This window comes from Cupressus sempervirens, chromosome 3 (assembly GCF_028749045.1).
Source record: "Cupressus sempervirens isolate cs-2001-9-10 chromosome 3, ASM2874904v1, whole genome shotgun sequence".
NCBI lineage: Eukaryota > Viridiplantae > Streptophyta > Pinopsida > Cupressales > Cupressaceae > Cupressus > Cupressus sempervirens.
Window position 1 is genome coordinate 91,507,429 of NC_143120.1, and position 288,358 is coordinate 91,795,786.

General features: G+C 36.1%; 2 protein-coding genes across 3 annotated transcripts; both read right to left on the reverse strand.

Annotated features, from left to right (window-relative positions):
• Positions 1-9,431: 9,431 nt before the first annotated feature.
• Positions 9,432-223,947, reverse strand: ERV1 (Erv1/Alr family protein). Of its 2 annotated transcripts, XM_089818469.1 has the most exons (6): positions 223,450-223,947; positions 120,898-120,975; positions 91,213-91,260; positions 56,813-56,877; positions 9,988-10,065; positions 9,432-9,893 (listed from the first exon to the last, which is right to left on the reverse strand). In XM_089818469.1, the coding sequence occupies exons 1-6, from the start codon at positions 223,756-223,758 to the stop codon at positions 9,785-9,787; spliced, it is 687 nt and encodes a 228-aa protein (XP_089674595.1). In that variant the 5' UTR covers positions 223,759-223,947; the 3' UTR covers positions 9,432-9,784. The 2 variants fall into 2 exon arrangements, with proteins under 2 accessions (XP_089674595.1, XP_089674596.1); XM_089818470.1 differs by lacking the exon at positions 91,213-91,260 and having other exon boundaries at positions 223,450-223,946.
• LOC149564928 (uncharacterized) lies at positions 184,841-187,792 on the reverse strand. Its single transcript, XM_089818468.1, has 6 exons — positions 187,318-187,792; positions 186,874-187,172; positions 186,334-186,731; positions 186,013-186,236; positions 185,715-185,902; positions 184,841-185,618 (listed from the first exon to the last, which is right to left on the reverse strand). The coding sequence occupies exons 1-6, from the start codon at positions 187,734-187,736 to the stop codon at positions 185,005-185,007; spliced, it is 2,142 nt and encodes a 713-aa protein (XP_089674594.1). The 5' UTR covers positions 187,737-187,792; the 3' UTR covers positions 184,841-185,004.
• Positions 223,948-288,358: the final 64,411 nt, after the last annotated feature.

A 288,358-nucleotide genomic window follows, 5' to 3' on the forward strand; every position in this document is an offset into this window, starting at 1 on the left:
TGACATCTTAAGGGATTGTAGAGATTATTTCAAATTAAACATATATATGATAGCATTTAAAATTAAACATTGCATCAAAATTTGATAATAAAGGTTGTTAAAATGTTATTCACAAATTATTACATTTGAATCGAATATAACAAACACAATCAAAATGAATGATATTCTATAAACATGAACAATACACATGATCCATAATAAATTGAACAATACTATACTAAATTAATATGTATGTCATTGTGCACATAAATGACAAAAATATATATCAAAATACATGTATCCATAGAAAAATTACACAAATATATGTCAAAGTTCATGTATCCATAGACAAATTACACAAATATATATCAAAATACATAGAGCCATATACAAAATGTGGCTGATCATACCATCGGAATGTGTATAATACCAATGTTTCTATAAACAATGTGGCATATGCCATCTCAAAATGTCTCATGACGCATTCTATGTCAACTATACTATCCTAGGCTTCTGGTGGATGATCAAAATGTAGCCTCTTCATTGCACTGGGTGGATCAGATGCCTCCTACATAAACAAAAAAGGAAAACCCAAAGTTAGACTACTAAATTTATATGATTCTATGTATCTAACATTGAATTACTTGAATGCATAATGATCTTTTTTTTAATGAAGATTTATAGTATTAAACTTTCATCATAAATACCTCTCTTATTAACCTCATGTGTCAATCAAGAGTCCTATCATATGTCCTCGGCAATGCTTGAACCTTGTTAATTGTGGCCTATGTATGTTCAAGTATGTTTGTCAGATGAATCTACAACTTAAACTATAACATTATAATTCATAGCATGCTAAATTTATAACATATAATCAAGAATTCAAACTACAACTTACTTGTGTCGACTCCTCCTCTGGATATAATGGCTGCATCAACAAAGATAAAAAACTCTAGCATCCAACCTCATGTGCAGTAGGTATTTCCTATGAGATACAAAATACTAGTTGTTAATGTCACAGATATCAGTTTTGAGTTTATTTATGAAAACAAGAAAAATAAAAATAAATGATACTTATACATACAATGGGGCTCTCAATGTGAATAATAACACCAAAGCATCTACGATGTTGAATCTGCCTGGACTCGTCACCAGTAGCCATGCCCTATACAATAAAGAATGTAATTAAATTTCATTACCACAAACATTTTACAAGAATGCATTGATCTTTAATCAAATAGAAAGCACCTAATTACCTTTCCCTAATTACTCTGCCCCCCACTAACAAGTGATACCTGCAAGATAAAAGAAAGATTAGAAACCATATATGGTACAATACTCAAATAGAAAAAACAATGAGAACACAACATAATGTACCATAGATGTCTCAAGGCCAAATGAAATAGTTGAGAGCATGACATTGTCAACCTATCTGAGCTCCTCCTCATTCGTCAACTAAACATGAATGAAGACCACATATATGTATAAGTCGGTATGGGTTAAAAATTAAAATTACTCTTTTATAAAGATTAACTTTAAATCACATATGTCATAACAAAAAAATGTATACACATACCGACACAAAAGAAGTCCATGGCTCTGCATGCCCCTCCTCTCTCATGTCAGGGTCTGTAGCTTTAGTACATGCATCTAGTGTATCCCCCTCCTCTCTCATGTCAGGGTCTGTAGCTTCAGTACATGCATCTAGTGTATCCCCCTCAAATATAAATTGATACTCAAAAAGATCACCTATGGGACCCAAACAAATATTCTTGCACATTATGCAAGTATGGGGCACACAAACATGTGATGAGCTCGTCGATGATGAACTCGCACCAGCATCATCAACATAGGGAGGCAACACTAACCTAGCCTGAGATATCAATAGGCTACTCAATCTATGGATGGCTCTAATAGTCTAAGAGCTAGCCTCTACAATGATATCAGGATGATGCACTCGAGGAGGGGGGAAGACATCAGTAGGGGGGACAAAAGTGCTAACTTTCTTCTGCTAGGCAAAGAGTCTATCTTGAGGAGCTCTTCCTCCTACACCCATGCTAGGCTTCATGCTCCAATAGCTCACCTTAAGGCCTAACACAAATTTTGCATACAATTTTCTAAGGAAATAAAATGGTACCTCTAAATTGTTGTGTGGAGGGATGTCAAAAACCATCCACCAACGATCCCAAAAGTTCGCATGCATAGGCTCATTTGTACACCATTTAATTGATAGTTTGGACTTTGTGTGTTCAACTTGTTTAGTGGTTTTTGGGTCCACAAAAAGGCTAACCAAATCATTTTTACTTATATTTAGGGCCACAACCTCATCATAGTTCAACCCATCATCAAGCTCATCATGCATTTGGTCATGCCAATGAAGAACAACATTTTGTTAATTAGTAAGTGTTTCAATATTATCCACTATGGTGTTTAACATGGATAACATGGGAGCCAATGCGGGTATAGTATTATATATGGTTCACAAAGCCCTCAATTCAGCGAGATTTTCAAATATCAAATCTTCAATTCAAGGGGGGTATTGAGGGCGTAGGAGATCGTTTGGTGGATGATTTTGAGGGGGAACTAGATCGTTTGGTGGAGGGTTACGAGGAACATTATTTCTTGCCTCAATACCATCATTTTGATCAACCATACCTATTAATTTGCAAAACATAATTTCTATTAAAAACAACCTAAATTTCAATAATTTCTATTAGAAAAATCTAATTTTTAACAAATTTAATTAAAAATAACTAATTTATAATAAGATTCATTCAAAACATTAAAAAAAACAAAAAAATTACCAATATTGTATACCTATTCTAAGATCTAATACCAGAATAGAGGGAACTCTCAAACACAAAGACAACACAATGTGAAAAGAGCCCTCAAGTTTTTTTTTTAATCAATGCAACAGGTTTTGAGTATCTGATTTCATATTGAATACCTGATAAGGCTTGGTCCTACCTTTTAGCTTTGGTATCAAGATGGGTGTAAAAAATTCAGAGTGAATTTTGAAATGCTTTTAGATGTTTTCAAACTCTATTTTTTTCACATCACCACTTTTTGGCACACCATGATCCTGCACATACCCATATGCCAAACTTAAGAAAAAAGAGTGGTCTCTTGATAAGTGCTAAATACTAAGAATTCTTTGGAATCTTTTTTTTTTTTACAATAGAGAATAAGCCTTTGAAAGCATTGGGAGGGGAGAAATCCTAAAAAATCAAAGTCTAAGGATGATAGCTGGAAGGGAATGACACCATTAACTAGTACTTCTAGGGGAACTATTTTTCACACTGACATTAGTGGTGCACATACCTCCATGACCCAGGGAGTCAAAACACAGGATATAAGTTGTAAATCAACAAGGGTTGAATAAAAAAATTGTTGATAAGAGGGTTTATTCTAGTCTCAAATGTCATTGCCAGTACATTGAATGTGGAAATGGAAGAGGAAATAGATCATAATGTTTCAATTTTTCCCATGTATTATGTGATATGTTGGTTCAAGATTTTTGAACTAGCCTCTTGGAGTTGCATGCTTGGATCTCACAACATTGGGAGCCTCTCCTTTCTGATACAATTTGCATTTACCATAAGGAAATGGGTTTTTTTATTGAAAAGTTTGAGAATGTTAGGACAAAAATAAAATCTTGTGTGATCTTTTTTTGTTGTTGGAAGGATTAGCTTATGAAAAAATCATAGCACTATGATTTCAATCCTTCTTCTAGATTTTGATTTGGGTTAGGCTTCCTTATCTCCCCCCTTTTATCTATGGGTTGGCTCTTTTAGAGGAAGTGGGAGATGCACTTGGGAATTTTTTAACGATGAATGATAAATCATATGATATTCTTCATTCTACTTTTAATTGTATTTTGGTCCATATGGATGTTTCTAAAAGGTTTTCTATTGAGATATTAATCTAGTCTTAGAAGGGTACTTTGGTTCAAACTATGAAGGGATTTCCTTTAGGTGTAGAAGATGTTTTCAAATGGGTGATATGGCTCCTCAATGTAGATTAGAGAAAATGAAAATGACAACTTCATGGTGGAAACATTCTTCAAAATACCATTATACAAATAAGAAGAAATGTGAAACTAAAATGGATTTTCTTTGAGGTGTTTGTGAAGAAATCCCACTGTATTGCGACTTGTTCTTTTTATAATCTAATTACAATTGGTAGAAGTACTAAGGCTAGTGTGCAAAGGCATGATCCTCTTACCAACTCCCTTATAGCAAGAGGGCTTGTGATCCTAGCTACTATTTCCTCTCATAGTGTTATGGCCACTAATTCTAGCAGTACCTATGATATTATTCTTCCTGTTGGAAGGATATTTGATGATGCCCTTAAGATGGTGGATATTATTTATGTAGGCAATCTCTCTTAGGATGATGGTGGTCCAATGATAGGTAAATTGGCTTGGTATGATGAGGCAATGAAAGTGGAAGAGGGGATGATAACTATTATACTATACGAAATGGTGAGGAATTCTATAAAGGAAGGTCACTCACCAAATTTATTCTGATGCATAAAAGTAGGTGCTAGAGGAAAATGAAAAGAAGGAATTCACCTTGAAGCTAGGAGGGAACACATGAACTTCAAAACTGGATTTGTCTCTTGTAGAGCTGTCAAAATGATAAATGGTTATGGATTTGACACTGTAACACCTATGAGTTTTGACTATGAAATTTCCATATTCGTAGGACAATGTTTACTAAAGTCAATCTAGTCCCAAAAAATTGCTAGTCTTAGAGACCCAAAAAATCTGAAAGTCTAAATCTTAAACTTTAAAAGCCTCTTCCTACACATAAGAAGAAGGGGAAAATATTGTTGGAATAGGCTATCCTTGGCCAAGCCTCTAGATAGGACCCAACCTTGAAATGAAATAGAAATTGCATAAGGAAAGTAATGCCAACAAGATAAATATCATATTTACCTTGCATGGAAAACCCTTACTGATGGATATAGAAATCAATCAACTCCATGAAGATGATTGTATGCTTGGAAGGTATTGTAGAATAAAGGATTCCTCCACAAATTCATATATCTACACTTGCCTATCCAAGATCTAGAATGAATGAATGAGTGAAATCTTGAATGGAGAATGTATGGATCTTCTTTCTTTCTTGAGAATTCCTTTAGTTGGCCATCATGGGAGAGAAATTTGCATCAATGAGAGAAGATTTCCTTTTTCTTAAGTGGAGAGAGACTTGGAGAGCTTGAATTGGATGGTTACCTTCAAATATTGAAATCAAATCCTCAAATTATCTTGATTACACTTGCTCTTGAAATTTCTAGTTAATTACTTGTAAAATAATGGAATTTAGATGAATGGATGTCAAACTGAGAGGAGTGGATCCTCTTTTATACACATTTCAAGATTCAAATTTGTGAAGGTTGGTCGCAACTAAAGGTCAAGAAGAAACACCTCTACTTTAGACTCAAAGCCGACTTAAAATTATAGCCTAAGGACAAAGTTGACTTGGATCAACCTACTCCTCGTATTGTTAATTTCAAAGTGGATTTGGGTCTTGGAAAGTGTGAAATTTTTTAGGAGAGAGAATTAAAGATGTATGAAATCAAACATAAAGACATTTGAACTAAAGATCCTAAAGCCACTAATAATGGGTGCTAACTTTTGAGGAGGATGCAATTATTAAGGGGAAGAAGGTTAAGATGTTTAAACTCTCTTTTGATATGACTCTTCATTCTCACAAGGGTAGTCCAAAAGGTAAATCTTGATGGTTCTAGGTTGGGTGTGCTCGTGCTTGAGTTTTGTCTAGTCTTTTAATTATTTTTGGACTTCTTATTGGTATTTTCTTGTAGCTTTAGTTTTAGGTTTTGGGAGGTTGTTAGTAACACCCATGTTTTTGGTATTGGGAACCTTTCTTCCATGGCTTTTTGGTGATCTCATTGCATATCTTTTAACATTTTTTTGGCCGTGGAGTCCAAATCCATTCAAAATTTGATTGTAAATGGTTTTTAGTCCCTTTAAAACCTATTTTATCCTTAATCAAACACATAATCACCTTGGTCTTCTCAATTTAGTTTTTTATCATCATTAACTTACCTCTCAACTAATTAGGCACAAAAGATTACAATAAATTATTGGACTAACTGGAAATGTTCCCTTTTGAGATTCATGACATGACTTGACCGCCTCCCGTGTTCTATAAGTCTAGTGGTTGTATCAAGCATTGACAAGTTGATCTTTTGGTGCAACAAAAACCTAGTTTGTAATAAGTGACGTTAGAGGTTGGTGATAGGTTCAATTCTCCTCGAGTAAAGTTGAAGGGGGGTTGTTGGACTAACTACCATCGTTTCCTTTCAAAATTCATGGCATGGCTTAGTTTCCTTTGTGATCCAAAAGTCTAATGGTTGTATCAAGCATTGGTCAGTCGATCTTTTGGTGCAATTTGAACCATATCTTGTAACACAAACCCATATAGTTTTAGCAGAAATATCACAATCACTCACTACTCTCCTAAAATATTGTCTATTTACACCTACAAAAAAATTGTAAAAGATTTTTTTGTGATTAAATGGGTCTTTTGCATACATTTTCAAGAGTTCAAAATGCAATCATATGGATAATTGAATCTATTGTCCATACAAAATTCACTTCTAGAATAACCTCCATCATAACTTCTATAATAAAATCTCTTTAGTGTGTGAAACTTTGACAAAACAAAATATTTTGCAAAAGAATTTATAAACTGAACAATGTATGCTAACATAACTCAAATAATGTAGATTTAGTGTTGTCTTCCCCTCTCTTTTCTCCATTCCCTTTTAGTTATTTGATCATAATTATGTTCTTTATTTTCCCCCCTTTTATTAGTTCTTTGATTTTATGTAAAAGAAACATATGTGGATTATTGTGGGTTTACACATCCCTTATTTATTTTACGAGTCTTGAGTTTTGTATTCAAATGAAAATATATGAGTGATGAGTTATAAGAAATGACTAATCCAACATTTATTTTTCCAAGTCTTCAAAATGTTTCCTAAATTCTGAAAAAATTAGGTTGTAGGTTATGAGGGATGGTAGGAGGGAAAAGGACATTTACCACCATTACCCCATCATTAGAACATCCCTTCTAAGAAACAAGTCTAATCTTGTAGGGATGCAACTTGGAGTACATAGGAGAAAAATAAAAATAAAAAACACTTGTAAATACAAACATAAAATAAACAAACTCTCTAACCTATGTGAAACTTTGACGAAACAAAATGATTTTCAAAAGAAATCATAAAATGAACAATAGATGCTAACATACCTCAAATGATGCAGATTTAGTGCTATCTTCCCCTTTTTTTTCTCTATTCCCTTTTAGTTATTTTCTCATTATTAGGTTCTTTAACTTTTTGCCCTTCTATTAAGTCTTTAAATTTATATAAAAGAGATGTGTGGGTTGTTGTGGGTTTACACATCCCTTCTTTATTACTAGTCTTGAGTTTAGTATTCAAATGAAGATATATGAGTGTTAAGTTATAAGAAATGGCTAAACCTACATTAATTTTTTAAAGTCTTTAGATTACTTCTTAAATTCTAAAAAAACTAGGTTGCAAGTTGTGGGGGATGGTAGGAGGGAAGGGATGTTTACCACTATTACCACATCATTATAACATCCTTTATAAGAAACAAATCTAATTTTGTAAGGATGCAACTTGGAGTACATAGGAGAAAAATCAATTAACCTTTATATGGGAAATGAATAATGAAAAAACTAAGCTTAACTAGTAGTTGCATGCTTTTGTGCATGCAACAATGAGCTGATGGAGCTGATATAATTTGTCTTATATAAATAAAATGTTCACTAGAAAATTTGGCTAATTTATATAATATAGGAGAAAAATCTATAAAGAAAGGAACTTAAACACTATATAAATATCATTTCGAGGCAATCTCAATACACATTTCATTTAAAGTTAAATTTGATGCAAAATTTTAATTATAAATCATTTAATTCAATTTATATTTTTTAATTTTTTAATTTTTATTTTAAAATAAGCTTTATTTTTTGTATCTTAATTATAATTAATTTGTAGTAAACCTATTAATTAATTGTGAAATAATTTTTTATTATAAATCTTGAAATTTTTTTCCATTATTATAGTTTAATTATTAGTTTACATAATATTAAATTTTAATTCTTTATATTTAATTATTGACTTTGTGGAAATATTTTATTTTTAAGTAATTGGTAAAAAATTACAATTTTATTTTTTAGTTGTTAAAACTATCAATTCCAAGACTTTTTTAAAAAGCCTAATAGTTTTTTCTATAATATAAAAATTATTATTTATTTTTAAATATTTATGTTTTACTAAAGAAATAAAATAAGAATTACATCATGTTGAATTGAGAAATTAATGATTAGAAGGTAAAAAATCACTCCTATCCTCATTTTGCTTTCATTACAATCATAAAAAATCTAATTGTACACATTTCGACCATGACTAGTAATTGTCATTGTAAATTATAGTGATGGAGAGATTTGTTAACCTTCTCAAATTATTATAAGGACATAATATTGTAACAACAATACTAGCTTTATTATTTAAATTCTAGTAATTAATTACTATAACAACAAATACACGTACGACATTTTTCATACAATCATAAAAAAATCATTTTGTTGATAGAAGTTATTTTTTTAGTATGGTGCAATGTATTACTTATCTTTTAAAATTAAGCATGGTAGATTATGTATCATATTTTATTCTTCTTGTTAATTTATTTTTTAATATAATTAATCAATTAGTATTATATAAATCTATTCAAACATTATTAAAAATAATCTTAAATGTATTAAGAAAAATGATATTTTAAATTTTCTTTTTTATTAGGAATTCTATATAAGTTATAAAATGTATATTACAAAAGTGTATCTTGATTGTAAGAAAATAAACTAATTATGAAGATAATTCACATTATTTTTCAATTTATTTTGGACATGTTATTTCTTATATATATTTTTATGTGATTTTATTTTTAGTATAAATAGTAAAGATTAAAAAAATTGAACTTTCTAAATGTGATATATGTGTTGTTAAAATTGTGTAAAGTAAAGTTTCTATGTACAAAACTATTATTAAAGTAAACTTGAGAAAAGAGGAAGTTTATATTTAAACGGAAAAACAAAAACACAATGACTAAATTGCTCCATTGACTAAATTTCAAAAAAACGAAAACACAATGAATTTTTTTGAAATTTTTAACATTTGATTTTCATGATTTGTATATTTTGTGATCAATAACAACAAATTTTTTGAAAAAATTTCATTGCGTTTTTGTGAATCTGTAAAAAAAAAAATGTATAACTTTTTTTTAAATTTTATCTTTGATGCATTTTATCTGAAGATTAACCAGCGCCTTTAAAAAGCAACCCTATAATAAATAATCATTTAAACCAATAATAAAATTAGAGAAAGAAAAAATTAACTTGGCAAAAATAGATAGCTAGTTTTTATTGAATCGGGCATAAACCTATTGGCTTAATAAACCTTATCAAATGTAACAAACATTGTCTTGCAGTTTGATATAATAAGACCATGCAAAGCAAATATCCAATTGAAAAATAAAAGACAACTGCAACAATACATTGAATATTATTCAATGTTTGGGCTATAATATGTTCAATATGTCTTTTTGTTCGAATACTAATGCTAACATGGAGCTTGCCAGCTCACATTACAGGGAAGCTCGGGGTATTCTGAAGTACATCATGCACCAACTGTTTGAGAACGTGACTTGGATGTGTGCGGAAAACAAATTTCCAAAACAGTCAAAGCCATATCAAACAGGCGACTTTCTTTTCCCCTGCAAGTCACAAGCACCCTCATCGCATTCCAATGCACCCCATCTTGCATCAACTCTTTGACAAGGGAAAGCGGGTTTGTCCAAGCTGTTATTAAGGAAGAAACACAGTAAGCAACCAGATAAGAAATGACTCAAATTCCACATTGGAAGTAAAACTGTGTTTGAAAAAGAGAGCAAACCTTCTGTTTACAACATTATGCACACGACATATCCATTGTGCTAATTCAGCCCCCGAGTTTGCTTCAACAGGGTTCGCTCTGTAAATCATACAATACACTCTTAATGAATCATCTTACATATTTAAATTTAGCTTTAACACTCAGCCAGTTTTCCATCTAGAGTTTTATAAATTTAAATATTTGTTATACATTAACAGACTAAGTTTGACAGAGAGTACTTAGTTCTTCGTTTTATTCCTCATCAGCATACTGGTCAATGCAAGTAAGCAATCTTTTCTATTAACCAAAGCACAAAAAAGTATATAACCTGGCACTCTACTGCGGGTCCAGTATGAATTTTTTGATAAGCATTATGTGTTGATATATAATAGCTTCGGCCAGATACAAGGATAACTGATCGTATTGATTATATACATATTTGCATGTATGTATATCAGTTCACATACATGCATACATACACACTTGCATAGTTTTTCTGCTCAATTAGAATTATCATTCATATACTTAGGAGACAAGCAATTAGCTTTGCATTCAATTGAAACTATACATAACAAAATAAGTATACAGAAATCAGTATTTTACAGATTATAATATTATTCTTATCTCTTGGTGACCGAGTGATGATCTCATGCATAATACCGATCAAATAATGATCGGATGTATTCACATTAAATCATAATTGGATCGAGCAAATGATCCATTCATGTTTATACAGATTGACGATCATTCCTGATAATATTTGTTTATTGCAAATGATACCCAGTTAGCATCGGGACTCTTGGAGGAGTTATTAGGAGTCTTTGTGTCTCTTCATGAAATGACATGTCCTGAGCGGACATGTCCTCAAATGACATGTCCCATAAGACACTTATAAGTACCAACTGATATCCAAGAGACAATTATTGAAAATCACTTATAAAATGTATAAGGATGTTATTGATATTATAACACTGCCTCAAAACTCCTGATTAGACTGCAATTACTGCAAACCTGAGGTATTGGATTAGCCTACGGACAGACCATATCCAGGTTTGGTTTGAATTGGATCTAATATCTGGTCTGGTCTGCAAAAATATATAAGGATGTTATTGACATTATGTGTAATGTCCCCATTTTAGTAGTTGACCAAATGTGTGTGCGTTAGCCTTGTTCTACATGGTTTCGAGGGCTAACGAAAGGTTTAATAAGATCCTGGAGTGTTTTGGCCTAGTCATTTCCAGTTTGGGCCAAAACGAAGTTGATTTACTCAGTTTCAGGCATATTTCCTATTTTTAGTAAGTCGGCAGGACATAGTGCAAGTCAATTTTGGTGATTGGATTTGATACTCCTTGGTGAGAGTTTTCCGATCAGCTATCACTCGCATTATTCGGAGTCCGATTACTAATACATTTTAATGCCTGAAGTTTTATTAAAGTAACGTCTAATTTAATTGTAAAATATTAAAGTGTTACCTTAATATTTATTTTATGGAGATGTGTACCCAAGGCAGACATAAGGGGTATTTTAATAGATGTTTTATATACTACACGTCTTTTATCCCACATTGCCCATATGAGTTGAGCGGACCCTTGGAAATAGAATAAAAGGAAGCATTTGTGGCTTCATTAACCAGGTTGAATATGAGAAGAAATTGGTGTATGAGTTGCAGCTCCATTCTTGGCATTTGAGGACGTCTATCCTCTCTTGTAAAATTTTAGACGTCATTCCCTTGGGGTTTGGCCTTTGGAATTCTTTGTTATTGGCTTCATTATCAGAAAATTTAGTTGCATTTCCAGCTACAGGCAGATTTGGTATTTTGCTCATATCTTCTTCACTACTTTTCCGACACTTATGCCGCTTTGAGGGAATGATATTACGAAGGTAGTGGACTGATTGAAGGACAAAGCACTGTAGCAGCAAATTCGAAAGCATGGGCTGGAGTATTATGTCAATACTGCTGAAGTAATTAGTGAGTTGATAAATCTGCCATGTATTTGGTTTTATGAATTCTGAAAATAACATTTTATTAGTAGCAGTTCATTTCCACTTTGCATATTATTGTAGTTTCTTTCTTGTTTATGCTATATGATACCAATTCCATGCACAAAACACAACAAACAAATAAACGTTTGATTTTCGGAGTTATAAGGGGTTTAAAACATTAAACGGAGAAATAAGAGGTTGAATGCAAACTATTTGACAAAATTTCTTTCAGCAAATTGGTTTAGTTTTTTGGGACATCCAGGGGTGCCCATTACAGTGGTATCGGAGCTATAAGTCCTGCCATCCTGTGGAGGTCTTATAGGGAATTTGGAACAGCCAGATAGAGGGAAAAGTGTTTGACGAAATGTCAAAACACTAAAATCAGAAATAAAATAAAAACACAGGCTAAGCATTTATGTTTGAGCATGCGACAGGGGCTTTATAATTTTCGCGATACCAGAGCAAGAAAAAATAGGATTTCAGACTTGCAAAGCAAACAGTCTAGTACATCCGTGCAGGGGGACATTGAGTCCATCCATACAGACACAGAAGAGATATTCTTTGATCAGGACAACAATATGGGTGATCGAAATGACAAGAATACAGGATTAGGCGGAGGCGGGAATGCCGGTCCAGATCAGGATGACGTAATGTTTAGACAATTATTGGATACATTAGAGCAGGGGCAGCGTATGCAGCAGGAGCAGAATAGGCGAATGGACATGATGTTGCAGCTCATGGCTAGACAGATGGGTGTCAATATTAATCCAAGTGATGCCAACAACAGAAACAATAACAATGAGGGAAACACTAACAATGGGGGAAACAGTAACCATGGAGGCCAAGGCAACAACAATGGTCCTGAGAATAACATTAATGGTAATAACGGACACGGCAACAATGGGAATGAGGCTGATAACTTTAGACATGTTGCACGCCCAGCGCGGACTGCGAGCTCAAGACCTCTTCTACCCACCTTCCCACCTAGAGATCCAGTTCAACCAGTAAACGAACCGCAGATTATCGAGTTACAAGATCAGTTCAGGAGGGATTGGGAGGCTAGTGGACCGGAGTTTCAAGCGGATATTTCCGTCAAAGATTATATGGACTTGAGAATGAGACACATGCCTAGAGCAGGAGGGAGGAATCAAAACTTTGAGCTAAGAAAGAAAGTTGGCAAACTTTCCTTATCTTATTATGATGCTTCAGGGAAGATGACTGCACGAGCTTGGGTGCAGAAGGTAGATACATACTTGCAGCTAAATCCTATGCCTGAGAAGGAGGCTATCAAGTATGTGGCTATGCACTTGGATGGCGTTGCACATGAATGGTGGCATCATGGCATGGTGACTTTGGGGCATAATCAGATTACATCCTATGAAGAATTCACCGAAACATTGATTAAGAGATTTGACACTAGGGATCTCGAATTACATTTCAAGGAACTAGCACAGTTAAAACAGTCAGGTTTTGTGGATGCTTACATTGCCAAGTTTCAGCGCTTGTTTGTACTTGTTACTGATATCTCTCCTAGGAGATTGGTGGTGTTATTTTGTGATTGTCTTGCTGATCCATTACGAGGTTGGGTGAAGGGACATGATCCACTCACCTTAGCTGAAGCAACTAAAAAGGCACGAGATTTAGCCCCTTCGATATACAAAGGAAAAAACCATTCAACAGATTCTTCCTACCGCAAGGACAAAGACAAAAAACCATTTCAGAAAGAGTAGAGCAAACCCAAAGAAGGATCAAAAGGACTAGTCAATGAAACCTTGAATGAACTTCGAAAGAAGAAGCTGTGCTTCCATTGTAGAGAGCTTTGAGACTTATCTCATAAATGTTCTCTCAAGGCTAAGGCAAATCAAATGGAGTATTTTTCAGCAGAAGATTCAGAGTCAGAAGGGGAGGATCAACACTCTGATTCAGATGAGGGTAACACTATAGAGGAGAGCAGCATTCCTAAGGATGATAGATCGTTGGCACGCTTGACAGGGGCCCAAAAGGCAATCACATTTAAGGTCAGGGGTACTATCCAGGAGCAGAAAGTGATATCTCTTATTGACACTGGGGCTACACATAACTTCATAGATGCACAGTTGGTAGCCAGGAGAGGGTTACGGATAGAGGAGCATGATGGGTTTAGAGTCATGGTGGCTAACGATGATAAATTATTATGCACTTGGAAGATATCTAATCTTCACATCAGGTTTGGAGATGGCTACGAGTTGAAGGATGAGTTCTATGTTGTGGACATGGGAGATTATGATGTCATCCTCGGCATGACATGGATAGCTTCACTAGTGGAGTTCACACTCAACCTAGCGAAATTGGAGATGAGATTCCAGCATGAGGGTAGAACTGTGGTACTTAGAGGTCTTTCAGATGGAGGTTGCAGAGTAGTGTCCTTGAGGAGAATGCAAAGACTTTTTCGTCGTGATGACATAGAGTGGGCGGCAGAGTGCTACATTATGCCAACTTCACCAGAGCCACAAGAAAAGAGTCATCCACCAGATATCCCGAAGATACTTGATAGACACGCTAAAGTATTTAGCAATATTCCTCATGAGATTCCTCCTGACAGAGGGATGGAACATGTTATTGAGCTCGAGGAGGGAGCCAAACCAGTTATGATTACTCCCTATCGTCATCCTAAGAAACACAAGGATGAGATAGAGAAGGCGATTAAAGATTTGTTGGAGATGGGGCATATCAGGCCCAGTAAGAGCCCCTTTGCTTCAGCAGTAGTATTGGTAAAGAAGAAGGATGGGACGATGCGCATGTGCATCGATTACAGGGCATTGAATAAGAAAACAATTAAAAACAGGTATCCCATTCTTAGGATTGATGAGCTGATTGATGAGTTGCATGGGGCATGCTTCTTCACCAAAATTGATTTGCGATCCGGATACCATCAGATCAAGTTGAGAGCAAAAGACATTGAGAAAACAGCCTTCCGATGTCACTATGGCCACTTTGAGTTCATGGTTATGCCATTTGGTCTAACCAATGCACCCGCTACATTTCAAAGTTTTATGTACCAGGTATTCAGGAAGCAGCTGAGGAGATTTGTCTTGATCTTCTTTAAGACCTAGGAGGAGCACTTACATCATCTGGAGGAGGTGTTATCTATTCTGGAGAGAGAGTCAGTGTATGCCAAGGAATCTAAATGTGAGTTTGGCATGACTGAGCTCATTTACCTTGGGCATATCATTAGTGCAGATGGCATTCGGGTTGATCCCGAAAAGATTAGAGCTATTGTAGAGTGGCCTACTCCCACAAACCTTACACAGCTTAAGGGATTCTTTGGTTTATGTGGTTTTTATAGGAGGTTTGTTAAGGGATTCTCACAGATTGCTACACCCTTGACAAATCTTACCAGGAAAGGAGCCTTCGTGTGGACAGGGGCAGCACAGAGGTGTTTTGAGCATTTCAAGCAGGTAATGTCTTCATGTCCAGTTCTAGCTCTACCGAATTTCACGAAGCCTTTTGAGCTTCATTGTGATGCATCAGGTGATGGGATTGGAGCAGTATTGATGCAGGAGAAGCATCCCATTGCATTCGAGAGTAGGAAGCTCCGGGGAGTTGAGAAGAGTTATTCTGTCTATGACCGGGAGATGTTGGCCATAATGCATGCATTGGCCAAATTTCAATCATATTTGGTAGGTGGATGTTTTGTGATCAAGACTGATCACAATAGTATTAAATACTTCATGAGCCAGCGTGATCTTAATGACCGGCAACAAAAATGGGTGACTAAATTGCAAGCTTATGACTTTGACATAGAGTTTGTCAAGGGTAAGAAAAATGTGGTGGCCGATGCCTTATCTCGGAGACCTCACTTATGTGCTCTGGCAGAGATTTCAGGAGATTGGAGAGATCGAATTATAGCAGAGTATGTTGGAGATGCTTGGGCTTCTAGATTGATTTCAGGTACCATATAGGATGATCACTATGAGGTGATAGATGGATTGATCAGAGTTCAGGACAGGGTTTATTTGATTCCGTCATCACATTTGAGAGAGGCGATACTGAAGGCATTTCATGATGCACCCACAGCTGGACATCTGGGGGTCTTCAAGACCTACAGGCAGATCCGAGAGCGGTTTTCATGGAAAGGGCTCAAGGATGATGTTCAGAGGTATGTCAAGGAGTGTGTGGTTTGTCAACAGAATAAGGGAGAGCACACATTTCCTGCAAGTTTATTACAGCCCTTGCCCATTCCTGATAGAAAATGGGAAAGTATTTCGATGGACTTCATCACTGGTTTACCACAAGTGCAGGGAAGAGATTGCATCTATGTGGTGGTGGACCGCTTGACGAAGTTTGCTCACTTCTTTGCTATTCCATCCACTTACACAGCAGCACAGGTGGCAGATCTTTTCTTTAGAGAGATATTCAGGTTACATGGGCTGCCCAGATTCATTGTCAGCCACCGGGATAGTAAGTTTATGAGTGTTTTTTGGCAAGAGTTGTTTAGGTTGTGTGGTACAGATCTTACACCTAGCACTAGTTATCATCCACAAACAGATGGGCAAACAGAGATTGTGAATAGATGGGTGGAGGGATATTTGAGGAACTATGTAACTGCACAACAAAAAGCTTGGATCAGATGGTTGCATATGGGAGAGTATTGTTATAACACCACTTATCATATGTCCATCAAGATGACTCCTTTCATGGCACTCTATGGTTATGAAGCACCTAGCTTCATGGATTTACTTTTGGGGGGCAGTAGAGTGCCCAAAGCCAAAAACTTATTGCAGGATAGTCAAGACATCCTGAAAGTGCTCAAAGAGAATATACAGCAGGCCCAAAATCAACAGAAATTGTATGTTGATCAGCACCAAATATAGCGTAGCTTCGAGGTAGGGGATATGGTTTACTTGAGGCTACAACCATATAGACAGTCATCGCTCAAGAAGAGCGGAGCTAAAAAGTTGAAACCTAGATTTTATGGTCCCTACAGGGTGATTCACCAAGTGGGCAAAGTCGCCTATGAGCTTGAGCTTCCAAAGGGCAATCGAATGAACAATGTGTTTCATGTGTCTAGGCTTAAGAAAGCCATTGGTCAGAATGTAGTGCCTTCTGCAGATTTACCCCCTTTAGATGAGGAGGGGAAGCTTGTGCTAGTACCCGAGGCTATTCTGGACACCAAAGAGAGGAAGCTTAGAAACAGGATAGTGAAGGAGTATTTGGTCAGATGGAGAGACTTGCCAGAGGAAGATTCTACATGGGAGAGTGAGCAGGTTATTCAGCAGGCTGGACTGAGATTGCTTGAGGACAAGCAATTTCAAGGAGGGCAGACTGTAATGTCCCCATTTTAGCAGTTGACCAAGTGTGTGTGCGTTAGCCTTGTTCTACATGGTCCTGAGGGCTAACGAAAGGTTTAATGGGATCCTGGAGTGTTTTGGCCTAGTCATTTCCAGTTTGGGCCAAAATGAAGTTGATTTACTCATTTTTAGGCATACTTACTATTTTTAGTAAATCGGCAGGACACAGTGCAGGTCAATTTTGGTGATTGGATTTGATACTCCTCGGTGAGAGCTTTCCGATGAGCTATCACTCGCATTATTCGGAGTCCGATTGCTAATACATTTTAATGCCTGAAGTTTTATTAAAGTAACATCTAATTTAATTGTAAAATATTAAAGTGTTACTTTAATATTTATTTTATGGGGATGTGTACCCAAAGGGAGACATAAGGGGTATTTTAATATATGTTTTATATACTACACATCTTTTATCCCACATTGCCCATATGAGTTGAGCGGACCCTTGGAAATAGAATAAAAGTAAGCATTTGTGACTTCATTAGCCAGGTTGAATATGAGAAGAAATTGGTGTGTGAGTTGTAGCTCCGTTCTTGGCATTTGAGGACGTTTATCCTTTCTTGTAACATTCTAGATGTCATTCCCTTGGGATTTGGCTTTTGGAATTCTTTGTTATTGGCTTCATTATTAGGCAATTTAATTGCATTTCCAACTACAGACAGATTTGGTATTTTGCTCATATCTTCTTCACTACTTTTTCGACGCTTATGCTGCTTTGAGGGAATGATATTACGAAGGTAGTGGACTGATTGAAGGACAAAGCACTGTAGTAGCAAGTTCGAAAGCATGGGCTGGAGTATTATGTCAATACTGTTGAAGTAATTAGTGAGTTGATAAATCTGCCATGTATTTGGTTTTATGAATTCTGAAAATAACATTTTATTAGCAGCAATTCATTTCCACTTTGCATATTATTGTAGTTTCTTTCTTGTTTATGTTGTATGATACCAATTCCATGCACAAAACACAACAAACAAATAAACGTTTGATTTCCGGAGTTATAAGGGGTTTAAAACATTAAACGGAAAAATAAGAGGTTGAATGCAAACTGTTTGACAAAATTCCTTTCAGCAAATTGGTTTAGTTTTTTGAGACATCCAGGGGTGCCCATTACATTATGACACTATTGCCTCAAAACTCCTGATTAGACTGCAATTACAGCAAGCCTAAGGCATTGCATTAGCCTATGGACAGACCATATCAAGGTTTGGTTTGAATCGGATCTAACACCTGGTCTGGTCTGCCTGTGGGTCTTTGCAAGACATGTTGAAAGGGAGTCCATTTTGTTTGGGGCAGACCCAAGTGTACCGATGCTGAACCCATCAAACCCGTAATAGCTTATCTAAGGATTATTGCTCACCTTTGCTTACCATTGAATATCAAATCATTGTCATTTAGTCTAAACACCCAATTCTAAAAAAAAAGATTAAAAACAAGTTTTAAAGAACAATTAAATCACTAAAATGTACAATTTTATACTAATTCACTTACCTTCAATAGCTCCAATTTTGCAAGTCATCTAAAAATGACTTGCAACAAGTGGTGGTTGGTGATGAGCGTTTGGATGTCCTCAAATCAAGCCTTATTGTTACTATCTAATAATTGTAACAGTGTAAGGTAAATCCTTTGGATTAAGGTTGACCTAATAGTCATTTGTAAATCCTTTAACTGGGTGACATTCCAAGTGAATGGTTTAAAGTCCTCTAACAAGTCTCATTCTTAACAAATTGATTAAAATCTTTTAACAGGGTCACATTTAACAATGTGTATTGTAACCTTTAACAGGGTTGGCCTTTTACAGGGCATCACTTCAAAAGAGTGAAAAAGAGTAGCAAGTTATTGGTGGTTTTTCCCAAATTGAGTTTCCACGTAAATCATTGTGTCAAATATCTTATTGAATCTGTTATGTTTCATGTTTACATTTCTGCAAATTGATTTGACAGTAACCTACAAATTTTTAAGTGATTGCAGAAATCTTATAGAGGCATGCATGATGATAAATGATTTATGGGTTCACTAAGCTGTGAAAAGTTTTATTTATACATTTGAACCTTGGATAATTGATTCACCCCCCCTCTCAGTTATTCTAAAGAATTCCAATAATTGGTATCAGAGCCATCTACTTAAGAGGACTAGTTTGAAGGTAATAGAACCACAAAGATCAAGATGTCAAAAAGAGATGTACCCAAGCTTAATAACTTTTTTAAATGACAATGTTTGATGAAGCTACACATTGGAGGACTTGGAGATCATACATAATCTACCATTACTACTAAGCATGTTGACCCTACTGAAGCCCTAACTGCTGAGGATTTGAAAAAAAAAAGGAACACAACCAGGCAATGTTGGAGATTGCCTCTATCCTAAGTTATGCTGAATTTGATCATATCAAAAGTCTTGATAGTGCAAAGAAAATGTGGGATGCTTTAAACACCATCTATGGAGGAGACACGAATGTTCTACAAGCCAAAACTGAAAGTCTCAGAGTTAAGAAGTTTGATGGTATGAGAATGCAAGAAGGTGAAAATATTGCTCAATATTGCTCAAGGATAAAAGATGTTGATGCGATAAGAGAAGCTATTGGTACAATAGATGATGATACTGTACCAAGAAAAGTTCTAAGAACACTGCTGCCTATATATGCTATTAGAGTTTCTGCAATACAAGAACTGAGATGTATACCAGAGAACACTCTATCTCTTGAAGGTCTGGTAGGTAGATTCATTGCTTTTGAGCTATCTAACTTTGATAATTACAAACCTAAAAATATTGAATCTGCTTTCAAAGTTAAGCTATCATTGAAGGAACCTAATGAGAAAAAGAAGAAAAAAAAGAAAAAATATGTGTCCAGTGATAGTGACATAGATGAGGAGGATGTAGATCAACTTGAAGCACTGCTAGAAAGGAGATTTCACAGAGGTAAAGGCAAGTTTAAAGGTAAATCACCTATCATTTGTTTCAATTGCAATGAATTTAGTCATATTGTTGCTAGATGTCCAGAGAAGAACTACAGAGGTGGTGACAAGTACAAAAGTAGAAAAGATGAAGATAGCAACGAGTACAAAGACAAAGGCAAGAAGTCTTGCTACGTTGTTGAAGAGGAAAAAAAAGATGAATCTAATGAATATGATGATAAAGTGGTGTATGTTGCAATGAAGGAAAAATTTGATAAAGATGAGGCAACTACACTAATGTCTTGTGTGAACAAGAATGATAGATGGATTATTGATAGTGGGTGTTCACATCACATGACTGGAGATAAAAGTAAGTTCATTACCTTAAAGTGTTATGATAGAAATAGTGTAAAATTTGGTAATGATGCAGCATGCTTGATAAAAGGAAAAGGTTCTATCAAACTCACAGAAAAGATTTTATGTGACAAAGGTTACTATGTTGAAGGACCAACTATAATCTGTTGAGTGTGTTACAATTGAATAATTGATAATGCAAGATTAAGTTTGAAAACAAGATTGCTAAAATATATGATGCTGATGGAAAAATGATTGGAAAGGGTGACCAAATTAGGAGTAATCTATTCTATCTTGATATAGAGGATGCTATTTGTCTAATTGTAAAATTTGATGATGTGTGGCTATGGTACAAGAGATTATGTCATGTTAATTTTGATATCTTGGTTAGTATTAGTAATATGAGAAAAGTTAGAGGTTTGCCTAAGTTGAAGAAGGCTAATGATATAATGTGCAAACAATGTCAGTTAGGCAAAATGAAAAAGTCAAGTTTTAAGAGTAAAACTCATACCTCTAAAGGAATACTAGATATTGCTCATATTGACTTACGTGGACCAATTGAAAAGCAAAGCTACAAAAGTGATAAGTACATTATACTACTTGATGATTATTGTAGAATGATGACAGTTATGTTTTTGAAATAGAAATCTGATGCTTTCCAAATGTTTAAGTGGTACTTAGCAAGAGTTAAGAAGGAAACAGGTAAAAAGTCCGAAATGTTTGAGATCTGACAGAGGAGAAGAACTTACATTAAATGAGTTTGAAATGTTCTGTAATGATAGAGGAATCAAAAGACATACATCTACTCCTAGAACCCCTCCAAAAAATGGAATTGAAAAAAGGAGAAACAGGTTTGTAATGGACTGTGCAAGGACACTCATGATGGAGAAAAATGTTGTTTTGAAATACTAGAGAGAAGCTGTAAGTTGTAATGTCCCCATTATAAAATAAATAATGATTTAATCTTTGTAACAAGCAAATTGATTTATTTTACCTTGGACCCTTTTTATTTTGTTTTCATAATTTGTGTTGCCATCGGCTAATTTTGTACACCCTCGGAAAGTTTTTCCTAATGGGTATTTAAGCATAGCTCGTAGGTAGTTTGTAGGTATGCTTTGGAATATATTTTCTTGTACTGCAAATTCCTGTTGGAGTTTGAGATTGCTCACCATTTCGGAAGCGAAAGATCTGCCCTATTTGGCTCATACGGTTTCAGTGGGATTCAACCCTCACCCTATTCCATCGGTGTTCAATTGATCTGTATTTGGCAAATTGGAGTGCTCTCATTTGCAGATACTTATTAACTGGTGAATATTCTTCATACTTGTATGGGCACTATTTGGTGTTTGAAATCTACAGTGATTGCCATTGATTTAATCATATTCTGCATTTTGAGTTTGAGCAACATTGTGTTTCCGTGCTGCGCCCTTCTATCAATCCATACTAATTTTCCTCACCCTTCCATTTCCATACTACTCTGAATTCCCATTTTGAGTTACCATACTATCTCCTAATCGTACAGCTTATCTAAGCCACTATACTACTGTGCTTCTTAAACACCCCGTACGGACTGTTTGTCGTATGTGTAGCTCATACCTTGCACCATACGGATTGTCTTATACACCGTACAACAAGTTTGCTAATATCACCGTACGGATTCCTCTCGTACGACATCCTACACAAGGTGTACAATCATCCTGTCTTACGGCTTCCTGCTCTTACCGTATGTCAGCCCTCTATGCCTGATAACCCACCATACGGACACTCACATCAGACTGTATGGCCTTCTTCCAGCATCCATACCACATTATCAGGTCTCCGATTGAATTTGGCCTTGCTCCCACAGGTAGTACGGCCTCATTTTAAGAATTGATACATTGATAGAAAAGCCCCTTGTTGGTACGGAATATTACCATGGTATCAGAGCTCTTCGATCTTGCCAGCCTGTGGACAGTGAATGAAAGTTTATAGCCAGAAGAGGACACATTCCGTTGATCAAATGGTTGATGAACGGGAACCGACAAGCACCGAACTTGTGGCACTTCTGAGGGAACTTGCCCAGAATCAAACACAAATCACTGATATGCAATGACTTATGGGAGAAACTCTCAAGAAGTTGGCGGAGAACAAAATATCTGAGGAACAGAATGGTCACAATGCGGACTCAGTATCGGGTAAAGCACACCCTCAACTAGCACGCTCTCAACCTTCCCATCACGAACGGAAGCACATCATGGAGAGAGATTACTAACTTTCGAAGAGATAAGAGAAGATTGGAGGAATGCAAATCTTGAAGAAAACATTTCCTACAAAGATTATGCAGATCTGAGAATGAGATACTCGAGAGGTGGAAACAGAGGAGGATACTTTAACGATGATCTCAAGAGAAAATTGAGTAAGGTGAATCTGTCTCCATTTGATGGATCGGGTTCCATTTCAACACAGGCGTGGGTGATGAAAGCCGATACCTACTTCCAGTTGAACCCTATGCTAGAAGAAGCTATCAAATTTGCCGAGTTGCACTTGAAGGGAGTTGCACACAAATGGTGGCCCTAGGGCACCATCACATTACGGCATGATCAAATAAAAACCTATGCAGAATTTATAGAGAGATTAATAGAACGATTTGATGGGAAAGACCTTGAGCTCAATTTCAAAGATCTGGCGCAACTGAGGCAAACTGGATCAATAGATCAGTTCATTGCGAAATTTCAGAGACTTTCTATGTTGATCACGGACATCTCCAAGAGAAGGCAGGTTGTGCTCTTTATGGACAGACTGGCAGAACCCCTGAGGGGTTGGGTGAAGGGATTCAATCCGTCTACCTTGTCGGAAGCAATCAGTAAGGCACGAAGTATGGCATCGTTGTCGAAATTGACCTCATCCTCTCAAAGTCACTCCAATTCGAAAGCACCAACGTTTCCGAGGGACAAACCTCCACCCAAGAAGTCGTCATTGGATGAAGCTACCCGACAGGGACTTTGAAGGAAGAAATTGCGTTTCAATTGCAAGGGCCCTTGGGAGCCTAGCCACCGATGCCTCAAGAAGGGAAAGATCCATTACATCGAGATGATGTCCAATGATGAGAATGAACACGAACAAGAAGAAATGTCGATTGAAGCTGACCAACCAAATACTGACACCAATATGGTTAGTTTAAACCGTACGGAGAGGATTGCCGCTTGGTATAGCACAAAGGATCCATTACATTGGCTGGCAGTCTAAGGTGCATAGTTTTCTGTGTGCGGGGTACCCTTCAAGGACAAAGCGTTACAGTGATGTTGGATAGCAGAGCTACTTTGAATTTCATAAACTCACCCTTGAAAAAGCAAAGAAATCTTCCTATAGAAGCACACAGGCTTTTAGGTCAAGGTTGCCGAAGGGACCTTCCTATCCTGCACGCACCTTGTTCCGTAGCTGAACATCACAATGGTGAATCACACGGTGACGGAGGATTTTTTCATAGTGGACCTCGCTGACATGGAAGTCATTCTGAGCATACAGTGGATGGAGACCCTTGATGAGTACACTCAGAGTTTCAAACGGATGGACTTCACTTTTGTGGTGGGCAAAAAGGTCATCCTCTGAGGGATGGCAAATGATGGTCCGAAGGAAGTTTTCGCGCATCGAATGGAGGCAATCCTGCGGCACGATGACGTTGTGTGTCTTGCGCATTGTTTTATCTCGATGGAACCTATAAAAGGGCACCAAACACCTCCACAGGATAAAGAACTTCAAGATATTTTAAGTAGGCATGAAAAAGTTTTCATGGATATTCCTCCTAGCATACCACCTCACCGAAGGTTTGAACACACAATCGAGTTGGAATCAAGGGAAAAACCAATCATAAACACACTGTACCATCACCTCAACAAATTCAAGGATGAGATCGAACGGACGATTCAAGAATTGCTTGAGAAAGGATGGATCTGACCTAGTTCTAGCCCGTTCACGTCATCCGTGGTGTTGGTCAAAAAGGATGGAACAATGCGCATGTGTGTGGACTATTGCATGCTGAACAAAAGAACAATAAAGAACAAGTACCCCATCCCACAGATACATGAGCTGCTGGATGAACTAAATGGCGCAATGTATTTTTCAAAAATAGATCTCTATTCCGAATACCATCAGATCCAAATGAGGGAAGAAGATGTGGAGAAAACGGCTTTCCGCTGCCACTATGGACATTGTGAGTTCCTGATCATACCATTCGGAATGACCAATGCACCTGCCACATTTCAATCATGCATGAATCGCATCTTCAACAAACAGTTGCATAAGTATCTATTGGTATTCTTTGATGATCTTATTTATAGCAGGACATGGGAGGAGCACTTGAAGCATCTGAATGAAGTTTTGAGTGTCATGGAGGAACAGTCTCTGTTCGCCAAGAAGTCCAAATGTGAGTTTGGTATGACAGAGATATTGTACTTGGGGCATGTCATCAGTAAATACGAGGTTCAAGTGCATCAAGAGAAGATTCAGGCTATCCTCAACTGGCCTCCCCCAAAATCACTCACGGATCTACGAGGGTTCTTTGGATTGTGTAGTTACTACAGGAGATTTGTAAAGGGATTTTCTCATCTCAGCGCACCTTTAACGGATCTGACGAAGAAAGGAGCTTTCCAATGGAACGAAGAAGCACAACTCACCTTTGATAAGCTAAAGAAGGCCATAAGCACTTGCCCAATTTTTGCACTGCCTGATTCACTCGATTGTTCATTTTGGAATGCGACGCATCCGAGGAGGGCATTGGAGTGGTTTTGATGCAAGACAGACACCCCATTGCCTATGAGAGTAGGAAGCTTACACCAGCAGAACGCATATATTCCATTTATGACAAAGAAATGTTGGCCATCATACACGTACTAACCAAGTTCTAGCAGTATATGGTTGGTGTCAAGTTTGTCATCTGTACGGACCACAATAGTCTAAGATATTTCCTAGAGCAACGGTTGAACGAATGGCAACAAAAATGGGTAAGCAAAGTTTAGTCTTTGATTTCGACATTGAATATATAAAAGGGAAGAACAATGTTGTTGCAGATGCCTTGTCCAAAAAATCCACCATCTGCTCGCTAGACCAGATCTCTGTTGACTGGAAGGCACAATTGTTGGTAGAATATTCCAAGAATACATTTGCCTATGAGATAATGGATGGTCACATCCACAATGATCGATACAAAGTGGTGTATGATATCATTATTATAAAGATCGGATATACCTAGTGCCAGAATCCAAACAAGAGCAAAAGATCCTAAAGGAAGTGCACGACTCCCCTCTAGCTGGACATCCCGGCTTCCTTAAAACTTACAGAAGTATTCGGGAGAGATTTTCATGGAAGGGACTAAAAGGGGACATGTAGCATGTGAGAGAATGTACGGTTTACCAACAGAACAAGTCCGAACACACTCTTTCTGCCAGGCTATTACAGCCTTTGCCAATTCTCGAACATAAGTGGGAAAGTATATCAATGGACTTCATAACAGGTCTTCCCAAAGTGAACGGAAAGGACTATATCTTTGTGGTGGTTGATAAATTGACAAAGTATGCACACTTCTTCACGATCCGCTCGGATCTTCAAGTTGCACAAGTCGCCGATCTGTTTTTCAAAGAAGTCTTTTGCCTGCACGAGTTACCTTGAAACATCGTCAGTGATCGGGATGGATGATTTGTCAGTATTTTTTGGATAGAATTGTTTCGGATGGCAGGGACAGAGTTATCACTGAGCATGAGTTACCAGAACTACGTCTCGACACAACATGTGTGGGTCAAATGGATCCATCTCGGGGAGTATTGCTACAATACGACGTATCACATGTGTATTGAGATGGCGCCATTCAAAGCTCTATATGGGCATGAACCCCTCTCCTTCATTGACACAGTTCTGGGTGATAGCCGCGCTTCAAGGGCAAAGGATTGGCTTTAGGAGGGGTAGGACATACTGAGGAGCTTGAAAGAGAATCTACAGCAGGCACAAAATCGACAGAAGGTGTACGTCGACAGACACCGGATAGAGAGGGGTTTTAAAGTAGGGGATTTGGTCTATCTCCAGCTTCAGCCATACCGACAGTCTTCACTAAAAGGAATAGGTAAGGAGAAATTTAAGTCACACTTTTATGGTCCCTATCACATGATCTGTTGCATTGGTGAGGTAGCGTATGAACTAGAACTTCTGGAGGGTAACCGCATTCACAATGTCTTCCATGTCTTCTATCTAAAGAAGGTTTTAGGGCAAAATGTCACCGTTACTACCGACCTTCCACCACTCAACGAGGAAGGGAAGCTCATTCTGGAACCTGCTGAGATTCTTGAAGTGTGTGAAAAGGTCCTATAGAACTGCACTGTGAAGGAATACTTGGTACACTGGCGACACCTACTGTTGGAAGACACAACGTGGGAAGGCGAGCACATCCTCCAACACTCGACATTGCACTTGCTTGAGGACAAACAAATTTTGGGATGGGAGGACTGTAATGTCCCCGTTATAAAATAAATAATGATTTAATTTTTGTAACGGGCCAATTAATTTATTTTATCTCGGACCCATTTTTATTTTGTTTTCGTAGTTTGTGTTGCCGTCGGCTAATTTTGTACACCCTCGAAAAGTTTTCCCCGACGGGTATTTAAGCATAGCTCATAGGTAGTCTGTAGGTATGCTTTGGATTTTATTTTCTTGTACTACGGATTTCTGCTAGAGTTTGAGATTGTTCACCATTTCGGAAGTGAAAGATCTTCCCTATTTGGCTCATATGGTTTTGGTGGGATTCAACCCTCACCCTATTCCATCAATGTTCAACTGCTCTGTATCTGGCAAATTGGAGTGCTCTCATTTGCAAATACTTATCAATTGGTGAATATTCTTCATACTTGTACGGGCATGATTTGGTGTTCGAAATCTACAATGATTGCCATTGATTTAATCATATTCTACATTTTGAGTTCGAGCAACATTGTGTTTTCGTGTTGCGCTCTTCTATCAATTCGTATTGATTTTCCTCACCCATCGATCCATTTCTGCACTGCTCTGAATTCCCATTTTGAGTCAGCGTACTATCTACTACTCTAACCATACGGCTTATCTAAGCCACTGTACTGCTTCTTTGCTTCTCAAACACCCCGTACGGACTGTTTGCCATACGTCTAGCTCATACCTTGCACCGTACGGACTGTCTTAGACACTGTACGGCAAGTTTACTAATATCACCATACGGATTCCTCCCGTACGGCATCCTATACAAGGTGTATAGTCATCTTGTCATACGGCTTCCTGATCTTACCGTATGCCAGCCCTCTGTGCCTCCATAACCCACCGTACAGACACTCATATCAGATTGTACGGCCTTCTTCCAGCATTCGTACCACATTATCAAGTGTCCGATTGATTTTGGCCTTGCTCCTACAGGTAGTACGGCCTCATTTCAAGAACTGATACATTGATAGAAAAACCCATTGTTGGTACGAAACATTACATAAGTACAGTTGTCTATACCTTGAACCGTGTACAAGTTAAGAAATGTACTCATTCAACATGTTTTAAATTATGGTATGGATACTCACCTAATGTAAAATATTTTAAGGTATTTGGAAGCAAATGTTTTATTCTCAAAGATTTCAGGAATGGTAAACTAGATGCAAAAAGTGAAAAAGGTATATTCCTAAGTTATTCCACAAGAAGTAAAGCTTACAAGTGTTTAAATACTAACACTAACAAAGTTGTGGAAAGTGCAAATGTGAAATTTGATGAATATATAAAAGTATATGAGGTTGAACTTATAAATGAACCAAAAGAATACAAATTATTTGTATACCTTTATAAAGGTATACTTGCTGAAGAAAATGCTGCAAATCAAGCTATAAACCAACAACAAGTTTCAGTGACTACCGAGTCACATACTATGAATGTTGAGTTACATTCAAGAACTGAGCTACATTTAGATGTCAAGTTATAGAATGAAGTTGAGCCACATTTTGATTCTGAGATAAGTGTACATGAGAGAGTTATTGAAATACCTGACAAAGATGTATATAGTGACTTTGAAGTGTTGTGAGGTTTTCACACCATCGCCCCAAAAAGTTTTGGGGACCCCCTTTTTTCAGGTGAGCCTTGGCAATTTTTGCAAATTTTTAGAATTTTTTTTATTACCTTAGCAAATTTTTCGGAGTTGTCCAAAAGTTTTCGATATGAAAATTTTACACTTCGAACACCTTCGTTCTAGGAGGGATGTGATTTATTTTTTTCACCCAGTGTTAACTTGATTTTTTGGAAAATGTAATTTTATCCTTAGGCCAGACAAATTTCATAAACAACATTTTTTTCGATGGTTAAAACGATATTCGGCAGGATAAAATTGCAAAATTTTGGACTTGGACGAATTTTGGAAATTGGAAATAATTGTATGGACTTCAGCATTTTCAAAATGATTTTTTTTTAGATTTAATTGTTTTGGAAAATCTTGATTTTTTTGGTGAAGAGAAATTTTTTGCTAGTGAAATTGAAATTGGAAAATCGATTTTGATGTAGTGTTCCAACGTCCTTCTAACTCCTAGTAATAGATTTGTATGGGTGGTGTCTGGAGACCATTTGAGTACCATAGGCGACAAGAAGTATTGAACAGGCCGTATGGTAACTATATTCTAAAGAGGTCGTACGGTAGATAGTAGGCAAGAATAGACTAGCCATACGGTTAAAGACAAGGACAAAATAGTCCGTCTGGTACCCAAAAGTTGGTCGTACTTCAATTTTACAAGCCGTGAGTAGGATGTACGTAGTGGAAGGGATGGAATAATGGTCGTACGACTGCTTATAGGCCGTACGGGATGCTAAGAAGATGGTCATATGGTTATTTGAAGGCCGTATGGTATGTTATGGAGATAGTCGATGTGGTGCATGGTGTTGTAGTACGGCAAGGGAAATACAGAGTAGTTTGATGACACAATATGTAATGCAAATGCAATATGTTTAACACAAATAACTTGCGGGTAACAAGATACCAAATAGATACACACTTGTGCCAAACTGTAATAATATTCCACATACAAAAGATGTTCTAATTTTTTCAGATTCGAGCCAAGTACACAGACGGAGTAGGGTGAGGGTTGAATCCCACCGAAACTGCACGAGCCAAATAGGGAAGATCTTTCACTTCCGAAATAGCGAACAATTCCAGAACTTTAATAAGAATTCACAGTACAAAAAAATATAACCCAAAAGCATACATAAGACTTACTACAAGCCGTGCTTAAATACTCGTCGGGAAACCATTCCGAGGGTGTACAAAGATAGCTGACAGTGACACAAACTTCGAACACAAAAATAAAAATGGGACCAAGATAAATTAAATCAATTGGCCTATTACAAAGTTTAATTAAATACATTTATTTTATGACAGGAACATTACACTCTTCCCATCCCAAAATTTGCTTGTCCCCAAGCAAATGCAATGCCGAGTGTTGGAGGATGTGTTCGCCTTCCCACGTTGCATCGTCCAACGGTAGGTGTCGCCAGTGTACCAAGTACTCCTTCACAGTGCGATTCTGTAGGGTCTTTTAACATACTTTGAGGATATTGGCAGGGTCCAAAATGAGCTTCCCTTCTTCATTGAGTGGTGGAAGGTCGGTAGCAACTATGACGTTTTGCCCTATGGCTTTCTTCAAACAAGAAACATGGAAGACATTATGAATATGGCTCCCCTCCGGAAGTTCCAATTCATATGCTACCTCACTAATGCGATGGACCACACGATAGGGACCATAAAATCGTGGCTTCAACTTCTGCTTTCCAGTTCCCTTTAATGAAGACTGTCGGTATGGCTAGAGCCGAAGATAGACTAGATCCCCCATTTCAAAACTCTTCTCTATCCTACATTTGTCGACGTATATCTTCTATTGATTTTGTGTCTGCTATAGGTTTTCTTTCAAGCTCCTCAGTATGCCCTGTCCCTCTTGAAGCCAATCCTTCACCCTTGGAGCGCGATTGTCACCTAGAGCTATGTCGATGAAAGAGAGGGGTTCATACCTGTACAGAGCTTTGAATGGTGCCATCCTAATAGATATGTGATAAGTGGTATTGTAGCAATATTCCGCCAAGTGGATCCATTTTACCCACGCTCGTTGTTGTGCCGAGACGTAGTTCCGAAGGTAGCCTTTGAACCATTTGTGCACAATCTCAGTTTGACCATCTGTCTATGGGTGGTAACTCGTGTTTGGTGATAATTCTGTTCTTTCCATCCGAAACAATTATATCCAGAAGATACTGACGAATCATCCATCTCGATCACAGACGATGTTTCAGGGTAACCCGTGCAGATGAAAGACTTCTCTAAAAAACAGATCAGCAACTTGTGCAGCCTAAAGGTCTGAGGGGATGGCGAAGAAATGTGCATACTTTGTCAATCTATCAACCACCACGAAGATACAATCCTTTCCATTCACCTTCAGAAGACCTGCTATGAAGTCCATTGATATACTTTCCCATTCATGTTCGGGAGTTGGCAAAGGTTGTAGCAACCCGGTAGGAAGAGTTTGTTCAGACTTGTTCTGTTGGCAAACTGTACATTCTCTTACATGTTGCAACACGTCCCCTTTTAGCCCTTTCCATGAAAACCTCTCCCGGAGACTTCTGTAAGTTTTGAGGAAACCAAGGTGTCCAGCTAGAGGTGAGTAGTGCACTTCCTTCAAGATCTTTTACTTCAATTTGGATTCTAGCACCAAGTATATCCGGTCTTTATAGTAGATGATATCATCCACCAATCAGTACCGATCATTGTGGGTGTGGCCATCCATATGTATTCTTGGAATATTCCACTAGTAGATGCACCTTCCAGTCAGCTAAAATCCAGTCTAGTGAGCAGATGGTGGTTTTTTTGCACAAGGCATCTGCAACAACACTGTTCTTCCCTTTCACATACTCAATGTCAAAATCAAAAGTTTGAACTTTTCTTAACCATTTTTGTTGCCATTCGTTCAAGTTTCGCTGCTCCAGAAAATATTTGACTGTTGTGATCCATACGGATGACAAATTTGGCACCTACCAGATACTCCTGAAACTTGGTTAATGCTTGCATGATGACCAACATTTCTCTGTCGTATATGGAATATAGGCATTTTGCTGGTGTAAGCTTTCTGCTCTCATAAGCGATGGGGTGTCTATCTTGCATCAGTACTGCTCCAATGCCTTCCCCAGATGCGTTGTACTCCAAAATGAACAGTCGAGTGAAGTCAAGTAGTGCAATTACGAGACAAGTGCTCATGGCCTCTTTCAGCTTATGAAAGGTGAGTTGTGTCTTTTCATTCCACTGGAATGACCCCTTCTTCGTCAGATCTGTTAAAGGTGCATTGAGTTAAGAGAATCCTTTAACAAACCTCCTGTAGTAAGTGCACAATCCGAAGAATCCTCATAAATCTGTGAGTGATTTTAGGGGAGACTAGTTGAGGATAGCCTGAATCTTCTCCTAATGCACTTGAACCCTGTATTTACTGACAACATGCCCCAAGTATAATATCTCTGTCATACCAAACTCACATTTGGACTACTTGGCGAACAAGGACCGTTCCTCCATGATACTTAGAACTTCATTCAGATGCTTCAGGTGTCCTCCCATGACCTGCTATAAATAAGAAGATCATCAAAGAATACCAATAGATACTTACGCAATTGTTTGTTGAAGATGCGGTTCATGCATGATTGAAATGTAGTAGGTGCATTGGTCAATCCGAATAGCATGACCAAGAACTCATAATGTCTGTAGTGGTAGTAGAAAGCCATTTTCTCCACATCTTCCCTCATTCAAATCTGATGGTATCCGGAACGGAGATCTATTTTTGAAAAATAGACCATGCCATGCAGTTCATCCAACAACTCATCTATCCTTGGAATGGGATACCTATTCTTTATTGTTTTCTTGTTCAACGCACGGTAGTCCACACACATGCGCATTGTTTCATCCTTCTTTTTGACCAACACTACAGATGATGCGAATGGGCTGGAACTGGGACGGATCTATCCTTTCTCTAGCAATTCCTAAATCGTCCTTTCGATCTCATCTTTGAATTTCTTGGGGTGGTAGTACAGTGTGGTTATGACTGGCTTTGCTCCTGATTCCAACTCGATTGTGTGGTCAAACCCCCGATGAGGTGGTATGCCCAGAGGAATGTCCATGAAAACTTTATCATGTCTACTTAAAATATCTTGAAGTTCATCATTCTGTGGAGGTGTTCAATGCCCCCTTATAGGTTCCGCCGAGATAAAATAATGTGCAGCCCATGCAACATCATCATGCCGCAAGATTGCCTCCATCCGATGCGCGGAGACTTCCTTCGGATCTTCATTTGCCATTCCTTGGAGGACAACCTTCTTTCCATCAACCACAAAAGTGGAATTCATCCGCTTGAAACTTTGAGTGTGTTCATCAAGGGTCTCTGTCCACTGTATACCAAGAATAACTTCCATGTCAGCCAGGTCCACTATGAAGAAGTCCTCAGTCATTGTGTGATTCGCCTTTGTGATGCTCAGTTGAGGAACAAGGTGCATGTAGGGCAGGAAAGTCCCTCCGGCAACCTTGACCTAAAAGCCTCCGTGCGCCTCCATAGGGAGACTTCTTTGTCTTACCAAGGATGAATTGATGAAATTTAGAGTAGTGATGCTATCCAACATCACCGTAACCCTTTGTCCTTGAAGGGTACCCCGTACACAAAAAACTATGCACCTCAAGCTGCTAGCCAATGCAATGGCTCCTCCGCGCTGTACCAAAGCGGCAACCCTCTCCGTACGGTTCAAATTGATGTTGGTGTCATGGTGGGGTTGGTTATCTTCAGCTGGCATTTTTTTGTGTTCGTCCTCATCATCAGACACGACCTCAATGTAATGGATCTTCTGCTTTCCAAGGCATCGGTGACTCAAATCCCAAGGTCCTTTGCAGTTGAAACACAGTTTCTTCCTTCGGAGTTCCTGTTTGGTAGCTTCATCCAATGACGACTTCTTGGGCGGAGGTTTGTCCCTCGAAAACGTCGGGGGTTTAGGATGTAACATCGAGAGGATGAGGATGATGCCAACAACGATGCTATACTTTGTGCTTTACTAATTGCTTCCGACAGAGTAGCTAGATTGAATCCCTTCACCCAACCTTTCAGAAGTTACATCAGTCCGTCCATGAAGAGCACTACCCGCCTTCTTTTGGAAATGTCTGTGACCAAAACAGAGTTTTTGAAATTTTGCAATGAACTAATCTGCCGATCCAGTTTTCGTCAGTTGTGCTAAATCTTTGAAATTGAGCTCCGGATCTTTACCATCAAATCATTCTATCAATCTCTTCGTGAATTCCACATAAGTCTTTATTTGATCATGCCCTAATGTGATGGTGTCGTGGTGCCACCATTCGTGTACAACTTCCCCCAAGTGTAACACGGCAACTTTGATTGCTTCTTCTTCTTACATAGGATTTAGCTGGAAGTAGATATCAGCTTTCATAACCCACGCTTGTGCTGATATGGAACCCGATCCGTCAAATGGTGACAGATTTACCTTACTCAACTTTCTCCTGAGATCATCATTAAAGTATCCTCTATTTCTGCCTCCCAAATATCTCATTCTCAGATTTGTGTAATCGTTGTAGGATATATCTTCTTCAAGGTTTGCATTCGTCCAATCTTCTCTCATCTCTTCGAAAGTTGGTTGTCTCTCTCCGTGTTGTGCCTCCGTCCGAGGTGGAAAAGTCAGCATGGAAGGTCGAGAGCGTGCTAGCTGAGGGATTGATTTCTCTAACACCAAGTCTGCGTAATGACCATTTTGTTCTCTAGATATTTTGTTCTTCGCCAACTTCTTGAGAATTTCTTCCATAAGTCGCTATGTATCAGTGATCTATGCTTGATTCCTAGCAAGTTCCCTCAAAAGAGCCACAAGTTCAACAGTGGATGGTTCCCGTTTGTCAGCCATTCGATCAACAAAATGTGTCATTCTTCTCTTTCGACCATAAACTCTCATTCACTATCCACAGGCTGGCAAGATCGAAGCGCTCTGATACCACTATAGTGTTCCAACGCCCTTCTAACTCCTAGTAACAGATCTGCACGGGTGGTATTTGGAAACTGTCCGAGTACCACAGGCGATAAGAAGTACTAAACAGGCCGTAGAGTAACTATATTCTAAAGAGGCCGTATGGTAGACAACAGGAAAGAATAGACTAGTCATACGGTTAAAGACAAGGACAAAACAATCTGTACGGTACCCAAAAGTTGGTCATACTTCAGTTTTACAAGCCGTGAGTAGGATGTATGTAGTGGAAGGGAGGGAATAATGGCCATACGACTGCTTTAAGGCCATATGAGATGCTAAGAAGATGGTCGTACGGTTATTTGAAGGTCGTATGGTATGTTATGGAGATGGTTGATGTGGTGCATGGTGATGTTGTACAGCAAGGGAAATGCAAAGTAGTTCGATGGCACAATATGTAATGCAAATGCAATATGTTTAACACAAATAAATTGCCGGTAACAGGATACCAAATAGATACACACTTGTGCCAAATAGTAATAATATTCCACATACAAAAGATGTTTTAGTTTTTCCAAATCCGAGCCAAGTACATAGACGGAGTAGGGTGAGGGTTGAATCCCACCGAAACTGCACGAGCCAAATAGGGAAGATCTTTCACTTCCGAAATGGCGAACAATTCCAGAACTCCAACAGGAATTCGTAGTACAAAAAAATATAATCCAAAAGCATACCTAAGACTTCCTACAAGCCTTGCTTAAATACCCGTCAGGAAACCATTTTGAGGGTGTACAAAGATCGCCAACAGAAACACAAACTTCGAACATAAAAATAAAAATGGGACTGAGATAAATTAAATCAATTGGCCCGTTACAAAGTTTAATTAAATACATTTATTTTATGACAGGAACATTACATTTGAATGCTAGAAAAATGATTTATTTTGGTCAATAATTAAAATTGCATTGCAAAATTGAAAGTGGATTAAATTGCAAAATCTCCTTAAATTAGTTGAAATATTGCCTAGAAGATTTTTAAATATTAAAAGAAATTGGTAAATTGGAATTGAAAATTGATTTTGGCTTGCTAAATTCAATTTTAATGATATTTTAATTGCCAAAACGTTGTTAAATGAAAATTTTGGCATCTCCTAGGCTTTCCTTATTTTATTTTACAATTTTTTATCACAACAGACAATTAAATGGGCTAATTTCACTTTGAGCTAAGTAATTTTAACATGACATTTAAATTTGGGCCATTAATAAAGACACTAATTTAATTTTGTTAGCCTTCAGAGCAAGTCGGCCAGCTTAGGGTCATGGAAATTTTGGTATAAGAGGGGCTCCCCCCTCTCTCATCTCCTCATTCCATCTTCCTCCTCATGTGTTGAGCGATTTTTCTCTAAAAGCGCAGCTTGCAGATCTAAGCGATTTTCTTGGGCAAATTTTTCCTTGCTTGGTGGCATTTTTCTTCTTACATCTTAGGCAAATTTCTCCCTAAATGATTTTGGAGTAGATCTGAATTTTCTTTAACTTGGGCAACTTTTGAAGACTGATTTTCTTTCTAAAGGGTGCGAATTTCTGCCCTAGATTTAGGCAATTTTGCTTGGTGAAGAGGCTATGTGATCCAAGGGTTTGATTTTGGCAAATGTGGGCAATTTCAATAAAGTTAAAATTCTGATTTTTGCTAAGGCATCATTATTTGCAAGAAGGTTGAAATTTCTGAGATATGATCCGAACTTGAAGAGGGTTCGATTATTGGTAAAGGCAGGTTTAAGATAAATTCTATTCATTTTTAGAGGTGAAGATTGGTTTAAAGGTGGATTCTATTCTTTGTTCTTGCTTGGTTCGTTTCCCTTATATTCTTCTTGCATTCATCATTCCATTGATAGGTTGAAGTTTGGAGAGATAAGTGTAGATTTCATGATAGGACACTTGGCGAGGCAGAAATAAGCTAAACCACCCTAGGTTGAAGTTGGGAGATATAAGTGTAGTCCATCCTAAGACAACAAAGAGGCAGAAATAAGTGGTAGTCCCACCCCTAGGTTGAAGGTTGGAGATTGATAAGTATAGAGATAGGACTTGGCGAGGCAGAAATAAGCTAGATTCCATCAATAGAAAGAAGGTTGGAGATTGATAAGTGTAGTCCATATCATTTAGAATGAAGAGGCGGAGATAAGTGTTTAGATTGGTAGATGTTAGTGCAAGCAAGAACCCAAAGGGAATGAATACCAAAAAATACAAGACATGATGCCTAAGACTAGCTTCTTCTCAAAAGTGAGACGAATAAGTGATACCAGTATCGATATAATGAACATGATACAGTTAAAGGATAGATTGAAGGAAGGACAATCCCTCATGGCAAAGATCTACAAAAGCGGAATTGTGCATGCAGCGGCTTTCCCTCCTACCTTGCCTTGTCTGGAATTGGTAATGGAGGGTGCATCTTGATTTGATATTGTTACCAAGTCCATCATTTTTTTATGAAGGTAAGAGAGTGTTGGCCAACATCGACAGACAAGTGGTCGAAGAAGCATTTAATATTCCCAAGTATAAGGACACAACAATGGTAATGATGGATCAGGTGGCTAAGTTATTTCAGGATAATCAGGAGGCTTACTTCATTCATCTAAAGTAGAATTGGTTACGCGAAGGAAAGAAAGGAGTGACCAAGTCATCAAAGCTCACCAAGTCAGACTTCAAATAAGAGTATGGCAATCTCATCGTACTTCTCAACCGAATCATGGGCTTAGCTCAAAGTATGCAATTCAAGAACTAGATGTATTATTTTATTGATGGAATTGAAAATGGAAAAAGAAGATTTGATTGGGCTAGGATTATAAGCGAAAATTTAGAAATGCAACTTAGAACTATGCAAAATCAAAAGCAATTCTATATGGGGTCCTATCTTTTCTATCTAATTACGAGATTGTATGAAAATCTTGCACTTAAGGCCTTAGGAGTAATTGGCAACGGGCTGGAGCAATGTTTGGTGCACGAGTGCTATCCACAGCTTCATTTGCACAACACAAAGATTATAAAATGTTTTATGGCACCTTTTCCATGAAGATGGTAAGGATATTGCAAGGGACACCTACTAAGAGGCTCTCATCAGAAGCAGAAGCAAAAGTTAAAAAGCATGGGAGTTGGTTCATCCAATTTCTGCAATTCACTTATATTAGACTTCCAAGGTACCCACCGACAAGGTAGTTTTGATGGAGTTGGCTAGAGAACTTGAGCATTATGACAAAATGATGAAACATAAAGGTGAGACAGAGACTACTTTCTCATTTGGAATTGGCAATGATAGTTGCCCCAATCCTATCACCTTTACAGTTGCGGAAAAAGAGTTAGAATGGTATCATCTAGGATGGTATAGAGCAAGGCAAAGATTCGATCCTAATGGTCTTATTAAGGCATCTCATGGAAACACCTTTAAACATGTTCCTACTATAGAAGATTTTTGGGTCAATGCCTAGGATTACTTTCATGTGAGAAAGCTAGCTTTCTCAAGATTGTTAGTAAACATGATGAGGGCAATCAAATGGAGAGGCCTTGATATTCCCGATCAACTAGAAGATGATGAAAATGTGCTAAGAGAAGATTATGATACAGTAGATAGAACGAAGTTGAATCCGATGGATTAAGATGATCACTAGGATCCTTCCTTGGAGGCAGTTACAATTACAGTTGATCTGCAACTGAATCGTGGTACAATGAGAAGTTAAGAAAATTACAAAGTTAGAGGGCACACCTTACTTATGAGAAGATGAAACCAAAGGAAGGTCTAGCATAATCAGTCAAACAGAAAGGTGAGGACAGTAGCCAACAGAAAAGAACAATTAAAAGAAAGAAGAGAAGTTTGGAGGTTGAGAAAAGTAAAGGACATCAGGAACCTCCAGCAAAGATATGAAATGCAGCACTGTCAAGGAAGAGCATAATTGAGGCTAGAGACCAAAGGGATAATTCAAGTGGACAAGAGGAAGACATCAACGAGATAGAGTTTGGATCAAGATTGGATGAGTTGGAGACGGTTGTCATCAAGAAGAAACATTTAAGCACCCTTGCCTCCCTCAATGCCTTTATCGGATATGCAAAAGAATATGAGAAGGATCATGAGAAAACACTGCAAGCAACAAGTAGCATGATAAATTCAGCTGAGCTAAAAATGAAACATACACCTTGCCCTCCCATGAAGGAAGTTAGCGACAAGCTAGACAAGTTCATTGCTTTGGCTAAAAAGATGAAAGAAAGGGGTAGAACTGTATTAGAAGATCATTCGATGTAAGCCCAAGTGGCAAATCCTCCTTCTTCTTGGGTAGGATATGTGTCTGATTCTAATTGGCTACCATTTTGGTGCCTTCACACTGGTAGCCACTTTTCCTTTTTTTCATTGGTCCATTGATGAGATGGCATCTTCTCATTGGCCAATGAGGTGGCAACCCTAATAAGGGTTTCTAGGATCTAATCTGAATTATTGGTTTTGCCTCTTAATCTCTACCATTGGTTGTAATTTTAGCCACTATATAAAGCCCTTTGCTCTCATTTGTAAAGGGCCGAAGAAAATTGTTGCTAAGATAATACCAAAATTGTCTCTCTTTATCAGTGTTGTGACTTGCATAGTTTCTACTTCCAATAGTTAGAGTTAGATTTCCTTTGAAGCTGTTAAAGTAGATTTTATTTTGAGAAAGTTGTTAAGTAAGAGTAAGAGTAGATGGATAATTGCATAGTGATATCAGTGGATGTTTGACAGGGATCTATAAACTAGGCCACTAGCATCCTAACTAGCCGTTAGGAAGCCTTGTGTGGTAATCTAGTCATTTTCCCTTGAATCATTGAATCTATAGAGGTAGAGCCGTTGGTTAGCTTTCATTAGATTCAATCCTCATCCATTTGCTAATCTTTCCATTCATAGGAGTAAGAGTAAAATAGCAAGTAGTTGAGTAATCAAATTTCATTCTAAGAAAGGTAGGAAGGTAACAGTCACTAGAACATTATTGCTTCCATCATCACCACCATCAACATCATCTGGCACTCATACAAAATCATCACCATCATCCAAAAACCCAAGTCATCCTTGAATGAACAACGTAAGGCTGCCTACATGATTATCAACAAATCACATTGATAACTAAGTTAGTATCCACAGGTGTAAGGAACATTGGAGTTTTTCTCATGTCTTTATGAGTATTAACTTTTCAAGAGAGGAATTGAGTATTTGATATTCCATATTGAATATTCAATTTCTATATATTATGTAGTAATACAAAACTAACATCAACATGAAGTAGATAGACCAAATGAAGAAACCAGAGCTGAACCAAGATTGTCCAAATATGTCAAAAGACATCATCCTATTGTACAAATCATTGAAGATAAAAATGCTAAACCAATGACAAGAAACAAGTTGAGAAATGATACATGGTTGCTGAGCATAAAAGAGCCTAAAACAATAAAAGATGCCATGGAAGAAGAGATTGAACAAATTGAGAAAAATAAGACGTGGACTCTAGTTCCTAAACCAGACGACAAAAATGTGATTGGCACCAAGTGGGTATACAAAATAAGTTAGATGAAAATGGTGAAGTCACAAGGAACAAGGCAAGGTTAGTCTACAAAAGATATGCACAAGAACAAGGAATTCACTATGGAGAAGCATTTGCTCCTGTTGCTAGATTGGAAAGAGTAAGAACTCTACTTGCTTATTCTAAATACAAAGGTTTCAAAGTTTATCAAATGGATGTTAAATCTGCATTTCTAAATGGTATATTAGAGAAAAAAGTTTACATAGAACAATCAAAAAGATTTGTTGATGTTAACAATAAGAACATGATATGTAGATTACATAAAGTTTTATATAGTTTAAAATAAGCACCAAGGGCATGGTATGAGAGACTTCATAATTATCTTGTGAAGATTGGATTTGAAAGGACTAATAATAACAACAATCTGTACATGAAGATAGAGAAAGACAAAGGTATTTTGTTATCTAAAATTTTTGTTGATGATATCATATTTGGAGGTCAAGATGTTTTATGTAAGGCTTTTGCAAATGAAATGAAGCAAGAATTTGGGATGTCTATGTTAGAGATCAAATTCTTTGTGGGATTGCAAGTACATTAAAAGAAATATGGTATATACATCACTTAGTCAAAATATGTCAAGGAGATACTGAAAACTTTGGATTGGAGGATTCCAAACTAGTAAGTACACCTATAGTGATAGGACATAAATTGTCAAAGAATAATGATTCAACTGAAGTGAATCAAACATTATACAGGTCCATGATTGGCAAATTAAAATATGTAGTACATAGTAGACCTGATATTGCATTATCTGTAAGGATAGTTGCAAGATTCTCTGCTAATCTCAAGTAGAATCATCTGATGGTTGTAAAGAAAATAATGAGATATATGAAAGGAACAGAGGAATATGATCTAGACTCTGTACTATAAAATTTTTAAAAAATTGAATTAAGAACCTATACTGATGATGATTGGGTTAGAAACATTGATGACAAAAAAAGTACAAGTGGAGGAGCATTTTTCTTAGGCAAAGGGTTGGTTACATGGACTAGCAAAAAACAACATTGCACTTCATAATCTAATGTTGAAGCTGAATATGTTGTTGCTGCTATAAATTGTACAAACATTGTATGGATCAAATAGCTACTCAAAGGTATGAAGGAAGAGATTATTGAACCAGTGACACTTTATTGTGATAATACAAGTGTTATAAATATATCAAAGAATCCTATGATGCACATAAAAACTAAACACATTGCAATCAAGTATCATTACTTGAGAGAATTAGTTCAAGACAAAGAGGTGAAGATAGAATATGTTAACACAAAAGAGGAAATTGTTGATATCTTCACAAAAGCATTACCTAAGGACGCTTATGAGTATCTAAGAGGTAAACTAAGGGTGATACCCCTACCAAAGGCTATCTAAGTAACAACAAAGGTGCCTTGCATTAGACAAGTTGATTGCCATATGTTACAGATTGATGCAGTGGATCTTACTTTGGGAGCTGCCTAAAATAATCAAACAACTGAGACTTCAAATTAGTCACAAGCAAGGTGACACAGGAGAAATTGAAAAAGTTCACATCTACATATTAAGATAACAAGTCATTGGCATTGTTGTGAAAGAGTGAGATATAAAAGAGATTAATTTAATGCTGAAGGGACAAGAGATTGAACAAAGAGGGAGAAATCCTAATGTACAGTATGAGGGAGAAATGTTGAGTGCTGAGAAAGAAAGTGTATCTGCTGAGAACATCTACCTAGTAAGAGGGAGATACTGTAGAAGGAAGATATCAAAACACAATAGATTTTGTAACCTATTTAGATGATGAAAGTTGTTGATAGAGGGAAAGATTTCAATAAAAGGAATTTTTTTTCTTTGGGTATTTTGTTGGTCTTACTATTTTAAACCAAGTTAGTTTGGTTGATCAATTTGGTCTGCCATCAATGCTAAAGAGGGAGCTTGTTAAGGAGATTGTTGAAGACAGATTGATACAAGTATGATAAATGTGTTTCAATCATTGTTTTGTCACTAATGTCAAACCTGCTATTTTGTTGGTAAGACAACTACTTATATGATTTAAGTACTATCACTTGTTTGATTGATGAAGAGGATTTGATCAAAAAGATGTAACAAAAGCACCTAAAGGAAAGGTTGAGTTATAATATAAAATGGAGTACAAGAATCAACTAAGATAGTGATATCATAGTGCATTGATAATCTACTTAAGGTTACAAAGGTTGGTTACACTAAGCAAGTTCAGAAGAATAAGTTAAACAAAGTTTGTCTCCCAAGCTTGACCGAATGGATAGTAGGTGCCGACCAAAATCAGTGCAAGCCAAGTAGACAATCAATTGGAGCCAAGTAAAAGTCTATTTTAGCATATGCCAAGCAAAACTATGGATGTCAAGTAACGTTTAGTTGATGCCAAGCACTAGTAAACTTTAGTTCATGCCGAGTGATTTTATAGAGGATACTAAGCAATGCAGTATGTGTCAAGCATCAGAAGCAAGTTAATGTCGAGTGATGATGGAGAATGAACGGCAAAAGATCTTAATTCTCTATTTATAGAGACGGTGGATCAGAAGCAAGGGTTGTCATGTGTGAGAACCTAAGGAAGACAAGGAATCAAAGGTATTGCTTCATTTTAGTGATCTAATTGAGAGTCTACATTGGCATGTTAAGAAAAAGGCTTAAAGGGTATGGATGCTTGAAGGGTGAACACGCTATTAGAGCTGAAATGTGTGAAAGCCAAGCAGAATGGAGGACTGAAATAGAGATCTGTAATTTGCAAATGGAGTTGTAAGTTGTTATCAGATTAAGCCTTACTGTTACTCTCTAATAATTGTATCAGTCTAGGGTAAATCCTTTGGATTAAGGTTGACCTAACAGTCATTTGTAAATCTTTTAACCCGGTGACATTCTAAGTGAATGGTCTAAAGTCCTCTAACAAGGCTCACTCCTAACAAAGTGATTGAAATCCTTTAACAAAGTCACATTCAACAGTGTGTATTGTAACCTTTAATAGGGTTGGCCTTTCACAGGGTATCACTTTTGAAGAGTGAAAAAGAGTAGCATGTTACTAGTGGTTTTTCCCAAATTGGATTTTTTTGTAAATCATTGTGTCAAATATATTGTTGAATCTATTATGTTTCATGCTTACATTTCTGCAGATTGATTTGACAGTAACCTACAAGTTTTTAAGTGATTACATAAATCTTATGGATGCATGCATGATGATAAATGTTTTATGGGTTCACTACACTGTGAAAAGTTTTATTTATACATCTAGACCTTGGATAATTGATTCACCCCCCTCTCAATTATTCTGAAGAATTCCAATATTAAGGATTGTAATGTGATAGGACTATTGATTATATAAGAGAGGTGATCATATCCTCTAGGCAACACTGGAACTATGATTAGCATTAAAGAGTATAATGTAGCAATGAAAATAATGGAATAATCTCTTTAGAGGATGAATGCCTTTGGAAGGAATGAAGAGTGTTGATTGAAGAGTCTCAAGGATCAAAGGAAGCTACAAGGTCATCTAAATGAAGCAAGATCACAAGGGTCTTTTAACATTCCTACTTGCACGAGGACATCATACAAGCTCTAGGAACTTTTGAATTTCTGGAAATGCAAGAGAGACTTGAGAACATCAGTAGAAACATGACATAATTCCAAATGTGCTTTATTTAAAAGGAATAGAAAATTCTCACAAGTCAAATCATATGTAATATGTAAAAGTCAAATTATATTTCCTGTAACTACTCTTTAGTCATATTCTCTCGTGACACTTTGGAAGCATGTCAATTTTGTCCTGAAGTGGGATTAGGAAAAGCTATTTGGTCTTCTAGTTGGAGTATGTAAGAGATATTATATTAAACATTCTGATGTTTGTAAAAAACAAAACTGAGCCCTTGGTGTTGAATTAATCTCCACCATTGATCTTGTAATCCTTCTCTATAAAAGGCATGGCTTCTCTTCTTTGTAAAGTTAGTAGTAATTGACAGTAGTACCAGCTAATGCAATAGGAGTTGATGAACCAAGATTATTGTAAACAACAATTGGAGTTAATGCTAGTGACGCATTGAAGTTATAATTGCTTTCTTACATTTCTTTGATGTATGCATGGTTTCTGTTCTTCAATGTTAGTTTCAATTAAATGATTTTGATGGTGAAATGCAAAGATATTTGATGGATTCCCGATTCATACCATTTGTATGTCACTAATGTAAGTCAATGTCTGGTTATGAACTTTATTGCAACATTAGTTCAATTTTGAATGCATGTGTGAGTTGCTTTGATATTGGGTACTCAAATGCATGTTTACAATCTATATATCATTTCTTTTAAAGATTGCACTATTTTTGTGGCATTAAGAGTAGTTTGTATATATCCATGAACATTTTCTTAAGTCCCATTGTAAATGTAACAATTCACATCATATCCACTAAATCTATCCAAGCATAGTCAAGCCCTAACATTAGGAAGCTCAAGGTTGTCTCATCTAATCACAATTAATAGCACCTAAGATTACCTTGTTCAAGTGAGAATAGGATATACTTAGTATATTTTATTCTATGTTGGTGGTGTGTAAAACTCTCATCAACAATATGGTGGAAGTCTCTATGTGACAAGTACTATAAACACTTTGGTGTATTATAATGAACTAATGTTTTTTATTAAGTTAAGCGCTTTTGATCGAAGCTATGAACCAAAGGAGGGTTTTAAAAGTAACCCAAAACCATGTACATCAAGAAACACTACAACAACATGGAACTAGGGCTCACAATGGAATCCTTCTTAGGAATAGAAAGACCCCCACAAACCAAACAAACACTTCAGTAAAGGGGCAGCCAATAAATTCACCAAAAGAAAAGGATCCGGCTTACTTTGTCCTTGCATGGAGATCCTCTCAAGTTCCCAATAAAATCCACAACAACTAGGTTGAGATACTTACCTAAATTCAAAGAAGAATAAAGAACCAAAGAACACAACATCAATTTTTTTTTCTTGTTCATTTGGAAAGCCCCCTCAACTTTTCTTACGGAGCTTACAGCTGTGATGCCCAAATCATTTCCTTAAAACTAGTTAAGCTTCCAACTATGAATATCATCAAGATCCTACCGAGGGCCTAAGAAAAGACTTTGCCAACCAAGACATCAAAATTCTTTGATGAGAGGCAATAGCCATTAGAGCCAAAAGGATGTTTCACGTTAGCAATGAACAAGCAAATGCATAGGAGTATCACCAAGCATTAAATCAATAGTAGGAGCCTTAGCTAGTGTGAAAAAACCACTAAACACAGATTTCACAAAAGGAACCTTGGACAACAAATTAAACGAAGGATTGGGATGGGAAAAGCCTCTGCCAATGCCACTCCAATAATATTATCTTGTAGCAATGGAACAACTAGTGGAGAGCTCTATTACCCAACAACATCAAAAGGCACCTCAATGAAGGTATTTCCCTTCCCAACACCAAGCTAGGAAAAGGTCTATGTACCTTCTGAGCTATTGCCACCCACAAAGGTCTAAGAGAACGTGTTCACAATATTGAATTGATGTATGTGTGATTGATCATTGAATCAAGTGATAGTTGTAGAACACAATTTTACTGTTGAGAGGGGGCACTCAGTCAGTAGTAGATATAAAGTTTTAATCAATTTGAGCTTTTAATGGAACTTGTCAATCTTCAAGTTGAAAACTGAAACGAATTTGAAACTAAATCCAGAGAGAGATGCAACCACACAATGAACAATGCACAAAATTTATCGTACAAACCTAGCATGGGAAAAACCATGGTGACAAATGCTGCTACCATTATCACCCTAATCAAGCTTCACATATTTATCCAATTACAATGTTTAAGGGTACCAACCCCAAGGAGTCACCAAACCCCTATTCTAAGAGAACCAACTCTTTCTTATTACAAACTCATCAATCTGAGCAACAACTCAGCATCCTTAAGACACCAATCAAAGAATGTTAAAAAGTAAGTTTTTACCAATTTATAAACCGACTTTAAACTTCATAATCATGGAGATAAACAAGTATACTACAAACTCAAAATACAATTCTTCAGATGTTTCAGTCTGAATTATAAAACACAAACATGTATCTTCTGATAACTCTGCCTTCTACAACTTCTGTACACATTTGCTTAACCAACTTCATCAAACAGAATTTCATAAATCATTGCACTATCAAACCTTGTTCACCAATTAAACAGTGTATGTATTAAATGCAATCAAAAGAATAATATTTTATACCTCAGTTTGTATACTTGTGGTTGCAGCATTCTGTTCTTGATCAGATTTTTTCAACCATTCAACATTCAGAAAAGATCATAGACCAGACCATTGTATTCTGAAAATGTTTCTCAGTATGAATATATCATCTTGTAAGACACGTTTCCTTGTCAGTGAAAGGTGGTCAAATATTCAACAACTTTTTATCAGCCTTTTGATAATTATAGTGTGATTACTTCATGTCAGAATAATACTTTGTATCAGGCACCAACTCTAATCACATTTCTTCAGGTTTTTACACATCTTACCAATGCTACACACGCATATCAAACCTTTCAAACGAAAATATTTATATAAAAATGCTCCAAATAAATTGACTAAATGCATATGGTTAGGGAGTTGCATATATTACAACAAATCAATTGTTGCCAACTGCCCAACTTCTTTCTCATTGTTGCTTTTAATTCTCCCATTGTGGTGGTTTTAAAACTCCATAAAGACACATCGCAACATTGAACAAATGTAATTGCCAGTAACCTCAAGGAAAATTGGTAACCAAGCATCCCTGTTGCAGAACAATTGTCGCACTCCCCACAGAGTCCGTTCACAGAGTCATTTCAATTGACTCAGAAATTTTGGTGCCCCTAAAAAATAGCAGAGACAATTCTCCTATGGCTTTAAGGATCACAGAAGTCTGTAGTGTATGCTACAGTCCATTGAATTCTATAAAAAACAATGGCAAGAGCCATTCACCACATATGCCATACAATCAAGACCGGCCAGAATGATTGGCTTACAGATATTTAATAGTCTTTCATTTTATATATGTAGTATCAATACTTTCATTCATTCTCTTTGTAATATCACTCCACAAATGTTATGTTTGCAATACCAATAATAAACATCGGCCAAATTCACTTACACGTGGGTTCAGAACTTATTGATAAACATTCAACATTGTCAAAGAAAGATCACAGTGATACATTGACAGAAACAAATGTCTAATGGAAGAGAAAGAATAGTATCAAAGTTGTGTTAATTGCTAATTGGATATGATAGTAAAAGGAAACCTCAACACATACGATGATGCACACAAAAGGTATATCACAATGAATTTGAACATTTCAATGTGAACATCTTAATCTAGTATATAAATGTGATTCAATCCAAGGTACATAACTTACATCAATTAAGAAATATTCTTCAATTTGTAACTACAAAAACAGCATTCTTCAATCAAACCTTTCAAATGAAAGTGCTTATATTGAAATGCTCTAAATGAATCAACCAAATGCATATGGTTAGGGAGTTGCATATAGTCCTATAAAAATTAACTAGTGCCAACTGTCCATCGGAAAGAATCACAACTAGTGCCAACTGTCCATCAGGAAGAATCACAACATTGAACAGATGTAATTGCCAGTAACCTCAAGGAAAACTCAGAACCAGTTTTTGTTGATGAACTTGTGTGTTTGTCCTCCAAAAACCGTTTTTGACCAAAAATGCCCAAGCAAAGTGGGTTTTTCTAGCTCAAACACGTGTTTTTCACTTGAAAGAAAAAATGCATGCAATAGTGAGTAAAGACAGGTTTTTAAGATGTAAAAACATGTGCTTTTGTCCCCAAAAATGCGACCCATATGTATTTTAGCCAAAAATGCCTACAAGACTAAAGATGTGGTTTTTGTATGCAAAAGCACATGTTTTTGCCCTCCAAATGGACATGTTATGAGTTTTTAGTGCAAATGGAAGTAATGATGTGTTTTTAGAATGGGAAAGCATATACTTTTCACTTCAAAAACTCCACGATATGCTTTTACATGTTCAAATGCCTCTATTGAAGAAATATACACGGATTTTCAGATGCAAGAACACATGTTTTTTAAAATACATGTTTTTGTATTCTAATTCCCCACCATTGTCCATTTAAATCATATCTCAAGTTAATATATTCCCCACTTACACATTAAATGATATAAAAATGTGTTATCAGCTACAGAAACGCCACCTATATGTATTAAGGACTTATGTTTTATGCACGGTGGGCTTTTAAAAGGTGATTTGCATGTTGATGATATGGAATGACTGATAAAAACCCCACCTTTATGCATTTTACATGTCTCATGTAATGAAATTTAATAAATAACTATAATTTTCAATAAAGTAACAAGAAAATAGACTTACAAAAGCCAATTTCATTAAAACATTAAAAACTATGGTCAAATTAGCTAAGAATGAGCTGAAATTTTAAAATGGATGTCAAAATCCACTTTAGATATAAAAAAACAACTTTATTTCTAGCAACTGCCAATAAAAAGCCCACTTTTGGAAGGCTTTTAAATAAGATATGGTGTCGCTTTGAAATCTCCATTTTTTCCTTTACAATGTGAGCTAGACACTTCGTTTGAGGCCTATGTTAGCTTCAAATGAGGGTGATTCCAAAAGCTATTATCATAAGGGAAAAACAAGATTCAACTATTCACAACAAAAAAAAGATATGAAAAATTACCTAAAATCAAGCACTTGCAGTTAGAGAAGAAAAACTCTACATTGGAGCTTTAACTTGATGGAAACCTTAAAAAAAAGCACAAATAAAGTTACACAAAGGACAATTCAAGGATGACAAATAACTTTATTGTTGAGGATAATAGCTTTGGTTAGATATAGAATGATGATTGATTTTATGTTGCATAGATATACATGTATGTGTGTGTGTGTATCAATATACTTTGTATAATTTGATATTTATATATACGTACATATTTAAATTGTTTATATCATTATTTATGAAAATCAAGTGTCACTCATATAACTGATTGAAACACCATATGTCCTGTTGTCCTCAATTTTGACATCACAAAATTGAGGCAACCCTACGGATTTTTCTCATGGATTCGTAGGTGCGTCCTCTTTGTTATGAAGCATTCATGAGGCATCGTGAAACAATTCATTATCTTTGAATTGATCTTTTTGTATTCTTGTCTTTTTTTTCTTTTGAAGGTTTTTCGTTGAGATTATCCCCAATCATTTGTCAGTAAGAATTTTCCTTCTCGCATTGGAAACACTTGATTTTTGGTGAACTTTCATGTCTTTTCTTTTATTTTTCTTTGTGTTGTAAATAGTTTTTGCTTCTTCTTTTTTCCTTTGCTGAATAGCCCTTGGAATTCCACTCGACTCTAGCTAACTTAGGTCCAAATCAGAGTTGTCTAACTCAAGTTAGAAGGACAAAAGTGGGTTTTTCAAGTCAACTGCATATTTTTATTGAAAACCTCATAAAAGTGGGCCTTTTGTTCGCAATTGCATGATATAAAATCATATTTAATATTTAAAGTGGATTTTGTGGTCCATTTTAAAATTTTAACTCATTCTGAGTTGATTTGACCATAAATTTTTATGTTCTATAAAAATAGTCTATTTCAAGACTATTTTTTATGTTACTTTTTTAAAAACTATAGTTAAATATTAAATATAAATACATGAGACAACTTAAGTGCATAAAAGTGAGATTTTTACTACATATTGCATACATCCATATACAAAATACTTATGAAAATCCACTGCCAATAAATTATATGTCCCACCATTAAATTAAATGAACTTTTTATATGCAATAACTCATTTTAATGTGTTAAGTGGGTTTTTAATATGTATTTGCATGTTTTAAGCTTATTTAATTAATGTAAGTGATAAATCTAATTCATTTACATATGTTGTTGCATATATTTTATTTTAATTATATTAATGCATTTAAATGGGGTTTTTCTAACTCATTGCATACGCATCTTTTAAAATTATGGACTTTTTAAATCAAATAACATGTTTTTATAACATCTAAATGCATGTCTAAAGTAAGTTTTCACTTAACCCAGCCAAAAGTGGTGATTTTTGGCTCAAATACATTCAATTTGAAACATGCTTTTGTGTCTTTAAAGTCCACTACGGCAAAGTAGTGATTTTTAGCCAAATTACATCTCTTTTAAAACATGTAAATGACTCCCAAAAGTGCTTTTTGCATTAAGTTATTTAGTAAAAGCTCATGGTGGTGATTTTCCAAGCAATCGTATGAGTTTTAAAACACGTATCTGCTCTCCAAAAGTGCATTTTCCTTCATTATGGGCAACGTGGTGATTTTTTGAGGAAGAACACATTGTTTATTATGTGTGTTTCATGCAAGAAATCTCATTTTTCACTTTCAGGGTGGATTTGGAGGGTCATTGTGCATCGTTTTCAATATTGGCAACCCTTTGGCACATGTTTTTACTCAAAAAGTCACATTTTGAACTCAAATATAAGGTATTTTTGGGCATTTTCCAGAAGTGGCAATTTTTGGAGTGATTGCATGTCATATGTTACATGTTTTTGGTCAAAAACAGCTCATCCAATGCATGTTTTCTACCAAAAATGTTGCATTTCTTGGTGGTTGGTTCTCAATCATTCCAAAGAGCTTCATAGGGTATGTATTTTATTTTCAGCTTCTTCTTCATCATTTCCAAGCTTGAAAAGGTGCCCTAGATGCCATTTTTTAATGCATTTGCATATGGCTTTGATTTGGTCAAAGTTTGTTTGATTTTTTGGGCATTGTATCTCTCCAACTATCTCCACATGTCCAAATTCGAATCTTGATTGTCCTCAAAATTTGAAATTTGAAATCTGTAGAAGTCTTGTGATATTGGACAAATCTAAAATCCTAAATCTCTTGGATTTATTTCAAATTTGGATAAAAGACTTCTTTACTCATTTTTGGTGGAGTTGGGGTAAAATTTCATTTTTATTTTCCTTAAGGCATTGATGTATATATTTGTTTGTTTGTGAATGCAAATCATTGTCATTTCCATTTTCAGATTTGCATCTCTTTTTGTGTGCATGAAGTTGCTCCTTCTATCTTCCATCTTCTTCTCCAAGCTGCATGTGCAAGGTTTCATTTACTTGCATCTGCAATCGAGTGTAAAATTTCATTCTCAAAAGAAACGCAAGTTAACCATTTTCCTCAAGTGCAACTACTAGATAAAACCCCACCACCATACATTCCATGGACCTCCATATGGCTGCCCTATGGTTGATGTTTCAGCCACATGCTTGCCGCATAGAGTATCACTTTTTGCACATATTAAAATGTGCTATGCCCAATGTGTTACTCATTTTTTCTTCTCATTCACTTAACTCCAAGCTTGTTGGCCGTACATGCAATGGACCTTGGAAAACCCATTTTTTGTTTTTCTAATCACTTTTTAGCCATTCTGAGCTTGACCCATTTGCTCTTTTGTTGCCCCTAACCATTCCATACCCTTTCCCTATAAATACCTTGCTTGAATTTTTGTTTTTACAGACCCAAGTTTGCTATGGACCCTTCATATGACGATGTTTATATACTATGGAACTTTCATGTGACAGTTGCACAGCCACACCATTTGGCAATGTCAAGAGAAGTTACACAACAAAAGGGAAATAGACTACTAGTGGATTGAATGACATACTCAACGTCACTCAATCATCAACTCAAGTTGCTGGACGGAGATCTTGGTGCCTGGAACAACATGACGGAGATTGATTTGGATGTTTTGTGTGAGTACGAAGTCATCACATTTGTTGAAATGTACCATGATTATGCACATATGATGACCAACAAAGAACAAGTTCTACAAGGACTTGTAAAAGATGCAAAGGCAATAGTAGCCAGGATAACTAACCAAGAAAGCATAATCAAAGAAGCATTCAGAGGGCTATCATGAAAAATCATCACTAAAGATAGTGGACTCAAGAATCAAGAAGATGTCCTCAAAGAGTTCGTAAAGGCCATCTGCTTATAGCTTGAAGTGGATGACTTCAGCATTAGTGTGCTGGATAAATAGACAAGCTAGAAGTATTCATTGAAGAATCTGCAAAATCAAATGGAGATTTCTTACAAAGAGGTATCTAGAAAAGCAAGCATACTTAGGAAGGTTACAATGATCTCACAACACACCGGTGAACCAGATATTGCAATTGTATGCGAGTCCCTGTGGAAGTTTGGAGAGTTAGTTGATACTATGTGAATACTTCAAATCAGATTTTCATATGCTTTAAGTAAATAGCAATAGGAAGATTACATGTAAAAAGAAATTATGTTGTAAGTACAGGATAACGTGCACCTATACAACCAGCTCATGTAGTTAATTGCAATCGCATTAGGCATGCAACTTTGAATAAAATCAATGTAGTTAGTTAGAGATAAGTCAAAGTGGTTGAGGTTTTTCCAATTTTTCCTCCACCTTTCTCTCTCCTATTTTTCTATATAAAGGAGAGATCTCATTGTAAATTATCATCTTTTGGCAAGGCAAGAAAATTCTGTCAGTTTATATGCACACTCTAAGACTTTGCGCTTAGATGTAAATCTAAATTGCTATCAATAAAAGAGGCAACTTGCTTTCAAACTTTGTGTTGATTCAAGGTCTTATGTGATGACATTTTCTGCATATTGATTTTGAGTTTTGGAGGTTTGATCAAAAGGGATTTGAATTTAATAGTGCAAACTTTGAGTTGCCTATTGCATTTAGAGCCAATTTGAACTTTTGAAGATTTTGTGCTGCAGGAGGCCAAATTGTAATAGATAGTAGTGGCTGCATTTACTGAAGAATTTGTGTTGTAGGAGGCCAAATTGTAATAGATAGTAGTGGTTGCATTTACTTAGAGCTGAAAATTTTAGGTTTCAGTTGTAAATGTTTTTATTAAATTTGAGGGTATCCAATAAGAGACTTTGTGCCTTACTATTTATTCTACTTGAATCCTTATTTGAGACAAATGCAAAAGACTTTGGGTTCATATTTTTGTTTCACAAAATATAAAAAATAAACTGCTGCCCCTAGTGTTGTTCTTACGTCAATTCCAAGGTCATCGGAATTATCATAGCAATAAGGCATTTTTTGTTAAGTTGGAAAGTTAGAGTTGTAAGCAAATCATTCATGAAAAAGGTGGAATTGATCAAGAGAACCATCATTTTTGTACTTTCAGTTAAGTTCCTATTGAAGCCACCCACAGTAAGAAGGGAGCCTCCACTGTTGCTGAGATGAGAGAGAAATCTCATGCAATGTTGCCTAAAGTCACAATTTTGTAAGTCGTAGTCAGTGACGTACAATTTTTTAGCCAACATGTCCCAAGTATATTTATCAATCTGCATTTAGATATTATTACTTGCAGATTATTGCTATTTTATATTTCATATAGGATGTCGGTCAAGTATTATTATCAATGATCATTTTCAGACTGGATATTTATTTATTTGTCCAAGATCAAATCATATTGAACATAATAAGCATTTGTGTTTGTTAAGTAATAAATCCCAATTAGAGATTGGGAGTCTAATTTGATATGAAAAGGCACATTCATGACACATGTCATGGACAGACATGTGGAGACATGTCTTTTCATGGGATGTGTCTCTTCAATGAATACTTAATGCAGATATGATCCACATGAGGAGACATTGAAATCAATAAATGTTTTACCTTTTGGAGATTGAATACCACTAGCTCAAATTCAGACCTGTGAATTTATATTCAGTATTTTTCAACATTGATTTAGCATCATCTTCAATATTTATGATGCTTTACTAACACAACAAAACAATGAGGATGCACCAACGATTCCATGAGAAAATTGCATAGGGCTGCCAAAATTTTGTGATGTCATAATTTAGGACAATATTGTCCTAAACCACTCTCAATAAATCCTTCAAAAAGATAGGGATTCCACCTAAAATTTAGGAGACTGTTGTCAACTTCTCAAAACTGCATGAAAAGATCTTGCATAGCTCTCTAAGCCTCTCTACTAGTTCCCTCCACAATCTGTCAGCCTATGGGAACGAAATGATAGGCCAACATCTCTCCATCTTCCTATCACCAAGGAAGGGCCAAAAATTAAGGGACTTTACATTTGTGTTGAGTAGTTTCTCCATTCAGCATCTTTTGCAGGTCGACATAGGATTGTTCCTCTTAGAGCATGCCATAGCTAAGATGGCCTAAGTCATTGAGATTCACCATAAGTGAGAGTTGTTATTTCTAGATTTGCCTCAAAGAAGTATTATTTGATATTTGATTAAAATAGAAGCTTTCAATGTTGATGATAACAAATAAAGACTTCGGCATTATTTTTATTATTGAATTCCATATTCTACATGCTGATTTATGTATTTTTTCAAATATTACTTATTTGAAAGTGTATATCAATATCTAACCCTTAGGCAATAACCTATAACACAATAGTAAAATTGTAATCCTCTTATATAGGAGGTCTTGGGTTCGAGTCGACTCGAGCTTAACAAATAATAATAACTAATCTTGGCTTTGGCCTCTTAGCTATCCAAAAGAAAAGTGTATATCCAACTCTTAAAACAATCATGTTGTCCTATGGATATGAAAATTGGCAAGCTATATTGAACTTGACTAGGGGATTAAATACATATAAAATTATTTTCACAACATTTCTGCTACTACATCAGTGCTACCTTTGCCTTCCAAGAAAAAGTTTCCAAAACCATTCGGTCTGAGCTTTTTTATATATCCACACAAAGTACAATAAAAATCCTTAGCTTTATGAACAAAATCTCTGCAAATTCTGTTTGTAAACTTCTAAAGGACAAGTATCGTGTAACATATATTAGAATCTCTCCAAGAAGTGGCAGATATCTCTACTTCTCACTAGAACTTTTGCAAAATGAGAAAACTCATGGTTTATTGGTGAGAAATTCAAGCCAAGAAGACCTTAAATTCTTGCCAATAAGTTGGCCACTTCTCTGAGATAAATCGTGAACTTCTCGCAATAACTTAACTACTTCTCTTGGGCGGCACTAGTAAAATTGGGACACCCAGTGACTTTCCCGTTCATTGTATATTTTGCAATTTTGAGTGTTTGGAGAAGAGAAGGGTTTTGGAGAAGAGAAACAGTTTCTAGAAGCCTTGTAGATCGATCACAAGTGGGTTTGAAGTGTATTCACAAGCAGATCCGGGTTTACTAGTAAGTTTTCTAAATTCTTTTTCCTTCTAGTGGGAAGGGGAAGAGGAAGATGTAGATTAGCTTCATATTTTAATTAACATTTGTATTTGCTTATCTTTTTACAAAGACAATATTCTATTTCTAGTTTGCCTTAGAGTTCAAAGTCTTTGAATATGGCTGCCATGGCTGCCAACCATCGACATTCCACATAAGGATGCAAATTTATTACATATTTCATATATATATATATATATATATATATATATATATATATATATATATATATATATCAGCTTGTTTGGTTTGTTTACTGATTTAATGACTAATTAGATGAATGTCCTTATTGAATTTCGCAAAAATCATTTCTACTTAAATTGAAGTTATTTTTAAAAGTCCTGAAATTTTCCCGAGAAGTTGCGGATTTATCTCCGATATTTGTCAAGAAATTCTTTTTTTGCCTCGCTAATAAGTGGCAAAGAACGAGATTTTGAATTATGTCGTGCAGTACATTTGCCAAATAATATCAATTGAGATTGTTTCTCCATTAAGCAATCAAGGCATACAATACTTCAATTTAAGAGTTCTTTCTTAGCCCTACATATAGGCTTCATATATGTTTGTTGGAAACATTTTGGTCGTGAAAATGAATTTCTTTGTAAAGGCATCAATTGCTAGTTCCCATTTTAATCAACAATTTATTTTTCAAAAACAATTTTCCAGTAATACAGTTTTCTTAATAGTAATTATTATCAACATGTTCTAGATTTGATTGTGTTTTGCATCACCATTTCAGATCACACTCTGTGATCCATCATGATGAAGATAGAGAGAAAGGATGAAAGTAAAAAAGTTCCAGACCTAGTTCCTTTAAGGAGGAGGGTCAAGATCAGAAGGAGAGAGAGAGAGAGAGAGAGAGAGAGAGAGAGAGAGAGCGCAAGAGGAGCAAGTCAATGATAACTGAAAGGACACAAAATAATAAACAGCCAGTTATCATTGTGCTTATTTATTATTTTTTGTCCTTCTAGTTATCATTGTCTTGCTCCTCTTTCTCTTTCTCTCTCCCCTTCCAATTACCATCCGCCACCCCTGCCCTCTTTAAAGGGACTGTATTTGTAACTTTTGTAATTTCCTTCTTTTGCTCTCTACCATCCCAATGATGGATCATGGAGTGTGATCTGAAACGTTCATGCAAAAGCACTCCCACAATCAAATCCAGAAACAACATATCATTAAAGATATAAAATGGATTGTGGAATCTACTTGCTCTTAGTAATTATTGTATGTCTTGAAAATCCACTTAACTGTTTTCATCTGTAAAAGGATGAACTGAACAAAAACTGATGCAAAGACAAAAATGATTAACACAGGGGTGATTAGAAATTTTGACAGCAGCAGCAATTAGTTAACTTGGGGAAAGTGAGATAGAATGTAAATAACTCTTTCCTTAAGTAATTTGTATCTGCTTTCTGTTTTTAAGTCTTGACAATAGTTATAAGAAGTCAAAATAAGGATAAAAAAGTTAAACTTTTCGAAAGGGTTGTGGATTTACTTGAGTACATCTTTGAAATGATCAGCACATTCCTTACATGGATAGATTCTGGATAATATTGACATCTGCATAGAAAAGATATATACATAAGCATTATGTATTGTAATGCCATTAGGAAATCAAATCTGAGATAATGCGAGGGGTGAAAAATGTAACAGCTAAATCATAATAATGTAATCACTGAATTAAAAAATAAAGATCTACTCAAGTATAAAAATATAGTAGAGTCTAAATAGATGGTTGAAGAACCTCGAGCATGACAGGTGTAGTAAGAGTCCTAATCGGAGCTAAGAGTTTTTACTCAATGAAATTATCACATGCTTCATCCAAATGATGTAGTAGCTACATCATTCTAACCCTAACTTTGAATGCCAGACCTCAAAAGCTCTCCTACCACTCAGGTCTACTACTTGTCTCTTCCAGCTAAGATTACATGGTTACCTAACTCAATTTTGTTCTGTTGACCTTGCTACATTTCAACAATCCCCTTTTCAATTCTCCTCTTTTCACTACTTCATAGACAACCATGTTAGAATACTCAATATAGCATTCATAAATGTCAGACAAATGTAGTTTAAAGAATATGTAATGCCCCCTCTACCCATGCTTTGAAACGGGTCCAGTTCGAGGGTTGGTCTTGGTATCAGTTGATCTAGCACATGGAATTTTAGGGTTGGCAAAGATTTCTAATTAGTTAAATAAAATTAGATATATATATGTATACATATTTATGTATAGACCTTAGTACATGTATAAAAAAAATTAGATTGAGATCAAGAGCATGATAACGATGTAATAGGATAATTGATTGATTAGTAGTATTCAGCAAAAGTATGGAAATGTCTAATATGTCTAGTAGTATTCAGCTAATGATTATACTGTGAATGTTTGAGTTATTAAGTTATGAATTGTCTAAAAGAGTAGATCTACTCGATGATTGAATAAATGTATAATTACACACACACATATCCTTCTATGGATCAATCATTAAGGTCTAATGTAGATTTATAGTAAATTGAATAATGTTTTGGTTTGGACTTTGACAATACATATAATTATAATTTCCTATACAGTTGTATTATTGGGAGCAATCAAGGATTTACTATCAAAGCTTAACTATTACCATGATCATTGAAACATTGCTATCCAATTGTAACATTGAATTTAACTATTCATAATGCAAATTTGTTCACAGTTTATATTGGTCTTAATGTGATATATGCATTGCTAGTAGCGATGTCAGGGTACCTATGATGATCTCGTTATCCAATTAATGATAAACATTCATGTTTGCATTTAATGAAATGTATCATAATAACTTAATGTGAGAAGAATTAATAATAGTATGCAGGTGTTGCACTTCTATGTTGAACAAAAAGAAAAATTGCCTCTTCCCTTAATTGCTGTGTTGTCCTTCTGAGTTCCCTGATGGAGCATTACTGAATATAGTGAGATAAATAGTAATGATTTTATACTTCACTACTTATGTGTGATGTCCCCATTTTTATGCCTTCCTATTTTTGTGAGTGTTACCTTAGTTTCAAGGGTTTCTTTCCAAGTTGGCGCTCTAGAGGGTGACAAAGCCCTCTGTAGCATTATAGGATTTTTTAGGCTTTTTGGGGGTTGTTCTCAGCCTTTGAAGAATACTGCTATTCATAGTAAGTACCCATTTCAGAGCCATTCTTTTGGTATTTTTGGATTTATTCTTCCCAATCCTTGCATAACACTTCTATTTATAGTACGTGCTCATTTTGACACCAATATTCTAGAATTTTTTGGTTTGTTCTTGCTGGTGTATGTTTTATGACATCAACAACTCAAAATAAAATATCAGGGCTAATCTATCCTCTCTTGAACAAAACCCTCTATGTGCTAAACAGATGAACTGCATGATCCCAAAGAGGACTCAATGGTTCTAAATGCATGTGATTTTGCTGGGATAGACTCTCATGGTAGGATGAATTTCTGAAAACTTTCAAAGGGACTTACGCTGATGCTTAAAATTTTATCCTTCAAATAATTTTTTCAATGACCTCCTGGATTCTACTTCTAATGGAAAATGAAACCTATCCTTGCTTCACAAAATTCAACAACTTCACAAGAACAGTGTAATCTTCTAAGGTATTCTAAGAATTTTTACATCACAGATATTGACCAACACTCGAACACTAAATACAGTAATGGAAGTTTCTATTACAAGTACAAAGTAACTTTGCACAATTTTCAAAATCATCCAACCATCAAAAGTATGAAATTATTAACTCTATAATGAACATTCTCATCAAATCCTTCATTCAATCTAACAACCTGAAAATGAAATCTACTCTAATTGAGAGACAAGTAACCAAGCGACTTGCAAAAGATACTAAATTCACCAACAATTAAACAATGAATAGTTTTACACAACAATCTCTAAATCTCTGCTTTGAGGAGTGGGGTTTATATAGGAGTTTAAAAACAAATTAAGGGCCCAAATCAATTTGAGATTGATGGCCAAGATTAAGAAAACTAGACCCTAATTAGGTTTTGCAATGCTTATCTAATAAAATCCAATGAAAAATAAACAACTCATCTATTGCTTTCTTCTAGAAGAAAGAAACCCTTATCTTGATGTGAAAAAGAAGGATTGCGTTCATAGAACTTGGATGCCTTGTCATAAAATTATCTGATTGGTGGAGAAAGGTGTTTGTCACCTTAGCATGCTTATCTTTTTGGCTTTGAACAATTCTTCTTCAATTTTGGGAATTTGAGATTTTGGAAAAATATACCCAAATTATATTATATTTAAATCAAACTGAACTTGGAACTTTCTCCCTTCTCAATGTTCTTCTTCGATGTAAAATTTTGGACTTGCTGATGTGCACTTTGAAATTTGAAAGATGTCTTTGAAAGCTCCATTTGTTCATACATCCTTCTTACTGTCTTGATATTCTTCGTACACAATGAGGTCCTTGGTTGTGCTTTTTTCTTAATTTGTGAAAGTCATTTTTTCTTATACCAATTGGATTTTTTCCTTTGATCTTTGATCTTTGGAAATCTCAGATTGTAGAATCTCCTTTATCTTTGTCTTTGATTTAGAAACGGCCTCATGAAATTTAGAAATGATGAAGTCTCATCCTTGGAAATGCATTTTAGGTCTGATTTTTAAGAGATTTCCCATAGCTGGGCAATTTGAAGTCGTCCTAAGATGGGAGGACTTCACTTATGCTTGTGGATTTTCTCTCAACTTTCCTTGGAAGATTTCACTTGGAAATAGGAATTTTTATACTTCTTGAATGTACTTCAAGCTCACTTGTGAGTTTTGAAGCATTTAATTAAATTTGCAATGTCTTCTTGACTTGATCAGATTTGACCAGTGGATTGAGATTTTGCTTGACAATTAGCCAATTTCAAAGCTCCTTAGCTCAAGCAGACTTCAACTTGGAACAAGGAACTTCCTTCTTGGTAGGGGCAGCCTTCATATGAGTTTGTGGAAATTATCCTAACTTGATCAAATTTCTCATCCTCCTTTTTTAAGCAGATTTAATAATTATTTAGGAAATCTTCCATGTTGGAGAGGATAGAGTTTTGGTCTGTTCAAGGAACTTTTAACACTTGGCAATTTTTTAAGCCTTCCAAACTTGAATGGAGTTCATGTGTGTTGTTGGAATTAGCCATGCCTTAACATATTTTCTTTGTGCAGAGCTGTGGAATTTCCATCTCCTAATCAAACTCCATCATGGATTGAGGAATTTCTTCAACACTTAACCAAACTTGCAATTATCCTTTAGGTTGAGTGGACTTGGCTTGGAAACAGAGATTTTTAATGAGTAGACTTCATTTAGAAACAGGGATTTCCGTGAATTCTTGAGTGATATTCATGCCAATTTGAGAAATTTTTCATGAGTAGACTTCATTTAGAAACAGGAATTTCCATGAATTCTTGAATGAATTTCATGCCAATTTGAGAAATTTGTCATACCATAGAAAAAATATTCATGTTGAGGCAGACTTTCCATTGAAATAAGGATCTTGGAACACTTAACAAATTTCTGATAGCTTTTCTTTAAACTTTCAAAAGTTTGTGTTCTTAGAGGATAATTTTCAGCGACTTTGGTATTTGGATGACACATTTTTTAATTAAATTTGGTGCAATTTTGATTAGGACTACTCTGGAGACCCTACTAATAATGTGGTTCAAAACGAAGTATATAAGAGTGGACCATGAAATATAATTTCAGTAAACAAAGACTTCCTATAGGTGTCGACATTGAGTTTGATGTTAATATTTTAAGATATATAGCAGCACCTCTGATATCGTCATTTAAGCAGAAATTTAAGAATTGATTTTGTCAATTACTTATTATTTCTGGATAAGGTTTTTTTTTTTTTTTTTTTTTTTTTTTTTAATCTGTAAAAGGCCTAATCCGTTTAGAATATTGAATTACATTCAGGCATTACTTGAATGCCAAGAGTCTTATAACTCTTCTAGAAATTACAAAAAATTATTCAATTTCAAAATCTTTCCTTGATTATCCTTGCTTGAGTTAGAGCTTTCATCTTTATGTAAACACCTCATTCCATAGTTTCTTCATTTCATTCAGTCTTTTCCTGCATAACTCAGTCACTTGGCTAAGATCAATGTTAGTCCCATTATATTTCAATAGGTAAATGCTTAAATTTAATAAATTACTAATTGCGAGAAAATATCATAATTGCTTGGAGAATCAAAGAAAGAAAAGCATCCATTAAGCCTTCCTTCAATATGTTAGTTGAATTTGTGTGAGAGCAATGAATTTTTAGAATATTATATTTCTTTGTTTACATCTTAATTTTTCAAGTTTTTATTATCTTGAACTTTTCTTTTGCTAATTTCCAATTTTTCATTTCTTGATTGCAGATGGATTGTGATTCGTTCAATGAAAGGATTTAACTTTGTTATTAAGTTAGAGTAAAATAAAAAAAATTAAGGAGAATTTCTTCACCATCTGCCTTTGAATTTGCTTGAGAATCGGCTTCTCCATTCCCTTCTCAATAAATATGTTGTATGCAAACTTCTTTTAGTTTGTCCATTAATATTAGAACATATTCTAATTTTGAATTTAACTGCCAGTTAGGAGTCCTTCATTTTCTGATAGCGTTTAATGTAATATGTGAATCTCCATTTATAACTAAGTTTTTAATCCCTATTTGTAGACTGACATTCAATCCTTCAATTAGAGTTTCTAGTTCAGCTATGTTATTTGAAACTGCCCCTATGTATTTAGCTCTCTTAGCTATCCATTCTCCATTTTCTGAGTAGATGAAGCATCCTATTCCTGCATTCCCAGAATTACTTCTTGAGGCACCTGATGGAACCTTAAAATTTGCAGAAATTTAAAGTTCTGAATACAACACTGAAAGGAGAATCTTTATGTATGTATGTGCAAATGCAAAATCATCACAAGTTGTGTAAATCTTGAAGAGTTGGCTGTTCATGTTCGTGTGGCTCATAGTTAAGACTTACAGGGGGCATGTTAGAAGATTGGTGTTCACATTGCTGTAGGATGGATCAAAATCATCTCTTAAATACCCATTGTTTTATGGTTTGGAATCATAATCTTGTGGGCCCAGTTTGTAATTTGATTTCTTAACACAAGTTGTCGCTGATTCAGTTATCTTGCTTACCACAGCTAATTGTGATGAGTTCTGGTAGTGCTCTGTTTTTATTAACCTTTTACCTCCTACATTTCCCACTTCTTTGGCATGAAATTCCCTTTTTGTTAAATTATTGATAGGAAAGTAGAATATTTAGTACTTCTTAAAAGAGGGAAGAATAGTTCCTAAAAAGCTATTAATTATAAGAAAATGATATATTTTGACTGGTGTTGCTACAGGGACTAAGGATGCGTGAGTATGGAGCCAGCTGTTTAGTTGGGAGAGCAGCTTGAAAGCTGTAATTTTGCTATGTTATTTTGAGCAGATAGTTCTGAATGTTTAACAGATCAGTTTTGGGCCATGTGTTATCTTGGCCAAGTTCTTTTGTAATGTGTGGCCAGCGGCCAAAACAAATTATTATCTAGCTTAGTTGTTAAGATGGTTAAACATTTCAAGCCTATATAAGTAAATGTTAATCGAAAGACAATATAGACATGATATATGAAAATACTCTGTTTATATAAAAGCGTGGAGCTTCTATAGCAGCTGCTTTTAGAACACCTCTCACCTTGCGAACCTGAGGAGGGCCCCCTTTCGGGAAACTTGGTGAGGTTACTTTCGTATGTTTTGTGAATACTTCAGTATTGACTAATTTCATGTGTTCTTTTACAGATTGAATTGACTGTGTGCATTTATAAGAAGTTTATTGCATATATGTTTGTTAATCAAATTTGTACAATGCCTGTTGTTGATTAATTAAGAATTCAATTGTCTGATGAGGTAATTGGTTGCGACATTCTTATGAAGTAATTGTTCGCTATATATCATTATTTTGCCGCCTGCATAAGTCTATCACAGAATACTGTCTGCTACATTCTTCCTACCGCATCCATCCATCTATTGAACCACTTCCTGTCGCTATTCATAATAATCTTTGTCCCCATTTATCAAACTTCCTGTCGCACTTTGTATTAGAACTAGTTTGTTGTAAACAACCTTCTGTCGCCACTAAACCTCCTATCGCAATTCAAATAGATCTCAACTCTTAATCAAATCAACTTTTAATCAAACAAAACTTTGCAATAGCATTCATAAAGACATTGTGTTATAATAAGAATTCCAACTTTAGATTATAATCCATTTACAAAAGTAATCTTAGATATGTGGTGATTTGGATAGTTTAATTTATTAGCAAGTAGTAAGTTGCATTCATAAACCTCTTGATTTATTATTTTCACCCCTTGAGCAAACAGTTGTTATATCTCTCACAAGTTTACAAATCCCGGATTGACATTCTTAGGGTATTGTTGATTCAATCATATATCACTAAGTTGAACCTCAGTTTTACCCAACAAATTGGAAGATCTTTTCATGCATACTTGAAGTATCAAGAGGTCTGCAAATCTATACAGAATTAAGAAATTTGTGGATTTACACTTGTTTGGTACATTAGAAGTAGGCAATCCATTCCAATCAAAGTTGCTTGCTTTAGAAACATATTTGAAGACTGAAGCCAATCTATCACTGGAAGAAAAAAGTTTGTTGCTGCTGTTTGTAGAATCATGCCTCCATTTTGATATAGAGAGGAACAGTGACAGTAAAGTGCATTATAATTTCCTATTACATGTAAAAGAATAATTCCTATTCACAAAGATATTGGATGAATGGGTTTTTGGCTTCATGGAACTGTGATTGGGGATACCTCTTTCACTATTTCTTCATGGATAGAAAAACATGTGTCAGAGAAGAAGAGGCATGTAGAAACAACCTAACATGGTCATGAAAGAAATGCCGAATATGCAAGGATAAATCTTTCAATGGAGAACTTCCTAGATGCATTGATCCTGTTGCATCTGCAGCTCCCAGAGGACCATTATGTTTCAGAAAGGGAAAGTTTAACCCATTTTCTGTATGTTGTTCGATAACAGAGCTCCCTTTCGAGTATGGTTCAAATTTCTATAATGGAGCATATGATCAATTTACTTAATTAAGTGAGAATGATCGGGATCCTCAAAACAATATTGTGATATCTTCATTGCCATAATTGGAGGCATATTCAGTGTATTTAATTATATATATGACTAAAAGCGCATGGGTGTGGAGTTGAACTACCCAATTTTACACTGTGTATTCTTCAGATCATCTCTTCAGCAATAAAATTCTTGTGGTCATGAGGATGGTGCATGTTAAAGAAATGAAAGATGGAGACTTCATCTGATGATCCCAATCAAATGCTACATAAGGAGACACGTTAAGATTGAACGTTTCTCCTCCATGGTGATCTACAAAATCATATGGAGATGTGGCAAATTTAAAAGGCATAGCAAATGCAGAGGGCCCATGAGCCATAGATTTGGAAAGAGCTACAACCCCTATTCATTATAACGGAACCAATTCGAACTCCCACACCAAGTATCGGCAGTAAATGAATTATTTACCAAAGTCGCACCCAGAACGCATATGTGAAAGGGTCGATGAACCCAAATTTCTTGTACCTACACCCAGCACAATTTCAACATGGTCAGGGGCACCGTTGACACACAAGCACGCATCCAAGAATGAGGCAAGGTTTTAAATAAAAAAGTAGAATAAGTATCAGAGGCGTGAACAATATACAGAAGACAAACACAATGGGGGCCATCGTGTTGGTGGTGCACTAATTACAATATGACCATCGTCATTGTAATTGAAAAGAATACCAGAGGCATCATCCCTATTGAGAAACTATTAGTCATGAGATGATTATATATTATTTATAATAGTAGCAACATTCGTAGAATCATAACGATGGTCCAAACATGATATACAATGCCGACAACAAGATCTTCATGAAATAAATTCAACCATAAGAAGAGGAAAAAACGAATTTGAAAGGTGAGTCATAAAATACAGCATCTACCAATGGAACAGCAGAAGATGAAGACTCTTGCAAAGAAGGCACCTTACTCGGCAACCAATCACAATGTAGTTGTTTGAATGTAAACAATGATATTGTTCCCTCTCATAATAAGCGTCGCGCAGGACAATATTTTGCCAACAAGAAAGTCATCTGCTAGATTGTTAATTGTGAGATATTTACATTTAGGCTGTAAAGTATATTTAAGGAAACTGAACTTGGAGTGGTGCGATTATGGAGGGTGTTTTTATTTGTTAAAAATAAACGACTTTTTTGAAAAGTCATGTTCTTTTATAATGTAAAATATAAAAGGGCAATATCATTCTGCAAGAAAGAGATATTCGAACATTCATATTTTGAAGAGAAGTATTTTATATCTACTTGTTAGGAGGAATAAGGAGCAATAATATGACTTTGTAATATGAATTCAATTATTTTATTTTAATAATAAAATAAAAGGTCCTTTGTTTTATTTTAAATGGCGTGGAGATTTAAACTGCAAATGATTCGTCCTTTGTAATTTTTTTTGAATAATGTGTACAATGTAAATGTCAGCTAAGTGGACACGGTTATTTAGCATCTTAAACTTAATCACCACAAATATTGTGAAATATCAAATTGTTTTTGTGTTTGTGTCCAGTTTGTCTCCCTACCAGAGGACTAAAATTTCAATATGGACTAATTTAAGATTGCGTATATATTTGATCTGTCACACCTTGATTATTTAATTATTGGTAGTATAAGTGCATAGAACATTATAAAGTTGTACGTGAAAATCTTCACTGAAGTTGATTGTATAGCCCAAATGAGCGAGGTACTAGTCTTTTTATTATTGAAGTCAGAAAACCTATATCTTCCTTCCTATAAGCATCAAATCCATTATTCAAAAAACATTATACAAAACATCTAACCATTTTAAACACTAAACATTCTGTTTCATTTTAATTGAGTTAAAGGACCTCGCCAACTGAAGAACTCCAAAGCTTAACTTTGCTTTAGAAAAGCTCTAAACCAAGTAATCGAGTTTGAGGAGAAGGTCTACCCACCTAGGTGTAACGTAGCCTGAAGTGCAGGTAATCAAGGTGATTCTCGTTCATTGGCCAAAACTGATTGCGGAATCCTATCGGAGAAGTGGCAGGCTCTTGGATTTCCAATTTCCAACTTTGGAACCAATAACACCATCGAACTTTAATTTACCCCATGTAGATTGGAATATCACACACTTTCTCATAGATATACAGAATAATCCAACTGATACATATGAAGTGCAATTTAGAACATACCATTCATACCACAATACCAGTAGGCAAGGAAATGATTTCTTTAGTAATGCCAAAAACCAACACAAGTACATTACCAATGTTCCAAACATTTATAGAAGAGTTAGTTATGTTGGTTCCCAAAACCGTAGATTGAAATCCTACGAGCCTTGCCTGCTTAATGCTGGGATATCAACTGGTTAAGGCCAACTTGACGGAACTGAACAATGTGGTCCGAATTCCCTACACTTCTGGCTCTACAAGACCAAGGCAGGTGTATCTAATCCTAGACGAAACACTTAGACCCAAGACGCTTATAGCAAATTGATTAGAACACGAATACAATGAAAGTTTTCCTAATGCCAAGAAATCTAGAAAACTTCAAACCTAGGATTTATGAATTGAGAATAATAAAAGAATATATGAGAGTTTTTTAAGTAAAAGTGATTATTATAGATGATTGCAACAAATGAATATATTATTTCCTCAATGGAAAGATATGAAATAGTTGCTAGCATATGGATTATGAATCAAGAATAAAAGACCAATTCTTAATTAAATGGGCAATCAGAGTCAATATTATAAGTTGACAAGTACAACTTTATAAAATCTAATATATTAAAACTATAAATAATTTTAACAATTCAAATGCAACGGATCAATTATATAAACACAATTTAAACTAGTCTAAGATGCACTTTAACTCCTGGAGAGACAAACTAGACATAAATATGAAAACAATAAAATATTTCACAATATCCATGTTTATCAAGTTTAAAATGCAATAATGACCCAATTCACCTATCAGAACACTAAAATATTTATAGAAAATAAATAAAAATATTTATAAAGAACACAAATTAATAATAATTTAAAACTCCAAAAATTAAAATAAATAACTATGCCAATAATAAAATTGCAATAAAGACACTCATTACAGATGATCTATTTATTGTATTTCAAATCCGGAATCGCATATAAATTTGCTCCGTAATTCAATCCATGGGCTTTGTTCAAAACTTCATTTCTCCACCAATAAAAAAATAATAATCTATCATAGTGCATCATAATATATAAAATTTCTAGAATATCAATATGAATTGTCTTTTGTTTGATTTTACATCTTATATTTATAAAAGGCCAAGGGGTATCAGTTCCCTCTAAAAAATTGCACCCGTTCATAATGGAACTGCCCAATAATCCCATAACATCAATATAACAAACTAAAACATAAATAATCGAACCATCGATTATTTCACAACAATATAGGGACTCTCACGGAGGTCATGCTTTGGATGCAATATTTTATCTTCGGCTCTAGAACAATTCATTCCTAAACATTATAGAAGTTGGGAAGATGTCGTAGAAACTTCCACGATGTGTGTCCCTTTTAAACTCCATATGGTCCCAACTCCTTGCCTCTACGTCCACCTATTTGTTTGTATGCCTGGCGGCCTGCATCACCCAAGCCTTTCTCTCCATGGAGTAGGGTGCATCCTATCAATTCCAACATGCATCTTCAGACCTCTTTGCTCACCATAGAGTAGCTAGAAGGTGAGTTTGAAAGTCTGGTGTCTCACTATTTCCTACCAGATGCGCTTTCTTGACATTTTAATCTGCCAATTGATAATGATATTGTCGTTGTTGATATCTGATGTCTTTAGTTCAAAACTTCTTATTACCACGGTTATTCTTCATCCTGCAACAACACAAGACAACATTAGATATCAATGATTAGAAAAGAAAAAAGTCCTTGGTTCCGGTGGTTCTTAAAGATATATTTACACAGTCCTCCTCCATCATGGATGAGAAACAACTAAGATATTACATGGGATACCAAGCTCTTCAACAAAGGCAGGCAGGAAGCTCACAATATATGTTTTCCAAGTTCTAGACATGTGTTACTCCTTTGGCAACAATTATCTCTCCTCGTACATCTTGTTGATTCGATAGTACTTTCAATCTTTACAAATCACCAACTGCATATATTGAGAATGTCTTGAGACTTCTAAGATTTATATGCTACCATATCATAACTGTAGCATCATCTTGGTCATCTTTTGTCAAAATTCTCCAAGTCTTACTGTTCCGAAGTAAGACCCCTTTTGGCTACTTGCTCACATTGGTAAAGTGCTAAGTGTAGTCTCTGTGGATGTACATATTTTAATAGTATTCCTGTAGGAAACTAAATCAATACAATCCCTTTCCAATCCCTCATCCTATGGATCAAGAAGCAGGCTGGGGGCTTGTATCTGCAACATACAGATTCATTTTATCTTGAGTGATCAACTTCATTTTATAATCAGAACAGGTGGCTTCATTTTACACATGTTCCTCAACCTCCTTCATATATGTAACATACTTCAGTCAAGAAAATATGTGGAATAAATCATTCTACTTGCATCTTCAAACACCAATCAGGCTGATATAATCTTAGTCTCTTTCATAGGAAAAATCTTATCTTGTACACATATAGTTCTATGCTACAAATTCTGCCTGGTTATGCTATGTTGTTTGAAGTCATTATTGCCTTCTCAAGAAAATCTAACATTTATGACACAAGTCTTTCCATTATGGACATATTCCTTGCAACCATATCACTTGGGATATATCCACCCTCATCTAACAATATCTCATGAAACCTCCCCACTGACACAACTATTTAAAGCTGCATCTGTACAATCCACATTACAATTACTATCACATTCTCTTCTATGCATAATCCTTTAGGGTGACTAGAGATTACTACATGAAAACTGAGCAACTTTATCCATTGAACAACATATAGTTTGAATGGTTGAAAACTAGCAGCACTGCTGCATGAAAATAATGATATGAAGCATAAAAATAAATCTTAAGAACAATCAAGAAGATTCATAATTGATAAGATAAAAAATTCATCCTACGAATGAAATGAAAAATATAAATGGAGATCTTAATCCTGTAAATAGTTGGGGATCCATTAGGTTAGTTGGAAACCAACTGACGCATTTCCTCACCACCTAACTACCCAACCCAACTAGCTTTAACAAGTACTAAACATAATAACATAATAGTTACATTATTCCAACTATTACTATCCCGCCAAAAAAAGAAGCCGTCTTCCAGACAACTTAGAACATGGAACCAACAAAAAACAACTTTGACTTCAAGAGGAAGGATGGGAGGACATCCCTATGCTCGGAGTTCCCCTTAGCCATTGCAGGTCTTGCTCAGCTATCTTCTGCTTTGTCTGAATGCCCTGCAATACTCGTAGTGCATCCATCTTTTTAGCTTTTGCCGTAGCAACCTTGCTTTCCAATTCAGCTTTTTCTTTGTTCCAGGCTTCCTACATAGCAACTTTCTCCACTGCCCACTGTTGTTGAAGACTCCTTCTTTCTAGCCCCCAAACTTTAGCTAGGTTTTTCTCCTTTTGAAGTTTCAAAAAGGTTCCCCAAAAGGCAACCTCCATTACTATCAGCACCTCTAGGAGAGGCGATTGTTCTTGTCCCATGGAAATGATAGAGTTGCCCGTCCATGTGGTAGTCGTGTTCTCCTCTGAATAGCCACCCTATTCTAGTAGTCCCCAATCTATGTGGAAGTCAATTTGCATAAAGGCGGCCAACATCTCTGCTAGGGTGATGATGGTCTCTAGATTCTGAGCCCTGGCTTGCTACATGATCCTCCTAGTAGAATGCTCCATGGCATGAAGCTCAGTGAGGAATAGTTCGGCCTTGGCTGCAAAAGAGGCTATGTCTGGTGGTTCCCTGCACTCACTTTGTATCTCAACTTGTTCCTCAATAGTTGTCTCTATGGGTGAAGACACCATGCCTTCCTCCTGGAGTAACCTATCTACTTCCTCGAAGACTATATCTGTCTTGACCACATCCGTACCAGCTAGTGTCATCATGCTACCCTAAGGGTGAATCTTCCCAATTTTCTCCTCTCCTATTGGCTGTACCACAAGAGCAACCAAATGGACTACTTTTGGACCACGAGGTGTTTGTAACCTCACTTTATGGGCACATTTTGTTTGGCACCTCAAATCTATGACTTTAGTACAAGAGGGCTGATCTGAAAAGATAAGTGGCACCATCTTCGGAATTGATATTCTGAAAGCCCCCCATGTCGGGATTTGTTGCCTGCCACCTATTCCTTCCTTGACTCCTTATTTTGGATTGGAAGTATCTGCTACCTCAATTCTGTCAAGATCACTAGGCTGGTAAAGTTCTAGAGGTTCCGCTACCCCTGCTGGAAGTGGTCCCTCTATAGGTGGTAAAAACATCACTGCCTGTGGAGTCCCCTGGGGATGACTCAGGCGGATCTCTGCCTCCTGTGAATCGGAGGAGGATGAATACATATTGTTGCCTTCTTCTTTTGAACTTTCATCATCCTCTTCCTCTTTTACTTCTTCGATCACTACTGTTTGTTTCGGTTTCTTTTTCTCGGGTTCACCTCCATAATGAGATCCTACCTCCAAGGTATCCAGATGGAGCTAGTAGGTCATAGTTGGTTTATAAGGTTCCACTCTGCTAGACAGTACTAGTTTCCCCCAGTGTTTAGTGCTCACCTGAGTGCGTACTGCCTCTAAAAACAAAACCACCATATAATGAGGCATATAAAAGGCCTTATGTTTCAACTCCATGAATTCTCGACGTCTATCAGAAAGAAACCTAGCCCAATTATATGTCTACCCTTTGTACAATCTATCCACTATAGGTAACATCCACAAGGCAATGTCAAAAGTGCGGCTACTCACAGTGAGCTTGCTTTTAACCAAATCTACCACACAATGCCATTCATCATTTGCTATGAAAATTTTCTTTAGACCCTGACTATTCTTCAAGATTCCTTCCCATTCCAAACTTGTAAGATCTTTTTAGCACATTAACTTCAATCATTTTTTCTTGTCTTCTGTCATAGAAATTTTTTCCATTTCTTGCCCTCTGTTAGGAATTCCGGAAACCCCACTCATTTCTTCTACTGCATAAGAAACTGTCACCTGTTGCTGGAAATGTTGTACTATAGATTTATGACCTGATTTCCAATACCTTATGATTAAATTCTGTAGTACATACTCAAACTCTTTTAATTCAAAAATCGGCATAAAAATGATTTTATCTACCTCCACTATACATAACGCTTTCTTCAGAGGATGGTCTGCCTCGGCTTTTTCCCACCAAGTCTTGCACTCACTTCCCATCACACTTTAAAATGTAATATTCTCAATAGTGATAGTGATTTTCTGTGCCACTTTCCCTTTACTTTTCGTCATCTTCCTCACCTCCTTTGCTTGCAATGCAGCAAATTTCTTCTTTTTTGAAGTCGAATATGTTTCCCTTGCTCGGATTTCCAATGCTTAGTTTCACCATTGTGTGTTGTTGTGTTAGTTCCCAAATCTTTTTAACTAGTTGTGTATGCCACCTGTACCAACTGTACCACTCGTTCCACCCATTCTGACGATGTAACTATTTGCCACAAAACCCTTCTTCGTTCTTTGAATTGACAGGTATCATTGCTTGCACTGTCTTCTGCTATACGACTTGTTGCTGCAATACAGAATTCTTTGCTACAGAAGTGTGCAGTACACCGGTCTGCAATACGGAAGTCTATAGTATGAGAGTCTGCCACACGGCTTCTTGCCTATAATGATGGTGTAGTGCAAAATTCTGTCATACGTAAGGATGCTGCTAGAAGTGATATTTTTGTACAGAATTTTGCCTGACTAGAAGTTGTCATATGGGATGACGCTGTAGTACGGAATGATGCTGAAATTGATGTTTCCATACGGGATTTTGCTGCCATACCAAATGTTGCTGCCGTACGGGATGATGTTGTCAAATGGTGGTCTGTCGTACGGTGGTCCTTTCATGTTCTGTTGTCCGCATGACTACTGCTCCGTCCACCCACCCTTCATGTTGTACGACAGTCTATACAGGTTGTTATGTCCTCTCTGATGTCCTCCGTATGACTACAACTCCCCTTCCCTCCTGTCATACGCCAGTCCGTATGGCCACTTCAGCTGCCTGTTCTTGTCTTTCTCTAGTAATTCCGTCTCTGTCTCTAGCAATTATATGGATGGTTTTTAGCTCAGTCTCTTTATAAAGACTTAGTTTATTTTTTTCTTTTTGGTCACTTTCACTTTTTGTTTTTTTGTCTTTTTTCCCTTTTGTATTTATAAAATAGGTACTTGCCAATTTATTTCTTTTCTCATATTTTTCTTAATTAGACCCATTTACTATGTCTCTAATAGGTTTTTTATCCAACGTAGATAACTTGATTGCTCCATTCTCCTTTATTTCTGATATTTTAAATGGTCCTAGCCATCAAACTTTAAATTTTCCTAGTTTTATTTCATTTTTCCCATTATATCTTAGTAACAATTGTCCTTATTTAAAATCCATTTTCTTTAAATGTCTGTCATGCCAAAATTTTTGCCTTTGCTGGGCAACCTCTATACTCCATTAAGCAAATGTCCTCCTTTCATCCAATTTGAGTAAAGTACATAGTCGCTCCTTGAGGCTCTCCTCATCCCCCAACCTGTTTTTGACTACCACTCGTAAGCTTGGGACTACATGTTCCATTGGCACCACTGCCTCCTATTCGTACATGAGGTAAAAGGGGGTACGTCCAATAATGGCTTTATATGTAGTCTTGTATGCCTAGACCACTGTCAGGATTTTCTCTTCCCAATCCTGCCCTTCGACTCCACAAGTTTTATATAGGATTGCCACTATTACTTTGTTCATAGACTCAGCTTAGCCATTTGCTCTTGGATAATAAGGACTAGATAAAGAATGAAAAATTTTATACTCACTTGTCATCCTCCTAATGGTATGATTGACAAAATGTACTCCTCAGTCACTTGTTAGCTAGAGTGGAATCCCGAATTTGGTGACTATTTGTTCATATAAGAATCTAACCATGCTAAGAGCAGTATTGTCTGAAAGAGCCTGTACTTCGGCCCATTTCCTTAAGTACTCTATTGCCACCACTATGTACTTACACCAATGACTTTTGCTTACCGGTAAGGGTCCCACAAAATCTAGTCCCCACCGTTCAAATTTGGACGAAAATAATGGCATAAAGTCTCTTTTGAGTGGCCTTCCTACTCTTTGACAAGTGTCATAACTCAATACCCATTCCCTCACATCTACAAACAATGTCGGCCACCATAGTCATCCCAAAAGTACCTTCCTCGTCGTAGCATCTGGTCCCATGTAACCTCCCGCCAATCCTTCATGGGCCTCACTCAAGACCATTAGAATTTCTTCCTCCATTACACATCTCCTCAATATTTCGTTAGGTCCCATTTTGTACAATAACCCTTCAATTAGCTGGAATGTGCTACTTTTTAATGCATTTTTTCTCCTTTCTGCTGTAAGCATTTCCTTCGGAAAGGTTGTTGTTGATAAATAGTGTCCAATTTTTTTGTACCATTGAGGGAACACTGCAATCTGAAATAGGCGTGCATCTGGAAAATCCTCACACACCCCACTCCCCGAAGCTTCCCCTGACTTGATCCTTGAGAATTGATCAGCAATCAAATGAGATTTTTCCGGCCTCACTATAATTTTAAATGTAAATTCTTGCAGTAGAATTAGCCATCTACTTACTCTCCCTTGAATTATCAGTTTATTCACTAAATACATCAATGCTTGTGGTCAACAAAAAATGTAAAGGGTATCGCTAGTAAGTAATGTTTGAATTCCTGCACAGCATGCACCATACCTAATGCTTCCCTCTCCGTGGTACTGTAGTTACGCTCTGCTTTAGATAGGAGCCTGCTTGCAAAATATATAGAATGATCCAACCCTTCCTTCCCTTGGCACCTATTGCATAATTGGAGGCATCCACATGGGCATAGAATTCTTTGTCCTAGTCAAGATATGAGGATAGGGGCCCCGACTAAATCTTTTCATCAGTTCTTGGAAGGTGTCTTCCTACTCTTCCTTCCACCCAAACCGCTCGCCTTTCCTGGTTAATCTTTCTAATGGCATTGATACTTCGACTAATCCTTTTATAAATCTTCTATAGTATCTTACATGACCATGAAATGACTTGATACCTATTACATTGGACAGCGCTTCCATTTCCAGAATCACCTTGATCTTATCAAGATCTGTCTTCAATCCTTCTTTGCACACAATATGCCCAAGTAGTCTCCTATGTGGAACCATGAACCTGCAATTTTTTGGATTGAGAGCTAATCTCGATCTTCGACATTTCTCCATGCATTCTCCTAGAATTTTGAGGTGTTGCTCGTGCCCACTGTAAACCGACCAATCATCTAGGAATGCTTTGAATTTTTCCATAGACATTCCATCAAAGATATGTAGTATTATCCTCTAGAATGGGGCTGGTGCATTGCATAGACCAAAAGGCATCCTACTATAGGCATATACCCCGTCTTCAACCACAAATGTAGTTTTTAGCTTATCTTCTTCCATAATGCTAATTTGATTATATCCTAAAAATCTGTCCATGAAGGAATACATCTCATGACCAGCTACCTCCTCCAAAATGCTATCTGTAAACAAAATGGGAAATGGGTCTTTTATTGTTACCACGTTCAAACATCTGAAATCTACACATATCTGAATCTGAGCATCATTCTTCTTGAGTGATATGACTATAGGAGATACCCATTCACTCGTTTGTACTTTGAATATTATCCCTACTTCTAACATCTTTGTGATTTCTTCTCCGACCCTTTCTACATAGTTTTTATTCATTCTATAAGGTCTTTTCCAACTAGTCTTGCTCCAGGTAACAATGGGACTCCCTTCAAGTCTTTGTACATCCAAGCAAAAACGTCCTTGTACTCCAAGAAGATTCTAAGTGTTGCCACTTTCAATACTAGGTCCCAATCATCTCCTATCCATATTTCCTTGGGTTGATCTCCTTCTCCGAGGCTCAATGCTTGGAGCTTGGCCTCTTCGTATTCCACCTTCTGGTCAAAAGTGTGAGCAAGTGTCTTGTTAAGGGTTGCCCTCCCTTCCTTATACTCTGTGTATCCTTCCAGGTATTGTTCCTCCGATTCAAATTCTTGTACCTCCAGCATATTACATTCCGCATGGAAAACTTCATAGTCTCCCATCTACCAATGAAATAATCCATTAAGGGAACTTGTGTCATCTTCTGAGCATTCCCCTAATCTTAGTACTCCTTCCTCATCTAGTTCCATCCCTCCATAGTCTACTTCTTTTGAATTGGAAACCAAGTCCTGACTTACTGACTGGTTCTTGAGGTCTATGATGTACTTTCTTCCTTTTGACTCAATAGATAGAGTGATTCATTTCCAATTATGGGTAGCTTTTGTTACAACTAGCCATCCCCTCCCTAATAGAGCATCGTATCCTTTCTTCTCTAGAGTGATAACCACAAAATCAATAAGGAATTGTTGCTTACCAACTATGACTTTTTGTCCCATCAGCATCCCTATACTCTTGATTCCATGTTGGTCTTCTCCCTCTAGTTGAAATGTCGGAGACCAAAGTGTGCGTTTCCCTATTTCCCTCCATGTTTCTTCTAATAAAACATTTACACTCAAACCTCCATCCACGATAGTATTTGAGAGTTTACTCCCTAGTATCTCCATCTCTACTACAGCTGGTGTTCTCCCCATCCCTATGGTGAATAATGTATTGTCTTTTGTGCGTACTTCTCCCTCCTTTCCTTTCTTTGATGTTACCCATTTCGGGTTTACGCTCTGTGTTAGCGCTACCTGTAGTTGGGATAGTGTTTCTAATAGATCACCTATTTTCACTGGAATAGCAGTTTCCAGCAATATTCGTTACACCTCTATTTGAAGTAGGCTTCTCCGGTTTTACTTTTCCTTCCTCTCTGATGCTATCTTGAATGTGTTTTAGCATCCAGATAGGTTAATTTTACAGCTGCATCCTAGTGACTACAAGAATTTCGCCTTCTGGATCATCAATGTCTAGCATATTTACTCCCATTTGTCTCGAGCAATTTGCATCCTCATGGTTGCCTAGCTCACACCATTTGTAGAGCATCCCTCCATTTTGTCCTCTGCTTTGAGAATCTCATGAAAAGTGTCCCCATTCATTACATCTCCTACATTGAATCATTGGCCTCCCCTTGGAATCATATTGGAGTGGCCGTTGTGGTGTGTTGTTGCTATTATTGTTACTATTATTGTTGCTTCCTCTCTTGTTGTTTCTGTATCCCCCTAGGGAGGCTTTTGTATTTGTGTTCTTCGGCAGAGTAGAAAGAGGTGTGGATTGCTCCCCTTGGGTTAGGAATACTTGGGCACTCCTTGTTTTCAAATTATAGGGGCAATCTTTAATTTCGTGCCCCAATACCTGGCAGATCTCACAAAATGCTTTCTTCGAGCATGCTCCCTTAGTATGGCCTTCTTTTTCACACTCTATATGCCAAAGTTCTCTCCCTTCTTTCCTTTCTTCCTTGCTCCCTACCACCTCCATTAAACGCCTCAAGTCTTTCCTTAGGATTTGAATGGTTTTAGATTCTTCTTTGCTCTCCTCCAAACTTTCACTTGAACTTCCATGCCTTCTTGCCTTGGAAGTTTTACTCTCACTCTCTATGTCCATGGCACAGGTACATGCATCTACAAAGGTAGATAGTGGGACTATCTTCATCTTTCTCTTGAGAGATGTTAATCTTTTGATGAACAATCGTTTCTTTAGTCCATATACTAGCTTTTTATCTAGTTTTCCCATCAGCTCTTTCATTCTTCTGCTATAGGCCTTGACAGATTCACTCTTTGTAATGTCCTTGCTGGGAACGTACTATAAAATTAGGAAACACCAATTTTTTATCTAATTCTCTTTATGAAATTGGACCTTGATTGTAGCTATAACTTCTAAATTAACAATATAATTCCAATGGTATGTCAATGGTCCATATTTATGCTCCTCAAATGTACATAATCTTAATGAGTTGGATTTATAGAAGATTTTATAATACGTATACTTAGAGCTTCCTCTGTATTAGGTATGACAAAACAGTTATAAAGGATTAGTTTCCCTTAAAATCATATATGGTGATTATATTCATTTATTGGTTCTCAAATAAGTTAACCTTCCAACTTAATCAAATTTAGATAAACTTGAGAGAATACTTCCAGGTCTAGTATATGACTTATGATTGTTTGACATCTTTATGGTATTTTAAATGTTGATATATGTCCTTTCTCAGTTTATATATTCTTCAAATCTCTCCTCTTACCCAATTCTATATCCTTAAGACTCTCGGTCATTCCTCTAAACATATATCTTCTGCAGACGTAATCATTCTCTACATTCTTTTACTTTTACCAAATGTATGTACCATAATAGTCAATAGTTCTAGTACTGTGTAAACTGGTTATCATAAGGAGACTCTCCCCACCCCACATCACTAGCACATTCTCAAGTAACTCCTATGGATAGAGAGCATGCACTTCTAGTTTAACTACAGGTTATTATGTAGGATCATTGATATGACTATGCTCTTCTTTCTATCCAAACCATCAATAGATACCATGTGCCTTATCTTTGGATGAGTCGATTTTTTATTCTCTTATTATCAGTTATTGTTGATAGATTTTTCATTATTTATTACTTATCATAGCCGGAATACTCCTTGCTAGCCAACTATACCTATTTTCCTTTCTTTGCATTGATGTATGATATAGCTGTCTTCTATACTGGAAGTGAACTTCTGAAATAGATTTGAATCCTCCATTTCAATCTCTGAAATCCTCCTTGCTCTGGTCTGTAGAACATGCCTTCAAATGATAGTAGACTAGTTTCTCTTTGTGGATGCTCCACGATAGCTATCAACGTCTAACTTGTTTGTTGAATCCATTGACTAAGATATACCATCCATTGCAGAGTTTTGACTCATTATATCTAAACCCACACTCTTCAATATCCACCCAATCCCGTCTATTATGTGGTTTATTCATATGAATTTCCACAATCATTTGATACGCATTGTCTCTCCATTGCATATTCATAGGTTGGAATAATATCACCTCTATTCCTAGGATATTGATTTTACATTTCATCGCCTAAGTCACTGTCTTCCACTAGCAAACTGATTTGCATTCCTTCTCGATTGATGAATCCCTATGGATTATGTTTGCAAGGTAAGGTTCCATATTTTTATATAAATAGTTGTCTGACTCGGATATGATTCTTTTAAATTCTTCTTCTACAACCTAGTCCCTCCTATCCCCCGTTCCATTAATATTTTTCCATGCTAATATATGATTTATGAGTATAGGCAAAGGTCGTGTCTACCCATTATTTAATTTAGCATATTAAAATATTTGATTAGTACATATTATATTTCAATTATAATATAGTTTAGTTAGATTTATTACTAAAGGCATGTAATCTTGAATTATTAAATTATATTAATAATAATATATTTTCAAATTAAAAGTATATTTATAATAATAATAATATATGATTATTATTTTATTTAAGAATTTCACTATATATCAATTAATAATATTATATTATATTGATTTGATAAAAGCATTATGCTTATTAATAGATTTATTATTATCATTCATAATATATTTATTTAAGAATTTATCTACATTATTTTATCAATAGGGTTAGATATATCATACTATTTTCATAATACTGTTATATATCAATTGATATAATATTATACTATATCAATTTGATAAAAAAATATATTCAATAATATTAAATTATGCTATAATACTTTTATCATTATTTTTTATTAGTATTATTTATTAAATTCAACCTTATAAATTTGGTATTATTATTTATTTAACTTTATCAAGCACAATTATATTTATATTATCTTTTACTTATTTATTTATTCCTTATATTAACTCTTATTAAAATTGATCTTGGAAATGGGGACATCACACTCTTCCCTTGTCTTGTGTTATAGATCTCCATTACTATTTCATCGTCATCTCTCAGGAGTCTGAATTCTTCCTCAAAGGCTATGTGGATGTTATTCCATGTGTTTTTCTTTCTTGCCTCTAAGTCCATATACCAATCAATGGCAATACCCCTTAATGTGGCTAGAAAGGCTTTTAGCCATTCCGCCACGTCATTTTGTTCATTCGCCTGCCATATTGTTATACATGTTTTACAGTGGCGAGCAGGGTCCTCCGAGTCATCCCTTGTGAACCTTGGTAATTTTTGTTTGTCTATTGCCATTATGTGAACACCTCCCAATGGAATGCCTCTCGATGGAGCACCTCCTAATGGAACACTTCCTCTCGATGGAACACTCCCTCTCGGTTGGAAGTTCCTTCTCGAGGAGGAACTACTAAAAGTATCCCCTTCTTGACTTCGTTCCTATCAAAAGTCTCTTCATACGGGTGTCTCTAGATTTTTGTATCCCAACTTCCTTGTTGGTGTCCTAGAGATGACCAAATTTGCTATACCTTCAATTGTATTCTCGATCAATCCTTCTTGGATTCTCGTGGAATCCCCTTGTCCTCCTTTTTAGTTACGACGTCCCTCCTCCTGCTGCTAGAGATGTAGTATCCTCAAGGCGACTTCTTCCCCAGTTTCTTCTCCCTATGCCCACCTAGGATATATATTAGGAATCAGGGGCATGAATCATTTTAATGTTTGTTTCCCTTTTTGGAATTTTCACATTCTTCGTTCTCCCTTGTCCTCCTTTTTGCAAATTGTTGTAGTACTCGTTGTCTCCTCCTTTCCCTTTATGTCTCTGCACTTTCCTCTTCCACTTGTAACAAATTTCGTATAGATAGGTGAGGGATCTCTTCCAGCTGATCATACACTACTAGTGGCACAAAAGTTCCTCGCATACCATACCCTCAGGGACTATTCTCTCACAAGCTTGCCTTTGTACATACTGATTGACCGCAACTTCCCAAGCCATTATCAGATCACATGTCAACTGATCTTCCCTAGTTATTTCCTCTTCTTCCCTGTCACTATTTGTTACTTGGATGAGGGGTATAAAGGGCCTTCCCATTACTCCATCCTACCGACCTCCAAGTTCGGACTTAGGCAACGGTGCCAAAAATGTAAATTGGAATATTACACACTTTCTCGTAGATATACATAAGAATCCAACTAATACATATGAAGTGCAGTTTAGAACATACCATTCATACCACAATACCAGTAGGCAAGGAAATAATGTCTTTATTAATACCAAAAACCAACATGAGTACATTACCAATGTTCCAAATGTTTATAGAAGAGTCAATTAGTTGGAAACCAACCAACACATTTCCTCACCACCTAACTACCCAACCTGACTAGCTTTAACAAGTACTAAACATAATAACATAATAGTTACTTTATTCTAACTACAGCCCATTTGCTAGGTGGTGGATTCCTTTTACAACTTTCTCTTTCCTGCTTGTTTGCTTTAGGATATAGCATGGAAAGATTGATCAGATTGTGCCAATTCTACCTCATTTCTGCATCCCATTCTGAAAAAGGTACCTTCTTCTTTAACTGAATGTCTAAGTTCATTATTTATATTTTTTGTGATACTTGTCTCTACTTTGTTCAAAAAGGAAGGTATAGACAATTCTTCATTAACGAAAATTCTATGATTTCTCTTTCCAAATTTCCTATAGTAAGATGGACGAGGATACCTTCCAAAGGTGGTTGTAGATTTTGAAATATCCATTTTTGGGCCAGCTTTTGAGATGTTCCCAAAGATTGTTTGAGAGTTTAATGCCAATTTAATTTGTTACATAGCCAAAGCCAACATGTTTTGGTGAATGGGCAATTAAATAATAGGTATCTATTGTTTCCAAGTTGGTTTTCATAATGAACATCTCAAGGGTTCTTCAAAACCCATTTTCATAAATCTATTTACCATTAGAATCCTATTCTGGATAGCTGCCCATAAAAAGATGCCTTCTTTTGGCAGGCATACTGGATACAAGCATAGAGTTAAAGGGATATCTATTGCATCCCATCTTTCTGATTTGATAATTATCTCATATCTTTTTTCAGTCTATATTGTCCATCCTCGTAGGCTCCCCATATAAGTTTGTCCTCTCTATCTTTATGATTTGTTGTTCTTTAATTGATGAATAATTCATATTGTTGTTTTTCATGTTCTGAAAAAATCGTATCTAAAACTGATCTCCATATGTATCTTGATGATTGTGCTGATGTGGAGAGGGTTTGATAATAGTATATCATTGGTCAATGTATTCTTTATATTTAAGGGGAGACTTAGGTTATTGGGAGCTGGGAGGCCATCCCAAGAGTCTTCCCAAAATAGAGCATTCCTCCCATTGCCTATATCCCAAGTAAGAATATTATTGATAAGGGTTAGACATTGCATCATAAAAGTCCAAGTTCTAGATCCCATCGGGGGATTGTTAGTACGAAATAAGGATGTTGGATCAGACGGAGTTAGATATTTGTGACATAGAATTTTTGCTCATTTATTGTCTTTCTCATGAAACATTCTCCATATTAGTCTTACCCCCAATGCTTCATTTTGCCAACTTAAATTTTTTATACCTAAACTTCCTGCATTTTTTGGTCTGCATATTTTGTCCCATTTGACAAGAGCTTTTTTTTTCTTGTCCTCTATCCCATTCCAAAAAAAAAATCTCATCTTTTGGTCTAATATATTTTTTACTCCTTTGGGTAAAGGAATACGCGACATTTGATCAGTTGGAATGGCTGTAAATACTGATTTTAAGTTTGTTGCTTCAGCTTCATTAGTTAACCATCTACCTTTCCAATTCTCCATTTTTTTATCAAATTTCTCTAAAATAGTTTGTCATGACTTAGATTCCTTATTACCTTTTCTAGTTGTAAACCTAAATATTTGCAAGAAAAAGAACCTTTCTTGAATCCCATGTATTGACAAATTCTATTATCTAAAATTGTGGAGGTATTTAAGAAAAATAAATCAGATTTGTCTTCATTCACTTTTTGACCGGAGGTTTCCGTATATGTTGTAATAATGCGTTTGAAATTTCGAGCTTCTTCCATTGTGCTCTCTCCTAGCAAGATGGTATCATCCGCAAATTGTTGGTAAGTAATTCTAGATATACCTTCCGCGGCTATAGCTCCTTTAACGAGTGATTCCTCTTGAGCCTTCTTAATACTTCTTCCAAAGGCCTCTGCCATTATGATGAATAGGAAGGGTGAAATCGGGTCCCCTTGTCTTATTCCTCTTGAGATGTTGAAGAAACCTTATGGAGTACCATTGATTAGTAAAGAGATTTTCGGGGTGGCAATACAGTTGTAGATAAGATTTATCCATTGATGTAAAAAACCAAGGGTTTCAAGGGTTCTACACAAAAACTCCAATCCACTGTGTCATATGCGTTTTGAATGTCTAATTTCATGAGCATGCAAGTTTCTTTATTTTTTTGGGAAGAGTGAATTACTTCTTGAATAATGATAATACCATCTTAAATTGATCTATCAGGCATGAATCCAATTTTCTCTTCTGAGATGAGTTTGGGCAAGACTGTTTTAAGTCTATTTGTCATTGCTTTAGTTAAGATTTTATAAATGGTCTTGCATAGTGCAATAGGGCGATAATCACCAGGCTCTTCACGATTGGTTTTTTTAGGTATAAGAGCTAAGAATGTATTGTTGATTTTTCTTAGTAACGACCCAGAGTTTCTTGTGGCTTCAACTGCTTTTCATAGATCATCTCCTAAAATGTCCAAACACATACGAAAGAAAAAGTCTTGAAATCCATCCGGACCAAGATACTTATCTAGGCGAAATTTCAAAAGAGTTGTTTTGATTTCTTCTTTAGAGAAAGCTCTATTTATAAATTTGTTGTTCTCATTAGTAATCAGTTTTGGGATTACATTTTGTGCTCTTAAGTTTGAGTTTTCATTATTATTGAGAATACTGGTATAATAATCTACAAATATTTCTGTTATTTGTTTGGGGATATTTGTGACATTACCTTGATTGTCTTTAGTTTTAGAGATTCTAATAACATTCCCATTATTAATTGTACTATTATGAAAGAATTTTGTATTATGATCTCCATCTATCAACCATGTTTCCCTTGATTTCTGTCTCCAAAAGATTTCTTCTTTTGCTAGTATACAATCTTGTTTTGATAATAATTCTTTTTCTTTGATAAATGTGTTATTATCCATACCTTCTTTCACGATATTTTCATTGAGTTCTTTTAATTCTTCTTTTGTCTCTAATTTTTCTTTGAATATATTGCTAAAGTGATTTTCATTCCATTTTAGGATGTTTTCTTTTAATATCTTTAGTTTAGAGACTAAACAAAACATTTTGGATCCTTCAAAATTCCTCTCTAACCACTAATTTTGTATATGTGCCATGAATGTTTCATCTTGAAACCACATTTTTTCACATTTGAATGGATTTCTGGAAGGTTTATGTGATGCTGATATTTCTGATCTGACTAGATAATGATCAAATCCTGCATTTGGAAGTATTGAAGTTTGAACAAGGTGGTTGAAGTTACTAAGATCCCCTTTACAGATAGATCTGTCAAGCCTTTCTACTATTTGATAAAAGTCCTTTCCTCTATTAAACCAGGTAAAGAGACCATTTGTTGGGACATAATCAATTAAATTTTCTTTTATAAACTAGTTTCTGAAATCTGTCATGACTTGGGTGATTACTTGAGATCCCCCATTTTTTTCTTCTAGATTTAAAAGAGTTAAAGTCCCCTACTATCCAAAAGAGATCTGAAGGATTTCTACTTATGAACATACTTATTTCACTCAATATGGCTTTCTCACTAGCTATAGCTATGGGCCTATATACATTAATTAAGATAAATTGTAGATCTCCTTTGAAGCTTTTGATTTTTCCAGTCATCCAATTCCTACTTACTAATAATCTCTTGAATTCTATTTTCCTAAGATCCCAAATGATGTTTATACCTCCTGAAACACCCTCAGATTCTATTAATTCAAATTTCGATACCACAAGCTTCTTGCTTAATTTATCTCCTTCTAACTTAGTTTTGTTTCTTGAATTAAGATTACTTCTGTTTCAAATAGAGTCAAATTATGCTTTAGTAAGCGTTTTTTGTTAGGAGCATTGTTAACCTCATTTCTGAGGGAAGGCTTTTCCCCTTCCCAACTTCCAATATTTCATGAATCTTTTTTTGATTCCCTATTTTACCAGCCACTGTTCTTAGCTCAGCTAATGTTTTCCTACCTCTTTTCTTTTTTTTTTTTCCACAACAATGAGCTTCTATACCTTTCATATTACATGTTAATCCTAATGAATCCATATTTTCCTTAGAGTTGTGTTAGTGAACAGATTGTCCTCCAAAGAAATAAACACAAATTAACCCCAAAAGCCCAGATAGGAAGACTAAATATGCACTAATAGTTGGGTCACTTCGCTATTGAAAAGCGTAAGCGCCATCTAAATTTATCCAAGTATAGCTCCCCATGTATGATTTACAATGAATTCATAGAAATACAAATACGGATGCTTTTAACCTAAAAGCACAAAGGGTTTATAAACATCTATCCGTAAACAAAAAATTGATGCAAAAAAACTAAGCAGCTAGAGGAAATAAACGACATAGTCCATTTATCCAGATTTTACATGACAAAAGGAATGAAAAACAAGGAATAAATCTTCCATCCTCTGGAGAAAGTGAAGAACCAAAGCTTCAAAGATATCTTGAATTCAAAATGTATTCAGAAAATAGTGACACTAAAATGCATTTAGAGAAAACTGAAAGCTATACAAAGATCGCAAACAGTGGAAAGAAAACTGCCCAAACTCGAAGTTTTGACGTGCAATTATCTTCCAAATCTCCCTTCTCTAAAGCATAGAAGATTACATAGATCTTACAACACATTTGCATCAAAATCACTACCTAGAGGAAATAGAAATTCCCCCTCCCCCCCGTACATTATGCTAAAAATCAAGATTTCCCCCTTTCCCTAACACAAAGTTCAGAAAAAGAACAAGAGCTCTGCTCTTCCACAACCCCAAAGTTTGCTTTCTCTCCTTTAGAAGAATTGGAAAAACTGGAAAAAATGGAACCACCAGGGGCCCTCTTCGATTTGATCTCCTCCATTAAATAGAATTCCGAAAAACCAAAATTCTACTTGGTCTCTATAACCGTTTCTTGGAAACTCTTCCTGTCTTTTTGCTTTGCTGGGATCTTTTCAATTATCAAAACTAAGTCATAAGAAAGCCCCTTTTTCACCCGATTTTTATTTATCCTTTAAATAGCATTATACATCTCATTGTCAAGGAAAAATAACGATGTGAAGGGCAATTATAATGTTTAATAAAACATTATAATTATTTAAGCTTCTCTTCGAATTTTTATTCATGAGCACCTGTGATTGGTTTCAACATTTTGTCAAGTACTTGTCATGCATTCTCCTTTCAATCCATCTAACAACATCGTGAGAAGGGACAAATTTCAGGTTTGGCAAAGAGGTGCATTGTCCTCTTAGAGATAATCAACCTTTCTAGCATTGTAGCTAGTGTCATCTCATTTAGATGTGTAACTTTCTTCTCAATGCATTTATGTATCTAGGACACAAGGAAATGTTCGGATTCAAAGTTGCCATACCAAAATTGAAACCAACCCCATGTGCATCGAGTGTGTTCTTACTTCTATTCTCCGCCTTTATCATTAGCATTTTCAATATCAGAAAACTACCAAATTCTTGCATGTAGTCACCGAATTCTAGCTCTTATGAATGAATCTCTATGACATTATGTTGAGTAGACTGCACACATACATCTACAGGCATCCCATGTTCCTAGGCATACTACGCGCCCTTTGAATTCTCTGTCGATGTGTATGATGTCTTTATAAATAACCTGCACAAATTTCATTATAGGTGGCTCATACACATTCGAAAATTTTAATCTATTGCCTCCCTTGAAAATCAATTGTAAATTTCACGGCGTCACCTCGTTATATGAAGGCCCCCCAATTGGGTTATGATGATTTTGATTATGACTAGCTTGGTACAAGGCATTATGGGAATGGTACCTTTTGCATTTCAAAGCTATCGATCTGATGAACGAAGGTAAATGGGAGGATGAAGCCGACTCCTTATGCTGGATTTGGGATGATTTAGAGAGCAGTTCGATGTCATTTCCAGTGTGCCCTTCACTATGTTTATACTTTACCATTCAAAATGGATACACTACAATAGGGACCATGTGGAGCCTCCAAAATTGTGTAGCACGATTCCCATAACCACAACTTGCATCGAGACAAGGGGGCATCTTTTAAAGATCCCAACACTGCATAAAAAAATTTCTTTCCTCTATTTGGAGAAGACAATTGGGCTAAACATTGCAGCTGCAGTGCTTCATAAATGCAGTGATTCCATTGATCTCCAAATGAATCAAGTTCATATTGTGATCTTTGTCATGATAGTCAACAAAGAGCCTTCCAAAATTGGCTTGATCAAAGAGGAAGGCCGTCGTCTTGCCAAATGGGTCCCGTGCATCCCTCACATTTGGAGACTAACAGAGCTCAAGCCAACACCTTCGATATTAGTATTAAGATGCTTTTATCAACGAGGTTGCCGATGATCGGAACATTGTACTAGACCATTAATATTACATCACTACAATGCCTTGCAGGTTCCTCTTGTTTCTTGTTAGTATTTCTTTTCCATGTGCAGGTTGAACTCGTATTCTATCAAATGGATGGGAACATCCTTACCACCTTTGATCATATGGATGATTCGATTATCAATCTTGATGCCTGTGCATAGTGTATTCACTTAATGAATATTAATGCCATGATTTTTGCGGGCTTCTTTGAATTTGCATAATCATAGTTGTTTAAGAACTTAGAAATCCGCACTCACAATCCTTGAAGACTAGCATTCTTCAAAATGCCTCAAATGCTCGAATTCTAAAACTCTGCATTTATGAATATTCTATACTCTCGACTGCTGAATCATCAACCCGTACTATGAACTAGGGATCTAAATGAATTTTTGAACCTGCATTTTAAATTCTGAACTTGTTGACCCTCTGAAATTTCTGAACCACTGAACTTCTGAAATGAACTTGGACCATTACTTTTACATTTGAAACATTTGATCCTTCAAACTAGTGAACTCACAAACTGCACTTTTGAACTGGACAGGAATTCACTGAATTTGAACCACAACATTGTGTCAAACCTTTAACCTTGAACCTTCGTGCTTATGGCTCTAATAATGGTACTCAAATTTGCATGTCAGGGATTTGAATCTTAATCTGAAACCTGACATTTTGAATCTGCAACACAGGATTTGAACCTTGAACCTTTGATCTTCGAATCACTGGACTTCCGCACTGCAACTGCAAGGTGAAACATTTCAAACCACTTCAAACTGCTTTGAACCTTAGTTCAAAGAGGTTCAAGATTCCATGTACTGAAAATTTTAAATATTGGGTCCTATTGGGTACCAACACGTTGTTTAAACTGTACTCAAATAGTCCATCTTGAATGTTCTCCTCTTCTTCTCTTATTTCCGAGAAGATCTCACTCAAGTCATGTTTATCCATGGAAGTTTGTTTGTCTGCCCTATCTGGATTGATTTTATCTGTAATTTCATATTGATTTTGGTTAAGATTTCCTTGCACCCCAAATTCTTCCCAGAATTTTTTGGAATTCACATTTTGCTTTTCTATTCTAGAAGCATTATTATGTTCTGCTGCTGCTATAGATCTATTTGTTGTTATATGTGTTTTTACTTCCAAAGGGATGCCGTTCCAATTCTGTCTGTCCCTTTCATTCTGAACTTTCCAATTATTATCTATTTCTAATGGATCTTTCTCGTTTTGGCAAGTTTGCTAGAATTTATATGATTTCTTACTTATTTCTTTAGCTCTTTTTCTATAAGTGATGTGTCCGATTTGTGTAGGAGGCTCTAACTGAGAGATAGTGTTTGCCCTTGTTCTGATAGGAGTTGCTATTGTATCTTCTTCTTTCTCAAAATTCACTTGATTTGTATTCTGTTTTGATATACTTATTTCTTCATTACTACCTAAATTTTTTTCACCCTTAGTCTATATTTCAATCTCTTTAATGGTTTCTACGTTTGGAGTATCAGTCTGATCTTGGTTTTCTTTGCTGTACTCTAGATTTTGAATGTTGCCCCCTGCATGAGTCCTTTTTGTAGTCTTTGCAGATTCAATTTCCTTGCTAATTGAGTCTCTACTTTTTGATTTGATGTTTATGTTATGCTCCTTATTAGCCTCTTCTCATATTATAATTTGATCACCGATGTCATTTTGTATTAATAATATGTCATGTGTGTCTTTTATATAAGATTAAATTGTTTTTAATATCTCCAATAAATAAGTTTTGTTTGACACATTGCTCACATTGTTGCATAATATGCATGTTTTCTTCAATATTGGGAAGCTTATTTAGATAGTAGCTTCATGAACTATTTGTGACCTTAATGTGGGATTGTTGTTTGCTGGATTCCCTCAGATTAAAGGAGAGGTTTTAAAGTTTGAATTACTCACGAAAAGTTCTCCTTCTTCCATATCCTTGCTGATATCACCTTCCTTTGTACCTTTGGAGGTTATTTTTTCTGTGTTTGAATGATCCAAGAGTTCTTGTCTCTGCTTTGGTTGTGAATTTTAATTGCTAATATGAATCATTGGCAGAATCTCTCTCAAGGATGAATTAAGTGCTAAATGTTTAGAATTAGAGGTTTGGTGACTATCTATTTTAATAATATCTTTCATTCTACCTTCATATTTTGAAACATTTAATTTGTAAATAGACCTACTGGTTATTATTTTAATAGGTTTAAAATCCATGAGACCTAATTTTGCATTGATAAGCATTTTAATGTTATTATACTTGCAGAAATTTGCTTCTATCCCTATGAGTTCACCCATAGAGGATCCAATACGTTTAATGATATCAATATGAGTTATTTCTGGAGGGACAGAATAAATTGAAACCCAGGTTGGGGCTAAAGATTCATTAAAGTTGGGTCCCCAGTTCATAAAATTTTATTGCATATCCTTTAAAAAACAATAAGATATAGAAAGAAAGTCCTCCTTTGCTGATTTATTTTTGCAGTGTATGTAAAGAAGACCATTAGACACAGTTGAAAAACTTACTTGTGAGCTGCAAAATACTTCCAGCCATCTAATCATACTGGAATTTTTTTAGGTCGGACCATTCCAAAATACAAACAATCTCCGTCCATACAATCTGACCATTGTTCTTCAGTAGCTTTGTTGCTGATTATAAGAATATCTTCATTAGATTTATTACCGCTGTTTGTGAAATCCAGATTGGAATTAGGGTTAGCTATCTTGGATGACTGCTCAAGGGGGAAGGATTCAAGATTCCTCAAAGGTAATGAGGATTCAGAAAGGGGCAGCGTTGATGTGCGATAAGGAGGTATATAAGTGTTGATATTATGATGATTTGGTTTGGGCTTTTGTATTGGAGAGGCCTTATAAAGCAGGATCCTGCTGGGCTCAGAGATCTTTATATGTAGGGGATGATTAGGATAAGATTTCTTTGAAGAAATCCTTGATGCTCGATTATTACTTCCTAAGGCCATTGTCCAACCATTTTGATTGTGGCATGCTGAAAGAACCAGTTTACAATATTTGGTTTTGAAAAAAAAACTTTTCCTGCTGCTTTAGTTTGTTCGACAATATTTGATCAGCATTTCAAGTTATCTAACCTGTAGCCCTACGATTCCTTTTGCTTAGTATATCATATTCTTTGATCATGCGGAGAATGGAAAACTGATTAGATATAGGAAGAGTGCCTTGTACCGCACATTTCCTTTTCACAAAAAAAGATTTTGAGGAATTATGTGCTTTCACATTTTTTGCTAATGTTAGAGAGTTTTCCATTTCATCTCAGTTCGATCTCACATGTTACAAAGTATAGTTTGGGAAAATATTATCCACAAAGAATGTCTGCAGATTATTTGCTGAGAGTTCACGATTTTTTACCCGATTTTTTGTTGTTTCACAGGTATATTTACCTGAGTTTTTGTTGTTTCATTTTGGGCTTGCAGTTTTAGGTTCAAATTTTCTTTCAAAAATAGAAGAAAGATCACTGGGAATCAAAGGTAATTTGCTGCTGAATAATTAGCTTCTGAGTAATTCGCTGAGATAAATGATTACGCTTTGGCTCATTTGGCTACCATATGATTTGTTGTAAATTTAGACTTGAAATTGATGCCTTGGCACAGAAGTGACATTCATTTTATAATGCCCTCCTACAAGTAAACCTAAACATTCTCAACAGGAGCATGGTGAGGTAGAAGCCCTACCACAAGGATGCTATCAATGCCCTCTTGCTCATTATGATGATGACATGATTGTGTCTTGTCATGGAGTCTACTTATAGGAGTTATCATGAGTGTGCATGGTGAAATGAGGAACTTGCAATCCTCATATTATTCAAAGGAAGGTATGGAGTTATGGAGTCACAGAATAAGATTCAAGGATATTTGAGTTTTGTTGAAAATTACTAAATTATGCCTTGTGAATCTATATTATATATACTCAAAAGTTGTTGGAATTATTTTAACAAGATCCAATTACTAGTCGTCTAAGCTATCTTTCCAACACTGCATGCTTTGGCCAATTTTCTGCTTTTCTTACATTCATAAGTAAAATGATATACAAAAGAGATGAAATATTCCAAGCATTTTTTCCACAATACAGATTTTTACATACCAATTCTATTACATCTCGTTTTTGTTGCTTTGTTGGCTTGTCAGGAAACTGTATGATAAACCTGAAAAAATATTAGAAAACATCCATAGAAGCCATCCTCATAAGAGACAACATGCTCAAATAACCATCAAGCCCATTTCCAACAATGAAATTTTATTGAAATTCAAAATCATGTACAGTTTATGTTGTCAAACCAGTCTATTATTTTTATCTATCAAACATCTTGAGACCATTTAATTCTTTGGTAAATGCATGCTACAACAATGTGCTTTACATGCAATGCCACAAATGTGAGGTTCAAACATAGCCTGCTGACAAAAATTTCAATGTTCAAGTGGATGTCCTATATCAAGACACTCTTTCACTTTGAAGTCATCTAGGCATAAATTTAGAAAAAGAATCATTTACTCACAGGTGTTGGAAAAGATTCTCATGTCAAAGTTATTTCAAAAGAGCTACAATGAAATCAGGTCAACAACTTTTAATATCATCACGACTTTAACAAAGCTACAGTGATAAAGTTGGTTGGCACCTAATAATTGTGGTGATGACTACTGTGAGAACCCCAACAGGTTCTAATTCTAACAAACACCAAATTGTTTTACTTTTTAGAACACTTTACATGCAAGCTCTATCTTGTAGATTGTATTGCTTTCTTGGAATGGTTCTAAATGAAGTTTAAATGCTTGCAAATGATTACTAAGATATCTAGGCAAAGAACTAAAATGCAAGTGCAATCCTTTCTGTCTTTTTGAATGCATATATATGATTTTAATATGTAAAATATGCACCTACAGCCAATGTCAATTGAACAAATACTTGATATGCAGCATAGAAAGAACAATTCATCAAACCCTTCCCATAGAATTTATCATTTCTATTTAATGATCAATGACAGTTCTGAATGAAACCTGAATTCCTAAACATTTTATGCAGTTACAATCAACACTAGAAGAAGAGGTGATTTTTATTCCGCAATTAGAAAATCTGGAAGTGAACGCTGCTTGACCAGATGTCTATGAATGCAGGCTTTCTGGTTGCAAATTTTCACTGGACGTCCAAATAGCAGTAATTAAGACAATTAATCCCTCATTATGCCCTCCTAAAGACCTCCCTGTTTTCTATCATATCTCATAGGATTTCCAATCTGTTGATTTCGGCAACAACACATCTATTGAAGATCTATTTGATGAGATCACCAACCAGTTATGACCCTCTTTTCAAAATCTATATTGGAACTCAAGGAAAAATTCTCCCATATGCTAAATTCAAAGAAAAATTCTCCCATTTCCCCCTTATGTCTCTGAAATTGGAATTTGTAACATATCCTCTATGATGTGTCCCCTAAAACAAAGAGAACTTCAAAGCATTGTTCATGTGGATGCATCCCTTGCAAAAAAACCACCTTGTACTAGAGAATAAAGTAATATTGTATTTAGCATCTGTTAAGCTTGAGCGGGTTGGGTAGTTAAGAAGTGAGGGAATGCATCTCTTCGTCTTCCTAACCAACCAACCCTTTTTATAAGCACTTGGAATATTGATAATGTAGTCATGATGCTTTGGTATGAATAAAGTAGATCATTTCCTCGTCGATTGGTATTGTGGTATTAAGGTACATTCTATGCTTTTCTCTATATACATATCTTTATTATTCTGTGAACTTGAGTAGTATTTCCATTCTACATTTTTGGTGGCATTCCCTAAGTTTGAAACTAGAGGTCATTGGCAAGATAGGATGTAGTAATAGAAAGACCCTTCCTACCATGTATACAAATAACAAATAGTGACGGAGAAGAGGAGGAAATAACTAGAGAAGATCAGTTGACACGCAATCTGGTGACAACCTAGAAGTTGTGGTCGACTAGTACGTGCAAAGGGAAGCCCATGAGAGAATGGTTCCTAAGAGCATGGTACGCGACGAACTTTCAGTGCCACTAGCGGTGGATCTACTAGGACAAATTCCTCACTTGTTGGCACAAAACTTGTTACATGTTGAGGAAGAAAGAGTCGAGATAGAAAGAGAAACAAGTACTCCAGCAGTTTGCTAAAAGGACACGGGAACATAACTTAGAAGAGGGGGATAATCCTAGGAAGAAAATTAATAGACAGTAAGAAAATTCATGCCCCTAAATTCAAACAAATATCCTAGGTGGGCACCAAAGGAAGAAGTAGCCTTGAGGACATTACGTCTCCAACAACAGAAGGAGAGATGTCATTACTTAAGGGGGCAGGGGGACCCCACTAGAAGCCAAGAAGGATTGATTCAGCATACAATCAAAGGAATAGCCAATTTGGCTATCTTTGAGACACCAAGAAGGAAGTTAGGTTGCCAAAACCCGGAGGCCCTTGCACAGAGAGAACTTCGACATTAGCAAAACCTAAACATAGGAGAAGAAGATACTTGGGAATAGAGCAATCAAGAATCACATCCGTTAAGAGGGGACTTCCCATCAAGAAAAAGTGTTCCATCAGCAGGAAACGTTCCATCAGGAGGAAATGTTCTGATAGGAAGGAAGTGTTCCATCAGGAGGAAGTGTTCCGATAGGAAGGAGTGTTCCATCAAGAGGAAGAGTTCCGATAGGAAGGAGTGTTCCATTGGAAGGAAGTGCTCCATCAAGAGGAAGTGTTCCAATAAGGAGTGTTCTATCAGGAGGAATTGTTCCATTGGGAGGAAGTGTTTCATCAAGAGGAAGTGTTCCAATAGGAAGGAGTGTTCCATCGGAAGGGAGTGTTCCATCGAGAGGAAGTGTTTCGATAGGAAGAAGTGTTCCATTGGGAGGAAGTGTGCCCATTCCACCTTGAAGCAAACCAGCAAGAGGAGGTATTCTGCCAAGAAGAAAAAAAGGCAACATAATGGCAATAGACAAACTAAAATTGCATCGATTTACCAAGATGGTTTGGAGGACCCCGCGCATAACTATAAAATATGTATAACCATATGGCAAGCTAATGGAGAGAATAATGCAGATAAATGGCTAAAAGAATTCCCTACCACACTAAGAGGTATAGCCATTGACTGGTATACGAATTTGGTGGTAGGCAAGAACACATGCAATAATCTCCGCACAGCCTTTGAGGGAGAATTCAAACTCTTGAGAGACGATGATGAAATAGTAACCGAGATTTATAATATAAGGCAAGGAAAAAGTGAATCAGTTAAAGCCTACAGTAGAAGGCTAAAAGAGTTAATAGGAAAACTTGACAACAAGCCTATGGATAAGGTGGTTCATTAAAGGACTAACACCATTCCTTAGGAAAAAGATGAAAATAGCCCCACCATCAACCTTTGTGGATGCATGTACTCGAGCAATGGACATAGAAAGTGAGAACAAAACCTCCAAGGCAAGAAGGCATGGAAGCACAAGTGAAAGTTCAGAAGAAAGTGAGGACAAATCCAAAACCATCCAAGCCCTAAGTAAGGACATGAGGCAATTAATGAAGCCCTGAGTAAGGAAGACAAAAAAATAAGGGAGGCAGCTTTGGTGCATGAACTGTGAAAAGGAAGGCCATACAAAAGGGGTATGTCTAAGGAAAGTATTTCGTGAGATTTGTCAGGTGTTGAGACACGCAATCAAAGACTGTCCCTGCAATCTAAAAACACGAAATGCACAAGTATTCGTCACACAAGGAGAGCAATGTACACCATCCTCCACCCCTCCAAAGAACACAAATACAGAAGCCTCACCAGGAGGATATAGAAATAATAGAGGAGGGAGTAATAATAATAGCAATGAATGGGGACATTTTGCACAAGATTGTCAAAATGGGGGAGGATAGAATGAAGGAATGTTGTGTAAATGTAGACCAAGCAATCATGAGGATGCAAACTGCCCCAGGCAAAAAAGGGTGAACATGTTGGATGTTGAAGAACCAGAAAGTGAAATCCTTGCCATCACAAGGATGCAAGCCAGGAAACTTGTCTATCCAGATGCTACTACGAAGAAGGAAAGATTTCTCAAAGCCAAGAAAGTAATTCAAGATAAAATGCTAGCAAAAGGAAAGGCAAGGCCAAAAAAACTTCCTACTGATAGGGGTGTGCCAAGTATCATGAGACAAGTACTCGAGACCACCATCCCTATGAAAAATTGTTGATTTACTGGAAACATTACCTCGGCTGCAGGTAGCATTAACACGAGGGGTAAGCATGAAAGGGATAACCTCCAAAGAAGAGAAGAATGAAGAAGCACACGTTGGGAAACAAAATAACATCCTATTCACGATAGGAATGGGGAGGAGACCAACAGTAGTGGAAATGGAAATACTGGGATATAAACTCTCGAATACTATTGCTGATAGAGGCTCTGGCATAAATGTCTTATCTGAAGAGACATGGAAGGCAATAGGGAAACCCACACTTTGGCCACCTACATTTCAATTTGTGAAAGTAGATCAACACAGAATTAAGCCAATATGAACCTTGATCGAACAAAAGGTACTTATCAGTACACAACAATTCTTCCTTGATTTTGTGGTTATTACTTTAGAGAAAAAGGGGTATGATGCTTTACTGGGAAGGGGATGGCTAGTTACAACCAAAGCTACCCATAATTGGAAATGAAACACTCTGCCTATTGAGTCAAAAGGCAAGAAGTACACCATAGACCTGAAGACCCAGTCTATAAGTCAAAACATGAATTCAAAAGTAGAGGGAGAAGACCATGAAGGAGTGGAACCAAATGAGGAAGGGGTGCTCAAACTTGAGGAATGCTTAGAAGATGAAATGAGCTCCCTCGATGGATTATTTCATTGGCAGATGGAAGACTATGAAGTTTTCCAATGAGAATGTAACATGTTGCAAGTCCAATAATCAAAGTCTAACGAATGGTATCAAGAGGGCTATAAGGAGTATAAAGAAGGTAAAGCAAAGGAATCTACTACTGGAAAATATATGCCCACTATGCATCAAATGCATGTATCCTTGACTTATCTGCCTAAAGGCATGGAATTGATCCAACATTGTCTCCAATTCTTATGTGTTAATGCTTGGTGTCAATTCTTGCTTGAATTCCACAACTGCAACTGCTCTTTCTACCTTTCCTAAACTTGCCTCCCAATTCGGTAATAATTATTAAGTCGTGTGAGTGGTATTCGAGAAGATGGAGAAGTTCTCAAAATTCTCTCTCTCAAAAACATTCGGCTTAAAGAACTCCTCCAACTTGCCTTGCATGTTATTTACCATTATTTCATGTTCCACTAATCTCTATGACAACAAGGATGCAATTGTATTGGACACCTCTTGCTTGATGTTGTCAATTATCTCTTTACATCGAGCAAAATCCTTGGTGAACCTCTCAAACATTTCCTTCGTCGTGATCATTGCACTATACCATCAAAGGAAGTCATAGACATCCCCTTCGTCAATAACTCCATCATCGATCAATGTCTGCCTTGGGTCTACATCAGTGTTTGAATATCAAAGATCACTTCATCTTGGTAAATATGCTTATCTTCCCATGATTCCTCTATGTATTGGATCTTGAAGAGTAAAGCTAATGCTCTACTATGCACTTGCACCAATTCTTATGTATGCATGAAGGCTTCTTCATGAATTCTTTCAACCCAAGCCTTCGCACCTTAAGCAGTTTTCTTGATCCTGTCAATATCATCTATTGCTTCAACTGAAACACCCATCAAAGGGACAAAGGATAGACCTTCTCTCACTGAATGAGGGAAGTTGTTTATGAACTAATGCAAGGCCTTGATTTCTCTTTTCTATTTCTGGTATCCCTCTTCCATTTTCTTCATCCTTTCTTTCAAATCTTGAGTGGAATCATCAAATTCTTGTATGATTTTCACATCAGAGACATGACCAAGATTGATTTCCGTGACATGGTACTCATCTGGAGTGATACGATCCTTAGTCTTATCAAGTGTAGGAGTTGCAATCTACAAAATCCTAGACTCTAATTCTCCCCTGACAACTTTTCCTTGGATTGGTTAGCTCAATCCAAAATTTCATGCAATTCAATTGCCGAGTCAACCTCCTTGTCTTGACTTTTCTGAATCAGTTGCTTCAACCATTCTAGAATAGGTAAACTCTAATCTCTCTAGATTACCAATTGTTCTTTCCCTTGGAATACTTGAATATTGATCTCCTCTTCACCTCCTGGACTATCCACTATTATCTCAAGAAATACAACCTCTACAGTTGGAATCTATGTCACTCAAGCAAGAACTTATTCCTCTTGTGGATCAGCCTCAGCTCCCATCATTTCTCGCTCGAAGATCGTAACAAGACTTTCCTCTATAGACATATCTTGATTCTTCTCCTTTCCCTTGTGCAGATTTCTCATACACATTTATGCTCAATCTATCATGTATTGGCCTTGCCAAGTTTTCCTCTCGCTCAAATCTTTGTATGCTTGTCTCCACTTTTGTCTCTCAAAACTTTCTCTCTTAAATACTAAGAGTGAGACTCATTGAAGAGGGAACATTTCCAGACTGATGTTTCTTTGGTTGAGGCTCCTAGATGTCTAGCCTACTCCTGAGCTTCTTTTCTTGAGCTACCTCTTTCCCTTCCTATGTTCTACACTTTTTGATAGAGTTTTCCTTTCTTCAATACTTCCTTCAGATATTTTCCTTAGTCATTCATCCCTAAGTGACTGATGGCCAATCAATCAATACGTGAATCCAGTTTTTGGCACAACTAGTTATCTAAGTTTACACTCAATCCACCACTTTGTAAAATCCAAAGACTAGCTTTGAAAGAATGTTCAAATCTATGACATCTTTCTTTTTCCATTCTCATAGATGAACTACCATTTCCAGATTGAAAATCTTTCGCACTACATTTGGATCTTCCTCCATCTAATCAAGCACTTGGAATATGTTACATATTCTAATCATATTTAGTGGAAATCTTGAATGCATTCTCTTTCTGATTTCATTCTCATCTATAGTATTTGTCGATAAGTCAAGGTGAATTGTATGTTGGTAGTCTGATCCCACTACTGATTTGATCTTGTTTTACGAATTAAAATCAGACCTTTTTGGATAAAGTGGAAGATGGAAGAAGTGAAGTTCATCCAATGATCTCTCTACTACCTTCAGACATGGGTCTACTACCTTCAGACATGGGCATATCTTAATTTTTCCTTCTCCTGTGGAAATTGGGAAATGTAATCCCATCTTCCTCTTCCCTCTATGAATCTTGTCATATACTATGAGTTGTCGAATAAGCTCCAACAAGACTAGCTTATCTTTTGGGTACCTCGAAAGCTTGTATGGCTCCAAAGAAAACCCTTGAACTTGAATTTATGAAAGGTGGGGAATTATATGAACCAGGCTCCATAATCCTCTACTAACTTCATTGCTCCCATCGACAATCTCATACACAGCCTTTTTTGTAGAGTCCTAACAACATGCATGATAAAGACATCATTAACTCTTACATAGCCATCCTTGGAATACAAATGTAACTATGGGTAGCATTCGTGTACTTTCAAGTATTGGTTTCCACTCCCAATTGGCCCTTTGCATCTTAGTCCATCATACTTCATCCTTCAAGTTAGCATATAGATGATGTCAGAGCTCATATAAAATTTCCTTGTGTGCTCCAAATTTATCAATTGTTCATCTAGGTTATCACTGACAAGTCCAACCCAATCTATCATGTTGACTTCTCCCATCACTTGCTCAATGAATTACCACATTCAAGCTTCAAATTTATAGGAATGAGGCATCCCAAAAATATGATTGAGCATCACAACCATGTCGCTATACTCCTGCTACAAGTTGAGCCATACTAGCTCCTTGGGAATCTTGGAGTGATGGGACCTATTCTTTTTCAACCATTTCTTATTAATGATTTCCTCATAGAACTGGATCCCAAAAGTATAGACTCTGAGTGCCTACTCTTTTGTTTTTGTCCCCATCCTCAAGGGTGAGGTGAAGGAATTCCAAATGCTTCAAATATGGACACTAGAGAAAAGTCTATGAGAATGCTTCCATTTGAATCCTTGATTGTTTTGTCTCTGGGGCTATAATGTTTGGCACATTCCACAATCAATCGTGGATGTTGAAAGGCGAGAGGGAAACCGGATGCAACAACAATTTCATTGCTCATGATCTTAGTGGCCAAATGTGTGGGTTGATGATCGTTGTATCCAAACATCCTCCAATTCAACTCATTCATAATGAGCCCACCAAGGCTTGCATCTCCAATTTCTACCCATTTTGAAAGGATCTTCATTTCAAGGTGGAATCTTCTCTTCTCATTCTTTATCAGTTATCCTCTAGTTTTTCCTATTTCTCGAGGATCTGCCATTTCTCCTTTCTACAAACAAAAAACATCATACATAAGATCATAGAAAAAGCAGAGTCAATTCCTCCAAAAGAACAAAAATTTGGAAATTTGTCTAAATTTCTGGATTTTTCCCTTGAACTCCACTCTCTACGCTGTTCTTATGAAATGCATTCTTTTCTCCAACTTACTAAAAAATATCACTCTGATAAAATTCACAATCTTTTCACAAATTCCAAAAATCTCTCTCTCTCTCTCTCTAAAGATGTTGAGTACCTTCATGTTTTATCGGAGAAACTTCTTCAAAATCTTTCAAACAAGCCTTCTGAATTCCACTTTTTGCTCTTCTCAATTCACCCCTCAAATTTATGTATGAGAAGAAAAATGAAATGGTTTCTTATATAGACCCATAAAAAAGCTACCTTTATGATTAGGAGTTAATTTTATGCAGCTACTTTACTTAGTTTCCAAGATTCCATTTTGGAAGGTTTTTTGTGCCACTTGTTTTTCTCCCACTTTTCAAAAAAGTTGCCAATTTGAAGCTTTTACCTTTATGAGGAAATCATGATTTATCCAAATTTGATTTTTTGGGGGGAATTAATTAATTAAATATCAATTAAAAATTATTTTTTGATTTAAATGCAAAAAATCATTTTCTTTTAAATCTTTTCACTTTTTGAATTTGTTTGGATTACTTTGAAAAAATATCAATAAAATTAATCTTCAATTTTTTTATGTGAATCCAAAAGTCATGTGCATTTTCCCCAGAAAAAGCCATTGTTTATTTTCCAAAAAATAATCTCTTTGAATCCCGCTTCTTTATCTTTCAAGAATTTTGATCAAAAAATTTCCAAATTTTTTCTTTTTCAATTTTTGATTGATTTTTCAGCATCACTTTTCTAATAATTTCAAACTTATGGGATTCAATTTTTCAAACTTGCAAAAATTTCAATTCTTTGCCCTTTTGGATCTAACAATTTTCACGTCTTTTAGGAATTTCACAACCTTTTGGATTTCCATAAAAAAAATTCATTGTCAAAGATTTTTTTTGAATTTTGGAACATTTTCAAGAATTTTCAATTTTTCAAATTTTTCATGATTTGCAAATCTTGCTTTTTGGAAAATTTCGCAACCCATGATAATGCCCTCTAACCAAGAGGCTTAGGTGGACTTTTGAGAGCGTCACGGATTTTATCCGCTTTAGACAACTTCCATGACCAATGTCAATGTGCACTTGACATGCAAGGGAGAGTGGGCTTTTAAGGCTAGGGAAGGACTTCGTCCATCGTGGAAAAAATCCACAACATAGTGAAATATGCACTCCAAGAAAGAAACTTGGTAGGGTTTGGGTTGGGTCATGGATTATATCCACAAGAAAGGAAATCCATACCCTTTAGTTTTTTGCACTTGAGGCGAAGTCCTCGGTGGGGTTTTTAAGGGGTCGTGGATTTTCATCCATGGGAAACTTTTTGTGGCGGGGTCGAATGTGTGTCCTAAGGAGACTTGCCAAGGTTTCTAGCACATCATGGATTTTGTCTAAGGCAGACAGAATTCATGACCTCTGTGAAAATGTGTCTGTGGAATGTAGAGAATAAGGGATTTGAGGTTGTCGAGAATTTTTCTAAGACAATTCCACAACGCGTGTGAAATTGCGCACCAAGGTTTGAGGAGAGCGAAGTTTGGGCTTGGTCGTGGATTTCATCCAAGCCGAAAGAAATCCACACCAGAGTGCAATTTGAGCCTTGTGATGCAGACGCTAGTGGAATGTTATGATTCCTTCATAGTTTAATAACTTCTTTCCTCCTTTGTTTGATAGAAAATTTCCCCTTCTCCAATCACTGATCACTCTTGGACCCACTCCGCTCTATAGACCTATCAAAGGTCAACTCCGAACACTTTAGACTCCACTAGACTCCACATTCTAATGACTGTACTCTTGGAAATCTTCCTCTCATGCAACAATGCATATTTGATCGTATGTATTGTGACTGTTCTCAGAATACTATTGTTTCAACTTCTTCCAAAGATCATTCCACTATGGTCAATTTCAATGGATCCACTACTCCTTATCACAAATTAGGACTCTCTAAAGATCCCCGTACAACATTTAATCCCTTCACAAAAACTCCCTTAACACATTCATGGGAAAATTCATCACAAACTGCCATGTCACTACTCCTTAGATAGACCCGACAACAGTCATTCATAACTTTTGAAATAGACCTTATTTGCTCAATCCAACCATTGATATTTGGTGCAATTTGGCTCCCTCCAACATATCCAAAATTTGGCAAAATCCAACAGTTAACTTCAGAGAAATGACCCCCGCACTGAACTGCAATTTACAAAGACAAGCATTCCTTCCTCCTGTGACTGTCCAGTCACTGCTCTACCCTCCAACACGACCAACCTCTCTTATTCTCCTGCAAATGGGGTTCATTCCTTCATAATCATTGTTAGGAAATTATATTACAAGTGTGGATCCATCCCCAAGAAATAATATGTATAAAAGGGGATGGATCTCATGAATACATGACTGGCACTAAAACAAAAATTAGAGATTTCTACAGAACAGTCAATCTTAATGATTGAATCAGTATTAAAAATCACTTGGAACTAGATGTAATGGAATTTAAATATCATTACACATCTATCTCCAAATCAATAGATCAATACAACATCAAAAGACTTCAAATTTGCAAGAAAGTAACTGTTATTACCTCCAATATGGACACAGTCCATACAATCTCAAACTCCAACTTCCACCACTGTACCCTTATGCCTTCTGAGGCTTACATATACTTAAAATAACTCCCTTAACTGATCCAAAGTAGTTGGATCCTCTAACAAGGCAACTAATCCTTATTTGGTAATTTCCCTCTAAAACACATTTGACTGTTACTTTTCAAATTTTTAATTTTTAAAACAATAACTTTGTAGACTTTAGGACTTCAAAGTTTTTCCATGTAGGATCTTGACATAACTTTAAATCCACTATTATATTCTAAGACTTATCCTTTAGCCTTCTAGGCCTCCTATACTATCCAACTCCTATTACATCAACTCATGTAGATTTAGGCTTATTACATGACATTCCATCAAATTCACAAAATGGACCATAAGCCCAATTACATTGATATATTCATGTTTTGATCTTTTAGATCCTATAATATTTATGATCATTCTTCAAGAGCCATTCAAATGACCCCCCTTTGCATGACTTTGTAAGGGTGCCCTGCACCACCCGGTGGATAGCACGGGGTGATATTTGGAACATACCATGGATTTTATCCAGTCAACGCATCCCTGCCTGACATTGAATTGCACTTCGTTTCAAATTTTGTTGTGTCACTAAAAAAGGTTGTGTGTGAAGAGGGGGGTCCCATAGAAATGGGCAAAAGAGACAAGTAGTCATAACAGCCATTAAAATCCTTATAAAATAATTATTTTCCATACTTAAAATGCTAAAACTCCTTATGATAATCCATTTTTTCATTATAAAAATGCATAAATCCAGATGGAAATAGAATTTCCCCACTAAATTACATTTTAGCCCAATGGAAATAGCATTTGCCCTAAAAAATTGGGATGGAAATAGAAGTTTCTCTTGAAAACTCATGAAAATTCTTATGATGTCCCCATTTCCAAGTTCTTGCAGTCATCAAGGTTAATTGATCATGGCAACCCTTGTGAGCTGATAGTGAGTTTTGTGGGTCTTTGAGGTGGACTTGCTATTTATAGTAAATCTATTTTGGATAATTACTATATTTGGTAGGGTACTGGTGGCATTAGCAGTTGGTCCCCATCTGCATATGACTAAGAATATTATTAATGGAGTGTATATTAATTCAAACAATGTTGAGGCTTCATTGTTATAAAAGCACTTTATGTTGTTTTGTGTTATAATTTGGTGTTGTGAAGTTGAAGCCTCTTAAGCGAGAAGTGTGAAGAGGAAGCTAAGTTGCACAGATGCATTGTGTGTGTATATATATATATAACTTTAATTGTGAGGAATGGGATTCAATTTTCTATTATTTTTTATTATTCTCTCAGAGGGTTTTCAGATTGAGCATGTGCATCAATCCACTGCTGAGGTATAGTGGTATTGATTTGATTTTCCATTTTAAATTAAGGTGTCTTCTCTTATCGTTTTTCGGTGTGGCTGGGGAGTGATTTATTTGTGGAGAAATTTGGAGATTATTCTCTGTGTTGTGGATGCCTATTCACCTTGCTGGTTGGTGTTCATCTTGGGGTATTGAGACGATTTAAAACTGGAGGTAATTGGTAATATCAATCTCTATGTTTTAAGTGCAATTTCCATCTGCATACTAGGCATTATGTCCCTGTTACTGGGACCAATTTCTATTGGCATTGAGGGCTTCCCTACACGCCTAATGTTTTTGCTCTTTGGGCATCAATTATGCTTATATTCATGAGCACCATTTGTTACCACAACTGTGATTGTCGTCCCTGTATCTTGGACACCTACTTTGCTGCATTGGCGTTAGGATTTCTGAGCGCCACTATATTTTTTCTATGGTGTTTGAGATATCTTCCAGGCAACATTACATGTTTGCTAAGGTTGCATTCAAGTTGCAGCCCTGTGTATCAATTTATGGAGCCTGTGTTACAGTGTTTAGAGCCCACGTTGAAGGGTAAGGGACCACATTGCATATTCAGGGGGCTGCGATCATATTGGAAGGCAGCAAATGCATTGGGACTGCCCGCATGATGCTTGGAGGAACCGTCAGGGCCTGCAATGTCTATGAGTAAGCCACACGGAGAATAGGAATAGCGGTTAGATTGTTTCTTGCATCATTTATGCCACATGCGCTGCATACCACACAGGTTCCTATTTGTAATTCAAAATAGATTGAATTTATGCACTTTCAGTTGTTATTTGTGCAAAGATCAAATTGGACAGGTAGAAGGTTGCTTATCATTTGTTTTTAATTTCCAGGCATTGTATTATGTTTATTTCTATATTTTCAAAAACAATCTTTATATATTCAAAAATGCAAAAAAAACTTGCAAAGAAACAATATCATTATTCTACTTGAGCATATAGAGCCAGCTTGTGCACATTACAGTGGTATCAAAGCGATTTCCTGCCAGCCTACTAGAAATTGGGTTCATAGGCTTATTGATCAGTACACTATTCGGAGATTTATTGTTCAGTGCATTATTCTGAGATTTGGTATCCAGTGCAGCATTATGCATCAAAGATTTATTCTAGGCAAGTATTATACCTGCAGCGGTCAAACATCCCCACTGGGAGATGGAGGACCTAATATTCAGTTTGGCAGTTTGGGCGACAAAGGTGTTGGTAGTCCAGGAGATTCAGTTGATACAACATATAGAGATGTTGGCACTAGTTCTAAGGTTGATAGAAAGGCCAGGAACTATTGGGGGATCTTGTACATGGTCAACACCATGTAGTCGAAGTGTTGTAGCAATGTATTGAACTTCCTAGAGGTCGAAGTAGGGAGCGAGGTGCTTGAGATGCTTCTATCAATTCTCACTATTCCCAAGTTGATGACAAGTTTAGAGGCAGGAATAGGATTAGAGCATAGGACTAGTTCAGGACAGTTGGCAGGGTTGACAGGGCTTATCATACTGGTACAGATGATAGGCAACAGAGGCCTATGTTTTTGAGACCTGAGGTAGATGTGGTCAGTACTAAGACTAACGCCACACCTTTTGCGGATGATGTGGTAGAACACTTTGTTGAGTGGGATGCTCTACAATAAGCAATCAAGCAAAATCTGAATTTCAAAAGATTCCTAACATAGAAGCGAGAGCATTCTAGAGGTAGGCCTGCACTTGAGAGATAGAGGCCTAGGTAGAGAGATTTGCAAGAAGTAGCCAGAAAGATGACTTAGAGCACCTTGATGGCAGTGGAAGAGTGACAACTCAAGCTTGGGTCCACAAGCTCAACACATATGTGGCATTGCATCCTGTGACTAAGGACACTAACAGATTTGGTGTGGTGCAATTAAATGGAGTAGCCTATGACTGGTGGTACCATGGGTTGGTCTCCATTTAACATGACCAGATTACTTCCTATTAGGAGTTCGTGAAGTGATTGATAGGGAGATTTGATAGGAAGGATCTCGAAGTCTATTTCAAAGAGTTAGCTTAGCTGAGGCAGACGGGTGGCTTAAAGGCTTATATTAATGAGTTCCAGAGGCTCTCAGTGATGGTCTATGATATATCTGAGCGGAGAAGAGTGATGCTATTTATGGACGGATTAGTTGAGTCACTCTAAGGGTGGGTCAAGTCATTAGACCCATCTACTTTACAAGAGGCTATGAAGAAAGTGAGATATCTTGAGTCATCTCCTTCTCAAGGCAAGTTTTCTTCAAAGCCTTCTGCCCCTCCAATTGTTGATGAGGAGCACCCACTAGTTGCTGAGGACAAAGTGAAATCAGATGGGAAGATTAATGAGGCTTCACGTGAGGATCTGAGGAGCAACTTTGCTTTTGGTGCAAGGAACCTTTTTCTAAGGGTCACACTTGTGCATTGAGGCCGAAGAGAGCAGCGACCCATATCATGTGGGTATACCATGATGAGATTGAGGCTAAATCATTACAGCAGCCTAATGATTTCGATGGGGATGATCAAAGTGCCAGTAGGGTATATACAGTGATGAGTGCATACAGCTTCATATTCGATCCACAAGTATATGATATACTTTAGGTGGAGAGTTTTTTGTACCTAATTCTGGTGTTTGGTAGGACTATTGGGTTGGTGCAATGAAGGAGGGCATACTAAGACTGCCTATGGAGTTGCCTTCTTGTGATGCTTTGGTTTCTATATCATCAACATGGGTATTAAGTGTTGTCTTACAGATTATGCTATTTGTCCTAATGGTTTTGTTGGTACGAAGATGATTTAGTGATGACATGGATGACAAATGCTTTTTCCTTTGGGGTTTGGATGGAGGTTGGAGTTCAATGTGTTACTAGATTGCTCAAGGACAAGCAATCTTGGGGAGGGAGGACTGTAATGTGCTAATTTTTAGCAGGTTCCTATAGTGCTCTAGGTCAGTTCATCATGGTGACTCTCGTAAGCTAATAGTGAGTTTTGAGGGTCTCTGAGACGGACTTGCTATTTATAGTAAGTCTATTTTGGGTAATTATTGTATTTGGCACGGCAATGGTGGCATTAGTAAATGGTCACCATTTGCATATGACTAAGCGTATTATTGATGGAGTGTACATTAATTCAAACATTAATGAGGCTTCACTATTATAAAAGCATTTTATGTTGTTTCATGTTATAATTTGGTCTTGTGAAGTTGAAGCCTCTTAAGTGAGAAGTGTGAAGAGGAAGCTAAGTTGCACAATTGCATTATAAATATAACTTTATTTGTGAAGCTCTCCACATCATATGAAAATCAGATTCTTGTCAAATATGCAGGCAGAGTTGTTGAGAGAAGAAGCAAGGATCCGCTCATCATTGATAGATATGTAGAATATGATTATTCCCCATCATGGATACAATGTAGAAGCATATTGCTTATTCAAAAACATTGATCCATGACAACAACTTCTCCATTGCAGATCACATGATAGAACTCTTTGCAGAAGTGCAAGTTGCTCTACATACATGTAAAGTTTTGCAAGAGAATTGGGATAAGACTCTAGCACTTATACTTAAGGTACATTCTGATTCGTGTGAAGTTTTGTATAGTGTTATTGTAGTTGTAATTAATTAATTATCTTATTATAATTAATTGGGAAATCCTCAAGGCTGACTCCAGGAATTATTTTGAAGATATGATATAAAAGAAAGATGTTTTCCTTGTTTGTATAGTGAGTGTGAAGTATCAAGTATTGTATGAAGTGTGAAGTGCAAAAAGGAGCAAAGTGTTTATTGAATGTGAGTAAGTGATCCACGAGATTATTGGATGTGAGTTTTGTGATGTGGTTACAAGATCAAAAGGAGCAGAAGTTCAGTTGATAGGACAAAGAAAGAGGAAGGAGCAGTACTATTCATTTCTACTATTCTACAAGGAATAATGTAGAGATCATTTGGATAGTGGGTTCATTGGTCTTGACCTTAAAGCTATTTGGGCAATAGGTCAATAGGGTCGGAATCTCCTAACAAGGATTCAAAGTCTCCTAACAGGGACTAATATGTACTAAATGTTTTTATAGACTCCTAATAGGGTCCATCCTCTAACAAGGAATATTTATATTAGTACATCATCTTGTGGGTACCATCCCCACCGAGGTTTTCCCTCTGATCAAGGGTTTCCCTAGTTAACATATCTGGTGTTATTGTGTATGAGTCTCTTGTTATAGTTTATGATTATATTGCTCATATGGTTCAAGTTTAATAAGGTTGATAATTGTGATATTAGTTGGATAACTAATTCACTCCCCTCTCATTTATATTGGTGGACTATATATTATAACAAAAAAAATTAGTACACAACAAATATATGTGTGTATGCATTGATTAGATCATCCAATATCTGAAATCATTTTATATTACTGTCATAAGTCAAATGATCTTTTCAAAAATGTAAACATGAAATATTACAAATTTAGTCACACAATTTTGACACAAGGATTTAACGTCAAAACACAATTTGGAAAAAACCACCAATAACATGCTACCAATTTTCACGCTTTTGAAATGAGCTCTGTGAGGAGCCAACCCTGTTAAAGGTTACAATACACACTATTAAATGTAACCTTGGTTAAAGGATTTCAACCACCCTATTAAATTGATCCTTGTTGGAGGACTTTAAATCATTCCATTAGAATATCACCTGGTTAAAGGATTTACTCATGATTTTTAGGTCAAACTTAATCCATAGGATTTATCTCGATTGATATAATTGATAGAAAGTAACAGTAGGCCTTGATCTGATAATAAAACAACTGACTTGCAAATTTTAGATCTCATTCAAGTCTTCATTCTTCTTGGCATTCATTCCCCTTCATCTCTAAGTGCTTGTTCACCCTTCACACCTTCACCTCCTTAAGCTTTCTTACTTAGTATGCCAACTATAGGTTCATTCCTTCAGCCACCATATGAAGAAAATCTCCTTTAGTTTCTGAGAAATAGTGCAATTTTCTTCAAGATTTCTTCTCTCTCTTCATCATTTCTAATGTCACTTAGCTCATGATTACTTGTTCCCTTAATTATCCTCTTCCGGAGGAAGACAAGATTGATAAGCTAGAGGCACAAAATCTTATGTAAACCGTTTTGGAGGCAAATTCAAATGGATTCTAGAAGTTTCTAGAGAAGACAAGATATAGGGTAGATACATTGTATCCTACCTAATCCATCGGAAACCCTAATTTTTGAGATGGATATTGAGCAGGAAAAAGAGTTCTAATTCCCTATATCTAGGGATGCCCGGTCATGAAGCAAAGGTAGAGAGAGGTCAGAAAGTTATTTGGATGCGAAAATCTGACAAGGAGAAGGAAGAAGGGTTTGCTTCATCAAGTGATCTAAGTGAAGAAGTCTACAATGGCGAACTAAGCAAGAAGGCTTAATGAAGATGAATGCTTGAAGGGTGAACAAGCTGTCAGAACTGCAAAGATTGGAAGCCAAGTAGATTTGAGGACTGAATAGTGATCTGTAATCTACAAGGTTGTAAGTTGTATCAGATCAAACTCTAATGTTACTCTCTAACAATTGTATCAAATTAGTGTAAATCCTTTGGAGAAAGGTTGACTTAACAGTCATTGAAAAATCCTTTAACAGTATCAGATCAAACTCTAATGTTACTCTCTAACAATTGTATCAGATTAGTGTAAATCCTTTGGAGAAAGGTTGACTTAACAATCATTGAAAAATCCTTTAACAAGGTGACATTCCAAGTGAATGACCTAAAGTCCTCTAACAAGGCTCACTTTTAACAGGGTGATTGAAATCCCTTAACCAGGTCACATTTAATAGTGTGTGTTGTAACCTTTAACAGGGTTGGCCTTTAACAGGACATCACTTCAGAAGACTGAAAAAGTAGCATGTTACTGGTGGTTTTTCCCAAATTGGGTTTCCACATTAAATCATTGTCATGTGCACTAATGGATGTGTTGTGTTCTATGCTTTACATTTTTGCATGTTAGTTTAATAGTAACATATCAGTTTTGGTTTACTCACAATGAATGCATGCATGGTGAAGAAAGTTTTATGGGTTCACTGAATTATAAAAGTTTTATTTGGACATTTGGACCTTGAATAACTGTTCTATTATTTTTTTTTGTTCTCTCACAGGGTTTTGAGATTGAGTATGTGCATCAATCTACTACTGAGGTATAATGATATTGATTTGATTTGCCATCTATGTTAAGCTTTATTCTCTTACTTTTTTCACTGTGGTTGAGGAGTGATTTTTTTCTGGAGAAATTTGGAGATTATTCTCTCTGTTTTGGATGCCTATTCAGCTTGCTGGCTGGCATTTATCTTGTGGTGTTGAGACGATTTAATACTGGAGGTAATTGGTAATATTAATTACTATGTTTTAAGTGCAATTTACATCTGCAAACTGGGCGTTTATAACCCTATTACTGGGAGCAATTTCTACCTGTATTGAGGGTGTTTCTGTCACTTCCCTACACACCTAACATTTCTACTTTTTAGGCCTCGAGTCTGCTTATATTCCTGAGCACCATTTGTTACTACAACTATAATTGTTCTCCCTGTATCTTGGACGCCTACCTTGCTGCATTAGCATCAGCATTTCTGAGCACCAATATATTTCTGCTGTGGCAATTGAGATATCTGCTAGGCAGAGTTTCAAGTTTACTGAGGCTGCATTCAAGTTGCAGGCCTGTGTATCAATCTACAGAGCCTGTGTTTCAATGTTTGGAGCCCAAGTTGAAGTGTAAGGAGGCAGATTGAGTATTCAGGGGGGTGCGATCAAATTGGAAGGCAGCGAATGCATTGGGACTGCACGCGTGGATGCTTGAAGGAGTTGTCAGGGCCTGCAATGTGTAATGTCCCCTTTTTCTAGGACATTAAAACTGATAGGCCAATCCAGTAAATGACCTTTGAGGACTTCATATAGTATTATTAAGTCAATTCTAATTAAAAGAGAGTGAATAAGAGATGAGTTGGAATGAGGGACAGGGACAAGAATATAGAAGATGAAGAGTCATAGGTTGGGTCTTTAAAAGGAGGAGTGGAAGCTCATTTCTTTATGCTTGGTTTTACGATTCAGATTTCAGTTTCTCTCTTGAGAGAGTTATTTGGAAAGCTTCAGCTTTCGTCCAGCATGAGGATGTAAACCCTTATGCTGGTAGACAGTGGATGCAAACCCATTGTTCGTGGAGACGTCATACCAAGTGTCTCACATGTGCTTATAGATTCTTTTCTTAGTATTCCAATCTGACTGTAAAATTGTGTTTAGGATTGGATTATTAATGCTAGTTATTGTATTGCTGATGTATAATGCAATAACATATTCTAAGGTATTTTATGAGAATCTACTAGTTTATATTGTTGGTTTATAATGAATCTTCATATGTTTATGTTTGGAAAATTATCTTGAGATAAAATTGGGTCAATATCCATTTGGGATATTTCAATGGTATCAGAGTCGTGCATCCTACTATCCTATGAGGTTGTTGATTTTATCAAATTTGGAGAAACAAGAAATACTTTAAACTGAAAACAACAGGATTTTGAAGTTTTTTGAGGCAGAAGAGCTCTATCTTTGTGGGCGGAATAATTGTAGCAATAATATTTCATTTGCCAAGTTTTAATCATCATAGGCGACTAATATATGTTGGACCTTGTGGAATATAAGATTGGGGAATATAGTAAGGAGTATTATTCCCGAAGTGGATTGAATTTATTCACTTTGGAAAAATAAAGTATCAGAACTTGTCTATTGGTATAATCTCCAATCTCCTACACGAATGTTGAATTTAACATGAAAAATTATTGAGTTTTCATCTGGAGATAGATTTTGTAGGAAGTCCAAACCAAAAATTACTAACAACTTTGGTTCTATGTGTTATACACGGAGTCACGATATATTAAAACCTATCATCACATGAAAAAATAAAGTTTGGTTGGGATCTATGATCTGGTGTGAACCTGAATAGCCAAATAGTGTATGAATGACTCAGTGGTCTTTGCGTTTCAATTTTTAGATATCAGGAAAGCGCCTTGGAAGAGAACTGATGCAAATGTTTAAGGACAAGTTATTTCCAGCATAGTACAAGTCGTTTTAAAAGAGAACAAAAAATCAGGATTTTAGAAATGGCGCTCTTAGCCTGGCTTTCAATCTCAATGCCTTCTTGTTACAACATTCAGTTGATTTAAAGCAGTCCAAATTGTCATAACAACAACTATTGTGAATGTACACAAATTTCGTGTTGGTTGTAAGAAGGGTGTCATTCCGTCTTCTACCGGTTTGGGGAGAAGAATATAATTTCAGTCAATTGATTATTTTACTTTAAATGGACCTTCAATCGGGAAGGTAAAAGTTTTGTTAATCTCGTAAAGGTATACAAAGAATTCAAATGATACTTCTGGATATATGTTGTGTTGTGCGCTCATAATCAAGCACAAAAGTCTGAAGTTTTCAGCAATACATTTTCGTTGATAGCTGTGAGGAGCTAATATTGCAAGAAACTATAGTCCAAGATTTTAATGAATTCCCTCCATTGGTTACCGATTTTTGTAGGCTTCTATTAGGGGTATGCAGTGGGTTGGTTGCAGGAAATTTGTTTCAATCTAGTGAAATAAAACATTTTCCGCAACTCCACATTTACGGAGATATGAATTGATGTGAATTAAGCCGAATCCATTTCTATAACCGCTTGTGTTTTTTATGTGTTGAAGGATTAATAACTATCATCGATTGATTCAAGTGTTTCTCTGCTTGGAGCAACTCTTCATTTTAGTATGTCGTGAACAAGAAATTTGGTGTTTTTGTGAAGTCTAGTGTGACGGAAGGAACTGTTAAACATCTAAAAGTAACGACTTAGCATTATTTGATTGCACTTGCACTCATAAGGGATATCTTGAAAGTAACGACACCCACTTAGAATCCTATAACGTATGTACTCGAGGGTTGGAGCACAAAGAATTGTATGAACTGCTGACACAAGACATCTTTCAAAGAAAGATATTCAGATTCTAGGAAACAACCATACACTGCAAAGATTGCTTAAACTAGACACTCGAGAAGTATTGGAACTTAAATTTTCTATATAAAATACTTACCGATTCACTACTGTCTTGGCAGTGTTAAAACTTTGTTGTCCTAGATATATTCTCTTTTGGAGCTTTACAAAACTTCTGGATTATAGACCGTGGAAATTAGCACATGCATGCTTGTTGAGACAGGAGTTTCACCATTGAGAGTCTTTGACTTCCAACCTCTAGGAAACATGACTACACACTGGTTGTAACCAAGTAAGGTGTCTAGTATGCCCAGGATGATTCATCATATCAATTAAAAGGATTAGGCATCCTTGATGTTGGTAGCACTGATACAATTTTGGAAGGACATCATTGCCAAGTTTTTCAAATTTGAAGGTTTTCATGGATTATGCTTCGGTTTGGTTGCATATTGCTGAAGAACACAGCTATTGGGGGAAATTCCAATAGTTAGCTTTACTCCGAGGCAAACATATTAAAGTTGATAATGGATTGCAGATAAATAAATACAAAATTTTAGTTCAATTTGAATCTGGGTGACTTCATCAAACTCTAACGTGAAATATTGGAACAAGAGTGAGTGTAATTTATTGCAGTTAGAATTTCCACTGAACTAGGGTTAATATTGGTGCAACCATTTGTAGAAGAAACAAGAAACAGAACAATGGAAAAGCAATGCATTTTCAGATGAATTTAATAATACTTTCAATGGTCCTCAGCAAAGAAACTTGCAGAAAGAAAAACAACTAGGATGGATATATTTACTTGGGTTGCAACTAGAACACATGGAATCCTCAAATGATGTTCTCTCCAAATTGGAAGAGATAGAAACATATTTGACCAATGTAGAGTAGGCAGATTGTAGGCTCGCGAATTGGACTTTACAACCTTCAATGGTTACCTTGGTCCAACCCAAGTTTATGGAACATCCGCATTAAGATGTGAGGCTTGTAGTTGCCTCTTGTCTCAATGAGATTATGCGAATAACATCTCCTATAACAGCCTACAATGATGTAGTGTTGAAGAAAGTTTTGCAGCTGATAGTGAAGAACTTGAAGGGGCTACATGATGACAAAGACCCTGCTTTTGACAAAAAGATTCAAATTTTGAATATTATGGCAGAGATGAGGTTATTTTATATTATGATTGACCTTGAATGCAATGATTTAATTTTTCAACTGTTAGAATGCTTCTTGTTCGAAATTAGGAGCTACCATTCAGGAAGTTTAAAGACTCACATGCACACTATTATATTTCAGTTCTTGGTGTAAATGTTGAAATTTGCAAGAGGTTCCAGTCAACCTTGTTAGCCTTTTGGAGAGGGGAACATAGATATTGCAAAGGCTCATTTAAGTTGATGATCTCATATGCAGTCTTTGAGCTTGTGGAGGAAGTAATTAAGCATAGAATCAACAAATTTCAAGATTGCATGACAGATAGTGAGCTGATCTCTATGAGTTTACCGGTTAAAGGGACTCCTATGAGGCCTTATGGGAATTATAACTGTGAGGAGGAAGGTAAAGTAACTCAAACCAACGATGGAAAGAATATGCGTAAGGAACATACAAGTTTCTAAGTTGGTGATTTGGAGGTTAGGCCTGACAAACATGTTGATGAGGTGGGTTCTACTCAATGTAAGAGAATGTTGAAATCTTTGAATGAGGAATGTTTGCATAAGAATGATGTCATAGTAGCAGCTTTGCCTTTGCATTCAGATCAAAGGAGCAAGGAAATTAAGGCTTATGATTATATTCTTGAGAGGTGTGATGAACCGTGTGTTTCTTATACACATGATATATATTTGGATGAACAATCCAAGATGACACTGCAAGACGATGAGTTGCATCAACATAACAATAATGACATGCATGCCTTAAAGAACAAGCTGAAGGTTAGTATAGACATGGTTGTGGCATCTTGGATATGTTATGACAGCACTCACAGGATGGTTGATGATCTCCATAGGAAGGCTCAAAAGGGAGTGGAAGGAGAATTGTTTGTTGCTGATTTGCAGGTAGTCAAAACAACCAATGAATCTATAAAATCAGACTATTTATGTTTGCTTTCCAACAAAGATTATATTCTTAAGGTTGTTAAAATATATGTTGATCAGTTGAGTAAAGAAAAGAATGAGATTATGGAGCTCAACAAGGGGCTTAAGTATGCTCATGAGACATTGGATGATACACAGATTGCTCTTCATGAAGCAGAAAATCAGGTTAGGGTCACAAATCATACTAAAGAGCATGAGAGTAAAGAGAGGTAGGAGTTTTTCCAAGAAGTAATTAATGAACTTGATAGAATTCAACAGACTTATGACTTGGATAGTTATCCCAAAAGACCAAGTACCAAAATTTCAGATTACCTTCACCTTGTAGACAACCCCTTGTTTGAAGCAGACGTTGATTGTGTTGATGTATAGCATCATTAAAAGTGATATTGAGCATCTGAATTCATGATTTTCATGAACATTGTTTTATGCATTATATTATCAATATATATACATATGTATATATACAAATTTATGTTTATATGTGTGTGTGCGTATATATATATGTGGTTGATCATTCATAAATGACTTTATCAAATCGGGCTCTTATCATTGAACATCCTATTGTGTTATCGGGGCTCTTGTATCTTTATGTTACTGTCATTGATGGTAAACAATTAAATTATATATTTTATGCATTGTTGTTAGTTAAGCCCACATAGAGACATGACCCTACTTGGCCTTTGGCCACATAGAGTCATGTCTCTACGGGGACATGACTCCCTTCTTATATATAAGACAAAGCAATCGCTGAGGACAAATATCAATTACAAGTCATACTCAAACTCAGTGATCGGTCTTCTACAAACAAGGATACTTATCAAGTTGTGCTCGTCCACTCTCCATTATTGTTCAAGTTCGAAGGATCTACATTGCACATTACTGTTCCGGTTTGAAAGATCTGCATCAGAACTACACATTATATATACAATCAGATTGGTAAGTAAATATCAACCAGTTCAATCTTTTTGTGTCTCTATCAGAGATCCTGATTTAACAAATTGGACTTCCAATAATCACCTTTTAGAGATAAATGAGGGAATTCCTTTTGATTTTCATGAAGAGGTTGATCTTGACTTTAGAATATTGGATCCAGATACAATTCCTAGTAGTGAATCTTGGTCACAGGATTGGTATAGTGAATTGACTATGGTTGCTTATCCTTTGATCAACCCATACATGGTTCCTGATTCCCAACTATATATGAGTAGGACAAATTTATTGTAACAATCCCATTCCCCTCCAAAAGAAATCAATTGAAAGAACTGTAGTGTACAGGGTTTTGGAGTGTACAATATCGTACAGTATCTAGAAGGATGGATGCACAAAGCAGTTGGTCGTACGATAGTAATGCTTGATGGAGAGTCCATACGGTAGGCCACAGGAGGACATACGGGAGCATGGGTTGTGTTGTACAGTAGCCAAGTCATGGTCGTACGGTAGAATGGAGAACAATCCATACGATGATGACTTCAGCATCGGATGGGAGGGACAATGATCGTACAGTGGAGTAGGGTGCAGTACGGTAGGAGGTCGTACGGTGGAACAGTTAGGCAATACGGTTGTCCTGGGTGGTTGTACGGTAGGCCTAGATGGTCGTATAGTATGATGTTGCAAGGATGGCCGCACGATATAGTGAAACTTCAATACGAATGATGGATAGCGAACGGAGTACAAATGGAATGAGGGTTTAGTCATGTAGCAAAACTTACAGATGTGAAATCATGAAACAAAGCCAAATAAGAGATTGAACATGAATAATCCTTCAATTAATAATTGGCAAAAGATGGTGCTCCGATTTGCCAGATCCAAGCAAAGTATTACATGCAATAGAATAAGGTGAGGGTTGAAGCCCACCGAAACCAAACAAGCCAAGTAGGGAAGATTTTTCACTCCCGATATGGCGAACAATAGAGAATCCCAACAAGAATTCGCAATACAAAAAATAATCCAAAATGCAAGCCTAACAACTACCTACATGTCATGCTTAAATGCCTATCGAAGAAAACCTTCCAAGGGTGTACAAAGATAGCTGACGGCTACACTTACCTACAAAAACAAAACTAAAATGGGTCCGAGAAAATTTTAATCAATCAGCCCATTAACAATGATTTGAATAATAAACTATTTTATGATGGGGATATTAGATTTCATACATCAACCATTGAATAGATCTTGGTGAAGGATTGATGAGAGTTATGTTTCAATCATAGGGGATGGTTTTTCAGCCTCATTCTTACTCATAGCACCTATGTACTTAAAGGTTCTCCAAATTGATGATGACAATACGGTATTTGATGTGCCCATGGTGTTGATTTCAGCTATTGAGCAGCTTGTTTCTTACATCAACAATTTAGTTCAGGTCGTCACCATCTACTGTGATATACATAGCTCCTTGATACATTTCTATCTCATCATATCTGATGGTCATGACAACATGGTTTGGGATCCTAGCATTAGCGCGCCTGATGTATTGTTATTATGGGAAGATAGTGAATGGTTTTGCAGTTCTTCGTCCTTCGTCCATATCACAATAGTGCAGCAGATTGTCAGAGCATTATTCATGATGTTGATATGGGACCCAAGTATCATCATCACATGCTTGCAGTTGTTTGAGGGCAAACAATCTCGAGGGGAGGACTGTAATGTCCCCTTCTTTTGGGACATTAAAACTGATAGGCCAATCCAATATATGAACTTTGAGGACTTAATGCAGGATTATTAAGTTAATTTTAATTAAAGGAGAGTGAATAAGAGATGAGTTGACATGAGGGATAGGGACAAGAATACTGAAGATAAAGAGTCACAGGTTGGGTCTTTAAAAGGAGGAGCAAAAGCTCATTTCTTTATGGTTGGTTTCAGGATTCAAATTTCAGTTTCTCTCTTGTGAGAGTTATTTGGAAAGCTTTAGCTTCCATCCAACGTGAGGACGTAAACCCTCGTGCCAATAGACAGTGGACACAAACCCATTGTCTATGAAGACGTCACACTAGGTGTCTCACATGTGCCTACAGGTTCTTTTCTTAGTATTCCAAGCTAACAATAAAATTGTGTTTAGGATTCGATTTTGAATGCTAGTTATTGTATTGCAGATGTATAATGCAATAACATATTCTAAGGTATTTTATGAGAATCTACTAGTTTAGATTGTTGGTTTATAATGCAACTTCATATGTTTATGTTCGGAAAATTGTCTTGAGATAAAATCGGGCCAATATCCATTTGGGATATTTCAAAATGTTTGTGAGCAAGCCACCTGAAGAATAGGAATAGCGGTTGGGGTGCTTCTTGCATCATTTATGCCACATGCGCTGCATACCACACAAGTTCCTATTTGTAATTCAAAATAGATTGCATTTATGCAATTTCAGTAGTTGTTATTTGTGCAAAGATCAAAAGTGGACAGGTAGAAGGTCGCTTATCATTCGTATTTAATTTGTTTATTTATATATTTTTAAAAACTATATATATATATATATATATATATATATATATATATATATATATATATATATATATATATATATTCTAAAATACAAAACTAAAGAAAAGACTTATTCTAAAATACAAAACTAAAGAAAAGACTTGCAAAGAAACAATATTGTCATACTACTTTAGCATTGAGAGCCAGCTTGGGCTCATTATAATTCCGATGAGGCATGAATTTCCCCACTTCATGAGACAATTACAATGAAAAAGCCAAGTGTTGAACTAGTTTGTCTAGATGGAGATCAAATTTGCTCCTCTGGATACTAAGGACATGTAATGAAGTAAAGAATCCAAGTCAGAGTGAGTTTCCCCTTGGAGTTGGACAGAGAAAATTTTAAGAAGATAACTTTGTCCACATGAGTATGGATTTTTCCCTTTGTCTCAATGAAGTTAATTTTTCCCTAACAACACTTGAAAATGTTTGAGATCCAAAGTCAAGAAACCCCGATAAGGAAAAATTTCCCTTTGTTCAGATAAACATAGGAATCCCCCAAATCCAAAGGGAGGTCGATTTTCCCCTTGAACGCAATTGAAGATGAGAGAAAAAATTCGAAGTATAGTATTGAGTTTGTCCCTGTGGGAATCAATTTTTCCCACTTATATGCACATCAAGATTAATTTGGTATAAGATAAGATAATATTATTAATGTCCAACAAAAGACCACAAAGGGTCTATGGGACTAAGAGCTACAACCAAGAAGCTGACAATAGCAAGATCACCAAACTTTGTCTGAGGAAAGAGAAACAAGAAACAAGAGAAGAGAGAGAGAGGCCAAGGCGAAGACTAGGAGTCTTTCCTTGGCAAAAAGAAATCAGTCGCAAAAGGATAAGAATGTGAGTAGATAGGAACCCTAGACTATCACAGTGAACTTGTGGAAGAATGTCATTGACATAAATAATTGTTGTGGGGCCTAATAGATCTAGAATGGCCAATAGAACTGGAAGTAATAAACAGCCTTTACACACCCCGTAAAGGAGATAAGGGTGTGAAAAAGGCAGTAATAAGCTGATCAGAGGTATGCCAGTGAGGAAGTAAAGACTGCAAAGTACTAGCACAGAGCAAAGTAGCCTCCTGAAGATAAAGAGCAAGACGTCGTTGGTCACAATAATGCAAGAAGGCTGAGAGAGGACAGCATTCACAGAACAATTAATGGAATCTCCCACTGATCTCATAAAGGATAGGGCACCGGAAGATAAAGTAGGTCTCCATCTCAATCTCATCAAGAGTACACAACTTACAGATGCATTCCCCTCTATCAATATGATGATCTGTTTGAGCATGAAGATGGTGAGAAAACTGGGAATTTATCCTTATGGGAATCGCATTTTCCCACTTGGATGAATGAAAAGTAGCAATAAATAATCCTGATGGAGTTCAAATTTCTCCCTTTCAGGATGGTAGGAGGTGGATTTAGAAAATAAATTCAACCCCTATATGGATTGAATTCCCTTGGAGGCATAAAGTTGAAATTAAAAAAGGTAAATAATATAAAGGCTGGTTGCAAGAGTTTCTAGGTCGTGTTTTAGTCGCACATTGCTTGTGTAGGCAAAACTCCAAGCGAAAACTACTTTAAATAAGCATGCAACAGCTATAAGAGAATACAAGTGATTGACTTAATGGTCAAAAGTGGTGAAGAAAAAAGTTTGAAGGTTGGAAAAGAAGGCACCTAGCAATAAGAAGGCTGGAAATCAATCCAATTGAGGAGGCATAAACCATTACCATGAAAACTGATGATTATTGATGAGAAATCAGAACTTTTTCCCAGGCTTCACCAAAAGAATTCACTAGGTAAGATGGTGAAGAGCAAATGTATTCAGATTTTAATCTGAAAATTTACTCCACAAGGGCCGATTTTTGCAAAAATTCTTGAATTTTGCTCATCACCAAACTATATCAAATCTGATTGCAGGGATTTTCTCAAAGCAGAAGCTTGAATTTCAAGGCCATTTTAATGATATCAAGGGGTTGTTAGTGGATGTCCTCAGACCAAAATCTGAAAATTTCTCTGGAGCGATTATTTTGGCAAAATTATAGAGAATTCACAAGCTCTTAAAGTTTAAACTATTCCAAACTTGGTTGCAAATTGATTGCAAGGTTAATATCTGATTTTGAGGATTGATCAGAGGCATCAAAGGGCCTAAAACTTGTCAGTTTTCAGACTAAGTCTGAAATTTCACCATGAAATTTTTTTTTTGTAAAAAATAATCTGAGTTTATTATTTGTCCTCCAGACTAATGGATCTTTATTGCAGACCCATAGGAGTAATTTAATGCTCATTCCAAATTCATCTATAGTTGTACTACACAAGCTCATGGTAGGTAATATATGGGGCATATATGCAGTCAATTAGTCTGAGCCCCACCAATACAAGCTCTATCAAAGAGATAAAAACTTTGTATTTTCTAAATGCCTTCAGGCCTCAAATGTCAATGAGTCGTGCCCACTGTGATACACAATATGTCAAGGAGATGGACACAAAATGCATGCCAAAGACCATATATCACTCTCATATCTCTATGAAGGCAGCTCCAAATATGTAAGATATTCATCCTATTTATAGTCCATGATAATTCCACGCAAACCATTGGTGGTGGTTGCTTTTAAGCTAAGCTTTCTTGAATTTTAACAGTACCTAATCAAAAAAATTGCAGCATTTTTAGTGTTTAATAGATAATGCCCAATCCAACTATTCATAAGTGAACATGTATCATTGTGTGCAAGTATTTTTGCCCCAAATTATAAATAACCTTGCAAAAAATGTTTCACCTGAGCTCCAATTGTGTGGAGCAATGTCCATGTTGCCCGCCCTAACTCCTCTTTTGATATTGGCTTTCCTGGCTTGCCCTGTCAACTCAAAAAGAAACAATTATATTGAATGTGATACATGTTCATTTTTTGCATCATGCATTGCGCTTACATGAGTGGAATACTATAGAGAAGAGAAATAGTGCATCACATAGCGAGGTATACAGTTTAAGGAGATGTTGAAAAGTAAATTACAAATTGCTTTTTGGTATTTTATAGTTTGCATTAATGTTTAGTTTTCTTTTCCTGAAGAAAGAAAAATGAATTTTCTTTGAAAAATTTCATCAGATGAATATATGCACATATGTTTAAGGTAAAGAGGTTTTCTACATATTCCAATGTTCTGGAAAACATATATTTAATAACTGTAATGCCAAAAATTTCTGTCCAATTTTTTTATTGTAAACGGACCATAGACTGCTTGAAGCTGAAATAACTAGATTGATAGCTCCATTACACAAAATAATATTAAAAAAAAAGCTCTCTAGTTTGCAGGTAGGTCACCTAATGCAGCAGTCTATCTATTTTTCTTAATTCCTGATTTCCATCAGATATATTCACACATCATGTGAAGTCAATAATAATGGAATTGCCTTTTAATATCTCTGGGGAAAATACCAATTTTATAGCATTAAATCTAAGAAACTAAGCACTTGCCCTTATAAGGCTTACCTACTACAATGTAATCTAACTTATGCCTTTTAGATTTCTTGTTTTCCTCTCAAATTGTCATAAAAACTGAGCTCCTCTCTACAGTTTTATATTCATGTATGCCAAAAAGAAATTCATGAATTTTCAACTGTAAGACACCAACTTAAGTTTAGGGAATTTTTTAACTGTGAGCACCTTTCATTTCTATAAAGCAAAGGATTTTGCTTGCTTTTTTCCAGCCAAAACCAATCTCCACAAGTTCTACACAATTCTCTCTACAGTCAAGCAAACTTTAAAAGTCAACAATAACAAACACTGCGCAATAAATAGGTGCATCATTCATTAATTCTGCACTTCCTGAGATGAGTATTTCATCGTTCCCCCTCATAATAGGAGAAATGGGCATTGCAAATGGAAGTGCAATGGATATAAACACACCAGTTCCTGAGAAAAGATCAAAGTACATCAATTGATGCCAACCAAAATAAACGATGCGCATGCACCATGGTCAAGAAACACAATATAGTTTTGTTACTAAGAAAAAAGAAGATAAAGAGAGCCACTACAAAGCCCAATGGCAACCCCTTAAATAAAATCTATTAATTAAACATTGTGCTAGAAATTACAATGAGTGAGACCCACATGAGGAAATCCTAAAGAAAGTTGAAACACAATTTGCATCTCGTTACTCTATATTACCGGGTTCTCCTCCCAAGGAACCCATGCCACACTGAAATAGTGTGGTAGCAAGGGCAACAACAAGAGTCCCTAGCTACCCCAAGTTCCTTGCGGATACACAAAATTACGCCCTCCTCTTGGTACAGAACATGCATACCCACAAGGATCCCAAGGTAGCCAAGGAGCTCATAGGCACGAAAAACCAAAAAACGCTTTTTCAAATGAAAAAAGATATTTTTAAATAATTTAAAATGCCATGCCACATAAACCTAAATTTCACCCCTTCCCAACTTCACTTCTCTCCAACACACCTTTGCTCCCATATTGCAATTTTAAAGGAAGTTTTTTTCAATGGAGATCAATCAAAAAGTGACAAACAGGTGACACTAGCTTGCTAAATGAGATACTTTCATCTACAGTAAGCATTTTGACTGATTCTATATTTTTTCAACAAAAGTTAAGTTTTTGACAATTTTTTTATTTTAAATTTAAAGAAAAAAAGAGACAAAATTTAATTATTTTTATAATGTTTTTCAGTGTTTGTTTTGAACTTTCATAGGTTTTTACATATTGTAAAGTTGCACTTATTTATATATTTTTTAATTGAATATTTTCATTATTTCTTATGACAGAAATCAAATTGCAATCTATTTGAAATGTCCACTAATTCAAGTTCGGTAGGTATTGACAGAAACCAAAAAACTAAAATTGATCAAGCATCTCCTTTATGGAATTATGTTACAATGCTTGATCAACTTCCAAGAGGTGGGGCACCCATTTGGAATCGTGGTGAGTGTAGAGTACAATTTAAGAGCTCATACAATCAAGTGAAAGCTCACTTATGTGCTATAAGTGGGAAAGGAATTAAAATATGTTTGAAGGCAAACAAGCAAGGGGTTACCAAAAGAAAAAGAATATGGCATTCATCAAAGAAAAAGAAGAATTTTAAGTTGTGAATAGAAGAGATAACTTGATATATCATCCTTTAGCAAAGAAAACATGAATGGGAGCACCTACAGATTCGGTAATGGCCTCCCCGAAATCCTGTCTTGCAGACACCCTCTATCCAAGAAGTAGATCCCCCTCCTCCTCACAAAAGAGACTCTTTGGATAAGGGAATTTCAAGATGAAGCAAGAGATGTTGCACAGGAAAAACTCATACATTTTATGCCAAAGATCTTCCTTTCAACTTGATGAAATGATGTAGAGATACTTGGATTAACAACACCATTATGGATGCCTGTGACCCAAAACTGATTCAAGGATCTCAACCTGACCAAAGAGGTATCTGACAATATTAACTTCTCCTTTTAACTTGACAGTCACTGTCAATGTCATTAAGAACTTCATTTGATCAACAGAACATCTTTTCATTCTTGACCCAAAAGCTTACAAAACAACTCTTGCACTTCTTAACTTACCAAGAAATCAGTGATCCCTTCTATTATCAAGATACAAACTAGGACTATGTCAATAGTAAATATGGTATCAGGATGTATGCCATCAGTATCAAGATGTATGTCGTCGGTATCAAGATGTATGTCATCAGTATCAGGATGTATGTCATCGATATCGGCCGACAGGGTGTGTATCGGGATGTATGTCGTTGGTATCGGGAAGGTTCTACGTCAATATCGGGAAAGTTCTTATTATGTAGCTGACATGTTGTATATATACCCCCGTAAAAGATCGTTGTAATCATCTTATCATCTAGATGTAACATCTTTTGGCATATGCGAATAATATAAGAAGTTATTTTGTTTGATCCATTGTCTGTATGCATTGATTTCTTTACCCAATACGGTAAACATTTGGCGCCATTGCCCTATGAACCTGGAAGGAGAGAGGAATGAAGATTAATGCCAAATCAGCTTAACAAAGATCAAAATAAGGTGAAGAGAAAAGATGGAATACGTGTTGCGCAAGAAAATCTAATTTTCACACAGCAAGCTGAATGCAGAAGGAGGTTCTAGAAGATTGTTGACGGACACAGAAGCACGGAAGAATTGTTGGAAGAGACTCGACAATGGGTGGAGTTGGTGGAAGAAGCAAGGGAGGAGTTTTTGAATTTGTATTCGCCGAGGGAAGAGAATTCTGATGGAAGAGAAACAACTCACACGGCTCCAAGTGCCGAGGGGGCAAGAGTGTGGAGTGAACTCTTCATCCGCAATACACTTTCTGAAGGGACAGATTCTCTGAACGGAGACCTTTCTTCACCAAATAGCGTCAGTGTCGAGATACCGAGCGTCAGTGTCGAGATATCGAGCGTCAACGTCGAGATACCAAGCGTCGATATCAAGATGGCGGGACCAAAAAATTGCCTTAATTTGATGGTGATGGAGCAGCTGATCCCATCCGACATTATAAAATCTGTGAAACGATTTCGAGGGCCCATGGCATAATGTATACAAACGAATGGATGAGGCAATTTCCGGCAACCCTACGGGGGATGGCAATTGATTGGTTTACTGATACCGATCCACAAAAGTTAAACAATTGGGATAACATTAAAAAAGAGTTTATCGCAGAATTTCAACTCTTGCGCGACGATATTGAAATTGTAGCAGAGATATTCAATACTAAGCAGGGGAAGAATGAAACAGTCCGAGTCTTCGCCAGGAAGTTAAAGGACTTGATCAATAAAATGGAGAATAAGTCGGCTGATGGGCTACAGAAAAGATGCTTCATTGAAGGCCTTCACCTGAAGCTGCGAAAGAAGATGAAGATTGTGCCACCATCGACATACATTAAAGCATACAACTGGGCAATGAACCTAGAAAGTGAACAGAAGACCAAAAGAAGAAGAATAGTTCATCCAATTCGGATGATGACACACCTTCTAGAGAAGATAGCAGCGATGATGAAGGCAGCAGTAAGAAGGTCCGCGCCCTCCAAAAGGACATGATTCGAATGATGGAGTTCAAGAACATGCACAAGGAAACTAAGGCCAATGAGCTATAGTGCACGGAGTGCAAGAAGGAAGGCCATGCGAAGGGATCCTGCCCGAAAGACCAATTTTTTGAGATTTGTCAGAGCATGAGACATTCAATAAAAGAATGCCCTTTCAACTTGAAAACAAGAGCACCGCAGCAAGTGTTCCTGACACAGGAAGTGTTCACGTCAGGAAGAAGCGAGAACACCAGTACGGAGGGTGCCACGTCGGGAGGTTACAGAAATAATCGGCGTGGTCAAAACAACAACAACAATAATGGAGGGAGGAGTCGAATCCAGGGCAATGCGAATGGTCGGCTGATAGTTCAATGCCGCACATGCAATGTGGGGCTAGTTCACCCAAGAGTGCACAACAGCAAACACACCGAAATTGTTATGTAGATGGTGCGGACTCGACGATCATGAAGATGCTAAGTGCCCGAAGTCGGGAGTAAACTTTATTACCGTCAGGATGGACGAAGAAGAGGTTTTGGCCATCACTCGGAAGCAAGCAAAACTATATCCCAATTCGACGGAGGAAAAGAAGAAACTGGAGGAAGCGCGAGTAGAGATACAAAAAGCAACATAGGCAGAAAAGGCACACCTGAAGGACACGATTGGTATCTCTGCACAGAACTGCGCAAAACAAAACATCGTACGGCAAATATTACAAACCAAGGTACCCATCAGGATAAATGATTTGTTGCTCACTATGCCTCAACTCCGTACAACACACACGAATATAGCTCCAACTGCTAAGCAACCAGCAGAGCAAGGAAGGGAGAAGGAAGGTGGTGCAAGTGCGGAAGATACGATACTGTTAGCCCTTTCATCCGGACGCCATCTTGCAGTTGTCAAAATGGGCATTCTCAGGATTGTACTGACGGACACGATTGTGGATGGAGGGTACGGTGTCAATGTGCTACCAAAATATACCTAGAAAAGGTTGGGACAGCCAACATTATGGCCACCTACATTCCAACTGCTAACAGCCGATCAACATGGAATTAAGCCATTGGGAGTTCTGATAGCACAACCAGTGATGATTGGAACACAGCCGTTCCTGTTGAACTTTGTCGTGATCCCACTAAAGCGCAAAGGATACGATGCCATTCTGAGCCAAGGGTGGTTGATACAAGCCAAGGTTAAACACGACTGGAAGAAGAATACCCTATCAATGGAGCGTGGAGGCAGAAGATTCATAATTGACCTACACACACAAATGGTACGTGAGGAGGCAGCATCGTCAAACTCAGAAGGTGAAAACAAGAATGATGACGAGGAGAAGAAGAGAATGGAACCTGATAAAGGAGTATTAAAATTGGAAGGAGGGTCGAGTGAGGACGATCTAGACTCGTTGAACGGCCTTTTTCACTAGCAGATGGAGGACTATGAGCTCTTTCTGAGCTGTAATATGTTAAGGGTCGACAAAGGTAAGAAAGACGAAGGAAATGAATATCCGAAGGAACATAGAGAAGCCGAAGAAGGAAAGGCAGTTATGGCTGAAGATGAAAGAAAGAACATACAGTATGAACCCATAGAAAGGAAAGATTCCACCGTACAATTGTGCAGAAAGAAAATGTTACGTCGAACCACAGATATAGCAGAAAGGTGTCGGCAGCAAGGAAGACACATCATACAGTCTACACAAGAAACAAAGAGGAAGGGTTTAATCAAAGTTGTAGCAGTACGGAGTGGAGGTGTTATTGATGGCCAGAAGGGGCAACTGATGGAGTCCATGGTACCAAGCTTCGAGAACAACCTGGGCAATATGGAAAAATGGATGGAGAGATCGTGTACCTTAAATAAACTTAATAAGCAACGATTGCAGGCACAAGGGGCCACAGAGGTGACACAAAACAGGCACAAAGCATGGCATGATAGACATCTAAAATTGAACAAGTTCCAACCAAGAAAGTTGGTGTTGAAGTATGACGGACGGAATGAGATCAAACCAGGCAAGTTTCAAGTGAAATGGGTTGGGCCGTACCAGATTCGAGGAGTGGGTGATAACGGAGCAATAAAACTATGGATGCTAGAGGGAAAGGAAGTGGCCGACGCAGTGAATAGGTCGAAGTTGAATGTCTACCATAAAAGAAGTAACACACCTCCATGGATGAACAACTAAGAAAAGAATGACTGTAAATACTGTATATATGTAAATATTGTACATATGTAAGATAAGTAAAAACAGAGTTAATCAAAAAGTTTTAAAAAAAAAAAATTGGAAAAAAAGAAAAAAAGGGAAAGGAGAAATTTTGTACAGCATCTTAAGCTAGCCACCACCGTACGACATTTTATATAATGAACATGAACCGTACGGCATTCCAAGCAAAGCACCATATGCATATTGTTTGCATCACTGACACCGTACGACATGAAGGTGTGTCACCGTACGGCCATCATGTGCACGGCAATATGCAGCTACCGTACGGAGATTAAGACATTATATTGAAGGCAGCTGGACTGTACAACATACTGGAAAGGGAGCAATACCTGTCTGGCCTTCCAGAAAGAACAACACCGTATGGTATACAATCGTGACAAGCTTATAAAGGCTTGAAGTATGGTGTTCAATGACAGTGAACCGTACGGCATTATAGAGACCTCCAGGTACAGCAGCACAAGCATGATCACAATATGTCTTTAAAAGCTTAGTCGACCAACATGGAGCTGAGGGTTTCCGAAGGTCATTATAGCAGCATATGTTCATCAGTCACGACTTGTCTTCCATGATCTTGAGTCAGATTGGAGTTGGCGTTCTAGGGTAATCGTTCTTCAGATCATCTGCAGGAGGGTTTGTGCTCGTACACGCAGGAGTATCCGTACAGATACAAAAAAAGGGTGACAAGAGGTTTTGTAAAAAAAAAAAAGGTCAACAAATCAAGAATGCTCAGAATGAGTAACAGATGATGCCAAAGGGAAGGGGAAGCACCAGCAATTGCCAGAAAGCGTGGGATCAGAAGAAATCACAAAAATTGTGTGTTCCATGCATTTTTGTCTGGGTTTCAGAGTGCTAATTTGGTCTTAGCGGCGAGGGGTAGCGCCACAGGGACCCCGCGGGGGCACTGCCCCTCGACCCCACTAGGGGCGATGCCCCCAAGACCCCCAGTCGTTGTGGTTATTAGTCATGGGAAGTCTAACTAGTTGATGAGACCTGGACCCGTTGCAGGCATGCAGTGTCTATGTACTAGGGGTGGAGGTGACAGACCCTCTACCACTAACGAAGGGAAAGGATAAGGATGTTCGTTCTCACCTGACTGTCATCGCAGAAGAGAGCAAGTCCCTAGCAGAGTCGGTGCTTACAGAGCAAAGAAGGGCAGAGGCTAGATAGGAAGCTCCAGAGACGACGGAGAAGGCTCTAGAGGAGATGACCAATGACTTGCCATCCAGTAGGTTGCATGGGAAGCAGAGCGGACAGCCTTTGTTAGCACAACTCGAAGAAAATGCACGAGGGAAGCAAAAGGCAAAACAACAATTAGTAGCAACAGAACAACAGTTGGCAACAACACTTCAGGAGAAGGACTCAGCGAAGAAGGCTCATGATCAGAAAGAAGCTGAGTGTCAGGAGGTTGCATTGATGCTAAAGGAAGTAGTGGAAGAGAACTCTCTGATCAGAGCTGATTTGAAGGTCCGAACAGATCAAGTGTATCAACTTCGATGCAGCTGGTCTTCACAGTCTGAGACACAACCTTCTGGTTCATGATGTCTATGTTGTTTTATGAATAAAAGTAATTAGTGTTTTAAGTTTTGTTGTCTGGTCGTCCGAAGACGACTTTTCTTTTTGGGGGGATGATGTCAATAATAAATATGGTATCAAGTATCAAGATGGATGTCGTTAGTATCAGGATGTATGTCATCGATATCGGCCGACAGGGTGTGTATTGGGATGTATGTCATCCGTATCGAAAAGGTTCTACGTCGGTATTGGGAAGGTTCTTATTATGTAGCCAACATGTTGTATGTAGCCGACGGACACCTTCAGAAAGGTTCCTCGAGATGTATATATACACCCCTCCAAGATCGTTGTAATCGTCTTATCATCTGGATGTAATGTCTTTTGGCATATGCGAATAATATAAGAAGTTCTGCTATTTGATCCATTGTCTATATGCATTGATTTCTTTACCCAGTACGGTAAATAGACTAAAACTATTAGGCCTCCATTATCAATAAACAATCACACCTTATGAACAACTACCAACCCCAAAGGGGCTTTTTAATATTCTTCTACTGTCTTATGAAACATAAAGTGAAATGATATTTACTTACTTTTATAGTGCCTTCAAATAAGACTGTCACACCTTACCTTTGTTACATGATCCCACTCCGATCTGAACTTATAATTTGCTGATCACAACAAATATCTCATTACTTCGAAGACTTCTTGTAGGGTAACACAAGACACTAACATCACATTCATGGCCTCAAACTAATATGCAATGGAGAATTACAACATTAATAGCAAAACACAATCATTAGTGGCTGTGAACATGTCAACTTGGTGCCTGATTACAATCTTTCATTAAGAAAATACTATTGGGACTAAAACCTTCTGTCTTGAAACAGATCACCTAGACGCTCATTGATTCAAGGAGTGAAATAACTTTATAGAAAAGAAACCCTTTATGACCGGAGGTACTATCAATGCTGTCATAAAATCAGAACTATCTGATCACACACATCACATTGGCGCTTGGGTGTCTTGATCCTTCTCTTGGTTCCCAAAACTACAGATTGGAAATCCAAGAGCCTGTCACTTCTCCAATAGGATTTCACAATCAATTCTGGCCAATGAATGGGAATGACCTTGATTCCGCTGCACTTTAGGCTCCACTACACCTAGGTAGGTAGAACATCACCTCAAACGATGACTGCTTGGTTCAAGGCTTTTCTATAGCGAATTTAAGCTTTGCGAGTTCTTCGGTTGGCAAGGTCCTCAAACTCTATCAAAATGAAACTGAATGTTGAGTTTTTGAATCAAATGTTTTGTATAAGGTTTTTAACAATGGACTTGAGGTTTGTAAGAAGGAAGTTATAGATTTTCAAACTTCAAATATAAATCCAATACTTGAATGATAAAAAGACTAGTGCTTTAACTTTTTCAGGAGACAGAGTCAACTACAATGAAGATTATAATGCACAACTTTGATTTGTTCAATGCACATAAACTATAAATAGTTTAATAATCAAGACACGACGGATCAAATATATATATATACGCAATTCTAAACTAGTCCAGATTGTGCTTTAACTCCTACGGTCGAGGAGACAGACTGGACACAAATTCGGAAACAATTAAATATTTCACAATATCTATGATGGTCGAGTTTAAGATGTCATAGATGACCTAGTCCACTTATCTAACCAAAATTATTTACAGAATTTAAAGATGATTATAAAGGACGAATCAATTGTAATTTAAGTCTCCATGCCTTTAATAAAAATAAAGAAAGGACATCTTATTTTATTATTAAAATAAAATATTTGAATTTACATTACAAAGCCATATTATAAGCACCTTATCCCTCTATACCATAGTTGAAAAACTTAGACTCAACAATAATTCGATGGACCCAAAAAAAATTGAAAAACTCTAATCTGCCAACTCTGATTTGCCCAAAACTCGGCAAAAAAAATGGCAATAAATTGACACTTTTATCGAACATTTGATAATATATAATTTTCTAAAATATGTTTAAAATAGACACCAAAATTCTAAATATATAGATCATATATTGATTGGAGTCTTGGACCATCAAATAATTTTACAAATATAAATTTAATTATATAAGTATAATCCTTTATATCAAAATATATAAACTTTAAAATATAAATTAATATCAAAATATATAAACTTTAAAAAATAAATTAATTAGCTCTCATTGGCCAAGATAGTGATTTGATAAACTATAGTCTTTTCGGCCTAATCATTATAAACATTTTAGATAGTAATTATAAATGTGATGAGCATATATTGATTGGACCATTAAATAATTTTATAAGTTATGATTAAATAACTATAATCTTTTGTATCAAAATAATATAAATTTAAAACTATAAATTAATTAGCCCCTGTAAGCCAAGATGGTGATTTGATAAACTATAGTCTTTTCCTTCCAGTTACTATTAACATTTTAGATAGATAATAATTATAAATGTGATACTTTACAAAATAACCTATATATTATATACACCAATTATCGGTATCGTGAATTAAAGTTTATTAATAGGTTATTTGATATAGTCGGGAAGGTAGCAAAGTCAGTATTGCACGAAAATTTGCAAGTCTTGGCATTTGATTTAAAACATTATAAACTTTCAAAATTTTATCACATATGGGAAACTTCAATATGTGGTACACACCAAACCTGATATTGCATTGGTAGTTGGCATAGTTGCAAGATTTTTTGCTAATCCTAAATAAAATCACATGATGGCAGTAAAAAGAAATCTAAGGTACCTAAAAGGGACTGAAGAATATGGTTTATGGTATAAGAAAGGAGAAAACCTTGAGTTAAGAGCTTTTACTGATGCAAATTGTGCAGGAAGCATTGATGATAGAAAAAACACTAGTGGAGGAGCATTCTTTCTTCAAAAGATATTAGTATCTTGGATAAGCAAGAAGCAAAATTGCATTTCTCAATCAACAGCAGAGCCAGAGTATGTTGCCGCAGTAGTCAATTGTTCTAACATAATATGGATCAAGCAATAAATGTTAGGAATGAAGGAGGAAATCAAGGAACCAGTGGTTATCCACTGTGATAACACAAGTGGAATCAACATATCCAAAAATCCTGTGATGCACACAAAGACAAAACACATTGCAGAAGTATCATTTCTTAAAGGAATTGGTTCAAGACAAAGAGGTGAGATTGGAATATGTAAACACCAAGGAGCAGATAGTAGATATATTTACTAAGGCTTTACCCAAGGATGCATTTATGTATCTAAGAGGAAAACTAGGGGTTATTCCCCTATCTAATGCTCACTAAAGAAAAAGATAGTGAGGCATCAACCAAGCTCCATTGACGATCTAACAAGTTGATGCAGTTTGTCACACTTCAAGTGTGAAATACAGAGTATATTGCATATGAATCAGTACAAAAGGTACACAGTAACTTCAAGTTTTGTATCCTTTGGCATTTGATGTCAAAGAGGGAGAGTTCAGTGTTAGCAAGGAAGAGTGAGGGAGAGTTTAGTGTCAAAGAGAAAGAGGGGGAGAGTTTTTTATATCTCAGAACGGAAGTATTCAGAGATGGAATCTACAGCAAAGAGGGAAAAAAATGACAATAGTTCACAAAAGAGTGTTGACAGATGTAAGAGGGAGAATTCATGCGGAAGCAGTTGAGACAAATCCAAACAAAATCACAGAGGGAGTTGGTATGGATGAGAATCAAAATAAAACTAAGGATATTATCTAATTGCTCATACTCTTATCAGTTTATGTTGACATGTTGTGTTGCCATCAATGTCAAAGCAGGAGTTTGTTGGAAACAATTCTTCAATTGTATGTTGTCATTGATGTTACACAAATGTCAGTATTAACCAAGCAATGAAGAGTTTGCAGTATTAACCTTGCATATTTCAGAATTGACCAAGCAGTCAGGTAAAGAAGACATTTCAATATTAACCAAGATGTCGGTTAATGAAGGATATCCTTCTTGCAGTATTGACCGAGTGATCAAGCATCAAAGGACTCACAATAGTAATCGAGCATTCAATCCTAGTATTGACCGAGTGACAGCAAAATGCAATTGTCTAAGAATTAATTGATTGAGGCTAACTATTTGGATGTTTATTGATTATTTGGAAGGGTATTTGTTAGTTGGTGTTTTGAACCCCAATTTTGAACTTGAAAATCTCCATCCTCCCGATGACCTTTTCCTTAGTTCTCTTGAATTCTCCTCTGATTTATATTGAAAAATGCTTTGTGGAGTCTTGTTTTATGAAGGTAATGTTCAGAATGATTGTCATAACAATGAACCAAAGGACATATATGCCAAGGTTCAAGATTGAGAAAATAGGTTAAGATAATGCAAAATGGTTCTAAATCACTTTGTACTTGTTGAACAAGTTCAGTGATTCAAGAGTTCGACAACCTCGGATGGTTCAACAGTTTTGGAGGTTTAGTCTACATTTCAAGGTGGCACAATGGATGTGTTCAAATGATTGTGTCCAGAATTTGCAACCATAAGGGTAGAAAAGTAGTTCAAATTCCAAATCAAGTCCAGAGTATGGAGATCAATTCAATTTATAGTTCAAGATCCTAGTTTCATCGGATTTCAAAAGTTCACAAGTTTAGATTGATTTTATAAGGTTTGAAATTCAAGCTTTACATCTACCAACTCAAAGATGTGAGTTCAAAAGTTCTGTAGCCCGAAAAATGGAGAAAGTTCAGATTTTGAATGATGCAAAGCTTAGTCTCATGTTTTAGATCCACAAATCTCGAGGCATAATCCAAAGTTTAGAACACCAGATCGTTGCTTCAATTATCCAAATTAGTAGCAAGCTCAGTGGTCTAGATGCTATCAATTCAATAGCCCAAGCCCAAGCTTAAATATTACTTATTTAAAAGATTATAGTATCCAAACATTGGCCCAAGCCTGCGGGATAGCCAGGTAATTAAATCAAAATTAGAAATCTAGACGAATCCTCGATCAAGAGAAAAATGTGAAAGCCTTGATAACATACATAATTGATGAAGCTCAAGAAGCATGAACCCCTCGCCTAAGCATATAACACACACACACACACACACACACACACACACACACACTATGAACAGTAAAATGGTGATATTAGTGGCAAATGTAATCATCAATGAGCAGATAATCTCCGCAAGTGAGCAAAACACGATGAGGGATGTACATCAATATCAAAGGACGAGGCTCGGGTTGGAAGTGGGATCACAGGATCATCACAGAGAAGGATGATTAATTGTACAATGTCGTGCTTTTGAGACAAAATCCTCACAATGTGCAAGGATGTAATGGGTTCGTACAAGCATTGGTGAAAATCATTCTCCCGTCAAGTGCAAAGATAATAGACAAAATGTCTTTATCATCAAAAAAACCTGACCGCCACCAATGCATAGACATTATCTATGGTTAGAAATGATCAAAGGAGTACAAATAAGATTGGGATTTCATAATTCCCCTTGCTCTTTGATATCACTCTCAAATTTCGCTAAGGCACTCTCATCGTGATGCACGGTGTTCACACAGAATGAAGAATGTAGCATGCATACCATGGATATGGAGGAAATATATGCAAACTATTTGTCAAAATGTTACTAACGTGCAATCCAAAATATAGAGGGACATGGTAGGCTCAATTTTTCTGATAATCTTGATGGCAACAATCACAACCCGATTGGGGTGCTCTTACATAATAAAGTGATGTCATGTTAGATTTCAAAGACAACTATGTGCGACGTGCTTCTAATTCACCTCATTGTTGGTATCAAGTAGACAAACTAGTTTGAACTCTCCCAGATGCTCAATCCAAAAGAAATAAGCATGGATGATGCAAGTGAATTATTTAATAAAATGTCTGCTAAGGGAAAACTAAACATGTCTCTACTAAATCCAAAATTAGATTCTCCAAATGGAGGCACATGCTCGTAAGGGCGCATAGATCCATTACATGCTAAAGAATTGCAAGATTACTTGCCACGATGCATGTTTTAAAAAGCCTGACCAGGACCCACACGTACATTCATCTGATCAAAACAGAGAGGCTCGTGTCCATATTGGTCATAAGATGTAAGCTGCAAGACTGGGAATGTAGTTGCAATTTGTGTTCCTCTTTTGCATCTTTCAAATTATAATAGGAATGACTGGCCTGAGCCTTCAAGGAGACAGTATGTTGTTGATGATGACAAACGATTTATGCAAATTGTACTGAATGTGGTAGGAAATGCCATGAAGTTCATTAGGGAAGGTAGTATTGTGGTGACAGCACAATTAGAGAGGCTTGAATTCCCAAGAGATTCACGAGTTCCAGATTTCTACCCAGTGCGGGGTGACTTTCATTTTACCTAAGAGTGTGGCTAAAGGACACTGGCCTAGGAATCAATCCTCAAGATATTCCAAAGTTGTTCAATAAATTTTGTGTAGTCTGACGTGATGACAACTAGGAATTGTGGTGGCGCTAGTCTTGGCCTAGCCATTTGTAAGAGGTTTGTGAAACTAGTGCCAAGGATCATAGATGCAAAGAAAGCCAATGGTGTGAAGAAAGGAAGCCATCCAATATCCATTTCAAGCCAGAACATGAAATCTCGATGAGTGTATCCATTCCAAATATTGGAGAGGTCGACTAAACAAAGATACACTTCCAAGAAATGTGAAATGATCACTAATTGACATCTGTTAATTTGATATACCTGTCCAAATTAGATGCAGCTACATGTAAATATTGAAATATTGGTTAATAAGCCTTGAAAGCTATTTACCATACGATGAGATTATAAGATTAAAGGGTCTTGTGGAAATAGTTTTCAAGGGGTTATTGATAAATATAAACTTGTGATAAAGTTTATTTTATAAAGGTAGGCGAATAAGTGAAAAATTAGAAACTTCTAGAGAATGTAAGAAATCCGGGACATTCAAGAAACAGTTACAAAAACCAAAAGGGGGCTTTTTAGAATTCTATTTAACGAAGAAGATAGAATTGAAAAGGGTTCCACTTTTCTGTAGACGTAGTGCTGCATGACAAAGGGGTCATCTTCCATTTTCTTATTTTCTTGGATTGTATGCTAGGAAGGGAGAGATAGAAAGTTAAATTAATAGTTTTTGTCACTTGTGGTTTTTCTAAATGATGAAACTATACATGATATTCTGAGATGTGCTTATTTTTGAATTGAAATAATATCTTGAAGGATATTGAGACTATGTGTTCAATTCTTCATTCTATTGGTTATGGTGTGAATTATGAAGTATTTTAAGATCTTTATTTCCTTGCGCATCTAATTTGTTCAAGAGCTCCAAGTATACCGTTATTCTATATTTGTGATTTCCTTTATGCTCTTAGTTCATAGCAAAGTAAAGGATTGCATGTCTACACCTTGGCTATGAAGTGTTCAATGAAGTAAATAATAGTTATTCGCCCCCTATCCGAGAATAGTTAGGGTGGCCTTCATTTTCAAGTTATAAGCATCTATTAATTTCATTCTCTGTACATCTAATCGAGGAGTTGTACCCAGTAAAATTCAGAGGGCACTTGCATAATCTCATTGCAACGTGACCCAACTGTTGATGCTGTTTTGTCTTCGAGTTTGGGTATTTTTGAGTCATCTTGTAAGATTTTTGTGTGAAGACAAATCTGTTTACCAACAGAATTCAAGCCGACTTGTCCTAGCTTATGACATATAAGAAAGGTCAAGTTGTGAGGATAAAATGTACAAGTGGAGTATGGAATAAGATGGCTATGTGAACGAAGGCAAAGCAGTGCAGGAAAGTGTGGAAGACTAGCTACAAAGAACATCTGATTAGTAAGGATCCAGAAGTCAAGCCAGAACAAAGATCTAAATCTGCAGAGATAGTTGCTTCATAAACCAGTTCAAATTGTAGCAGTAAAGAGATCTCTTAATAGAGTTGACTTAACAGTCATATTGCAACTCCTCTAACAAGGTGACATTTCAAGATTGAAGTGTTTGAAGACCTCTAACCAGGCCACTCCTAACAGGGTGATCTAAATCCTCTAACAAAGTCATACTTAATAGTATGTTTTGTAACCTTTTACAGGGTTGGCTCCTAATAGGGCTCACTTCAGAAGAGTGAAAAATATTGTAACTAGTTGGATGGTGGTTTTTCCAAATTGGCTTTTGACATTAAATCTTGGTGTCATATGTGTTCATGTTCTTTGCTTATGCTTTATGTTTCTGCAGCTAAGTTACTAAAAGATAAAAATAGTTTAATAATCATAAGATTGCTTTGTTAACCGAGTGATAGTAATATTCTAGTGTTAACTGAGTTGGATAGCATTGGATGATCAGTGGAAAGTTTGAATTGACATCTAGGGACAAGGAATTGTTTTTGTGGTAATCGATTCACCCCTCCCCTCTCTATTACTCTCTACATTTCCAACATACTCATACCTTCTTCAATCTCATCAATAGATGCAAACTAAAGATTGAATATCAATTGAAGTTAAGTACTTTCACTAACTCATGACACAAACCACTCCTAACATCAGCAAGAGGCTAGTGGCCTAGCTTTTATTCGATTAGGCAAGCAAACATCCACAATTATTTTATCGAAGTAAATTACTTCTCAACGTCATGAAATGAAATCCCAACCTAAGTGAGGAATGTGGATCATAATGAAGTAATTCAAACTTGATCACAACAATTCACCGTGCAAAAAAAAATGATGAAGGGTGCTCCCTCTAATACCATAAACACATAATAGAAACAAAGAAACAGTAGCAAATGTGAGAACAAAATATGGACTTCTTATTATCGCCGCAAATGTGGAATTACAGAATTCACAAGTACAATATGCTAACCCACATGGGTGCCTTCATTACAGTAATCTGCAAGACTAAGCTGCGAACTACCAACCACAGTTGTCCTAGACAATGTTCAGGTCTTTCTTAAATAAGCAATTTTATGCTGCCCAAAAAGGTTCTAGACATTCACTCTTAATACCTAGGGTTGACAAACTCTAACAATACATACAGAGTCGACCAAATACATCTTTGAGATTTATTTCTGAAATATTGGGTAGCCCAACTTTGGAAGGCCATAACTCTCGAACCATTGCTTCGATTGGCTATTATAACCACTTTTCGGAAACGCCAACTCGTAATCTACAACCTTTCAACTATGCAAGTGCCCTTTCGTCAAGTTTTTGGACCACATCCAGGTCCTCTATGGCCTTCAAAACTGAACTCAAAGATTTTTCTCCAAAATTATAACTTCTCTGATACTTTAGCTGGAGCAATGATATTTTTATTGTAGGCTTCTAATTCTAAAATGAAACTTCATATAGAAAATCAGAACATTTTGAACTCATATGACAAACTAAAAATAGCAAGTTCCCAGAAATAGTAACCCCTTGTCTACTAGTCCTTATTAAAATAGAAAAGGCTAAAAAAATATATATTTTTGGGTGATGCAAGATTGCTCTTACACCCAGGATGCTCCTGCATTAGACACCCAGGGTAATTTGAGAAGTGACTCCACCACGTCTCAGGTATTCAGAGGAAAACCAAGTCGGTTAACCTCCTCCCTTGCTAGCCATGATGAATCCTCTACTGGCCTCCCTTTCCATTTGACCAGGTATTCCTCATAAGTTTTGTTACTTGTACTTCTACCAACACGACTATCCAGTATCTCCTCAATCTCCTTTGTAGCCAAACTAGCTACTAGAACACTCCACTGCACTTCTGCAACTTCATCTCCATCACCTCCTTCATAATACTTTGTCAAATCTGAAATATTAAATACTGGTGAAATATTCAATTCAACAGGCAACTCCACTTCATAAGCATTTCCAAAATCATGCCTTTTCATTATCTTTCATGGTCCAAACTTCTTCATCTTCAACTTATTATATGTACCCACTAAAAAACACTCCTATCTCAAATGAACCATGATTTCATCTCCATTCTGAAATTCCTTATACCTCCTATTATCTTTATGATGTGTTTCTTCACCTCCTCATGGCTATTCTTCAAATGTTCAGCAAATTCTTTTGCTTTAGCACTACTAATCTCTCCTTTATCCAACTGCCACAATTCAGAAGCATTTATGGGACTGCTCCTATATACAATTTGGAATCGTGATTTATCAGTACTCCAGTTGACAGAATTATTATATGCAAATTCTACCTATGGTAAAATCAGATCCCATCCTTTTTGCTTGTCTCCAACCAAACATCTCAGTAAATTTCCCAAACTCCTATTCACCAACTTTCTTTGTCCATCAATCTGTGGATGATGTGATGAACTAAACTTTAACTCCATCTTCAACTTTTTCCACAATGTACGCATGAAATACCCAACAAATCCGGTATCTCGATCTGAAACTATATTTTTGGTAGACCATGTGCTCTCACCACTTCTCTGAAAAACAACTTTTCCACATGAACAACATCACTAGTCTTCTTGCAAGGAATAAAATGTGTCATCTTTAAAAACCTGTCAACCACCACAAAAATAGAACCATGCCTCGCTGATTCCTTGGTAATCCAAGAAATAAATCCATGCTGACATCCTCCCACAACTTCTCTAGTATAGGTAATGGTTGATACAACCCTGTATTCTACTTCACTCCTTTCGCCATCTAATGTACTCTACAACTCTGTACAAACTTCTTCACATCTTGTTGCAACTGTGGTCAATAATAATTCTCAGCAACCAAAGCTATAGTTTATCTCTACCAAAATGTACAACAATCCTCCACTATGCTTCTCCTTGATGAGATTCTCTCTCATTAAACTTTTGGGAATGCACAACTTCCTTTGAACAACATACTATCCTAGATCATGAATCCAACCACTTTGTCCTGTCAAGTGTAACAGGTTTCGTACAAGCCTTCCACACTTCACCAAAATAAGGATCCTCTGGATACAAAGTACTAAGTTCCTTGAATCTAACCACCTCTATCTGCATTTTTATCAACAAAATTTGTCTTCTACTAAGAGCGTCTGGAACTCTCTTAGATGTTTGAAAACAAATGTATAACTCTGCAAAAACTCAACCGACTTCAAATGTCTTTGGTTTAATTTTCCTTGACTATTCAAATATTGCAAAACTTGATGATTAATATATAAAACAAACTCCTTAAGAAGAAGATAGTGTCTCCACTTCTTCAATCCTTGAACTATAACATAAAATTCCTAATCATAAACAAAATATTTTCTTCTCACTAAAATAAGCAACAGGTCTACCTTCTTGGCTCAAAACAGCTCTTATTGCAGTACCACTAACATCACAATCTACTTGAAACACCTTGTTAAAATTAGGAAGTGCTAAAATAGATTGCTCAATAACTTTTTGTTTCAATAAATTAAAACTCTTATCTACTCCTACAGTCTACTTAAATTCTTTCCTATCCCCTCTCATTGTTTCAATCAAGGGTCCACAAATACAGCTAAAACCTCTTATGAACTTTTCATAAAAACTAGCCAGTCCATGAAAAGATCTTACCTTTATCGCACTCCTTGGGGTAGGCCATTCAAGGATAGCCTTCCCTTTTTATGGTTCCATTTTTAGACCTTCTAGTGAGACTACAAATCTCAGCTACACCAACTCCTTTACAAAACTACACTTCTTCGGGTTTATTAGCAACTTTTCTTGCCTCAACTTATCAAACACCTTTTGAATATGAATCAAAAGCTCCTCCAATGTCTTACTGAAGATCAAAATATCATCTAGGTAAACAATGACAAACTTACCCAGAAACTCCTTTAGTAACTCTAGCCCAGCCTTCTGTTCTTCAATCTGTAGCCTTCTATTCTTCGATCTATCCTTCCTTGGCATTGGGAACATTCAAATGCTCTATGCCCTTCTTCTTTGTAGTGAAAATATTTCCCATGGAAGCCTCCTCTTCCAGATCCTTGTCCTCTGCCTCTTCCTCTCCGAACTCTATTGTTCTGATCATGGAAGCGATTGAAATTGTTTCCCTTTCTAGTTCTAACTGCTACTTCCAGCCTCATCCTTGTTCTTTTAATCATCATTACGACCTCCATAAGATCGTTCGCCAGATCTTCCACCCCGACCTCTTCCAAAATTCTTGTTATTAAACTTTTTGCTTAATTTCTCGACAACTCTTAGAGCAAGCTGGTATGCCTCCTCAATATTGTTCATTCGAACTAGACTTAGCTCATCCTGAATACTTGGCCTTAACCCACTAAGATAATAGGCCACTTTCTCCTTATCAGCTTCTACATGGCCAGTTCTAATGAGAACGTAATAAAACTCTTCAGTATACTCTTGAACAAATTTTCCCACTTGCTTCAACCCTTGCATTTTCTTCAACAGATCAAGCTCATAATCCATAGGAATGAATTGTTGCTTCAGTTTAGCTATATCATCTGATCCTGTCTAGTGATTTTGTCCTCTCCCTTTCTATTCTACTCCAATTGAACCTCCTGCCACCAGATCTTTGCATGTCCCTTCAGTTTCGCCTTCGCAAACTTGACCCTATCAAGATCCTCAATATCTTCATACTCAAAGTACTCTAGTTCATTGATCTAATCGATCAACTCCTCTGGGTTAAGATTTCCCTAAAATGTGGGAACTTCAAACTTAGTTCTTTTTTCAATCTTGGAGATGGCCTTAAAAAGCCTCTTCTCTAGGTTTAGAATTGCCTCTGCTTCAGCATTTTCTTCTTCTTTGTCCTCATCCTCACTTTCATCTCTTAAGGCAAGATTTATTCCTCTACGCATTTGTTCTTCCAATGCTTGCATTTATCTTTGGAGGGCTCTAAAACCTTTAGGTGTAACACCTACAGCTCTTCTACCACAATCTCTTCGTGGAAGCATTTTCAGGCTTCCACTAAAACCCTAGTGCAAACTGTCTCACAATCAGCGATTTGTCTACACGCTCAGCCCAAACCATGGTCCTCGTGTAAACTGCCTCACAGGCAGTGATCTATTCACACACTAAAGAACTCTAGCTCTGACACCAATTGGTGAAGGGTGCTCCCCTTAATACCATAAACACATAACAAAAACAAAGAAACAATAGCAAATGCGAGAACAAAATATGGACTTCTTATTATTGCTGCAAATGCGGAATTACAAAATTCACAAGTACAATATGCTAACCCACATGGGCGCCTTCATTACAGTAATTTGAAAGATTAAGTTGCGAACTACCAACCCAAGTTATCCTAAACAATGTTTGAACTATTGCTCCAATTGGCTTTTTATAACCACTTTTCGAAAACGCCAGCTCCTGATCCACATACACTAAACCATGCAAGCACACTTTTGTCGAGTTTTTGAACCTCATTCAGGGCCTCTAAGGCCTTCAAAACTGAGCTCAAAGATTTTTCACCAAAATTTTCCACCCAAAATCCACAATAACTTTTCCGATACTTAAGCTAGAGCAATGAGATTTTTATGGTACAATTATAATTCTAAAATGAACCTTCACGTAGAAAATCAGAACATTCCAAGCTCGTATGGAAAACTTATTAAAAATAACGAGTTCCCATAAATAGTAATTCCCCCTATCTACTAGTCCTTACCTAAAATAGAAAAGACTAAAAATAAAAATATTTTTGGATGATGCAAGATTGCTCTTACACCCAAGATGCTCCTACATCAAACAACAATGAAAAGTAGAGCAAATTTGGCATTATCTTTGTAATAATTCTCCAACAAGTCCTACTTCATTAATGAGAGGGGTGGGGTTTATATAGGAGCCCCAATTACAATGAATGGCCAAGATTAATTCATTACAAACCCTAATGTGAGCAACCAAAAATAGCAAGTGAAAATGAAACACTACAAAATTATCCGAGAAGAAAATTCAAAGACTTGAGAAACAATAGGAGACAAGGAAGCCACTTGTCATAATACAGCTCATCGTTATGAGCATGTATGCCTCTTTTCTTTTGTAATCTTTATCTTAATTTCACTTCCTTATCCTTAGGAATTCTTCAACAATCTTGGGATTCTTTCTCTTGGATGTCACGACTTTGTAATACTTGAGCCCTTTGTATTTCCATCTTCATTGTTTGGAATTATTCTTTGTCTTCTTCATCTTTGGACTTGATCCTTGGAGTAATTCCTTGAGCACATTAACATCTTCCTTGACATATTAAATCTTCCTTGGCATATTAAATCTTCCTTAGCATATTAAATTCTTCTCAATCCATTTCCTTGTATGACTCGATCATCATCAAGATCACTCCCTTAATGGAAATCTTGACCTTGAATTCTTTCATTCTCTCAATGTCAAACTTGTCCTTATGTCCTTGTCCTTGTCCATGTTCCTATGCTAATTTTGGTGTTAGAATCATCCTCGAACATTCCTTTGTGTACTTGTTTAATCCTTAGGGAAAACTTATGTGAATAGGGGCAAGTTGATCCCCTTGTAAGATAGTCCTTATTCTTCAAGCATTGAATCAAGTCAAGCTTGACTTGTATAGTGACACATGAATGTCTATGAGCTGAATCCTTGAACTTGTCCATGGACTCTTTAAAAGACGGACTTGTCTCATGTTCCTTCTTGATGAACATTTGAACTCGGGATAATTCCTTTAACTTGATCCTTGAATTTTCTTTCCTTTGTCCCAGATTTGAAGTGCACTATCTTGAAATGATGCCCTTTGAATGTAATAACCTCGACAAGTTATAACTTCTTCAAACACCAAAATCTTCTCTAGTTTAGTTGTTCGACATTCTGTCAAACACTTTGCAAGCAAGCTCTGATACCAATGTAATATCCTCTTACAAGGAACTAATATGCAAGTGCAATTCTTTTAATACTTTTAATGCAAATACATGGAAACTAGATATGAAATGCAAAACAATTGACATACAATAATGACTACAGTAATGTCAAAATTTAATTCTGAATTATCACAACAAAATCATATGCTTATGAAGTACAATGATAACTACTCATAGTTACAAGAGAAACCTAATAACAGTGATGCCCAAGAATGGAAATGAATTAAACATAGATACTGCAGCGCGGCATCATGCATGCGTATTGTAGCAGCCAAAATCTATTCTCCAATTTAAGCACAAATAGAACTCCTGAATTGAAGCTCTCCTGAATACCAAATTCAATAGATATTTCACCACCTTAAATGGTTGCAACACTGAAGAGTTGACGTTCTCCAATCTTTGACTGAAATCAGAAACCTTAGTTTCTTCTCCCAACTTAATATCAAATGCAATTCACAATAATCGCATGATAAACAATGAAGCTCTCACCTCTATTTATACTTTTCCTTCACCCTTACGGAAGGAAATAAAATATTTAATAATTGCATTCTCTAGAAGTTTCTCCCTTTCCGATAATTAATGTGCTTTTAGGAAATTAAATTTCTAGAAGTTTCTCCCTTCCAATAATTAATGCACTCGCTAGAACCTTCTCTCTTGCAATACAATAATTAATAAAATATTTAATAATTGCAATTACTAGAAGTTTCCCCCTTCCAATAATTAATGCATTCTTAATTAATTAAATTAATTAAATATAAAATCACCTTTTTATTTTAATTTATTTAATGACTTTATAAGAAATTAATTTAATCAATTTCTCATTATTTCTCGACTTAGCTTTCGGAGAATGTCAAGGCTAAGAACTCCACTAAGATGCCTAAAAGATGGGGACATTACATTGAACTCAAAAGCTTTTAGGCTAGCCCTCTTTCATTGCTATCATTGGTCTTGTGCTTGAACTTGTCTTCCACCTTCCTTTGTTCACTTCCTTGCAATAATCCCTGCATTTGATCCAAACATAATCCTTGGTACAAAGCTCAAAGTTAGTATGGTCTTAAAGAACTTAAACAAAATAATAAATGTCAAACTTCACAATCCTTGAATTAGTCCATGAATTCCATGCCATAACTTAGTAATTCTATCCTTTAAGAGTTGTTACAAAATATGCAATTGAAATAGAATCCTAAGACTGTTCTGATGTGGAGCCTAATCAGACTCGGAGGTTTATTTGGTGTTGTTTTCTCCCCATATTATTTCTACAAGGTTTGGGGACAGTGCCCCCAAGACGGAGTCAAGGGGAAACACCCCTGCAGGGTCTTGGGGAAACACCCCAAGTGCGCTCCCTGTCGCAATACAAGTTGGGGTCGAGAGGCAACACCCCCACGGGGGTTTTCAAGGGCAGTGCCCCTGAAGGCAAAAATGACCTTATATTGTAAAAGGCGTCGGCTACTATATTTCTATTATTCTAGCCCTAATTTTGTAAGCGGCAAAAAGCTTGTATAAAAAGGCTTAGGGTTAGCGATTTTCATAAGGTGTGATGCAAAAATTGGTCCTTGTGGCGGTATTGAGCTGTAAGGGATTACGGATTGTAATCAAGTTGTAATCATTGGATCATAATAATATTGGACTTGTTATTGGTGGACGTAGCCCAAGGATTGGGTGAACCATGTTAAATCTTGGTGCTTATGTGCGATCTATTATTTTCTGATATTAGTTATATTTGCATGTAACTATTATTTCAGTCTAAAGTTAATCCTAACAAGTAGGATCAAAGCTAGACATTCGTCATTTTTTTTTTTTAGTGGAACGGTCGTTTTTCTTTTTTGCAATCCTCTGCAGGAAGGTCTCACAATTGAGTGGGAGCGATGACAGATGAGGGTAAGCCAACGGGTGACAAGTTTAATGGGAAAAACTTTTAGTTATGGAAGATGCAAATGGAGGACTATCTCTATCAGAAAGATTTATGGAAGCTGTTAAAAGAAAAAACTAAAAACCAAGGAACTATGACAAATAAGAAATGGAAGATTTCAAATAGAAAAGCACTTGGAAGCATTCAATTAGGCCTGGCACCACTAGTGACATTTAGCATTACAAAAGCAAAGACAACGAAAGAGTTGACGGAAACCCTAGCGAAATTGTATGAAAAACCCTCCGCTTCAAACAAGGTATTTCTCATGAAGCATTTATTTAATATGAAAATGGCAGAAGGTGGATCTGTTGCAGATCATTTAAATGAGTTTAATACTGTTACTAGTCAATTATTTTTTGTGGGTATTAATTTTGATAAAGAAATTAGGACTCTCTTGATTTTGTGTTCTTTGTCTGAAAGCTAGAATGGCTTGGTAATGGCTGTGAGTAATTCTGTTTCTGGATCCAATACCCTAAAATATGATGATGTGATTGGTGTTATTTTGAGTGCGGAAACTCATAGTAAAACCTTAGGTGGATTTACATCAGGAAGAGCTTAATGCACAAAGCAGAGGCAGAACAATTGAGAGGAAATTATTCAGGAAATCATGGAAAATCAAGAGGAAAGTCAAAGGGAAAGAGGTCTCCATCCAAAGGACCAATAGATTGCTGGTACTGTGGTAAACCAGGGCATAAGAAGAAAGATTGTTGGACTCGAAAGAACAATGAAAGAGATAAGTCAGAAAGGAACAAGGAGGCAAATGTGGTAAGTAACAAATCTGAAGAGGATGCTTTGCTTCTGTCTTTAGAAAGTATTGATGATTCATGGGTTTTAGATTATGGTGTTTCATTTCATGCTACACCTCATAGAAGTTATTTTATTGATTACGTCCAAGAGGATTTTGGGCTTGTTTATTTGCGGGATAATGAACCCTGTCAAATGTAATGTCTCGAGTTAAAGATGTCTCAAAAATTCTTCAATTTCTTCTACTTACTCTACTTAATATTTGTAATTTAATTTGATTGTGGCCATAATGCTTAATTTTGTCTTCTTATATCCAATTCTCCATCAGTATATAAGATGCAATTCCTAGAGTGCCAAAATATTGTATATTCTTTTATTAATATCCTCTCCTATTTGATTTGCACAATTATTCTCCTCATAAGTAATTCATGATTATATATTTTTCTCTAAATTGCTAGTCAACTTGACTCTTCATAACCAACTTAATCTTCATTAAAGAAATATCTGTCAAGGTGTAAACTTTTGAGCTATCATATTTTATTCTTCTTAACAGTGGACTTTCATTTTATGATTGATGGCACTTCCTTATTCTAATCATTGGATAGTAATTGTTGACTCTTGTGTTAGTATGTTTCTATCGACTAGCGGCTTCCTTGCTCCAGTTGTTATTACATAATCTCTGCCTTCTTCCAATATGTATTTGTCAAAAAACTACTTGATATCTGATATGGAGATGTCTGATATATTTTTATGTTATCGTGATTTAATGTGTTGGCTATTTTCTATCTCCTATCTCTGACTGGGGAACATATGTATGTTTGTTTGATTTCTTTATCAAACCTCTATTCTTATCCTTATTCATTTCTATACATTTTTTTTCGAGTATGTTTTATTTAGTCCATATTCGAAGCTCAATTTTTATAAGTATTTATTGTAAGAATAATTCTTACAGATCCGTATTCAATGCTAGAGATTGGTGGTTTGCCTACCGATTGGAATATGATTTTCCGGTTCTGAATCCTATGTTCCTCTTTATTTTATACACTGCATGTATTTCTATGTTCCTTCTTTGTATTATTTTCTTCCTTCTCAAGTCAATGTCTTTTTGTACCTTTTGGACTCCACATGCAGGTCTTGGAATGATTGTAATCTGCACTAAAACTACACTCTACTAATATACGATGAGACTGATATATTAGTGAGTTCCCGTGTATAACCCCTGCAAGTATTTTATCGCAATATCTTATGACTTTCCCTATATGATAAATATCTGCAATCTCCTTTCCAGATTTGCCTCCTTATAATTCCAGACAACTATCTATCATTTCCACCCTCAATTTTTATATATACTTAGATCGGCTCAGAGATTATTTGATTCTCCCTACAACGATCAATTTGTTTTTTTAAAATGGATAATTGTATGTCTATTTCTCGAGTGTTCTATCTGCTCAAATATAACCATTCCTCAAACACGTACAGTTCCTCAGCTATCTTGTATCGGTGTCTGAGTTTCGCATCTCAGAATGCTGATATATCTCTATTGCCCGTCCAATGAACTCCCTGATTGTAGTTAGATATATGTAATCTGTAAGTCTTCCCTATCCGATGTATAGTTCACCGACTAGAATGGGTGATTAGCATATCGTTTCCCTTGCTCGGAATATGAACACCCTATTCATCGAGTGTATCCCTGTTTTGCCTCCCCTTCCTTTCTTGTAGATATTTTTCTTCCCTATTAATATACATCTTTTCCTGAACAGTTGTGACTATTCTTAGAGTCACTTATAATATAGTTTAATTATTAATTAATATAATTATATTATAACATGTAAATGCCTTGATTATTGGTTATTAATTGTATTTTCTAATTATATCATTCATATATATTATAATATTATTTAGCACATATTTTCTTTCATAATAACAATTCAGAAATAATCATATGTTTGATGTTCCACTTGTAATCATATTATTATATCAATAATATGTTCATTATTTATTAATTAATTATTTAGTATAGATGATATTATAATTATATCATAATTATATTATTATTTATATAATTATGTAATTTACATTTCGCTACTATATTAATTGATATAATATTATATTATATCAATTTGATATCTTGTTGATAATAGATATATATAATATTTATTTATTTATTATTATTTAATATTACTTATTAACTTTAGCCTTTGAAATGGGGACATTACATCAAATTGTTGGAAAGGGAAAAGTTAAGATTAAGTTGAAGAATGGGAATCATTGGCTACTACATGAGGTAAGACATGTTCCAAGGCTGAGTAGGAATTTAATTTCAGTATGGCAACTTGGTGATGAGGGTTGTGTAGTTACTTTTAATGATTAAAATTAGAAGGTTTCAAAAAGTTCCCTTGTAGTAGCAAAAGGTGTGAAAATAGGCACTTTATATCTTTGTAGAGGTCATATTGTCCCTTCTACTTTGATTGTTTCAAAGAAAAATGAATGTTCAGAAACAATTGCTGTAGGTGAGTAGGGAGAACAAATAGCTACTGTAGATTCTGATACAGCGTTGTGGCACAACACACTTGGGCACATAAGTGAGAAAGGTATGAAAGTACTTCACTCAAAGAAAGAAAGTTGTGTATGGAAAACAAAAGAGATTGAATTTTGTGAAGATCGATAAGGAAAAGAAAACTGAGAGATTAGAGCTTATGCATACAAATGTATGGGGCCCAACACAAGTATCTTCCCTTGGTGGCTTTTATTATTATGTTACATTTATTGATGATGCAACTAGAAAAGTATGGGTTTATTTCCTTCGACAGAAATCTGATGTATTTCAAACTTTTAAGAAATAGAAAATGCTTGGTTGAAAATGAGACTACAAAAAAATTAAAATGTCTCAGATCTGATAACGATGATGAATATTGCAATCATGAATTTAAAGATTATTGCTCCACTAATGGTATTCATAACCAAAAAATTGTTCCGAGGACCACAAGAAAATGGAGTGGCTAAACGCATGAACATGACTATAATGGAGCATGCAAGAAGCATGAAATTGCATGCAGGATTGCCCTTAAACATGTGGGAGGAGGTTGTCAATACTATTGTATAATTGATTAATAGAGGTCCCTCTACTCCTTTGGGTTGTGGTATTCCAGAGGAAACGTGGACTAGTAAGAAGGTGAGTTATTCTTTTCTCAAAACCTTCGGTTGTGAAGCATTTGCTCATATAGATTTTGAAAATAGCACTAAGCTAGAAGCTAAGTCAAAGAAATGTGTATTTGTTGGATATGGCATTAATGAATTTGGTTATAGGCTTTGGAATTTTAAAAATCATAAAATTGTAAATAGAGATGTCATATTCAATGAGAAAGTGTTGTACAAAGATCTGTTGCAGCAACATGAGAAGAAACAAGATGATTATGTAGTGCTAGACGATACTCCAAAAGATGATGTTCCAACAGTTCGTCATGATCTACAACAACCGCAACAACAAATGCCACACCTTAGTGAATGTTAGACAGTCAACAAGGCTAAGTAGACCTCCAGAAAGATTTTCTCCTTCTTTGTATACTATTCTACTAACAGATGTTGGTGAGCCTAAATGTTATGATGAAGCTGTGCAAGTGGATGCAAAGATTTAGTGGGAGTCTACAATGAAAGAAGAAATGGATTCTTTGCTGAAAAATAAGACATCGGATTTATGCAAGTTTCTTGCAGGTAAAAGGGCTTTACAGAATAAGTGGATTTACAGGTTGAAAAGATTTAAAGCCAAGTTAGTGGTAAAAGGATTTGCACAGAAAAAGGGCATTGATTTTGATAAGATATTCTCTCTTGTTGTTAAAATGACTTCTATTCACACTGTTTTAAGTATTGTGGCTATTGAAGATTTGCATTTGGAACAATTTGATGTTAAAATAGCCTTCCTTCATGGTGATTTGGATGAAGAGATATATATGACACAGCCACAAGGATTTGAGGTCAAAGGTAAGGAGAAATTAGTGTGCAGATTGAAGAAAAGTTTATATGGCTTGAAACAAGCACCTCAGCAATAGTATCTGAAATTTGACAGGTTTATGCATGAGCATGGATATATCAAGTGTCACTCAGATCATTGTGTTTACTTTAAGAGGTTGCATGATGACAGCTAGATTATTTTATGTATATATATTGATGATATGCTTGTAGCTGGATTTAACATGGATCACATTAAGCAGTTAAAGGAACAGTTAGCACATGCATTTGCTATGAAAGATTTGGGGCAGTGAAACAAATCCTTAGTATGAAGATTTGCAGAGATAGGAAGAACAGGAAATTGACTTTATCTCAGGCTGCTTATATTGAGAAGGTGTTGCAACATTTCTCTATGGAGAATGCTAAAGCTACCAGCACACCTTTACCTGGTCATTTGAAGTTGACTAAGGAGATGTGTCCCAAGACACAAGAAAGAAAGATAAGATGTCTAAGGTACCTTATGCTTCAGTTGTAGGAAGTTTGATGTATGCTATGGTATGTACTAGGCCAGCTATTGCACATGCAGTGAGAGTTGTTAGAAGGTATCTGAGTCATCCAGGAATTGAGCATTGGAATGTAGTTAAATGGATTCTCAGATATTTGAAAGGAACATCGAGTAAGTGTTTACATTTTGGGGGCTCTACTACTAATTTATAGGGATATGTTGACTCAAATTTTGCAAGAGATATTGATACTAGACAAAGTATTATTGGTTATGTATTTACTGTTGGTGGAGCCGTAGAGAGTTCGGTTTCTAGGTTACAGAAGGTTAATGCTTTATTCACTACAAAAGCAGAGTATGTTGTTGCTACAAAGGCAGCTAAGGAGATGATATGGCTTTAGTTTTTCATGGAAGAGTTGGGACATCCACAAAGGGATAACTATTTGTTCACAAATTGCCAGAGTGCCATTCATCTTGAAAAAAATTCAGCTTTGCATTCAAAAACAAAAGACATTCAGTTGCGGTACCATTTCATTTGATCAATTTTGGATGATGAATAGTTAAAGCTGGAGAAGATACATACAGATGTTAATCCAGCAGATATATTTACCAAAGTAGTAACAAAGGAGAAGCTAAACTCCTCTTTAGCTTTGGTTGGTCTTCTAGACTGAACAGAATAAAATGACAACAAATTCCAGGGTGGTTATTATTATTGTGGAGTATGATCAGTCTCCAATGGGAGCTATAGGTTTAGTAGTGCTATGATCAGTGTCCAAGTGGGAGGTTATTATTATTGTAGAGTATGATCACTCTCCAAGTGGAAGATTGTTGTGATGTGGAGCCTAATAAGACTCAGATGTTTATTCAGTGGGGTTTTCTCCCCATATTATTTATACGGAGCTGCGCCCAAGACAAGGTCAAGGGACAACACCCTAGGTGCCTTCCCTATCATAGTATAGGTTGGGGTCAAGGGGCAACACCCCTGTGGGGGTTTTTGGGGGCAATGCCCCCTGAAGCCAAAAATGACCTTATATTGTAAAAAGTGTCGGCTACTATTTTTCTATTATTCTAGCCCTAATTTTGTAAGCGGCAAAAAGCTTCTAGCTTAGGGTTAGAGGTTTTCATAAGGTGTGATGCAAAAATTGGTTCTTGCGGCGGTATTGAGCTATAAGGGATTACAAATTGTAATCAAGTTGTAATCACTAGATCATAATAATATTGGATTTGTTGTTGGTGGACGTAGCCCAGGGATTGGATGAACCATGTTAAATCTTGGTTTCTTGTGTTTTCTCTTGTGTGATCTATTATTTTCTGATATTGATTATATTTGCATGTAACTATTATTTTTGTCTGAGGTTAATCCTAACAAAGGCAACAAAAAATGATCAATACTTCGCCACAAAAATGATGAAATCAGACTTCCATTAAACTCTGGTTTTCTAAGAACAAACATGGTAAGTCAGGAAATTATCTAAGGATTGGTTCAAACAACTCATTTAGCTCACCATTCATTATGTTCATGGATTTTTGTGGGAACTAGGAACCTAAATCATGATTCAACCGTACACCAAAGCCATAATTCACCACCACCAAGGCCAACTTAACCTGACTGAACACATACCTGCAACTGCACTTTTTGGGGTTAATTTAAGTGACAAACACATGATTTAGATGCCAAAGGACCCCCTAAAGACTCAGCAATATCAAACTTATAAATGGTTAAGTTGAGATTTTATGAGAAATTTCCAAGAGAAATTGCACCTGCTGCAAATGACTGCAGACCAGGGTCTGCAAACTTCAGATTTCCACTCCTTTAATGTCCGGAGATGAACCTTAAAACACTGCAAAAAGGTCTTCCATAAATTTCCAAACAGATTGTCCCATGTTTAATTTATTTACCAATTAAAACAAAGCCTTTACGGGAAAATCGATCCATGTATGGACTCCAAAAATTTGACCAAGTCGACATTGTTATTCAAGATATGCCATCCATCGATGCAAAAGGGGACATCCACACTTTGTTTCCATGCATCCCAAATAGGAAAATCGCCCAATATAAGGATAACATTCATTTTCCACACTTGGAAATATATTTTCTTTGTTTGCTCACTGAAGGAGGGAATTCAACCAATGTCTGGATAAGTAGGTTCACACTTAGAAATTGCTTTTGCATCCTCCATCATATCCAAAGGGGAACACAAATCCACACTTGGCATCCCAAAATTTGACTAAGTACAAAATAGAAGGGAAACTTGCCTTGCATTTGGACTCTTCATTCACACCTCATATCTCTGAATTCTAGGTGTGGCAAAAAGACCCATTTCTAGATTTATTCCCAATGCTCAAAAAAAAAAATTCAAGTAAATGTCATTTAAAGTGGTGAATTTCAAACTATTTCCAGATTTCGATTAAAATAAGTGGGGAAATTCATAGTAAGTCCGGATTTTGATCAAAATAAGTGGGGAAATTCAACTAAGTCCATATTTAGATCAATTTAAGTGGGGAAATTCGTAGTAAATCCGAATTGTGAGTATTTTTATAAAGCAAAATTGATCTTGCTTCGGATTTTGACAAATATTAAGTATGGAAAACCATTTTCCATAAGGATTTTAAGGCCCTTATGCACAAAGTATGCTCTAGCCAAAATTTAAATAAACATTTTTGGCTCTACCCACTATAACTTGACCTTGAAGGACTTTACTTTAAAACTCCCACTTTAAAATTGTAACTTGACCACTTGATTTCTCAATCACCCCTCAATGTTTTAAAGCTCTGAAATACTAACACAGCCACTAAAACCTAACAAACCAAACAACTATGAGAAAGTAGAGGATGTCCCTATTTGTAATGGGGTGACAATGTGAAAACCTCACAACATATCCAAGTGAGGCAACTCTTCCAATGGATCACTACTTTTCATAGCACGTGGCACTTTGGAATCAGTGCTTTAGTGTTTGAGATGATTATTCTTCAGCAATGTCAGTCCTTTTTCTTTTGATAACAACTGATAATGTGGTGTGTTTAATTAATACTTCTTCAAGGATCATAACCAATCGTTGACCCAAAATAGGTATACTTTATATTGTTCTTGTTTCATCGAGTGGAGGATCTTGACAAGGTGAAAGCTTATGAAGCTACAACTCCAACTAACAAGCTTGAGGAAACTAGACTACATATAGAGGGGATGACAAAAGGCAGAATTCACAAACTAGAGTGTCATTACCTACAAGACCCGTAGATGTTGAATTTCATGGAGGATAAATTTCTACTTCTACTAGAAGATAGAAGAAAACACTATTGTTGCAACTAAGTTCTAAAAAATAATTATGAGATGTGGTTGATTTCTTTATTGCTAAGTTTTTTATGATCATGCCATATCATTTCATATGGTATATTAACCAATTTCAAAAAAATGTTCAAAGATGTGATAGTTGTTGGTCCTTCATTTGTTCCACTTGGAGAACATTAAGTTATGCACCAATCTTCGTGATAGAGAATATTCCAAAGTGAATGTGTTGATGACAGATATGAGACAAACTTGGATAAGGGATGGATGCTCTATCACCGTGGATGAGTGGATCGATATCAAACATTGACCACTTGTCAAAATCTATAAGATGCCATAGAAGAGGTTAAAGTCTCTAATGTTGTACGAGTAGTCACCAATTCAACCCATATATGTAAGTTTGTTGGCTTGATGGCAGAGGGTGCTCATAAGCAATTTGATGCAAGAGCATCTAGGGTTCTTCGCAATCTTGCATCAATCAAAAATATGTTTTCTTTCAAATTCCAATTTGTAAAATCTCTGAATCTTCTTCAACGAACATTCAATTAAAATTTGGTGCGATTGCAACCCTTGTGGCGTGTTCACAACTCTATGTTGAACCTTTGTCTAGGTTCGCTCCTCAATTTGTTACTTCATGAAAGATGTCCTATGGATTATTGACGAGAGGTGGCGACAGGGTGGCGACAGGTGGCCAATTTGTGTTTCACGATCTTGCAAAGCTATTTCTCGATCAATGAAGCTTGCTGGTGCATATCTTGATGTTCTTGGGTCCTTAGCTGACATTCTCTTGGATCACTCTTCATGTTATTACAATTTGAAGAAGATCCTTATGATTTTGGCCCTGACCTATAGTTTCTAATATGTTTTCCTCACATTGGGAATGTAATCCTCCTAGGCCATCTTGTTGATCGCAGAGTTGTATAAATCTAGAAAGTTGTTCCTAGTTTAGGTAGCTATCATTATCAGTAAGAAGATTAGCTCTCAAAAGCTTGAGACTAGGAGTTTTAATCTATAATTTGACTTGTATGCTTTGCATGTAAGACTGCATGTTGTAGGTCCATTGTACTTTAATTTATTGATAATAAGAAGGTTGATCTTGCTTGTCTTTCAATTGTTCTTTCGTGTTTCCCTTGTATTGCTGCAAGGATTGGACGGATCTCTCAAGGTCCCTCCTAGCCTTGGCTGCACTAAGTGGCATAAGAGCAAGGATCATTCTTTTTGGAAGTTGAATCTTAATTCAAGCTATTATGAAGCCCTAGTTTGATTTTTGTGGGTGGCAAAGTGAGGATCTAACCGGTAATTACAAAGGACTTGCACAAGGATGGTTTGTCCAGCCATGATGGACATATTGAGACAAATTACAGCTAGGTTAGAAGTTGTGGAGACAACCTAGAGAAGAGGTTGCCCTATTGATGATGTGAGTGAAGATGAAGAAGAGGTTGAAGAGGAAGAAGCACCAGACCTTGATCATGGAGATGAAAGACTCCTTAGAGCTATAACCAGATTAAATGCGAAACCTCAATTTTTAACCCACCTAATTATGATGGCAAGTTAGATCACACAGATGGAAAAGTACTTTGAATTTGAAGGTACAAATGAAGATAAGAAGGTTAAGTATGCTTTTAAAATTTGAGAGGTCATGCATCCTTGTGGTGGGAGCATTTGGAGATTGATACAAAGAAGAGGCAAGGAGAAAATCAAATCATGGGATAGGATGGTGAACACATTGAAAGCCAAGTTCTTACCTAGTGATTACCAAGTGAGATTGTTTAAGAGGCTGCAGAATTTGAAACAGAAAGATCTCAATGTGAAGGAATACATTGAGGAACTCTACAAGTTGGATATCTGATTTGATCATACCGATTATGAGGTTGAAAGGGTTGTCAAATATTTGAATGGCTTCAATAGAAGTTTGTTTGTTGTGGGTTTCAATATATTTTTCCTTGATGAAATTAGTTTTCCGAGCATGTTCTTTGGTGGAGTTGACTTGTAGTTGAAGGTATGCAATTTCCAATTCACCAATTGAATGCTAGAGTTGAAGCATTTGAATCAACCAAAAGTTGAAGCATGAGAAGAACTAGTTGAATCTTTGAATCAACCAGAAGATGAAGAAACCCTAATGGTAAGAAAAGCCTTACGTCATGTGGAGATGGATCAAGAACCATTATTGAAGAAAAAAATTGTTAAAAACAAGATGTCAAGTTGAAGGAAAATGTTGTAAGGTGATCATTGGCAGTGGCAATTCAGATAACTTAACATTTGAAGAATTGGTGAACAAGTTACAGTTTCAAAGGTTCAAGCACCCCAAACCCTATCGGATTGCATGGATAAAAAATGATCATAAGGTATTGGTAAGTGAGCAATGCCTAGGGAAGTTGAAAACAGGATCTTATCATGATGAAGTTGTATATGATATTATGCCTATGGATGTATGTCATTGGGTAGACAATGGTTGAAGGAAGTTTGTTCTTGGATGGAATGAAAAGTGAAAGTATAGGTTATGTTTTGATTTCTAAAAAGCCTGATTTAGGATCTGAAGAGGAACAACCAAGGAGATAAAAGAGTCATTGGCAGAATATGAAGACATAATCTCAGATAATATGTCTCATGGATAGCCACTAGTGAGAAGCATTTGTCATTGCATGGATCTAATCTCAAAGCAAATTTAAAACAAGGCAGCACACTAACTAACACTAGCAGAGAACAAGGAATTGAATAGAACATGTACAAGAATAGTTAAGGAAAGGTCTGATCAAAGAAAGTTAAGTCCTTGTGTAGTACTTGCAATGTCAGCACCTAAGAAGAATGGAGAATGTGGAATGTGCATTGATTCAAGAGCCATAAATAGGATCACAAGGAAGTATAGGTTTCCTTTGCCTAGTATAGATGACATAATGGATTGTTTAAGTGGAGCCAAGTACTTTCCTAAGATTGATTTGAAAAGTGGATATCAGCAGATTTGAATCAGAGAAGGAGATTAGTGGAAGACTACATTCAAGACAAAGAAAGGATTGTATGAACTAGTGATGCCTTTTGGAGTAGCCAATGAACCTAGTACTTGCATGAGGCTAATGAATGACGTATTGAAGAAATTCTTGGGTACGTTTGAGATTGTCTACCTAGATGACAATTTGATTTTCAGTGAGAGCAAAGACTATCATTTGTTGTATCTAAGACAAGTATTGCAGAGATTAAGAGAAGAAAAGTTGTTAATAAGTGTCAAGAAGTGTTATTTCATGTAAGGGGAGATAGTGTATTTGGGATTTGTGATCTTAGCAAATGGATTGAAGATGTATCCCAAGCAAGTTAAAGCAATCATTGAATGGCCTACATCTGAAAGTGTTAGAGAGGTAAGATTATTTCATGGATTGGCTAGTTTTTATCAAAAGTTCATCAGAAATTCCAAATCTGTTTGTAGTTCTACAATAGTGACAATGAGAGGGGATAGGAAAGATTTCAAGTGGACACATGGAGCAGATAAGAGTTTTGAGTTCTTGAAGTAGAAGGTAACTAAGCAACCTATGCTAGCTTTGTCTGATTTCGATAAAGTACTTCAAGTTGATTGTGATGCAATTGGAGCAGTACTGAGTCAAGAAGGTAGACATGCTTCTTATTTTAGTGAGAAGTTGAATGATGTTAAGAGAAGGTATTCAATTTATGATTAGGAGTTCTATACAATAGTTAAAACTTTGAAGAAGATGAGACATTACTTGTTGCCAAAGAAATTTGTGTTACATATCAATCATCGAGCATTACAGTATTTGAACAGTCAATGTAAGTTGAATCAAAGACGCATGAGATGAGTTGAATTCTTGCAGATTTACACATTTGTGTTAAAGCATAGGAGTCATAATTCAAATGAGGTTGTTGATGCCTTGAATAGAAGGAATTTGTTAACAGATATGAAGTGCTTGGACTTGGGCAATTGAAGATTAGTATGAGGATGATGTTGATTTTGCAGAACCTTGGAGAGTTTGTGGAGAACCTATTGCAGCAGATTGAAGCAAGAGGTTGGATTATTTCATTCAAGAAGGCATGCTATTTAGAGGATCTTGATTGTGTATACCTAGGAGTTCAATAAGGAATTACCTAATTAAGGAAAAGCATTGAGGAGGATTAGCTAGACACTTTGGTATTGACAAGACAGTGGCTTTGGTAAGTGAAAATTAGTTTGGTCTCAAATTCATAAGGATGTAAGGAAATTAGTTCAAAGATGCAGAATTTGTCAAATTGCTAAGGGAAGTAATTGGAATGTGAGATTGTATAAACCTTTGACAGTACCAACTAGACTTTGGGCAGACATTAGCATGGATTTTGCACTTGGTTTTCCTAAGACATCAAGATGTAATGATTCTCTATTTGTGGTAGTGGATAGATTTTCCAAGATGTCACATTTCATTCCTTGGAAGAAGACTACAAATGCAGTACATAGAGAAAATTTGTTTTTCAGAGAAGTTGTGAGATTGCATGGGTTGAATTGAAGTATAGTTTCAAACAAGGATAGCAAGTTTTTTGGGTATTTTTTAAGACAATATGGAAGAAGAAGAACATTGATTTGAAGTTTAGCTCTACATTTCATCCATAGACAAATGGACAAACTGAAGTGTAAACAAGAGTTTAGGGAACTTGTTGACGTGTTTGGTTGGTGAAAATACTAAGAATTGGGATTTAGTCCTAGCACAAGTACAGTTAGCATATAACAATTCAATGAATAGGAATACAAGGAAGACACCATTTGAAATAGTTACTGGCTTGAATCCTAAGGGAGTGTCAGAATTAAAGGATATCAGCCATGATGTGAAAAGGAGTGCAGAAGGAAAGGAATTTGCAGAGGCAATGAGGTCATTGCATGATGAAGTCAAAAAGCATTTTGAGGAAATCAATCAAATGTCTATAGAGAGAGCAGATGAAAAGAGAAGACATAAGGAGTTTGAGGTAGGAGATGAAGTGATGGTATTTTTGAAAAATGGTAGATTTCGTATTAGAACCTATAGTAAGCTGAGGATGAGGAAGTTTGGACCATGTAAAATCTTGAGATTTGATTCAAGGAATTCATTTGTAGTAGAATTTCCACAAGACATGGATATATCACCTATGCTCAATGTTATAGACTTGTATGGTTATCATGAGGCAGATTTTAGTTAGAATGATGAACAATACTACCTAAGTTGAAGGCGGGACAGAAAAGAGTTTGGATAGAAGAATTAGCAAAAGCACTAGATGTAAGCAGCGTAAAGAATATCTTATCAAGTGAAAGGATAGACAGATTGAAAATTCTTCATGAATTTCACGAGCTTAGGTTGTTTATCTAGGTTTTCCTCTAGCCCCAGCAATGTGAGAGACTCACTTTTCAATAACCCTGAGCATATGGTGCAGGAATATCTTGTGTTCTTGGCAATCTTACATCAACCAAAAATATGATTGCTTTCAATTTCCAATTTGTACAGTCTCTAAGTCTTCTTTAGAAAACCTTTAGTTAGAATTTGTTGCTATCGCGAACCTTGTGGCATGTTTCTAACTTTGTGCTAAACCTTTGTCTAGACTTGCTCCTCGAATTGTTACTTCGCAAAGGATATCTTATGGATTCTTAACAGGACCCATCTATTCTACACATTCACGGCCAATTTGTGTTTCCCAATCTTGCAAAGCTATTTCTCAATTGGTGAAGCTTATTGGCGCATTTCTCGATGTTCTTGGGTCCTTGGTTGACATCTCTCTTGGATCACCCATCATGTTGTTACAATTTGAGGGATATCCTTACGATTTGGGTCCTGACCTATAGTTTGTAATACATTTTCCTCACATTAAGAAATATAATCCTCTTATGTCGACTTGTTGGTAGTGCATCTGTATAAATCTAGGGAGTTGTTCGTAGTTTAGGTAGCTATCATGATCAGTAAGAAGATTAGCTCTTCGAATCTTGAGACTAAGATTTTCAATCTGTAATCCAGCCTGTACACCTAGCATGTGAGACTACATGTTACAGGTCCATTGTACTTGGATTTTATGATAATAAGAAGGCTGATCTTTCTTGTCTTTCAATTGTTCTTTCTTGTTTTCGGTGTGTTACTCTTGCTGCAAGGATTGGACAGATCTTCGAGGTCACTCCTATCCTTGGTTGCATCACAATTTTTGGACCCTATGTTATGTTCATGCATCGAATCATACCTTCAAGGACACTTGGAAGATAGAATGACTAAAGGAAATAATGTTAAAGACAAAAGACATGGAGATGCTCATTTGCGACCATCACACTTCACTTGCATTGTTTAGAACATTTTCAAGGAAGGAATTCCTCAAGCACGTGAGAATAAGGATGCTTGAGATCTAGTAAACTTTACAATTAATGGTGATTAATGCAAGGCCAAAACTAAGTCACCCCGTTCTCCACAAATCAAGGCCAAAATTAAATGGTGTAATAGTCGTCTGATTTTAGCGAGATGTTCAAAGTTCAAACCCATGTTGGCCTCCTTTGAGTTTAGAGCACCAAAATGGCTTGCTAAGGTATAAAAGCAAAGCTACCTCCCTCATTTTGAGATCTCATATCTTATATCAGTCAAGCATCTCTCTCTAAAACATTTAAGGAGCAAGAAGAAGCATTCAATCATTTAAGGTTGTTAATGTTGTAGCCTTAGACAGATTGATTTAACCATGAGATACAATGGTATGATTACTAGTTAATCATTCTAGTTAGTAATCATTAAACAATTAATGTATAAATATATTTATATATATAAACTTAGATAATTAATAATTGTCTAATATGTACTAATCCTAAATAATAAATTAATGAATAAACATGTCCCATGAAGGGAGATGTCTCTTTTTGTCTTAGCCACAATATAGATGCAAGAGATTGCTGCCTTTGAAAAACACATACCATTCAGGCAATGCTAATACGTTTGCAGCAATCCCAAACTTTAACATGGTATCAGAGTAGGGCTGCAAATGCAGAAAAGGAGATGAGAATGACAGAGATTAAACGTAGACCAAGTAGATGTCAAGAGAACAATTGAAGAGATAATGAGAAGGCTTCAAAATGTGAATGATGGCCTCCATAGTTTCATCTCTTCCTCACCTGATGTTGTATCTCAACAAGAGATGGAGAGGAAGGCAATAGCCACTTTTGATACCAACAAAATATCCCCTCCACATTAATATTGTACCGGTTTGTATAAACTTGTATGATTGAATTTGATGACAGTTATGGCTGAATTCTATTTTGGAGATATATATTTTTGTAGTCGCAAATTGTGGGAACTAGAGATTCAAGCCTGCAAGTTATATTTCTTAAATACTAAGCAATTCCTTGCCTCTAAATCTGGGGCAAATGAGATTGCCATACCTGTTTGACTGAGTTTATATTGGCAGGAGAAAATCTCCGTAAAAAATGATGTTGGTTCGTAGAACTTCATGCAAATTGACAAAGTCGCACTCAACTTTAGCGAGTTTGTGAAGAGCTAGACATAGTACGAGTGTAGTTTCTACCCCTAGTTTACTTTCATGTTATATTGCCGAATTCTTTTAGGCCAGCTTTTATGGTTATGTGTTATGATTTAGTGGTACTAGGTTACCTGATTTAATTGATGTTAGTTTATGCTTAGTTTATATATTTGATGAGCTACTTGATACTCGGTTATTTCATGTGTTCATGGTTATTCTTTCGATGGTGATGCTTTGTATGTTTCATATAGTGATTACAATCGCTTTCGTAATTACAGTTATATGAGTGATTTATATGTGGTTTTAGGGTTGCTTACCCCATACTTGCATGTGTATGGTGTACATGTATGTTTTATTTTATATTTGACATTTTTGATGTGGTTGAGGGAGGAGTAGTAGTCACCTACTAGTCGGGATTTGCACAATTTACCACTCCCTGCCATTGCCTGTTTAATTTAGATATATATGCATATGTACATGTTTAGCATTTATGTAGATTGCAAGTACCCGGCATCGACTTCCCTAAATTGCCAGGACGAGTGTGCCCTATCGCAATATCTCAATGGTAAAGAGGGGAGATAGTTCTCAAGTCCAAATCATAAACCTAAGCCAATTGTCCTAGAATATAGGACAAGTATCTGGGTTATTTACCCTTCCGAATTCATCAAGTGACATGAATTTGAGATTTTGACTCTTAAGTTTGAATTCGTACTGTCTTTTAAATGGGTTTTCTTATTAAGTTTGTGGGACTGTTGTGATTTTTAGTTACAATTAAGTCAAATAAAGATATTATTAAATGATTTAATTTTTTTAAAAAATTATTAAAAATTTAATTTTTAATTATATTTAATTAATTGAGAAATTAATTAAATAGAAGAATTAAATTTAAAAGATTTAATTAAAGATCCATTTTGGCATAATTATATTTATTTAATTTAAAAATAATTAATTTAGGGGTTTCATTTTAATAATGAATTCTAAATATTATTATTAGTTAAATTAATAATATACTTTTTAAACATGTCTTGTTTTATTAAAAAGTAAGTGGGAAAATTTTAAATAAACTTTATTTTAATTAAAACACAAAAAAAAAGTTTGCAGATGAAATTAAAATAATAAAGAAATGCTTTTGCATGTTCATGAAACTGAAACCCTAGAGGAGAAAGTTCTTTAATAGGAAATTAGAGCTCATTCTAATCACACAAGTTTGGAGGAGCAAATTTTCGAAAGGGTTTCAAGAGACGGGAATTCTTGCAATCTCTGAACGTTCATCTGGTTAGCATCAGATCGAGGTAGGAGCTTTGTTGAGATTTTCACAATAAATTACTTCGAATTTTTACTCTATCTTCTTTATGTTTGTTTGTGGATCTTGTTTCAAAAATCAATTTTGGTTGAAACCCTTGTTTGGAAAATTATTATTATTCTTCATTATTGAAATGTCAGTTGTACAAATCAGATTTAAAACTTTTATTGGAAATTGGATTTTCTTTAGAAAACTAAGATTGAGATAGGGTTTGAAAACATGTAATAACCCCAATAGGTTATAACTTCTTCAAACACCAAAAATCTTTATACTTCAGTTGTTTGACATTTCGTCAAACACTTTGCAAGCAAGCTCTGATACCACTGTAATAACCCTCCTCAAATCTGCTTTCAAAAATGCTGATGAAAGCTCAAGGAATTTCATCAAACAATTCACATGCAAGGGACGTATGACTGATATAGTATTTCAGCTCGCTTCAAATGACTTTTTCTTCAATTTGCATCAATGAGAATCTTGTGCTAGAAGACTACAATGGACTACACAATGACCTAACATGAGTGTGCTACTAATTTTGACAATATTCAGTGCATATATATGATCTAAGCATGAGAAATGAACACTTTACAGCCAACTGGCATTTTTACAAACAGTTGGTATGCAAACTGACTAGCTGATAAATAATGATATTAAATTGCTTAAATGACACCAGCAACTATTATCTTCTTAATTGCAATGAAAATTACAATACTCATGAAATATGGCCAAGACTTTGGCATTTACATGGATTACAAAATGATAATGTTGGTATAATGCACACTTACAGCTGAAAACTTATAACACCCTAAAAAGCAATACTAACAAAAGAACCTGGTTGTAGATGGCTGTAATAATTTCCTTCAATGCTGCCCTTCTGCTTTGCTTTTTTCGAACTGCTTTTTTCAGGCTGCTTTTTCGGCCTGCTTTTTTCGGTTCCGCTTTTTTCGGACTGCTTTTTCGGCTTGCTTATTTTATTCCGCTTTTTCGAACTGCTTTTTCGTATCTGCTTTTTCAGACTGCTACCCTGTTGAATCTCAAGACCATATCTTTCAATGGCGTCAAAATTTCCAGCTTGAAGGAATTTCGTCCTCCAAACTATTGAGACATAATCTCCAAAAAAAATTCCAATTTCTGTGATATTTCCAAGCATACTAAAAAGAAGCTCTTCCCTTTCTCTTATAGTGTTCTCACAAGAGCTCAATCTTTCGTTTTCTCAATGTGGGATAAAACATCACTCCCTTTATGTAACTTATGTCTCCAATGTGTTATAAAATAAAAGGGACTCCTTTAATTTAAATATTTCCCACAAACTATAGTCTATGGATTAAATAAGTTAAATATTTAAATTTAACTTTATAAAATAGCTTTATCAATGCATAACAAATCTTATCAATGATAAACAAGTCTTCTTGCCGATTTTAAACAATTACCATCGACATATCGTTGTCACTGGATGTTCGACCATATCCAAGATGACTTACTATAAATAGTAAGTATGCCCAAAGTTGCCTCAAAACCCCTCAAAAAGACCTATAACTGAAACTATCTAGGCCAAATGGCCTCTAAGCCCCTTTAATGTCCTGGTTAGCCTACGGGACCGTGGGGAAATAGGCTAACGACAACATCATGCTATGAATGCTAAAAAGGGGACATTACAAAACAAAAACCAAAATTTAATTTAACGAATTTGATTGTATGCAATTATTTTCCCTATCAGGTCTATACTAGAAAAGTATATATATATATATATAATTACCACATTAATAATACTGCTTTTTTTGCTGAGAATTGATTAGAGAAAAAACGAAATTTTATGTGTAAAAAAAATATTAAAAAATTTAATTGGGTTGGCGGGAGCCACCACCCTCACCCCCCCCCCCCTTCTCCTTCCCTTTTATCATACTTGGCTGCGATGGCAGCCAAGGCTGCTGTGCAATCCTTGCTTCCACGGCAGCCAAGGCTGCCAAAGCACCCAGGCCGCGCGGTGGCCACCCCTTAATTAGGGGTTTAGTAATTTTTTTTAATAAAAGTTTTTGTTTAATCTTTTAAAAGAAAATAATAATAAAATAAGTTTATATAATATTTAAATATATATTATTTATTAAGATATATTTATATTTTATTAAAGTTTTAGTAAATAAATGATTTGTTAATTTAATTAATTTAGTTTTAAATAAAGAATTATTAAATTATTTATATGGTAGTTTGATTATGATTAGAATTTTATTAATATTTAATTTTTGCGTAATTAAATATAGTTAAGTTTTAAATATAATTAAATTTGAAAATTAAATAGTATATAAATAGGTGCTTTGCATTTTTTATTTTTCTTGGTTTAAGGGACATTTTCTAAATGGAATTTGGAATCCTCATTCAATAGGGATACCTTCAAAAATGAAAACTTGAATCCCTTATTGTGAATTGAATTTTTATGATATTGTATTGACAAACCATATTAACTATATAACTACACATGTTTAAATACTTGATGAGATGTATGATTTATTTCGTGTTGGGGTTTGAGTTTAAACCTAGTACTTGACTAGTTTAGGTATGTATACCAGAGGCTTGGGAGGTGTTTGATCTAAGATGATGTTATGTTTATTATTTGGTCACGATCTTTTTATTCCCAACCATTGTGATGCATTCACATATTTCTATGATAAGGTTTTAATCAGTGGTTTCGAGTTGCTTGTATAAGACTGAGGTGAATAGTGTGATCTTCTTGGTGTAACCTATGAGGTTTCAATCAGTTATCTTTTGGTGCTTTCCAGTTGCTTGTATAGGACTGAGGTGAATATTGTGCTTTTATGTGATTCTTGGCTAGTTCCAGTGCATATCTTTTTTGCTCTAGGGTTTTGAGTCAAGTCAAGTGTCAATGTCTCAAGTTTGAGTCTAAATTGTCCATAGGATAGCCTTTCTTCTCATCATTCCTTTGAGCTAACCTAATGCAGGAAATCATATGAGCAATGCATCAATCCAATGGCTAGGTGATTAGGTTTTGCAGGGTTTGTTATGTGTTCCTCTAATGAGAAGAAGGTTTGAATATCTTCGTGATTCATCTTGCTCTATTCTAAGTCATGTTGAAGACAAGGATTCTTATCATGCTACAATTCCATGAAGGTCAATGTAGATGATCTAGTTCAGAATGAAAGAGAAGTAGATAAATCTTCAAAAATGGGGGGAGAACCCTAGTCAAAGGTGGTATGACTCTCTTTGAAATCTAATTAACGGCTTATATTTAATCAATGTGTCTACGTTGCAAAGTTGACAAGTCAAATGGCTCAAAAATTAAGTCTAGATCGTCAAATGATGACTAAATCGATAGTTGGTGTTTTAAGAAGGAATTGAAAGGGTTAAAAGTTGACATCTCCTAAGTTGTCGAATCTTAGATGATCGACGTTCGACGTATTCTCACTTTTCAAAAATGCATGAAAGATAACCAATGCAAGAATACAAGAACTTGACACATGGAATGGATGGACCCACACTGTAGAGCAAACTGATATATTAATGTCTTCTTAATCTCTTCCATCAGATCTTTGAAATCAATGATCATCACATCATTGCGGGCTAGTCAAAGTAAATCAAGGTTAAAGTTGCAATTGAGCGAAAACAAAGAGACGCATGGTCACTGATGATTAATGCAAATCCCAAGTTAAGGTTGCGACTAAGTGAAAGGAAGCAATTGCATCGTTGTCGGTTAGATGCAGGGTTAAAGATCAAGGTCACCACATAGTGAAAACAAAGAAATCACATGGTCGCTGGCGGTTAGAGATAACTCACGATTAAGGCAGCGACTAAGCAAAGCAAAGGACTCACATTGTAACAAGAGGTTTAAAGTAACCTGCAGTTAAAGATGTGAAGTCGTGAGAACCAGTCATTGCATGGATGTGGGTCAGAAAAAGAAGTTAAGTTTAATGTTGCGAAATCGCAATCATGGTTAATGAGTAGCTATCGTCAAGTCGCCGCTTTCGGTAGACTAAAAATGATCTGATTAGGATCTAGGACTATTACAGAGGAATGCTAACTGACTACATAAAGTTAATTTAAACCTTTAATGAATCAAATTAACGTAATTGAAATAAGAGAATAACAAGATTAAGCTGTCAAAAGAGAAATTGGGTGAAAGAAGATGCAAAAAATTTGATCTTGGAGTTCATCCGTACGGACTACGTCTCCGAGTCCTGCTCCAATAGGGGGACCGATCCAATTATCTCCAAAATCAGGTACAAATGTTTACAAAATCACTCCTTTGAAGTACAACAGCATTACGCTATTTCAAGTACAGGAATGAGCACTTCAAAAATCTCCCTTATACTCAGCACTTGCACGTTCTCTCCTTTTTCTGAATGCCCCAAGAGTCTCCTAAACCCCCTTTTTATACATGAAATTAGCCAAAATAGGGCCATAACAAATAAGTGTAAAAATAGGCTCTTCAACCTATTTCCCTTTCGAAATAACCCTTTACCCATTTTAGAGGATTTGGCCCCATGTCATTTTTGGGGTCAAAAATAAACAATAACCTTATTTTACTAAGGTTAGGCGAAATTGAGATAAGAGATAAATAAAATAACGCGCATAGTTATCTCTAAGCGCTGAAATAGCGCAGCGGCTAATCTATTTTTATGACAGCCGCCGGTCGGGGGTTCCAACCCCGCCGGCGGCCTCCATTGCTTAAAATTGGCGCTTGCCAATGTTTAAATATTAATTGCCACCTATGGATTTCAAATACCATATTTGGTATAGTGGTGGAAGTATATGTTTTGGAAATCAATGGTCATGAGTTCAAATCCGACTATGAAATATGTGTTTTTTATTTTATTTTATTTTTTTCACTTTGTTGACGTCATGATGACGTCATTAATATTCATCTCTTATGCCAAACTTTAAAATGTCATAACTTTCACGTAGAAGATCCTTTTTTGACGAAATAAACACCATTGGAAAGCTCTCGATGAGCTCTTTGTTTTGAAATCCATTGTTGTGCACTTTGGAGATGATTATTTTTTCACCTTTTTTATGACCTCCGTACTTGGTTTGACCAACCTTTGACTGACTGTAACTTTTGCATATGGACTCCATTTTTTTCCATTCAAATTGCATTGGATTTAGAATTTCGAGAACTTTAACTTGATGCTGATTATTGGAATTTTGGAGATACTTCAATTTTGACGAAAGTATCCCCCGGATCAAGCCTCCCCACTGAGAAGCTTTCGGACCACCGAAAGTTTGGATTACTCAGAAAGAAGGTGAGGGTATAGTTCCCTCACTTTACCAATCTCCATCCATCTTGCCTTGCTTGGATGCATCCCCTTCAATCCCACTCGGAGGTATTCAACTGGTCCTCTTCTTGAAGTTCTGACATTCCTGTCTAGGATAACATCTTCTAGCAATTCTGACATATACTCTAGTGACAGATCATCAACTGATGGAACCTGAACACTGATGTCTTCATCCAAGATCATTGGAGGCTCATACAACTTCAAATTCTCAACATTGACAACTGAGTAAATTTGCATGTATGGAGGATGATTAAGGCGAAAAGCATTAGTACCGATCTTTTCCAAGATCTCAAAAGGACCATACCTGATAGCTTTGAGCTTCCTTCCTTCACCTTGCATTCTTTCCTTGCTGATATGTAACCAAACTCTGTCACCAACTTAAATTGGTGATCAATGCGATGCTTATCATGGTGAGCCTTGTATTTTGCTTGGCTCTGCTCTAATTGTGCTTCTACTGCCTGATGGATTGCTTGGACCTTCTGGATGAACTTTAAAACCTTTTCTGCATCATGACATCCATCTACAACATCGTCCTTCCCAAAAGCAAAATCCATTGGTGTCTTAGGCAAGTAACCGAAGCAAATCTCAAAAGGAGAGCTCTTGGTAGAAGAGTGTGCCGCATGGTTGTAAGCATGCTGCACATAATGAAGACTTTCATCCCACAACTTAGGATGTTTGCTGCAGTAGCCTCTAAGTAGATGCACAACTGTCCTATTCACTACCTCTGTCTGTCCGTCAGTCTGCAGATGGAAGGTTGTACTCTTCTTCAGCTTGGTGTCCATGAGTCCCCACAAAGATGACCAAAATTCCCCTAAGAATCGAGAATCTCGATCGATACAATAGAAGTGGGTAACCCAAAATGAACCCATACATTTTGAAAGTACAAATGAGCAGTCAGTTCAGCAGTAACTTGCTTTTTACAAGGCATTAAAATACACATTTTGCTGAACCGATCAACTACTACATACAAATAATCATGACCCTTCCTAGAAATAGGTAAACCTCCCACAAAGTCCATAGATACACTTTCCCATGGACGGGATGGTACAGGTAATGGTGTGTACAAACCTAATTTCCTATTACTTGGTTTACTGGTTGCACACATTACACATCCTTTTATATACTTGGTGACAGTTTCCTACATGAGGCCAGTAACTATATTTTTGCAATTGGGCTAATGTCTTACTCACCCCAAAATGTCTTGCAATTAAAGAGGTGTGTGCTTCACGGATTACATGTGCCTGCTCATCTTTAGGAATGCATAGTTTTCCCAAGTGATACAACAAATTATCCTACACATAGTAATCTTTCTCTTCTATATGTTTACCCTAGATTAAAGCTGCATAGATATCCTTAAAGTTCTCATCATTAGCATATTGTTCTTGAAAACTTTCATGAACCATAGAACTATTTTGAAGGATTATCAAAGCATTCTGAACAGGAGGTCTAGACAGCATATCTGCTACTTTGTTATGGGAACCCTTCTTATACTCAATCACCAAATGAAACTGTTGTAGAAAACCCATCCACCTAAAGTGCCTACTTTGTTGCAACTTAGATTGTGAGTGCAAATATTGCAGTGGCTAGTGATCGGTGTGGATTACAGTTTCTTTTCCCATTAAGTAATGTTTCCATTTTTTAACACTCTGAACTAAAGCATAAAGTTCTTTATCATATGTAGGATAGTTACTTACTGCTCCTGAAAAAGTTTCAGAGTGGTAGCAAACTAGTTTACCTCCTTGCATGAGTACAGCTCCCATGGCAAACCCACTCGCATCTGTTTCAATCTCAAATGGTTGACGTAAATCATGTAGAGCTAACACTGGTGCAATACTCAACTTTTCCTTCAAAGTATCGAAAGCCTTATGTTGCGGACCTCCCCACTGAAAAGTTGCCTTGGTACTGGTTAATGCATGCAATGATGATGCAATAAAAGAGAAGTTTGCAATGAACTTCCTCCAGTACTAAACTGCACCTAAGAAACTCCTAACTTCTGTAACTGTACTTGGCTTAGGCCATTTTACAATACATTCGACCTTCGCAGGGTCTACTTTCAATTGACCATTCCCTACGACATAGCCTAAGTACACTAAGGATGCCTTTGCAAATTCGCATTTTGACATCTTTACATATAGTTTTTCTTTTCTCAGTACATCAAGTACTTTCTTTACATGAATTACATGATCATCCCAAGACTTACTAAATACAAGAATATCATCTAAATAGACTATGACAAAATCATCAATAAAGGGACGAAAGACATCATTCATGACTCTCATAAATGTAGCTGGTGCATTACAAAGCCCAAATGGCATGACCAACCACTCAAAAAGTCCTTGTTTTGTCTTAAAAGCAGTTTTCCAAATATCACTTTCTACAATTCTTATTTGATGATATCCACTACGTAAGTCTAGCTTAGTGAAATAAATTGCATGTTTCAACTGATCAAGTAAATCATCAATTCTAGGAAGAGGGTACCTGTTCTTTACCGTTATCTTGTTCAAAGCCTTGTAGTCAATGCACATTCTCCAAGTCCCATCTTTCTTTGGAACCAACACAATAGGAGAACCACAAGGAGAAGTACTAGGACGAATAACTCCTTTCACGACCAGCTCTTGAACTTGCTTCTTGATTTCTTCATTCTGCAAGATTGATAAGCGGTACATGCCGATATTAGGAAGTGGTGCATCTTGTTGCAACTGAATCTCATGTTGTATCTCTCTCATAGGAGGCAATCCTTTCGGTTCCTGAAACAAGTCATCGTAAGCGGAAACAACTTTGACCATTTCAGATTTATGTTTTGGATCACATCCCTTAAATGCCTCAGATGTTTCATCTTCTTTGGCTTTTACAATCATCAATACAAAATTCTTACTAGAGTTGACTAACCTTTTCATCTGACCAGCATTAACTAGTGCCAGATTAGTCTTAACCTTATGTGCCCGTACAATGTATTCAATTTTATCTTTAAACAGCTGATACTTATTTTCCCCCCTATAGAAGATAGCCTGTCGATCATACAAATAGGGACTCCCAAGTACAAGACCACAAATATCTAAAGGGACTACATCAGCTTCTACCTCATCCACAAAGTTTGCAGTGATAGCAAATCTTAACTTGCATTGTTTAGTTAATTGTAACTATGCATCATCGCAAACGCATCCAAGAGGATATGGTTTCGAATGAGGCATTGTAGTCAAATTAAGCTTTTTAATAACTTCTTCAGATATCAAATTAACTTGAGAACCCGTGTCAAATAGTGTATCAACCTTAGTATGCTTAATAACAACTCAGATGTGAAATAATTCATTCCTTAGCTTATCATCCTTAGGGGAAGATTCTTTACTTGTACTTGCACTTATGCTAGAAGAATTTATAGCTGAAGAGAGAGATATATCTTTTCCTTTACCTTGGATCCCGGTAGCAACAATTTTTGTCTCATCTCCGGAGTCAGATCCAAGATCTTGTTGAGTTATAGCAGCAGTCTTTTGTTTGCCTTTGTTTCCACCAAATCGCTTTGGCCTCTTTTCAGGATGCAGCTTCCAGCACTTAGAATCATCATGCCCTTCTTCCTTGCAATGTGAGCATGTGGGTTTCTCACCCTCTTTCTTTACTGTTGCTGTCTTTTTACCTTTTTCCTTTGGACTTTTTCTCAGACTTAGATGGCTTTTTATCAGACTTATCAATGAAAGTACCCTTACCCCTTGATTCTAAATGTGTTGCCTGGACACATACTTCATCCAAATTACAAGGATTCAGGACGAGAATAGAATGCCTTAGGTAAGAATGAAGACCACCTATATACTTGAGTAAGGTGTCCTGGGTATACAATGGGACATTTAATGAAATAGCCTTTTTGCGAAATTCATGGGTGTAATCCTGGACAGACTGACCTTAACCTTGCCTAAAATGTTGCCAGTTCATCATTAACTGTTGCATATGGCCTAGGGGGTAGAATTGCTTCTTTAAAGCAGTAACAAATTCTGACCAAGACAAATTAAACTTACCATGCTGTGAAGTTTCATCCCGAGACCTACTCTCCCACCAAGTTAAGGCTACACCACCTAATCGAAGAGTGGCTAACTGAATTCTGTCAACATCATCTACAAGGTTCTGAACTCTACAGTAGACTTCTACTTGCTGAATCCAGTCATCTAGTTTTTCGGCATTTAACTCCCCACAATATTTTGGCAAGTCAAACTTTACATCCAACTTGATTCGAGGCTTATGTCCACCCTTAAAAATATTAGAAGACTCGGAATGGGTAGAAGAAGGAGAAGAGGGGGGAGAAGGAGACGAGGGAGAAGAAGGAGGTGGAAAACAGAACCTAATATGATTTGATTCAATTGAAAGGTAAGAAGACTCCCCCTCATCTAATTTCTTTGGAAAATCTTTTTGATAGGCATGATGCATACATTAAGAGAGAAAGAGATAAAAAAGGAAAAGCCTGTGGTGAGTATGATGGAATCAATATAGGGATAGAAATCAGTCCAAAAATGATAAATATAGGAAAGTGTTGCATACAAGAAGAGAGAGCAGAAATTCAAAAATTACTCATTGAATTTCAAGATGTATTTGCTTGGAGCTATGAAGACCTTAAAAATTTCATGGGTGGAAAATTCAAACATGAAATCCCTCTTAAGCCAGAAACAACACCATTCAAACAAAAACAAAAAAATTATAATCCTATAGTTGAAGGGGCAATCTTCAAGGAGATTGATAAAATGTTGTTGGTTAGGATTATATATCCTATTCATCACTCTACTTGGGTTGCTAACATTGTGCCAGTGAGGAAGAATGGAGAGATAAGGATTTGTGTAGATTTCAAGAATCTAAATCAAGCATCTCTCAAAGATAGTTTTGCACATCCCAATATGGATCATCTCTTACAAACTTTGCAGCGTCAGAGATGATGTCTATGCTAGATAGTTTTCAGGATACAATCAGATTCAAGTAGATGAAGCAGATCAATTCAACACTACATTTACCACTCCATGGGGTACTTTTTCTTACAATAGAATGCTTTTTGGCTTAATCCATGCAGGTGCAACCTTTCAACGTGGCATGAATTTGGCTATTGGTGACTTGAAAGATAAAATTATTGTCATACATCTTGATGATTTAACAGTCTTTTCTAAGAAGAGAAAAGATCATATCAAAGATCTAAAAAAAGTGCTACAAAGATGTAGAGATCATGGTGTCTCACTGAATCCAAAGAAGTCAATATTTTGTGTGACAAAAGGTAAATTACTTGGTCATATTGTATCCCAAGAAGGAGTGAAGATTGATCCAAATAGGGTTAAAGTCATTCAGCAATTAAGTCTACCCATGAGCAAAACTAGAGTGAAATTTGTCTTTAGCCAAGTAAACTTCTTGAGGAAATTTGTGCCTAATTTCTCAAAGATAGTTAAATGTATAGTTGATATGATGAAAGGTAATAAGTTTTTTAAATGGAGTGATATTGGGAAGAAGGCTTTTGAAGGTATCAAAAGTGTCATTGCTAAGGCCCCTACTTTGGTCCATCTTGATTACACTAAAGAGTTCATCATTTATTGTTATGCCTCAGAACATACTATGTCAGCTATAATGATGCAAGAAAACAAATAAAGAATACAAGCTCTAATTGCTTTCATGAGCATACCTCTGAAGAATCAAGAATTGAAATACTCACAGATGGAGAAACATGCATATGCAATGGTAAGAGCCCTTAAAAATTTCAGGTTTTATGTGCTACACTCTCATTCTGTTATATATGTACCAAATGCAGTAAAAAGTATTTTGACACAACAAGAGGTTGGTTGTAATAATAGAGGAGTTTGGATGGCAAAAGTCCAAGAATATGATATAGAAATTAAGCCAACCAAACTTATAAGAGGTAATGCACTCTGTAAAGCCTTGGCTGAAGATCAATAATTCAAAGAAAAAGATACTCCAAAAGTTCTTATGGTAAGTCTTCAAGATCCTTGGTTCTCAAACATTGTTTATTTTCTGACATATAGTGAATGCCCTGATGGATTGACTACTAAGCAAAGAAGAGATCTAAAAACAAAAGCCTTGAAGTATGTGTTTCATGATGATGTCCTCTACAAGAGAGAAATTGATGGAACATTTTTGAGATGTGTGGATAAGCAACAGCAGGTAAAGTTGTTGACATCTTTTCATAATGAGGCATGTGGAGAACATTTCTCTTCTACTGTCACTGTATTTAAAATTTTGAGGCAGTGCTATTATTGGTCTGGCATGTTTAAAGATGCATATAAGTGGGTTGCTAATTGTGAGAAATGCAAGATGTTTCCTGGTAAACCTCAGCTTGCTGCCCTACCTCTTAGGCCAGTGATAATTGAAGTTCATTTCCATCAATGGGGTCTAGATTTTATAGGCCCAATTAATCCCCCTTCTAATCAAGATCATTCTTATATACTGACTGCCACAGATTATTTTAGTAAATGGGTAGAAGTCAAGCCAATGAAAACTTCATCAAAAGTGGTATGTAAATTTCTCAAATAACATATTCTGGTCAGGTTTGGAGTTCCTATGAAAGTGATAATGGATAATGCATTTTATTTTTCTTCTTCAGAAATTATTGAATTTTGTTATGATCATGGTATTCAAGTTGGACATTCCTCTGATTATTTTCCCCAACGCAATTAGCAAGCCGAGTTTAGTAATAAGAATCTGATTAATATTTTGAAGAAATTGGTCTCAGATAATCAGAAAAGTTGGCATGAGAAAATATATGATGCTTTATGGCCTGACAGAACTACACCTAAGAGAGCTATTGGTATCTCACATTTTGAGTTAGTTCATAGAGTGGAAGTTAATTCGCCATTGCCCCTAGAGCTTGTTGCATGTAAATTAAAGACTGTGCTAGAAGTAGATGTTTTCAAAGATGGATTAGAGAACAAAATCATGTATCTCACCAAGTTGCAAGAAGAAAGGGAAGAAATGGTTGATAGAATCACTAAACACCAAGGAAGAGTAAAGAAGTTGTTTGATAAAAGGGAAAGGCCTAGAAAATTCATGGAAGGTGATTTGATATTGCTATGGGATAAGAGACATGAACCAAAAGGTATGCATTCAAAGTTTCAATCTTTGTGGAAAGGACCATTCAGATTATATAGGCAAACTATAATAACTCTTTCAAGTTGGCATATCCCACTGGAGAAACCCTGTCATGTTCTTATAATGGGCAAGATTTGAAGTTGTATCAAATGCAAAATTAAAAGCCGGTAACCCTGCATAGTAACTAGATAGGTAGGTTTCCATTCATGCATTTTGCTTTAGCTTAGTTGTTTGCTTTCTAAGTAGTTGTTGATGTTTTCCTAATTTAGTCTGTGCTTTTGTTTCAAGTTGTCACTTTTTGTGCAAAACCAGAGATTGCTAGAATTCTTTCAAGCATTATCATGCTTAAATCCCTAAACAAAGTCAGTTGCTGCCCCAATTTCAGTTCATATCTTTTTTGCTCTAGGGTTTTGAGTCAAGTGTCAATGTCTCAAGTCTAAGTCTAGATTGTCCATAGGATGGCCTTTCTTCTCATCATTCCTTTGAGCTAACCTAATGCGGGAAATCATATGAGCAATGCATCAGTCCAATGGCTAAGTGATAAGGTTTTGGAGGATTTTTAATACATTCCTCTGATGAGAAGAAGGTCTAGATATCTTCATGATTCATCTTTCTCTATTCTTAGTCATGTTGAAAACAAGGATTCATGTTATGCAAACAGTTCCATGAAGGTCAGTGTAGATGATCTAGTTCAAAATGCAAGAGAAGCAGATAAATCTTCAAAAATGGTGGAAGAACCCTGGTCAAAGGTGGTATGACTCTCTTTGAAATCTAATTGACGGCTTATATTTAATCAATGTGTCTGCATTACAAAGTTGACAAGTCAAATGGCTCAGAAATTAAGTCCACATCATCTGATGATGACTAAATCGACGGGTGGTGTTTTAAGAAGGAATTGAAAGGGTTCAAAGTTGACATCTCCTCAGTCGTCGAATCTCAAATGATCGACATTCGGCATATTCTCACTTTTCAAAAATGCACGAAAGATAACCAATGCAGCAATACGAGAACTCGACACGTGGAATGGATGGACCCACACTGCAGAGCAAACTGATATGTTAAAGTCTTCTTAATCTCAGTCGTCAAATCTTTGAAATCAATGATCATCGCATCATCGCGGGCCAATCAAAGTAAATCATGGTTAAAGTTGTGATAGAGCGAAAACAAACAAACGCATGGTCACTGATGATTAACGCAAACCCTAAGTTAAGGTCTCAACTAAGTGAAAGGAAGCAATCATGCCATCACAGGGTTAGATGCAAGGTTAAAGATCAAGGTCCTGACACAGCGAAAAAAAAGAAATCGCATCGTCGTTGGTGGTTAGAGATAACTCATGGTTAAGGCAGCGACTGAGCAAAGCAAAGGAATCGCATTGTCACAAGAGGTTTAAAGTAACCTATAGTTAAAGATGTGAAGCCGCGAGAACCAATCATCACATGGTCGTAGGTCAGAAAAAGCAATTAAGTTTAATGTTGTAAAATCACAATCATGGTTAATGAGCAGTTGTCGTCAAGTCATTGCAGTTAGTAGAATAAAAACATATTAAGTTGTGACCAATGAAAGAGGTTAAAGCCAATCGCACCATCACATCGAATAAAGAAGTATGTTATGTTTTAATCATGACCGTTGATTTGAAACCAACGATGAGAATTCAAAATGGCAGTGACCGTTGGAATATGGATTATATAGACTTGGCGCCAAAGGTAGAATATAGAAGAAATGAAGATTTTTATAGGGTTTCCCAAAGTTGCATGAAGATAAACAGTCATCGTGTGTTTCCAAAAGTATCATAGATTCATAATCATTAATGGAGAAGATGCCACGTATTCCTGCTATACTAAAAATAAGATATTTTCCATGTTTTATTCTTATTTTCTTTATGTTATGTGACTATTACTCTACCAGAAATGAGAAATGGCAAAAAACTATAAATGTAATCTCTTTTGATAATACAAAGGTCGGCAAATTTGATGGTGAATTGGTCTATAATTCCATTTATCCTACTTGATTGTCATGTTTTGTGGCCTATGCATAGGTTAGTTTTGCATTGAGAGTTGAAGGATAATGATATATGATCCTATGATAATCAGGTGGATTCCATTTCACTTTGATGTTTGTAGTCTAGGTAACTCTATTTACTTTCTTCATGTATGATTCTATTTCATCTCTTGTTGGTTTTATAACATGTTAGATAACTATTATCACCAAAATCTGCACCCTGATTTGCATTAAGTCCTAAAACTCACAGCGATTTTGGAGAAACATTGGATCAACCAGAAATTGTGGGTAACCTATGACCTGGTTGAACCTCTAGATTCTAGGCCAGTTCCTATATGACACATCTGATACCTTACTTGTACTAATGGAGACGTGAAAACTTCTATGGAAAAGGGTAAAAAGACAACATTGAACATGAAAGTTTTCACGTCTCCATTTGTACAAGTAAGGTATCAGATATATCATATAGGAACCGGCCTAGAATTCGGAGGTTCAACCAGGTCATAGGTTACCCACAACTTCTGGTTGATCCAATGTTTCTCCAAAATCACTGCGAGTTTTAGGACTTAAAGCAAATCAAGGTGCAAATTTTGGTGATAACAGTTTTTGGCACGCCCGGTGGGACACTTGCCTTATTTTTAAGGAAGTTGCTACTGTTTTTGATGTGCGAACAACAAGGTTAATTTTTTTATCTGCATATCTGGCGACTCTATGGGAAAGAAAAGTACAGATTAGTGTTGTTAATGAGAAAGGTACAAACTAGAAGCTCAAATTCATTAGAATACCTGCAGCTCGAAACACCTAAAAGACGTGGGAGGACTCTTGCTAAGACAAAACCAGTGAAGAGAAATCAGCACAGGGTACTCGAGTTTACCAAACGAAAAGTCGTGCCATGCTTTTAGCAAGTCCCAATTGGAGAACTGAGCCTTTTGAATCAAAAATTTCTGCATCTTTTACAGATTCAACAGCAAGCTCAAGTTTAACAACAAATTTGTTTTCAAGACCAGCTATAGCTTCAATACATCAACAGCAGATCAGTTCTTAGTTATCAGTAATGGCACAACCAAGAGCATTTATTTTTGTTCCCTTTAACCAGGAGAGTCCTTTAAATCTCCAACAGCATAACAACATTCCTTTGGCAGCCTTGAAAGGAGTGTCGTACTTCACTGAAGAAAGCCAAACCACAGCTTTTGAGAATGTTAGAGATGTAGCAACCCTATGCAATGTTCATCATGTGACACAAGAAAACGTAGCAATCAAATTATTGGCAGCTTCATTTAAGGGGAAAGCATTGGAATGGTTCAGAAGTTTACCGGTGGCTTCAATAAGCACATGGAATGAATTGGGTGATGCATTCACTAAATTTTTTGAAGACAAGTCTAATCATTTGTCACTGGTAGAACAATTGACAACTATAAAAAGGGCTCCACAAGAACAGATGACTGATTTTAATACACGTTTTCAAAAGACATGGGATAGAATACATGTTGTTGTCAGACCAAGTGTTGCTCATGCATTTTTGTATTATCTTAAGAGTTTGAACAGCGATATTTCTGTCATGATTCAGTCTATGGAAGGTATTACGCTGCCACAAGCATTTACCATATTAGTAAGGGCAAAAAATAGCCTCATACAAGTAAGTAAGATTGCTCCTAGGCCTCCTATGCCTATTTTTTCGAATATACAGCCCAATATGCCTTTGCAAATGCCATCATTCAACCCATTACCAGTTGTTTCCAGCCAAGAGATAGCAGTTGCAGGACCTTCTCAGGAGCTGCAAGAGATTAAACAAAGTCAGCAAAAAATTGAAAACTTAATGCAAACATTCAGGAATGAGTTGGTTAATGTCAAAAAACAGCAGTTTCAGCCAAGGCAACCTTTTCAAACACAAAATTTTGCTGCAAATCAAGGATACCAGCAACAGAACCAAGGTTACCAACAGCAAAACCAAGGTTACTAGCAATAGCATAATCAAGGTTATCAATAGCAGAACCAAGGACAATTCAAAATAGGCAAAATCTTCAAGGGTACAATGCTGGAAATAAACAGAGTATAAATCAGAGACCATATAGGCCTTACAATCCAACACCCCTAAATGTTGCAAATCTGGTAAAAGATATCGTACCCATACCAATGCAAAACAATATGGCTGCTAAATATGAGTGGTGTTTTCCATGTAATCAACCTCATAGTCAAGCTACCTGTTCCAATGGCGTGATCAATCAAGCTTTGATGGTACAAAACACTACAAGGATGCAGCATACACCTGAGGCTGAAATGGAGCAACAGCAAGATGTACCCCCCGTGGATGCTTCATTCCTAAATTGGCAAGTGGATGAATTCTGTGTTGTAAATGGCGCTGATCCTAAGATTGTTGTTTATTCCAGAAACAAAAAAAGAGCTCTTGATGACCAAAAGACCGGTAATAACAACAATGTAAGTGATGCAGCCGTTGTCGGATCATCTAAGCCAACTAATCAGCAAGTTCCAGCAGCAAATCTTCGACATGCCAACATGGAACAGCAACAACAAGCACAACCTGATGTTACAAGATCGCAACCTAAGGTACATGCATCAATTCCTTTTAATGTTGTTGAAAATATGAAGATGAATGTATCTATCAGTATGTGGGATTCTTTGGCAGTTCCGGGTCAAGTTGATATGTTGCAATCTGAATTATCAAAAAGAAGTAGTGCTGGTGAAAATATACCAAGTGTTGTATTTGCAAATAATGAAGAAAATAACAGCAAACCAGCAATTCCAACTGTCAAACCTCCCCCTTTTTATGTGTCTTTGATTATAGGCAATAATTTGGTTCACAATTGTATGATTGATAATGGAGCCACAAGCTTGGTTATGCCTAAAAACGTAGCAAACTAACTAGGGCTGAAATATCAACCGCTGAAGAAAGGTGTAGTACAATTGGATGGGTCATCTGTCAACACAATAGGTGTCATTAAAGATGCTAGTCTTACCTTGCATGCATGTCCAAATTTTTCAATACCTCAGGATGTTTATGCCATAGATCTTCTGCCATATTTTTCCTTATGCTTATCTAGAGATTTCACAGCAAAGATTGGTGGCTATTTTTCATCAGATTGGTCTCATATGCTCTTTAGGTTAAGATATGGTACAAAAATCACAATTAAGTCTGAAAAGTTAGCTAAGGACCATATAGAATCTTATGTCCTTACTGCCATTAATGCAAATCTGATGTCATTTGATAGTGATGAATTTGATGTGGTAGATTCTAAAACATCTCTCAGTGGTGTTACAGATATTTTACTTGATGAATGGGCCACTGAAAATGCTATTAACAATCAAAACAGCATTATCCATGATGCTGGTTTTGGAAACTATATGATGTTAGATCCCAGTCTTAAAATTCCAAATCTAGTCAAAGATACAAATCAAATCAGCGAACAGGAAAAACAGGTATGGAAGATGTATTTTGATGGTTCACGAAGTAAGAATGGTGCTGGTGGGGGTGTGATGCTAGTATCACCTCAGGAGGATAAATCTTTTGCTGCTTTTCGTTTTTCATTTGCATGTTCTAACAATGTGGCTGAGTATGAAGGATTGGTACAAGGTTTGGAATGGGCGAGAAAGAGGAAAATAACATGCTTGCTGGTTTTTGGGGACAGCAAGCTCATTGTGAACCAAGTTAGAGGTCTAATTTCTGTCAAAAATGAAACGCTAAAGTTGTACAAAAATAGCGTATGGAATATTATCGAAGAATTTGAAGCTTTTAATATAATATCCACACCTAGAGCAAAAAACTAGTTTGTTGATAGACTTGCAGCAATAGATGCACAGTTTGATATTATTGATAATGTCACAAAAAAGAATGAACAGCATCATGTGAAGGTGGTAGTTAGACCTTCAGTACCAGATAACAACATAAATTGGTAGGTTTTTTATTCAAATGAGCAGATTTTAAACTTTTTATTACAAGAAGATGTGTTTTCAGTTGCTAATCAGGATAGATTCAATCAGCAATATGGTGATCAGGTTATACAACTGAAAACAAACAAGTTACCAAAAGGCTTGGTTACTCTAGAGACCATCTTTGACCCGGATGATCAAGTGAAGAAAGATAAAACTAGTTTGTTGGTGAACGAAGAACATTATGAAGAGCTGGAAATTTTTGAGGGAAGACGGCTAAAGGTTGGTAAGATAAACTCACCACAAGAAAAACAATCTTTTATTGAATTATTTCAAGAATTTAATGATGTTTTTGTGTGGGACTATTCTGATCTGAAAGGCTTTGATCCTAAGTTAACCCAACACACTATTGAGCTTGAGCCTAATGCTAAACCTGTAAGGCAAAAAAGAGACCTGTGAATCCTAAGCTAGAACCTTCAATACTGAAAGAGTTGAATAAGCTTTTGGAAGGAGGGATTGTCTTTCCTATCAAACATACTTCTTGGGTCTCTAACCTAGTACCTGTAAGAAAGAAAAATGGAGAGATACGCTTGTGTATCGATTTTAGAGACTTAAATAGAGCTTCACTAAAAGACAGACATCCCTTACCATCCATGGAACAGATTTTACAGTATGTTTCAGGTTCTTAAAGGTTTTATTTGTTAGATGGATATTCTGGTTATAATCAAGTTTTGGAAAAGGATGAAGATCAGTTCAAAATAGCATTCACTACAAAGTGGGGAACTATGGCTTATAGAAGGATGCCTTTTGGACTAGTTAATGTTGAAGCTATGTATATGGCATTTGGAAACTTAATGTACAAGATAGTGCTGGTATATTTAGACGATATTACTATTTTCAGCAAGGATGCTAAAGACCATATTTTCATCTCAAACAAGTGCTAGAAAGATGCAGAAAATTCGGTATTTCCTTTAATTCAAAAAAATATGTATTTTTTGTTCATGAAGGAAGACTTCTCAGATATATTGTTTCAAAATATGGTACTACTATAGATCCCGAGAGAGTACAAGCAATTTTAGAGTTACCATTACCCAGCCATAAGAAGGGTCTACAAAGTTTTCTTGGTAGGATCAATTTTGTAAGACGTTTCATACCTAATATTGCCAATCTTTTAAAGCCTTTAACAGCAATGTTAAAGAAAAATATTGTTTTCAATTGGACCAAAGAGGGGAAGCGCTATTTTGAAGCAATTAAAGAAGCCTTGTCCGCTGCCCCTATTTTGGTTAATCCAGATTTTACCAAAGATTTTATACTGTATGCTTATGGCAGTTTTGACGTCATTTCAGCAATGCTGGTGCAAAAGAATGATGAAGGATTTGAGCAACCTGTTGCATTTTTCAACAAAGGTTTGCAAGATTATGAACAAAGGTACAGCTTTGTTGAAAAGCATGTTTTTGCTGTCATTAAGAGTCTTAAAAAGTTCAAAAACCTGGTCTCCAACAACAAGATTCATCTAATGGTATCCCATCCAAGTGTGAAGGAGTTTTTATTAAGCAAAGATTTAAATGAAAAAAAAGCAGATTGGATAACTCGTGTGGTGGAATATGACATATCACCAAACTTGTTAGAGGTAAAGGATTATGTGAACAGTTGGCAGATGACAACCTTCAAGAGGTGGAAAACAATCAAAATCTGTTGCTGGTTGATAATGATCAGGCTGGAAATAATCAATCAGCATGTTGGTTGACTAAAATGAGTCATTATCTGCAAACAAGGGAGTGTCCTTTGAGGTTGGATAGAACAAAACGTAGGTATTTCAGACTTCAGTCAATTTCTTATGTTTTGGTTAATGATGTTTTGTTCAGAAAAGATCATAGTGGCATGTTATTGCGTTGTATAAGTGCTGATCAGACCAACAAGATCCTGGAACAATTCCATGATGAAGGGGGTCATTTTTCCCCAAAGACAACAGCTTATAAAGTGTTGAGAGTAGGATTCTATTGGCCTGATCTGTTCAAAGATGCCGATACTTGGTCAAGAAAATGTCAAAAATGTGCATTGTTTGCTGGTAAAGATGTTTACCGTACAGTTAAAATGAACGCATACAGATAATGGAACAAAATAGCAATATTATATTCGCATATGCCAAACATACATTATGCTTGATAAGATTCATGATAGAAGATGCTTTACAATGATCCCAGACGGGATATAAATACTATCTGTTGAACCTTCCCGAAGGAGTCCGTCGGCCACAAACATTATGTCCGCTACAAACTATTTATCCGTCGGCTACAAAACACAAAACACCGATGACAATCATTCCGTCGGCTACAGAAAAACTGTCGGGACCATCCAGTCGGCTGACACCATCCCCCCCAAAAAGAAAAGTCGTCTCCGGACGACAATTACAAAATATCTGAGACAAATTAACAAACAAAATAAATTATTAGAGTGACTACAACAAGAAAAATCTGCTTCTGTCACATCACTTCCACATTCATCCCGTTACATCTATAGCCTCTGCTAACACAATACTGTCTCCTCAAGCTGACGTTAATAGCCACCCGTGCTGCTTTCTCTGCTTCCAACACTGGGTCCACTGAGCTAAGTGTCGCTGCACTGCGTCCAATAAGATGATCAACTCCTCCCGAGCTCTCTACGCATCCACCAAGACAGCCTCCCGGCCAACACCTACTCCCAGTGCCTGTAGTACACAGAGAGTCCATGCCTGCAGCAACTTCAACTCTTCTCAACTGGTCAGACTCCCACGACTGATATCCGCAACGACTGGGGGTCTAGGGGGCAACGCCCCCGTGGGGTCCTGGGGCAGCCAAGACCAAATTAGCACTTTGAAACCCACACAAAAATGCACGGAACAGACTATTTCTGACATATTCTGTCGATTTCACACTCTTTCTAGCAATCACTGATGCGTCCCCTTCCCTTTGACATCATCTGTAACTCATTCTGAACAATTTGAATATGTCATTTTTTTATTTTTTATTTTTAAATCCATCCTTGAATCAGCCCGCAGGAGCATAATATCATCAACGAACTTTCTTCGTTCGTGGGGTAGAAAAATAGCTTGCGAAAAGCAAGATGCGGGGGAATGCTACAAGAGTTGGAGCCCTTAACCATAGCATCCGTAGCTTCACCACAGATCGCAATGCCTCGTTATGGAGGAGATCGAACACCACCGACTTCTTCATCTCAGCAAGTCTATCTCCAAGAACGGTTGTGCTTCCAATACCCGAGGGAGAGAAATAACACGGCTTCTTGCACAATCTGCTCCTCAATAATGTCCTCTGTTACCAACACCCTGCAGAAAACATGAGAAAGTCTGGGGAAAGAAGGGATCAACGCCCACGGAAGAGTGCAAACTTGAAGCCGCGGCCACCACCAAACACCCCCCCCCCCCCTCGCGGAAAGGAGTCAAGCCCGCGGTTGAAAAAAGTTCGCAAAGGAATAGAAGCAGTTACAAAATACCCGCGGCCCCTTGCACAGCCCGCGGAAAGAGCGATGGAAAAACATAAATAAATTTGTGCCCGCAGCTAAGGAAAGACACCCGCAGGGAAGTAAGAATCACCCACGGAATACACAGCGTCAACGGGAAAATGGAAGGCCCGCGGACAGGTGCCCACAGAGCACCTCCCACGGATAGGTGCCCGTCATAGTTGAAAAACTCGCCAAATGCAAAAACTCGCCAAGCCCCCCAAAAGTTTAATCGGGAAAAACTCGGCGATTTAAAAAAAAAACTCGGGAAAAACTCGGGAACCTAAAAAACCGCTGAAATTTAATTAAAAATACATTTATTTTGCAAAATTTAATGAGAAGATGCATCTAATAAGTTAATTAAAGACAATACAAAAGAAAGAAACAAAGTTTAGATATATATAAATGCATAATGCATACAAAATTGCATTCTCATGCAGAATGCTCATGGTAGGAAGCAAAATAGTAAATTACTAAATAGTTTCAATCTGTCAAACTAGAAGTAAATACTAAAAGTCTAAATACATCAATACAATGTCAATCACATCTTCCTCTTTCCACTTGCACTAGCAGGAAAGCGAGGGGGTCTAGTCCTAGAAGAAGTGCCCCGCACTAGGATAGGGCGTGAGCTACGTGACTGTGAACTCTGTGGCTGTGCCCCCTCGCTCGACGTCCCTACTAACTGGCTCGGCGTCCTAGAAGAGGATGCATCTCCTCCTAATGGTAATGCCTGATCCTCGCCTGAATCATCATCATCCTCGTCCTCATCCTCAATGTCATCCATAGTGAACTGAAAATCAGTGTCAGCTTCCCCCTCCATGGCCTGCCTCTCCAAATCAGCGATCTCATCTGGTGTAAACAATGGACTTGGCTCTTGTGCTGTCCAATCAGAATAAGGATCTATCTCATCTAGATCAAGCGGACCAGGTAGTTCTAAGAGCTGTGACTTTTTTATGCGCAACTTAAGATTATAGTGCACATAAACAAGGTCATTAAGCCGTTTTTGAGTCATTCTGTTTCTTTTCTTTGTATGGATGGACTCAAATAAGCTCCAATTGCGCTCACAATGGGATGAGCTACAAGGTTGGGATAGGACTCTGAGAGAAAATTTCCTTAAATTGGGGGTATTGCCACCCCAACTTGCCCACCAAGCATCTACAAAACAAAATTTAAAAAGTTATAAAGCAATAAAAAACAAAATCAGAAGCACAACTTATCAATTAGCAAAAGTTTTAAAGTTTGACGCTTTACCTGGTGCTTGAGTAGATCTTGCTCTCTTTGCTAGCATAGAAGAGAACAAAGGACCCCTTGATTCCACATAGATTTGTTGTTCGGTCACAATAAGGTCTCTCTCCTCTTCACTTGATATCATTCTCTCAATGCATTTAGAGAGACCTTCCATGACCTCTCCATTAGGATCTGAGTAGGAATCATCAGCCCTAAAACAAATAGAAAATGATATCAAGTCTTACTACACAACCTTAAAAAGTAAAGTAAAATAAAGACTTATTAAAATCCCAACTTCAAGGACAATCAATTATCATAGTACCTGAATTTGGGATTGAGGAAGTAGCTTGTTGCATGAATAGGTTGGTGGAGCATATTGTTCCACCTCCTATCAATTATTTCCCAAATGGGGTCAAATCTGAGACTGTCCCCGTGATAGTAACTTCTAACAGCCTCTTTCGCCCTATCCATGGCCTCATAAAGACCTCCCATTGGGGATTGCTGCCCATCGCATGTGCGCAAGACTAGAACCAAGGGCAGAGACATCTACATTTGAAATTTGAAAAATACAAATTAGTTAATAACATAGTAAGTTATGAATTGAAAATGAAACTTGAATACACTAAAAATATAATGAAGTTACCTCCACAATCTCCTTAGCCTTTGCAAAAAAGCTATCATCAAAGACTATTCGTGCCACAGCTTCTCCTTCGGGCTTCTTTGAGTAAGGTGAAGCAACCCAATCAGCACACACAAACATTTGCTTCAAAGCCAATATGTGGTCAAGAATACTTTGCAACGTCAAGAAGACCGTTGCAAACCTTGTCATAGCAGGTCTCATCAAATCTTTGCCTTTAGTGGCTTTTCTCATCAAACTGAGAACCCATGGGTGATTATAGATATATTTTGTGACTCGCCTAGCATCTTCCACAACTGGACTCACCCAATCAAGTTTTCCTATGTCCTCCAAAAGAAGGTCAAGGACATGTGCTGCACAAGGTGACCAAAAAAGTGTGGGATGCCTCTCTTGGAGGATTCTACCTAAAAGATTAGCAAAAAATCAATAATTAGTAACGAACTTTCCATATTTAGTATTTACAAATTACATCAAATCTAAATTGAATAATACCATAGCATTACATTCATGATTCATATTGATTCAAATATAGAAAATTAAATCTACCTGCTGCCACATATGCTGCTGCATTATCTGTGATTATTTGCACCACATTCTCTATTCCCACCTCCATGACAACATTCTCCAACATTAAAGCCAATGTGGCTGCATTTTTCACTTTGTTGGAGGCATCGACAGATTTCCAAAACACCACATCATCTTTGCAAGCAATCAAGAAGTTAATAATGGTTCTACTTCTTCCATCTGTCCACCCATCAGATAAAATGGTGCAGCCATACTTCTTCCACTCTTTCTTTTGGTCTTCTATCAACAATCTTGCCCTACCAACCGCTTTGTCAAGCAACCTACAAAATTTAAGTGTAATATTAAATAAAGTGTAAGTGTTAGTAAAAAATTAGGAAATAAGTTATAACAATTAAGATTTAAAATATAACAATGAACTAAAGTGAATCTCAATTATTTACAATTACTAAATAGTAAAATACTAACCTTCCACTCATATCCTTGCGATTAGGCGGCTTGTACCCTTTGCCTAATATTGTCATTGCATTCACCATATTGACCCAATAGGGACTATCAGCGGCATTCATTGAGATATTGTTGAAAAACCAAAAATCAGCTGCTGCAATATCAGTTTTCTCATGCACCTCCTTAAACCATGCAGTGCCCTCTAATGATGGCTGTGCTCCAGGTGTGTTCCTGGGCACAAAATAACCACCTATCCCTGATGGGGATCTGGATGGTGATGATGAAGAAGTACGAGATGTAGAAGAAGTGGAACCGGTAAAAGAGAAATTTTGTTTGCGGATCCGTGGGCCACGAAGAGATCCTGGTATGTTCTCAAGTGCTTCTTCTTCCTCTTGCATATCAAAAAGAGCTCCTTCAGATTCAGCTATGGCTGCCCTCATAGCTATTTTTGCCCTCTCCCTATTCAATTTTTTCTCTTCAGCAGCTGTAAGTAGGGCATGGATGAATCTTTTTTCTTCATCAGTTACCTTGAGACAAGGATTTGAGTCATGTTTCTTTATGCCTGCAAGGTGGTATTTGAGGCGGTTTATGCCTCCAGAAATAATTCTCTCACAGGGAATGCATATCACCTTCCCAATATCATTTGGATTTGGAGCTTCATAGGCATACCGCCATGCCTTATCTCTTGCATTTTTAGGCCGAGTGCCTATATATCCAGATGGGCATGGTGTTTGTGGCCACTCTTCTTGTGGGTTTGTCATTTTTTTAATGGTTGACCACTGCCCTACACATAAATATATAGAGAAATGAATAAACAAAGTTAGAACTTAGAAGCTAGGGTTTCAAATGATTCAAACTTCAAACTTGAACCATATCCTTAGCAAACAACAAACTTCAACCATATCCTTAGAAGCTAGGGTTTCAAATGATCCAAAATGATTTTAAATGATTTGAAAACATTTACAAAAAACAACAAAAACAAAAGAACATTTGTTATAAAACTATAAAAAGTTTTCAAACTATGATAAGATGAACATACCTGGAAAGAAATTTGTCTTCTAAAATCGGTTAGAATCCTCTACAATCCACTCAAATCCGCCTTGAATCACTTGCAATCAGCCAAGAATGCCTCCAAACCTTCTCCTCTTCACTCCTCAAGGTTCTAAACAATGCAAATACAAGAAAGAATGAGAAAAAACACACTCACTGCCGCTTAAATCCGTCACAGGCCGCGTTCACCAGTAAATCGCGAGTTTTTCCGAGTTTTTGTCGAGTACTCGCCGATTACTCGACGAGTTTTTACCAGATTGCCGAGTTTTTAAATCGGCAAGTTAACTGGTTAAAAACTCGCCGAGTACTTGGCGAGTTTTCCATCTATGGTGCCCGTTGAGCACCTCCCGCAAATTTGGTTTTTTTTTTTTTTTTTTAAATTTTTTTTTAATTTATTTATTTATTTTCCAAATTTTTTTTTTTCTCTTTATTTTTTCTTTTTCTTTTTTAAATAAAAATACAGAGGTACCTCAATTTTGCCTCCAGGTGTCGCCATTCTGCAACGACAGGGGAGTCAGCTAGCCATTCTATGACAGCGACGGAGTCTTCCTGGCACCATATATTTGCAATTTAAATCCGTTGACTACCAGAGGCACCTCTTGCTCGTCCAATGTCTCCAATTTTATCGATCCATTGTCGTCGACCTTCCAGATCTGATATGGTCCAACCCATGTGGCCTTAAACTTTTTCGGTTTGAGTTCCTTCCAACCGTCGTACTTGAGTACCAACTAGCCCGACTGAAACCTGTTGAGTTTGTCATGCCACGCTTTATGTCTGTTCTGTGTCACCTCCGTCACCCACTGTGCCTGCGATTATCGCGCATCTAGCTTATTTCCTTGCTGTCGGTACCCTTCAAGTAATTTTATGGTGCGATGCCTTCTTTTCTTCCTGTGCGGTCCGTTCATTGTGTACCGAATGGTGAAAAAAAAAATTTCTGGGTCTGTGTTGTATGTCCTTCCCTTCTTCAGTCGTAACCTCCTTTGCGTCATCTGCTTCTCTGTATTCCTCCGGACACTCATTTTCCTCCTTTTTCTCACCTTCGTCAACCCCTAGCATATTACAACTCGGAAAGAGTTCGTAGTCTTCTATTTGCCAATGGTAAAGGCCATTCACCGAGTCTAGGTCGTCGTCATTTGATCCTCCATCTAGTCTCAATATTCCTTCATCATCCAGTTCCATTCTCCTCTTTCCTTCATTGTCGTTTCTTTCGTCGTCACTGTCGCCTTCACCTTCTGAGTCTAACGATGCTGCCTCCTCACCTACCATTTGTGTGTGCAGGTCAATTATGAACTTTTGCCTCCGTGCTCCATTGATAGGGTATTTCATTTCCAATCATGTTTTACTTTTGCTTGCACCAACCAAGTCCGTCCGAAAATAGCATCATATCCTTTTCTTTTCAATGGAATGACCACAAAATCCAATAAAAATGGTTGCGTACCAATGGTTACCGATTGCACCCTCAAGGTTCCTAACGGTTTGATCCCGTGCTGGTCCGCCGTGAGCAACTGGAATGTAGGTGGCCACAGCGTCGGCTTTCCCAACTTCTTCTAAGTATCCTCCGGCAACACATTCACGCCGGACCCTCCGTCAACAATTGTGTCTGTCAGAACGTTTCCCAAAATCCCCATCTCGACGACCACCGGATGCCTTCTCGTCATGAGCGCCAAGAGCATTGGGTCTGTTGTCATCACTTTCCTACTGTCCCTTCTTGTGTCCTCCATTGCTTCCGAAAACGGTGTATGATTCAGAATGGCTGTCCATAACTGGGGCATTGTGAGGTCACTTATCTTGACCGGTATCTTCGTTTGCAAGATCTGTCGTACAATGTTTTGTTCTGCGAAGTTCCTTGCCAAGGTGCCAATGATGTCCTTCAACTGAGATGTCTCCGCCGACGATGCCTTTCCAATTTCCGCCTGTGCTTCCCCAAATTTTCTCTTTTCTTCCGCCGGATCTGGGTACTCTTTTGCTTGCCTCCATGTAATTGCCGGAACCTCTTCTTCATCCGTCCGGACAGTGATCAGATTCACTCCAGACTTCAAGCACTTGGCATCTTCATGATCGCCGGGTCCACACCATCTGCATAATAATTTCGGTGTGTTTTCCGCTGTACAATCCCACACAAAATGACCCCACAAATTACATGCTCGGCATTGAACAATCAGCCGTCCGTTTGCATCATATTGGGTTCAACTTTGGCTCCCATTATTATTGTTATTGTTCACATTGTTGTTATTTTGCCCTTTGTTATTATTCCTGTACCCTTCAGATGTGGCACCTGCGCTATTCGTATTTCCGCTACTGCCCGACAGGGAAGCCTCCTGTGTAAGAAGCACCTGCGGAGATCCTCTTGTCTTCATGTTAAAGGGGCACTCCTTTGTCGAATGGTCCATGATCTGACAAATGTCACAGAATTGGTTCCTTGGACACGATCCTTTAGTATGACCATCGATCTTACACTCTGTGCACCACAGCTCACTACCTTTTGGCCCCTTTGCATGTTTTTAAACTCCTTCATCATGCAAATCATGTCCTATAAAGCGCGGACCTTCTTGCTACTGCCTTCATCATCGCTACTATTTTCTCCGGCAGGCTCATCATCATCAGAATCAGATGAGCCAGTGTTCTTCTTCTTCTTTGTTTTCTGCTCACTTTCGAGGTCCAATGCTCTGTTATAAGCTTCCGTGTATGACGACAATGGCACAATTTTCATTTTTCTCCGCAACTTCGAGCGTAGGCCTTCCACAAACCATCTTTTCTGAAGTCCGTCTGCCGGCTTACTTTCCATTTTGTTTATCAAGTCTTTTAATTTCCTAGCGTAAACGGGGACGGTTTCGTTCTTCTCCTGCTTAGTATTGAAGATCTCTGCTACAATTTCATTATCATCCCGCAATAGTTTAAATTCTACCAGAACTCTTTTTTAATGTTATCCCAACTGTTTAGTTTTTGTGGATCTGTATTAGTGAACCAATCAATTGCTACGCCTCGTAGGGTGGCCGGAAATTGTCTCATCCAGTCGTCTTCATCAATTATCCCATTTGCCTTCCAAATCGTTTCACATGTTTTGCAATGTCGAATGGGATCGGCCGTACCATCGCCATGGAAACGGCGCCAAATGTTTACCGTACAGATAAAATGAACGCATACAGACAATGGAACAGAATAGCAGTATTATATTCGCATATGCCAAACATACATTATGCTTGATAAGATTCATGATAGAAGATGCTTTACAATGATCCCAAACAGGATATAAATACTATCCGCCAAACCTTTCTGAAGGAGTTCGTCGGCCACAAACATTATGTCCGCTACAAACTATTTACCCGTCAGCTATAAAATACAAAACACCGACGACAATCATTCCGTCGGCTACAGAAACACTGTCGGGACCATCCAGTCGGCTGACAAAAGAAAGGCTGGCAGCCTTACCTTTGCAACCAATCTTGGTTGAGCAGCCATTCATGAAGTGGGGTATTGATTTTGTAGGCCCCATTAATCCAAGTTCTAGTGCGGGTCATAAATGGATTCTTATAGCTACTGATTACTTTACAAGATGGACTGAAGCAGTAGCACTAAGAGAGGCAAATGAATCAACTGTACTCAATTTTTATGATGATTTGACTATGAGGTTTGGGGTTCCTGATTCAATCATTTCTGATAATGCATTAGCCTTTGTGGGAGCTAGAATGACTAAATGGGCATTAAACAAAGGTATATATCTGAATACCTCATCAAACTATTACCCTCAAGGCAATTGTTTGGCGGAAAGCACGAATAAAAACCTTTTAAGGATCATCAAGAGAACATTAGAAGAGAACAAGAGAGATTCGCATGCAAGGTTAAAATCTGCCTTATGGTTGGATAGGATTACTCCTAAACAAATCATTGGAACATCTCCTTATGTTCTAGCATATGGGAAAGAGGCTAAATTACCTATTACTACTGAATTTCCTGCCCTACAGCTTGCTGATCAGCTAATGATATTTGAAGAACAGGATCCCCTCAAGTTAAGGTTTGCTAAATTGCTGGAGTTAGAGGAGGAAAGAAGTGAGGCATTACAGAAAATGGAATATCAGCAACTACAGGTGAAAAGAACATTTGATAAAAAGGCAAAAGATCGACATTTTTCAAGAAGGGGTTCAGATTTTGAGAGAAGAAGGATGCTTATGTGATTTTGTCCTTAGTATCTTTTTTTTCATTATTCTGAGCTATTATGCAGATGTATTGTTTTTTGGGCCTTTGATTGGAATAAAGTCTTCATTGGAACCAGTTTTAGAGTGAAAGATTTGGTTGTATGCTTCAAGGTGATTGACGTTATTCAAATTGTGTTTTTATTGATAGACCTTTCTGAATTATGTCTTGTCTTGCATCTTCCTTATCTAATATTTGTTTCATAGGTTTTGAGTTGTGTTTCCATTATTGATATATTTGACTGTGATTAGTTTACTTTCGTATATTTTCAAGTTCATAAACCTTCTCTTAAATTATTGATATGAATTACCAGATCTTCAAGCAGGGGTTTTGTGATTATCTGTTAAAAAACTTTCATTGTGTCTCAGGTATAACAATACTTTGTATTATCAATCTTGGTGTATCACCTTATTTTAAATCTTTTAAGCTTTTCATGTTCAAGGTTGTCTTTTTACCCTTTTCCATATAAGTTTTCATGTCTCCATTAGTACAAGTAAGGTATCAGATATATCATATAGGAACCGGCCTAGAATCCGAAGGTTCAACCAGGTCATAGGTTACCCACAACTTCTGGTTGATCCAATGTTTCTCCAAAATCGCTGCGAGTGTTAGGACTTGAAGCAAATCAAAGTGCAGATTTTGGTGATAACAATAACTTCATTGGGAATTGAAGGATAGATGTGTATGAATCTATTAGTAACATGTTGAAATCCATTTCATTCAAGTTTAGTAGTCAAAGCAATTCTATTTGCCCTTACGTGTATTTCCTCTTCCATTCCCCTTTGCATTTAGATAAGTTAAATCTGCATTTAGAATAGGAGTAAAAGTCAGAAATCTCAAGATAATCTACTGCAATCATTTCATTAAGTGTGATAGGTTATTCAAATCCATTTTGCCTGAATTGTTTGTCTACAAACAATTTGGTTATCCTTCACTACTCTCGGGTTAAGAGCTTATAACGTCAAAAGTTTTGATCTAATAATGACATATTCATTGCACATCATTGAAAATCTTAAGGGAGTTGTACATTGCAATTCAAAGATAGTACAGTGATAGAACACATACACTGACCCATTTGTTGGTAACATCCTTTTGTATCTCCAAAACATTGGGTAATAAAGAGTCAAGATTATAAAATCTAATAGGAGAACAAACTGTTAACCAACAGTGATATATTTTTTATGAGCTTAGGGTAGATTATCTGTGTATGCTAGGAAGTGGCTTGCAATGGAGGCCGAAGCCCCTAAAGAGGCTGCCTAGGTTAACCATTGTAAGTTGTATTATAAGTGATAACATTTCATTAAATGGGTTAAAATGAATTAACACGAGTCAATGTTTTACCTCACGCATGCCTTGAGTGCTAATACAAGCTAGAATGCGAGTAGAGAAGATGCTTGGTTACAACCTTGCCTCATTAGTATGCCTTGTCTATAAGAAAGGATATCGATGCCGCATAGAGTCACTAGGGGGGCAAAGTCTAGAAAGACTACCTAAATAACCTTAGAATTGACTAATGTAGTGACACTTGCCCACATGTATATTAGGTTTCCTACATGTCTTTGTTGCCTTTGGGATTAGATGTTACTTGTGTACTTGGTACCTTTGAGATAGATTGCTATCAGAATTCCTTGACCTAGATTCTTGTTCGACCTTAGATTGTTATCTGTATGGGACTTGAGATTATCTCCTCAGCACAATGGGAGTGGGCCATTTAGGTTCCACGAAGTCAGGTAGTAGTGCTTCTTATACCATTGAGATCCGACAACTGAATGTCATTGTTGGATGTACTTGTGCAGTTATTCTATTCTTCTGATCTTGTGATTATGTTCTTTGGTCATACGCTGATGTATTGTACTTGATTATTGGAGATCTTATGAGATGTTGTATCTGTTCATGATGTATATTCTTTTAGCATTTCATACCTTGTGACTTGTACAAAGGATGATTATATATTCCGGTTATACCATGTGGCATCTTATGTATTTGTATATTATTTTATTTGATTCGTACTTATGGTTATTTTATGATGTGGATTTTGTTATGTATCAGATTTAATCTTAATAAAACTTATGTATGTGATTCAATGTCGTGGAACCTTAAGAGATGCAACTATTTTTGTATTGCTTTGTATATATGTGATTTATTGCTTCCGCTATGTTATCTCTTGTTGTTTTAATATTTTTAAAAAAATTATATGGCAAACTTAGTGACATAATAGGTCAATTTCTTTTTGGGTTCCTTGGCGGGGCATTACAGCGAGATTGTCAAGAGCTAGACATAATACATGTAACATACGAACTTTCTAACCTAATTCAATCAACTATTAATTAACTGATTTCATTTCACACGACACTGATTTCTACTAACTGACAATAATTTGAAGGAAAACTCTTTTTGCATATTCAACTATATTTGTGTAACACTGACATTTAACTACTTCTACTTATTCAACTGAAATAAAGTAAAAACTATTCTTAAAGCAAATGTTTTCTTTATCTTGATATGAAATATCTAACTAAAATACCAATGAGATATTTATGTATTGATAACACTTATCTACATCTACTTCTAAATATTCAATTGAAATAAAGTAACAATTATTCATAAGCAAAAGACTCTTTATTTTAAAATGAAATAACTAACTATTCATACAGAGGTTTAAAGAACATACAGTTTAATTGGAGAAATTTCTTTAACTTGTTATCCAAGCCTCGGCATTGGTGAGAGGAGAAGCATTGAGATAGACTTAACCTCCCAACTGCGGACCATTACTTATCCCCACATATTCTAAATAAATAGAATAGCCCTCCCTACCCCGAGGTCAGGATTGGAATGTTCATAAGTCCAGCCATCAGAGCAACCTGGTTGGTTGAAGTCCCAACAGCTACTCTCCAAAATAACTGAAGCTTATGGACATTCAACAAAGATCACATGTTCGGCACATTCGCCTAAATTCCACCTTGGCCAAGGATTTTCCAATTGGGTCTATAAACCCAATCTCCACCACACGGCTTGACAACTTATACATAATTGGAACATGCATGATCTGTTGTATTTTTAAACTTCTTATTTATTATATCTCATGTCTTTCTTTCTTGTGCAGATTGTCTACACCTCCTCACCACTTTCAGGCTACCATGCCGATGATTCCCAAGTGCCTGCAAATTTATATTCTTGACATAGATTACACCTTCTTCACCTTGATTACTTGGTGAATTCCTCAGTGTTCATAATATCATCTTATAAGAGGATGCATTTATATCTTGAACAGAGATATAGGATTGGTATACGATCATGGTTAAAAATAAAAACATTATTTCAATGCAATATCCTTATTCTATTATTTATCTTCTTGAACCCAAATCATACTCATGTAACAGTGTTAAGGAATCCGTGAGTTATTAACATGTGAAAGGAATAAGGAAAACATGAACTGTAACACAACACTATGGGTGTGGTATTCTGTACTTATGTTGCAGACTCAGCAATTAAAATACAAGGTAACACATGATTTGCAGCACGGCGTTAAGATAATGATATTCTAAATAGACTCAGTGATTAAAATACATGGTTAAGCATGAGTTGTAACACAATGTAAGGTAGTGGTATTTTATACTTATACTACAGACTCAGCGATTTAAATGCAAGGAAAAAAATGATTGCAACACAGCATAATAATGGTATTTTGTATCCATACTACAGACTCAGCAATTTAAATGCAAGGAAAACATGATTATCAAAGGTCTTACGTGACTCTTCTATTGCAAAACAGCCTGCTTTGTTGTCAGTATTTGTCCTATCCGTCTGTCCTGCGACCCACGGCAAAGATTAAGGTGGTATGTTGGTGACGGATTTGTGAGCAGAGGACAGATATCGATTTCTAGACTTAGTAATTTGAGAGCTATCGCTCGTAAGGAAATATTATGGAGAATAGAAAGTATGAATCGTTTTTGGGTATGAAACTCAATTAAAAGAAGAGCTTGTCTATTTGGCTCCCTATAGTTACAAGAACCGATTCAAATTTCCTTCAAATCGATTTTAAAAAGAAAAAGAGGAAGGAGGGAAGAAAAAGAAGAAAAATCAGAAGTTAAAGGGTTATTGTTATTTTATTATTATTATATATTCTTTTCTACGTTCATGTGCACATATTGATAAAGTGGCACCATTAGATTATGATTTATAATGTATTGGTGTCAACTTATTTTTATTACATGTGTTCATATTAGAGAATGTTTAATAATAATTAAATAATAATAATATTTGATAATTCTTTTAAACGTAAGAATCATGTTTATTTAATACTATTTATTTTAATGTTCCATTTAAAGCTCATGCAGTTCCACCACGTAATATGTTGTCAAGTCCTCATAATCTTGCCAAGATAGCTTTTAGGACAAACCTATCGGTTCTGATGACTGGGCTATTTGACCATCCCCTTCCGATGACCCCATTTAGCAATGCTTCTCCTCTCTTTTCAATCTTCTTCCTGCAATCAATCAAAACAACATTCTTGCCAAGACATCAATTCAAGATTTATAAACTGTTAATTCAAAATCATCTAGTGACCGTTTAGATTTTCATCACCATCAGAATAACTAACTTCCTTCTCATGTTCATGAAAATATCTCATCATCATATATGTACTTCAACTAACTCATTTCACATGAAATTAAATTGATACAACAGCTATAACTAACTAACTCATTTTCACATGATCAAGAAGAAGAAATAAATCGATACAACGGCTAGAATTAACTAACTCACTTATTCATGATCGATACAACGGCTATAATTAACTAACTCATTTTCACATGATCGAGAAGAAGAAATAAATCGATACAACGGCTAGAATTAACTAACTTGTTTCACATGATCAAAAGGAAATTGTTTTCAACGGCTATCAATAGTTTAAAATTTTAGGGAAAAATTTGGGATGTAACAATACAATATAGAAAGCGGTCTTCTATTGTGATGGACATCTTATAATGTCTAAGAAGATTGTGATAGATGGTAACTTGCACGGTGGATTAAGTTCCTTAAGCAAACCACAACCTTCTATTGTGATGGACATCTTATGATTTCTAACCAGATCATGATAGATTGTATCATATAAATCAACAACTAAGTGATAGATGTCATTGGATTGATGGTCTGAGTTGTTTGTATAGATATGTTGTAGGTACTTGATGAATATCAGGTAGCCCGATATTCAGGAGGCTATTACCTTAGAACTATTGGAGTACTTGGTGAATATCATATGACTCGATATTCAAGAGGCCATTACACATGATATCAAAAATAGTATATATCTTCTAATCAAAGATATCCTTAAAATTTGTTATTCCTAATATTACATTGAGGAAATATCTATTCATGTCTTTATCCTCCCTAGTTGAGAGAGAGTGTTAATGTTGTAGCTTCAATCGAATTGATTAAACCATGAGATACAGTGGTATGATTACTATTTAATCATTATGATTAGTAATCAATGTATAAATACACACACATATATATATAAACTTATATAATTAATAATTGTCTAATATGTACTAATCATAGATAATAAAGTAATGAATAGACACGAAGGCATTTCATTTCCTTCATTATGGCAAGCTTTAACAACCTCCATTCAAGCATGTCCTTATGATTTTATTTTTGGTTTTTGTAAAGTCATGTTATTGCATCAACACTTGTAACTCCATTCCAAGAGCATTTGCATCAAGGTATAAGATGTTTATTTCTCATATCTAGCATCTGCTTCCTACAAGCACCATTTCCTTTCAAGCATTTCATTCAATTTCATTGTTGAATTCCAACTAAATGGTTTAATTTAGGCAAACCCTTTTCCACAAGATTATTACTTTTTCTATGTGTGGGTAACAAAGGGCCTGATTATGAATAAAAGATAAACGAGGGTTGACAAAGAGCTACAATTAACTAACGCTTCATTAGAATTTTTTTAGTCAAAGACAAGTCCACAGGTCTAAGGCAAGTTTGGTTGTCCCATACCCCCAGGTTATTATTACGATAATAAATAAGCTTTTATTATTAGTTAATGGTTATCTATTTGTAATATATTGTAAATATTAGAATGTTTCTAATATTTAGTTAGCCTATACATAACTATTAGTTTTCTTTAAGCTAGAATAAAAATTTTCTATTCTTTATGATCATTTCCTAAGGAAACATCATTTCATTCTGTTGTATATATAGGCCTCTTGGTCTCTGTTAATAACAAGCGAATATTTACCAATTACTTCGTAATGTGGTATCAGAGCACACTTTTTTTTTTAATTCAAAAATAATAATTTCTTTTCGAAAATTATCACTAGCTATTTTTGAAATTATTTGTCTAAGATATTTTGCTTCAAATTGGAGTTTCCATTTGAAGAGATCTGAATGTAAATTGCGAGCATGGTATAGGACTAATTGTTTTTGTATATTCACGTTTCTCCTAGGCATGATTTTTTGCTCTATTTCCGCATTTCTATTGAACATGATTTTGTGTGATTTTCAGTGCCTCCTTGTGTGATTTACAGGGATTCCATACACAAGTCATAGGCTGATCACTGGGCATTTATAGAAGTTGGGTTTTTGAGTTGTTTTCCTACCGGAAACCAAGTCAATTTTGCAAATGTTTTTCTGCAATCATTCATCAAAATTGCATTCCTGTTACATCCTTCATTGGTGTTGGTTGTGCCCTATTCTGCAACTCAATCCATGCATGACCTATTTCTTAAAGAAAAGACGATTTTTACCAGAAAATCACCATATTTTCCAAAAAAATTTGCTTCTATGGTCGTCATCTAGGGTTTTGTTCAAAAATCTTAATTTTCGGGCTCGAAAATTTTTTTGATTACAAATTTTTGATGAATTTTTCAAGAGCTCAACTGGGTTGACGTCCAATTTTTCTAGGTGCCTCGATTTCTGTGTCTCAATTTTTGAGCCAAGTGATCTAGAAACTGACAACATATTCTTTCTGAATTTTTTGAGCTCTCTTCTGGGTACCTCTTCATATTTTTTGGGCCTTCCATTTTTTTCCTCTAAGAATGTGTCTTCACAAATTTTCACACTTTTTCATTGAAAAATGTGCTATGGCATATTTGACTAATATTACGTTCGACAGCAATTCAAAATTCAATGGTCGGAATTATGGTACTTGGAAGCAACGGATAATCGCAAATTTTAAATATAGGAATACCAATCAAATTGTTTTTGGTGTTACACAACATCCGACTACCCCTAGTACTCATTAGGATTCATGGGATCTAAATAATCGAGAGGCAGTGATGCTTCTCAAATTATTTGTAGCTCATGATCAGCTCTCTCAGATTTCATCCGATCAGACAGCTGCCGATATATGGGCACATATCAAAGGTCTTCATGAGACTTCTGACAAAAACACAGCCTTCTTCTTGAAAAACACTATGTTTTCTATTAACATGGATGAGCGCACATCACTCCAAGCTCACCAAAATAAGATTCAGGAAATCTGTGGTCAGTTGCTTGCCATTAGTCGCAAGATGGAGGAAGAGGACATTGTGGTTATCACTCTCTGGAGATTACCCAAATCTTAGGAGCATTTTATCGAGTCTCTCAACACCAAATCTTTTGTGTTGATCTGAAGTCCATTGAACTCTACACACTTCTACTTCAACAAAATTTGTGGAAACAATAGTTCGGTAGCAATTCCACCTCCACCTCCACAAAGCAAGCATTCCCTGCTAAATCCTTTTAGAAGGATAAAGGCAAGTCTCAGTAGAAGTCCTCTGCTCCAGCTTTAGAAGGTATCCAAAAGAATATTCAACGTAACTATTGCCACAATTTTGGTCACATGAAGGTTGAATGTTGGAAACGCTTAGCTGCCCAATCTAAGTAATTAAGATCGCAGCCCAAAGTGAACAGTGCAGAGTACACTGAGCAGACGGAATTTGCCTTTTACGCCTTCATGGCTAAAAGACTCGCAAATCATGTGAAGTCATCTGCCTGGTACGTTGATTCAGGTGTCTCTCGTCATTTCACCCACTGCAGAGACTAGTTCACTGACTACCAACCTTATTCAAATTTTGTTATTTTTAGCAGCAGAGAAGAGTGCATCATTGTCGGTAAAGAAAACATTCAAATTTAGTCTGCTGGGAGGAATATCATTTTCCTTGATGTGTACTACGTTCCAGGGATGGAACTAAATCTAGTCTCAGTCAGTCAATTACATTCTCCACACTTGGATGTCACCTTCAGTTAACATCAATGTACCATCATTGATAGAGTGACTCAATCAATTGTTGCAATGGGTCTTAGGGATCACGGTCTTTTCTAACTTACTAATTCTGGTGATCCTTGGGACTTGGCTATGGTTGTTCAGCGATCTTCTATTAGCATATTTTGGCATCAACAGTATGGGCGCACTTAAATGTGCATTATCTCTCTCAACTTTCTTGGGAAGAGCTTGTCCTCGGTTTGGCAGAGATTCAAACTCAGCAGCTTGGAGTTTGTGATGCATGTCAGGCTGGGAAACAACATTGCACACCTTTCACCAATGGCAATTCATGGTGAGCTTCTCATGTACTTCAGCTTGTTCATGTTGATATCTACAGCCCTATGGCCACTCCTTTTGTTCTAGGGACCAAGTTGTTTCTATTGTTTGTTAATGATTTCAATAGAAAAATGTGGGTGTATTTTTTTAAAAAGAAATCAAATGCATTTCCTGTATTTCAAAAGTTTTAACCTTTAGTTGAAAGAGTCTAAGAAATCTATTATTACTATTAGATCAGACAATGGGGGTAATTTTGTTCTAATGAATTCTCTAGTTTCTTGGATACTCATGGCATCAAACAGCAGTTAACCACACCCTACACACCAAAATAGAACAGTCTAGTTGAACGTTGGAACAGAACAATCACTGAGGTGGCTTAGTCCATGCTCGAACACAGACATGTTCTAAAGAAGTTCTAGGCAGAAGTAGTTAACACTAAAGTTTCACTTTTCCATTGGTCACCCACAGTAGTGGTCAAAGGTAAGACTCTGGAAGAGGCCTAGTCAGGTTGCAAGCCCAAAATTAGTCACCTGAAGGTTTTTGGTTCCCTTGCTTTTGTTTGGATCCCTGGTGTTTCACACACCAAGTTGGATGCCAAGAGTCAAAAACTCATGCTTGTTAGATACAGTAGTCTTCACAAAGCCTACCGCTTAATCGACATTGAGACATCATGTCTCCTCTACAGTCATAGTGTAGTCTTTGATGAGCAACGAGGACCATTCATGCATGTTTCTCCTGTTCTTGATCTAGCAAACCAGCCTATGAAGGATCATGAATTGGGAGTTAGGCTTCCATTAGGTCCACCTACAGTAGCTCCTTCGGCTCCAGTTATACGAGTGATCCTTGTACAGACATCTCAAGCTTCTCTTAAAAGATCACTCAGATTTGTAGATGCTTCACCTAAGTTTAGTCCCAATTCTTCAGATGAGGAACCTGATCATAGAGCATCTCCTGATACTAATGTTGGTCATTCTCCTCTCTGACCTAAGTGGTGGACTAAGAGACTTGCTGATCTTCGAGATAATGAGCTCGTTGATGAGATAATTGCTCATAAAGAGAGCAAACGTACATAGTCTATTAAATTTGCTCTCATGGTCAACATTCACAGTGTGTTTGAACCTCAAACATATTCCGAGGCTTAAGGAATTCCAAAGTGAGAACAGGACATGACATCTAAAAACTAGAGCCTGCTGCAGAATAACATCTAGGTCCTTTCTGATCTTCCACCAAGGAAGAAACCCATTGGCTGCAAATAGGTTTACAAAATCAAATACAAATCTGACGGTACTTTGGATAAGTACAAAGCTTGTTTATTTGCAAAGGTTTTTTCTCAATGTCAGGGCATTGATTATGAGGAGACCTTTTCTCCTACAGAAAAGATGAGCACAACCAGATTAGTCCTGGCCATGGCAGCACAGTTGGGCTAGAAGGTCCATCAGATGGACGTAAAGAGTGTTTTTAGAATGGTGATCTCCGTGAAGAGGTCTACGTGACGCAACCTCCTAGTTTCAAGGCTGCCAATAAAGAACACAAGGTTCTCAGATTAGTGAAAGTTTTCTATGGCTTGAAGCAGGCCCCTCGGGCATGTTACATTTAGATTGATAAGTACCTCAATGATCAAGGCTTCCAAAGGAGTTCTTCAGACTCAATTTATACATCAAAACTACTAATAGTGATGTCATCCTTCTAGTTATTTATGTGGATGATTTGATCATCACTAGTAGTTCGGCATCTTTGATTTAGGGAATCAAACAGAATTTATGACTGACCTTGGGTTCATGCATTATTGCCTAGGTGTTGAGGTTTGGCAACAGTCTTTGAGTACATCCATCTCTCACTCCAAATATGCCCATCGCTTCCATTTTGAAGTGAAATTTGGAGCACAAGTCGAACATTGATTCATATTTCTAGATCTGCTATCAATATTGGGTTCTTAGTCTATTAACTATCTTTGTATGCAAAAAGATTCTCTCTCTTTATCTAGCCCTATGTCTTGCATTTGCATTTCTATTTCCTTCTTACATTTTTAAATTACATTTACATAGTCATAGTCCATTTAGCAAAGGATCATTGCATCCACCTAACACTTGAGCCCTCTTGAGTCTAGTGGATCATCTTCCTTCTAATGTAAGAGGAGATATGCCTAGGCTCCTAGTTTGTTTATGCACCTAGTGAAGACTTTCCTTTCTTTCATTTTCATGAGCCCAACATATCTTACATTTTCTTTAATTCTGATTTGGACATCTAGATCTCATTTGTATACATTGAATTAGTCTATGTTTGCATCATATCATTGCTACATTTTATGCATTTAGAAATCTAGGTTTTCCTTTATCACATTTTGGTAAACCCAACTCCTTACATTTTTTATTCTGATTTGGATTTCTAGATTTGATTTGTATGCGTTGCATTATTTCTTTTCATATCGTATTTTTTGGAGGGGGCATTATCCTAAATCCATCATGTTTTGAGATAAAACATCACCCTTCTATCAACTTGTCTTTGTATTATGACGTTCCTAATAGCATTAGAAAGAAAAACAATTGATGCATTTGATTTTTCCTTGACTTCTCTTATATACCTTGGTGAAAGATGATATTGTGGTAGACAAGAATGGTATGATTAACAACACTTCCTTCTTTTCATTTTAGTGAACTTTCTTTTAGGACTGAAGCTTTAGTGAGTTATGATTGCCCCTATCCTAAAGTTTGTTCTACTCATATGCACAAAGATACTTCTTTTCCTAATGATTTCCCAATTTGGATGAACCATTTGACAATAATGTTTATTATTCTCTCCCCCATGAAAGAACCTTGATGAAAGAGGATGATATTGTGGTAGAGGAGATTAATATAATTGATTATTCCCTTGATGACACTCTTATATTCCTCTCAATGACCATCATTCTAGGATTTAAGCATTAACGAGTTATGTTTGTCCCTCTCCTAAAGTTTTTTATACTCATGAAGATGCTTTGGAGAAAGAGAATAATACCTTTGATGTTCTCCCTTCCACAATGAAACCTTTGAGAACAAAGGGCCTAATCAAGTTAATATTGTCCATGTTTAGGGTAGTGAGAAGCCTAAGATTGTTGTCCACCTTCGTTAAGTTGTACTTCAAAACAAACTAGTGATTGTGGTGAAAGGTGCTCAACAACCCAATTATCAAATAGTAGCTCACACATCTAACACTCGAAACAAGAAAATTTCCAATCCCCCTTCTCAACCTTTTCTTCAACACCCCGCCCCCACGCCTCCATCCTTCACAATGAGTTGGTAAAGAGTATAATCTCATGGAACAACTTTGTGCTACTCTTGCTAAGATATTTGTTTGGGACTTGATTCAATTTTCACCAATACACCATACTATGCTTCAAGATGTTTACATAATATTGTTATTCCTTCACTTGTTGAATCTAATGATGTGGCAGCCTTGTTGGAGTCCTACGATGAATTGTCTTCTTTAGAAGTTCAAAATAAATGTGATCCTCTTATGATTGTGGTCCTTACCGATGCCAATGATATTTGAAGGACCTTCATTTATAATGGATCCAATCTTAATGTTTGTGGCATTGATTTATTACCTAAAATTAATATGGATATTTTTCTTACTCATTGCTAAAAGATCATTAGGTACAAACACCTAATATGTAACTGTTGGTCCGGTTACTTTACCTAAACTTATTTGTTTCATGCCCGATAATATTACTTGTAATCTTCTTCGAAAAAAGAACTTGGTTGCATGCCATGCATGTTGACCCTTCAACACTTCATCGTAGTGATGAATTCATCTATACCAATATAATGTATATCATTGAAGCCAATCATAAATTACAAATTCACTTATATCTGGAACACTCTTCTATTCCTTCACCAATATAAGTTGATACACTATCTCTTATTTCTCAAGAGAAACTCCTAGTAGATGATTAGGGGTCATTAGACTTTACATCATCTTTTATGAAAGAATATGAAGTTCATAAATTTAACTCTAGAGCTTCAAAAGGGCCTACTGTGTCACTTAATCAACCCTCTTCCTCTAACAATTCAATTCAACCACTCATCTTGGGCATAGTTTAGGATGTGTTCCACAAAGCTTTAAGACTTGTGAGAAACATACATCACACTTGCCTATGGAAGGGTTAGGTTTCCAAACTCCTTTGTCACCATCATCTAATACTTCTATATCTTTTATGCCTCACTTTAATCAAGATAGCATTTTGTCCAATCTTCTTTGTGCCAAGTTGATTAGCTAGCCCAAACAAAAGAAGAAATGTAGACAAGCTCTAGAGAATCTTCCTTCTTGTATGCATCATCAAAATCATGACAACTCTACTAATAAATTTCAAGCTTTGCATAATAAAATTCAAAAACTCATTGTTTATGAAATAATTTACATAACATGTAACAATGAGTTATATTTCAATTATGATTGTTTTAATTAATATTTAAGTTCTTATTATTTTGCTCCACACTTTGTGACACTATCAGCCTAATCCTTTATGGGGTCATTACCATTCGTGGTGGCACAATTTCAGCTGCAATCATGCAACATAATAGATTTTCTTAGCCTTGTCTCTATACCTAGGGGCAAGGGTGGTTTTTCTATTTCCTATCTTTTCTAAGGATCCACAATCCCTTGATTAGGTGGTATTTATTTATCATGTGATATCCTTTCTTGCATGGACTCGTTTGTTTTGAGTAGCAATTCTCTCTTTAAAAAGAGGTTTGTATCCTTGATCACAACCTCTTCTTCTCTTGACAGTGTATGTCCATCACAAGAAAATCCCTTGTAAACTAAGAATATGTTACCCTTCATAAAAAATTCATTGGCCCAGCAATGGGGAACGTGTACATTCTTGTTCAACTTCTCCCTTTGGAGGTAGAAGTCCTTGAGAAAAGATCTCTTCCTCCTCTTACGCACTCTTGGTGTAATTATATATTCTTGATTACACTTTACTTAAGCTTATAGGATAATGCATTGCACAATAGTTTGTCATTGAGACACCTAGGCGTTTGCACCTCAATAGGCACATGGTATTAGAGAATTCCACTATAGGTGGTGATAGGTGTTATCTCAATCCTCCTTTAGTGCACATATTACATTAGCATCCTCATCATAACACATACTTCATTGCGTAATGGAGGATAATCCACCTTTTATGGACATGTGATTCCCCCTTATGTAGGTGATAGGTTATCTTCTCCTTATCATTGTCTCTTATTGCCTTTCCTATATAAGGAGGCCTATTATGTCCAATCAATCATGTCCAATAATCAATCTATTAATGTTCCTTATCAATAATATCATTCTTGCACCTTAATACAATTGTCTTGCGACTTGTAATTCTCTTGTGGAAGTTATCTTGGCCTTTCATTTGATCCTAGGAGAGTTGTAGAGTCATCTAAAACTCTAACATGGTACTAGAGCTATTTTACCATGGTATTAGAGCTCTCAAGGTGTGACGACCTCTTCTCAAGAAATGTAATGTTGGCTTGATTTAATTCTCAGTGCAAAGCTTGTCAATTTGGGCATCATTATTGCATAGTCTATTTGGAGAGAATTTGGCGATATAGAGAAAATTTGGCCTTTTGTATTTTGTAACTTTCTATTGCAAGTGAGAATTGGACCTTGCTAGTCCTAATCAGAGGTTGGCATCACATAAAGGAGGTTCAAAACCCCTAAGTCAAAACAAATTCACCCAAATCAGACATTTAAGGCCAAATCTAGAGTTGTTTGAATTTTGAAAGTGCGGCAGCAATGATTCAAAAACAATAATTTCATAGGCAATTTACAAACAGCGATATCTCACTCATCCAGACACCTTTTTTCGAGCACATTTTTTTGTTTTGAGGTAGAATTTCATGATCAACACATTGGTATAGGTGATTTTGGGTCTTCGTTCTTGAGGTTTTCTGATAATTGTAAATTCCAATTTTTGCAACTTCTAAGGCCTCATTTGGGCTCATATGAACTCCTTTTGAGGTGCAATTTTTTTTTTTTAAAGTGCATATTTTTTCTGTATTTTCTAGATCTAGTATCAGTGTTCAGTGATAGTAACCAGAAATTATACTTTCAGAATTTAGCTTAGTTTTGCAGTTATAAGGCATGGACCTTAGTTAGGTCCTTTTGGAATGTTAATGTTGTAGCTTCAGTCAGATTGATTTAACCATGAGATACATTGGCATGATTGTTTATTATGATTAATAATTATTAAACAATAAATGTGTGTGTGTGTGTGTGTGTAATCTTATAATAACTATTGTCTAATTATTAATCTTAAATATTAAATTAATGAAGAAAGGGACATGTCTCCTCTTATCTTAAGCCATGTATAAATGTAGAGGTCGCTGCACTTGAAAAACACATACCCAGCATGCCAGTGCAAATACAATTGCAGCATCCTCCCAAATCAACATGGTATCACAGAAGGTTCCCTACCATACCTGTAAGTTTTCTGAAAGAATTCATTATAATCTTCATATGATGTGCACAAAGGTTGGCTTCTTAAACTTTCTTTGGTAACGAAGGTTATAGAGTGAAGAATTGTTAAAGAAGTAGGAGGAGCATAGTTATCCTTTACAGAGACAAACAATACATTTGTAACTGTTCCACAGCCTAATACAATTTGACACAATGACAATGGTATGTTGAGATTCGTGTATCAATGCGCTAAAAGCGTCTTTCCAGTTCTTATCTGTTCCAAATTTCCAATAGCCTAAAGGTGAAACATAGGAAACATCTGCATAAGAATGCAACATAAAACATAAAGGAAAAAGTCAGTGCGATATTCATACACAGAGATCGCAGGCAGAGCCATATTAATACACAAAGGTAATTTGTGAATACAGAGAAAAATCATATTCAATGAATATAAACAATCGCTGTGAGTTTGATTTGGAGATAAGTACTAATCAACATATTGATATATACAAAGATAAGTGCAGATAAATTTAGATCAGTACTCATAGTTATTCAGATTGTAATATATATAAAGGTATATATATAAGCATAGATTTTGTGTATATATAAGCATGGACTGACATCATAACAAATCAACATAAACAAAGATATAATTATAAGAAGCAGATCAATATAAATATACATATTTATTGTGCTGATAAATGTGTTGAACATCAATATTTATATCATTGAGAGCAACCAGATAAATTTCCTTCAATTACTATCAGGCTCTTTGTGGCTTGTGTTTGTAATTTTCAACAACTGCATCTAAGGTGGGAGCTGTAGCGATCAGATCACAGGGGTGTTATATACATAGCATATGAAAGGAAAATGTAACTGTAAAGGGCAATGTGATACCTGCCACCGTGGAAAATTGTGCAGACTTTAAGGTTAACAGGTAGATACAAATCAACCCCAAAAGGATCAGCGTTGTCCATTCACCAATAAATTAAACACTGTTTAAGCTTGGAAACCCAAGTTCGAGCAACCCGATCAAATGACATTATTATAGGGACGTTGTCGCATGAAGTACATAGACCAAGAAATTATATTAGAAATCAATCAAATCTGATTGTATGTATGGTCGCGTGAGCCATATATATGATAAAGGAATGTTTAAGAATCTAACAAATCAATGTTTGAAGAAGTGCATTGTGCAATCGAATGTATTTGCCAAATATGTTCAAGGGAATTGTGATTTGTTGATGATTAGCAACTATCACATATAAAAACTTGACATGGAAAAAGCTTATTGTTGTATTTGAAAGACCAAGGTTGGAATAGGTCAAACATAATTCTTGCGGGATAAGGTAAATATACGGTATGTATGTATTATTTTATTCTTATGATTTCATTTCAATATAAATGAAATATTATGCTTTCCATTTCTAGAGATACTACCTCTAAAGGATATTAAGTAGAACTTTGTATAAGGAGATGATAAGTTATATTGAAAGTAATAAAAATAATGAGATAAGTAATTTTATTATATCTTTAGTATTGTCCTTATTACTTTTTGTGGTCAACTTCTTATTTAAAATTCTATACGTACTATAAGAGTTATTTGTCTTATCTTTCTCTCCGAGGATGTTCTTGCAAGAAGAGGGAGATTGGTATTAAAAGGAAGCAGACCATGTTGAGATGGATTCTCCAAAAATTGGAGTAGATAGAGGATATGTTTAACCTAAGGGAGTTTGAGATCTGAAACTTCATCAAAAGTAACCTTGAACAAGGAGCTAAAAAATTTAATATCAGATTTAGAGGGAGTTTGACTTCATGTAAACTGTTGGTATCATGTCTATGACTGCTTCATTTAATGGACCTACCCCCAATGTAAGATCATGAGGAAGTGACGACTTCCAAATGATCATCACTTGTATTTGCAGAAGTTATTGAAAGGTGACGATCTTACAATAACTTAATTTTCTATTATGATGGTATCTTGCGATGTCTATGCAGATCATGATCATCACTTGTGATTGCAGAAGTTATTGAAAGGTGACGAGCTTACAATGTAATCTCCGCGTCATTAAATAAATGTACTCATTTAATCTTTGTAATCGATCGATTGATTTATTTTATCTCGGACCCATTTTATTTAGCTTTGGTAGTCTGTGTCGCCCTCGGCTAACTTTGTACACCCTCGGAAAGCTTTTCTCGATGGGTATTTAAGCGCAGCTTGTAGTCAATTTGTAGGCATGCTTTTGGATTATATTTCTCTATACTACGGATTCCTATTGCAGTTCGGCATTGTTCGCTATTTTGGAAGTGAAAGGCCTTCCCTATTTGGCTTGCGCGGTTTCGATGAGATTCAACCCTCACCCTATTTCGTCGATGTGTAACTAGACTATATCCGGCTATTGCAGTTCTCATATTATTTGCAAATTCGTGTTCAAAACAATCTAGTGAATACTTGTTCGGGTCTGATTTAGTGCTATGTCATTAACGTACTGTGTTTTGTACGAGTCTTGGCATTTCCATTGTATTTCCCGTGTACGGCATTCTTTCTCCCACTCACGCACTATCTTGATCCACTCCCCTTTCCACCGTACAATGTTGTTATCGACACCCGTCCTTATTGTGCCACCGTACGGCCTCTAAGCTTTCCCCTATACGCTCACCCCTATCCAATCATATTCGTACGCACTCCTTGTTCCTCAACACCTCGTACAAACTGGCCATCGTATGCCAAGTCTCTTCCTTGCACTGTACGAACCACATCTACTACGTACGGACTCCACCCGTACGATCTCATCCCATACAAATACCATCATCCACCGTACGCCAATTCCTAAAGGCTCCCGTACAGCATTTCATATACATTTACTAAAGGCATTCGTACGGCCTGTATAGATACCATATGGTCATCCTATTCTCATCCGTATGCCAAATCTCCTATGTACTATCATACGGCTATCACAGAGTGTCCTCCTGGTTACCGTACGAACATCCTAGAGCAGTAATCGCATTCAATTTCAAGCTCAAATCTGGCCATTGCTAGCCCGGATCACTACAGTAGTATCAAAGCCTTCGGTCTTGCTAACCTGTGGATAGTGAATGAGAGTTTATAGTCAAAAGAGAAGGACACATTCCGTTGATTGAATGGCTGACGAACGAGAACCGACCGGGGCTGAACTTGTGGCACTTCTAAGGGAACTTGCCCGGAATCAGGCACAAATCACGGATACGCAACGACTCATGGAGGAAACCCTGAAGAAGTTGGCAGAGAACAAAATATCTAGTGAGCAAAATGGGCACAGCACAGACTCAATATCGAGTAAACCACACCCTCAACCAACAAGCTCTCAACCTTCCATGCTGACTTTCCCACCACAAATGGAAGCACACCACAAGGAGAGACTACCAACTTTCGAAGAGATAAGAGAGGACTAGAGAAATGCAAACCTTGAAGAGGATATTTCCTACAAAGATTACGTAGATCTGAGGATGAGATACTCGGGAGGCAGAAATAGAGGAGGATATTTTAACGATGATCTCGGGAGAAAATTGAGTAAGGTGAATCTATCTCCATTTGACGGATCAGGCTCCATTTCAGCATAGGCGTGGGTGATGAAAGTCGATACCTACTTCCAACTGCATCCTATGCCTGAAGAAGAAGCTATCAAATTTGTCGTGTTGCACTTGGAGGGTGTTGCACATGAATGGTGGCACCACGGCACTATCACACTAGGGCATGATCAAATAAAGACCTATGCCGAGTTTACAGAGAGATTAATAGAACGATTTGATGGAAAAGGCCCCGAGCTCAATTTCAAAGATCTAGTGCAACTGAGGCAAACTGGATCAGTAGATCAGTTCATTGTAGAATTCCAAAGACTTTCCGTGTTGGTCACAGACATCTCCAAAAGGAGGCGTGTCGTGCTCTTTATGGACAGGTTGGCAGAACCACCGAAGGGTTGGGTGAAGGGATTCAATCCGTCAACCTTGTTAAAAGTGATCAATAAGGCCTGAAGCAAGGCATAGTCATCGGCATCATCTTCATCATCTCAAAGTTACTCACATCCGAAACCACCGACGTTTCCGAGGGACAAACCTCCACCCAAGAAGCCATATTTGGATAAAGCATCCCAACAAGAACTCCGAAAGAAGAAGTTGTGTTTCAATTGCAAGGGGCCTTGGAGCCTGGCCACCGATGCTTTGGGAAGGGGAAGATCCATTACATCGAGGTAATGTCCGATGAAGAGGACGAACAGCAACAAGAGGAAATGCCAGTGGAAGATATCCAACCTAGCGGTGACACCAACATGGCCAGTTTAAACCGAATGGAGAGGATTGTTGCCTTGGTACAATGCAGGGGATCCATTGCTTTGGCAGACAGTCCAAGGTGCGCAATTTTCCATGTATGGGGTACCCTACAAGGACAAAGGGTCAGGGTAATGCTGGACAATGGAGCTACTTTGAACTTCATAAACTCATCCTTGGTAAAGTGCAGAAGTCTCCCTATGGAAGCACACGCAGGCTTTCAAGTCAAGGTTGCCGGAGGGACTTTCCTGCCATGCACACACCTTGTCCCTCAGTTGAGCATCATGATGGCGAATCACACAATTGCGAAGGACTTTTTCATAGTGGATCTTGCCGACATGGAAGTCATTCTTGGCATATAGTGGACGGAGACGCTTGATGAGTACACTCAGAGTTTCAAGTGTATCGACTTCACTTTTGTGGTTGACGGAAAGAAGGTTGTTCTCCAAGGGATGGCAAATGAAGGTCCGAAGGAAGTTCCCGCGCATTGGATGGAGGCAATCTTGCGGCACAATAATGTTGAGTGGGTTGTGCATTGTTTTATCTCGACGGAACCTATGAAGGGGCACCGAACACCTACACAGGATGATGAGCTTCAGGATATTTTAAGTAGGCATGAAAAAGTTTTCATGGATATTCTACCTGGCATACCACCACATCAAGGGGTTTGAACACACAATAGAGTTGGAATTAGGGACAAAACCATTCATAACTACTCTGTACCACCACCCCAAGAAATTCAAGGATGAGATCGAACGAACGATTCAGTAGTTGCTTGAGAAGGGATGGATCCATCCCAGTTCTAGCCCGTTCACGTCATCCATGGTGTTAGTCAAAAAGGACGGAACATTGCGCATGTGTGTGGACTATCGTGCTCTGAACAAAAGGACAATAAAGAATAGGTACCCAATCCCGAGGATAGATGAGTTGTTGGATGAACTACATGACGCGATCTATTTTTCAAAAATAGATCTTTGTTCTGATACCATCAGATCCAAATGAAAGAAGATGTGGAGAAAACGGCCTTCCACTGCCACTACGAACACTATAAGTTCCTAGTCATGCCTTCGGTCTAACCAACACACCTACCACATTTCAGTCGTGCATGAACCGCATCTTCAATAGAGAGTTGCATAAGTATCTATTGGTATTCTTTGATGATCTTCTTATTTATAGTAGGACATGGGAGGAGCATCTGAAGCATCTGAATGAAGTCCTGAATCATGGAGGAACGGTTCTTGCTCGCCAAACAGTCCAAATGTGAGTTTGGTATGACAAAGATATTGTACTTGGGGCATGTCATCAATCAATACAAGGTTCAAGTGCATCAGGAGAAGATTCAAGCTATCCTCAACTGGCCTCCCCCAAAATCACTCACGGATCTACAAGGGTTCTTTGGATTATGCAGTTACTACAGAAGATTTGTCAAAGGTTTTTCTCAGCTCAGTGCGCCTTTAATAGATCTGACGAAGAAAGGGGCTTTCCAGTGGAACGAAGAAGCACAACTCACATTTAATAAACTAAAAGAGGCCATGAGCACTTGCCCGGTTCTGGCACTGCCTGACTTCACCCAACCATTCATTTTGGAATGCGACGTGTCTGGGGAGGGCATTGGAGCGGTTCTGATGTAGAACAGACACCCCATCACCTATGAGAGTAGGAAGCTTACAACAGCAAAACGCCTATATTCTATTTATGATAAAGAAATGTTGGCCATCGTACATGCACTGACCAAGTTCTGGCAGTATTTGGTTGGTGCCAAGTTTGTTGTCGATACGGATCACAACAGTCTGAGGTATTTCCTGGAGCAGCGGAACTTGGACGAACCGCAACAAAAATGGATCTCAGCTGACTGGAAGGCACAACTGTTGGTAGAATATTCCAAGAATACGTTTTCCTATGAGATGGATGGTCACATCCACGATGATCGGTACAAGGTGGTGAATGATATCATCTATTATAAAAATCGGATCTACCTAGTGCTGGAATCCAAACTGAAGCAAAAAATCCTGAAGGAAGTGCATGACTCCCCTCTAGCTGGACATCCCGGCTTCGTTAAAACCTACAGAAGTATTTGGGAGAGATTTTCATGGAAGGGACTGAAAGGGGACGTGTTGCAGCATGTGAGAGAATGTATTGTTTGCCAATAGAACAAATTTGAACACTCTTCTTGCCCAACTGTTATAGCCTCTAAATATTCTCCAACATAAGTGGGAAAGTATATCAATGGACTTCATAACAAGTCTTCCTAGGGTGAACGGAAAGGACTGCATCTTCATGGTGGTTGACAGATTGACAAAGTATGCTCACTTCTTCGCCATCCCCTTGAACCTTCAGGCTGCACAGGTCACCGAACTATTTTTCAAGAGAAATCTTTCGCCTACATGGGTTACCCCGAAACATTGTCAGCGATCGGGATGGTCGATTCGTCAGTATCTTCTAGACAGAGTTGTTTCGGATGGCAGGGACAAAATTATCACCAAGCACGAGTTACCACCCGTAGACAGCACGAGTTACCACCCGTGGACAGATGGCCAAACTGAAATTGTGAACAAATGGCTCGAAGGCTACCTACGGAACTACGTCTCGACTCAACAACACGCGTGGGTAAAATGGATCCATCTCAAGGAGTATTGCTACAACACCACGTATCACATGTCGATCGGGATGGCACCGTTCAAAGCTCTATACAGGCATGAACCACTCTCCATCAACACAGTTCTAGGCGACAGTCGCACTCCAAGGGCGAAGGATTGGCTTCAGGAAGGACAGGACATTCTGAGGAGCTTGAAAGAAAACCTACAGCAGGCACAAAATCGACAAAAGGTGTATGTAGACAGACACCGGATAGAGAGGAGCTTTGAAGTGGGGGATCTGGTCTATCTCCGACTTCAACCATACCGACAATCTTCCATGTTTCCTGTCTAAAGAAGCCTATAGGGAAAAACGTCACAGTCACTACCGACCTTTCGCCAGTCAATGAGGAAGGAAAGCTCATTCTGGAACAGGCCGAGATCCTCGAAGTGCGTGAAGAGGTCCTGCAAAACCGCACCGTGAGGAAGTACTTGGTACGTTGGCAACATCTACTGCTGGACGACGCAATGTGGGAAGGCGAACACATCCTCCAGCACTCGGCACTGCACTTGCTTGAGGACAAGCAAATTTTGGGGTGGGAGGACTATAACGTCCCCGTCATAAAATAAATGTACTCATTTAATCTTTGTAACAAGCTGATTGATTTATTTTATCTCAAACCCATTTTATTTCGTTTTTGTAGTTTGTGTTGCCGTCGGCTAACTTTGTACACCCTCGGAAAGCTTTTCTCGATGGGTATTTAAGCACAGCTTGTAGTCAATTCGTAGGCATGCTTTTGGATTATATTTCTCTATATTGCGAATTCCTGTTGGAGTTCGGCATTGTTTGCCATTTCGGAAGTGAAAGACCTTCCCTATTTGGCTTGCGCGGTTTCGATGGGATTCAACCCTCACCCTATTCCGTCAGTGTGCAACTGGACTGTATCCAGCTATTGGAGTTCTCATATTATTTGCAAATTCATGTTCGAAACAATCTGGTGAATACTTGTTCGAGTATGATTTAGTGCTATGCCATTAACATACTGTGTTTTGTATGTGTCTTGGCATTTCCATTGTATTTTGTGTGTACGGCTATCACAGAGTGTCCTCTTGGTTACCGTACAGACATCCTAGAGCAGTAATCGCATTCAATTTCAAGCTCAAATCTAGCCATTGCTAGCCCGGATCACTACATACAATAACTTAATTTTCTATTATGATGGATATCTTACGATGTCTATGTAGATCATGATAGATTATACTTTGCATTGTGGATGTTTATATGGTACACATTATGAGAATGTGTGTGCACATACCTTATAAACAGTTTGAGTACATGGTGAATGTTATGCAAATTGATGTTATGGAGGCCATTACACAAAGTACTTGGTGAATATCATGTTACTTGATGTTCTGGAGGCCATTACTCACAGTATTGGTAAATATCTTGCATCTTGACATTCTAGAAGCCATTACTCAAAGAGTATTTGGTGAATATCATGTGTTGATATTCTGGAAGACTAATACTCATGATATCAGATGTGATATCAAACCTTATTTGAGTACTTGGTGAATATCATGTGTTGATATTCTAGAAGACCAATACGAACGATATCAGATCTGATATCAAACCTTATTTGAGTACTTTGTGAATATCATGTGTTGATATTTTGGAAGACCAATAGTCAAGATATCAAATGTGATATCCAAATGTTATTCAGAGTATTTGGTGAATATCATGTGTTGATATTCCCGAAGACCAATACTCACAATATCAAATGTTACATCAAAATGATGGATATCTTCTGATTTAAATTTGCCATTCCTAATATTACCAATGGTGTAATATATGGTCATGTGTTTATGCTTCCTAGCTAAGAGGGAGTGTTAATGTTGTAGCTTTAGTTAGATTGATTTAAGCATGAGATACATTGGTATGACTGATTATTATTAAATTGTGTGTATACACAAACACACACACACACACACACACATATGTAATCTTATTATAACTATTGTCTAAGTATTTATCTTAAATAATAAATTAATGAGGACATGTCCCCTTAAAGGACATGTCTCTTCTTGTCTTAAACCATGTATCACTGCACTTGAAAAACATATACCAAGCATGGTAGTGCAAATACATTTGTAGCATCCTCCAAAATCAACAAAGACACCTAGAAGTTTGCACCTCAATAAGCACATGGTATTGAAGAATCGCACTCTAGGTGGTGACAATTGTTATCTCAATCCACCTTTAGTGCACATATCACATTATCATCCTCATTATGACACATACTTCATTGCAAAATGGAGGATGATCCACCTTTGGCAGACATGTGATTCCAACTTGTGTAGGTGATAGGTTATCTTCTCCTTATCATTGCCTCTTATCACCTTTCCCATATAAGAAGGTCTATTATGTCCAATCAATCATGTCCAATAATCAATCTATTGATGTTCATTATCAATAATAGCATTCTTGCATCATAATGAAACTATCTTGTCAATCTCTTGTTGAAGTTATCTCTATCTTTCATTTGATCTTGGGGTTGCTGTAGAGTCACATAAAACTCTAAATGCACCACTCAAACAGATCCCTTTATAGTTTTTGCACATAACTCTTCACACCCATCTCTTCCTTGCCTCATAAGAGTTATAAGCCCTTTGTCTTAGACTGAATGTTGTTTAAAATGTATCCCTTTGGTGTTGATGGTGTGCATCTTTGTTCTTCTTTTCATTAAGCTATCAAGATAGTCCTACTTTTCTATCTTGAGAGGGGGCACATATATGGCCTCCTTGTTACAAATCTTTTGGTTATTTTTATCTTCATTTCAGATTGAGTGCACTAGCATAATACAATTTGCTAGGGCCAAATGACTCTCTTTTGTATCATTTTTAACTAATTTCCTTGGATATAATGCTTTCTTGGGTTATCCTTGGGATAGGTTGAACTAGCACAACACAACCTACTAGCCCATTTGACCTCTCATTTGTACAGATTCTCTAGATGAGTTGACTAGCATAATACAACTTTCTAGCCCGTCAACTCTATTGTACCAAGTCCTCTTTTAGAATGAGCTGACTAGCATAATTGATGCAGCCAAGGATAGGAAGGACCTCAAAGAAGTCAGCCCAATTCTAGCAAAACGAGTCAAACAGCAGAAGCAATACAACGAGTTGAAAGATATGCAAGATCAGCCTTTCAATTATCAGATAATCAAGTACACAGAATCTGCAACATGCGGTCTTACATTCCAGGCCTACAGCCTGATTACAACACAATTCCAATAACTAAAATTACTTCTCCAATTTTTCAAACTTTCAAATTGCCTCTTCCAATGCCACTTAAGAGGATTAAAAAACTTTTCATTGAAACACAAAAGAACCTCACTGTAATCATTCAATTTTTGGAAATACTTTACTACAAAGATCCCCACTAGAAAAACAAAGTGATCAGTTTATGAAAACATGAAAAACATAACACACAAAGGTAATAAAATAATTACCCTAGCGTTGTTTTCCTTAGCCCATGAGAATGAAGAATGGGCTTAAGGAACATGATCGAGCTTATTGGAAACAGGGATGTGAACTTTGGAGATCACTGATAATGAAATCTAGCAAAATGCAAATCATTATGTGTGAGGTTTCTAATATTTTATGATTTACCAATTTGTCTAGCCTTATGTCAAAATCTGGTTCTCAACCTGATTCAAGCCAACTTTCCAAGTTGGTGTGTCAATCTTGCCACACAGGATGAATTCATGTCCAGCTCCCATGTTTGGTCCTAATCAACTAGACATCATCTCAAAATGATGAGATGAATGTCCTGTATGATTTTAGAAGAGTATGTACCTTTCAGCCATAGCTCCCAAGAGCTCAAAAGGTTTAAAGTTTTAATTAACAGAAAATTCTGAATTTTTTGTTCTCAGCAGCACATTTGAATATGCTTCAGGACCATTTAATCACTAAAATTGGCTTCGCTGCTACACAAGACAACTGGATGGTAAATAGTTTGTTTCAAATCAAAAGAAAACACAATCATTTCACAAGTGGACAGAACAGAGGTTGAGTCATATACTATTCACTTACCAGTTTTAAAAGAAAGTTGGCCTTGAAACTTCCTTTAACAACATCATTGAAACCATAGTTTAAAAACTCAGTATTGGCAATATCTCGCCCGGCCTAAAAATCTTGCAAAACTCAGAATCGGCAAAAACTCAATAAAAAAATTGGCACTTTTATCGAACATTTGAAAATATACAATTTCTTAAAATATTCTAAAATCTATTATTAATCTATTATAAATCTATTTGAATCTTTTATAAATCTACTAATATACTATATATTATAATATAAATCCATTATTTAATAATTATCTGTAAAATATATTGATACTACGAATTATTAGTTCTTAAAAATGAAAATAAAACAATATTAAATTATATTTCAAATTTAAAATACAGTACTAATATTTCTATCATTCCTAAACTGGAAGAGCCTAAGACATTTGTTGATTTCCAACCCATTTCACTTTGCAATTCAGTTTATAAGATTATTACAAAGGCTATTTATTTGAGGCTGCTTCATTTCATTCCTTTCCTTGTTTCCATTGAACAAGGAGGTTTTGTCCCGGGAATAGAAACTATGGAAGGTGCATTGGTGGCTCATGAAGTTCCACACTCCATTACTTCTGCCCAATCATCCAATTTTGTCATTAAACTTGACATGATGAAGGCTTATGATAAGGTCTCTTGGAATTTCCTTTTTAAAGTCCTCCAAAAATTTGGTTTTTCTATCAATTGGTGTAAATGGATTAGAGCATGTATTTCGGGAGCTTGGTTTTCAATGATTATTAATGGAGTTCCAGCTGGTTTCTTCCCTTCTTCACAAGGGATCAGACAAGGTGATCCACTATCTCCTATCCTCTTCATTTTAATGGCTGAGGCTTTTAGTAGAATTATCACACATAAACATAGCTTGGATCTTTGGCATGGGGTTCATATCGTTGGCACTTCAGTCACTGTCACTCATTCTCTATTTGCAGATGACACTATTTTATTTGGAGCAGCAAGTATTCAGGAAGTCAAACTGATCAAAAGTACTCTTGATCTATATACTTCAATCTCAAGTCAAAAGGTAAATCCGCACAAATCTAAAATCTTTTTCTTTAATACAAGTTTGGTTATTTCTAATAAAATTGCCAATATTTTGGGTTTTCCAATTGACCATCTTCCTTCTTCTTATCTTGGCATTCCATTTTTTGTGGGGACAAACAAAAAATGTTATTGGGCACCAATTATTGAGAGATTAGAATCAAGAATTCTAGCATGGAAAGCAAGATGACTATCTTTTGCTGGTCGCATTTTGCTGGTTAAAACTGTCTTGTCTGCCATTCCTAATTACGATCTTGCTGTCCTCAAGGCTCCTTCCTCCATTGTGAAACAAATTGAAAAGATCATTAGAGAATTTCTTTGGAGAAGGAACCTGTCAGATGATAAGAAGATATCTTTAATCTCATTGAAAGAGATGGCATCAACAAAAGCTGTTGGAGGCGCAGGTATCCATGATCTATCCCTTGGGAATAAAGTGTTTGGGGGGAAATTAGTATGGCAAATGTATACAAAATCGGACAGCAAATGGTGTCAGATTATGCAACAGAAGTATTTGGATAATAGTGACCCTTCTAGAATTTTTTTCCTTGTCTAATCTGCCAAAGGGATCTGCCATATGGAATTTCATGATGTCTTCAAGGAAGGTAGTGGTAAACTATATCTCATGGACTGTTCATAATGGCGACAGTGTTAAGTTTTGGTCCGACTCTTGGAATGGTCTCCCACCATTAGCTATTTTGAACCATTTCAAAGATATCATGTCTCTCATCATCGACTTATGGGGCTCACAACTTCCAGATTATGTGTTTGCTATTGATATTTTCTCGGGTAGGATATGTGGAGGGATACTATAGATCTTCCAATTGATGTAGTTCATAGGGATGCTTTGCAACAAGTCTTCTCAGAAAGAGAAGTATTTCTTTCTAATAAGCAGCATACTTTATTTTGGGCTGCTGCTAAAGATGGAAGATATACAATTAAAGGAGGGTTACAAAGTCTTACACCGGTTAAATATGAGCAGAGTCCTTAACTGTGCTTTCTCTTTTTGTTGGAATAAATTTGTTCTCCCCAAAGCTGGTTGCTTCGCTTGGTTGGCTTTGAGGAACAGAATTCTTACTAGTGATCGACTTGAAAAACTCCACATTACACAGCCTTTCAAGTGTACCCTTTGCACAGTTGAAGATGAAACTGCGGACCACCTTCTTTAAGCTGCCCATTTGCTCATGACTGTTGGACTTTTGTGTTAAACAAGTTGAGTCTCAGTATGCCTCTTCCAAGAAAACTATGGGACTTGTTTCAAGCATGGCCTGTGCTTTTTTCTAAATCTCTTTTTTCTTCTATCCGGAGTTGTGTACCTGCTGCCATGGTTTGGGCTCTATTGTGGGAGAGAAATAAACGCATTTTTCGCCAAAATTTTAACTCTTTACAAACAGTCCAAGATGGCATTTAAAAATCAGTCTCTGAAATTGTTAACAGCAACATCTTAAATGCTAAATGCAATTATCTGTTCTCATCTTGAGATGGCAAAATTATCACGGAATGGGATGGTTTACTTGCTCCTTTTGGCTCTATTCCAAACAGCAGCCGGAAGTATCCTCCAGATCATTCTTCAACCAATTGGATCCCCCCCTTCTACTGATTTTGTTAAGCTCAACTTTGATGGTGCATCCAGAAGTAATCCGGGTAATCTAGCATTGGCATTTGCATTAGGGATCATGGTGGTATAGTGCAAGCAATTAAAGTTGTTCCAATTCCCTCAGGCACTAACAACATTGCTGAAGCTCAAGCTTTGCTCATTGGTCTAGTGTTGGCTAAGAGAAGACAGTTTAAAATCCACAGTGCATCAAGAGGTAATCCGGGTAAATTTGGCATTGGCATTTGGATTAGGGATCATGGTGGTATAGTGCAAGCAATTAAAGTTGTTCCAATTCCTCCAAGCACTAACAACATTGCTGAAGCTCAAGCTTTGCTCGTGGGTCTAGTGTTGGCTAAGCAAAGACGGTTTAATAAAATCCACATCGAAGGCGATTCCATGGTTATTATTAATGCATGCATCAAGAGATCACTCCTGAATTGGAAACTCGTGTATATATGAATAAAATTTGGAATCATTTAGACTCTTTTGATGACTATTGTATCTCACATATCTACTGTGAAGGTAATGGAGTCGCAGATTATCTTGCTAATCTTGGTTGTGATGATGTTAACTTTGAAGCATTCAGCCCATATACTCAATACTTTGAATGGCAGCGCTTGCAAGAGCTTATTGAGAATGAGAAGTCTTGACACTTTTTCAGCACTTATTCACAACTTTCACTCTGTTTTGCCACAAATTGGCTCCCTTCCCTTCCCTTCTTTTCTTTTCTTTTTCCTCTTCTATAATTGGGCTGGGATTCAAAGTTTTCTTCCTAGTTCTTTCTCTGATGAGCTCTCGAATTAGGTTTAATAATATTTTCAGTGGTTAGCTCACTTTTGCTGAAAAAAAAGAAATTTACTTTCGTCTTTAAAATTGTAAATACTTTAAATTTACTGTATTACTATTTACTATTTTAAATTTAAATAAATACATTAAATTTACTATATTTAAAACTTAATAAAAATTATATTTAATGTAAATCTTTTAAATTTAAAAATTGTAATATTACCTTATAATCCAACTGGAAGTCTAGAAAAAACAAGAAGTCTGAATGTCATGACTGGAAGGCTAAGTGCAGTATTAACAATGCAACCTTTAATAGTTCCTTGATTATATTCCATTGTTCACCAAATAAAACCCTATCTTATGCACACAAAAACGTTACCATTTTTAATAATATGTTAGGTCAACTTTTTGACTTTTTACTGGGCGATTTTTGTCTTATTTAAGCGTGCGATTTGACATTTTCTTCAAATAAAATCGCAGCAGTTTTATTAAAAATTTGTTGCCAATATTGTGTGCGATTAAATCACCTAGCATAGCAGCACACGAAATATCGCGATTTTGGCGATATTTTGCCCTTTTTTTGGACTATGATTGAAACACCAAGAAATCATGAAAATTGAGATTTTCAAGCCCTAAACCCAAGTTCTTGATTCTAAAAGGCTCTTTCAAACCTAGGAATATGTGAAACTAATGCTAAGCTTAGTTGTGCATTATCGAGCGTTTACATTGATGGCAAGATAAATGTGAAAGATTTATTCAATTAAATAAATAACAATAACAAAAGAAAAAGTTTTCCTATTCCAAATTCAGTGGAAAAAGTAGAAAGTGCAATTAGTTTGAAACCCATAAACACTGAAGCTTAATTGCATGTTTCAATCCTAAAACCCAAATTCTCAATTCTAATAGGCTCTTACAAACCTAGGTGTTGGACTAATTGTCAATGTTCCCCTTTGGAACCCTCTGGGATTCCCAACATGGCTTAACCGCTTCCTGTGTTCTATAAGTCTAGTGGTTGTATTGAGCATTAATAGGTCAATCTTTTGGTGCAACAATAACCCTAGCTTGTAACAAGTGGTATCAAAGCTTGGTCACAAATTTGAATCTCCTCAAATAATGTTAGAATGGGAGGGGAGGTTGTGAGACTAATTGCCAACATTACCATTAAGGAATTCTAACATGGCTTAACTCACTCCTTTGTGCTATAAATCTAGTGGTTGTATCTGGCATTGACAAGCCGATATTTTGGTGCAACAACCCTAGCTTGTAACACTAGGAATATTTGAAACTAATCTCAAACCTGCCTTATACTTACCATGTATTTACATTGATGGCAGGATAAATGTTAAAGATTAAATCAAAAAAAAACCAATAACAGCAGAAAAAGTTTTCTTATTTTAAATTCAACGGGAAATTTAGAAAGCGCAATCAGTTTGAAACGTATGACTGAAACGTTCAAGCTTAACTGTGTACCTTGCCTTATAGCTGGTTAAGATCATAAAACAAGCCATTTACCATAAATCAAACACAAATAAATAGATTAACTACCTGAGTGAAAGATTTAGTGTTATCCATAACTGCAGCTGTACCATCAAAATCAGCCCTATCCAAATGATAGAGAACCTTTTTCTCCCCCTCCAAGAAAGACCCGCGTTTAGTTGCTCCTTGATCGAACTGCCAAGCATCTCCAATTTTATTATTGTCTAATGTTGCAGAGCTGCTTCCCCTTTTTTGAAAATTGGATTCGTTCTTCTGCAGGTTTTGGATGAAATTGGACAAGTGAGTATGGACGCACCGTGAAAAAATGTCGAAGTTATGCAACACTTGTTCCATAGGATTTTTCGCCATGTCGATCATGCATGAATCAGCTTCCTTTATAAACTAAATTGTGATAAAGAATGCCAGAAATGAAAGAACTGGATGTTAAAGAATTGAATATATGCTGGGAACTTTCAATAACGTTGACAAAGGACTGGTTTTTTAAACAATACAGGAGCGGAAAAATAATGTCAGTGGCTGCTGTATTAGCAACCAAAATTCAGGGTCCATATTTTGAAAGAAGTAGAACCTTATATTCTCCAAAGAGAGGTGATAAAAGAAGTATAAATTAGGGTGTGGTCCCATGAGGGTGCTATGTGATCTATTTTTGTAGGGTGGGGGTCCTATGACCCCAACAAAAAATTTGCTACGGGAGTCATTGGAATCTTCTCCTCAAAAGTAGCAGTGCCTACTTTTTTAGGGTGATTTAAACCAGTGGAAAAGATGGGGGGCTAGAAATTGTCCCACCAACTTAGGTTTTTCTTATGTCATTTGTCAATCATATACCATTTCTAATTTTTATCAATATTTTTTTTTTAAATATTTATTTATTTAGTAAGTGAACTGAATATGGTAAAATAATAAAAAATCATGAGACCCCTTGCTTCCATAAATTATGGGGCTTAAACTTTTTAAGAATAACTCCACTACAAAATTCATGAAACCTCCTATTTTAAAATAATCCCAAAAAATCTCTAAAGTACCCACTAATTTTTTTTTAGGAAGCAACACTCTTAGACTCTTGAAATAGAGTTTATAAGTTGAAATTTTTGGGAGGTAGGGTATATTGGTGTTTTATTTGTAGTATAAATCTTGTTTTATATGGAAGTACAGTATGTATGTCTAATTTGTAGTATAATTATGTATTTCTCATATGGAAGTAGGGTAGATATGTATAATTGGTAGCACAATAGGTGCTTATTGCATAGAGGTAGGGCATGTATGTCTTATTTGTAGCATAAATATGTGTCTCTTATATAGAGTTTAGGGTAGTCCCACGTTAGTAAGTATACCCAAAAATTAATCACCGAAATCACTTCACTTAGTGGACTATAAAATGATCAAATTTCCTTCCATTTCCATATTTAGTCTTTTTAATTGTTACCCTATAATTTTAGTTTGATCCATCCATTTCAATATATTGGATTTAATTTTATTTTTTTATTGACATCCAATTTCAAGTTTTTCACTCTTAGTGGTTAAATATAATTGGTAATGATAATTGTATGTTTCCTAATTATATTGTTTTTTATAAGATGTGAATCATGTTTTAGGAGATTTTGACAGAATGAATTACATTATTCATGAGTGAGTGATTTGGATTTGACATTAAACCTTATGCAAAATTTACAACCAAAAAAAGTTCATCCCTGAAATCAACTTGGAGAAGACAATTAAACAAATACAATAAAAGAATAAAATTTAATGATTTAATTCATGATTTTGAATAAATGAAATTAAATGAGGAAAAAAATTATATATGATATTCAATTTCAAGTTAAATGTTTCAAATTGATTCGTTAACTTGTTAAACTTTTAGGGCGTGCTTAAATGAAATCTATAATTTTCCAAAATGATTTATTTCTACTTAGGATCATCTTTATTGTTATCCTCAATTTCAATATCACAAAATTAGGGAACTCTATGCAATTTTCTCGTGGATTCATAGGTGTATCTATTTTGTTCTCAATGCATTGATAAGATGGGCCATAAATGTAATTCATCATCCTTGAATTGTAATTTATGTAGTGTTAATGAAAGATTAAGAAATGATCCAAATAATTCAAGAAGAAAAAAAAAAATGACAAATAGGGAGGTGTTGCGACACGACAGTGGGCAATGGCAAACATGACACGACAGTACGCAATGGCAGACAGGGAGGTTTGCAGAGAAATTTTAGTATTCTAAGTAGTCAAGTAGGGTGGATCAGTTTCAACACGCTAAAGGCAAACAGCTCAAATCTTGGGATGAAATCTTTTTCAAAAGGGCTATTGTCTGGCCGACAAAACCCTTTTTCTTAAACCCTAGGTTTCATTTCAAGGATAATGCAATATCCAAGCAATGGGCGCCCTTTGACATTTGTGAAAAAGAGAGGTCATTCAATGGTCCTCTGCGGGAATCAATTGATGAGCAAAGGGTTATGGATGGTGATATCCCCAATCAACAAGGTAATGGGTGTCCTTCTGCTTCACACATAGAACCAAGGTTACTAAAAGAACAAGATGTTGATGTTAATCCCAACCAGTAGTTATATGAGCATTCTTCTCAAGTAGGAAAGGGCTTATGGGAGAAGGGTGAGAGTTTGTTACAAGGAATGCAAAGCAAATGATTTTCAGGAACTCTGGGAGAGCTCCCTTCAAACCCAAACCTTCGAAGGCTAATAAAAATGCTAGTAAACCAAAGAGGATTTGGAAGAAGAAGCAATCAAAGAATATTCTTCATGCAGACACAGGGTTTAAAGATCGAGTAGTAATGGAAATCACTATTCCAAAAAGGTTGATTTTCTTGCATGTTGAATTTGTGAGAAAGATAGCGCTTAGGGTGTAGATTCAAAACCATAATTTAAGCAAAATGGGCATACAAGCATGGATTTTCAGTAACTGGCCAAGTACGAAAGAGGTATTATTCCATGATCAAGTTTTAAACTATTTTACCGTTCTCTTTACTTCAGCTGAGACTAGGGATTGGGTGCATAAATTCAAATTGTGGTTCTGTAAAGGTTTTGGCATATCTACCTATCCATTTTCCCCAAATTTTTCCCCTAAATTGAGTGATGTTATCTTTTTTCCCCACTGGAAAGAATTACCACATTTGCCTCTTGAATACAGAGACACAGAAATTGTTGAATTGATAGCAAACAAGGTGGGTATCTTTATTAGGCATGATCTCATCCCTTTTGAACAAGTTCTTTTCCTAGTTAAGGTTTGCTTACTTCTGAGCAATCAAAAACCAATTCCACAATATATAATTTGCCACTCCAAATGGGGGGTTTGGAAACAAATTGTTCATATTCAAGAACTAAAGGTAATTGATAAACATTGTTTGATTTTGGGCCATTTCAATGTCAATTGTCAAGGTGTTGATTCAGAACAAGTTATAGTATGTGAGGATCATTCATCAAGCTTGAAAAATGTAAATTTAGGTAGGTTTTTGATGTAAATAGTACAGATACCCATCAAATTACTTGTAATAATGATGCTACTCTGCCTATTTCTCATTCGCACTTGGATGTACCAAATGAGCCTTCACAAGATCAGATCCCTACATCAAATTTGGAAATTGAGGGTACTCTTTATTCAAATCACTCATCCCTCTCTTTTTCAGGTCATTACTCTTGTATAAATCCTACAATGGAAGTATGTAAGGATAACCAAACTAGTCTTGGGTTGGAACTACAAATTTCCAATACTTCAGAGAATTGTCATAAGATTATGGACATAAGGGGCCTTGTCAAATGTCATTTTGCGAAACAATTTTGTGAGGCCTCGCCCCAACCCTTCGTAGCCTTAGTTGTTACATTATCATTTTGATACTCACGACTTGAGATGTCGAGACATTATCTGATGCTTTGAACATATCATATTATTTCATGTTGTGTGATGTTATTTTCAGATATTTGATGTTTGTTAGTTAATGTTTTATGTATATGTATATTGATGAAATCAATAAATGTAGGATTTAAGAATTGAATAGGATGAGAGGAACCCTGATTTTGTTATAGATGGATGTTTTAATTTATGTGATTCCTGATACGTATATACATATGTACATGTGATTTTTGGGACTACTGATGTGTGCAATGAGTGTGCAGATATTTTAGCCGAGAAAATCGATGGAGGAACAGAACTGATCTTTATGTGCTAATTTTGGAAGCCTTTTTGTTCATAATTAAATTGACATGTATGTATGTATCCTTATGTGATTAGTAAATATTAATGTCTGTAACTATGTTTCTTTAGTGTCGCTTGACACTCGTGAATTGTTTATGTTCTTCAACGTGCTAGCTAGGGTTAGCTGTGTAATCTTTGGACCTAAGTTGGATTAAGTTAGTGTCTTTTTGCTAATTTGGTTCTTAATCGAGTTTAGTCACCCTAATCTGGATTAGTGCTTAATCTACATTTCTAGAGTTGTTAGATGGTCCTAATTATTTTCTAGCTTTTGTTTGGTTCCAAACCTATTCCTAAGGCTTTAAAACATGAAATATTTATACCCAAGGGGTATGGGTATGGGTTGGGGGTCTTTTCCAACCCCTAAGCCCCTTTTATTGACTTTTGAGGTCACTCAAAAAGTCTCTTTTTGCCTTTGTGCGAAAATTGACTATGGCTACCATGAGTTGTCTCACCTCATCTCCACTTAGTGGTTAACCATAGTATGGGTTGAGTTAGGAGCTTCTAGATTTTTAGGTGGGTGGGAGAAGTTATTGATCCTTTTGGTGGTTGAGTTTGAGGCTTATTTAGAGGCCCTTCTTGGAGTAGTGGAGGTTGTTACCCAATCTCTACATTTAGAGAGGAGTCTTGGAAGATTGAAGTAAGGAAGGGAAAAGCTCTACTCAAACTTGTTCATTTGCCATTACCTCTTTGTGAAGGTAGGAATTCTCATCTCCCTTGTTCAGATTTTCATGTTTGTTTCATGCTTATGCTACCTTCTTGTTGTTTGAATGCTTGTATGTATGTGGGTATGTTGGGAAGGTTTGAAAACCATGCTTTTTGAATGTTTTCCTTTCATGTTTATGTTTGAATTTTGAGATTTTCTTGTATGGGTGTTTTGGTCTTACTCACCCTTGGATAGGGCAGAAGTGACCAATTTTGGGAAAGGTCATTTTAGTTGGACTCCAACAGTGTAGAGTCTCTTCTTAGGATGAGAAGAGGGAGAGAGGGTAGGGTGTTACGGGCCCCTACATGTCAGCACAAACCTCGTATGAGTATGGCATGTTAAAATGGAAGAACGGAAGTTCTTGGTTAATAGCCCTGATTGGGCATCTATTTTGGTGTTGTGTCTGACTTCTCCTGTTGGAAGAATCCATCTTTCCCTTGTTTTGATTCATTGTGAATCCTATTGTGCAAACTTTGTATGAATATGTATGTTTGACTATCTCTTGTTCATGCTTGTTGTCACCTAATCAAATTCTGTTCTCTCCATGGTTTTAGAAATGTGTTGCAAAAATTGTTATGAATCCCTTGATGAGGGTCATGAAGAAAATTCAATTAAATTGTTGAAATTTGGGATTGATATCATATGTAATTTGTATTTCAAACTTTGTTGTAATGGCAACGAAGTCAAGTTTTCTTCCTGGTTCTTTCCCGGCTGAGCCTTTGAATCAGGTTTGCCAATAAAATTGGTGTTTGAGTTTAATTGTTTATTATGTGATTTAATTGTAATTTTAATTTAGATGGATGCACATCAAAAAATAGGATGGAAACAATGATGATGTTCAATTTGGAAAAATTTCAAGTTTTCTTATATGTTGGAAACAAAAATTTTCTTATGAATGAAAGATTAGTTTTTGTGATTATCGGAATTAAATAAACTCTTGCATTGTGGTTTAAATGATTATCTAAATCTCTTGGCTTATCTAGTTGCAAGTAGATCTATTCAATGTATTTTATAAAAAAAATTTCCCCCCTTGGTTATTAAATCAACTGAAAATTTTATACTTAGAAAAATATAAGACAAAAAAAAAAGTGTGCCAAGAGAGCAAAAACTCTCTGGATTTTGTATGGGGAGCAATTTAAATGCTCCCCTTGAGATAGAGAATCTAAGAGATTCTCTTATTATCCTTTTTGTTTTTTGAATATTGTATTTAAAATTAAAAATAGTAATGGAATAAACAAAGAAAATTAAAAAGAAGAAATTTCAACTAAGCTAAATATCCTTAATATCTATATTCTTACCTAGAAAACTTTATGTGTTTAATGCTTCCATCCCTCCTTGGGTGTCAGATCCCATGATGCTCTTTAATAAGGTTTGTTGCAAAGTTATGTTTGCAAAGTCTTTTGTCATCAATAGGACGATGCCACCCTCTCCTGTCCCCTCCTTAAAATTCGCAAGCTTGATCAAGAGTTTAAATTGGTTATAATATTTTCTCTTTCCCCCTTGGTTTTTGTGTTACCCATCTTGATGTGAAGGTTTGCACTAGTTTTTTTTGGTCTTGGGCCTGCGGGCCATGCAAGGACAGGGCTCGACCTGCCATGCGTAGGCCTTGGGCAGTGCATGCGCAGGTCTAGGGGAAGTTTGAAAGAAGAGTAGGGTGTAGGGGGGGGAAGGAGAGTGTAGGGGGTAAAGGGGTTAGTGTAGGAATGTTAGAGTTAGGTGTGAGGGGTTAGTGTTAAGTTAGTAAGTAGGTTAGTTTAGTATATATTTTGTTATGTCATTTGTTATAGTATTAGTTGTAAGTTGTTATTAGGTTAGTTTATTATTAAGTTTTTATTTGTTAGTTTAGTTTAGTTTAGTTATAGTCTTTTTTAAATTAAAGTTTTAGAATATGTTTTGTTATGATTTCGATAGTTGCCATTTTAATATAGTTTTGTAATAATAAGTTTAGTTAGTTTTTATATTATGTTAATTTAGTTGTTTAATTAATTAGAAAGCTTTAAATTAGTTAGAATTTAGTTAGTTGTTAATTGATTTTTAGTAGGGTTTTGATAGTTAATTATTATGTTAAAGTAGTCGAAATATTTAAAGTTCATATATATATATATATATATATATATATTCTGTTTTAATTCTAGTTAATTGTTTTTCTTAAAGTGACTTTTCAATATCAATTAAATTGTCAATCGATAATTGTCTAAGACATTTATAATTGAACTTGATCTAGTTGAACTTGATTAAAATTATTTTTTTATAATGTTAACCTTATATGAGATGAAAGATGCTATGTAATAAATGTTAAATCTATCTTTAATCATATTGTTATAGAGGAAATTTAAATCTATTGTTTTAAGATTAATATGAAATGAAATAAACGTCGATATTATTTTAATAACGAGAGCTTCAGTTTAACGATGTATTCCTCCACAAGAGTTTATAAAATTATGATGTAATGAAGAGAATCTTTTCTTGAAATGTGATCACAAACTTATCAACTTAAGCATTGTAATAATTATTAATTTAAAAAAAAAAAAAAAAAAAAAAAAAAAAAAACTTGTGTGTGTTTTTGCCCCGCAGTTTGGGCATGACAAATTTCCAATATATCTACTAGGAGTAAGTTTTAAAAATCAATTTTTTTTATGGCGCATGCTCAAAAATTCCATAACATTTCATTTCATCAAACAATTTGTAGGCAGTTGAATTATTAGGACTTTAGTTTGTCTGATTGGTCCAAACAAAGTTGGTCTACAACAAATTTAGTCACACATCATGTTATGTTTAATTAGCCCCATCTAGAGATGTTTGTCCCAACATGTAAATAGACTATGCAAGGCATCAGGTTGGGCAGTAATGTGGAATCTGAAGTACATCAATTAGCTAATGAGATTTCAACATTTGTGGTATCAGAACAATTTCAATTAATTGTAGAAGAAGTTATGCAAGAAGATATGGCCCAGATATCAATAGATAATTTTGAGAAAGCTCGAAGGCAATTAGGAGATTTCTAACCTGAACAAATGGCCAATGGCAATATTGGTTGGGGGTCCACTTTTGATTTCTCACAAACCCTTTCAATTATGAAGTCACCTAGAGATCCCACTATGGTATCTTCTAGAAAGAGAAAAAGTACAAAAGCTAAAGAAGAAATTGCAATAGGCATTCAATCCACTTTGGAAGAAAATTTTCAATCAGTAAAAAGAGTCACCAAAAGGACTAAGTGTCCTCTAGTACAAGGATGAAGATCATAACATGGAATGTTAGGGGTATCAATGCCCCTAACAAAAGAAGTAGGATTAAAAAACTACTTGATGAGTCGAAAGGAGACATTATATTACTTCAAGAGACAAAGTTATCAGATGAAAAGTATGAGGAGTCTATTGCTAAATGGAAACAATGGAAATCCTTTCATTGTCCTAGTGTTGGGGCTTTAGGAGGTTTAACCACTTTGTGGAACCCGAAGGTTGTTTCTAGAAGCTTAATAGGACAAGATCTGGGTTAGCAATGTTTTAAGTTTCAACATTTTGAAATTTTGATGGTTATCTTTAACATTTATGGTACTGCAAGTATTTCAGATAAGGTTAAATTGTGGAATGTCATTTCAGAAAAATTTAGATCTTTACCACAACAAAATTGTATCATAGGTGGTGACTTCAATGCAATTTGAAATAATAAGGAGAAATAGGGAGGAATTTTTCCATCTCTAAAAATTATGGAGGAATTTGATAACTTTATCACTACCAATGAATTGTTTGAAATTAAAACGTCCAATGGATGCTTCGCTTGGCATAATAGAAGAGATGGTTTCCTGCAAATTGTTGAGAAAATTGATAGATTTTTAGTTTCACAAGCATGGAAAATAACATCTGTCCTGTTCTTGGCAAAAATTCTCTCTTTCCCAGGATTAGATCACTTTCCTGTTTCTTTATCCTTAGATAATAGAGTGGACTAGACAACATCACGTTATAAATCTTCTTTTAAATTTGAAAGAATGTGGTTCAAACATCCAATGTTTCTTCCTCTAATTAGACAATGGTGGGTCAGTGCTCCATAGGAAAAAGGTAATAGTATGTTTCAATTCTATAAGAAACTCCAATATCTTAAAGGCAAAATTAGAATCTGGAACAAACAGGTTTTCAAAAAAAAAATTGAGGAGAAAAAAAAGGTGAAGAAGGAACTTCAAGAAATTAATGAAGAAATCATCAGTTTTGGATTGAATTCAAATTCATATGTTCATAAGAAAGAGAAGTAATTTCAATGGGTAGAGTTGTGTCATAGGGAGGAAGAATATTGGAGGCAAAAATTTAGAGAATTATGGTTCAGTGATGTTGACTATAACACAAAATTCTTGCATGCTTTTGCAAGTCAAAAAAAGGCAAGTAAATCCATTTTTCCAATCACAAAACAACTTATGAGTAAAAGATTATTAGATGAGGCAAGTATCAAAAGAGAAGGGTTTAGATACTTTAAAGAACTCCTTGATCCATTAGTGAAAATGGATGTAAATAATCTTCAACTTAACTCATTCTTAGAGGTAGTTCCAAGAATTATATCAGATCAAGATAATGATGCTCTTATGAAACCCTTCACTTTGGAGGAAATTTGAAAAATAGTTCATTCCCTACTCCCAAATAAAGCACCTAGTCTTGATGGCTTTACAACTCTCTTCCTTTAAAATTGTTGGCATGTTATGGGGTGGGATTTACTTATGGCCCTAGAATGCTCTCGACACAAGGGTTACATGTATGGGAATTTTAATTCTACTAATATTGCCATTATTCCTGAGTTTGACGATCCCCAAACTTTTGTTGATTTCAGACCAATTTCTTTGTACAACACTATATATAAAATCTTTACAAAGGCTATTTATTCTAGACTTCAAGTTTTTTTTCCTAATATAATTTCTCCAAAATAGGGTGGTTTTGTGCCAAGTAAAGAGACGTCGGAAGGGGCAATTGTGGCTCATGAAACTCTTCATCATATCAAAGAAAACCAAATTCCTTCCTTTGTTATTAAACTAGAGATGATGAAGTTGTATGATAGAGTTAATTGGTCCTTTCTTATTAGAGTATTGGAGAAATTTGGTTTCAGTAAAGCTTCATGTAAATGGATCAAAGCTTGTATTTTAGGGGCTATATTTTCGGTTCTTATCAATGGGTCTTTGGAGGGGTACTTCAAATCTTCTCAAGGAATCAGACAAGGTGATCCCCTTTCACCTACCTTATTTTTTCTAATGGTAGAAGCCTTTAGTAGGGCCATAATTCAATCCCAACAGTTGGAGCTTTGGAAAAGCACTCAATTTGGAGGAAATGATCTAGTAGTCACTCATTCTCTCTTTGCAGATGACACATTGTTGTTTGGATCTAAAAACATTAATGAAGCCAAGCACATTAAGTATTTACTGGACCAATATTCACTATTCTTAGGTTAGAAGGTCAGCATGGTTAAATCTAAAATCTTCTTCTTCAACATAGCTCCACCTATTGCACAAAGGATTAAAAAGATTCTTGGTTTTAAGGAGGAAAAAATACCATCTACATATTTGGGTGTTCCCTTTTTCATGGGTAGTAATAAAGCTTCTTATTGGAAAAATATAGTAGATAAAATTAAAGCTAGAACAATGGCTTGGAAGGTAAGATGGCTTTCTCTATTCAACAGAATTCTTTTAGTTACGTTTGTCTTATCAACTATCCCAAATTATTATTTTTCTATATTACTAGCACCTAGGTTTATTATTAAGCAGATTGAAAGCATTATTCGGGGTTTTTAATGGATGGAAGATATATCAGGTAATAGTAAAATCCCTCTCATCTCATTAAAGGAAATTTCTTTAGAGAAGCATCAAGGTGGGATTAATCTTCCTAATTTGGCTTTAAGGAATATTGCTTTTGGATGAAAATTAGTTTGGTCTTTGTATGAGAAAGCAGAGGCTAAATGGTGCAGAATCTTACAAAGAAAATATTTAGATTCTTCTGACCCCTCCAAAATTTTCACTATGGACCACTTGCCTAAAGGGTCAACTGTTTGGAACTTCTTGGTGGAATCTTGTGATTTAGTTGCTAGATATTTGACTTGGAAAATTAATAATGGTTTTAAGGCACTCTTTTGGCAGGACTCATGGAATGGCCTTCCTCCGCTTTGTAATAATCAATCCTTTGACAATTGGATTACAATTTTTTGTGCTAAATGGGGCCCCTATGTAGTTGATTATTTTTAGTCCTTTGATCCAATTTTTGGTAGGGTTGGAAAAATCTAGACAAGTTACCAATTCCTGATCAGATCAAAAAAAAATTTGTTAGTATATGTAATACAAGGACTATTTTAGTGTCTAATCTCCTAGATACACTAATCTGGGCCCCGCACCAAGAGGGCAGATATTTAGTAAAATTGGGTTACTTAGCTACCAAGAACCTAGATTTTGGTTACAAGTCATTTCAAACATTCAAATTTTGTTGGATTCTAGTAGTCTTACCAAAGGCAAGTAATTTTGCTTGGCTAGCTTTAAAAAAGAGAATTTTGATAGGAAAAAAGTTATCAAAATTGAATATTGTTTAGAATATGAAATGTGTATTATGCATGGAGGTAGAGGAGAATGTTGATCACCTTTCTCCTCTACCTCCATGCAATATCAGAGAAAACAGAGAAGGGTCGACCACTACAAAATCTATAAAAATTGTCTTTATAGCTTAGGCATAACTGAGATGTTCTCTAGCTAAAGTTACTCCACAACCACTATCATTAAGTCTCAATAAAGATCTAGAGAAAATCTAATCAGGGCACAAATTTAGATATGATGAAATTTGATATTTGTTGAAATAGGACCTTGACAGAAATGACACCATTAAATCATTCTGACCAAGTAGATGGATAACTGGGGTGGTGGATTGTTCTCCTGGGTTCAACATTCATTCAAGAGTGGTTGGAATTGATCGTGAGGATCAAATCATGTAAGAAAACTCAATTTCCTTCATTTCTGGCTCATTAGTTACCAAAGTTAGTAGGTCAACTGAGTCTTACAACCAAAATGGGCCATGTGAGCCAATGGTCTTTTATTTTTCTGCCACCTCGCAAGGTTTTCCCGAGTTTGATCACCAAACCAACTAACTATGCCACCTCCTCAAAACCCTAACCATGGCAGTCTCCCAATTGCCAGCCTTAACTATTCTACCTTTCTGTTAATTTCCTTAGCTGGCTTGCTGGGACACGTGTCCTCTAGGCACTTTCCCACATTGTTTAATTTCCTCGTAACTCCAGAATGCGAGAAAGTGCCAATCGTTGATCTCTATGAGATCAACGATCGTGAAAGATCTTATTATATTGTACTTGCCCATACAATTTTTGGGCCCATGAATCCACTCAGCACAACCTGGCATCCAACTGGCACCACCTTGGCAACACACACAAGAAATAGTTCCCACAGAGACATGCAGCAGCGAGGCACTTGCCCACATTCCTTAATCTCCTTGCATATTCATAATGCGAGGAAGTGCCAACCCTTGATCTCATTGCATCAGACGGTGTACATAACCCGTGCCCTTGAACCTATGTGAACATCCTCTATGATGTTGCTAGGACATGTGTCACTAGGGCGCTTGCCCACATTGTTAGGAAGTCTGAAAAAAGACAAAATGCGGAAAAGCGGGTGCCAATCAAAATGCTAGTTGGATTGATGTTTCTTCCTTTCTACGGCCCACACAAGAACATTTGTCTCACCTACCACGCATCACAAAGGGGCTTCCCCGCATTACATAAAGGTAGTGTATTTTGAGAATGTGGGAGAGCGCCCACTATAGATTGCAAAAGATCTGACGGCATGGAAAGTTGTGGGCCAGTGGAAACAAATTAGGAAATAAAAGAAATACCATATAGTTTTAATCATTTTATTTTTTGTATTTCCAGGGCATTTAAATAATATTAAAGATGGTAAGTGGCCGTTGGATGGGCTCAAGTATTTGAATTCAAATTTTTGGCGAAAGGCAAAAATAGTTAACATTTATGATGACTCAAAGGGGATGCAAGCCAGCTATGTGTATGACCAATAACCTTATGCATCCATTGGGCTATAGAGTTGTAAAGGATTTGGATCAGTGCATTATGAAACCCTAACCCTACCTCTGTGAGAACAAAACCATTAAAGTTCTACCCTCGACAACTGGAACCAGAGACCAAAAAATCTTTTGCAACCTTCTAAACTTCGAAAAAATTAGCTATCTCACAGAGAGAAACTTATGCTCGTACACTTCTTAGAAAGCAGGAAACCAAAAAAAAAAAAACTAAGCTACCTATGTACATGAAACCTCAACCCTTGTTAGAAACATGGTTTGAGATAAATCCCATTGATTGGGATAGGCAAGATTTCACCACCAGGCTTGCTTAATTGAAAAGCATTATCCTGCTTGCAACTAATAATCACATAGGGACCACTCCATAGTGCATCAAATTTTGAGTGTCTCCCTAGTTTTTCCCTATTTGCATCCCATTTCATGTTAGGAATAAGGTGTCTCAACCTTGTATAATTCCTATTCTTATTATTTGTTTTGAAAAATGTATTTCTTGCAAATAATGTTGATGTGTCAACATCTTGAATTGAGTGTAAGGAGATCATGACTAAAATGGTTATGACGGATTCCTATGACACGTAAGAGTTATGTTAGGAAGATTCAATGATAGGTGAAGACATGTGGCGAAGAGATGCGATGCGAAAAAGGTGTATTGTTGGTACTGCGAGTACCTACTGGAGTCTTTTGTTGTTGATGTTGAACTTGCATTGCAAGTGTATTGTAACCTCGTGTTGAAGATAATACATTGTGCAGGTTCTGAAGGGGTGGGGTTGTTTTACCGAAAGGTTTTTCCCCACCGGCAAATCCTTGTGTTATGTGTTCCTTTCTCTGTCTATTTTCTGTATGCATGGTTGGCTGCAATATTGTTGTTTACATGATATTGAATCTGTAAGTGTAGAAGATTTTAATAGGATTTGCATCATACTTTCCTTATGAGATTAGTGTAGGAAGCTATTTCCGCACCTGAGTTTCCTTACATTTCAAAACCAAATCACCTTCTCTGAAGATTCTAACCCTAGCCTTCTTGTCAAAGCTCCCTTTCACCTGCTGCTGATGTGTTTTTAGGGTCTGCATGGCCTGACTTCTTTTCTCTTCTAGCTCCATTTTCTCTACCATTCTCACTGTCATGGCATCATTTTCAATTAGCTCCAGCTGATGAGCTAGTTCCAAGGATGGGAACTCTAATGAAATTGAAAGCCTTGCTTCTCTACCATATACCAACATAAATGGTGAATTTCCTATTGACCTCATAGGTGTTATTCTGTCAACCCACAGTGCAATCCTCAATTTTTGATGCCAACACCTCTAGTTATCCTCTATAATTCTTTTCATAATCCTAATCAGGTTTTTGTTGGATGACTCAGCCAAACCATTGCCTTGAGGATAGTAGTTTGAGGATGTGCTCAAGTAGATATTATGGTCAACTGCCCATGCACAAATCTAAGCTCCTACAAAAGATTTTGCATTATCTAAAATAATGGTTGAAGGGGCACCAAACCTAGTCATAATTCTATCAAGGAACTCAACAACTACAGATTCTGTGGCATCCTTCAATGCAATTGCCTATGTCCATCTGGTGAAGTAATCTGTAGCAGCTAAAATCCATTTGTGACTAGAACTAGAAGAAGAATTGATAGGGCCTATGAAATCCAATCTCCATTGAGCAAAAGGTCGGTCCACCAGAGAAGAAGGCACATTTTTCACACTTCCTCACATACCTATGACAATCATAGAATAGGGATGGCCAGTAGTAACCAGCCCTCATGATCTTCATTGCAATTGTTCTTGTTGAGAAATGACCACCATCAGGACCATCATGAAGCTCTTCGATCATTCTTTCAGCTTGGTCTATGTCAGTGCATCTTAATAGGGCTTCATTAAAATCTTTCCTGAAAAGGATACCATCAACTATGACATAAGGAATTGATTGTAATCTATACTATCTCCTTTTAGTTCTATCTAATCCTTGAGGATATCTGTTGCCTAATAAGAAATTCTTCATATCATCCATCCAATTCCTTGGGTCATCATTTCTTGTCTCTTGTTGTTTTATTTGTATCATAGTGACTTCCTCATTCGATTCCTGATATGATATCATCTGTTTACACAACCCCCTCCCTCTTACCAACTTGGTGATCTATATGTCAACATCATATTCCATTACTTTAGTAATCCAACCAGCTCTTTTCTCACTAATATCTTTGCTCAAAAGGAAATCCTTCACACTCGCATGGGGTACTAACAAATGAATTTTATTATGAGATAGGAGGTGTCTAAATTTCTTTAAAGTTCTAATGACTACAAGGGCTTGCTTCTCTACATAGTTGTATTTGTCTTCATACTCTTTAAGCCCTTCACTAAAGAAGGCTATGGGATGCTTTTCATCTTTATCATTTGTTTGAGTCAAGACAGCTGAAATGCTTGACTCACCACCTAGGGTATAAAGGATGAAATCCTTTTCAAAATTTGGATTAATGAGAGTGGGAGATGAGGCTATGGGTACCTTGATCTCTTCAAAACTTCCCTTCCCTTCCTTGGTCCATGCAAAGACCATACTTTTCTTGAGCATAGCCATAAGGGGTTTTACCATGGTAGCAAGATTAGGGATAAATCTTCTCACAATATTTATCCTACCAAGGAAACTTTGCAACCCTTTCTTATGTTTAGGAAGAGGGAGAGCAAGTATTGCTTTTGTTCTTTCTGGATCAATGGTTAAACCATCCTCAGATACAATGTGTCCTAATAATTTTCCTTGATTGGTAGCAAAGACACACTTGCTTGGGTTAAGGGATACCCCAAACTTTCTACACCTTAAGAACACCTATCTCAAATGATCAAAATGATCTTCTACACTCTTTGAATACATTGTGATATCATCAAGGTAAACTAATGCAAAATTTTCAATCACGTTTTTGAAGGCCATCTCCATCACCTTCTGAAATGTAGCACCTACATTGGTTAGTCCAAATGGCATCTTACAATAAGCATAGGTACCCCATTTGGTGGTAAATGCAGTCTTCTACCTATTAGACTCTTTGACCAGCAATTGATTGTAGCCAAAAAATCCATCAAGAAATGAAAACCTCTTTGAACCACTAACCTTGGACAAATTTGGGAGAGGATGGTGATCTTTAAGGGAAGCTTGGTTAAGGACCCTAAAGTCCACACACAATCTAATTTCTCCATTCTTCTTCCTAACAGGGACAAGGTTTGCTACCCATGATGAGTGCTTGATGGGAAAAATTATATTGGCCTCAATCAATTTGGATAGCTCTTTTCTCATTAAGGGTTCAATTTTGAGATTCACTGGCCTCTATTTTTGTCTTACTAGTTTGACATTATCAATTAAATCTATGGTATGCTGAAACAACCTTGGGTCAAAACCATTTAAATCATCATATGTCTAGGCAAATACATCATTAAATTCTTGACATAGATGAATAAAACTTTCTTGCTCAATCTCAGAACATACCTTCCCCATGTTTAAGGATTTTCCATCAGCAACCGTGACTACGGTGTGATCATCTTTGTCAATAGCTAGGTTCATGACTCTGCCTCTTGCTTGGTCATCAGGATTGAAAGTACTCTGTAAGGTAATGAGACCCTTAGGCAATTTTTTGGAACTGAGATTAATGATTTGATCACCATACTGATCTTGCAGTCTCAACTGGTTTCTACCTGAAAATTCTGCTTCATTTTGCAAGAAGCTTAAAAATTTTCATCAAATTAAAACACTTGCAAATGGATGTTGTTGTCAGGGATGGTAGACCTTACTACCATTTTGATTTGTTGCTTCTTCTTCTCCTCAAGATTCCCTGGCACATCATGAGATGCACCTATCACTGCAAGTCTATTAGCATATCTATTTTCTTTTCTAGGGATGCTTTGGATATTAAATACATCGAAAATCTTAAGAAAATCTCATACCCTATGTTTATAAGACTTGAGAAAACCATTCTTGTTGATATTCTAATTTCTCACTTGATTAACCACCGACTCACTATCTCCATATACACTTAAGGCTTGAATTCCTCTTTTCTGAGCAAGTAGGAGATCCTGAATCAAGGATTCATACTCGGCCACATTATTAGTACAACTAAACTAGAGCCTAAAGGAGAAGTAGTACCTTACTTGTGCAGGAGAAATCAACATCACACCAGCCCCTGATCCATTCTTTTTCCTTGATCCATCAAAGTACATACTCCATATCTCACTCACATCTTCTTTAGTCTCCACAAACTTGGGAACTAAAGCATCCTTCTCTAATATACAATATGTATTGAGGCTTGTCTCAGGGTTTTTGACATAGGATCAAATTTATAGGCATTAGCCCATTCATCTAAGAGAAAATCAGGTATCTCTACTAGGGAAGTAGTAGGCTCATTCACTATGTCATTCTCATCCATTTCTAGGATAGTGCAATTCATGTTGATGAGATTAGGGGTGTAGGGTTTAGTATGATGGAGGGCTAGAGGCTCTACTCTAATTGAAGCTTTGGTCCCATATCTTGTTCTAAAAGACATATATGACCAATCAAAGGATATGTAACCACCTCTTTGGGCAATGAAGTCTCTTGACAGAAAGATGGCAAAATGTGGCTTGGCTTCAACAATAGATATATCTTGAGTTATAGTACAACCAAGGCATGCATGTAGGGCCATTTCCACATTCCTAAGGATCCCTACAATCTTGATAGTACTACCATCCAACTGTAGTACATTTTTAACAATGAGCTCATATTTCATTTCCAAAGCATTAGCAACACACCTTGGCATCATTGAACTACTAGCCCCTGAATCAATCATGCAATTGTGGACTAGTTTACCCGCTATAATTAGAGAAACATAAAATAGAGGGGGTCTAACCTTTTTACTTGTTTCTACCTCCTTGATGGCTATACTAGGCTTGTGGCACTTTCCATGCTGGGTGGCTGATCCTTTGGCTCAATACTTTCCAGTTCATGCTGCATCAACCTCTTTTGCATGGGTATAGTAGCAACAACATCCCACATAGAAATATTCACATTTGTCTTCTTCATTTCTTCTACCACACTGAATGGCATAGTAGTTACTTTGGTAGAAGCCTTGGGAGCTGCATTTGTAGGAGGTTGAGATGGAACAACCTGAGGATCACTTACATCCTTTCTACCATTATTTTGCCTTTGCTACTAAAAGGTATTTTATTGATCATTTACTGCTTGTTCATGAGGTATTGCATTTGAAGTTGAGGCATGATTGGGAGGAGGAGGGGTAGCATCTTCAATAGCTCTTCTTTTGCTCCTAGTGTTGTGAGCAATGAAATCCTGGTTTACATTACAATGTTCCTCCACCTGATGATTCATAAAGGAGCAATCACCTTTTCCTTGCATATACGAGGCATATTTAAATTGGTCCTCCTTGTATGATTGTCCTATTACAAGCTCTTGGATGGTCAAAGCCAAATAAGATTCAACCTTCTGACACATGCAATGGGCATAGGAGTAGTTACAGGAGGGACAAAAATCTTGATCTTAGGCCATGTTGTTTTGAGGAACTATGGTCCTACTTTGGTTTACATTTGAGGTTGAAGAATGGCTATTCTGTCTATTCTGATCAAAAGAATTGTTCCCATGATTATGATTTGGAGGCCTACCACTATTTAGAGTTTGATATTGCAATTGATGAGCCTTACTACCTTGAGCTTGCTGTCTCTCTAAAGTCACCACCTTATTGCTCACTTTCTGCATCACAGAGAAGCTATCCTCCAGCTTCTTCTCTTGGCCCTACAATCTTTTATCTATGTTCAACATCATAGATTACATCATCTGCTTGATTTCATCTATTCCATTTGAAGATGTGGAAGCTTGAGTGATTGGAGCAAGGGATTGTGATGTGGAAATAAAAGAGGACTCCCACCATTGAAGGTGGCAAAAGCATGAGCTCTAGGCTGCGCCATATAGACAAGTGATCTATTGATATGTGTTGATGGCAATCTAGGCTGAGATCTAACAATAGGAGTAGAGATGGATCTTGCAGGTGTATTTGTTATTGTTGCACTCCTAACTAGTGATAAAGATATTCTAGTCTTCCTTTCTTTAGGATTTGAAAATGAAAGCTATTGGTACTGAAATTTACATCTAGAAGATGCCCTTGTTTTAGCTTTGGGCATGAATTACTACAACTTTGGTCTAGAACCAGATGTATTTGAAGCTTAGAGTCACCAAGTACTTGAAAAATGAGCCTCTTGAAGGCTTGAAAATTGAAGCCAATACTATCCCCTCAGTATTAATCTTGAAATCTTCATTTTTGACACTAGTAGACTTGAAATTTTTTGAATATAGTCTCACTGGGCATGCCAAAAATTGTTGTCACAAAGGTTTGCACCCTTGTCCAAATTTTTTACCTAAGGACAACTTTGTGAAACATGGAAACAACCTCCAAGCTGTGGGACTTGAACTATGAGGTTGAGTCTCCGGAGAAGGCCGGCTTCCTTTACTATCAGGGTGCACCTTACTACTCTTGGAGAGGAAAAGGGAGAAGGAATGCATAGAAGCAAATCTACCTATTCTAACCTAAGGGGGTGATGCACCAAAAATAGAGTGTTTGAACCAATCTCTGCCCATACATGCACTATTGAACCATCATGACACCAAAAGATATACACATCCAGACTTGCTTTAATCTAACAATCACATGCAGATTAGAAAACCCAAATGAATGACACAAGGAAAGAGAGGATTCACTTGTATACCATTCATAGGCCAAAAGAGATACAGTCATGCAAGATTGCAGATATCTACAATACACCAATGAGAGGAAAATAGTTCTTGCACTTCACATCAATGGCCTAAAGAGATAAGAATGTCATACAATTCAGAGGCAAAGGGGAATTAGAGTGAAATTGCAGAGCAATATCCAAGAAAACAAAGAAGGGTCGACCACTACAAAATCTACAAAAATTGCCTTTATAGCTTAGGCATAACTAAGATGTTCTCTAGTTGAAGTTACACCACAACCACTGTCATTAAGTCTCGATAAAGATTTGGAGAAAATCTAATTGGACCATAGATTTAGATACAATAAAATCTGATATTTGTTGAAACAGGGCCCTGACAGAAACGACACCATTAAACCATTATGACCAAGTAGATGGATAACTGGGGTGGTGGAGTGTTCTCCTAGGTTTAGCATTCATTCGAGAGTGGTTGGAATTGATCATGAGGATCAAATCGTGTAAGAAAACTCAATTTCCTTCATTTTTGGCTCATCAGTCAGCAAAGTTAGCAGGTCAACTGAGTCATGTCTGGCCAATATAATTCCTTTTTAGCTATAGGATTAGACATCCTTCACTACCAAAGTACTATTCTGATCTCCATTAAATGTCAATCCGGGAGTGTGAACTTGAGATGATGTCTGCAAAGTATATGCTCTAATTTCCACTAAAAGCCACTACTACTTTGAATGCAAATACTACTAAGTAAATCTATTATACCAACATAAAAGACAATTACCAAATACTTAGAAAGAGATCCTAACTACTTAATCATTCATCTATGCATCTATTGCTATAGGAATAGTAACTGGTTCTGTTTCCAGTGGCTGTAGGAATAACAGTTTTACACTTAACTTAGGAAGCTAAATAACTTCTAAAATTGAATTACTCCTAATGACTAAAATAAACTCCACCTTTCGTGTGGGCCCCCAAAGAAGAATGAAGCAAATATAAGCTCAAATAAAAGTGTAAGAACTCCGCAAAATCATATATTCATTCAAACATGCAGTGGTACATAGATTTGGAAAAAGACTAGATAACTAGCAATCTACCCTTCTATTATTCTCCTATCTTCTCTCTTGACCTTTTGAACATAGAGAGGGTCTTATTTAAAGAGAAGGAATAACAAAATCCTAAATTTACAACTTCCTCATGAAGGATAGTCTGTTACAACATGCAAAAGCATTAACTATTCCCTTGAATTCTCATAAATATAGAGCACAATAGATGCTAGATTTGCTCCTCTTTCTAACTTAAACCATCATCTAGGAATCTAGGTATCCATAATAGCTCCATGCATGTTTAACTAACTGCTTCAATGCTTACTTTCCCGCTCATTTGCTTTACTAGGTTTCGCTTATCATCCATGAAAATAGGTCCCTTCTAGTTTTTTGCCACCAAGTCTCATTAACACCAACGCTTCCTCAACACGAGTCTTTCGTGGTCATTCGGTTGATTCTTTCTCGGCTTAGATTCCTATAGACATCAATGATACATACAAAAATTTTGACAACATCTATTCATATTTATTAATTTATAAGAAAAGCATCAATTATTCAACTAATGATTCCGCAATCTTTTCAGCTGTAGGAAAGCCTACCCATGTTAAGTATACATGAAGAAAGACTTAACAAAATGAAATCTTTTTAAACATAATATCAACTATCATTTTCATGCCGCAAGTTCACACTTTATACATTAAAAGGTTCAAAATACTAGGCTTAAAAGATGGTAAGTTTCAACAAGATATAGACAAATGTTCATAAAAAGGGTCAACAATCATCTATTGTTCTATGCAATCATTTTTCCCCCCAACCACCCTAATGTTGGCCCCTTCAGCATTCACAAGTTCCTGATCTGCATCCGCATCTTGAGGTCACTGGGAACCTTCTCTCCTAAGTCGTGGGCCCTGTAGTTGAAGTATCCATGGTTCTGTTTCAATCTTTCCCATTTCTATTCCTCATGGTTAAGGTTGTAATTAGAAAATGATTCAATTTTTCCAAGCATGGGATGTAGTAGAATAGGTGGTTGAAAGCGAAGAGGAACCCAATAGCTTTTCTTATTCCTAGCCATTGTCACATACCTAGGCATTCTGTAAGTGGCCAATTCTAAGTTCTGAGGTGAGTGTAACTCCCTTGTCTTCAGATCTTTTGATAATCGAATCCACCTCTGAGTAGACGCTCTTATGGCTTTAGGAGCAATGGTAGAAAAATGTTGCTCCCAGTCTAGGAATGCTTATTCTTGAACGGGATGAATTTTAGCAACACCACTTAGGTTATTGTTAATGGAGAGCCAATCAAAGAAAACTCTATGAGTATTCGACACCTCAAGATGAATGTATAACGATTCCAACATTTCCTTTTCCCTGTATCTGACTTTCTCAACTGATTTCATTTTGCATCCATGACATAATGGCTTTGAACTGCACAACTCCCACATATAACAATGAATTCCAATCTTTGTTATCTGGTACTGCAAGATTATGGACGTACAATTCACAAAGAAGACTTTGGAGAGCCATTGGAATTGATTTAAATGTTGCATAAAATTCGTAGGGTGTGTTCAAGGAAGGATTCAACCCCCGAATAACCTGAGACAGTTGAAAATTGACTATTTTCTCTTTTAAAAACAATGTATAAATAGGAGACGATGATCTGCAACTTAGAAGTTCTGGAATGAGCTCTGTTACCTTAGTAACATGTTGCTCTAGGACCTTAATTTCATTATCTTTATCTTCAATTTTCCATGCTTGTTCTTTAATGGTTTTGAGCAATTGTTTCCTTCCTAGATCCCAATTTTCTTTTTCCCATTGAAATTGTTGATAAACATTAAAGCTGGCTGATAGTGGAGTGAAAATATTAGGTGGCAAATGACACCGAACAACCAGATGATTGTCATCATCATGACTAGTGGAAGGATTGACACTTGGTCTAGCAACATTGTTGTCATCCTCAGGTGGTTGATGAGCAACAAGACTGTCAATTCTTTCTTGTGGCACAATGACTATAGGGGAAGACACAATAGCTAATTTAACTTGGAACATTTCCACAATTTCCTAAACTATTTCCTGAGCAGTCGATGGGTATTCTTCTGAAGGTAAATTATCATTTTCCTCCATTTTTTGCTCAAACCCAAACATTGTTCTTTCCAAGGAATTTGTATCACTACCAGTATTTATAGGACTAATTGGTCTTTGGGGAATTTTCTCAAGATCACTATCATGTTCAAGAGTAGGTGTTGTGTGCTCTAGTGAGTGTGCAAGTGTAGGTACTGGAGTTTCAACATCAACAAGTGGTATAGGAGGCTTAGCAGGTGGCATAGGAGGTTTAATTCTCAAATTTACCCCAAACATTCTGGTGACTTGTCATGGAGTAGAAATTGGGGTAGAAATTTGTTTCTTGCCCTTATCGACAACTTTCCCCTTTTTAGAATTAAGCACAGTTTTGTGTGACAGGGGAGATACCTCCTCTGAACTTTCTTCTGTAGCAGCTGTGCGGGCCTTCCTCTTTTTGGAGGCGTGGGAGGAACTTTCCTTTTCATAGCTTTTGGTTGGGATGCAGAAGCCGAAGCTTCTAAAGCTATTTTATATACCACTTTCCTAACTCCTACAGTAGTCTTCTCACATGTCCCCATTCCTTGCCCTCAAGGCCCACTACTTTGAGGTTCCATTGGTTTTAATTTAACAAAATCCTCCCATGTACCCAGGTGCCACCTAGTCAATTCCTTTTCAACTATGGCCCTAATTAAAGAATGGTCTGACACTGACTGGGCTTTTCCTTGTTGGACATAAGAAGCTTGTCTTTTAACAATATTGTAGAGAAAGGTTGGAAGGTTCACAAGGTGATCACCATGTTGTAACCCAATTAAAATTTTAAAATGCATAGCATGTAGATAAGAGTATCTTCCTTCACAAGTAAAATATCTTATAATGAATTCAGTAGGTTGGATAAATATAGAGGGAGAGACAATCGTAAAGTACCTTACTTTTTATTCTCCTCTAGCTGAGGGTCTCCATTCACTGAGAATTGTTCTTTTGCTATCCATGCGTTGATGTCGTCCATCCATCGTTCCCCATTTGTGGGTAACCTAGTGACTTCTGTAACCACTTCTTCGATGAATTCTATGTGAATTCCTTTCACAGTAGCATACCCATCCCTCAACGTGTTGTGAAACTAAAGTGCAATTTCTTGGTCGAATTGCTTCAAATTGAGACAATATGCCAGCAAGCCTCATTGTTGAAATAGATTGCATGATGTAGGGTTCGCCAACCAAACTCTATGGTTTCTTGGTTCATGCCGTTGAGGTTCTCCACCCATTTTAAAAAAAAAATTGCTACAACTTTACTAAAAGGGATTGAAAATGACTAAAAGTGGGGGTGGAGGCTGCTACAGGGTTTCAACAATGGCTATAATGGTGTTTGAAAATAAAACAACAATCTTAAAACACACTTTTCAAACATCACATCACATCTCCTTCATTACTGCATGACGAGATTACCATAATGGGGGTGTTAATAAGAAGTTATGTGCTAAGGAAATCATAAAATAATGATCGCACTTACTTTCTCACATACAAAGGAAGTACGAAGTGATGCCAGCTCATCCTCGAGATGACCTACCCTGTACATTTTTCGTACCAAAATAAGATTTCGCTAGATTTCCATTTATGGCTTCAAGTCGCTTAATTTTGGTTTATTTATGACTTCGATCCCCCACACCCCCCCCCCCCCAACCTATCACGGACTGTGTCCCACCAGGCTTTAAAGATTGCGAATTCTAAAAATCAAAATAATTATGCCATTCTAAATAAATAATAAAATGAATAAATGAAGAGAAGTTGAGTGTCACCTGACCTAGAGTGCGATAGGAAGCATGCTTGGAAGAATATCGTACCACAAAATTATGATGGGATGGAGTGATGATGGAAAGATAAGAAGGTGAGATGGAATGAAATGGAAAATAAATGAATTATGCATAAAATGCGAAATTTTTATTATGAAGACCTTGAAATAAATTCAAGGGGCTACAGGCATTTGAGTGGAAGACTCAGATGTAGAGGCTGCAGGAAGAGATGTTTCTGCTATTTTGAATTGTTGAAAAAATTCCTCCTAGGTGGTTGGTTTATGATATAGCTTCAGACAATGTCCATTAACCAGGAGTTTAAATTTGACCGGATCAATTGTAGATAATTGAACTGCTCCATTACTAAAAATTGCAACAATTTTATATGGTCCAAGCCATCTGGTCAAAAATTTTCCTTGATGGTGTTGATAGTGTTAATCATATAGTAGTGCCCAATCACCAATTGAGAATTCTCTTTCTTTAATAAATTTATCATGCCAATGTTTCCTCTGACTCTGTATCAACTCTGTGTTATGAAGAGCTAACTTGCGCCATTCATCCAGCTCATTAAGATGCAATATATGGTCCTGTTGTGCTGTAGGAAGAGTGATATTTAGTTCTAGGGCTATCCGTAGAGTCTTGTGTTCAAATTCAATGGGCATAAGAGCCATTTTTCCATATAGGAGCTCAAAATGGATGAACCCAATAGTAGACTTCCATGTTGTTTGATATGCCCATAAGGCTTCAGGAAGTCAGGCTACCCAATCCTTCTTATGTAAGGACACTGTTTTAGTGAGTATATTTTCCAACTCCCTGTTTGTCACTTCAACTTGTCCATTAGCTTGTGGATGGTATAGGGAAGATTTAGCATGTCAGATTTTATACTCCTCCACAAGTGCAACTATTAGATTAGATGTAAACTGAGGCCCTTGATTTGACTGCAATTCTCTTAGAACACCATATCTAGTGAAAATACATTCATATAGGAACCTTGCAAAATTGTTATCCAGAGGGTGCTTCATAGGCTTCTCTTCTGCCCATTTAGTAACATAGTCGGTGCATACCAGGATGTAACTTTTTCCTTTTGATGGTGGTTCAATGGGACCAACAAAGTCAATTCCCCATTTGACAAATGGTGCTACTACTATTTGTGGCTGCAAGGGCATTTCATCCGTCCTTGTCGAGCGACCCATTCTATGGAATTTGTCACATCTTTTTGTATACTAAGCCGCATTCTTGTGACATGTAGGCCAATAATAACCTATATTTAGAATCTTTAATGTAGTCTATTTGTTAGCAAAGTGACCACCACAGGGCTCGTCATGACGAGCATGAAGAACATCATATGTTTCATCTTCTTGAAGAAACCTTCGTATCACTTGGTCTGGATCAGTATAAAACTTGAACCTTGAGATCCATGAGAAATTAAAACTCTTTTCTGCCAACAGTCGCTTTTCCTTGGAAAAGAAGTGTGGGGGTGTTCTTCCAGTGGCAAGATAGTTGATTTTCATCAAGAAAACTATCTTCTATGACTGCAAGATCATCAAGTGTTTGAAGATGAGACAAGAAATCAACTACAACATTTGCCTTACCTAGTTTGTCAACAATGGTTATGTCAAATTCTTACATCAGCAGCAACCATCGGGCCAATCATCTAGAGATTGCCAGTTTGTTCATCAGATATTTGATAGCAGAGTGATCTGTGTGCACAAATATTTGATATCCTGTAACATAGTGTCTAAACTTGTTCAGAGCATAAATTATAGCAAGCAACTCTTTCTCTATTACAGTGTAATTATATTCAACTCCCTGAAGATTTTTTTTGATATAGTATATTGCATGTTCTATTGAATCTAACTTTTGACCAAGTACGACTCCAATGGCATGGTCTGAAGCATCAGTGTGTATGTAGAAAGGCAACTCCCAATTTGGTCCTTGGAGAACTAGTGCTGTCAAAAGGACTTCTTTAAGCTATAGGAAGGCTTTCGTACAATCATCATTCCATACAAACTCATCATCTTTTTGAAGCAACTTATATAGAGGAGTTGCAATTTGACTAAAATCTTTGACAAAGCACTGATAATACCCTACATGCCCTAGAAAACTCCTGACTTCTCTTAGTTTAGTTGGTACAAATAATGTACAGTTAACCTCTATTTTTGCTAGATCCACTTCAATCCCTTTGGGAGAAATAAAGTGTCGCAAAACCACTCCTTCTTACATCATTATAAAGCACTTTTCACTGTTTAAAGACAAGTTATAGTCTTTATATATTTGTAGGACCTTATCCAAATTTTCTTTGGCTTCCTCAAAGGTCTACCTGTATGTAGTAAAGTCATCCATGTACACTTCTAAACAGTATGTAGATATATCAGAAAAAATACTAATGACAACCCTTTGGAAGGTTGCAGGTGGATTACATAAACCAAATGGTAGGACAGAATAAGAAAATGTCCCCCATGGACATGTGAATGTAGTTTTTTCTTGATCCTCAAGTGCTATCTGGATTTGGTTATAGCCACTGAACCCATCCAGGAATGAAAAGTACTTCTTCCCTACAAGATTGTCAAGAATTTGATCGACAAATAGTAATGGAAAATGATCCTTTGTCGTGGCCGCATTGAGTTCTCTATAATCTATGAAAACTTTCCATTTTCCTCCTTTCTTTGGTACAATAACCAATGGTGAAACCCACTGGCTATTTGAAATAGGATATATGAAACCAACATTCAATAGTTTTTGCAGCTCATTTTTGACAATATCCCTTAATGTTGGGTTTATTCTACGTTGAGGTTGTCTCACAGGTTTGCACTTAGGATTGATGTAGATTCTATGAGTATAGAGTGTGGGGTCCAAACCTTTCATATCCATATATTCCCATGAAAAAAGCATCTTGGTGTTTCTGTAACAGCTGTAGGACATCATGATGTTGTTCTTGAGACAAGGATTTACTTAAGTTCTTTTCTTGGAGCAATTTCTCTCTTGACCACTTTTTCTACCATTGAGATGTGAGCAATTGGTGATGAAACTATTTCATGTGGAAGGAGTGAATGTGGTAGTTATAAAAACGTAGAATAATGAGATTGGGATGGCAAAGACAAGATACTTTATAGAACACGATCATGTGTAGAAGATGTCTCAGTTTGTGTTCCATATTCATTTAAGATGATGGAGGAAATGACCTCATCTTCTTCTTTGATGCTTACAAATGACTCCCTTGAAATCATCATTAGTTGTTTAATAGAATCCAAGTCCATTTCGGGATCCCCCATGTTTGGCCAGACAACTTAGTCATCTTGGAGCAGAGGTTGAGCAAGAGAATACAAGGTTAAGTTTTTAGTATTTGTACCATCTGAAATGGTCATTTCCCTGGTCAACATGCAATATAGGCATCTTCTATTGCTAACCATGGTCATCCTAGGATGATAGGATATCCCCCAGTACTTGTTTTTGGAGAAAGTACTACAAAATCAACCAGGTAATCCCATGAATGTAAGGTAACAATGACATCCTCCAACATACCATTGGGAACAATAGTAGAACTATCTGCTAGCTACAATATTGTTGGAGTTTGCCTAAGACCAATAATGTTTAGCTTGCACATTACTTCCTTAGTCATTACATTAATGGGTGCTCCTAAATCTATCAATACATTCTATACTTGTATTCCTTGGATGGTAAGGGTGACTACTAGACTTCCAAGATCTGCATACTTGGGTATCCTTGGGTTATCAAGCATAAGATCAAAAAGCTGGCGAAGGACTTGGATAGTCTTTGGATCTTTCTTTTTCCTTCTTGCAGTTTTAACATAGGCTTCCTTGATAGCTTTTGAATATATAGGAACTTCTTTTATTGTGTCAAGCAGAGGGATTTTCACTGTCATTTTCTTGAGTTGATCAAGAAAGTCTAATGCAACTTGATTCTCATTCGGCAATATTTGTTTTGTCAACTTACTAGGAAATGGTGGTTTCTTGGCTACAAGAGAAATGACGTTGGTAGGTTCTTGAATGGATTCAGTATTTGTATCATCTACTTCTGTTATAATGGGTTGGTGAGGTGATGAAAGCATTGTTCCAGATCGTAAATAAATATCATTCAAGGTGATGGAATAACTCTGTTGTTAGGCTGAGGGTTTTGCATTTTTAGGATTGGGTGCAGGTTGTATAGGCAATTGTGGTTGTTTAGGAGGGGTTGTATTGGTTACAAGAGGCATTAGAGCTTGTGATTGAAAAGGTGGTGGCAAGGCTGGCTAATGCTGCTACCAATTCTGAGAACCCTGAGGTTGTTGCCAACCTTGGTTAGGTTTCTACCAACCTTGGTTAGGCTATTACCAACCTTGGTTAGGTTGCTACCACCTTTGGTTAGGTTGCTGCCAACCTTGGTTAGGTTGCTATCTTGTTTCTGTTGCCATTGACTACTACCACTATAATTATGAAGTGGGTCTTGAGGAATACCTGATTTTGGAGCCCACGACTTGCATTGAGCAACATAGATAATTTCTCTATTTTCATCAATCACTCTGAACTCCGTAGGCACATGCTATGAGTTCATGCTAGCAATAGGTTTACATTGGTTGTTGCACTTCTTTTCTCTGTAATGAGGACAATACTCTACCAGCATAAGATAAGCTTCCTCCTTCTTCCTTTGTGCTTGCATGGTGTCTAGTTGAGTAGCGATGTCATTAATGATGTCTTGCTTGAAATTTGAAAGGAGGTTTGATAGTTTTGCTTTGGACACTCCTACACTCGAGTTTTTTTGAAGTAAGTCTCTTACGCCTCATCCTTTTTTTATTGTTGCTCTAGAATAATTCAAACAAATATTCTGGATTTCAGCTCACGTCTTCTATGTAATGTCACCTCTAGCCATCAAATCTAAGGCTTCCATACTCCTATCATGAACTCCTTTCAAAAAGAGATGCTTCTGAGATTCCTCATTTAATTGATGTTGTGTATTACACTACAAGTTGAACATGAACCAAGCAACACAGTCCTCCAAAGTCTCATCCTCCCTTTGTGACATTTTAAAGATGTCATCTCCTTTTAAATCATGGCCTCTACAATATTCCTTGTATTTATCAAGGAATAGATTACTCATATGTTGCTAGTCTGTCATGACGTTGGCACCCAGACTCATAAACCATCTCAAAGCAGCCTCCTTGAAAATTGATGGGAAAAAATTTAGTTTGTGAGCATCTATGGTGTAATCATAGCTTCGACAAAGAATTTCAAACTCAAAGAGAAAAGTCTCTGGGTCTTCAGTAATGAGGCCATAAAACTTTGGCAGAGTAGCAAAGGGTATGTTCTTTAGATTTTGATTACCCTGCTGAGCAGGGATTGGAGATGGAAAGGTAGGCTGAGTAGCTACCATTTGTGGATGTCCTAGTGGGGGTTGATAAATAACCAGAGCTAGTGGATTATCTTGATATTTAGGTTCATCAAAAAGATTATTCAAATGGAGAGATTCTTCAAATTTGGTTGTGAGTGTTCTTGATTTGGTACTTTGGCAAACACATTCTCAAACAATTCTTCTTCTTCTTTTCTTCCTTCTTCTTCTCTTTTAGGAAAAGGATCTTCCTGATTGAAGTTAAGAAGAAATCTTCCAAGATGGTCTCTTCTCCTATGCATGCAAGATACTAAAATGAAACTAACTGGATGACTCTATAGTGAATACTAGATTGACACCATCCCTGGCAATAGTGGCAAAAATGTTTGGCCAATATAATACCATTTTAGCTATAGGATTAGACATCCTTCACTACCAAAGTACTATGCTGATCTCCATTAAATGTCAATCTGGGAGCATGAACTTGAGATGATGTCTACAAAGTATATGCTCTAATTTCCACTAAAAGCCACTACTACTTTGAATGCAAATACTACTAAGGAAATATATTTTACCAATAGAAAAGACAATTACCAAATTCTTAGAAAGAGATCCTAACTACTTAATCATTCATCTATGCACCTATTGCTGCAGGAACAGTAACTGGTTCTGTTTCCAGTGGCTGTAGGAACAACAGTTTTACACTTAACTTATGAAGCTAAATAATTTTTGAAATTGAATAACTCCTAATGACTAAAATAAACTCCACCTTCCGTGTGGGCCCTCGTAGAAGAATGAAGTAAAGATAAGCTCAGATAAAAGTGTAAGAACTCAGCAAAATCATATATTCATTTAAACATGCAGTGGTACACAGATTTGGAAAAAGACTAGATAACTAGCAATCTATCCTTCTATTATTCTCCTATCTTCTCTCTTGACCTTTTGAATATGGATAGGGTCTTATTTAAAGAGAGGGAATAACAAAATCCTAAATTTATGACTTCCTCATGAAGGATAGTCTGTTACAACATGTAAAAGCATTAAGTATTCCCTTGAATTCTCATAAATATAGAGCACAATGGATGCTAGATTTGCTCCTCTTTTTGAGTTAAACTATCCTCTAGGAATCTAGGTATCCATAATAGCTCCATGCATGTTTAACTAATCATTTCAATGCTTACTTTCCTGCTCATTTGCTTTACCAGGTTCTGCTTATCATCCATGAAAATAGGTCCCTTCTGGTTTTTGTTGTTCAGTCTCATTAACACTAGCACTTCCTCAACGTGAGTCTTTTGTGGTCATTTGGTTGATTCCCACCTAGCTTAGATTCCTGCGGACATCAATGATACATACAAAAATTCTGATAACATCTATTCATATTTATTAATTTATAAGAAAAGCATCAATTATTCAACTAATAGTTCCGCAATCTTTTCGGCTCTAGGAAAACCTACCCATGTTAAGAATACATGAAGAAAGACTTAACAAAATGATCTCTTTTAAAACATAATATCAACTATCATTTTCATGCTGCAAGTTCACACTTTATACATTAAAAGGTTCAAAATACTAGGCTTAAAAGATGATAAGTTTCAACAAGATATAGACAAATGTTCATAAAAAGGGTAAAAAATCATCTATTGTTCTATGCCATCAAGTCTTACAACCAAAATGGGCCATGTGGGCCAATGGTCTTTTATTTTTCTACCACCTTGCAAGGTCTTCCTGAGTTTGATCACCAAACCAACTAACTACACAACCTCCTCAAAACCTTGACCGTGGTGGTCTCCCAACTGCCAACCTTAACTATGCTGCCTTTCTATTAATTTCCTTAGCTGGGCCCATTGGGACATGTGTCCTCTAGGCACTTTCTCACATTGTTTAATTTCCTCATAACTCCAGAATGCAGGGAAGTGCTGACCGTTGATCTCCATGAGATCGACAATCATGAAAGATCTTATTATACCACGCTTGCCCATACAATTTTTGGGCCCACGAATCCACTTAGCATAATCTAGCATCCAACTGGCACCACCTTGGCAACCCACACAAGAAATAGGTCCCACAAAGACGCGCGGCAGTGAGGTGCTTGTTTGCATTCCTTAATCTCCTTACATATTCATAATGTGGGGAAGTGCCAACTCTTGATCTCATTACATCGGACAGTGTACATAACCTGTGCCCTTGAACCTATGTGAACATCCTCTGTGACGTTGCTAGGACATGTGTCACTAGGGCACTTGCCCACATTGTCAGGAAGTCTGACAAAAGACAGAATGCAAGAAAGTGGACGCCAATAAAAATGCCTACTAGACTGACGTTTCTTCCTTTCTGCAGCTCACACAAGAACATTTGCCTCACCTGCCATGCATCACAAAGGGGCTTCCCCACATTACGTAAAGGTAGTGCATTTTGAGAATGCGAGAAAGTGCCCATCGTAGATCGTGAAAGATCTGACGGCGCAAAAAGTTGTAGGCCAGTGGAAACAAATTAGGAAATAAAAGAAATACCATATAGTTTTAGTCATTTTATTTTTTGTATTTCTAGGGCATTTAAATAATATTAAAGATGGTAAGTGGTCGTTGGATGGGCTCAAGTATTTGAATTCAAATTTTTGGCAGGAGGCAAAAATAGGTGATAGTTTCAACCACCCTTTGTTGCAAAAGTTACATGTTCTTCCCTCATACCCCTCTTTGGGAATTTTTCATCTACCTCTTTCACATCTCAAATGGTGAGAGTTGATCCACAAATGTGCAATTATGATTTCTACCATTACATTAATTGTGGATAAATGATTTCTATTATTATGACTCCAAGTGGGGTTAAACTCTTTGACATAATAAGTTTTTGTTTTTTGCATGTCTGATGTGTCCACATGACAAGCCTAACTTTCTCTAACACCCACTTTTTTTTATCTCAATGTTAATGCTTGAACACTCCTCAATATTTATGTTTCATTTCTTCAACCACTTACTATTTTGTTTTTTCCCTATTTATTTTATATGGTCTAGTTCATCACCAACCACTATCTTAGGCCACATATGCTTATCCATATTTCTCACTTTTTAAAAGTAGCTTAGCAAGTGAATAATCATATAGACCTCAATGAAGAACATACCTGCCTCTGAAAAAAGTATCTTATAAGGGACCATGGACTTGACCTTGAGGTTAATAGAAATAAGATTTTTTTGGATTCTTCTATCTACTACCATTAGTGATTTGATACCTTACCCCCTCCCTACTCCAAACTTCACATCCATTCCTTCTTATACTCTTATCCGTGCTAAATACACTTAGCAACAACCTCTTGAATATTAACATAGTTATGAATGTAGGAAAATAAAAACACATGGACTCACACACAAAAGTATTCATTAATGGACACATAGAATTTATATGTGGAAACTCTCAATGAGAGGATGAAAACCACAATGAGGATAATATACCCACTAGCCTTTTACTATAGATAAAAGGTTGTCTGATTAAGAGCTACAATTTGTCCCTTCTAGGAACACAATTGGCTAAGAATGTTAGTTGTTAGGATTATAATTAGCCTACTAAGGCTACATGGTTATAGAATTTAGCACTCCTTCTAAGAGGCACATAGTTAAAGGATTTAAGATATGCTTTCTATTGAAGCATTCTTGGTTAAGAGCTTACAAAATTATTACAATTCTTAGAGAGCAATCAATTATGATCTAATGTGTGTAACATTCCTTGCCTAATAGATCTTCAATGAATACCTTTAGAAGGTAACATGATCTCCTCTTATTTCTTGGGTGAGCTCCATGACATTCTTAGTATCACTTTTCCTTTCTCTCTCTTTATTTTCTCCTGTCTGTAGTGCACAAGTGTTGCTTACGAGTAAATATATCTTTCTATCTCAATCCTCTACTCAACAACTCTTGTTCTTAATTACATTTTTCCTTTGACCTAGTTTAGAGCACCATTTTACACGTCTTGCTTCTCTATACACTTTCAATTTCACACACACAAGCTCTAACTTCTCTTATGTATCAACCTCTTTTTTTAGATGCATGGAGTTCCCCTTTTATTTATGGGTGTCAAAACCCTAGAATATTATCCTACTCAAAACTAGTGAATTCTAAATTTGAATTCACACTATTGAGAGGTACACAAACAAACCATTACACCTACGTTGTAGGGCCAAGAATAGTAACTCTACTAGTATGATCTAGGTCTAGCCTCAATTTATTTGTCCTTTTTTGTATTATGTCATTCTTGTGAGAATACTAACTCCAGTTTGAATGCTTGTTATGACACTTTTTCTATGTCACAATGATGACTCTCAATCTTGACTATAAAAATCTTCATTACATCTCCATCTCCTAAGCAAATCAATGAAGATGTCTAGCAGTTCTTATGAGATGGTGTTCACTTCTTGACTAGTTGTCAATCAATGAAAACACTCTTTGGTGTGTAAAATATTTATGACCCCAATTTTTCTTCATTATGCTAATGAGACTAGTTGGGTGAACAATATCCTCCTTTGGCATTGATAGAAAAAACATGTGATCCTTTTTTATTTGATCATCTTCATATTTCAACTTATTGGAATTGATACTGGTAGAATCTTTACCGGTAGATGGACTTTGTCATTTTTTATTCCCTTCCATATCTTCTTTCATTATTCTCCCCTTGTGATATCTTTCTATCTAGTTTTTCTTCTTGGTGTCATTCCTTCTCTTCCTTTCTTCTTTCTTTGTCATCACCCTTTTATGCATTTATCTTCCCTTTTTGGGTCATCTCCCCTTTTCATTATCTATTCTTGGCATCTTCCTATTGTCTCTATGTGTTTATTATCTCCCCCTATTATCATTCATCTCCCTTATTCTTGTTTGTCATCTCCACCTTTTTCTATTTCTCATCTCCCCCTTTTTCTATTTCTCACCCCTCCCCTTTTCTTTTTCATCTCCCCCTTTTCTTTTTCATCTTCTCCTTTTTGTCATCAATGAAAAATGGTACCTAGCCATTGTGTCTTCCATGATTCTGGGAGGTTATGGAGTGTTAATGTTAGACTTGTGATTTCTTGTAGGCACTTTTCCATATCTTCAATGGTGTCCACAAGGCCTATGGATAGAAGATTATCTACCTCATGAATATGGACTTGGATGATTCCTATTGTTTGGAATATGAAACCTTCCAACTGCAATAGTGTTGAGGTTCTATTATGTTGATGTTGGTTTGTAGTGACCTGTTTGATTAGACAAAGCTTTTCTTCAATCTAGTTGGTATATGCAAGAGTTGAACTTGTTGTTACATCAAATAATGTTTGAGTGACCTATAGTGCCTTATTTTCCATTTTCATGGTATCATTCAAATTGATCAAAAAGTTTTGTGAATCTAATATCTTATGAAGGGTGGGAGATACATCTCATTCAATAAGTCTACTGCAGTATTTCTTCCTCATACAAGTTCATGTTTGTAATATTTAGGAAGTTGCTTGGGCTTCTCCTTTTGCTTACTCTTATTGATTTCACCTATTGCTCATTGATGTCTACAATCTTGAGTAATTTCTTAAGTTAATCATTGATATGTGTATCAATTGCATGTTTGTTAGCACTAAGTAGTCCTTTGACTACTACCCTTGCTTTGATCAATGTGTGTGCATGTTCTTGTTTTAGGTGAGATTTCTTTATTTCTTTGAGTCTTTGCAATAAGTGATTATGATGGTTGATCTTTTCAATTCTCATCTCCTTGACTTTCCCTACACTATTTTTTAATTCTCCCTAAAAAAAATCAGGGTTCTCTACTCCTTTAGAATGTCACTCAAATAGTTCTCCCTCATCTTTAGAACTTGAAGATGATGATGAGGATGGTGTTCTTCTTCTTTACCTCCTTTTCTCCTTAAATTTCTTAGGATCTTTTCTCAGTTGAAGCTTTCTCTTTATGGATTTTAGCATTATTGAGATTTTGGGCCTTGGTGTCATTCCAACTATCATTTTGGACTTTTTTGAGGTGGATTGCTTGCTTGGTCGGCTAGCCTTCACTTGTACACACCTTTTAATAGGTTCATGTAGAGGTGTCTCTATTTTGTGCCTTTTTGGACTCCTTTTATCTTTGTCCTCTCCTTCTATGACTTGTGTATTTGAAATTACCTCTACATGTTGAGCCTCTATTTGTGTACTCAATTGAGTAGCACCTTCATCCCTTCCTTCTTCATGTTGAGTTGTGCATGATTTATTTGTATCAACTACCTAAGGTAGTTTAGTTTGCTTTGGGGTCTTAGCTTGGGTTTGTTCCTACACACTAAAGTGGCTTGTAGATTTATCAAACCTGGTGATATTTCACTCTTTGGAGAAATTCCAACTATTATTTTTTACATGTTCTATTCTTCTTGATGAGGTTAGAGGATTGGACTTAATAGGTTCTTTTGTTAGTTCCTCAATATAACCCTCAAATTTTATTGCTCTATTGGGGCTAATAGATGAGATTTTCTTTTTCTTTCCCTTATCATTTGGATATTCCCTAGTTATGGCTTTTGCATTTTTGTCTTATTTCTATGTGTATATTATCTTGATTTGATCTACTATCAATTTCCAACTTTTGATTGCATATTCAAACATTTATCTTTCTTTTCCTATAGTGATTAATGTTTGGTTTAAGGAAACTTGCAACCAAAAGTATTATCATTTCCACATAATCCATAATAGGTCTAAAAGAAATATGCAATTAAAATCCACATTTAAGATAATAGACAACATACCGAAAAAAATGTGAGACAAGATATACCCTAAGAAACCTTCATTGAGGAAAAAAAATCCAACCTCCAAAAGCATCCCTTGACATGTATTTTTTTTAGAAAAAAACACAATTATAATACAACCATGGAAGCCTTCAAATCCATATCTATAACCAAGAAATCCATGTGAACAAGCATGAATCCACACATTCCATGCCATACTTTCAACCTTCAAAAATGCTCCCTTGGCTAACCTATCTAGCTTGTCTTGCTCAACTTTTTGTTTTCCCTTCACATATAACAACTACCCTTGTGGTTTCTTTTATAGTACCAAGTTCTCATAAAATCACCAAGTGGTATTACATAAACCATGTCCTATCAAAGCCCTATTGAACCACATTTAATATTGGGCATTTTATTCTTTTTTCCAATATTAAATAATTACATCAAATATTATCACAATGTGTTAATACAACTCATCAATAATATCCCAATTAAATCTGTACATGTTGCATATTCATCTAGGTGATCCTAGGTGCAACATTACATAATAAAATAAAATAATAAAATATAACAATATTATGCAATGTGTGCAACACCTATTATCTCAACAATCTATAGCTTGTTGTATACATTGCATAAGGTCAATCCATAGCCACATAAATGAATAAGGAAATAATTCCTCCTAGGACATCCATTGCCATGAATCAAAGTACACCAAATGCTCCATCCTTGCACCTACAACAAAATCAAAGTATACAGCATCTCAAACATGAATATCCCACCTCCTATTATGCCACTTCCACTAGACATACATAGAAGCGATCCATAGAGAAAGCCACCCAACCTGTCACATAAGAATCATAAAATCCCATGCTAATTGAATGTTAGGATAAACCAAAGATAGAAATAAAAACTACATGCAAATATAACCAATAACAAAAAATAACAGATCACACAGAAATGAACACAAGGCACCAAGATTTAACGTGGTTCACCCAATCCCTAGGCTACGTCCACCAAAACAACAAGTCTAATCTTATTACAATCCAGTGATTACAACCTAATTACAATCTGTAATCCCTTACAGCTCAATACCTCCACAAGAACCAATTTTGCATCACAACATAATGAAAAGTACCCAACCCTAAACCCTTTTATACAAGTATTAAACCACTTTAGGGTTATAACATGTCGGCCATAATATGTTGGCTACCATGTCGGCCATGACCCACTATTTATGAAGTATGTACAGTACTTTCCTGATCAGTCACCATAATCTAACAATCTCCCACTTGGGGATTGATCAAGCTCCACACTAAAAAACAATCTCCCACTTGGAGACTGATCCTGTAGCAATACCACTACCACATGGGGCTCCCACTGGATCAAAACACCTTGGACTCTGCTGTTCTTTTATTCATGTTCTGTCTAAAAGACCAATCGAAGCTGAAGAGGAGTTCAACTTCTCCCTTGTTACAACCTTTGTCAACATATCTGCTGGATTTTCATTGGTATGTATCTTCTCCAGCTTTAACTATCCATCCTCCAAAACTGACTGAATGAAAATGGTACCACAACTGTATGTGTTTGGTCTTAGAATGCAAAGTTGAATTCTTAGCAAGATGAATGACACTTTGACTATCTGTGAACAAATAATTATCCTTCTGAGGATGTCCCAATTCTCCCAAGAAGAACTGAAACCATATCATCTCCTTGGCTGCCTTTGTAGTAGCAACATACTCTGCCTCTGTAGTGGATAGAGCATTAATCTTTTGTAACCTAGAAACCCAGCTCATAGCTACCCCACCAATAGTAAAGACATAACCTGTAGTACTCCACCTGGTATCAACATCCCTTGCCAAATTTGAGTCAACATAGCCTTGTAAATCAGTATTAGAGCCCCCAAAGTGTAAACACTTATTGGATGTTCCTCTCAAATATCTAAGAATCCACTTGACAACATTCCAATGCTCACAGCCTGGATGACTCATATACCTGCTAACGACTCCCACTGCATGTGCAATATCTGGCCTAGTGCATACTATAGCATACATCAAGCTTCCTACAGTTGAAGCATAAGGTACCTTGGAAATCTTATCCTCCTCTTCCTGTGTCTTGGGACACATCTCCTTAGTCAATTTCAAATGACAAGGTAAAGGTGTGCTGACAACTTTATCATTCTCCATAGAGAAACGTTGCAGCACCTTCTCAACATAATCAGCTTGAGATAGTGTCAATGTTCTATTCTTCCTATCTCTACAAATCTTCATACCAAGGATTTGTTTTGCTACCCCCAAATCCTTCATAGCAAATGCATGTGCTAACCAGCATTTCAGCCCCTTAATATGATCCATGTTAGACCTAGCTACAAGCATATCATCAACATATAGACATAAAATAATGTAGCTATCATCATCCAACCTCTTAAAATAAACATAATAATCTGAATGACACCTGTTATAGCCATGCTCATGCATAAACTTGTCAAATTTCAGATACCATTGCCGAGGTGCTTGCTTCAAGCCATATAAACTTTTCTTCAATTTGCACACTAAGTTTTCCTTACCTTTGACCTCAAATCCCCGTGGCTGGGCCATATATATTTCTTCATCCAAATCACCATGAAGAAAGGTTGTTTTAACATCCAACTACTCTAAATGAAAATCTTTAGTAGCCACAAGACTTAAAACAGTACGGATATAAGTCATTTTAACAACAGGAGAAAATATCTCATCAAAATCAATTCCTTTTTTCTGTGCAAATCCTTTTACAACTAGCCTGGCCTTAAATCTTTTCTTGCCTCCTTCCTCTTCTTTCAACCTATAAACCCACTTATTTTGTAAAGCCTTTTTACCTGCAGGCAACTTGCATAGATCCCATGTCTTATTCTATAGCAAAGAGTCCATTTCATCTTTCATTGCAGACTCCCACTGAATCTTAGTATCCACCTGCACAACTTCATCATAACTTTCAGGTTCACCAGCATCAGTAATTAAAATAGAATAAAAAGAGGGAGAAAACCTTTGTGGAGGTCTAATTTGCCTCGTTGACCATCTAACATTCATTTGTGTGTGTGGTATTTGTTGTTGCAGTTGTTGCACATCATGAGGAATGGCAGGAACATCAACTTTTGGAGTATCATCCAACACTACATAATCATCTTCTTTCTTCTCATGTTGCTGCAATAGATCTTTGTACAACACTTTCTCATTGAATATGACATCCCGACTTCTAACAATTTTAAGATTTTCAAAATCCCAAAGCCTATAACCAAATTCATTAATGCCATATCCAACAAAGAAACATTTCTTTGATTTAGCATCTAGCTTGGTTCTATTTTCAAAGTTTATATGAGCAAAAGCTTCACAACTGAAGGTCTTGAGAAAAGAATAACTCACCTTCTTACTAGTCCATGCTTCCTCTGGAATACCACAGCCCAAAGAAGTAGAGGGACCTCTACTAATCAAATATACTGCAGTATTGACAACCTCCATCCACATGTGTAAGGGCAACCTAGCATGCAACCTTATGCTCCTTGCATGCTCCATTATAGTCCTGTTCATGCATTCAGCCACTCCATTTTCCTATGGAGTCCTTGGAACAGTTTTCTGTCTATGAATACCATTAGTGGAGCAATAATCTTCAAATTCATGACTGCAATATTCACCACCATTATCAGATCTAAGACATTTTAATTTCTTACCAGTCTCATTTTCAACCAAGCATTTCCATTTCTTAAAAGTTTGAAATACATCAGATTTTTGTCTAAGGAAATAAACCCATACTTTTCTAGTTGCATCATCAATAAATGTAACATAATAATGAGAGCCACCAAGGGAAGATACCTGAGCTGGTCCCCATACATCTGTATGCACAAGCTCTAATTTCTCCTTTTTGTTTTCCTTCCCAGTCTTTACAAAACTCACTCTCTTTTGTTTTCCATACACACAACTTTCACAGAAATCCATATTTACATATTTTAGACTTGGTAGAACTTTCTTTGAATAAAGTACTTTCATACCTTTCTCACTCATGTGCCCAAGTCTATTGTGCCACATCGCTATATTAGAATCTATAGCAGCTATTTGTTCTCCCTGCTCAACTGCAGCAATTGTTCCTGAACATTCATTTTTCTCTGAAACAATCAAAGTAGAAGGAACAATATGACCTGTACAAAGATATAAGGTGCCTACTTTCAAACCTTTTGCTACTACAAGGGAACCTTTTGAAACCTTCCAATTTTTATCATTAAAAGTAACTACACAACCCTCATCACCGAGTTGCCCTGTTGAAATTAAATTCCTACTTAGTTTTGGAACATGTCTTACCTCATGTAGTAGCCAATGATTCCCATTCTACAACTTAATCTTAATTTTTCCCTTTCCAACAATTTGACAGGGTTCATTATCCCCCAAATAAACAAGCCCAAAATCCCCTTGGACATAATCAATGAAATAACCTCTATGAGGTGTAGCATGAAATGAAGCACCAGAATCTAAAACCCATGAATCATCAACACTTTCTAAAGATAGAAGCAAAGCATCCTCTTCAGATTTGTTACTTACCACATTTGCCTCCTTGTCTCCATCTGATTTATCTCCTTCATTTTTCTTTCGATTCCAGCAATCTTTCTTTTTGTGCCCTGGTTTCCCACAGTACCAACAATCATTTGGTCCTCTCGATTGAGACCTCCTCCCCTTTGACTTTCCTCTTGATTTCCCACGATTTCCAGAGTTACTTCCTCTTTCAGTCATTCTGCCCTTGCTTTGTGCATTCGAAGCACTTTCTGATGTAGATACACCTGAGGATTTCCTACGAGTTTCCTCACTCAAAACAACACCGACCATATCATCATATTTTAGGGTACTAGATCTAGGAATAGAATTACTTACCGCCATTACCAAGCCATTCTAGCTTTCAGGAAAAGAACACAAAATCAAGAGAGCCCTAATTTCTTCATCAAAATTGATAGCCATAGAAGATAACTAACTAGTAATAGTATTAAACTCATTTAAATGATCTGCAATAGATCCACCTTCTGCCATTTTCATATTAAATAAATGCTTCATGAGAAATACCTTGTTTGAAGCAGAGGGCTTTTCATACAGTGTCGCTAGGGTTTTCATCAAATCTTCTGTCGTCTTTGCTTTTGTAATATTAAATGCCACCGATGGTGCCAAGCATAATCAAATGCTTCTGAGTGCCTTTTTGTCCAAAAGATCCCATTCAGCCTCTGACATAGTTCCTTGATTCTTGGCTTTGCCTTCCAATGGCTTCCATAAATCCTTCTGATATAGATAGTCTTCCATTTGCATCTTTCATAACTAGAAGTTCTGCCCATTAAACCTGTCAACCCTCAGCTTACCCTGATCTGCCATTGCTCCCACTCAACCATGAGACTTCCACTTAACCGTGAAACTTTCTTGCAGAGGATAACTAAAAGACAACCTCGCTCTGATACCAATTGTAGGGTAAACCATGGACAGAAATAAAAACTACATGCAAATATAACCAATAACAGAAAATAATAGATCACACAGAAATGAACACAAGGCACCAAGATTTAACGTGGTTCACCCAATCCCTGGGCTATGTCCACCAAAACAACAAGTCTAATTTTATTACAATCTAATGATTACAACTTGATTACAATTTGTAATCCCTTACAGCTCAATACCACCACAAGAACCAATTTTGCATCACAACATAATGAAAAATACCCAACCCTAAACCCTTTTATACAAGTATTAAACCACTTTAGGGTTATAACATGTCAGCCATATGTCAGCTACCATGTTGGCCACGACCCACTATTTATGAAGTATGTATAGTACTTTCCTGATCAGTCACCATAATCTAACATTGAATGCCAAACACAAACACTTGATCTAAAGGTAATCACATGTATCTATAGTTGTCAAATATCTATAACTGAAATAGCACTACATAAGTGCCAAACCCATCCAACTATCCATACCTCCAAAGGTATACTAAGTGAATTTCACATCATCAACATATCCAATCTATGACCTATAATCACAAGCCTCAAGAGCAATACCTGCGACAGATACGCCAAGAAGGTCCCACTATAATAGATAGTGTCACAACTACATTTGGGACTGAATTGCAATAGTAGGTCATCACAATTATGACTATAAATTGTCACCGAACCAACATTTGGTGAAATTGGCTCCTGTTAAATGGGCATCAAAATTTTTCTATCATGAGTTGTGATGATAAGAGTTACAATCACAATTGTGAGACCTACAGGTGTCCTAAATTGGGCTATCATTCTAGCAAATTGTTTATTTTCACCATAAGCATTGCAACATAAATCTATCAAATACACTGTCACAATTACAATGTTCGTGCAACATACATTGTATGGGTCTGATGGCAAGCTGTCAGAAACCTCTGTCACAATGGGGATAGGCATATGGCAGGAATATTGTGGGATTGATGTCTAGCCATTGCAATTGTGATGTTGTGTTGTATTAATAAAAAAATTGGTAGCAAGCATTGAATAGCTATGATGCAATCATAGGTTAATATTGAACTTCACTTGGTTTTGAGAATATTTTAATATTCTCTACTAATTAGGGCCAACCATATGAAGGTGGAAGCTCGTTTGGCCCTACCCCCACCAACATCTTAATTTTCCATTAACATGATAAAAAATCTTTAAGAAATGAGCTATGTTTAAAGTAGAAAAAAAAGGTTGTAGACCTGCAAAAGTGACATCACTTTCCCATCTTTTGGTGCATGTCATTTTTTTGTCACATCCAAAATAAGATTCTACCACTCTGAATTGAGAATGCACATGCAACTATGTTCTTTATGCATGGACAATAGGCGGAGTTAAAAAAATGTAGTATGATTAAATTTATTTAATAGGTCTATTAATTTTTTAAAATTATAGACCATCATCATGAACAATGTTCGTGATGGTCTATAACTTACAATTCATAATTAAAGACCTCTAATGAAAATGCAAACCTATTGCATCTTTCAGCTCTACCTAATGTGGTATGCATATGAATTGACATTGCATATTGAACTATGGTGTCCTTTTGCATTACCTAAAACCAAGAGATTCACACAATTAGTTTTCATACAATCATAGGTTATTATTGAGCTTCACTTGGTTTCAAGAATAGTTTAGTACTCTTTACTAATCAGGGCCAACCATATGAAGGTGGAAGCTCATTTGAAACCCCCCCAAAATCTAAATTCCATATTAACATCTAAAATATTTAAGGAAGGATCAAACTTTAAAGTACCTAGAATGTCCTCATTGCCTCCTACTACTCCCAGGGGAAGTCCATCTTCATTGCTCATAGACAATTCATCACACAGGTACATCCAAGAATGTCCTCATTGCCTCATGCATAAAATGAATCCAATATTAGAAAATTACCCCTAAGAAATAATAGTTTGAAAGTGAAATAAAAACATGAAAAATGAGAGAGAGAGAAAGAGGAATCTACTTACCAATAGTCATTGCCATCACATAGGTGGCCATGCTATTTGTTGAGTGAGTTTTATGATTTTTTTGTTGTGCCAAGATCTCTCTATGTACATATACATATACATATGTATATATATATATATACATATATACATACATACATACATACATACACACATATACATAGATCATAAGGGCATGACAACGAGATACAAAGAACACAAGGGCACGATAACCTATTGAGTGAGTTTTATTGTTTTTATGTTGAGCCAAGATCTCTCTATTTAGCAACATACAAATGTGGAATGATTAATGTCATGTTTAAAAAATATCCATAATCCATAATCCACAAGATCTCTATAGTGATGCCCAAATTAACTTCAATAACCAACTAATCAACAAGTGGACAAATTTAATTGAGTTATGGCCCGAGTATGTGTTATCCCCATTTATGATATGGTTGCAATGTTGGAGGCAATACTTTTTCAAAAGTGGTAGTAGGTTTTGTATCATTGACCTGATTTTAATGAAGTAACAAAGTGGTTTATAGGGTGGAAATTACTATTTTGCCTCGAGCTTCTTGTTGATGAGAGGATAAGAAGTTAGCTAAATGTAGCCCTTGAAATGATAAATAAAGTTGTAGAGGGTATGATTGTGGAACAACATGGGGATAGAGAGAGTGTAATCAATATTAGGGTGATAGAGGAGCACCAATTGGAGGAACTTCATCAGCAATAAGTAGTAAGAACATATGCTCAACAAGAAGCATTAGCTTCCATGGGTAGTGGGATTCACCTAAATAATTCCATGGGTGCACCTTAGTTGAGTTGAAGGAAGTGATTGTAATATATGTACAAGAACATGACATCCAATTTTTCCCTATAGTAGGATGCACACATGATGGACTTTAGGTTTATGGCTTTAGAAGTCTCAGTATCTATCTAGATTATGTAAATCAACAAGTGCTTGCATAATCTGGAGATAGATGGGTGATTGCATCATTGGAGCAATTAGTTGAGATGCACTGTAATCCAACTAGAGGAAATAATTGATAAACAAAACATATAATAAAGAGAAAATTTGAAAACCTAAATGCTGAAATGAAAGCTATTGAGGATCAAACATCTATGCTAGAGTTACAACACAATGTGAAGTTGATTTAAAAAAAGAAAAAAGAATAAAGAAAACACAACATAAATTATTCTCAATTTTATGTTCACAACTCAAATGCTCTCCCATGGCCTGAGCTAAAACCCTCATTACTGCATCCAAAATTAAGGAATACAATATGATTATGTCCCCAACAGAAAATTGAAATGTAATTTTTGTGGATTCCACTTAGCACTGTATCAATAAATTCAAGAAATTCTACTACAAGACAAATTAGCTTACATTGATTCCAAAGCTTAGGCCCTAACCATAGTCAAAAGGTAAATTGTTGTCAAAAAATGTGCTAGAAATAAGCAAGAGTACATATTTAGAATGAACATAGATATTGGCAACAATGAAGAAACATATAATTCCCTTATACATAATTAGAATTATGTCAGAGATGAACTCAAGAAATTGAGCAATATAGGAAGTGCTTAGCTAGATATTCTAGCCATCTTGGATGATTTGGTGAGAGGCTTCTACAAGGGAATGTACCTCATGAGTTAACATATAATGTCTTAAAATAGTTAAGTGCTACCTAACTATGTCCAAAGCATCTGAACTTTAGAGGCATATTCTGCCTACCAGGTTACCTATATACTCATATCGATGGGATCAAGACCTTGAACTACTCACTCTAACGAATATGTAGTTATGGTTTCTAATTATTTTGATGTAGTCATATTCCTATAACCACTGGTGAGCTTTACTCACCTAATACAACTCTTCACCACCATACACCCACTTGGGCGAATCGGGCAGTTTTCTATAATTACAATATTGTAGTACCTTGGTGCAAGCTTTGTGTTGTAGTTTACAATTAATGTAAGGTTAACCTATATATGCCCTAACTCACTCCTTATATATTTCAAGTGAAATAAACACATGAAAAATGAGAGAAAAAGAGGAATCTACTTACAAATAGGTGATGCCATTGCATCTATGGCCATGCTATCTGTTGAGTGAGTTTTATTGTTTTTTTGTTGTGGCAAGATCTCTTTGATTATATATATATATATATATATATATATATATATATATATATATATGTATGTATGTATGTATGTATGTATGTATGTATGTATGTATGTATGTATGTATGTATGTATGTATGTATGTATGTATGTATGTATGTATGTATGTATGTATGTATGTATGTATGTAGACAGATAGATAGATAGATAGATAGAGAGAGAGAGAGAGAGAGAGAGAGAGAGAGAGAGAGAGAGAGAGAGAGAGAGAATGGAATGCAGTGATCACAAGGGCACATACATACATACATATATGTATATATATACAAAGTGATCTTTTTTAAGGTGCTAAGTGACTTACCTTAAGATCCTCCACAAAAATAATACAAACTAGGAAAACTGGGCAGAGTTTGGAAGAAATTTTACAAAAACATATCATAGAAAATATTTTTAGAAAGGAACAAGCCATAACCTAGTTATTGATTAATTGGGTTGATATATATGTATATTTAACTGGGTTATGTCTTCTACAAGGGAATGAGCCTTGTGATTATGGCATTTACACAAAAGAAGAACTTGCTTCTTCAACTCCTTACACTCAACTCTTCACTAAAATTATTCTTTCAGTAGTGAGAATAGTTGCTACAAATTCTTGGAAGCCAAGGGACCCTAAACCTATGCTATGTTTTTTGGAGACATTGGAGAAGTTACTACTGACTTCAGTACTTCATAGCATTCTGAATCATATAGTGATGTCTAAATTAACAATAGTTGATACTTGGGATGTAGAGATCACAAGGGCACATCAAAGAAATCTTAGATCTCCACATGATGTGTACATACATACATATATACATGCATACATACATACATACATATACATACATACATACATACATACATACATATACATGTATACATGTATACATGTATGTATGTATGTATGTATACAAAGAGATATTTTTTAAGGGGCTTATTACATATTAGCTACACAACAAAAAAATTGATTTAGTTGCATACATATTCTAAAATCCAAAAAAAAAAAAAAAAAAACTCATCGAACTTGTGCTAAGATACTTAGCTCGAGATCTTGCACAAAAATAATGTTGATTGTTCCTTTTAGTGTACCTAATTTGATGATAGTTCTACATGAATTTGTAATCAATCTAGCTAATTAGCAACTACACCAAATTAACAGTAATAATAAACACTTGGGATCCTCATAGGGAGAGTGTGCCAATACAATTCAAAACTTGCAGAATTTAAATCAAGTTATTTATTTGCAATTCTTTTAAACCTTTAATAAGATATACATAAAATACCAAGTCTGGTAGATCTACACATTCTAGTTAAATTTACTGGCAAACATTGAACAAATAATAACATAGTCCACTAAGTTTCCCAACATGTTCCTACATTGTTAATACCCTGTCTTAGCTAAATTTCCTAAAACTAATTGAAGTCAAATTGGAATTTCAAAAACTCATATTTCTTGAGCACATAGAAAACATAGTTATAATTAAGAGGCATAGACAAGTAAACATATTTCAAACCCCATTGTAAAAGAGAGCAATCATTAAATAGAGATACTCTTTAAAAAGTGGAACAAATTTGCCCTTAACAAAAATTAGATATATTCTAGGATTCTATACTATATTTTAGCTAAATTTTCTTGTTAGAAATCATGGCATTTGGAAAAAAAACATAGATTTGAAATAAAAGTTTTTCTTAGCCAAAACTAACTAAAAATCAACTCAATTAGATATATTCTAGGATTTCTATTAAATAAAGAAATAGGTCTTATCACAAGACACATGCATTATCACCTACCTGATTAGTTTAGAATTTTGTTCTCACCAAAAATCATAAAATGTAAACACAACTATGCCAAAATGAACATAAAATGATGATTATCATGCACAATCATTTTTTAGCTCTTTTGGCACAATCGTTCTTACAATTTTTTTGACTCAATCTCCAACTGGTCAATATGTGTTTTGGAGAATTATCCTTGGACTATGATCAAGAAAAAGAGAACTATCAAACTTGAAAAAAGATGTACATAAATGCAATTAATTTTTAAACTTCAATTTTATAAACTTAAAAAGAGAACCATAGAATTATAAGAAACTATTGTTTTGTACTATTTGAAAATTATAGTTACAAGTGATAAACTTATATACCTTCGATTCAAAGAGTGCAAATAATGGAAATGAATTATTTCCAAAGGTACAAGCTCAATTGCCCCTCCCCCCCAACATGTGGATGACATTGTTAAGTAGAGAATAGTTACATACATACATACATGGTTAAGTTCTACCTAACTATGTCCAAGGCATTTGCACACTAGAGGCATACTCTGCCTATCAAGCTGCCTACATACCCATATCCATAGGATCAAGACCCTTGAACTACTCACTCTAACAAATATGTAGTTTTGGTTTCTAATTGTTTTAATGTAGTTGTATTCCTATAACCACTAGTGAGCTTTACTCACCTAATACAACTCTTTGCAATCATACACCCACTCAAGCAAATTGGGTAGTTTTCTATAATTAAAATACTGTAATACCCTAGTGCAACCTTTGTGTTGTAGTTTATAGTTAATATAAGGTTAACCTATATACATCCTAACTCACTCCTTATATAGTTATGTTTATAAGCTTGTGACAATACATGCGGCCATGCTACATGTTGAGTAAGTTTTATTGTTTTTCTATTGTGCCAAGATCTCTCTATTTATATACATACATACATACATACATATACACATATATACATATATAGATGTATATACATACATACATATAGAGATCATAAGGGCACGACAACGAGATGCAGAGATCGCAAGGGCACGAAAATAAAATACAGTGATCATAAGGGCATGACAACAAAATCCTAGATCTCCACTAAACTCCACAATCCACAAGATCTCTCTATACATATATGTACATACATATAGTCATACATCTACATATGCAATTTTATCACCTTGGAAAACTATATTTGATCCTGCTAGTTGGGAACAACTGATTGTTCATTTTATTGTACCTAATCTGATCATAGTTTTACAAGAATTTGTAATCAACCCAACTAATCAACAACTAAACTAATTTAACCAGGTTATTTTTTTTCTTTTCTAAAAATATCTTTTACGATATGTTTTTCTAACATTTATTGCCCATTTTTCCTAGTCTGCATTATTTTTGTGTAGGATCTTGAACTAAGTCAATTAGCATAGGTTGAGTGAGTTTTATCATTTTATTATTTAGATTCTACAATATGGGCTTTGTTTTATCATTTTCTTTTTCAAGTCCTGATTTCAATGAAGTAACAAAGTGGTTTTTAGGGTGGAAAGAACTATATAATAAAGAGGAATCTTGAAAATTTGAATGTTGAAATGCTGAAATGAAAGATTTTGAGGATCAAACACCTATGGAAGAGTTACAATATAACGTGAAGTTGATTTTAGATATAAAAAAAAAAAAAAACATGACATAAATCATTCCCCATTTGTTTTTATTGTGGAGAGCTGCATGTGAAAGAGGGTGGAGAACTCCATATGTTGGTGGAGATTTCATTGCTATGCCCTTGTGATCGCTGCATTTTGTTGTCGTGCTATTATGATCTCTGCATTTCATTTTCATACCCTTGGTGGAGATCAATGGAGATCTATGAATTTGTTGGCATGCCCTTGTGGTCTCTACATTTTGTTGTCATGCCCTTGTGATCTTTGTGCCCTTACTCTACAATTTTATTATCGTGTCGTGCCCTTGTGATCTTTGTACCCTTTGTAGCACTACAACATTTGAGGTTAAATTGTGATAGCAATTTGCAATGATGGTGTAATTTGTGATGTTTGGGCCCAAATGTAATAGTACTTGCTCTATGATTTTCTTCAAGGCGAGAAGAGGTACCTATGTAGATGTTCTTTTCTTTTTCTTATAAACATGTATCTCTTTATATTTCCCCCAACAAGTGATTAGAGAAGCTTCTCTTTATGTATATGTATGTTTATACATACATACGTACACACACACACATGTGTGTATGTATGTATTGTATGCACCCTAAAATGGTCACCCAAACTATGGGCCCCCATTATTCAATTTCCTAAATCAATGGTTTGCAATTTTTTATTAAATTAATTCAAATCAATTTCCTTGATCAAATTTGATTATTTCAATATTTTTTAAGGTTGATCATTTTATCCTAAGTCTTATTTAATTTTTAAAAAATCTCCCTTTTAATTAAATAAAATAAGTTCACATTTAATTAAAAGAAAACCTCTCTTTTAATTAAATAATTCATCCACATTTAATTAATTAAGAGAAAAACCATTCTTTTAATTAAATTAAATATTTCCTATTTAATTAAAAGAACTTGCTCTCTTTTAATTAAATAAATCCCCACTTAAAGAGAAATAAAATAAATAAAAATTAAAAATTTCTCTACACTTAAATGCACATATTTCTAAATGGGATTCCATTTAATTATTTTCCTATTTTCTCATTGGTGGATCTTTATTTCACATAGATCATTCTTTCTCCACCCTTGATTAAATCTTTTTGTCTCTTAATCTTGATTATCCAATTTTCTTTATAGGGGAGAGCCCTCTCCTCATTTTACATATACACACTTTATGCTATTGTTATGCTGCAGGGTTGGAGAGTGATTTTTGAAGGAGTTTGAATACTAAAGGTTTTTGTGGAGAACTTCTATCTTCTCGTCTTCTTCTCTCATGCATCTATGGCTTCCCTCATCATGATCCATCCTTGCATTTTCATATTAGCTTAGATCTTGCTTTCATAGATTAGATCTTGCATTATTTTGCATTGTTATTATATAGATTAGCTTTCATCTCCATTTGCATGCATATTGGATCTTTGAATCTCTCATTTTATGGTGTAGTTGCATGGGCACAAACTAGGTCAAAATTGAGGGCCTTCATTACAAACCCTTGCACTCCATGAATAGAGAGCTATGAGCCACCATTTGAGACCTCATTCTTGAGCAATCTTGAATATAATGACAAATAGAAGTGTGTTTATATTTTAAGCACACATGTATATATACACATATATACATATACATATGTATATATATGTATATACATACATACAAAGATACATATACAAAGATACATATACAAAGATCACAAAGGCACCACAACAAGTTGTATAGAAACATACATACATACATACATACATACATTTGCATATGCAATTTTATCACCTTGGAAAATTGTATTTGATCTTTACTCAATCACCAAAAGATAATATAATTTGTAAGTACAAATTTTTGCATACTTGGTTTGGTATGAATAGTTTTGATTGAATTCATCTGAGAGTGAGTCTACTCATGATGATAATGGCTCCATGTATTGGGTCTTTAGAGGAGAGAGACTTATAGAAGATAACATGTTGTTTATGGATATGGGATGATTCGTTTGTGTAAATGGTTGATCGGTCAAGTTATAGAAAATTAGGGTGTTAGTTGCAAGTTGTTTCATTAATTAGATAAGGGAATCAACTTTGAAAGTGTGATAGTCAAAATTGGCATGTCCATCCTTATGATATATGTCTCTATCTAACAATATAAATTTACCTCAAAGGACAAGTGAAAAATTATTAAATATATAGAAAATCAGAAGAACATTCACCTACAATATTTTTGAAGGATAAAAATATAATAAAAAAAAATTTGGTGGAAAAAACCATGAGCTATGTGGCTATTCCACTATCCAGTAGTGGAAAATATTCATGTTAAATATGAAGATCTTGAAATTAGAAAAGATAACTATTAGAGATCTATATTTGTGTTTTAGTGATAATAAATATATAGTATAATTTTAAGAAAAATAATAGTCTTAAATGTATATGATTAAATAAAATAAACTAGAGTACTAGCTGTAGCTGTATAATTCTAGTATTACTAATTATGTTAAACAAAATATTCAATAAAACAAGTATAAAGTAACTTAAATGGATCATCTGCTCAATCCTATTATGACTTAATGTGAATGCACCCAATCATCACCTGGATGATATTATGCCCAAGATCTTTGCTCAATCACTAAGAGATAATATAATCTATAAATGCAGATTTCTGTATACTTAGTTTGGTATGAATAAATTCAATTAAATGCAAGGATAATTGCTTGTGTGAATCTAAGAGTCAAGACATGAATTATTAATTTAATTTAGCACAAGTACTATGCAATTGTGTATGTATGCATGTAAATCAGTTCAAATAATGAATTGATTTACATACATATATGCACATATGTATACAATCATCATAATCAGTTATCCTTGAATTTGACTAAAGCTATTATATATGAACAAGAGATACATGTTTAGAAAGAAAAAAAAAAGAACATTTACATAGGTGCCTCTTCTCCCCTTGAAAAAAATTGTAGAGCAAGGGCATGGAGATCACAAGGGAACGAAAACAAAATCCTAGATCTCCATTGATCTCCACCAACATTTAGAGCTCTCCACCCTCGTTCAAATATTTCCACCCTCCTTCATGTGCAAATCTTCACAATCAATCAAAATAAATGGAGAATTATTAATGTCATGTTTTATTTTCATTTTTGTTTATAATCTATAATCTACAATCCACAAGATCTCTCTCTCTCTCTCTCTCTCTCTCTCTCTCTCTCTCTCTCTCTCTCTCTCTCTCTCTCTCGATATACATACATACATGAAAAAAATAATGCACTTTCTAAGAGCTTAAAATTGTTCAAAAAAATTAAGGTTTTACAAGAAAATGCATCTGAAGAACTATTTTCTCAGAAGCAAGAACATGGTGTTGAAAGAGTACAAAAAGTGCTTGACATGAGAGGTCCGCAAGTGAGGGTGTTGACCAATCTTGAAAACTTGAATGCTGAAATGAAAGCTATCGATGATCAAACACCTATGCCATAGTTACAACACACTATGAAGTTGATTTTAGATAAGGTGGAGGAAAATATTCAAAAGTTTGATAATCAAAATTTAAGGCACAAGAGAAAAGGAGGAGTGGCTTTAGAAAGAGAATGTGAAGGAGTGTCTTTATAAAGAGATTGCATGACAGAAACAATAACTGGACAACATAGAGGATATTATGGGGGCCACTGGATAGAATCTAGGAAAGCGTTGTGGTAGGTACTATGACATTGGAATCACATGCAAGTGTCTTTGACAATTTACAATCTAAACATCAAATGCTTATAAGAGTGTTTCAAGTATTGGCATAGTCTCCCTATGATGATCCCAAGTATCAAATTCTTATAAGAGTGTTTCAAGATTGGAAACCACTACAACATCCTTTCAATGTTTAGAGGCAATGTCATTGTGGTTGAGGCTTCTGCAGGGGAATGAGCCTCGTGATTATGGCTAGTTTATTTCTAAAAATATTTGCTACGATATGTTTTTGTCTTGTGAACTCTGCTCATTTTTCTTGCTTTGCATTATTTTTGTGGAGGATCTTGAGGTAAGTCACTTAGCATGGGTTGAGTGAGTTTTATTTTTTAATTATTTGGATTATGGAATATGTATGTAGCTGGATCAAATTTTCTATTGTGTAGCTAATATGTAATAAGCACCTTAAAAAAGATCTTTGGATATACATCTTCAAAAGGAGATATAATGAGATACCTGTTTAGAAGGAAAAGAAACCAATGTTCACATACCCTTGAAGAAAATTGCAAAGCTAGGGCATGACAACAAAATTGTAGAGAAAGGGCACAATATGAAAATGAAATTGTAGAGCAAGGGCATGACATGGCAACAAAATCATAGAGCATGGGCATGACACTGAAATCGTAGAGTAAGGGCATGCCAATGAAACACATAAATCACAAGGGCATGGCAACCAAATCATAGAGCAAGGGCACAATAATGAAATGCAAAGATATATCATAGGAAAGAAGTGTACCAAACACATATGCATAATCACAAGGCTCTTTCCATTGTGAATGCCATAACCTAGTTAAATATGCATATATATCAACCCAACTAATCAACAACTAGACCCATTCAGTTGGTTATGGCTTGTTTCTTTCTAAAAATATCTGCTATGATATGCTTTTGTAAAATTTCTTACAAACTTGGCCCATTTTTTGTGGTCTACATTGTTTTTATGTAGGATCTTGAGGTAAGTCGCTTAGCACGAGTTGAGTGAGTTTTATTATCTTATTATTTGGATTTTGGAATATGTATGCAACTAGATCACATATCTAATAAGCACCTTGAAAAAGATCTCTCTAAATATATAAAGAGATACATATTTAGAAGGAAATATAAAGACATACATGTTTACAAGGAAAATAAAAAATATTTACATATGTACCCCTTCTCGCCCTTGAAGAAAATCACAAAGTTAGGACACATAGATCACAAGGGTACGACATGAGAATGAAATTATAGAGCAAGGGCACAACATGATAATGAAATCACAAAGCAAGGGTATGACACGATAATGAAATCATAGAGCAAGGGTAGAATAAAAAAATGTAGAGATCATGAGGGCACAACAACCAAATGCACTGATCACAAGGGTGCCATAACAATATTCATACCTCTCCACCTCCTTCACATGCAGCTCTCTCCAAAATCAAAACAAATGGAAAATGATTGTCGTGTTTCTTAATTTTTTTTATGCTTGTGAGGGCATCACAATTACAATGCCAATATTAGTATTGCAACATCATCAGGGAAAATTGCAAAAAAAAAACATGAAAATAACCACAAAACAACACCATCATCACAAATTATCATCACAATTTGACTCCAAATGTTGTAGTGTGTCAAATCTATAATCAATCCACTCATAATATCTCATAGAAGTGAATCCATGTAGTATCAAGAACATCCAAAATAAATAAACCAATTACCTACAAGAACAAATCTCATAACAAGTATCCAACATCTCCCGAATTCTCCACAACCAACAAAGGAAAGAGATAAAATAATAACCATGTCATCTCTCACATGAAATACATGAACATAAACCAATGATCACAATCTCAAACCAATCCCAAATCTAATGTAAGTGAAACCAAACATCTAGGAAGATACCAAGACCAAATAGAAACCATGCAAATCATAACCTATATCATGTCCTTATACACACACTTCTAGATGTAAATTATGCCAAGTAAGATCTTCTCCATAAAATCCCAACTAAAAATCCACAACAACACCAAAACCATATCAGATAACTAATCATGGATGTAAGCCTCTCACAAGAAGATTAAACTCATAAACCATTCCTAAACCAAGGATAACCATTCCTAATGCAAGGAATATGTCAAATCAAAAACTATCTCCCAAACTCAATTGACATAAAAACATAGGCACATGGAGATAACCAATGCTAAACTAACTCTCAAATGAACTCTCTAGAACTAACTCATATACCATAGCTCAAGATCCATTTCTATGAAAGACAAGCATAAACATAATGCACCTAAGAGAAACAATTAGCTATACCTCTCAAGCTGTAAACCAAAAATGAGACTAAGAGTGGGGAATGCGAATGCTCACCAAAATATCCAAGTCTCCATCCAAGAAAATATAAGAATAATCTCCTCTCAGGTCTATATTAGGTGAATGCCCCTCATACTTCCTGCTAAAACTATCAACTGTCCTAACAAATACATCACTAGTCCAAGAGAAATCAACATTGCTACTCTCTCTGAGTATCCATTTGCACCTCTAAACAATAAATACATGCCAAATCTAAATTAAACATACCAATATCATGAAGTATCCAAGAAATTATCAATGCACTCAATATTAAGAAAATAAACCAAGATCATTGTCAAAGTTTCAACCATGGCCTTAGGAACATAAACATGACAATGTGATCTAAACCATCTCAATCAAAGCAACAACATGTTTCATATGAATATAATATAACATGTCAAAACTCTAAATGTATATCAAGAGTATGCTATGACATAATAATGAAACCTTCCTAACACCAAGGATAATATGTCAAATAAAAGAATAAACTACACCTCTTCCAAGAACCCCATGAGTCCTCAAGATGCAACCATCTCCACACACCATGACGATAACCACCACGAATAAGTGCATCATGCAAATGTCAAAGATGCTTCTATAGAAAAAGGATCTTCATGTAGTAGATAGATTTTATAAATAATTTTCAATCTAAAGAAATACTTCATCTCACCAATCATACTCATCTCAAACTCCTTATTCATCTCTTCAACAAATGGTTCACTTGCTTCATCATGTCCTTAAAAGATTATGTCATCCTCAAATGCCTAAATAATTAGTAAGCCATTGTCAATCTTTTTGAAATAAAAATTTATAGCATCATTAACTTCTATAAATCCCAAATTTATTAGATACCTCAATCTCGTATACTAGGCTCTAGGTGCTCATTTCAATCCATACAATTTTTTTTTCAATTTTTAAAACATACCCCCTTTCTATCAAAGGAAAACCATTAGACAACTCAATGTATACCTCTTCTTCTAGTTCACCATTTAAAAAATTTGATTTGACATCCATTTGATATACTTTGAAATTTTTGTTAGCTACATATGCCAAAATCATTCTCACCACCTCTATTCTAGAAATAGGTGTAAATGTTTCCTCAAAATAAATTCCTTCTTGTTGTGAATCATCTCTACATACTAGTCTTTCTTTTTTTCTCACAACCTCACCTTGCTCATTCATCTTGTTTCTAAATACCCACTTAGTCCCAATAACATTTTTATTCTTAGGTCTAGGAACCAATTCCCATGTAATGTTCTTGTCAATTATCTCTCATTATAATTTCATAGATTTAATCTAAAAATCATCTTTACTAGATTCATCAACATTGTTAGGTTCAACTTGATAAATCAAACATAATTCTTCTTATACCTTGTTTCTTTTCATAACTCCTCTATCTTTGCTACCAATAATCTAATTAGCAGGATGATTCTTTATCAAAAAAAATTAGCATGAATGCTAATGATATTCCTATGGGGGCATATCCTAGCATTGTTGGAGAATTTGGGAGGTTGTTAGTATGATTATATGTTGTATTCATGGAAGTGTTTGTTATTGATGTCAACATATCAGTTACTCTATGAAGACTAATAGAGCAACAAACATTGATTGAGATCATGATGTTCAAGGATTGAAGATAAGGACATGCACAGTTGAGGATGTATTCTGCAGAGTGTCATGATGACATGGCTAAGATTACATGAAGGAATATGATGACAATTGAAAACTATTCATTATTTATTAAATATAGAGTTTTGGCAAAGTTCTTGAGAAGAGGTTCTAGTAATTGGATTATATCTTCTAACATAAATAGAATTTGGTTAAACATAGTTGGACGTAGGTGGATGGCTGATTGCACTAATTTCAAAGTTGCACGTATGAATATTTTTGAATATTGTGAGCTGACAATGTTATGTAATTATGAAAAGATGTATTGTATTATCTTAATGTGGTCCTATTGTAATTTTAATTCGAGTAAGTCTTAAGGCCAGCTCAGTAATTAGTTTGAGGACTTGGTATAAAGGAAAGTTTTTTCCCTTGTGATTAAGAATGAATACGTGGAAAGTGATTTTGAATTATAAGTGAGGATTGTAAATGATAAGTGAGTGAGCAACCTAAGGGATTTTATGTGATACGAGTATGTGAACCTAATATTGATATCAAAAAAGTATTTGGTACAATAGAGGCATAATAAGAGAGAAAAGTGATTATATTTGGCAGAGAATGCTAGTGTATAGTTGATCATTTGGTATTATTCTAAAAGGAATACTATTAAGGCTAGTTGGATAGTGAGTTTAGTGCTCTTTCCCCTTAGGCTATTTGGATAGTGGATCTTTCTACCTTATAAAACTCTAAATAGGGTTGGCACAACCCCTAACATGGTTAGAATATCCTCATAGGGACTGATATATAATAAATGTGTTTCATTGACTCCTAATAGGGTCCATACTCTTTCAAGGAACTTATATATTAGTACATCATTTTGTGGGTATAATCCCCATTGAGGTTTTCCCTGTAATCAAGGGTTTCCCTATTTAATAGATATATTGTTGTTATGTATGGTTATCTTCTTGTGGTTATTAGACTTGTTGATTACATTTTTTAGATTTAATAAGTTTAATAAGAGTTATTTTAATTGGATAACTAGTTCATGCCCCACCCCCCTCAATTTTCTTGGTGGACTTTCCTTTCTAACAATTTGTATTAGAGCGTTAGGTCCTTGAAGGGAAAGCTTAATAGTGGTGAGCCATTTTAGAAAGGATAGGCCAAAGTTTGATGGAACCAACTACAAAAGTTGGAAAGAGAAGATGAAGACACATTTTTTGTGCATGGGTCAAAGATATTGGATGATTCCTAAGAACATGAAAACAATAATTGAAGAAGATAAAATTGAAGGAATTTCTAAATCAAAAAGAGATCTATTCATGTCTAATATTCTTGCAAGGGAAGCACTTTTGATAGCTCTTCATGAAAATGAGTACAATCAAGTAAAATCTTTAGTTTTGCCAAATGAAAATTGGAAAGCCTTGGAATCTACTTATGAAGGAGATAAGCATGCTAAGAAGGTTAGATTGTGGAATTTATATGTTTAATTAAAGAAGCTAAAATGATGGAAGATGAATCTATAAGAAGTTATTTTGGCAGAATATTAGAGATTGTTGTAGGAAATAAGGCTTGTGATGGGAAGAAGGATGAAGATGAAATTATATGGAAGATCTTGATACCTAGTTGAGACAAAGAGGAGACTTACCTAGTGGAGACAAAGTGGAGACTTACATAGAGTTGAAACTACATTCAACCATTGAGTGTTTGACCTAAATTATTAAGGAGTCCAAGTACTAGTGGAGATTATGTTAGTAGAATTAGAGGAAGATCAAAGGAAGATAGAAATATTGAAGAAGGAATTTACCTAATTGTGAGAAGAGAACCTTGTTAGCATACTTTCAACACCCATGTTTTGAACTTTGAAAATTGAGCCCCATGGATAAGATTTCCTAACTTATAATTTTTTTTGCTAATGATGGCTTTAAGAAGTTATGCTTGGGATATTATCAACTAGAGGTATTAAATTTGAACCTTGAACCACATTTTTCAAGTTCAAAGTTCAAATTTCAAAATGATAGTCTCATAAAAATAGTCATGTTGTGGGGGCAATATCTCAAAATTGGATAATTGGATTTCTCTAAATTTTAGATATGTTGTTGAGAGGAAAATTTCCTAGATTCTCACTAGAGCAATTGGAAAAAGTTTGTCAGAGGTAAAAGTTATTAATCTCTAACTACAAACCTATCAAAACAACATGACAACCTCAAGTTCATATTGAACATGAACTTCAAACCACACAGTTCAAGGTTCAAAGTTCAAAGTGTTGGTATAGATTCAAGTTTAGTATTACAAGCAACCCAATGGTTCAATTTCTAAGGAGAAACTAGTTCAAATGGATCAACAAGTTCAAGTGTTTAAATAGTTCATAATCACCAAGGTTCAAGGTTTAGGTTGACAAGTTGGCATATTGAACTTGAACCTTGAACCACCAAGTTCAAGTTCAAAGTATAAGTTCACTAGTTCAAAAGTGGAGATACAAGTTGGCATTCCAAATTTAAATGTGACTCAAGATACCCAAACCATGAATGTAGTTCAAACTCACCATAGTTCAAAATTTCATGTTCATCATTGTATTTTCTCCATTCTTTATGAAGAGAATCTTGAGACACCATTAATTTATCCATCCATGTCTTTGGATCACAAACAAAAGGAGGAAGCTCATCATACTGAAAATACAAAGCTCGGTACCTTTTTTTCATGCATGGGAGCAGAGAGAAAAGAGGAATCATGTTTTTTCTTCCCTAGGAAAGGAACTACCAATAAAACAAGAGGATCTTTACAATCTAGTGGGGTCCTTGAAAGGCTCAAATGATGATTTGCAACATAATACTAGAGCCCAACTTAACAATCTTCCAACATTAGAGTTAAACATGTTCATCCAAGTCAGCAATGAGTTCCAAAGGGGAGACCCTCTCACATGCCCAAGTAAAGGATGTACTCCCAAACCAATTGATACAACAACAAGTGAGATGGAGAAAAAATTTAAAGAATTGGAAGATAAGGTTACTTGGAGTGAGCCTAATATATTGTACCTACCAATGTGGTTTTGTGAAGATGTTACTATTAGAGACAACCCTCTATTCTAGATACATGTATCACCTATGATTGAGAAGGATTATTTATTTTCTCTTGGAATAGAAAATTTTGAGGAAAGTGTGAAATAGTGAGAGTATAGAGTTTTCAAAGTAATACAGTCTCAAGAACCATTAAAGGTTAGCAGACATATTGCCTCACAAGGAAGAAGTTATTCCCCAGTTCTTCCTAGCCTTTGAGGAGAGAATTACTCTTGTGAAGACTCTAGGTATCCTCCTTATTTATCTATTTTGGATAAAAGATTTTAAAACTTAATAACAACAAAGAATGATGAAGTTATCTTAGTCAAGGTTGACCCTATGCTTGAATAAGCTTGTTTTTGTTTTATGGTGCATATTTTATCTCTATTTGTTGGTCTAGTTTAGTTGGTCCTTTACTATTTTTTAGTTTTAGCTTGTTGGTTGTTTTGGTGTGTTGTCTTGCTCCTATCTCTACAACCAGTCTCTTGTTCTCTTCTTTATGCCAACTTTGTTTCCCCAATGACTAGACACTGGTCTTATACTAGAGATTTCTAGATAATCTATGTCCCTTGTGGTCCATGTCCCTAGTCAAATCCAATCATAAGCCTCATTTCAACACCCAAATTTTAAACTTTGAAAACTAAGCCCCAAAGAGAAGATTTCTTGTCTTATAAGTATTTTTTCTAATTATAGCTTTGTGAAGTCATTCTTGGGATATTATGAACTAAAGGTAATGAACTTGAACCTTGAAACACATAGTTCAAGTTCAAAAGCTCAAAGTTCAAATTTCAAAATTATAGGCTCATAAAAATAGTCATGTTGTGGGGAAATATCTCCAAACTTAACTATTGGATTTCTCTAAATTTTACATATGTTGTTGAGAGGCAAATTTCCTAGATTCTCACCAGAGAAATTAGAAAATGTTTATCAAATTGATAAAAGTTATTAATCTTTGAGTACAGACCTATCAAAATAGACTAATAGCCTCAAGTTTATATTGAACTTGAACTTCAAACCACATAGTTCAAGGTTAAAATCTCAAAGTGTTGGTACAAATTTAGGTTTAGAGTTGAAAGGAGCCCAATGGTTCAATTTCTGAGGAGCAACCAATTCAAATGGTTCAACAAGTTCAAGTGTTTAAATAGTTTAAAATCACCAAGGTTCAAGGTTCAAGTTGACAAGTTGGCATATTGAACTCAAGAACCTTGAACCACCAAGCTCAAGTTCACTAGTTCGAAAGTGGAGATTCAAAATCCAAATGTGACTCAAGATCCCCAAACCATGAATGAAATTACAAATCATCATAGTTAAAAAGTTCATGTTTGCAAGTTCAAGTTTGAAGGTTTAGATGTGCACGTTCAAGTTTGTAGGTTCAAACTATTCAGTGTTAATAGTAGTAACCTGTAACAACTGATTTTATGAAAACTAAAAAATGGTTCTTAATGTGGGGGCATATTTTTAGCTCCACCATTGGAGTTTTCTAATTTTTTGATATGTTGTCCAAAATCAAGTTTTGTAAATAATCAATGGTGTGATTTTCAAAATATGGTTGGATTTAATAGTTATAATGGACTGTATAAGGGTCTATCAAGTAGACCAACAAACTTGAATTTTCTGCAATAAAAAAAATAGTCATGTTGTGGGGGTCATATATTTTAATCTTACTATTAGATTGAGATAAATTTTGGATATATATGGGAAAATCTATTTCTTTAAATCCTCTTGAAGCCATTTCAGAATTTTTAGCATGAATCAAAATTTATGATTTTTACAGTGAAGCACTTTCTAAATTGTCAATGGCAGTCATAAGATGACAACACTTTGTCACTAACATATGCAACCAATCCAAGAATACATAAGGGATTAATTTTAGTATGGTAGACATATTTCCTATTGTCTATGTAGCTTTAATATAGATGAAATATTAAATTTTTATAAAGGGACAAGAGAAATATTATTTACAGGAATCAGTTCTACTTATTGAAAAATAACTATGGGAGGAGTTAAATATGTTAGAGAAAGATATATTGGGGGTTCTCCTTATGCTTTTTTGAGATTCATGTGGCGACATGAAGAGGGGAGATTTCTTTTCTTTGAGAAATGATTGTAACAGGGGGAATAAATAAGAGTTTTTTCTTTTTCTTTTTCTTTCTGCAACTTGACTATATTGGTAGGGATAGAATGGTCATGTGGTTGCTCTATTACATTTTTGAAATAAAGAGGAATATACTTGTGTAAAGATCTTATGGTCAATATGTTCATTTTCCTAGTTAGAACATATTTTTGTGGTCTTTTCTTTCCTATTTTAAATATGGTTCTGCATTATTATATGAAGTGGTTATGTAATTGTGGATCAATTGGATTAATAAGCTTGTAATTTGTAGAACAGGTTTTGTAACTCTTATTAATTTATTCTATAATGTGAAAGACTTGGTAGATAGTCATGGGGCTATTTTTGGTTTTTCTCTCATTTCTTAGCTTCTAAATTTGATAATCACATTCAATCCATGTTTATATATTAATTTTAGAAAACCTTTGTGTCTTCTGGTTAAAGACATAACCAACTTATTTGATTTATTGAATATCTTTCTAAGGGGGAGCTATACTTCTAAATTTAGAGGAAAAAATTGTTTACTAAAATACCTAAAGGTAAGAAAACCTTTACATGTTGGACTTGTAATGAATATGGTCATTATGATTCTAAGTGTCATAAGAGAGTAAAGAAGTATAAGAGGAATTTCAAGCCTGGGAATCCTAGAGAGTGTCTTTATGAAAATGATGAAGATCTGGAAGCTAGTGTGGAAAGATTCTTGAGTGAATGTGATAATGAGAGTGATGAAATAGGATCTGTTGCAATTTAGGAAGAAAGTCCTAAAAAAAAAGAAGTTAGAGAAGAAAAGGCATTAGTATCTCAAGTTGAAAAGAAGAAATCTAACTGGATCATAGAGAGTGGTTGTTCACATCGTATGATTGGTGATATGAATAAATTTGTTAATTTCAATAGTTGTGATGGAGGACTTGTCAAAGTTGGAAACAATGTAGCTTGTCATATAAAGGGAATAAGATCAATTACTATTGATGGTAAAACTTACATTGATGATATTTTTTTTTTATGGTCTAAAACATAATCTTCTTAGTGTTGGAAAGTTAGTTGATAAGGGATATAAGTTATATTTCACAGAGAGGACATGTATTATCAAGGATAAAATTGGTAAGATGATTGATATTGGCACAAGATCAAGAGGTAATGTTTTTTAGTTGAATCATATTGAGATGACATGCTTGGTTGCTAAAGTTGATAATAGATGGTTATGGTATAAGAAGTTTTGTTATATAAATTTTGATAATAATGTGAAAGTAAGCACTACCCTTGCTATTAGAGATTTGCCTATAATTGTAAAGCTTGCTAACATGCTATTCAAGGAATGTGTTATGACAAAGATGAAGAAAAGTTAATTTCCAAGAAAGAATTTTATGACATTAGAAAATTTGGAGATAGTAAACATAGACTTGAGTGGTCTTACAATGACAAGTGCATTCTATGGTGAAAGGTATTTTATCATTCTTGTTGATGATTTTAGTAGGATGATGTGGGTAGCATTTTTAGAGAGAAATCTAAAACATTTGAAAAAGTTTAAGGTGTTTAAGAATAGAGTTAAAAATGAATCTAGATTGAAGATTAAGTGTTTAAGATTTGATAGAGGTGGATATTTTACTTCAAATGAGTTTAATAGTTTTTGTGAATTAAATGACATTAAAAGACAATTGTCATCTCCTATGACACTTGAGTATAACGATATAGTAGAGAGGAAAAATAGGTTAGTAACATAGGCATCAAGAGCTCTAATGTTTGAGAAAAATGTGTCAAAGAAATTTTGGAGAGAAGCAGTTAACACAATAGTGTATACAAGGAATACAGTTCAAATCAGAAAAGGCACTAGTAAGACCCCTATGAGCTTTTGTTTGGATATGTACCCTCAATTAAGTATTTCAAAATCATTGGGGGTAAGTGTTACATTAAGAGAGAAGATGATATTAATAATTTTGATGCAAGAAGTGGTGAAGGCATGTTTCTTGGTTATTCATTAAAAAGTAAAGAATACAAATGTTTTAATCAAAGAACTAAGACTATTGTTAGGAGCACAAATGTTAGAGTTTATGAGAATTTGGAATTTAGGAAAGGATATTTTATTATGATTTTGATGAAGAAACTAATTCAAAGGCTAACCAAAATAATGTAAAGTTTTTTTATAAGATTGACACAAATTCGCAAAATGACATATATATTGTGGAACATAGAGAAGAACCTGGGAGTGATTCTAGAGCAAAATTTAGAGAGAAGAATCTAATAAAGAATCATCCTATTGATCAAATTATTGGTAGAAAAGACAAAAAAGTGATGACAAGGAAAAAGCTACAAAGAGAAGAGCTATGTTTGATTTATCAAGTAGAGCCTAAGAGTGTTGATGAAGCTAGTAAAGATGAATTTTGGATTCAAGTTATTTGGTTCCTAGAAATAAAGGCAAAAATATTATCCATAATACTAAACTGAGTACTTTAGATGCTAAACTAGTGTATACGTTGAGTTAGATGGAATAGACCTAGTTGT

What these genes read in the sequence shown, in the direction of transcription:
- LOC149564928 (XM_089818468.1), bottom strand. Translation starts at nt 187,736, where the DNA reads ATGAGGGCAGCCATAGCTGAATCTGAAGGAGCTCTTTTTGATATGCAA. An exon ending in CGCAAGGATATGAGTGGAAG is followed by an intron (nt 187,173 to 187,317) that starts GTTAGTATTTTA and finishes TAAATTTTGTAG; the next exon opens with GTTGCTTGACAAAGCGGTTG. An exon ending in AGGCTAAGGAGATTGTGGAG is followed by an intron (nt 186,237 to 186,333) that starts GTAACTTCATTA and finishes TTTCAAATGTAG; the next exon opens with ATGTCTCTGCCCTTGGTTCT.
- ERV1 (XM_089818469.1), bottom strand. Translation starts at nt 223,758, where the DNA reads ATGATCGACATGGCGAAAAATCCTATGGAACAAGTGTTGCATAACTTC. An exon ending in ACACTAAATCTTTCACTCAG is followed by an intron (nt 120,976 to 223,449) that starts GTAGTTAATCTA and finishes TTGAGTTGACAG; the next exon opens with GGCAAGCCAGGAAAGCCAAT. An exon ending in TCCACACAATTGGAGCTCAG is followed by an intron (nt 91,261 to 120,897) that starts GTGAAACATTTT and finishes TTTATCATACAG; the next exon opens with TTTCCTGACAAGCCAACAAA.